This window comes from Pelodiscus sinensis, chromosome 5 (assembly GCF_052426305.1).
Source record: "Pelodiscus sinensis isolate ZL-2025 chromosome 5, ASM5242630v1, whole genome shotgun sequence".
Taxonomy (NCBI): Eukaryota; Metazoa; Chordata; order Testudines; family Trionychidae; genus Pelodiscus; species Pelodiscus sinensis.
The window spans coordinates 8,786,589-9,067,527 of NC_143056.1; the positions used below are offsets into that span (position 1 = coordinate 8,786,589).

At 47.7% G+C, this 280,939-nt stretch overlaps 1 protein-coding gene across 7 annotated transcripts; it reads left to right on the forward strand.

Moving 5' to 3' along the window:
• The first annotated feature begins 20,983 nt into the window (after positions 1-20,983).
• Positions 20,984-240,606, forward strand: SAMD4A (sterile alpha motif domain containing 4A). 7 transcript variants are annotated; one of them, XM_075926234.2, is made up of 15 exons: positions 20,994-21,132; positions 21,655-21,839; positions 22,177-22,847; positions 146,642-147,160; positions 181,725-181,988; positions 196,345-196,454; positions 198,715-198,801; positions 202,521-202,818; positions 205,319-205,404; positions 217,900-218,018; positions 222,533-222,734; positions 223,502-223,628; positions 231,663-231,746; positions 235,101-235,193; positions 236,740-240,606. In XM_075926234.2, the coding sequence occupies exons 3-15, from the start codon at positions 22,652-22,654 to the stop codon at positions 236,766-236,768; spliced, it is 2,214 nt and encodes a 737-aa protein (XP_075782349.1). In that variant the 5' UTR covers positions 20,994-21,132; positions 21,655-21,839; positions 22,177-22,651; the 3' UTR covers positions 236,769-240,606. The 7 variants fall into 7 exon arrangements, with proteins under 7 accessions (XP_075782348.1, XP_075782350.1, XP_075782351.1 ...); XM_075926233.2 differs by lacking the exon at positions 21,655-21,839 and having other exon boundaries at positions 20,984-21,132; XM_075926235.2 differs by lacking the exons at positions 21,655-21,839; positions 235,101-235,193 and having other exon boundaries at positions 20,984-21,132.
• The last annotated feature ends 40,333 nt before the right edge of the window (positions 240,607-280,939 follow it).

Here is a 280,939-nt window from a genome sequence, read left to right on the forward strand (position 1 = left end):
CAAATGTGATGATGTTACCTTACATTGCTACATTATTAATCCTAAAATACAAATATAAAAAGAATAAAACTTTCAATCCCAACACAGAGCCTTCCACAGGTGAGCCTCCGGCCGGGTTGGTGGGGAAATCACATGTGGTGTTGCCCAGTCTATACTGAGCGTCGGTGCCTGTTATCAAATGGATGTGCCAGCCATCACTTATGCAGCCCCGTTGAGGAGTAACTGAAAAACAGCTTCTATATCAGTGCAAAGAGACATCCCTGACGATATGGAACTGGAGTGAGTCGTCATGATGATGTAGCCAACTTTGCTACAGTCTCTGTGAGAGGTCTCGACAGACAAGGATTTAATAATCCTGACTCTCATTTTAAGAACATAAGAACATCAGACCAATGGTCCATCCAGTCCTGTATCCTGTCTGCCAACAGTGGCCAAGGCCAGATGCCTCAGAGGGAGGGAACATAACAGGTAATCCTTACATGATCCCTCCCCTGTCACCCACCTCCAGAGAAACAGGCTGGGGACACCTTTCCTACCCATCCTGTCTAATAGCCACTGATGGACCTAACCTCCATGAATCTATCTAGCTCTTTTTTGAACCCTGGTAAAGTCCAAGACTTCACCACATCCTCTGGCAAGGAGTTCCACAGGTTGACTGTGCGCTGAGTGAAGAAAAACTTCACTCTGCCTTCTAAGCGTAAAGTGTCCTCCTAATCCCAGGGGCTAGACTAGTTTAACAAAGCTACCAGCCTGTTCCCAGCCCAGACCCTCCTTAACCCTCTTCTAACAGGCATTCACAAAATGGAAAAAAGTCACTCAAAGATATTCACTCCTTACTGTGTCCCGTCTTCTTATTTCCGCTGTGATATTCAGACCTCTTCCCCCTGCTTCTCTGTGCAGACCTATGCATACCTTACAACACAGAACTGGATGAAAGATTAAAATGAGTTTGACAACAAACATTTCAAATTTCAACATCGGTTTAATGTGAAAGGATTCAAAATGGACTTGAATTTTTCATGGATTTTTTTTGATCAAACGTTTTCCAAATTTTGTATCAAAATGGTGCGCTGCATTTTTTTGAGGCAACCTTAACTCCAGCTTCTTCTCACTTGATCATTCTTTTATTACAGCCTTGGTATACATTTTTGTATGGCTTATGTATTTTAATTTCAGAATGCCAAGTGGTTTAAATGGCATTTGATTGACCATTCCCTGGATGAGAGGTTCTGTAGTTTATTATTTTATTATGCAGATACTGATATTTTGATTAATGTTAGGTTTTAGTGAGATCTGACTGTCGTTCCTGATGTGATGGACACCAGGGTACATGTCTCCTTACATAGATAAGCTATGATGTTCTGTCATTAGAGGTGAGTAATGGTTTCCCTTTAACTCATATTAGAAAGTTTTTCCTACTAACTATGAATCAATAGGTGTTAGGCATATAAATATCTTTTTAAAATGTGGGCCTTAGTCATTCACCACTTGAATTGATTGTTTCCAGATAGTTATGGCCCACGGTATTTCTTTTGCATATAACAATAATACTTTTGATTTATAAATTGCCATAGACACCTACAGCCATGGTTAAAAACTGTGAGAGATATAACAGTAGCACAGCAGTGCTTTGGATTCCTACTCTGGGCCAGACCTGTATTTGTTTTCACAGGGGTACGTATCTCACCCGAGCATTGTGAGAGTCAATTAATTAGTGTTATTAAAGAGTCCTGAGCTCCTCAGATGATAGGTGCAATGCTTTATTAATAATAGTAATAATTGTTCCTTAATTTATTTGTGCTATCAAAGGGCAGTGTGGCAAACTGTGAAACTTGGCAGGAGTAGCTCCAAAACCAAAATCAGCCGTTGGTGCTATGTAAATAGGAGAAAACTCTTGATGTTAGGCATTTTGCCTTGAGCTCATTGTACTATTGATGAATGTCGTTTATTATCCCTTGCGATATGTTCCTATGCAAGATGTGCACACAAACCCAGCAGATGGTGTATCCTCTCAACTCCAGTTACCATTCGTCAACACGGAATAACTATATGAGTTCTGTCAGCACCAAGGTAAGGAAATGGCAGATTTTTTGATTGACCATTTATTGAGACTGAGTTTGTCGGAGTAACAGATGGCTCCAGTTTGTTGGCAGGGAACATTTCATGTTTGTTTAATTTGTTGCAAGTGGTACTGAAAACGAAGGCATGTTACATGCGGATACATAAGCGTGTCTTTTGTGCGGGATGTAAAGGGGGCCTGTTGGCAATTGCATTTCATGTAAACGAGTTTCTGACTAAATTTCACATCCCCAAATATGCACCTCCTGAAAAATAAAGATGTAGTGTAGAAGAGAGAGATGTATTTTGCTGATAATTATAAGACATAAGACCATTATTTTCTCCCTTGAAGGGATGGTTACATATATTTCCATTACTTTAAATCAAGGCCTAGACTGTGGTGTCCATCACGCTAGCCACCAATGTTCCCTCTAAGGTGTGAGCCTGAGCAGGCGTGCGCCAACAATCTGAGGCCTGCCCACCGCCTCAGCAGAACCACGCAGTGGCTGCTCAGCTGTTCCAGGGTGGGGCCACGTGGCAGGTGCCTGCCCCACCCCCGGAGCAGCAGGGCAGCCGCCATGCGGCCCTGGCCCTAGCTTCAGCCCTTTCCCAGAGCTGGAGTTGTGGGCCATGTCATGGGCGGTTGCTCCTCCAGCAGCCCCAGCCAGAGCCAGGGCCGGAGCCGCATGGGTGGGTGGGGGCAGGGCTGCTCCAGGTGGCCGGGGCAAGGATGAAAAAATAAACGAGGTGGAGTGGGGCTGGAGAATGGGGAACAGACAGTAAGAGGGGAAAAGGGGAGGAGAGGTTGAAAGGGGAAGGGAAGAAACTTAAATTAAAAAATGAAAACAGAGAAGGGAAGAGGAGGGCCAGGGACAGAATATAAAACAAGGAGACTTCCCTTTGCTAGATGCTCATGGTTCAAACGTGGAGACAGTGATTTATAAAACAATTGAAATCGAATTTTAGTTCCATAAAATACTGCGGGCGAAGCAAATGCATGCTGGGTCAAGGATGTCATGTTGTTGTTAATTCATTGATTTATCAATTCAACATCAATCTAGGTCTGATCACTGCATTGTTTTATTTTTCAGTTTGTTTAGGGAACTTGTAAGTAAATTAGTAGTATATTTGTTTCATGTCGTGTGGCCGGGGATTGGGGGGCGCTACCTGGGAGAGTCTCTTGGGGAGCAGCATCACTGGTGGGTACCACAGTGGCACACATCCGAACAAGTGCACATGCTCTCATTGTTAGCTTTCTTTGATAGGATATCAAGCTTTGTGGATAAGAGAGAAGTGGTGGGCGTGGTATACCTAGACTTTAGTAAGGCATTTGACATGGTCTTGCATAACCTTCTCATCAATAAATTAGGGAAATACAACCTAGATGGGGCTACATAAGGTGGGTGCATAAATGGCTGGATAGGCATTCTCAGATAGTAGTTATTAATGATTCACAATATAACAAGTGGCGTTCTGCAACGGTCTGCTTTGGGACCAGTTCTTGTTCAATATCTTTATCAATGATTTAGATAATGGCATAGAGAATACAGTTATTAAGTTTGTGGATGATACCAAGCTGGGAGGGTTTGCAAGTGGTTTGGAGGATAGGGTCGTAATTCAAAATGATCTGGACAAACTAGAGATATGGTCTAAGGTAAATAGGATGAAGTTCAATGAGGATAAATGCAAAGTACTCCACTTAGGAAGGAACAAACAGTTTCACACATGCAGAATGGGAAGTGATAGAAATGAAGCCGTGTTAGTCTGGGGTAGCTGAAGCAAAATAGGAAGTGACTGTCTAGGAAGGGTATTGCAGAAAAGGATCTAGGGGTTATAGTGAACCACAAGCTAAATATGAGTCAGCAGTGTGATGCTGTTGCCAAAAAAGTCAATGTGAATCTGGGATGCATTAACAAGAGTGTTGTGAGCAAGACACAAGAAGTCATTCTTCCGCACTACTCTGTGTCAATTAGGCCTCAATTGGAGTATTGTGTCCAGTTCTGGGCACCGCATTTCAAGAAAGATGTGGAGAAACTGGAGAAGGTACATGTCGCGAGAATCACAGGTCCAATGATGAATACCCAAGGGGGGAAGGACAGAACCAGGTGGACAGTTTTATCAAATAAAAATTATTTATTTATGACAGTGGTGAATTTATAGTATTTATTCTAAGATTTTTAATAGACCGTGTTAATAATGAATTTACAGTATTTATTATATTTATTCTATGGCTTCTCGTAAAACATGTCAGAGATATAGGGATGGGAATGGCAAGGGGAATAGTCTCTAATCTTAAAATATCCAGCTACAGTAATTAAATAACAGTGATAACTACAAACTCTTATGTACTACCCAAAAACAATTACAACACTAAGCTTATACAACAGGAAAAAATCAAATCATACATACCAACTTACACAGCACACGGAACATTTCACAGATATCGGTTCGGTTGCGAAGGCCTTGGTTACGCCCGAGAGTCGGGGGAGGTGGCTGGTCGGTTGATCAGGCCGGCAGCGCTTTGAAGTATACGAGAAGGCACACGCACGGTGGTAAGTGTGTTGCGAAGACCTCCTCGAGCAAACTGTGCCATGGGTATTTATCCCCAAATCTGCACATCGCTTTCCTGCACTTGCATATTACCATATATGGCCCAATGGTCACTAAGTGGGGGTCTGTGTCCCAGGGGTTGGGCCAAAACTGTGCAGGTTTCATGCGACCAGGTAAGCCCCGCAGTTCTCACGCCAAGGTGGCGGGTGGGAGAGTCTGAGGCTATTTTCCCCTTTTCACACCTTTCCTTTTTCTAAAGGCAATGGTATGCAGGAAGGGTGCGGCCGGTTTCTCCCAAGGAATACTGCAGCCCACTATAGCAAGAGCGGCCTGGCCAAACTTTTTTTCTGGGGGAGCAGTTTCTTTTCTCTGACAGTCCAGAGAAGAGCAACAAAAATGATGAAAGGTCTAGAGAACATGACCCATGTAAGAAGACTGCAACCCAACAGTCTGCTCCGCTTTGCCCCGCCACTCCTCTCCTGGCCTGCTGCCATTGGCTCCATCACCCCAAGGCACCCTGCTCCCCACCACCTCAGCGAAGCTGAGCACAGCAGCTTGGAGAGGGCAGCAGGGCCGGGTGAGCAGACTGTCAAGTCACTCCGGCTCCCGTTGCCATGGTGAGCGAGGGGGATAACCCCTGCTACCCTCCCCACCCCCAGTAATTCCCCAGCTTGCATCACTCAGGGGAGGGGGCTTCAGAAAGGGGGCAGGGAAGGGGTGGGGCAGGGCAGAGCAGGAGCGGGGCTTGCAACGGGGGGAGGTTGCCCTGGGCTTTGCACCTGGGGCATTGCAGAGTGTTACCCCGGCCCCCTCACTCTCCTAGGGACGGCCTGGGTTGGGAGTGATATCTTATGACATTTTGATATTGGCAGAAGGTTTACGGTAGGCCTAGCCATACTGGCAAACAATTAGACTTTTGCCAATATGGCTTAATTTGTTCGGGGGACCTGTCTGATCTGTGTCTTCTGTGTCTACATTAGGAGGGTTTGCTGGTAGAGTTACATTGTCTAGCTGCACTGCCAAAGCTTTTCTAATGTAGACTAGGCCTCAAACCCCAGCGAGATAGTAACCTTCTACTACACCTTCTGGGCTGACAGAGATAGCTCTGTGCTCCCAGGCTTTGCTGTGGGCTCCGTCACATATTACACAGGTCTACACTACAACGTTAGGCCAATGTAAGTCACCTTGGGTACGTCTAGACTATATGGCTCCGTCAACGGAGCCATGTAGATTTGTTGTTTTGGCAAAGGCAAATGAAGCCGCGATTTAAATGATCGCGGCTTCATTTACATTTACATGGCTGCCACGCTGAGCCGACAAACAGCTGATCAGCTGTTTGTCGGCTCAGCGCGGCAGCCATGTAAATGTAAATGAAGCCGCGATCATTTAAATCGCGGCTTCATTTGCCTTTGCCTATGTGTCTAAACTACATGCCTCTGCCGACAGAGGCATGTAGTCTAGACACAGCCCTTGTGTCAACCTATATCTGTAGGTGTCTTCACTCTAGTTGACTCCGACTGAAGCGCTCCATTGCACTGGGGCAGTAAAACCATCTCCTGAATTGTGTTAAGCCATGGTCAACGTACTGCGATCGATGCAGTATGAGCGTAGACACTGCATGACCAAGGTCAACTCTTCCATTGCTCCAGCATCTGTCCCACAGTGCCCAACTCTCTCCACTCTGGTCACACAGTTGTGAACTCCACTGCCCAGGGGTCATGGGGACCAGAAGCCATCCCCGCTGTAAAACTACTACATGTTTTTGCAATGCCTTTTCCTGATTGCTCACCCTGGAGACCTTGCTTCCCAGCTCTCCCTTGCTGGGTGCAACTGCCTAACCGACCGTACCACTTACAGAGCCCAGAGCAGCTGCGGTCTGGATTAGACAGGAAATACGGGAGCTCTTGGGCCATGTGGAGAAGAGGTTGCGCAGACACAGCTACAAAGGAATTGTCAGAAACGTGCACGCACTGTAGGGTTGCTGGTCGAAAAGGGGCCGTGGTGGCTCCGGTCAGCACCACTGACTGGGCCATTAAAAGTCCAGTTGGTGCAAGCCTGGCAGATTCCCTGCCCAGTTCTGCGCAGCTCCCAGGAAGTGGCTGGCATGTCTCTCTGGCTCCTAGGTGTAGGGGCAGCTGTGGGGGCTTCCCAGCTTCCATTGGCCCAGCTTCTGTGAGGTCCTACCTCTTGCTGTTGTTTCCCTGAACTTCTTCTGACTTCTTTGGCTTCCCCCTCTTTCCGGGTTTCCCAACCCCACAAGGAGGGAGTATAGACTACTTCCTTATAGGCCTTGCTGCTCGTGAGCTTTACACAGGTCCCTCTGGTTCTGCCAAACTACGCCCATTTTCAGCTAGTGGCCTGCTCCCTCTCTTTCTCATCAGGTGCAGTCTGGGTAGCTAATTGGGCTGCCTAGCCACCAGTGCTGGTCCTAACGAATTGGTGGCCCCGGGCAACTGCCCAGCTCGCCCGTAGGGTTGCCGGATGGTTTCAAATGCCGGACAAAAATTTGTCAAGCAAAAAAAAAGTGTGTGTGTGGGGGGAGGGGAGGATATGGGAATAACAAGGAAAATGCAGGGGGAGGATTCCGGAGGTCCGGCCGAAATGCGGTCACGGCCTGCCCCTAAGACCAGCTCTGTCAGCGGCCCCTTGAAAATGGCAACCCTGGGTGACCACCTGGCTTGCCCACCTCTAAGACCGGCTCTGCTAGCCACTTGACCCCCTCCAGGCCTTGTCTGGGGTGGTGTGACGCCCCCACGCCGCCCCACGGCGTTTGTCCCGAGGGCTTTCTACTGTCCTATGGTTCCGAGTTCCTCAGTTTCCCCTATTCGCGAGTTTATCTTCGCTTTCCCTCTCCCTAGCAAGGCGGGAGGCGAAGGGGGGCCCGGGCCCGCCCACTCTCATGGGCCCCAGCCCAGGGCCCTAAGGGTCCTGGCCCAGTAGTCCCGAACCCGCCTGACGGGGTGCGACCCCGTAACTCGTCAGCCCACCAGTCAATCCTGACTCTGCCCTGGGCTGCTTCCTTCCCCTCCGGCTCCAGCGCTCCCTGGCCCCCCCGCAGCCCGCTCCGGCCGCTCACCAGGCTGGGAGCTGCTGCCGCTGGGGTTGCTCCTCAGGTCGGCGGGGCCTCCTCTCGGCCCCTCCGCTTCCCGCTCCGGCCGCTCACCGGGCTGGGTGCTGCTGTCGCTGGGGTTGCTCCTCCGTTCGGCGGGGAGCTCCTCTCGGCCCCTCTCCGCTCCCCCTTTCCTCGGGGCTACGGGGCCCTTTTAAAGTTGGTGCCGGGGTCGCGGCCCCGGCGTCCTGCGGCGGTCCCGCCCCTCGCCCCGGGGCGTCCTCCCGTTGCCGGGGCAACGGCGTCCTGGTCTCCCGGGCACCCGGGTGACGTCATCCAGGGCGCCTAAGGCCAGCGCTCTCTGTGCTGCTGCCGAACAGCGCGGGCAGCGGCGGGCAGCGCACGGCCTCCCGCTATATAGCGCGGCAGGGACGGGGGCCTCCACCGCAAGCGGGGCTGCCCCGTCACAGGTGGGCACTCCACCACACGGCCTTATTTCTTTCCCTGCAGTAGGACTCTTTCCCATGCCAGTCTGCAGTGACATTGGCAGGCACCGTGGGAGTAAACTGGCTAGTGGCATCCAAGCATGGGCAGCTTCAAAATGCCAGCAACCACTCAGCTCTCTGAGCTTTTGTGACACCCAGGAATGAGTGATCAGCTGAAATCACTCCTGCCTGTGGAAACCTGTGCCAGGATTCAGTGCCATTGCCCTGTACTCATACCCAGGGAAATACAGGGCAAAATTATATTGTGTCCTGCAACCACACAATTCCCTCCTCATTTTCCTGACACCCTCCCCCTTACACTCACCATCACTAGGACCGCAGAGTGGTGCTGTGCAGAGGCCCACGGAAGTGGCCATAAGCACGTATTGTTTGAAACGTCAGAGGATCAAGGGAAAGGAGTTTTGAAACCTAACGTTAGCTCTCCGTTGTGACTGCACTTACAATGATACCGCTGCGTGTTTTATCTGTAGCTGCCGCTGTGCTGGCCTTTAGGGGCAGCTATAACATTGGGATGTTTTTTCACTGAGATCCAATCTTCGGAGTAAACAGCGCCAGCATCCTTGCATTCTACCAGAAGCACATTCAGCTGCCGCTCTGCGCTTGCTGGGCTGGTAGTTGTTTATTTTTTCCGGGATGTGGAGGTGGCTGGTGATTCAGTTTCAAGAGACCAGGGAGCAAGGAGCAGGCTGGGTCCCCCGAGATCGCCATGGGTATTTCCGCATCAACAATGGTCATTCAGCGGTCAGGAAGGTTACGTCCCTGCTTGTAACTTTCTGAAGAATCTAGTGTTCTTGAAGATAGCAATATCAGTGTAGTGGTAGCCACATCAGTCCCGGGATATTAGGCAAGGTGGGTGAGGTAATATCTTTTATTGGACCAACCGCTGCTGGTGTGAGAGACAAGCTTTTGAACCACACAGAGCTCTGTGTCAAGACTGGGAAAGAGACTCTGAGCATCACAGCTAAATGCAAGGGGGGAACAGATTGTTTAGCATAAGTAGTTAGCACTCCGAATATGCTACGCAATCTGTTCCCATCTTGCGTTTAGCTGTGACTTGTGGAGTTCCTTTCCCACTCCCGAAGAAGAGCTGTCTACGCTCAAAAGCTTCTCTCTCTCACCTGGAGAGGTCAGCCCAATAACCTCACCCGCCTTGTCTCTCTAAAGGTGTGTCATGCAGCCGCCATTGACGTGGGTGAAGGGTCCCCAGGAATCCAGCACTTGCACAACAACAGAAAAGTAGCCCTTTCTATGTATTCTCTGGCAAGGAGGCCTAGTGCCAAATAGGTGCAATAGAGCTGTAGTCACCAACCGGTCGATCAGGATCGACTGGGAGATCTTGGAGCTTCTGACAGGTGATCCTGACTGGCTTGGCCAGGAGGCTATCAAGTGCCAGCACTTCGGCTGCCCCTCCCCCCACTGCTGCGCATCTTCTGCCTTTTGCCTTGGAGCTGGCCCCTCAGGAGCCTCCTGTTTTCTGTGCAGGGCAGGGAGAAGAGTGGCGCTGATGCCAAGGTGCCCCCTTCTCCTGCCTTGTATCCTATCTCCACAGCGGGCACAACAAGACTTGGGCAGGGGAGAGTTTGCTGGCTGCTTTTGGGAGGGGTGCAGGGCCAGGAAAGGGGTGATCCTGCCCTAGCCCCACTGCACCACCACCCAGGAGCTACCTGAGGTCAGCAGAGCCCAGCTGGAGCCTACAACCCTACCTCAGTCATGAACTCCTCCTGCACCCCAAACCCCTGCCCTAGCCCCGAGCATCCCTGCGTCCAAACGCCCTTCCAGAGCTTGCTCCTAGAACCCTCTCCTGCATCCCAACTGCCTGCCCCAAGCTCAGCTCAGAGCCCCTCTCACACTCCACATCCCTTAGCCCAAGACCAGAGCCTGCACCCCAACCCTCTGCCCCTGCCTGTGAAAGGGAGGGAGGATGGAGTGCACAGGGGCGGGGCCTCGGAGAAGGGGCACAAAGGAGGCGGGGCCAGGGTGTTTGGGTTTGAGGTGGATCTTGGATTGCACTTCAATTCAATAGCTTGGATGGGGGCAGCGGCAGGGGAGCCTGGGTTCATCCACTTCACTAGGTTCTGACCTATGCATAGGACCCTACCAAATTCACAGCCAAGCAAAATACATCACGGATTGTGAAATCCGGTGTCCGCCTGTGACATCTGGCCTTCTGCGTGCTTCGACTCTGTTCTAGACAGAGGGAGACCAGCATTTCTCAAATGGGGGGTCCTGATCCAAGATGGAGTTGCAAGGGGGGGTCATAAGGTTATTTTAGGAGGGTCACAGTATCACCACCCGTATTTCTGCTCTGCCGTCCGTGCTGGGCAATTAAAGAGTGGTGGTTGTAATGTTGGTCCGGTGCTCAGCTCTGAAGGCAGCATCCCGCCAGCAGCACTTACATATCGTCCCTATGTCTCCCTTCCTTCTGTCCTGCTGCTTCCAGAGCGAGGGGGCCAGACAGTAGTGGCTGTTTTCTAAGGGTTCAGCTCTACAGGAAGCAGCGCAGAAGTAAGGGTGGCAATACCACACCAGGCCGTCTTTACTTTTGTGCTGCTGGTGGTGGTAGCTCTGTCTTCAGAGCTGGGTTTCTGGCCAGCAGCTGCTGCTCTCCAGCTGCCCAGCTCTGACGGCAATGTTGCTGCCAGCTGCTGTGCAGAAGTGAATGGGGCAATGCTGCACCCACCCACCCACAGTAACCTTGCAACCCACACACACAACTCCTTTGTGGGCCAGGACCCCTACAATTACAACACCGTGACATTTCAGATTTAAATATCTGAAATAATGAAGTTGACCACGTACAAATTGCTCTGACCATGAAATTGGTTCCTCCCTCCTGCTGCTTTCCTCTCCCAGCTTCTAGTCCAAGAGAGTCACATCCGCTCAGGGAGGATGGTCCGATGCCCTTGTCAGGGAACTCCAGGGCAGGTCTGTCCTCCCACTTCTGAGCTGACTTGCTCCCTTATTAACCCTTCCTCCAGTTGGAGCAAGCTCTGCAGGGCTGGAGGGACGTGGCTACCTACCAGCACTGTCCTTTAAGCCCTCCAGCCCGGTGTGAGGTTTGGACACCCCATCCCATGGGGCAGGGGTGAGGAACCGTTTTTGGGTTGGGGGCCACTGACCCACAGAAACATCAGTTGAGGGCCACACAAATGAAAAGAAAAACAAAAAAACGCTCCCTGACTGCGAAGGAGAAAGACCCTCCCCACGTTCCCCTCACACATCAGAACCTAAGGGCCCAGCCTAGTAGATTTTGTGTACTCCCGCCCGGTGGAGGGGTGGCAGAGGGGCTAGAGTGACAATGTGCCTGAGCCTCAGGGGGCTGGATCCAGGCAAGCCAGGGGCCACAACCAGCCCCCAGGCCTTAGCTTCCCCACCCCTGCCATAGGGATATCCATGCCAACAATCACCCCCAGAACAGTCTCGGAGCCCCAGGGCTGCAAATCCATCCACCATGCCCTGCACGGTCCTCCAGAGCAGGCATCAACCAGAGGGGAGGGATAGCTCAGTGGTTTGAGCATTGGCCTGCTAAACCCAGGCTTGTGAGTTCAGCTCTCAAGGGGGCCATTTAGAAGTCTGGGGCAAATCTGTCAGGGATGGTACTCAGTCCTGCTGTGAAGGCAGAGGATGGGATGGACTTGATGACCTTTCAAGGTCCCTTCCTGCTCCGCGTGATAGGTATATCTCCATATATTGACTGATGGCCCTGCACACGTGCATGAAGATGGCCCCCTGCACAGTGGATTTCCTGCTGCCGTTCCACAGTGCAACTGCCACTCACTTCTCTGCCGTCATTGCAACTCCTTTTGGTGTCACTGCACTGGAGCAGTGCATGAGGGGAGCTCAGTGCAAGGAGCGTGGCCTTCTGCATCCAAAAGTTCTGCCGGCAGTCAGTACTTGCGTCCCAGGCCCACAAGCAGCACTCCGCCCTCCACAGCTGCTCCAGGAACACCACCAGCAACTTTGAACTGGTTCTCGCAGTGGCCTGTGGCAACCTGTCCTCCATGAAATCAACACATCTCCTGCTGCTGCCTTTCTTCTTGTGGTTCCGCAGATAGCGTCGGATCACGTGGCCTGTGTCTGCACTAGGGATGTTAAGTAGCGGTTAATTAGCTAATTGAATAGTCGATGGAATTTCCATCCACTAGTCAATTCGTCGATAAAGGAGCAGCACTCGCTATGGCCCCTAGTCACTTCCGCACGACTCACTTCTTCCCTGCCATGCATTGCCAAAAATCCTCAAGGGGCATTGGGCTGGACGATGGTGAGTTGCACCCATGGTGCACTGCAGCATGCGCCGACACGAGGACTCCTGGGGAGTACCGTCAACACCGACGCAAGGAGTCAGGTACGCGCACGCACGGGCAATATGTCAGCGGCAGCCGCTTCACACTGACATAACTTGCAACCACCAAGCCTTGCAGTGCAGACCTGGGCATAGGCCCAGATCCCACAAAGGTATTTAAGCTGGGGAGTCAACAGCCTCCACAGGCCCCTGGGTAATGGAGGGAGGGGCACCCAGAAGCGGTGGGGAGCTCAGGCAGAAGGGGCAGGGTCGGTGGCAGGCAGCTCTCAGCAACATCCACCTTCGAGGACTTCTCACTGTCCAGATGCCTGTGTCCCCACCACCTACCCTTGACTTCCAGCTCCCTATGGCCTTGCCGCCAACTTCTTCTATGTCCAGTGGCCTTCCAAGCATTCTTCCTCCTGTCTCCCCTCCACTTGCAGTTGCCGCTCTGTGTCCGCTTCATTTTCCACCTTATCTAACCTCGCTCCTGCCACCTCCTCCCCGGCCAATGGCAGCTTTGTACAATTACACCCGCTCCTTTGGCTCTGGGGCTGTTTCTCCACCACCTACCACTCTGTCTGCCTCCCCGCTGTCATTCCAGAGCCCTTCCTTGTGGGGGATGGGAAATGACCCCCCTGTGTACAATGCTAGGATGTCTGAGAGCAAGCCATTGGTTGTCCTGCATCAACCCCCTCATTCAACCTGCATCAACCCCCTCATTCAACCCACATTCGCACACTTTTTCGCCTCCTGAACCTGCCTGGCAGTGAGCTCTATGGAAAGTTCCAGCAAGCCCAACATCATCAGGGGGGCAAAGCATGTGGGGATCTGGGCTGCCGTGCTTCTGAAACAAGAATGCATGACTAGCCGGGCGGTTCCCGATGTATCTGGCTTGTAAGTCAGTATCTGATGGGAGAGAGCAGAGACCAGAAGCTACCCCAAAGGCATGATCTTCCCTGGGTAAGGGTGTCTGCTTATTTCCAGCATAGATCCGGTGGGCCTGCAATATTCCCTCTCAGTGGTATGGAAGCTGGGAGTGATCTATTGTCCTTAGGCTTTGTCTACGCTTCAAAGTGCCGTGGAGGTGCTTTAACCTGAAAGTCTGGCACAAGCGTGGGGATAAAGCTCTCCCAGTGCTGGATGGAAACCCCCTCCATGAGGGGAGTCGCTAATGTGGCTCCCAGCGCTGTAGCCTGGTTCTCACTGGTCCTTTCCAACGCTGTAACTTGCTGCTCTTGGGAGTTGGGGGATGTTTTTACTCGGTGCTTTGAAGTGCCCGGTGTAGACTTAGCCTTACTGTCGGCGTGATTTCTGCTGATGTCCACTAGATGGTGTTTTCCTCTCACAGCACCCAGAGAGTTGATTTGGAGAGTATATTTTGGCTTTTTAAAAAGAATGCTTAAAAAACCGTAAAAAACGAGTGGTCCTGTAGCACCTTAGAGACTAACAAAAAAAATATGGCTATTACCATGCGCTTCTGTGGGCACAACCAACTTCTTCAGATGATGAATGCAGCAAGAGGCACAGAGTGGCACCCCGGAAATTTAAAACAGAAAAAGAGGGGAGAGGGAGAAGAGAAAAAAATCCTGCCAGTCATAGTGTCTGTGCTAAATGAAGCTACTGGAGTGGGCTGTAAGTGTCCCACACTTAGCTTTTGATGTCATTTGTGTGTTAAATATAACGACCCACCCAGGTAATGTCTTTGTTCAGTCCCTAAGTACACATGTCAAATTTGCATATGAAGGCAAGTTCTGCAGCCTCTCTCTCTCTCTAGTTGGTTCCTGAAATTACCCTGCAAGAGAATCGCTACTTTTAAATCCATTAGTGAGTGCCCGGGCAAGTTAAAATGTTCCTCAACAGGGGTTCTGTGTGTTACCATTTCAAATATCTGATTTGTGTCCATTAATCCTTTGTCGTAGAGACTGTCCAGTTTGGCCAATATCCATGGCAGTGGGGCATTGCTGGCACTTGATGGCATAGATCACATTGGTAGATGTGCAGTTGTATGAGCCTCTGGTGCACTGGCTTATGTGGTTAGGTCCTGTGATGATGTCACTTGTATAGGGGTGTGGGCAGAGTTGGCAATGGGGTTTATTGCAGGGGTAGGTTCCTGCGTGAGTATGTTTGAGGTGTGATGTGTGGCTGCTGGAAAGAATTTGTTTCAGGTTAGGGAGCTGTCTGTAGGCGAGGACTGGCCTGTCTCCCAAGGCTTGTGAGAATGAGGGATGCTTTTCCAGGATAGGTTGTAGATTGTTAATGATGTGCTGGAGGGGTTTAAGATGGGGCTGTAGGTGATGGCTGGTGGTGTTCTGTTATTTTTTTTGTTGGGCCTGTCTTGAAGAAGTAGATGTCTGGGTACTTGTCTGGCTCACTCAATCTGTTTTTTCACTTCCTTGGGTAGGCATTTCAGTTTTAAGAATACCTGATAGAAATCCTGTAGGTGTTTGTCTCTGTCTGTGGGATTGGAGCAAACCCGGTTATATCTTAGAGCCTGGCTATAAACAATTGATCGGGTGATGTGTCCTGGATGGAAGCTGTATGCATGTAGGTAAGTATAATGGTTGGTAGGGTTCCGGCATAAGGCGGTAGAAGTGTGGCTATCTTTAATTGTACTGTAGTGTCCAGGAAGTGGATCTCTTGTGTGGACTGGTCCAAGTTAAGGTTGATGGCGGGATTGTTTTTTAAGTTTATTTTTTTTTAAGTTACAGACTAACACAGCTACCCCTCTGAGACGTCTAAAAGAATGCCGTTCATTTTGTGCATATATTTGCTGCTCATCAAAGACGCTGGACTGACATGGGTGGAGGAGGACGTTCTCCATTTGTCCACAGAACAGCTACAGGCCTGTCAATGCAAATCCCCCCATCAGCCTGAGCCTGATGTAGGGTAGGGAGCAGACTAAGCACAAGTCCACACTAGCAACCCTGGGCAGAAAGCAGGGTCAGTTCGGGTGGGCTCCTTGTGACATTTCTTTGCTGACAGACGCCCTAGTGTGTACACAGCTGGCATAAAGGTGGCGTGGGCGATACCATTTTTGGCCAGTGTTGTTAGAAGCTGGATTCAAACTAACCTCTACAGCTGGGGTCTCAAACTCAATTTACCCCCAAATCCTAGCAGGCCAGTGGACACCCACTCTGTTGGGGCTGGGAGGGGCAGAAGTCTCCATCCCCTCTCCCAACATGGCTCCCGGCCCTGCCTGCTGGTCCACACGGTTCCTCCTCTCACACTACGTAAAAGAATCAATGGACACAAATCTGATATTAGGAATGGCAACATACAAAAACCTGTAGGGGAACACTTCAATCTTCCTGGACACACAATTGCAGATCTAAAAGTAGCCATCCTGCAGCAAAAAAACTTCAGGACCAGACTTCAAAGAGAAACTGCTGAGCTACAGTTCATCTTTAAGTTTGACACAATCAACTCTGGATTAAACAAAGACTGTGAATGGCTTGCTAACTACAAAAGCAGCTTCTGTTCCCTTGGAATTCACACCTCCAGATCAGCTGCTAGAAGTGGGCCTCATCCTCCTTGATTGGATCACCTCATCATCTCCAGCCTGATCCTGGCCTGCATATTTATTCCTACCTCTGGAAATTTCCACTATATGCATCTGACGAAGTGGGTCTTTGCCCACGAAAGCTTATGCTCCTACACTTCAGTTAGTCTATAAGGTGCCACAGGACTCCCCGTCGCTTTTGCAGATTCAGACTAACACGGCTACCCCTCTGATACCTCTCACACTTGTCCCCCAGCCCTACCTGCCACCTCTACATGATTTGCACCCCCCGCCACCGGCAGCACAGCAGAGATAGGGGCTGCCGGCTGGTCCCTGTGGCAGCAGTGAAGCAGAGCAACCAGCAGGGCCGGCCCACAACATTTTGGCACCTGAGGTGGGGAGCTCAAATGATGCCCCCTCGCTTGGGCCAACACTTTGCAAGGTCTCAATTCCGCCTTCTTCCTGTTCTACTCCTCTCATGGGACTGCTCTGCTCCCTACCTATGCACCAGCAGCAGACACAATTTTCTACACTCTGGGTCCTAGTGGTGCCTGCCTCAATTTGCCTCATGATAGGGCCAGCCCTGTGAGATGGTGGTGGAGCAGAGTAGAGGCAGCTGCGTCACTCTACTTCCCTGCAGCTCCTGCCCCTGCTGCTGCCCTTGGACTGTGTCCCTCATGGGAGGGGGCGTAAGGGAAGGGGTGCAATTGGGGAAGAAGAGGACGGAGGAGGGTTGGGAAGAGGCATGGCGGGGGCTGTGTTTGGGAGAAGGATCCCCCCCCAGGGCCATTGCAACTCACATGCTGGCAGCCGCACACAGGCCAGATTGTGGCACGTCTTGGCTCACCTGGGCCATGAGCTTGAAACCCCGGCCCTATACATAAAGGCTACAAAACCAATTACTGCTACTATAAACTACCCCATCAGCTTGGCTTTGCCCACTGCCTTATTTTATGCCATGATCCTAACACCAGCTGGGGAAAACGTGCACAATCCTTCTGCCACGTTTAATTTCATTGAAAACGTACTGCAGTCAGTTTTACAATGAATGAGTATCTATGAAACATGCCCTAGTCACAAATACTTAGCTGATATTTTGACACTGAAATCACAGCCAAGTGAGGGTGAAATGGCTTGCGGAGCTGCGATTTCTTTTGCCCGCTCAGCTGAATTCAGGCGGCATGTTACAATGTGTGTAATTTCTGTGAAAATATGTCCATTTCAGCATCACACCTTGTCTTCCCTCTCTTCCAACCCCACCCATCTGTTTGGTTTATTCCTGGCATGTCTTGTCATTACGCAGGATCGTGATCTGTCTGGGTCAGAGACTGTCTCTTTGCTTCGTGTTTATACAGAGCCCAGCACATTGGGGCCTGCATTATGCTTGGAGCCTCTCGGTTCTATAATGGTATAAATAATTAGTGATGATATAAGTCCTTGGCGCATGCAAAATACTAAGTTCCTGTTTCATTTTTTAAAAAAAAATATTTGCATATGATTGAAATATAGTGGGTCATTAGTGTTTATTCGTATTATAGTGTCCAGCTCTTGGTTAGATTGGTGTAAACCTGGAACAGAACCACTGCAGTCCGTGGAATTACTCTGAATTTACACTAGTGTAGCCGGCCCCGTTTGTTGAAACAAACACATTTGTGAAATGTCAGTTATTTGAATACCCATCTACAAATAACCAAGCAGCAGGGGTCTGGTTAATTTCCACAAATGCTGTGATCTCGGGTCTACACACCATTGTATTTGATTTCATTTATGTCCACATGGTGCCACGCAGATAACTGGATTTGTATCACCATCAACTGCTCCTTACACCCCTTTGGGATGCATCACTTCACTGCATGGAGGAGTCATCCCAGGCCACAGAGAATGTGCCCTTTGCAGAATGGTTTCCATCCAGCTCACAGATTGAATCCATCCTGTTAAACATCAGATAGTCAGTCCGAAGCCCTCTCTGCTTCATTCAAGTGGCTTAAATCACAGAGATACACCAAGCCAATGTGCTTGCACTGAAAGGCTTTCGGACATCCTTATATGAGCATTTTCCATGCTCCCTCCCCTCTTCCCTCTCTGCCCTTGTATTTGCTGATAATGGTAGGTGTTGGTGATATTCTGTTTTCCCCTTTTCCCTAGTGGATTGATGAGGCAGTCTTGCTGAAATACACTCTATGTGACTCCCATGCAAAATTCCCGCTTACACTTGGCACATTGTTTCTCAAGCTGCAAGCTCTCTAGCATTGCTTGGTTGATTTTTTTTTGAATGTGGATACGATGTCTCATTGTATCATGTGACTAGCCATCCAAATAGGATGCAACAGTATGGAACACCAGTTGTCCCATCCACAACCACGCAAGCCTACTTTCTGAACCCAGTGGAGATGCATTGGGGTAAAGAAGCTCAGAGGGGCAACCATGTCAGTCTGTAACGTTTTAAAAACAATTAATGGTCCTGAGGCACCTGAGACACTAAACAAAATATATAGAATCATGACTTTTTGTGGGCAAAACCCACTTCATCAGATGAATTGGAGTGGAAATAACAGAAACCAAGTGAGATATATATCTATATTTATATATATCTATATAAGACAGCAGAAGAAGCACCTGTCAATTGTTGGACTTGTGTTAAGGAGGCTAGTTATGTGGGCTGGATGTGTCCCCCCCCCCCCCACGTAACTTTTGATGTGGAAATGCAGATGTTGAAAGCAGGAGAAATTTGCTTTGTAATGCGACAACCAGTTAATGTCTTGTTCAACCCAGGGTAATGGTGTCAGATCCGTAGATTAATTCCAGTTCTTCAGCCTCTCTCTCTAATTGGTTAGTGAAATTCCTTTATAGAAGGTTTAACCCTCTTCCTTTAGTGAGAGAGGTGGGGCTTGTTCTCCACTTCCTGCCACCCAAAAAGCTTCCCTGATTAGACCAGCTTTGTTACTTAGGAGGAGGAAAGAACTTTTCTCCTCCCATCCCTGGCCAGTGGCTACATCTACGTTGGCAAGATTTTGCACAAATACTATTAATGCAAGAGTTTTTGCGTTAAAGTATTTGCGCAAGAGAGCGTCTACACTGGCATATGCTTTTGCACAAGAGATGTGCTTTTGAACAAAAGCATCCGTGCAGTAATGGTTGAAAAGTGGACTTCCTATCATCCTTCTGCAGAATTCTGTGGAATTGCTGATGAGTGCCAGCCACTAACTTCTCTACTACACGTGTATATGTGTAACCCACACACCTAGTGTGGTTCACTGGCCCATGTAGTGGCATTGAGACAACTACAGCCTAAGCTAAAAGAAAACTGGCTTTATAGTTAAAGCTGTAAAAACTCCTATACTAAGCTCTAGAGGTCCCAGGTTCAAAACTGCCTGATGGTGGTCACGCATGTACCCACACACTATTCAACAGGCTGGAAGACTGTGGTGCAAAAGGAAACATCCTTAGTGTGCAGCAACATTTGTGCCAACACTCATCCAGTGGTGCAAAGGGGAATCACTGCCCAGTGGTAGTATTTGCCATGTTTTAGAGACACATGTGGAACTGTGGCAGGAAAGCTTTGTCAACTGCAGTATTTGGAAAACAGATATCTATATGTATAGATATCTATAGATCATATAGATATATATTGTGCAAGGAAAAGACAGGTGACTGGGAGTATTTACAATACACAGAGTGGATGTGAAGCTGGACTGCAGGTTTATTTGTAGTACATACACACAGTGGGCTGGGGTCTCCTGAGGGGGGTTATCTGCAGCACACACACACACAATGGGAAGGGAAGCCTCAATGGGCTATATTTCCAGCACATGCATACAGACCCTTACACCGTGAGTGTGAAGCTGCAGGGCTGTTACCAGCACACACACACACACACACACACACACACACACACACACACACACACAAAACGAGTGTGAAGCTGCAGGGGTGTGTTACTAGCACACACACAGAGTGAGTGTGAAGCCATGGGGGAGGTGTTACCAGCACACACACACACACACACACACACACACACACACACACACACACACACTGAGTGTGAAACCGCAGGGGGAGGGTGTCACACACACAGTGAGTGTGAAGCTGCAGGGGTGTGTTGCCAACACACACACACACACACACACACACACACACAGTGTGAAGATGCAGGGGTGTGCTACTAACACACACACACACACACACACACAGTGAGTGTGAAGCTGCAGGGGTGTGTTGCCAACACACACACACACACACACACTGAGTGTGAAGATGCAGGGGTGTGTTACCAACACACACACACACACACACACACACACACACAGAGTGAGTGTGAAGCGGCAGGGGTGTGTTACCAACACACACACACACACACACAGTGAGTGTGAAGCAGCAGCGGTGTGTTACCAACACACACACACACACACACACACACACTGAGTGTGAAGATGCAGGGGTGTGTTGCCAACACACACACACACACACACACACTGAGTGTGAAGATGCAGGGGTGTGTTACTAACACACACACACACACAGTGTGTGAAGCTGCAGGGGTGTGTTGCCAACACACACACACTGAGAGTGAAGATGCAGGGGTGTGTTACTAACACACACACACAGTGAGTGTGAAGATGCAGGGGTGTGTTACCAACACACACACACACACACACACACACACACAGTGCGTGTGAAGCTGCAGGGGTGTGTTGCCAACACACACACACACACACACACACTGAGTGTGAAGATGCAGGGGTGTGTTACTAACACACACACACACACACACACACACACACACACACACACTGAGTGTGAAGATGCAGGGGTGTGTTACTAACACACACACACACACACAGTGAGTGTGAAGCTGCAGGGGTGTGTTACCAACACACACACACCAGGGGTGCGGGCGGGGCGGGGCGGGGGCGGGGCCGGATCCCGCACTGACGCGCTCGCCCCGCCGCGAGCTCCCAGGGAATTTCTTGGCCCGGGGGCGGGGCCTGGCGCCGCCAGCCCATGACGTCATGGCCTATGCTAATGAGGAGCATGTGGGGAGCCGGCGCGCGGGGCTCGGCGCGGCTCAGTCTCGCCCAGCCCGGCGCCCGGCGGGATCGGCCCCTGCCCGCTGCCCCGCCATGGCCCGGCCGGGGCTCGCCTGACAGCAGCGGGGCCCGGGGGGGGCAGCATGGGGCGGAGCCAGGTGGGTGCCCCGCGCGCGGCGCCTGGGTCCGCAGGAGCCACGGCGGGGGGGGCCCCACGTGTGGCCCCCAGGCTCCCTGCCTAGCACCCCGCTGGGCAGCCCTGCCCCACGGGCGGTGCAAGGAGCAGCTGGGGGGTGCGCTGCTGGGAGCCCCCCCGGGCAGCAGGCAAGCCGCAGGAGCCCCACTTTGCGGGGGGGGGTGCGGGGGGGCCCCGCTTTTTTGCGTTCAGGCTGCTCGAGCCGGTCGCTGTTTCGCTGCAACGCGTCTGCAAAAGCCCGGCTGCTCCCAGGCGAGCTCCAGCAGGGCAGCGAGACCCCCCCATTGCCCCCCGCCCCTTTCCCCGTGCTGGGAGCGGTGGGTTGGCGAAGGGATTGAGCAAAGTGTGTGTGTGTGTGGGGGGGGGTGTCATTATTTAGCAGCCTAAAAAGGGGGGGGGGGACCCGAAGCCTCCCCGCGCCGGGCTGTGCGCTGAAGCCGGGGGTGGGTAGAGTTTATTTTTGTCTCACGTTGCTGCTGCTCAGGGCCTCCATCCAAAGGGGCTGGCTTGAGATGCTGGATGGCTGTAGATGGAGCTGCAGCAGCTTCCCGGGGAGGAGGCGGTGGAGAGGCAGGCACCAGGGCTGCTCCTGCTTTGCATTAGAGCCGCAGTGGAAGTTTGCTTGTGCACCAGTGGTTCGTTGCAGCCCTTTTGCAGCTTAAAGCACAGGTAGGTCCCTATCGAGGCAGCGCTAGGAGCCCTTTTGTGGCAGCAACAGGGAGCTCCCTCCTCCACTTTCTGTGGAGGAGGGAGCTTCCTTCAGACCACTAGCTGCAAAGCCTGCGTCTCAGTCACTGTGCACGGGAGCTGAATTTTTAGAGGTGCGGTGTCTTCCTCCCTCCCTGCTTCTTCCTCGCCTTTCCCTCCACTCCTCCTTATCCTTCCCTAATGTAGACCTGAAATCTCAGTCGTGTGTTCGGAAGCGGGCTCTGCTGCTGTCACGCTGAATCATAGCATTTCCTTGCGAAGTGTGTCACCCTCACAGCAATTCTCTTTCTCTTTCCAGTTGTGAACATTTGCTTTGGGAGGAATGCGGGTGTGGAAGGTCCAGATTGCCCCCCAGAGGAGGAGAGAGTTGGAGACACTAGGCTAAAATAACCCAAGGGGAAAGAAGAAAAAGAAGCTATACACCCACTGCTGTGCCTTGTTGAGATTTATATATATATCTGTCTGTGTGTCTGTGTGTGTGTATGTACGTATGTATATAATATACAACTTCCCCTCCCTCCCTGTGCCACTTTGTATCATCTTTGGGGAATTTAACAAGAAACCACCAGAACACTGAACTGAAGGCAGAAAGAAGAGAAGAGAAACCAGACCCACATTGGAGCTGACGGCTGTGTCCAAAAATCCGTTTGATTAACACACACAATTGTGAGACGGACCCAGGAAAAAAAAAACTACGGAGTGAATTTCCCCCCCCCCTCCCATAGAGGGTTTTTTCCCCCCCTCCCTCCTCTACTCCCCGCCCCAAGCTAACCATGATGTTTCGAGATCAGGTTGGAGTGCTGGCCGGTTGGTTTAAAGGCTGGAATGAATGCGAGCAGACTGTTGCTTTGCTCTCCTTTTTGAAGCGGGTGAGTCGAACCCAAGCCCGTTTCCTCCAGCTTTGCCTGGAGCATTCGCTGGCAGATTGCACTGAGCTGCACATGCTTGAAGGGGAAGCCAACAATCCTGGTAAGTTTTGGTGCAACCAATCCATTTTGAATACTACATTGTTCTCTGATTGATACCCTAGTGTTGGCAAAAAAAGGGGAGGTCAGGGAGCCAGGACTCCAAATGAACCAGCCTCATTGTTAGCAGCTTCCCCTTCCTACATTTTATGTTTCAGACTAGTGATGACTTATTTCAGTTTGATTTTTCGCAGCAACCTACTACAGTTTATTCAGTGGTGTAACTACAGTAGCATGAATGATTGATTTTTCTCTCATGCAGTTTCCTGTGAAATAAGTAAGTCAGGTCACGTAGAGTCTGGATTTTCTAGGCTTCTTTTGGACAGCGTGGCTTGCTTTGCTTTCAGCAACATGCAGAAGAATCTCCTCATTATCTTACACAAAACGAGTATTTAGCTGAGCTGTGGCTAGCTGAGGTATCTTAATCTTTTGCTAAATGGTAATTTGTTTCATCGTTCAAGTCCTGTTTGAACACACTTCTTTTTTTCCCCCTGCAGCTTTAAGTACTCTATATATTCCCCAGAAGCTCTGGGAAAATATTAGTTAGACCATTTAGGCTGCTATACATAGTTCAGTTAGTGAATACTGTGGATGTACTTTCTCAGGGATGTACCTTTAATATATAAGGGCCTGATTTTGACCTTATTTATACATCAGTGAAAGTTAGGAGAACTAAAATGGTGTAAGTGAAATGTGCATACACACAAAGCAGGAGTCCCAAGTGTACACTCACACACACACCTTTAAAGAAATCTTCAAAAATAAAACTCAACTCGGCTCTTTGCAGAGATGAGGTTAAACACATGCCTAAATTATCTTGGTCTATTCCACTTGCAAAAAATCCCCCCCTCCCCCCCAAAAAGTATAATGCCTCCTATTCCTTGTCTTCAATATTTTAATATAACTTTTAGTATTTCATAAGTACAACCTGGACTTCTACACATGGTTAAAAGAACACAAAAAGCATACACTGTGTGTGTGTGTGTGGGGGGGGGGGGGGAGTCTGCCAGTTGATAGGTGAAATTCTTTAGGCTTTATTGCATTAGGATACTGAACAGAGCCCCCAGTGTTTACTGAGAGAAAAGAATGCAGGGTCTTCTTCCAGCTGTTCCATATTAGAGCACTGAGCCTGCAAGATTTGGCAGCTGTCTATGCTGCCATTTGATGACAACGTCCAGCACAATGTTTGTTAGGCCTAGGATATATTTAAGTACGCTTTTAAGAAACCAACTCAGGGGCTGTCCCAGTGTACAGAGCTCTATCATCACAATGGTGAACACGCTGGAATTGGATATTTCCTTATATAGCTCGTATGAGTGCCGGGGAGGAATGTTGCAGTGTACATTTCAGTACAACACTAGGTTTTATAAACAGCTGAACAGTCTAACCTCATATGCTGGCAGGGGAGAGAGGGGGAAGGGAGGCCTAACTAAGAATAAATTGGAGAGGAGCACATACTCCTTTAAACCGATCCTCCACTGAATAAAATTGCCACTCCTCTTGCATGCATTTGTCTTTGGTTCCAGTGTATGTGGCTGCATACGAGTCTCAACTTCTGGTTTTTAGTTTTGCCTGGATTTCCTGTAATAATTACATCACATTTATTTGTCAAAAGATTATGCGCGAGTGATTTATTTGCAGACTGCAGTAGCAGTGGTGTACCTGTTTAAATTACGATAGCAACGTTTCCTTTAAAGCTCATGCAGACATTCGGTCATGTATGAATGAAAGGGCTTTCTGCATAATGATCAGTCTCTTGCCAAAGCAGTAGTAGAAACTAAGGTCCTGATCCTTCCAGTACTTACTCATGTGACTAATCCCATTGACCCCAGCGGGCATGAGGTTTAGTGGAATTGTGCCCTTGGTTTCATTCCCAATGATTACGTGTGTGATGCTGATAGCGTTTACTCAGATGTCTGTTCTAATAATCAGCTGTTCTTTTAGTGCTTTTAGAAACTCAATAGCAAGACTGGAGAATCTCTGTAAATGTCTTTTACCAGGAACTGTTTCCTTCCTGTATCTTTGATCTATCCTAAACAGAAGACAAACACCCATTTGCATCAGAAAAGCAAGGTGATTACTTTTTGATCAGGGTAACCCTGTTGTTTCATAGGAATACCTGGTCTCTGTTTGGCAGTGAAGAAATTATGGGACGTGACTTTTAGTTTGGTATTAACATTATGCACTTTGTAAAACCACCTGCCTCAAAGTATTTTGAGATCTGTTGAAATAGTACTAAATAGCCCTTATTCACAACACGTTTCATACCGTGGCATTTGTCACTTGACTAGACATGAAATCCCACTAGGTTCTCTTAAAACAACAACAACCACAGCTTACTGCTGATAGATGCCAAAAAAGGTGAACTCAACAGGGACCCTGATTTCATGGCTGATCACAGCATTCTGCAACACACACCTGCCTGCTAACCCTTAGTGGCCCTCTTCAAACTCCTTTTGCATTGCAATCTAGCCCATACTGCCCACCCCGTCTCAAACTACCTCCTATGACATGTGCTACTCCTCTTTGTCCCAACTTATATTTAGCTTGGGCACTCTGATTTCGTTCCCCAGACCTGGAGAAGAACTCTGCAAAGTTCCAAAGCTTGTACCTTCCTCCAACACCATTTGGTCTGGTAAAAGATGATATCTCACCTGCCTTGTGTCTAACAATATCAATTTACTTTTTATTGCCCTTTCTATTAGTGTGCCTAAAGATTTTAGTTGGTCCCTTATCTTTTGGCTTGATTTTTTTCCTCCCCTTGGGGGCCTTACCTGACCCTGCAACATCTTTTTGCATGCAAACTGGTGATTGTCCCTGTTTTGAATTAATGGGTCTGCACTTGGGTGCAGAGGTTTCAGGATCAGAACTTTAACTTGGGAACAGGATGGAACCATAAATCCATACACCTGGTGTATTGATCTTACTGTCAGTTAAACTCCATGCTATCTCTAGTTTCCTCAGTATAGTAAAAAGACAAAAATAGTGACCATGGTACAAACATGGTCTGGTAGGAAGCTAGTGTGAAAGCAACATGTGAGTCTAACATGCCAGTGTGACTGTTTGAATTGACTTTAAAGAATTATTCTGTGGATACAGACCCTATGTTGCTTATTAAAATCTGACTGAAATGGATAGTGACTCTTGCTACTGTTGAAATCAGTGTGTAGGCTCATCACATTTCTTATTGGATAGATGTTCACCTCACAAATATTACTATGGCTAACTGAGTTTAGCAGAGTTGTTGGGGCCTGAATAGACATGGAAGACAAAGCACCTTGTCACCATCAGGTTCCCCAAAAAAGGATTTGAGGCATATTGACTGGGCAATAGGAGGGAACTTAGTCTTTTTCAGATGTACTTTTTTTGTTGTTCTTTGTGCAGATCCTAGTCTTCAGTGCTGCCTGCTTGCTGCTTTTCACAAGCATGGAAAATAAAATGAAAACCATTGAAAAAGGAAATGAATTATTTTAATCTGACTGGTTTTAATAGTGAAGCAAGGGTCTTTATTTGGTAGAGTTCCATCTTTCTGTTTTCTCTATGTGGTTTTCTTTAAAATGGTTTTTCATTTGCCTATTAATGATGATTCAGCTCCTGTTTATAGTACCTGACACACACAATGTAAATATGACTGGAATGCACAGCTACAGTGTCCCCCTCCTCCTGCCCCCGGAAACATACTGTACTTGCAGCCACTTGGTTGCCATTGGCATGTAACTGGCAAGGTAGCTGTGTACTGCATCCTTAGAACAGGGGTATCTGCAGGCTTTGCAGATACTGTGTTGTCACTGGTGCAAGAGAGTCACAGTTTGGCTAGAAGTGATGCAGCTGCCAGAGTGAATGAACACGTTGTTTTAAAACCACACAGAAACTTCATCTTGTTTAAAAGTACTGATGATTGATAGGAGACAAAACAAAGCAAAAAAAAACCCAAAACTCTCTCCGGGTCACTATTGGGTAAGATGCACAATCCATATCAGATCTTTAATAATCGGAGCATACGGTAGCATGCAACTTAGAAATCCACAAAGTTCAAATAAAACCGAGAACCACAAATCTTTTAGCTCTTCAACACTGAAACTGATGAGGGGCTAGTAAGGGGGGGGGAACCCATACTAAACAACACACAAATAAATCTATGCTGATGTGGGCAATGGGAAGAGTAGTAAAAGGCCCGTTCCTGTTCCCGTTGAGATCTGTGCCTATTGGTATGAGCATGTGGTTCATAACTAGGGCTCCAAGATGCTATGGTAATATAAATAGTAGGGAAACTCCCATTGACTTCAGTAGGAATAGGATCCGGTGTGCAGAAAGCACCAGTGAGGAATTCAAAATGATATTTCTTCCATGACCTAATGCATGCAAATGGTTTAGCCGATCACAGGTAGGTGTGTGTCTGTGTGGTTTGAAACCAGGCTCCACAGCAGATTTTCTCCCTTTGAGAGTTACAGTTTTTCAGTATTATTTATTTGTTTGCAAAGGTGGTCTTGCTGCAAGGGATGCCTGGGCAGCTTCAGACCTAACTGGAAAGAGCTCCCGGGATATAACACATGCCTTGGAGTCGCAAATGAAAGGGTTCAGCAAGTGTGCGATTCATGCCATGCAGCAAGCTGGCACTAGGGCTCAGTTTCATGTATGACCTCAGAAGAGGGTGTAAGTGGGATTAAGTGGTGTGTGGATTTTATGCTGACCCTCTGCACAGGGGAATGTCACCCTAAAATTGACGGTCCCTCTCAGTTGTTAGCTGAAAATGCTCTACTGTAAGAACTGGGAAAGTGAAGCTCTGGGAGGAGCTAGCAGGTGGAGACTGAAGTATGTTGTCGTGGTTTGAACACAGGAAGGTCTCTGTACCATCATGGTTTGAACACAGGTAATGTCTATGCTGCAATCACGGGGTGTGTTCACAGCTTACCTAGACTTGCCTGAGCTAGCTTTATATTGTTGCTTTGGCACCCAAGAAATCTCAATACCAAAGAATCGTAGAACTGGAAGGGACACCTAGCCCAGTCCCCTGCACTCGTGGCAGGACCAAGCATTTGCCCAGGTTGTACAAGCCCAGCAGGAGCTTAGGGTAATTAATCAGGCTGTTAGCCCATGCTGAAGCCTGTGCTGCTGATGCTTCTGCTTGGGTACCTGAGTGAATTAGATTAAAGCTAGCTCAGATGCAGTCCGTCCTCATGAATGGAGGTTCCCAAAGGCTACTTCTGCCTGGCTTCCTCCTGTTGATTCCCTGAGATCAGAGCCATGTTAGGCTAACCAGACTAAATAGGGCAGTAGGATTTAAAAGATGTAGTAAAAATTCTGTGTCCCTTTGGACATCTGGTCTGGCCTGTGGCAGAATCTGTAGGACATAACTAGGCTTCCTCCTTCTGCAAGCTGGTGTGGAACTTAAAAAAAAAAGTCCTGTAACTTTTTTCCCATTAGCAGCACAAAACCAGATGATTATTTGATCAGTGTCTTGCAATCAATGCATATTTAATATCTGATGTGAAACATTTAATCTATATTAAAAGTTGCATTAGAAAAAAAAATTGTTCATCTCTGGGGAAAACGGAGCTGGTGTGCAGTTAGAATAGCGTAAACCCGTGAATCTAGAAAATGGCGTTCTAGTCCCTGCTTTGTTATCAGGTCACAAGAGGATGCTGGTCAAGTCACCTGCACCATTTCCTACCTCAGTTTCCCCTTCTAGAGAATGGATAAAATAGTGAGCTAGTCCATAGGTGTGTGTAGAAACGAAGAGGGAGCAGAGTTAGGTGAATGTTGAACACTTTTGAAAACCCACCTGAAATGTTTGTAAAGTGCTTTGAGATCTTTAGAGAAAACATGCAAAGTATTATTCTATAAACGACCCAGTTTCTTTTAAAGTTTGGCCTCTTTCCAAGTGAAATACTTTTATTCAGATATATTTCTGTTACGGTTTTTCTTTTGGAAAATGGAAAGAACTAAATCTACTTGCTTCTCTGCATAAATGGGCGAAGAATGGCTAAGGAAGTTAATCGTAAAGAAGAGGAAGCGACCACAGGAGCTCAGTGGCTTATGGCAGTCTTAAATTTGATAAGCAACAGATTGATAGGCTAGGCCAGGGATTGTTTTAGTTTGGTAGTTAAGAAAAGGCAAACCTCGGTGCCATAAATTAAAATCGGTGCTCATGGTATATTTGTAAATTGAATTATCGTAAAGTAAGATTAAATGGGAGACTGGAACAGTCTGAGTGCGGTCAAAATTCTTGCCAGTGGATGAGAGTTGGTACTTATGTGGCACAACATAGCTAACTATTGGGTATGCTAGATGCTTTCTGTATTCCTAACAACCCTATGCATGTTAAAAAGTCTGAGGGGTAGCTGTGTTAGTCTATAAATTTAAAAACAATGTCTCGTACTAGATGGGCACTATATATATATATATATATATATATATATATATATATATATATATATATATATATAGTGCCCATCTAGTACGAGACATTATATAACTATATATATATAGTTAGTCTGTAAGGTGGCCACAGGACTACCCTTTGTTTCTAACCATCCTAGCAGAAGTGCATTTGGAAGAACATTCAGGCCCAAATCATTGATAGAATCCACCCATTTTGAAGGCTTCCATTCTTGGGTGTGCAACCTGCAACACCATGCAGGGCTGTTGTCTTTGGCCTCGCACAAAGAAGGACCAAAAAAAAAGCTTGCCAACTTGGGAAGTGATGTAAACCTACTTATACTACTCTCTAACTACTTGGGATGGGGGGAGGTCAGGAAAAATATTTCCCTTGGGTATGTTTATCCCAAACTTCCTACCTCAGCATTTGCTTCTGGTTCATCTAATCCAGTACTTTGGTACTGGCTTCTGCTGGAACCTGGGTCCTGGATTAGATGAACTGTTGGTCTGATCCACTGTGGTAATTCCTGAGTTCCTACTAGTATTCAATCCCGACTTCCTTTTTTTTTTTTTTTCTGTAATCTTAGATGTTTTTGTGGTTCATAAATATGAATTGTTCCAAGCCAGGAGTTCTGTTTTGCAATCAAGCGAGTAACTGAAATAGTAATTAGCGTGAATACTTGCTTTATTTTAAGATGCATTAGTCAGTACTTCAGCGTTCATGCTTCACACTTGTTGTATCTAATCTGACTGCAGATAATCATTGGGAGAGTAGGGATACCTCTTACTGGCAGGTTAAAGCCTTAAGGGCCAGATCTCTCCCTATATGGTTTATTCTTCTGCAGGGAGTGAAAACTGTCTGAGTTTGGATGCACATGTGATCTACATCCTCAGATGAGTAAATCCGTATAGTGCCGTCCACATTTCAAAGAATGGCAGAGTTGAGGATCTGGGTCGGATGTACCCAGAGGAGGCTGGGTTGGTGCCTCCCAGAACGAGAAGGGGATTCATCTCTCTGAAATGTGCAGATCCTGGCACGACCTGCCAGAAGGTCCCCACACACCTGTGAGCTCACAGCTGTTTCCCAGCTTCCGTGGAAGAAGCAGAACTGCCTGATGCTCTGCTCCCTTGAGGGAGGGGTCACTTGATGGTGAGGGAACTATATAAGCCGGCGGGGGTGGGAACAGCATTAACTTATGCCTGGGTTTCCACACAGACAGCGATTAACCCTCCAGAACTGCCCCTCTCTGGCCTTCCTCTTCCTCTCCCGTCTGAAGCCCATTTTCCCATTGAGGTTGGAGTTAGGGGTGTCAATGGTTAACTTCAAGGGTGAGGCTTACCAGTTATGGTTCACCAGTGGGGGCTGGAGCAGTGGGCCTGGTTTGGGGACGCTGCGGGCAGGGTACTCCAGCCCAACCAGAGCAGCCCTCATCTGTGGTGGGGAGGGCCGCTCCAGCCCCTGCCCCCCACTTACCCCCGTATAATCAGTTAACTGGTCAAACCTAATGTTTAACTGGTTAACTAATTAAACTGTGTTTTACATCCCTCGGCTGATATTGCAGTCCCATGCGGTATGTTTGTAATTTAAGTTTTGAATGGTTTATGTGTGGTTGAGTGTAGGGATGTTAAATTTAGTTTAATCAGCTAATCGGTGGATTTTTCCATCAACTAGTCAATAAGCGGGGGAGCCGCAGAGGGGTTAGTGCACACTTGGGAGCTAACCCTGCTGCGGCTCTGCCTTTTAAATGTATTAAGAGCCTCCATTTAAAAGGCTGGTACGCAGCGGGGGGACCCAGCCTGAGCCAGGGATCAGCTGTCCCTCCACTGCGCTTCTGCTTTCTAAATGTATTCAGAGCCAGCAGGCTCTGAATACATTTAAAAAGCAGAGGTGCAGCTTCTGAGACTGGGTCTGAGCTGGGAATCAGCTGATTCCGGGCTCATGCACACTCCCCACTATCCCTCTGCCTCCCCCGCACCCAGCGGAGACGGTGCTCAGGGGAACCGGCTTTTAAGACGGCTCCCCCGCAGCACCAGCTTCTGCTTCCTCCCCCTTAGTGCCTCTAATAGAGGCAGAAGGGGGTGAGGGAGGGGAAGAGACTAGTCAACTATCCGATAAGCTTTTGCTTATCGGATAGTCGCCTAGTTGCTTATATCTCTGGTTGAGTGGTTGAGGTCTGCTTCAGGGGGAAGGCTCAACAGAGAACTGGATCAATTCATGGAGGCTATTGGCCAGATTAGTCAGGAATGCCCAAATCATGTTCTGTTTGCCAGTGGACAATAGGGGCTGGATCATGGGATGATGACCTGTTGCGTTCATTCCCTTTGGGGTACCTGGCCACGGTTGGAAGAGAGGTTCTGGACTAGAAGGACCACTGGTCTAACCCAGCCTGGCTGTTCCTGTGTTGTCACTGTTTCTACAAGTATTAAAAGAAGTGAGGGGTGTTTACTTCAGTTTCTGAAAACAGCTTCAGACACGTTCCGCCCCTTTGTACTGGTTTGATAGGTTGGGTTTTCCAGAAATTAGGAAACACAGACAGGGTTTTTGACATAAAGCTGGAACTGACTCTGTCTTCTATCTGATCCAGCAAATGGCCAAGACTTTCTGTCTGATGGGGTCCTCATCCTTGCAGAAGGGTGCGAAGAGGTGTTGACATACTAGGGTGCCATTAGGCAGGTGGGTGACACCTGGTATGGTCAGGGTGCATTTACATCTGTGTATTGTCTTTTCCTGCTTTCTCGTAATGCTTTTGCCTTAAGAGTAAAAGTGCTTGCTCAGAAGGAGCTGTGAGATCCTTTGTAACTGCTGGCCACATGCTCTACGTAGACCTCGGAGAGGAAGCCAGGTACAGGCGCTGGCTGTGAGGCAGGCTGACTCACTGGGATTATCAGACTGGGAGGTGGGGAGCTGGCCAGCCTTAAAAACTCTCTCATCAGAAGGGAGTGGGAGTAGCATCCCTGCCAAGAGATGTGATAGCTGGAAATTTAAACTCAGGCTGGAAACAATGAGGGTGGTTAACCATTCAAACAATTTACCAAGGGTTGCAGTGGAGTCTCCATCACTGACTCTTTTCACATTAAGAGTCAATGCTTTTTTTCACAAAGATCTGCTCTGGGAATTATTTGGGGGGAATTAGTCCCTGGCCTGTGGGGTACAGGAGGTCAGACTGGATGCTCACAGTGGTCCCGTCTGGCCTTGGAATCTAGGAGACCCAGCTGGGAGCTTCTGGAGTGGACCAAGGAGTGGGAGGGGGAAACAGGTGCAGTTATCATTAAACTGACAATAGGGCTGGGAAAAGGGAGGAACAGGCCATGGAGCTTGTGTTTTCCCCTCTGCCGGATTCACCATGTTTTTACCCCCTCTGTTTTCAAGAAGGGGATGGGAGAGCATTGCCTAGAGGACGACGTTCAAGGCTAAGACTCTAGGACTGGCCGTGGTGGCCAGTCCCCTGCTGGTCCCAGGCTCCATGCGGCACTTCTGCTTTGAAATGTACAAGAGCCCACAGCGGGGACTCTTTTATATTTCAAAGGTAGAAGGCTGCCTTTGCGCCCCTGCTACCTCCCAGCACCCCTTCCTCTTCTCCCCCCTTGCTGATAGAGGTACAAGGTGGGCGGGAGAGCGACAGGTCAATTAGTCGCTTACATCCCTAGTAGTGGTTGGAGAGTTTGGCTTCATGACATGGAGCCACAAATCCCATGCAGACTTCTGACCTGGCAGTGCATTTGCCCTGGCTCTGAGTAACCGGACAGATCTGTCCCCTCCTAGTCTTTGTGTTGGCTCCCTTTTAATGTAGGCGTTAAGCAGAGTCGCCAAAATACGATTTAAATTATTTTTCTTTTGGAGACAGAGTATGAAGTTGGATTTTTTTTAAAGGAGTTTTGTAGACCAAAGAGCATGTTATGGTTATTGTTCAGTACCTAACACACCCTGCCCTTTGCACAGGGGGGCTGGTAAGTAGGGATGTAAAATCCTGGTTAATCAGTTAACGGGTTAAATGTTAGGTTAACCTAATGTTTAACCGACTAAACGGGATCTCACTGCCCCAGCTCCCTAGCCCACTGAGCTCCCGCTCCCAGCCCAGTGCTGGGCCTGCTGCCGGCTCCCAGCCTCCATGGAGGGGCTGGGATTGCTGGCTCCCAGGCCCTGTGCGTGGGCTGGGGATACTGCCAGCTCCCAGCTCCAAATTCTATTGCCAGCTTCCAGCACCCATGCCGGGGTTGGGGCTGGCTGCCGGCTCCCATCTCCAGCCACCTGCTGCGTGGGGCTGGCTGCTGGGGCCGACTTCTGGCCCCAACCTGCAGACCCATGGAGTTGGCTTCTGGAGCATCCCTCTACATATAGCAGGCTGCGAGTTGGGGGACTGCTTTCGGGGTACCAGTTACCTATTCACTTGCCTAGAGGTGAAGTGGGTGGGGTGGGGGGAAGGGGAAGGAGAAGAAATGTCTCTGGCAGTTCCTCTATTTTACCTGGTTAGCATTAAAATTTGAGTGGAGTGCAGAGTCATTCATTGGCTTTTGCATAGAGAAGGCAAATGCGTTTGTCTTGAGCAGAGATAGATGCAGGGTTTCTCTATGCAGGCTGTGTCTGGTTAACCGATTGTAATGAATTTATTTATTCTGCACCTAGTGGCTTCTTTTCAGGATACAGTTGTATCAAAGATTTTGGCAGGGGCTTTTTAAATACCAGATTTTTTTTCTGTTCTAGGCCCTCATTCTGAAGAGTTTTTTACACGCATTAGGGGAAGGATTCATATGCTTGAAGTTAAGCAACTTGCTAATTCGATGCCAATTCAGAGCCCTAACCTCAAATCCGCATCAGTGGACTTCAGTGAGCTTTGAATCAAGCCCTAGATGTTGATGTACTCCTATGCAATTGCTAATTTTGTCTCTGATCCGTCAAGGTGCTGAGTGACGTCACCTCCTGTTGAGGTCAGCAGGAATACTGGGTGCTCAACATTTCTTTAATTTGGGTCCCCAGGCTTTGGAGACCTCTGAATGCTCTCATGCCAACTGACCAAGGCTAATGGCACATTGGGCTGCATTAGTAGGAGCATTGCCAGGAGATGGGTGAAAGTGATTATTCCCCTTTTTCCAGCACTGGAGAGGCCACAACTGGAGTATTGCATCCAGTTCTCGGGTCCCCATTACAGAAAGGATGAGGACACATTGGAGAAAGTCCAGTGGAGGGCAACAAAAATGATCAGGGAGCTGGAACCAGGGCCAGCCCGAGCCATTTTGGCGCTCTAGGCGGGTGGCGCCGCCCCGGGTGCACAACACATGGGCAAACCTGCCCCCAGGGCGCATGGGCAGGCACATGTGCTGCCCGGCCATCGCCGCTGGTGCGCAGCCCGGGGCCACCCGGGCGGGCTGTGCCTGGCCGTGCAGGGCCCCACAGCCACGGGGGGGAGGGAGGGCACTGCGGGGGTTAAAGCCGCCCCTGCCCCAGGCGGCCACTGCAGCCCGCCAGGAGCTGGGCGCACAGCACCTGATGGCAGCTATAAGGGGCGCCACGCGTCCCCTACAGCTGCCATCGGTTGGCACCCCAGGCAGCTGCCCGGCTCACCCACACCTTAGTCCGGCCCTGGCTGGAACACGACTTATGAGGAGAGGCTGAGAGATTTGGGCTTATTTATTCTACAGAAGTGCAGAGTGAGGGGGAATTTGATAGCAGCCTTCAACTTCCTGAAGGGCGGTTCCAGAGAGGATGGAGAGGGGCTGTTCTCAGTGGTGACAGAGGACAGAATGAGGAGCAATGGTTTCAAGTTGCAGTGGGGGAGGTCTAGGTTGAATATTAGGATCAACCATTTCCCTAGGAGGGTGGTGAAGCACTGGAATGGGTTCCCTAGAGAGGTGGTGGAATCTCCATCCCCTAGAGGTTTTAAAGTCCTGGCTTGACAAAGCCCTGGCTGAGATCCTTTTGTTGGGGTTGGTCCTGCTTTGGGTAGGGGGTTGGATTTGATGACCTCCTGAGGTCTCTTCCAACCCTAGGATTCTATGATCGGGCCATCCAGGTATGGTGACTTTATGGTGTATAGGCTCTCAGCAGCAGTTTCTTTTAGCGGAAGAATTAGGGGGTGGTGTGGTTTGTTTGTTTTGTTTTTTAACTGTGGTCTGTATACAGTGCCTTAACGGGATGGAAGAGCTTGAGTGTTTGTGGCTGTTCTCCCTTTCCACCAGTGTCTGAGGTTTATGTGATACGGGAATTGGAAGCGCAAGACATTACTGTGTACGATAGTTCTCCCTGGGAGGGACGAGGCCTTTCCTCCGTTGCAGTTTGATGGCTACTGACAGGCATCAGCAGGCACGTGGTCAGCTTGTGATATGGATATAGGACTTTCTAGGATGTGGTGTGGTTCCCCTCCCCCCCTGACAATGCTGTTGCACTGCAGAACTGAGCCAGCTTTCACTAAGTGGAAAAGGGTCCCCTTCAATGGCAGCTGGATCTTCTCTAATATGCTGAACTGCCATGCTTGAAAAAGTGTGTTTATTTTGCTTTTTTTTTTTTTTTAAACTTCAGGTATCATCTGCAGGATCCATCCTTGTTTCACTCGACTTTGTGCACTAAAGCAATAGATCACCCTAGGATAGGGTGGAAGTAAATACAGGCCACTTTACAGAACTCTGGCTCTGGCTTGTTATTACTCTTTGCGCATAATTGGTTCCAGATTTTCCTCTAAACTTTAGTTCAGTCAGATAACTAATCTGGCCTTGCTCTGTGGTATGTTAGTTTTCCTGATGTTTGCCATGTTGTTACTTTCTCTACACTTCAGTATCCTTCTGCATTTGTATTGGTAATTGCACACACTGTTACTTTTTATAACAATAAAACGAAGTACAGCTTGCCAAAATGTCTCCTTTGAAACTTTTTTCAATGGAAAAACAATCTTTTTGTGAAAATTTTCACAGAAACTTTCTTTCTATTTCTGATTTTAATGAAACTGAAAAACGAGTGTGTTTGGTTTTTTCCAATTTTTATTTACATTTTTTTCTTTCTCTTGCTTTTTCCCCTTTGTCTTTATTTTTCCATTGACAAAATGGAAAAAGGACGGGGAATCAGAAAAAGCAAAAGAAGGCTTTCATTTCTTTGAAAAAATATTTTTGTTGTATTTTTGACGCATACTTACCATTTCTCAAACAGTATGAATGTACACTTTAACTTTTTCCGTATAGATTTTGTATTTATCGTTGGGATTTCCCCATACATTTCTTACATTTTTCAGCATTTTTTTGTTTATTTTTGGCCAGCTAGTTAGTTGTGCATTGGAATCATGAGAACACAGCTCTGCAAAGAGAAGTTCTTTGGCACCTTAAAGATCTTACAGCTATATGTGGGCAGCCACCCACTTTGTCAGATGCATGCATGAAGGCTTATGCCCAAATAAATCTGTTAGCCTTTAAAGTGCCACAGGATTCCTCATCGTTTTTGAAGATAGACTAACACAGCTACCCATGAGACTCTTGAAAAGAAGGTTTGTTTACTTAAAAACCACCACACCTTACACTGCTGGCAAAGTGGATTTTAAAAATAGAATCCTTAGGCAGTTTCCCTCCAGATAATGTGAATGTTGATGAGATGTTGAGTTTTAACAACCTGCATGACCCTTTCAGATAAGAATTGTTATCGACTTGCAGTATTATGTTAAATGGATAAGAATTGGGCCAGGGGCCACTGCCAACTTAAAAATAAATCACACTTTCATGCACAAACGGTACCTACTGTTTTTATAGACTGCTACTGGAGCTAAAAGAGTTTGAGTGAGCAAGGGTGCTGGAATTGGGGTGTGTGCATGTCAGTATGGCATCCCCTGGCTTGCAGTGGTTTCCATCAGATAAAGGGTTTACAGTCTTACTCAATGGCTTTTAGCACCCCTTCCCCCCAAAATTGTTCCCCTGTCACTGTGAGTGAGTGATTTTTTTTTTTTTTAAACCTCGGTTTCCTAGTTTGCTTACTTTAGATTTCTGATTGCACATACTGATGGTGCACGCTCTTGCCAAGAGTCAGCAAGAGACAGCATATAGCGTTAAAACCAGCATCAGAAGTGGAAAGTGAGTAAGCACCAAGCAGCAAGGAAAGACTTGAACAGAAAGAATAAGGATGGGAAGAGAAGGGGAAGTCCTAATTATGTTTGTTGTTCTTAGGCCTTCTCAAAGGAGTCCTCTAAACATAGCTGCGGGCAGTCAGAAATATCCTTTTAATAATTGTTAATGAGTTTTTAAAGTTCATATTGTGCTTATTAAATGGTATCTTCTCAGGAAATCAATTATCTGCCATTTGTAGCTAAAATAAATTCAGGTTTACAGTGTCCCTTCAGCAGTGCACAAAGAACGCATTTTGTATGACACATTTAGTAACCTTTCATCATAAAAGGATTCTGAAATAATCAGCTTGGCGCTGAATGCCTTCTATAATACATGTCAAACTTTGGTGTTAAGAATGACTTTACAAAGGTATATGCTTCATTCAAATATTTAAGAGTAATAACTACTAAAATGCCAGCTGTCCAGCTAAACCCGTCCAGCCTTGTAAATGACCTATAAGAGATTCCCCCAAGAATGAATATTTAGCATGGTGGAGCTGCTAAAAGCGGTCTCTACAATAGTAAGTAACAGGTGGCCCGTATTGACACATTTTGGTAGAGTTCCTGGTTTTATATTTCATGCAAAGTAAATATCGCATTAATATGACTTTTGTGTTGTTAAAGTACAAGGCTCTACATTAATTTTCTGCAAATTGTACTTGCAGCTTCAGTTCGTCCTCTTCTTTTTATGGGAGTGGGTAAGCACTAAGAAATCTTTCTGGACAATTCCTAGCAGCTGGAGGGTACGGGTTTCTCTGTGGAGTGAAGGAATTTCTTCAGAGAAGCTATTGTTTGACTGTTCGCAGCCTTTTGACAACTGTTCTTGAGATTAACCCTTTGCTCTGCACAAATAGTTGCACAAATATAATCCGATGTTTTTGCATTGTTAGAAGTAAATAGATGTTGGCCATATCTAAGTGTGGAATAGAAGTTAGTGTAAAGTCACTGCTTTACATTCTTTTTAAAGCCAAATTCAGTGTCACCATGGATGTTTTGTTATTTTCTGATTTTTTTTTGAAACACAACCATTTCTCTGATTTTTGTTTTGTTTTGTTTGTTTTTTTGTTTTTTTTCCCCCCTGAGTGCAAACAATATCAAAGAGAACTTCCAATGTAGGGGCCTAGAAGTGGCCTTTGGAGAATCTCTCTTCAAATCAGAGTAACAAAAAAATTGAGACTGAACATGCAACTTCATTTACACCCATAAAGTCAAACACATCTGAGGCAGTAATGGTGTGACTTGCTGGAATGTGGGTTTCTGGTCAATCCAGGAAGGGTGTTGATAATTTGGAGGGTGTTCAGAGTATGGATGTTAAATTGCGTTTAATCAGCTAATTGAGTAGTCAATGGAATTTCCATCAACTACTCAATTTTTGATGGAAAATTGCATCATAAGGGGGGAAACTGCAGTGCCGCAGTAGGGTTAGCGCCCCACCCTGGTATATGGCTAGCAGGTAGTCAACTAGTTGTGTTCATCCCTAGTTCAGAGAAGACCTGTAAGAATGATTAAAGGATTAGAGCACAGGCTTAATAGTGATAGACTCAGGGAGCTCACCATATTTAACTTAGCAAAGGATATGTTTACGCTACATGGCTTTTAGCAACAAGGCTGTGTTCGACACAGCTCTGTGGCTAAAAGTCAGCATGTGTGAGCGCTGTTTGTTGTCACTCTTCTCGACAAAATACTTCCATCCCCAACAAGGAGCTTTTGCTTGGTCCGCAAGAGAGCACTCATGATGACAAAGCAGCGTTCACACTTGTGCTTGCCGTAGCAGAACTTTGTTGTTCGTGGTTTCTTTTTAAAGCACCTGTGAATGACAAAAGTTTTGTTGATCAAGTGCAAATGTAGACTTAGCCAGAGAGGAGGTTCAGGGTAACCGGATCACAAGTTTATAAGTACATAGATGGAGACCATCAAAATTGATAATGGCTGTTCAATCTAGCAGAAAAAAGATATAACAAGAGCCTATGGTTGGAAGTTGAAGCTGGTCACATTGAGATTGGAAATAAGGTACACCTTTTTAATGATCAGGGTAATGAACTGTTGGAAAAATTACCAAGGGTCACACTGGATTCTCGATCACTTTAAATTTTTAAATCAAGATTGAACTACACCAGACCTTTGAGAGCATCCACCAAACAGTTAATTCAGCAAAGTCCCATGGCCGGTGTTAGGATTCCAGGGGGAACAGAATGATCCTATAAGATGATTACAGTGGCTCCATCTAGCCTTGGAATCTTTATGAATTTATTCAGAGCCGCTGCAGAGTCCGCCTCCCCAGCGTCAGGACTGTAGAAGACCTCGGATGGTTTGCTCCGTCTGTGCCTTTACACCCAGGGGACTGCAGAGCGTTAAAGGAGGAGAGGACATTATCAATGGGCAGATTCCCCCTGAGTGAAATAATGCAGAAATCCACATACACAAGACCAATTAGTAAGTAATCCATTTTACTTGGCACTGTGTCTACTGCATTAGGAATAAAGGCTTCAGTGTGAGAGTAGTCATCAAAAAGGCTGCCTGGACAGTGCAGGAAGGAGAGACACTCTGATGGCTGTCAGTCAGGTTGGAAATATTTATCCTTTATCTGCTTTGGTGTAGGTGTAGGGCCTCGTCCTCCTTCCCCAAAATCCTGTAGTTTGAATCTGACAGAACTGTTTATGTTGCGGTATCCATTAGAGAGATGCGCATCATCTTTCGGTGTTTGCATCTCCTCCAATAAACACTTCAGCAAATCTTTTTCTAGGAATGTCTCCTCCTGCATATTTAAAAAGCAGTGAGAGTGCTTCACTAGAGGAAATTGGCGTGTCTGTCTGACTTCTCAGGCCGAAGTCATCACCAGCACAGGCTGTCATTAAACCATCGAGGTAATGCAAAGGCGAGAGAGCCATGCTGTGTTTTTTGTGTGTTTGTTTTTAAAAGACGACTAGCATAACAATGCTGGCTCTTCCTCTGTTCTTAGAAGCCTCCAGTGATGTCTCTGAAACTCCTTGGACTGTGTGCACAAAGTAGGGGAGGGGGGGGGAGTTTTCTTTCCCTCACACACTCCTTGCCTTTCCTCTGGGAAGAGACCAGCTCCCTGCCTAACTTTGCTGCTAGGCAACCAGTGAGCCCAGCCTCACCTACTTGGTAAAGTGTGGCCCTCACAGCAGATCAGAGGCTGCTCAATCGTGTACCACGCCCACAGCTGCACTTGCCCTGTTCTGCCTCTGGTTCCTGCCCCTGCCTGGTTCCTGTCCCGCTTTGGCCTTGTTTCCAAACCTGCCTCTGCTCCCCCTCCGGCCTGCTCTGGCTCCAGCCCCTGTTCCCCTGACTCCTGGCTTCGATCTTTGGCTCCCCTCTAGCTTACGACTCTGGTTAATTCTCCAGCTCTGGAGTTCAGTGTGCTGAGCTTTGGCTCGTTCCTAGATTATTCCCCGCTGGAACCTGCCTTTCCCTACTGGGCCAAACTTTAGCTTCAGCCCCTAGGCCTGAGCACCTGGGCTGTGCAGTAACATCCTAGCCACTCCTCCGGCTTTCTGGAGGTGGCTTTCAGGGCTGCCTGGAGCCGGGAGGGCAGTTTGCTTAAGGCCCTCCATTTGAGAGTGCTCTCAAAGCTGTTTGTGTTGCAGCACCACAAGCAGGAACTGGGCTCAGCCCTATGAGACAGGAGCTACCGCTGCAGGAGCTGATAGCTGGGGGGTCCCTCCAGCTATCTACCCCCTCTCTGGCCTTTGTTTCTGAGAGGGAGGGAGGCGGGTGCGGGAGACTCAATTTCAGATTTTGCCCTTGGCTCCTAAAAACCTCTGTGCAGCCCTGGTAGTGAGCATTCTGCCTCCTCTAGGTGGGGTGTTAGCATCACTGCATCTACCAAGTCTCAGATCCCGGGAGGCGCAGGGACTCTCCTGTTACTTGCCATCAAACATCTCTCCTATGGCCTGTTTGGGGCCAACTTAGAGCTGTCTCCCATGGCAGGCAGGCAGGATATGCTGGGCTATGGAGGAGTTCCCCCTTCCCCCCAATAGCTCTTCTGGGAGAGAAAGGTAGCTTGGAGAGCCTTTTCTTGGCTAGGGGCATCATGGGCGGATTAAACCCCACTACAATACCAAGTTGCTTGTAAGGCATTTCCCTCTTGAGATCACCTCTGACCCAGACCTTTCTTAGCTATCGTTTTTCATTCTGTGCAGAACACAAGGGCTGTTGTCTTGCTCTCACATCTAGCCTAGTCCGGAAACTCGTTTTTAAGCTATTGCTGTGTGCTTCCGTCTTTTCTGCACTTCATTTCCATTTCCTCCTCCCTGCTCACACTACCAAAAATGTCCTTCGTTTTGTCTCCTGTGGGTCACAGGTGCTACCAGGTGTCAGGTAGTCTTACATCACCAGAAAGTGGGCAATCTCGTAATTTACTATGGTGGCAGAGCCAGCCTCGTTTGGAGCCAGACTTACTGCTTTTGCATGCTGGGGAGTGGTTCACTGTATGAGTTGCAGTTGATTTCAGTGGGATTGCTACCCAACTTGAGCAAGGGCATCAAAATCAGGCCCTAAGTGAGGAGCATGAAAATGGGAGGGAAGATAGTCTGGTACCCTAGACAAATTGGATGATTGAGGCAAAAGAAATCTGTGAGGTGGTTCAGCAAGGACAAGTGCAGAGTCCTGCACTTGGGATGGAAAAATCCTATGCATTGCTACAGGCTGGAAGTGGCAATTGTGCAGAAAAGGGCCTGGTGATTACAGTGGACAAGAAGCTGGATATGAGTCAGCAGTGTGCCCATGTAGCAGAGGGCAAATAGCATATTGGGCTGCATTAGTAAGCATATTGCTAGCAGATCTAGGAAAGTGATTATTCCCCTTTACTTGGCACTGGTGAAGCCACATCTGGAGTATTGTGTCCAATTCTGGGCTCCCCATTACTGAAAGGATGTGGACAAATTGAAGAGAGTTCAGTGGAAGGCAATTGCTTATGAGGAGAGGCTGTGGGATTTGGTCTTATGTAGTCAGCAGAAGAGAAGAGTGAGAGGGGATTTGATAGCAGCCTTCAACTACTTGAAGGGGGGGGGGTCCAAAGAAGATGGAACTAGACTATGAAATCCCTCCTCATTCTTCAGTTCTGTAGACTAAGCCCAGTTCCCTTTTATTAATAAAACAATTTAAGTTTAGGATTTTTTTGGCATTCAGGGTTCCTTAGAGTAAGAAAATCTGATTGTGGGTGGTGTTGCATTTTTCACTGGGAGAGCATATTATTAAAGTTCACATGTTGATGGCACAAATAAAATAGAAGTGAATGCATTTCAAATATGAAACTAAATCCAACAGCATTGAAAAGCTAGTGGTGATTTGTCAGTCTAATTTTTTGCATGTGGAATCAGTGTCGTAAGGTTGTATTGTCTTTTATAGGATTTAAGAAGGCACTCTTTAATTTTCTTAATGTTGCAGCACTTTAAAATTATATAGGGTCACACTAAGCACAGTTAATTGCTGTTTAAATTCATAGAATTTTCCATTTTTCAAAAGATTTACAATTAGTGAAATAATACTTCTGTTTTCAAGAAGAACTTAACAGGAAATGAGACCACTGGAATCTTTGCAGATAAAATACACACTTGCTTTGTTTGTAAGTGGAGAGAGAGCCCTTTAACATGCTAGCTTTCATTTAATTGTGCATCGCTTCCCACATAGCTCTCGCGCAAAAGCACTTAAAGGGACACTCCCAATTTGAAATCTTGTCAGTTTCAGCAAATGAGACGACAAGCTTCATGTGCTGCACCTGTCCTTTCCACTGCCTGCCCATTTTTTACGGTTTCACTGTCATCACATTTTCCTGTCTTTAAACATTATTTTTTCTCCCCTTTCACTGTTTGAAAGACCAACACAGGCTGGGGAACTGACTGATTGGCTGTATAGGAGAAATCAGGGGAAATGACTAGACGCAAAGGCCCTTCCTCCTCCGCTGTGATTTGAGTTCAAAGCACTGCTTGTTCTGTGTGCACGTGTTTGTGACACACAAAGGTAGCCTTTGCACGCCCCGATCCTGGACAACCAGATGCCAGCCTGGTTCCCTGGATTACGTTGAAGCTGCCTGAGGAGCCAGTAGAGAAGTCAGGGAAGAGTGGGAGAAGGTAAGGGCATCCTGACCACACACGGCCATCCTCCGCTATGAATGGGGAGGGTTGATTGTGACTAGGGATGTCTAAATGCAAACAACTAGCCATTTAACTGCTAAAAGTGGATGCGTTTTGGCTAATAGTTACACTCAGGAAGCCTCTTCCCCAGGAGATGGATGGGCAAGGGCTGCTCCAGGGAGGAGGCTTCCTTGTCGCAGTAAATCCTTGTCTCTGGGAGCCGGGCTGGCAGCCTCGTTCCTAGGTAGGCTTCGCTGCGGGCTCTGCTGTCTGAAACGAAGCTAAGCTTTTGACGGCAGGGCCCTCGGCATGGGTAACCGTGCAACCGCTGGGGGTTACACAATTACCCTAATGCATGATCTTTAGCCTCCTTAGTTGTGAGAGAGGAGCAGGCTGGGTTGGAGCAGGTCAGGGCTCAGATGCGATGGGTGACTGCGTAAGAGAGGAAACCCACTCGGTGGCATTGCATTTCCAGAAGCTCCTGAGACGTGTTTAAATCAGAGAGGTGCAGTGGAAAGAGCCGCCAGGGACACAGGAGATCAGTAGCAGAGAGAAAGGGAGCGCCGACATGGAGAGGGAGGCGGGGAAGGAGAAGACCCAAGGAGGGAGCTCGTCTGCATGGCCCTTGTCACACTGTGATTGGGACCAAATGTCAAGGCTGATTCTCTGCTCACGCTGCGATCTTTGTCTCGATTTGCACCCATGTACGCGACAGCACGATGTTTATTTGCACGGGAATTGGAGAAGGACCGAATCGTGCATTTAATCACCTTGTGTGGTTTAGGGACGTGAAAGGGGCCTGCTGCGGATGAGGGGTCCCTGTCTGCGGCAGGCCCGGGCGTGCTGCAGACAGGGGCTGCTCTGGCCAGGTTGGAGCAGCCTCTACCTGTGGTGGGGAGTGGAGGGACTGCTCCAGCTGGCTGCAGTAGGTGGGTGGAGATGACCCCCTGCCCATGCCCTTTTTAATTGGCTAACCAGTTAATCATCATGGTTAACCCGTCAATCAATTAAACAGGATTTTACATCCCTAGTGCAGTTCCAAGCTGTTCTAACAGCTGTTAGCCCAGGTCTTCTTGCACTGTCCGCTATGCTCAGCCATGGAGGGGTAGGTTTGTTTCATTTTGCTATATTTATTGGGTCTCATCCTTCACACTCTGTGACACTGTGCGCCCCTTACCCTGAGCCCACGTGTCTGTGACCATAGCATCAAGCCCTTGTGTTATAAGCCCTGCCTTAGGCTACTGTTGTTGTCTGTATTAGGGTTTGTAGTGCGTAGAAGCCTCAGTCGTACATTAAGGCTGGTAGTACTGGATTTCTTTATTATTGTTCAAGCTGTTTTCATTGCTTCATTATAAAGTTTACTCTGATCAGGTTAATGCCTCGGTTTTTAAAGCCAGGCAAACCATTCTGATCATCAGGGATGACCTGCTACATAGCACAAGCCAGAGATTTGCACCCATTTCTCCCTGCCTTGAGCCCAGAGACTTGTTTGAACGATTCATCCCTGCTGGGTTTGCCCGCACTGCCAAGATTCTGCTTTGGCCAATGTTAACAGTAGAAACAGAGCATTTGTATCTGTTGGAGAAGATCTTAACATTTCAGAAATTCCTAGAATACATAACTGTGGTAATTGAGGGACAGTTTCCAACATGTTCTCTTTCTCATGTGTGACTTCTGTCCAAAAAGTTAGCATTAGTGGACATTGTACCGCTTTTCCTTTCCCAGTGGTGCCGTAGTTGAAACACTAGGGACAATCACGCACAGTCAGTCACCTGAAGCAAAGGCCGAATCTTCTTAGCTGAGAGCCAAGTGACCTGTCTGACAGCAACCAGAAAAAGTACAACTCCTACAAAATGCACTTTATTTCATTTGCGCTCTCTTTAATTCACTTCATTTGCCTGCAGATATTGGGTTTTTGGGTTAGTTGCACCTTTTGTAAAATCTAAACTCTGCATTTGGAGTTTTAATCAGAGCTTAAGCTGTTAATAACCATAGTGAATGCGTATGGAAGTGTAAACAATGCCCTGATTTCAAGGAAACGCTGAGTGTCTTTGGGAGAAGGAGGGGAATGCCCTGGGGGAGTTATATATCAATCTCCGTCACCCACCCCTTTTGTGTGTCAGTTAATAGGCTGCAGGACAGAACTAGAGTCCAGTCATTCCTTCCCCTCATCCACCTGCATGGGAAGAGGAGAGTAGCTGCAATATGGAGGATGCTGCCCTTTGCTCTGCTACTTGGAATGCAGTTAGCTAGCGTAAGGGTGTGCGATGGTGTCTTACCCACTCCCTGAGGGTTTGCAGGACAAGTCACAATCTGTCTCACTAGATAGCTAACACCCTACCTACCACTGGTGTGTGCGTGCGGGGCTAGTACGATAAAGGATGCTGTGGCCATTCTAGGGGAATACGGATCTCCCTTTGGTTTGCGAGAGACAAGATGGGTGAGGTAACTAGAGTTGTAGCACAGACCTGACAGCTAGCATTTCATACGCTAAAAAGACCAAGCCAACTACTGCACGCAATAGAATCTCTCAACTAGTAACATCTAAATGACTACACTAATTGTAATTAAGAATGTTAAAAGGTGGCTAATTGACTAATTGTGTGGTCAGTACAATTTGTATTGACCGCACGATTAGTTAAGGGAAGGTGTTCTGTCCTTGCTTGTGATGGCCCAGGAGCTACCCCCGCTGCGGCTCTGCAGTTTAAATGTAGTTGGAGCCGGGTGCACAGGCAGACTGGCTTTTACTACATTTAAACTGCAGAGCCACCGCGGGGGCAGGTCCCTGACCAGCGTGAGCCAGGACAGAGGCGGGACTGCTCCATCTCAGCATTTTAAATATAGTAGGAGCAGCCTCTTCCTGTGGCCAGCCTGGGCTGTCGCAAACAGGGGCTGCTTCGTGGCAGCTCCCTGTTCCTGCCTCTGATAGAGGCAGGCCGGGGGGTGAGGAGGGAGGCAGCACTGGGGAGACATGCTGGGGGGGAACCAGCTTTAAAACTGACTCCACCCCACACTGCTCCTGTTCTCTGCCCCCCCCCCTTTGCTGCCTGTCATATACAGGCAGCAAGGGGGGGAAGCAAGTAGTTGAGTACTTGACTCGAGTACCCGACTAGTTGCTTACATCTCTAGATACAATTTAAACCAAAATACTTAGAATTGGTTAAAAATGTTCCGAATTATGACACTTATGACGTTCTTCAATAAAAAATTAATTTTCAACCCAAAAAAGTGGAAGGAAGGGGAAACTTTTTTTTTTACACTGACACTTGCAATTTTGTGTGTGTGGATGGTGGGGTGTTCAACAACTGGGGGAGCTGGCTGGCATTTTTTATTTTTATTTATTTATTTTTAATTTCAAATGCTTAATAAAAGCTTAGGGAGTGTTGTGGCTTTTTAAAAATGGTGTTGAAAATGCGCAGGGGCTGCAAGCTCCATTCTTCAGACGATTACTTTGGGAACAGTCTGCTTGCAGCGACGGGGGCTGCAGGATCCGTTTGTTGGAGCTATACCGGTGACTGACTCAAGACTGTTAATTCAGCATGCGGTGGTTCTAGGGGCGTCTACGCAGCACCGTAACTCGAAATAAAATACTCAATTTGAGCTATGCAAATTGCGTATCTGATTTTGATGCTATTTCAAAATAGCTTATTTCATCACTTAATTTCGAAATAAAGCTTCGAAATAAATGAGGTTTACAGGGATGTTGGAATAGCGAGCCCAAAATAATGGGCTTGCTGTGAAGGCATGGGATAGCTAGTACGGGATACTTTGGTATCACGAAATAGCTTTGCAGTGTAGACATACCCTCTGTGTCCCAGCTTTCAGCTGTGGGCATGTCTGTTGCAATCAGTGCCAACTAGGGATGTAAAAGGTTAACCAGGAAGCCTCACACAGCCTGTCTGTCTGCTCCAGCCCCAAGGGGCTTGCCAGAGTAGCCCCTGTCTATGTCAGGCTCGACTGCCCCCCTCCCACTGGAGGTTACACATTGGCTCCCTTGGAACAGGGCCATCAGGGGCTGCAGGGGCTGTTCCTGGCTGCAGCGAGGTTTCTAGAGACCCAGCGCTGCAGGCTCTGCAGTATAAAGCTAAAATTTGTACTGCAGAGCCTGCAATGCATGTAGCTGCTGTGATTTTTAGCAGTTAACACCGTTACACTTTTAAATGCATTTTTACATCCCCGGTGCCAACCCAGCTGCCCGCAAACCCTCGAGTCTGTGCAGCAGATCTGGTCTGTCTGCAACAACCAGGGTGTGCCCTCGGCTGTTTGCATGAACAGATGCAAGGGGCATCAGGAGGCATCCGTGAACGTGTTCTTTCAGTCACAGCGTTCTAGCAAACCACAGGTGTAAAAATCCAACCAATGGTGGGGATGCTGGTCCTTGTTTACGGGTGAGATAACTGGTTAGCCATGCAGGAGAAGAATTCACTCCAAAGATTGCTCACTTCATGAAAGCTCAAGGTGGGGTGGAGATGTGGGTAAGTTGACCAAAGCCATGGCAGTCTGAGGGAGAGCTCTTTCGTGAATGTTGCTTTAGTCTGAGCGAGGGCTAGGAAGGGGTCAGATGGTTTCTGGAGCTGTCAGAAGTGTGGGAACCTGAGAGAAGATTTGGGGGAGGAGGCATCTTGTCCTAAAAAAAAAAAAGCAGTGTTCCGAGCCAATCGGATTGTGCCTCTTAAACAGAATTGCAATGTAACTAGTTCACAAATACCCATTTGAGTATCCTAACTGATCCTTTGGCGTTCTATTGTAGTGCTTAAACATACCTGCTCAGAACAAGGACTCATGGCCAAGTTTTCCTTCCCTTTTATTACTATTATGTGTTAACGTCATAGACCGTAGAAGTCCAAGTCCTGGACCAGGGTGCCATTGTGCTAGATGCTGTGCAGACACAGAACAAAAACACAATCCTTGCCCCCCAAAAGTTCACAGTCTTAGCCACTAAATGCCTGTAAAGTAACTTCCCTAGAGTTGGTGAAGTGTCATGAAATCTTAGCTTCAATGAAGCCAACGTCAAAACTCTCTCTGACGTCAGCAGATCTGGGATTTCACTTGAGGTGTTTATCTGCTTTGACAAAATGGGTACATCCTCATGAAGGTAATTTGCCTGTTATGGATGGGGTGGGGTGTGTGTGTGTGGGCGGGGGGGGGAGTGTTTGGATAGGAGGTGGGCCCTCTGTGGGCAGTCGGGATGGGGAACAGGTGTTCACATAGGAGGTGGTCCCCAGGGGTGATCAAGGGGCAGGGAAGGGATATTTGGTTAGGAGGTGGGGCCCAAGCTATACCTGGTTGTTTTGAGGCGGCACAGCCTCCTCTAGCCTTCCTTACATTGCCCTCTATATAATTTCTGAACCCTGATGTGGCCCTTTTGCCAAAACATTTGCCCACCCCTGGTGTAATACAGGTCTCTGTAAATTCAAGGGTCTGCTATTACATTTTTGTTCTCCATGTAGATATTTTTAGACTGTAATCAAGTCACCCCTTAGCATTCTCTTTGCTAAGATAAATAGCTCGAGCTTTTCGAGCCTGTCACTGTAAGGCAGGTTTTCTAATCCCTTATGCATTTTTGTGGGTTTTCTCTGAACCCTCTCCAGTTTTTGAACATCCTTCTTGAATTGTGGGCACCAGAACTGGACATACTATTCCAGCAACTGTTGCACCGCTGCCAAAATAACCTCTCTGCTCCTACTTGAATTTCCTCTGTTCGTGCACACCAGGGTCGCATTTGCTCCTTTGGCCACAGCCTCATACTGGGAGCTCATGTTCAGCTGATGATTCACCAGGACCCCTACATGTTTGTCACTGCTTCCCAGGATAGAGTCCCTCATCCTGTAAGTATGATTTGTGGTGTCAGTTCCTAAATGTATTTCTTCGCATTTAGCTGTATTAAAGGCATACTGTTTGCTTGTGCCCAGTTAACTGAGTGATTCAGATCACTCTGAATCTGTGACCTTTTCTCTTCATTATTTGTGTCTCCTTCAGATTGTGTCATCTGCAAACTTTATCAGTGATATTTTGATGTCTTCTTCCAGGTCATTGATAAAAATATTAATACTGGTTGAACCTCTCTAATCTGGCACACTCTGGTCTGGCAACATCTGTGGTCTGGCATGATTTTAATTAGGCGAATGTCCACTGGTTATGGGTGTAGGCACGTTTCCCACGGTCCCATAAAGTTTGTTTACAGCCGCTAGTCCTGGCTCTCGTTGGCTGCGTCTAGACTGCTTTTGCGGAAAAACTTGCCAGCTGTCTACACTGGCCGCTTGAATTTCCGCAAGAGCACTGACTTCCTACTGTCTGAAATCAGTGCTTCTTGCGGAAATACTATGCTACTCCCGTTCGGGCAAAAGTCCTTTGCACAAAAGGGCCAGTGTAGACAGCTCAGATTTGTTTTGCACAAAAAAAGCCCCGATCGCAAAAATGGCGATTGGGGCTTTTTTGCGCAAAAGCGCATCTAGATTGGCACGGAAGCTTTTCCGCAAAAAGTGCTTTTGTGGAAAAGCGTCCATGCCAATCTGTATGCGCTTTTCCACAAATGCTTTTAACGGAAAACTTTTCCGTTAAAAGCATTTGTGGAAAATCTAGCTAGTCTAGATGTAGCCATTGTTCTTTGCTGTTATTTAGCTCTAATTTATCCCTCGATGTCTTCTCAGAGTCCAATAAGCAGTGGAAGTATTGGTAACACTGCTAGAGAATATTGACCGCCTGTGATCTGGCAAATTCTTTAGTTCGGCATTGGTCAGATCCCAAGGGTGCCATAGTAGAGGGGTTCAACGCGTAGTGTAGTACCAAAAATAGATCCTGCGGGTATGTCTACACTGCAATGCTATTTCGGGATACCAGAGTATCCCAAAATAGCTATCCCATGTCTTCACAGCAATCCTGTTATTTTGGGCTCGCTATTCTGACGTCCCTGTAAACCTCATTTTACGAGTAGTAAGGGACTTTTCAGAATAGTGTCTACACAGCACCAAATTTTGAAATAGACAGTGCCAAATGATGAAATAAACTATTTTGAAAAAGCATCGAAATAAGATGCGTAATTTGCGTAGCTCAAATTGCATATCTTATTTTGAGTTACAGAGCTGTGTAGATGCATCCTATGTGATCTCTCAGGAAACACACCTTCCTACTGGTGAGTCCCCATTAACAATTACATTTTGAAGCCTATCAATTAGCTAGTTTTTAATCCATTGTATGTGTCCTATGGTAATTTTATAGGCTTCTAGTTTTTTAAATCAAAATGGAGTGCAGTATGAATTAAAACACCTTTCAGCAGTCTAAGTATATTACTTTGACACTATTCCCTTTATCAGCCAAGCTTATAATCACATCCAAAAAAGATACCACGTTAGTCTGATAAGATCTGTTTTCCATTAGCCCATGTTGATTTTCATTAAGCCTCCTTTAATTCTTTATTTAATCAAGTCTCGTATCATCTTGCTTCATTATCTTGGGATCAGGGATCAGTATCGTGTTGACAGGTCTATAATTACCTGGCTCATCCTGTTTACCCTTTCTAATAACCGGCACAGTGTTTTCTTTCTTCCAGTCTTCTGGAACTTCCCCAGTGCTCCAAAGCTTATTGCAAAGCATCATTAACAGTTCAACAAGCTCATCAGCCAGTTCCTTTAAAACTCTTGGGTGCAAGTGGTATAGACATGCTATTTTAACAATGTCTGATTTCATTAGCCTCTGTTTCACACCCTGCAGAGATCTACTGGAATGAAAAGAGTGTTTTCATCACTATACAATGAGTCTATATCATCTGTTTTGTTTCCTCCAATATAGAGCACAAATAGTTTTGAACACTTCTGTCTTTTCAGCATTATTATTGATACTTCTGCTGTTTCCGTATAGTAAGCGACCAGTGCCATTGTTATGAATCTTTTTGTGCTGAGGGGCTCCTGTAGTACAGTTAATCAAAACTCCGTAATGGGGTCACACCTTGCTTCACTGTAGCACTTCAAGGTGTCAGCTTAGCAGCACTTAAAATCATGACATTATTGTGTGTAGACAAGATATTTTGAGAGTTTCCAAAGTCAGTTTTCATTCTGTTTCCAGGGAGGTCTGGTACTAAGGAAACCTCTATGGGAAGGGGGGGGGAGGATTTTCAGAGTAATATGGTCCTAAAATAGGGGTGTGTGTGTGTTTTGTGTAAATGGTGGTACACACAGACTACGTGACATTATGATGTGTCAGTGGTACCTCATACCTGCAGGTGGGTCACAAGGGGTCATCTGGCTCCCAGTTGCTGTCGGTGGGAGGGGTTGGCCAGCAGCTGGCAGGAGATTAGTGGTGTCTGGCTGATTGCTGCATGGATCGGGCCCTGCAACCCTCATCGGCAGCAGCGGGGGAAGCAGATCATGGCAACCCCAGCTGACTCTGCTTTCCCAGTGTGCTGCTCCAGTGGAGGGGACGGGACTTCCCCTGCGCTCCCCGGGAGGAAGCGGAGCAATGCAGCCAGGGGAGGAAATCATTGGCTATGCAATTTATTATAGGGCCCCAGTTTATATCACATCAGGGAAGTATGTATTGAGGCCAGAAAGCCGCATAGGCAAATATCTCTGAGTCTGTATTAATTTTTGCCAATATTCTGGCTTTCCGAAAATAGATCTTTAAGTAGCATCCCCATTTTTCTTCCTTAAACTCTTGTACTCCGAGTGGCGCCTAGGTCATCTACAAGTCTCCTCCACTTCACTCTGTCTTGAGACAAAACTTCTAGATGACTCCAGGAGTACCCCAGTTGTTGTCCTTCAGTCTCCTTAGATCTTCTCCATGTTGTCCGAGGTCTTCCTCTTTTGTGTTTTCCTTGTGGGCAGGGGCGGCCTGAGCCCTTTTGGCGCCCTGGGCCCGGGCGCATGCCGCCACCCCTGGGTGCGCACTGCATGTGCGGGCCTGCCCCCGGGGCGTGAGCCTGCCCCCCCCCCATGGCCACTTGCGCGGAGCCCAGGGCCTGCCCCTGGGGCGCATGGTGCATGTGCGGCCCGGCCTGGCCATTGCTGCTGGCGTGCATGCTGGGCCGTGGGGGGAAGGACGCTGCGGGCCAGCGCCGCAGGGCTGGCACTGCGGGAGCCAGGCATGCGGCTGTAAGGGACGCCGTGCACCCCTCACAGCTGCCATCAGGCACCCCCCATCGGTTGGCGCCCTGGGCAGCTGCCCGGCTTGCCAATGCCTATGTCCGGCCCTGCTTGTGGGTTCCATGTGAGAGCTTGACGGACTGTGCAGGATGATGGTTTTCTGAGTGTGTGGCCTAGCCATCCCCACTTTCTTCTCTTGATTTGAACATCAAGTGGTTCTTGTCCTGCTCTGTTCCAAAGCTCCTCCTCATTTATGACAGAGTCTTGTCATTTGATGTGAAAGATGTGACATCAGGCAGCTATTTAGGAATGTCTGTAGCATGTGATTTGAAGACTTTAGTACGCCACGTCTCACATCCATACAAGAGCACCCTCTTCACATTTGTGTTGAAAATTTGTAGTTTTGTCTTCGCAGATGTTATTTGTGAACTCCATATGGCACAAAGAGTCCTGAATGCAGCTGTTGCTTTCCCTATCCTAGCACTGATATCCTTGTCTTTTCTTCCATCTCTGCCCATAATACTCCCCAACTAGATGAACTGTTCCACCTCTTCCAGGTCTTTCCCTCCCAGTGTGGTGGTGGTGGTGGTGTTGGACTGTTTGATCCTCGTTGTCTTGGTCTTTCCCTTGTTAATGCTCAGTCCAATCATTGAGCTTCCCTATGATCTGATCACAATTAATTGTTCTAGCTGTAGTCAATACATAACTTGCTCTTCAGCATGTCCTAAGTAACTGTTACTGTTAACCGATGGAAACGAAAGGTTCTGTGTTGCAGTTTGGAAGGGGGATCCTTATAGTTGTCCTCCAAGTCACCCTTCTTTCTACTATACAGCCATAGGTTCAGATGGCATTCATGTTTTCAGCTGTTAAGAAATGTTGCTCAGTGTTTCATCTTCAGCTATTTCTTTCCTACTGTTCATTCACTACCCGTGTGTGATTGACTGCTCTTTATAAGCTACTTTATTTTGAGTAGATGCAGAGCAACTCAGATATGGTCGTTAAGTTTTCAGCTTCGTTATGTTTCAAGCACTTCCTGCCCTAAACACATCTTAAATTCATTTGGTTTGCCTTCATTTATATTTTAATTTTATATTGGGCAGGGGAGGTCAAGGATATTATTAGTTTCTTCCAATTACACTTGAACCTCTTTAATCTGGAAACCTGGAAAACCGGGTATGCCGGATTAAAGATTTTGCCAGGCCGGGAAAGGTGCTGCACGGTCTGGCTGTGAGGGGGGTGGGAATGGGGAACATACCTGGAGTCCCATTCCTGGGGGCACACGTGGCTCTGTGCCCCTTGCTGCTGCCAGGCACCACCCCTTCTGCTATAGGAGTGGTGGGAAAAAGCTTAAGGAAGTGCATCATTGTGCTGCAGTTCCCCTCGCAGTGGGGAAAGGGGAGCAATAGCATGTGGAGCCGTTTCCTCCTCCATATCATGCGTGTTCCTGGAGTAGAATCATAGGCAGGGCAGGCAGAACCCTGAGGAGGTCGAGTCCAACCCCCTGCCCAGTCCTAACTAAATCGACCCAGCCAGGGCTTTGTCAAGCTGGGACTTAAAAACCTCTAGGGATGGAGATTCCACTATCTCTCTGGCAATCCATCCCAGTACTTCACCACCCTCCTAGTGAAATAGTTTTTCCTACTATTCAACCTAAACTTCTCCCACTGCAGCCTGAGACCATTGCTCCTAGTTCTGTTGTCTGTCACCACTGAGAACAGCCTTTCTCCATCCTCTTTGGAACCTCCCTTCAGGAAGTTGAAGGCTGCTATCAAATCCCCCCTCACTCTTCTCTTCTGCGGACTAAATAAGCCCAAACCCCTCAGCCTTTCATCCATAGGTCATGTGCTCCAGCTCCCTAATCATTTTGGTTGCCCTCCACTGGACCCTCTCCAATGTGTTCACATCCTTTCTATAGTGGGGGGCCCAGAACTGGACACACTACTCCAGATGTGGCCTTACCAATGCCGAATAAAGGGGAATAATCACTTCTCTAGATCTGCTGGAATGCTCCTCCTAATGCACCCTAATATGTTGTTAGCCTTCTTGGCTACAAGGGCACATTGTTGACTCAGATCCAACTTCTCATCCACTGTAATCCTCAATTTTTTTCTGCTAAATTGTTACTTGGCCAGTTGTTCCCCATCCTGTAGCAATGTTTGGGATTCTTCTGTCCAAGGTGTAGGACTTTGCACTTGTCCTTGTTGAACCTCATCAGATTTTTTTTGGTAAAATTGGAATTTTCAATTTGTCTAGGTCACTCTGGATCCTATCCCTGCCCTCGAACGTATCTACCTCTCCCCCTCACTTAGTGTCATCTGCAAACTTGCTGAGGGTGCAATCCATCCCCTCATCCAGGCCATTAATAAAGATGTTGAATAAAACCAGCCTCAGAACCAACCCCGGCACACTCCGCTTGACGCTGACTGTTGACCAGACATGGAGTATGGAGGTTCAAGTGTATTATAGTATAAAGCTTTCTAACCAGCAGATAAAATGTAGATGCTTAACACGGAGGTTTGCTTGTATGAGATATTCTGTGTGCGTGTGCAGGCACATTCATGTTTTCTATTTGTTCCTTTCCATTAAGTATCTTATAAATATATAGAAATAGGATTGTTTACTCTGGAAAAAAGAAGACCGAGGCTGTCTATACTACAGAGTTTTTCCAGGATACCTCCTGTATCCCAGAAAAACTCTACTGTGTCCAAGGAATGTGTCTGCTGTTCCAAAAATATTTTCGGAAGAGCAGATGCGCTCTTTCTGAAGCCCTGTGTTCCTCATTTTATGTAGATGGGCCAAATGTCAGAAAAGCCTCTTCCGAAAAAAGAATAGGAAAAAGGTATGCAAATGCAGTTCGCAATGTATATATCTTTTTCCAAAAAAACCCCCAGCAGTGTAGACATAGACATAGCCAAGAGGGGACAGGATAACAAGCTTTTCAAGTACCTAAAAGGGTTTTACAAAGAGAAAGGAGGAAAAAATCCTCTCCTTAGCCTCTCATGATAGAGCAAGAAGCAATGGCCATTGCAGCAAGGGAGGTTTAGGTTGGACATTAGGAAAAATTTCCTAACTTTCAGGGTGGTTAAACACTGGGATAAATTGTCTAGGGAGATACTGGAATCTCCATCATTGAAGATGTTTATCTAACCTGCTCTTAAATATCTTCAAGATGATCTAGATGGTGCTTGGTCCTGCCATGAGGGCAGAGGACTGGACTTGATGAATTCTTGAGGTTCCTTTCAGTTCTAGTATTCTATGATTTGATTACCTATTTTTACAATTCTCATTCATTAGAACTAATTTTTGGTACACACTGTAAAGAAATAAGCAGCATAACATCTCTCCTCCTTAACGTGTTGTCATTTGAATAAGTACAACAATTAAAATGATTACTTTTTTGATCATTTGAGATGCCCTACGTGTTAAGCAGGATTTGTGCGATTGTTTTACTAAGTCTTTGTGGCTTTCCTTCATGGATGTGTGTGTACGTGTGCGCTTGTCTTAGATATTGAACATTTTTATCCTTGTTGTATCACCTGCCAGTTCCTCCCTGGAAGTTTGAATGTTGCTCCTCGTTTCTTGCCGCCTTTTATAATTATTTTGGCTCTATCAAAGTTCCTTTTACTAAGCTTTGGAGTCTCATTGTGACTGAACATGTAAAACGTTTTGTTTTTTTACTTTTTACTTCTGTTGGTGAGAGAGGCAAGCTTCCACAGAGCTCATCTTCAGGTCTGGGAAGAACACGCAGGGTGTCACGGAGCAGGTCTACACTTAAAATGCAGCGTCAGCACAGCTGTACTGATGCCTCTGCATTACTGCAGCACTTAAGTGAGACTGATGGGAAAATTTCTCCACTCAGCACAGATAATCCACTTTCCTGGGAGGAGGTAGCAATGTTGACAGGAAAAGCTCTCCTGTTGACGTAGCATTCTCTACACAGGGGACAGGAATGGGGACAGGGAAGGTTTGGCTGGTATAATGATGTTGCTCTGGGTATGGCTTTTTTACATCTCTGAGTGATGGCGTTATGTCAGTATAGGGCTAGGTCTACACTAGCACTTTACTGCACCACTACTTTCTCGCTCCGGTGTGAAAAAAAACCAGCCCTTCCTGAGCCCAGCAAGTTACAGTGCTGTAAAGTGCCAGTGTAAATAGGCTCCCAGCACTGTTAGCTACTCTCCTCATGGAAGTGGTTTACCTAGAGCGCTGGCCGACCTCTCTCCCGGCGCTCCTGCCCTGGCCTCGCTGCCGCATTGAATTGCTGGGTGGCCACAGCTGTGCTTTAATTTTCAGCGTGTAGACAAAGCCTGAGTCTGTAGCGTAGACCTGGCCACAGTGAAACACAAAGTGGAATAGATTGCTTTTCCTAAATTGTGCATACCTATTTCAAGGACCCATTCAAGGTAAAGTGGCCCATTGTTACCTCTCCAGTCATGGGGTGAGGGAGAAAGGAGACAGGAGGAGAGGGGGAAGTTACGTCGGTTACAGGTTGCTGTAATAAGCCATAAATGCAGTATCTCTGCTCAGGCCAGACTTTTTAGTATCTGGCAAAGTTACGAATTTAAGCTCCGAAGCTTGTCTTTGGAAGATGTTGTGCAGGTTCCCTGTAGGATGAGGGGCTGAGAGATCAGATGCAGAGCGATCACTTTGTTCCCCTGTGACAATATGGTGTTCTTGTCTTTTACCATCTACTTTTAATATTAAAAATAATTATTCATGCAGTACAGCTAACTAGGACTTTTGCGTAAGACTCACTATATTATAGCCCCATCTTTGTCATGGTAATCCTGGCAGATTTGTTTCCTTTAACAGAAAATTTGACATTTAGCTTGTACTGATATGCAGACACAGAATGATGCTTTTACCATTTTGTGCTCACTCAATCTAAAATGAGTTTTTTAAAAATTTCCATAATTTTCAGGATGCACGTAAGTGGGTTCTTCATAGTTAGAATTAAAAATGAAACGTTCATTGACGCTTTTACAGGAGAAGGTTCCAAAAGTGAGTTATCTCTTACTGAGGCGAATACATGTGACTGCACAAAATAATGGTTGACACATTTTGCTATATTTGCGCAGATATTTTTTGTCAGAAAAGTTAACCAACCTCTGCAATGCATGTAATGCTGTTCCCTCCCCCAACCTCCGCCCTTCAGATGCACAGTGCTAATTGTAGAAGGCCTACGTTTGCTGACTTTTTTGTATTGCTGTGAAGTTGGCTTTACTGGTGCCGTACTTTTAGTCCTCCAGAAAAATTTACCTTAGTTTGCAGCCATACTGTTATGAGTAGCCTTATTACTGAATTTAGACCTCCTACCCAGCAGCGGGAGACAAGATAAGAACTGTGATGGAGGAAGGCTGAGAAGCTGAGCTGTGATAACGCCAACGCTCCATTTGTTTTTGTCTTCTGCTTGTGAGAACTGGTCTGCTGGCTGCCTTGGGCTATTATTGTTTTTAGCCCTAAGTTGCTGGGGTATTTTTAGCTTATGCTGATGAATGTCCACCAGTTTTTAGATTCAAATTTGATAGCTTTGGGGTTTTCTTGTCCCCTGTTTAACAGAGAACTCTGGCTAGGGGGTGAGAGTTGGATGTGAGATACTAGTGCTTGCTTTTGATCTACTTGGGCAGATCATGTTCTTTGGGGATCTGGGCAAATCATGGTCCTTAACTGTGAGCAGTGTTCTGTCCCATGTGTGGATCTTTCCCTTCCATGCACAGAATACAATTTTTATGCACACCAAGTTAGAGCGGGGGGTTGAGCAGTGAGCTGCCTGGGCACATCGGAAGTTGGTACCTGCAGCTCCAGCCCCAGGGTTGGCACCTGTTCAGGGAGTCCTGTATTAACTTCTGAAGAGCCACATGCAGCTTCATAGCCACAGGCTGGTCATGCCCGAGCTAGCAGACAGTCTCAAACTAGTGAGCCAGCCCTCCCATCCCATGTTTCATTAAAAACTTCCTTCCCCAGTCCAGAGCCTGGGAGATGGATTTGACTCTTTCGAGTCCAAATTAGATATAATTGCCAATAAGGCAGCTCATGAGACCTTTAAAAGAACTTCAGAAAAAGGAAAGTGTCAGCTTTAGAAATGGAAGAGCAGAACACAGAAATGTCAATGGGAATCCCAATGAAAGATCATTTGCAAATGCAGGGAAAGTGTAAGACTTTTGAGTGTTCAGATCTGGAGTGGTGGAGTCAGCTGCTGCTTTATTGTTGCGTTCATCAGAGGATGTCAGCTCTCCCCTTGTATATCGAATGCCAGGTAAGGGAGAAGTATTGTAAGTACATTTTCTGACCAATGAATTTCCTTCTGTATTAGTATTGTGACTTTTATATGCACCTTGGACCAGAAGGTGTAATGTAGGCTGTGTGGGAGGAAAGATGGAAAGGAAAATTCTGCTTAATAATAAAAGAACTCTAATTATCCTAGATGTTTCTAGGACCACACGGTCAGCCATAAAGAGTACTTGTTCAGGGCTCAATTGATAGCTTTGTTTCTCAGCTTCATTCCTTTTTGCCTCACAGCTAAAGGCCACACAAAGATCAGAAACAATATATTTTTTTATCATCATCATCATCATAAGGGAAGCTTTCCTTTTGTCTGAAATAAGAAACAATATGATTCCTCGAGTAATATGAAGCTGGTTCTGGTATTGGATCATCTGCCCTGAGTTGAATCGGTAACGATTCCTGTGTGTGTTTGTTATAGATTCTTATGTCACTAAGAATAATGTTTAGTGCTTTATCGGAGATTTGGATCACACTCAAGATGTTGAAACTCTGCTTGCTTTTTCCTTCCCTTTAGGTAGCTTGGGGGACTTTTTCTCCCTATCCAGAGTATTGACATGATTGTATTATAGTCTTTGCTTCCTCCCTTTCCCTTATTTGTATGTGCCTGTGCAAGCGTTTTAATGCTGATTAATCTGAGGTCACAGCATGTAAAGCTAATAAAATAAAGGGGAGTGTGTACAGGGAGACGACCTGGATTACACCTGGGAAGAGTCAGGAGCAGGAAGTTGTTGTGAAGGGGGGGAAGTTTAGAAAACCATAGCTATGCGGACGCTGTAGGGCAGTAGTCACCAACCAGTAGATCGGCATCTACTGGTAGATCTTAGTGCCTCTGACAGGTGATCTTGACTAGTTTGGCCAAGAGGCTATCAAGTACCAGCCCTTCAGCTGCCCTTTCCCCCACTGCTGTGTAGCTCCTGCCCTTTTGCCTTGGAGCTGTCTCCTCAGGAGCCTCCTGCTTGCTGTGCAGGGCAGGGGAGAGAGAAGAGGGGCGCTGATGTCAAGGTGCCCCCTCTCCCACCCTGAATCCTATCTCCACTGAGCAGAGAGGGGGCACAACTGGACTTGGGAGGGAGTTTGCTGGCTGCTTTTGGGAGCGGTGCAAGACCAGGAGCCTGCCTTAGCCCCACTGCACCACCACCCAGGAGCTACATGAGGTAACCAATACCCAGCTGGAGCCCAAACCCCTACCCCAGTCATGAACCCCCTGCTGCACCCCAACTCCCTGCCCTAGCGCGGAGTATCGCTGCATCCAAACTCCCTTCCAGAGCCTGCACCTAGAACCCGCTCCAGTACCCCAACTGCCTGCCCCAAGCTCAACTCAGAGCCCCTCTCACACTCCAAATCCCTTAATCCAAGACCCAGAGCCTGCACCCCAACCCTCTGCCCCAGCCTGGTGACAGTGAGGGAGGATGGAGTGAGCAGGGGCGGGACCTCAGAGAAGGGGCACAAAGGAGGGGGGACAAGGGTATTTGGGTTTAAAGTAGATCTTGGATTGCACTTAAATTCAAAATGTGATCTCAAGCATAAAAAGGTTGGAGACACTGCTGTAGGGAGTGCTAAGAGTGTCCGAAGGCTGAGGGTCAGCTGTGTGAAAGCACCAGCTGGGGAAGCCTGTGGAGAAGGACAAACTCCAGGCAGCAGGTATGGAGATGTTGGCAGATGGATGTGATGCAGTGCCCAACTGAAAATGGGTTGAAGACTAAGAGTTATGTGTTATTTCGGGCTGCTGCAAGGGAGGGGCTGGTGGATGAGTGTGTAGCCAGAGGACTAAGTTAACGGTATCCCTCATGGGGATTGTTTGAATTACATGGGGATGTAGGAGTTCTGAAAGGGCACTGAAAAAGGAGAATACATGAAGGCCCTAACAAAGGGACCTCAGGGCATGAGAGGGACACTCAAGAGACTACCCATGTGACCGAGAGAAAAAGACAAAACCTATTCTACGTGGAGTGCCACTTCCAATTTCCTTGCAAATGAATGTGAACACCCCCATTGTGGGACCAGCCCCGGGGATCTCAGCTTGAACCTGATTGATTTGTTTGAGCCCCAAACAGGTTACAATTGGTATGAGAGGCCCCAACCAAGACTGAGGTGCCAATGTGCTAGACTCAGCATGTGAAGTATCGTCCCTGTCTCGACGCACTTACTGTCTAATGGTTCCAAAGGCCACTTTCTTGGTGGCTCATTGTGCAGAGAACAGGAGTTGAAGTTTCTCTACTCCAAGGATCAGTACATGGTTTTCTACCAAGACAAGGCATGCTTGTGGCTATCACCCATCGTGATCTCTTCCTTCCACCATGGGGCTAGAAGAGAGACTCCCTATTCTCCCAAGAACCTGGTCTTTTTTTAATTCGGGGAACATGGCATTGTCCTGGTTGGTGACATCATGAAGACTCATGTCTGTCCAGGTGACCTGTAGGAGGAAAAACGTATCCTATTAAGACAGTGTCAGCTTTGGAGATGAAGATAGGGGGTGTTGTATAGAGAAACCAGCTGGTTTCATTAGCTATTACAGACTGGAGACATATAGCCACAGCTCTTGATGGAGAGTTTTGAGAGATGGAGAGTTTTGAAAGGGGGTCATTGTAACCTGCCATTCCAAGGTAGTCCCATCCATGTGTCTTTGATTAGGGAAATGTTCTTCCACATTCTGGGCTGGCCCAGGATATAGGCTGGGCCAGGATAGTGATGAAGAGTGATTCCCCCCCCCCCCACACACTTTAGTTATTGTAGTGTAGTCTTTTATTGTATTTAACGTGAATTTTTGTAATGTGGCATTACAGCACTGTGGCTTTGGCTCTGATCATGATAGTTTGAAGCTTAGTGAAAGTCATCTCTGCTGCTTGCTTCAGATTTAAGAGTCTCTAGGAGCACATAAAAACCCAAGGTGGAGGTGACACATACATTCACAAGTACAAGGTCTAGTCTGCTTTGTAAGTTTTATTAAAATTACAATTAAAGTTAGGATTTTCCAAGCATATAGACATTTTATACATACCTTTACACAAGTTACAAATATAGTTATACCCCCATCCTTATCAACAGTGTTAGGGTTTGATGGGTCTCAGGACTGATCAGTAAAGGGATGATTCCTGCTTCCTGTAGGGAGCTCAGTTTTCCCTCTCTGGGCACTCTTTCGATAATGTGATTCTGTCTATACCTACACTTTGCACATGTCCATAAAAGTGTCAGCTCTCTTTCTTTATTGGTCTGATGTCCTCTAGAAACTTAAAGGACCCCAATTTTTATGAGTTTTGTAGACGTTCTTTATTCTCATTAACATTCATGCACGGCCTGTATCCTGTGGGGGAAGGTGCATATCGGAGACGAATGTGCCTTTGCAGCATTTTTATGATTTAAGATTAATCTTCCAGCTAATTTTTTGCAGTATTACCCTTTGGTAACTCTTTTCCTATAACCTTAAGACATCAGCTTATTCTTCAATCACTTATGTCAGCATTTCTTAGCTCCGTGACTTAAAATTGCTAAAATTAAATCTCGCAGGCCTTAGCCTACGGGCATTGTATTTCGGTCCTATTTTCTTAGATACCTAATATAGTACATGAGGATTATTCCCTCTACAGGTGGATCAATCTTATACTTCTATAATCCTACAACTTAACTTCATTTAGCGTATACTGATGAAATATAGTATATTATGTTAATTGATTATAACATCACACAATTGGTGAAAAATAATCTAAAATCATTGGCTACAATAGATGCAACTAGATTTAAAAACAAACAAACAAGGTTTGGCCTAATCTGCTGTTTGAGACTTTGTATTCTCCATTGGTTAGGCTTTTTGCCAGGTCCTGATTTCTGCGCTAGAAAGAATTTGCTCTGCTGGAAGGAGGGTCTTCTGAAGCTAGGCGGTGATTCAAGAAAAGGTCCAATTCGCAGCTCCTGGAGGAGAGGGCATCCTGCGTACACCCCCTTCATTCCACCCCACTCTGGCCTGGGCCGTTAGACGTTTCAGGAAGACAGCCTTGTTGATAGTGTCAGTGAGCTCATTGCTCTGGAGGCTTTACAAGGAAAACATTGCCAGGGAAACCTCCAGCAGATTCACAGCTGATGTAGTCCATATCAGAAGCTAGCCTCCAGGCCGGAGGAGCAAGCAGATGGGAATTTGCACTTGTCAGGAGGAGAAGATATTCACCTTCTGAAAGTTGGCTCAGTGAATTGCTTAGGCTTAAGAGTGGCAAGTAAGTACCTTTGGGAGTGTGTATATACATCACTAAGAGCTATCGTTCCAGCAAGAGGCGTTCTCTTGTGCAGAAAGATGACCATGAGAGGGTGACTTATCTTCAGGAAAAGCTAAACTTGTGAGCCAGCTTTTGAGAGCTTTTTCCATCAGGCAGATGGGAAGTGCTTAGGTCAGGGGATAGAGACATGATTATGTACCTCAAACAGATCTATTCACTTCCAGGAGCAGTACATTCAGAAATAATGTTCCAGGCGTTGGAGGAGAGAACCTGAGACTCCAACAATATATGCTTCCCTTCATTTTCTACTGGCAGAAAGAGGAGCAATGAAAGATCATACAGTAAAACCTCAAAGATACAAACACCAGAGTTAGGAACTGCTGCTGACCAGTTAATCATACCCCTCATTTGGAACCAGAAGTACATAATCAGGCAGCAGCAGAAACCAAACCAAAACAAACAACCCCCTCCCCAAAAGCAAATGCGGTACAGTGTTTAGTAACTTAATGTTTACCACAGTAAAGGGACAGTGTTTTTTTAAAAAAAGACAGGACTATGCAGCACTTTAAAGACTAACAAGATGGTTTGCATAGTCCTGTCTTTTGTTTCAGCAAGACCAGACTAACATGACTACATCTCTATTACTATTATTTTAAAAAAAGATTTGACATAAGGAAACTGTTTCTATGCTTGATTGATTTAAATTAAGATGGTTAAAAGTAGCATTTTCTTTCCACATAATAAAGTTTCAAAGCTGTATTAAGTCAATATTCAGTTGCAAACTTAAAAAAAACCAAACAACCCACCATAATGTTTTGTTTAGAGTTAGGAACATTTCAGAGTTACAAAGATGTATTTGCAAAAAGAGCAGGAAAGCAAGTTTCAAACAAAAGTTTGACTTGTAAGTTGAAGCTTTATTTAAAAATGTGCAGGAAGGACAGACAGCCTCATGTTGCACGCAGTTAAAAATATGAATGATTTTCATGTGTCAAGCATTTTAGACTGGTTTTCTGTCCAAGAACGTTACTGGGAGACGCATGGAAGGAATGGTAACAACTAGAAAAAGAGGAAAAGGTCTTTTATCCCATTATCCAACTCTTCTCCCAAGATTTTAAGAGAAACTGAAGGAAAGGGTAGGGTTCTATTCATTCCCTTTCCCAATGCACAAATAACTGAGGTTTGGCTGTTGTTTCAAAGCATCTGCCTGTTAGCTGTTTTAAATTTAGTAGACAACTCTCACAGCAGTCTCTTGTAAATGCCTGCCCAGGGAGTTAGATCAGAGCATGGTTTTGTTAATAACAGGTGCTATGATTGCTATTAAATTTGAATCCATTAAAATGTTACATCCAAATTATGGCTCAAATATTTGTTTCCATGCTGCTTATTACACGCCCAGGTCTACATTGAGAGGTCATCAAGAATTTTCTTTGCCTTTGTTTAGAGCTTGTGATCACACTAACAGGAACATTTTAAAAGTGGCTCAAGGGGGGGGCTTTAGGAATTTGATGCCTTTTAATGTCAGCAGGCGCTGTGCACCTACATTCCTGAGCTGTTGCTGCACAATCCCCTTCTATTATAAAATTGATTCCTTCCAGATCTACAATGTTGGCAGGTGAGAACTGACAAACTTGTGTTATGTACATCGATGTTCTTTGTTAGATCTTCTACAGAGTTTGAGCCAGAATATCAACACGTACCATTGTGTTTTGGGGATCTAGATAAATGTGGTACCATGCCCTTTATGTGCAGTTTTCACATTGGGAGTTGAACTAACAATGGTTTCCACAGTTCTTTACATAAAAGCTTATTAAGCAATCTTTTAATCTCATGTGATGCCAACAGTAGAATTAAGTTAAAGAAGCCTTGTAGAGATGCTCGTTATGGTCCTCTCTTATATTAACCGAGGCGCTGGCATGGGATCTGATACTATCAATTTTTGTACCTGTGGGGTGCATTACTGAGCTCATCGCAAATAATATTTTGGTCACTGTGTCCCGGTGGAGGGACTGATGGTTTTATGCCTTACATGTGTGAGGGTACATGAGCTGTGGTGTTGGCTGTGCTCAGCATGTTACATGAGTCAGAACACTCTCTCGGCCTCAGTTTCCTTCTCTAGTAAATGGGATTAATTTGCTCGACAGAGTTGTTGTGAGGATTAAATAATTAAATACTTGTCTATTAAAGCATGCTAGGTTTTCAGACAGAATGTGTGGTTAAAAGTGCAATGTTTAGGTGTATCCACATAATACTATATACTACTCATATGGTGTGTATAGGTGTACATAAAATGTGCTAGCATCTCAATTTGTTTTAACAACGTTTATAAAAACTAGCCATAAAGTTGGAAGTGTGGATATAGATGGGCTAATTCATTAAGTCCTGCTCTGTTGACCTCTGCCTTCTGTAGTGAAGCTTAGTCCCATCTTTGCATTCTGACTTTGTAATTTTATGCTATTTCTTTGATCACAGTGTAGATTTGAAAGATTATTTGTTTATTTTTTCCTATCTGATGGGTACAAAAATTTACAAATCTTCAGTGGGCATAGTCTGCTCCTGTCTTTGGTTGATGAGGATTTAAAATTTCTCTGGGTAGAGAAAAAACACATTTCCTGTTTTTATGTCAGAATGGGTTGGAATGTTCTTGGCTGTAAACAAATGAGCGTGGAGGTATCTGGATTCAGTTTAAGAGTTATTTTGGGCACACAGTGGAAGTATGGAGGATACAAGAGACTTGTCTAGACTTTGGCAGTTCTTAATGTGATTGTTCTGTAGACCAGTGTTTCCCAATTTTATTTGGCCACGGAACCCTTTTAAACTCAAAAGAATATTGCGGAACCCCTAATAACAGTCTTCTATCTGGAGCTGAAAAATTAGACCACAAATAAGTAAGGATAATAATAAACAAATGCTAAACAAGGTCATGAGATCAATGTTTAGTTCAATTGCCAATATTTAAAAACAAAAATCATATTTAATGGGTACAGTTTTTTTTTAAATCATAAAACGGTATTGTAATGGAATTTTCTCACAGAACCCTTATTTTCACATCGTGGAATCCTGGGGTTTCACGGAACACCCTTTGGGAAACACTGCTATAGACTAAGGGGAGAACAGATGTGCTTTCATCACAGAATTTTGACGACCTAATACAAAGTGGGCCAAATTCCCCCTGCGCAGTGGGCCTGCGTGAAGTCAACATGTAACTGACGTCCCTCTGAAATCTTATTTTGAGGCTTTCCTGGTGCACGGACCTTTTCCAGCATGTTGAACAGGGATGAATTTCACTCTGGGTGAGCCAGGCCCAACTTAATATCTTTTAAAATGTCTTTTAACTTTTGTGCACAGAAACACTTAGAGTAATAACTCTGAATGCCAGAAAGGACCACTATGCTCAACTCGTCTGACCTGCATAGCACGTGTCAGAGAGTTTGGCCCAGCAAATAATTCCTTTATCAAGCCCATATCCTCTAGAGTTAAATCTTATTTTAGAGGTTTCCATAGAATCTGCAAATGGGTTAATTTTTTCTTGGTTTTTTTTCTCTCCCAGGGCATGTTTAATGTGCCATCCAAAAATGGCAGGGGGAAGGGCGAGGGGAAGGAGTGTGGTTAAAGTATTGCTGATGATAGAAGTCAATAGAGGTAGTTGCATTTAGCATAAGAATGGCTGTACTGGGTCAGACCAAAGGTCCATCTAGCCCAGTAGCCTGTCTGCCCACCAGGTGCCCCAGAGAGGGTGGACCGAAGACAATGATCAAGCGATTTGTCTCCTGCCATCCCTCTCCAGCCTCTGACAAACCAGAGGCCAAGGACACCATTTTATCCCCGGGCTAATAGCCTTTTATGGACCTAACCTCCATGAAATTATCTAGCTTCTCTTTAAACTCTATTATAGTCCTAGCCTTCACAGCCTCCTCTGGCAAGGAGTTCCACAGGTTGACTACACGCTATGTGAAGAAGAACTTTCTTTTATTAGTTTTAAACCTGCTCCCCATTAATTTCATTTGGTGTCCTCTAGTTCTTCTATTTAGGGAACTAATAAATAACTTTATCAGCCCTCTCCACACCACTCATGATTTTATAGACCTCTATCATATCCCCCTCAGTCTCCTCTTTTCTAACATGAGATGATAGTACAAGTTAAACCTCTCTAGTCTGGCATTCTCGGGACCTGACTGGTGCTGAACCAGAGAATTTGCTGAACCATGGGAGGTCAGTGTTATCTAGCAGCATTACCATCACTTCCACTGCTTATGGAGCTCTTAGAAGATGTTTAGGGGTAAATTGGAGCTAAATAGCAGCACAGAACACTGAGAGCCCGGACTGGTGCCTGGAAACAAACTTTATGGGACCGTGTCAGACTAGAGAGGTTCTACTTGTAGCTTCTAACATCCTTAACGGGCTGGGAATGCTGTTTTCCCCTGCCCCCTGAGAAGAGCTCTCTTTCTCTGCCTGACCCAAGAAAAAGGGAACAGAATGTTACCCAGCCCAGAGCTTTTCTCTTTTTGCCACATAAGTCTGATGGATCAGTTCCTAGGCCCAGCCAGTGCTGGTCACCACCACAAGGAATACTTGTCATATGAAGTTTTAGTGCCACATCTCTAGCCAGTTTAGAGCAGAATATGAAGTAAAATGCTTTCTTATTAAACATTACACCTCCACTGGCTTTTGCCAAGGGGAGCCTGGTTGGATGAGAATGGCCACCTTGTTTCAGCGTATGGCTTAAGCTACATTTCCACAGCTTTTGGTTTATTTACACAGACTATTTAAACACATAATTCCTCAGGCTGTGGCTAGTGCCTGAGAAGACCTGGATTATTTTCCAATGCTCAGGCCAAGAAATGCTGGGTCCAGAGCGTTCAAAACCAGCTCTGAGTCTATTTAATGGGCTTCTCACCTGCCTTTTCCTTGTCATGCTCTCATTTCCTTTTTGCTTTTGCTTTTTTTTTAACCACTGTCATTTTTTTTAACCTGGGACTCTCCCACAGCCCATTAACTGGCAGAGGGTATGCATGACAATTAGGGATGTGAAAGGCTAACCGGTTACCGGTAAGGGCCGGAGCAGCTCCCTGTCCTACCCACGAGTAGGGGCTGCTCCAGCCCCGCAGGAGGCTGCTTTTGTCTGGACCAGTTTCTGTGTATCACTTAGACCTAAATCAAGAATTGCCTCTCCCCTTTTAGGTTCCAGAACTAGCTGCTCCAAGAGGAAATTTTATCTCCGTATTCCATCCTGAAGCGGTGTGTCCAGTCAAAATGGGGATAGTTGAAATCCCCCCCCCCCCCTTTATTTTGAGGGTGGGAAGCCTGGTTGGTAGTTTATTTCTGTTGCTCTACTCTCATTATTCAAGCATGGAGATTCTGTGATATAGTTTGATTCATTTAAAATATTTACTGTATTTGACTTTTTCTTTACATATCGTGCTACTCCCTCACCAGAGCAACCCACTCTGTCGGCTACTATATATTTGAGAGACTTTCTCTGTCTGCCCCTCTGTTTATTCAAGAACTCCTCCTAAACAGAGCTAGGACCACCAAGTTCGGTTCACAGCTTCCCCTTACTGTAAATTAAAGCAAGGTCAGGATTTGGCTGTGCCAGCACAGTGGGATGTGCCTGCAATGGGATTGCTTCTCAGAAAACCATACAGAAAAGAGACCGAATCACCAGGCAGGTGAAAGGGGCTGGCTGGGGGCATGTCGTCCCCCATCCAGGACTTTCCTAGCCTGAGTCTCCCATCCCCCAGTTACCCTTTAGGGAGAATGGGAGGGGGTAAAGCTCTCCCCCAGTTTGAATGGGGACATTGCTGGCTGTTCCCTTTTGTCAGGGAGCAAGGGGACACACAGCACAGTTTGCTGCCTTCCTCAATCTGTCTGGGAAGCGCTGGAGGCAGACGAGCCTGGACCTGCCCCAGACAGGGGATATGCACCCCTCCCTGTGTGCCTGCTGGAACTGCAGCAACCATGCAGAGGTACTTCTCACCTGTCCCCAAGATGCTGCGGTGAGGGAGAGCTGGGGTTGTCCCCTCTCCTTAGGGCAGCCTGCATACTGAACCCTTCCTCCCCAGCCCCACCCCAGAGCAATGATTTAAATGAAGCCTGGACATTTTTATTATAGTGTCCAAAAAATAAAGATCTGAGCAATGCTGGGTAAATGTGCTAGTTCCTGTATATTTTGTATTGTGGTGGTATAATGTCTCTTTGATCATTGTTCAACCGTGTTTCTTAGGTATCTTTTATATCGGTGTCCTCATTTAATACTAGACATGCAAGTTCACTCACTCACTTCTAGCATTTGTAGATCAGCACTTACAAAAGTTATCTTTCTTTAGTTGAGAGCCTTCATGTGATGTGATTTACTAGGACTCTTTTTCATTTGACTGTTTCTCTTCATTTCCTGCCTTCATTCTCCTCTTTACTAGGATATAGAGGATTCCCTTTAATAAATCCTTTAATAGATGTTTCTGTTTGAACTAGGGATGGGAAAGTGTAACTGTGTACAGTCTGGGCTCATCAGTTAACCTTTGCGGTTACATGCAGGCTTCCGGTACGCACGGGGAGCTGGTTTAAAAGCCGGCTTCCCATGTGTACCGGCTCCCAGGGAGCTGCCTTCCTCCCTCTCCCCTCCCCCCGCTGCCTCTGTATCAGAGGCAGCAGTGAAGGGGGGAGAGCAGGCAGGAGCCAGCTTTCCTGATGAGCCGCCTGCCCCCTGCGTGTTCCCTAGTCTCAACTATGTTCATCTCTACACATGTTGGCTTTTCTTCAGCCTTTAGTTTAAAAACACTTTTAAGACCCCCCCCCCTTTTTTTTGTAATTTTTACATGCCAACAAACTTTCTGTTTGGGTTTTGGTGGAGCCCATCCTTCCTGTATCTCCTCCTCTGTTCCCAAAGTTCAGCCAGGCAAAGCAAGAACAATGCTGCTTGAGAACTTGTTCATTTGATTGAAGGATAACTACTCCGTATGTTTTGACATGTGATGTTTTTGAACAGTTACAAGCCTTGAGCTTTTGACATCTCAACCTCTACTCCTCATTGTTTGACTCCCCCTTATTTCCCACTGCTGCGAAGATTTGAATGAATAGAAATAGGGAAAAAAGCTTAAAAATAAACCTCATTATTACCCATCAAAATTATAAACAAATAAAAATTGAATTCTGCTGTGCCTGCCAAGTGAAAAGAAAGAAAGCCCAGGCAAGGGACTGAACTGAATTTCAGCAGGCCAGGGTTCAATTCCGGACTGCTGCTCCTCTACTCACTGCTTGTCAGTGCTGCCTCATGGCGTATCTGGGAATTAGCTCAGCGCTGTCTGTGCCCCGTCCTGCAGTCTCTCAACGAGTTGCCTCCATCGCTTACCCTGCAGCCCCTCTCTCGCTGGTCAGAAACTGCAGCACTTGGCTTTCATGCCTTAGTCCTCCAGCCCAGTCACCGTCATCCGCCCCTTCTGGGGTATTATCAGGGCCTCATCTCTACTTCTGTGGTGCGCCTGCATCACTCCTGCAGTGGCTGGTAGCTCAGGTCTATCCCTCTCACACTTGACCGCTTCTTTCTTGGACTGCTTTCTGCCCTGCCTCCATCGGGCTGCTGTTCTCCCCCTTATATCAGGAAGTGTGACTGTAGGGTTCCTCCCTGTGCCCCCCCATCTACTGTCAACTTCCTTTGTTTTTAAACCCCAGCAGGATTTCATCGACCACTAGGTCTTAGCACCCCCTGGCGTTCCTCTATATGTAGCCTATAGGTTAATTGGCCCGATTTACCCACCCCCACAGAAGGTCTAATGGGGCATCTCGTCACGCTGGCTCTGCCATAGATGTCCTGTGTGGCCGCGGGGAAGTCATTTAGCTTTTCTGAACCCCAGTTCCCCATCTGTAAAATGGTAGCAAAGGAATGTTGTTGTTTCATTAATGTAGCTGAAGCACTCGTATGAAGCTGATGGAGGCCGTAGAGATTAAGACCAGAAGGTTCTATTTAAACAGCTAGTCTGATCTCCTGTATATTACAGGCCATTTGTATTTCACTTAGTTACCCCCGTGTAGAACCCGGTAACTTCTATTTAGCTACGGCATGCCCCCAGAAAGTCAGACAACCGCGATTTGAAGACTCCCAAGAAATGGAGAATCCACCACTTTCCTTGGTGGTTTGTTCCAGTGGTTAAACATCCTTGCTGTTAAACCCAGGTGTGTTAATTTCTAATTTGAATTTATCTCGCTTCAGCTTCCAGCCATTGGTTCTTCAGCCTTTCTCTGAGAGCTACTGAAGAGTTTTTATCTAGACTAGTCTCCCAGGACGCTTCTTACAAACTGTGATCAAGTCACGTTTCAGTTGTCTTGTTGATAAGCTAAACAGATCAAGGTCTTTAAGTGTCCCTGTAATAGAGATGTTAGCTGGTGTGTAATTGAATAGTCGTGTAACCATGTGAAATTCTTAGCGGTTACACGACTATTCGATACTCCCCGGGAAGCTCCCTGACACCCCATACTGTTGCCTCTGTATCACAGGTAGCAGCATGGGGTGGCAGGCAGGCGCCAGTTAAAAGACCACCTCCCCTTACAGGCCTGCTACCCGCTGCCTCTGATACAGATGGAGCACCATGGGGTGGTAGCAGCCCCCTGTCTGAGCTCAGACACACATCCCCCCCCCCCCTCCCCGTGGACAGGGGCTGCTTCAGTACTGCAGAGCTAGTGCTGGGGGGAACTGGCTTTTAAGCTGGCTCCCCCCAGCACTGGTTCCTGCCTCCCTACCCCCACCTCTGTAGGAGGTTGCAGGGGGAGGGGCAGGCAGGTCTGTAGAGCCAATAGGCACAGGGAGCTGGATTGAAAGCCAGCTCCCCATGTGTATCATCTCCAGCCTGCCCCCCTCATCCTGCACATTCAGAGGCAGCAGCATGGGGTTGGAAGGGGCAGATGGAGCCTGTGTTCATGGGGAGTCTGCTTAAAGCCAGCTCCCCACAGGCAATGTCTCCCCCCCCCCCCACTTGCTGCCTCTGATCCAGGGGCAGCGAGGGGTGGGGGTGCAGAATGTGTGTAGACGACAGGATTAACCAATAAGCGAAGGTTTACTGGATAATCGTATAGTCGACTACATGTTGACATCCCTAATTTCTAAGGCATTTTCTGCAATGCTGAAATAATTTCTGGGCTCTTTTCTGTGCCCCTCTGTTTTTTCAACATCATTTTAAAAATGCAGACTGACTGGGTGGGGCTGATTCATCACCTGTGGATCTCTGCGGCCATGCGCAGCTTAGAGGGAGCACTGCTCCCCACCACTATTCCTTCCCGTTCATACAGTGAAAGATTGCATTAGCCCTTTTTGCATTTTACTGGGAGTTCATGCTGAGTCACTCAGTCACCATCACCCCTGAATGTTTTTCAGATTAGCTGCTTTCTGAGGTTGCCCCCTATTTTGTAGGTATGTCCTGAATTCCTTTTTCCTACTATCTAACATTGCCCCTGGCTGTATTATTATAGAATGCATTTTGTTTGATAGGCCCAGCTTACCAAACTGTCCAGACTGCTTAGTATGACTTCACTGTCGTCATTGTTTGCCACCCCGCCAAACTGTGTCCTCGCAAACTTGATCCACAGCAACTTTATATTTACTTCCCGATCAGTGATGAAAATGTTGATGTGTGTGAGAGGTCCTATGGATTCCTGTGGAACCACTGTAGGAACAGCCCCATTCAATCTTTTGTCATTCATCGCTTTGAGACCTATCAGTAGCTTGTTATCCATTTAATGTGTGCTTTCTTAATATTGGACAATGCTTATTTTCTAGTCAGTGTTGTGCAGTGCTAAATCCAACACTGTGCCAAGTCTAAGGCTATTACATCTGTACAGATACCTTTAACAACTGATCTTGTAATCTAATCCAAGAATGATTTCAGGTTTGTTTAACAGCTTCCATTGGCCATAAAATTAGAACACAAGAATAGCCACACTGGTCAGACCAAAGATCCATCTAGCCCAGTATCCTGTCTTCTGACAGTGGCCTATGCCAGATGCCCCAGAGGGAGCGAACAGAACAGGGAATCATCAAGTGATCCCTCTCCTGTCACCCATTTCCAGTCTCTGACAAACAGACGCTAGGGACACCATTCCTACTCATCCTGGCTAATAAATTCATAGTGGATGGGTCCATCAATACTTATCTAGTACTTTTTTGAACCCTGTTAAAGTCCTGGCCTTCACAACCTCCTCTGGCAAGGAGTTCCACAGTTTGACAGTGCTCTGCATGAAGAAATACTTCCTTTTGTTTGTTTTAAACCTGCCACCTCTTAATTTTATTTACTGACCCCTAGTTCTTATGTTGTGGGAACAAGAAAATAACTTTTTTCCTTATTCACTTTCTCCACAACAGTCATGATTTTATAGACCTCTATCATATCCCCTCTTAGAAAAGAAGAGACTAAGATGAAAAGTCCCTGTCCTTTTAATCTCTCTTCAGAGGCACCCGTACCAAACCCCTAACCATTTTTGTTGCCCTTTTATGTTGTCTGGCATTAGTTGGATTCCTATCCTTTAATTCTTTATCAGTTGAATTCAGTATTAGCTTTTCCATTATTTTTCTTGGGATTGATGTCAGGGCTAGTCACCTAATAGTTACACAGGTCATCTTGCGTGCCCTGGTCATCTTCTGGAATTTCACCCAGTATTCCAAGAGCTATTAAAAACAGACAGCAGCAGGCCAGAGATCTCCTCCGCTTGCTCTTTTAGGACTCTTTTCAGTGTAAGTTCTCTGTGCCTGCTCATTTAAAAGTGATTATATCCTTAGTTTAATATTCTTCTTAGTTGTTAATGGACTGGAAAGTAATTCATTATCCTTTCATGATACAAGTGCATTATTCTGCTTCTTTCCAAACAGAAAACAGATACATAGCTATAACTGTTCAAGGAAGAGCTTGCTACAGTGGAGGTGGTTCTGTTGTGGATAATGCAGTATAATTGCAGAGGTATTGCTTTCACCCAAACAGTTCTTGAAATTTGCTTGGGGGGTAGCAGGCGTATAAATGATTATGCTATATTCACATTGTTCACTGATGCACATTGGCACGTACTGTCTTCTCTGCCGTTTGAGCACGACACCCACACTAAAACATGAAAAGTGTGGTCCAGTACAACTACCGACATTTCTTTTTGTTGTGCCCTGCTGCGAGCTACTCATGCTTTTCTCAGTGCTTCCTTGCGTACTAAGATTACAGGGCCTAGATGTGGTAACTGTTTGTTTGGGAGACGAACACAAAACAAAAAGTCAGTAAGAAGTTGTCTGAGATGCTCATCCTTTTTTAAAGCAAAATATATTTTAAGAGTATCCTCTTTCATCCTGGAGAAAACAAAACTGAGATTTTTGTGTGTGTGCGTGTTGATCTTTAATTTTTAGTCCAGCACATTGATCTACCTCAGCATTTATTTTTAATTTATTTTCTGGTAAAAGTATGTGTTCTTTTGTATCAAGCAGCAGTTACCACTGCTGAGGTGTTGAAGATGTGGCCTGTACTTGACAGATTCTGTGTTTGCCAGTCTGGGGCTTAGCATAACACTGACTCCGTTTAGAGTTTAGCACGTCGCATCTTCAAAACGCTGCACAACTTTAATTAATCCAACAAATCTTTGAGCTCTCCAGTTATTCTTCTGCTTGGTCAGCTTTGTTTTGAATTTTATAGGCCAGATTGTCAACTCTTTAATCAGATCGGTGAGCAGTTGACCACATGAGGAACCCTGCTGACTTCAAGGGATTACTTGTATGAGTCATGGCTCACCCGTGTAAGGACTGACTACGCTTGAGAGTTGATGTGGGTGAATATAAAGTGGGTTAAGCTAAGCAGGAGCAAGGCGTTGTTCTTCCGGAGTAAGTGTGCCCCTACATGGCATTGTTCAGGAGCAGCTCCCTGGGTGTGACTGCCACATGTTGATCTAGCTGGATCAAGCTAGCTTGAGTAACAATAGCAATGATATTTGTGACCTCTCAGGGAGTGGATGCTCAATATGTACCCAGCTTCCTGGAGTGAGGGGGTAGTGCTAGCCGATACAGCTGTCTGTGCTTTATTGCTTTTATTACTTCAGATAGCGGGGCTCTCTCTATAGGTGCTGCAGTTACAACTTTCCATTGCAGTGTAGACGTAAGTGTAGACAAGTTTAGGAGGGATTCATCTGGCCTGCACTAGCTCTGCGTGCCTTTTATTTAACAAGGCAAAAGTAACTGAGCAGGATGGTACTATTCTTTGACTGCTGATGCTGCTCGTAGGTTGAACCTCTCTAGTCTGGCACTTTCAGGACTAGGGATGTAAAAGAGTAGTCAAATAGTCAACTACCCGATAAGCCTAGGCGAAAGCTTCAGACCCTGCTCATGCCAGTGGCTCTTGCTGCATTTCAAAGGCAGAGGCAGAGCGGGGATAGTGAGCACTCCTCTCCCCTTAACAAATCGAGTAGTCGATGGAAATTCCATCAACTACTCAATTACCTGATTAATCTAAATTTAACATCCCTACTCAGGACCTGACTGGTGCCAAACCAGAGCATTTGCTGTACTATGGGAGGTCAATATTGTCTAGCAGCATTACCAACACTTCCACTGCTTACTGGGCTGTTAGAAGACATTTAGGGATAAGTTAGAGCTAACTAACAGCACAGAGCACTGAGAGCCAGGACTGGTGGCTGAAAACAAACTTTTATGTCCACCCATGGTAAGTGGACACCTAGCTAACTAAAATCATTCCAGACTACAGCTGTTGCCGGACTAGAGAGATTCAACCTGTAGAAGCTTCTGAGTTAAACACATCAAGGTTTGCATACATGTTTGCCGAAGGACTCGGCACTCCTCCTCCGTCAGATCTGAGGTTAGCTTTTTTCTTCGCCCTGCCTGATGTGCAGCTGCGGCTGCCTATGTCAGATGACAAAAGGAAGGAACTGTTCAAGTCTATAAAATGTTTGACATTTCGGAGTTGTTTTGAAGACATGACCTCCAGGCAAAGGTTTGGTGCTTTTCAACTCCCAGATTTCCTGTTTTAGTTTTTAAATAGTAACACTTGAGCTGCATAATCACAGGATAGTCCTTACGCTGACTACAACAGAGAGGCTGTGAATGCAGCTAATAAAGCCTATCAGACTTTTTTGTTAAAAAAAAAAAAAAATGCTCCAAATGGTGTTTCAAGTGGCATTTTTGTTTCAAATTTGACTTTGAAATGAAAGGACAGAGCTCGGATCTAGAAATACCCAAGGCGTTAGCTGTGTCTTTCCTCTTCTGCACTTTTCCATCCAAAGATAATAAAGACTATAGGCCTAGCCCTCCTCCCCAAAGCTGCAGGGTTTGTGTTGCTTTTTACTGCATATTTTGGCAGCAAAAAAAAAAAAATCATCTTGAAGTTTGGAGGAAGATAGAAACAGACTCCAAGAGCTTTTAATGTTCCAGAGCATCAAGAATGAAACCGAACTCTTTGGGGACAGAGTGAGATGATAGAGATTATTTTCTTTGTTTGCTGCTGCTGAAGTCGTCATGAGCAAAGTTTTCATTTTAGGGGAGGAATATCACACATCTTTTCCTTTGTGGGAGAAATGGTTCAGTCTGTTCATTCTTTTTTCACTCTGAATGCAGGAAAGGGCTGGATTTTCAGCAACAAAATTTTTACTGTGTTTGCACAATTATCTATAGTCTCCGAGTAAGCTTTTTTTTTTTTAAAACAATATTTGTTTTGTTGCTTTTTATGATTTAGCGGCATCGTTTACCAGGCTGTGACTTAATGATGCAAAACAAATGTAGTTCCTTAGTATTTCCTTAGATTCGGGAGCTGTCAATTTCCACAGGAGTGGACAGAGAGGTGTGTGCTTGTTTGTGTTTGTACTTTTTTTTTTTATTAATGTAGCTCAAAATGGAAAAGAAGCAGCTGGAAAGTTGTCCTCATCTCCAAACTGCTGTCAAAAATCCACTTCAGCACTAGGGGCCAAGTCTCGTCATCTTCTCACCAGTTGACACCAGAGCAAAACTCCATTGGTTTAATTGGAATCTCTCCTGTTATACACTGCGCCTGAGATGAGAATCTGGCTGTAGATTATTTGAGAGAGATGTGGAGCTCTTGTTTCCATTTGAGTGCCCTGCAGATCTAAAGGGCACTGCATTTACCTTGCCTCAGGGGAGGGGGGAGTTACGGCTAGAGCCCCCCCTTTCTCACAAATGTGAAATAAAACGAAAAATTAACCCCAGGGGTGCCATTTATGGAGCTCCTGTTCCATGTGTGGCTCCCTGCTTCAGGCATTGCTGCCTGGGGTTGCAGCAGCACTTGCAGGTTTGGCCCAACTTCCCCACCCCTGTTTAATCGGTGTCAAGTATCAGAGGGGTAGCCGTGTTAGTCTGAATCTGCAAAAGCGGCGAGGAGTCCTGTGGCACCTTATAGACTAACTCAAGTGTAGGAGCATAAGCTTTCGTGGGCAAAGACCCACTTCGTTAGATGCATGTAGTGGAAATTTCCAGAGGCAGGTATAAATATGCAGGCCAGGATCAGGCTGGAGATGACGAGGTGGATCCAATCAAGGAGGATGAGGCCCACTTCTAGTAGCTGATCTGGAGGTGTGAATTCCAAGAGAGGAGAAGCTGCTTTTGTAGTTAGCGAACCATTCACAGTCTAACATTTAATCGGTTAAACTCTAACATCCCTGGTACAGGAAGGGGCTCAGGGCTGGGGCCATGGGGATTGGAGTGCAGGAGTGGGTTGGAGGAGACCGTGGCAGGGATGTGGGAGGAGTTCTGGGGCAGAGGGTTGGGGTGCAGGTGGGCACAGCTCTCAGAAGCGGCCGGCACGGCCAACAGGAGCTGCGGGGCTGACACTTGGGTGCACCTGTGTCTAGTGGCCACAGGGACGTGCTGGCTTCTTCTGGGTGCCTTTTCAAATGGGCATTCTGGTCGAGAACCCGATGCCAGCAACGCTACGCCTGGAGCAGGAAATGCAGCAGCTGCTGCTGTGGGAGGAGCTAAGTGGGCACTCCCCAATCCTGCCCTGTCCCCATCCTCTGGACCACCGACCTCAGGGACAGCACCGCCTCTCCCAGGGATAAAATGAAATGAAAAAATAAAATATACCCACAATTATTTTTAAAAAGCATTTCCTGGGGCTCTAGTCATGGCCCCTTGAAAGTTCATTCAATGCTAGGACATTACTGCACCGAATTTCCCTGTTACGGTGAGAATAGGATAATACATCTCCTGGGTAAGGGTGTGAAAGGTGAGTCAGTCTGTTAAAATTGCAGAACAGGAGAGCTGGGGGGCACAGGGAGGCCCTTTGGTCACTGTGTCTATTCTAGCTGCTCGCAGACTCATTTGGCATATGAATAGAGCTAGCAGGCATGAAAACCAGAGGGTGACTTCTGAAGATATCCTGAGATAAGGGATCAGACTTCACTTGTTTTTTTTTTTCTCCAACACTGGCATCCTTTTCCAGCACTAATTTAAGTGATTACACCTGACATGCCCATCTTTCATTAAAGACAGGAACTAATTTTCTGTTTTCAGCTGTACCCCAAGCTGCCACTGTCTCGAATTCTGCTCTGACATACCAATATAAATCTGGCTTAACTCCATCGAAGTCAATGGAGTTTTGCCAAAATGACACCCACTGTAACTGAGATCAGACTTTGGCCTAGGAGAAAAGTCATTTTGCTGTATTGCTCAACATGTTTCCTCAGTTAATTCTGTCTGGTTGGCTAATCTTGTACTGTGCCCATCACTACTCCAGTGTCTAAATTCAGACAGTGAGTTGAATGATAAACATTAGAATCTTTGGGGAGGAAGAGAGGAGAGATCTTTTGAAAAGTGACCAAGAAATGACCATTCATGATAAGCCAACACAGCCCTGATCTAAACAAGACGGCTCTGTAGCTTAAAAAAAAAGAGAGCAGAGAAAAGTACACAGTGTATCAGTGATGCCTTCAGCAAAAAAAAAAAAAAAAAAAAAAAATTATTCCAGATCGCAAAATGCAAGGAATCTGTCTGCTACAGAACTTTTTGTGAAACATCTTGTGCACACAGCAAATTTCTCTTGCTATTGTCACGTCTTTTGTTTTAATTTACTGAATAGAACCCTGCAAGCTGTATTTCATCCATGTGTTTTATTCTGCTTTTACACAACAGTGAATTGCTTCTTTCTCAAAACCCCTTTTTTTCCCCCTGTAAAAAGATATGTTTGTAGCATACACAATTTAATCAGTCTTTCAAGAGGTTATGCAGTACAAGAAAACCAAGAGCTGGTCCTGACCGCTTTTTTGTAATTGTGACTCCAAAGGCATATTAATCCCTTTCAGGTTATCCGTGTGATTGCAGCCTTTGGAGGAATGACTTTTCCTTCTGTTATATTTATGGTGTTTGCCTGGCATTACTGGGGGAGAACAATGCCTCCAGATATTTTCCTCGGTATCACCTAACCTTGGTTCTCAGTAGCAGGTGTAAAGAGAGTTTTGTACCCTGCGCTGAATTCTGCTTTCAATTACTCTTGTGCAATAGCACTGAATTCATTGAGGTTGGTTGGGGATAAGCACAGAACTTATCACGTCATCCGTGTACTTGCTGCATGCTTCCAGCACACCCACTTCTGTGGTATGTTGGGGCCGCATGCAACTATCAAAAGAATATTTGGTTCCATCCCGAATTCTCTATGCTGCTTGTCAAGGCAGCGTTTTCTCATTGTGTCTGCAGAAGAGACTGTGTCAGTCCTCCTGCATCTGTTGCTATGAAGGAGAGTGCAACAGGGCTACTGCTTAGTAAGCAAGCCTTACTAAGGGTCTGTCCTCCCTTAAAGACCTGACCCCCCGCTTTTTTCACATCCTGCCATCTTCCACTTGGGGGGCTGGTTAAATGGTGGCACACCGTTCTAAACAGTCTTCCCCAATAAGGTCAGTCACTGGAATTCAAAGGCTGCTCTGCCCTCCACAAAGTGATAGAAATGTAGCCGTGTTAGTCTGGTGTAGCTGAAACAAAAAACAGGACTATGCAGCACTTTAAAGACTAACAAGATGGTTTATTAGGTGATGAGCTTTCGTGGGCCAGACCCACTTCCTCAGATCAAATAGTGAAGAAAATGTCACAACCATATATACCAAAGGATACAATTAAAAAAAAGAACACATGAAATTCATGCTTAAATTCGACACTTTACACCTAAGTTTGAATAAAGACTCTAATTATCTTACCCATTACAAAGATAGCTTCCCCAATTATCACCTCTAATATCATTAACTCACAGACATTTACCTTCCCACCCTCCTCCCCCCCCCCAATTCCCCTTCTGTTCTGAAATGTGATTTGTCCTTTTCATATGTGTTCATTTTTTTTTAATTGTATCCTTTGGTATATATGGTTGTGACAATTTTCTTCCACTATTTGATCTGAGGCAGTGGGTCTGGCCCACGGAAGCTCATCACCGAATAAACCATCTTGTTAGTCTTTAAAGTGCTACATAGTCCTGTTTTTTTGTTTCTCCACAAAGTGCTCTGGCTCTTCACAGGGGTCAGTTCTCACAGCTGTCTCTGGCTTCCTTCCTTGGTCTGAAAGAGAGCAGCCTATATCCTGGCCCCCTCTAGAGAACTTCTTCGGATTGGCTGGAAGAGAGAAGATCCCTGCCCCATTGTACACTACAGAGCTCTTGATCTGAGGCCCTTCAAGGAGCAGTGTCCTGGATTCCCCTTCTTTCCCCATCTACTTCCTAATTTCCCAGGAAAAACTTAAACAACAACAAATAGGCTAGTAGCATCTTAAAGACTAACAAAAGCTCATGATGCCATCTACATGTTCTGTTAGTCTTTAAGGTGCTACTAGTCAATTTGTTGGGTTTTTTTAAAGGTTTTTCCTGTTACAGACTAACGTGGCTACCCCTCTGAAGCTAATTCCCCAGGACTGCTTCCTCTCTTCTGTTCCCAGGCAATTTCCTGGGCCTTTATTCATTCCAGCTGCCTGGAATGGGGTCTTCTGCCCCCACCTCCCCCCACTATTAAAGGGCCAGTGTACCCTGTTATCAGAGAGGTTACCCAAAGATGGGTCTGTCTTTTCTCTCTGCTGATGACAAAATCAGCTGGATCTGTGCTGATAGGAATCTTATGTGGGCCTCACTACTTACCACCAATAACAAATCTATTAGTAGCACTTGTCTTCCAATCTATGTCTGGGAAAATGAAAGTATCCCGTAATCACAAAATTCCCACTAGTATTTATTTCACTAACAACATTGAAGAGCTCTTTGTACATATCCAAATGGATATGGGGGTTCTCAACACACCCCAAGCACTATATTGGGGGAACCTCTAGTAGCTTACTTCCCTCAGTGATTTTGCCCAGACGTGCTCTGTCTAATTCATTCCATCACTTCTAATTTATTTTTCTCGTCTTTACTATACAGTGCTACGCCACTACCGTTAGGCCTTTTATTTGTCTTTCCTGAGCATCACATACCCTTCAGTACCTGTACTTCAGTCATGACTGCTGCTCTACCATGTTTCTGTTGCCCTCTAATATCTGGCTGATTTGTATGAGCGCTTGCTAACTTGTCCGCATTTTAATGATGGCCATGATTTAGCCTTTAGGGAAGGGGATGCTCTTCTCAGCCTCATTCCTCAGAGTAGTTAGGCATCTAAAGAAGATGATAGGCAAAGCTCCTAAGCAAGTTCATTAAGTATCTAACACCGTTGAAACCAATGGGAGATAGCACCTAGGTAGCTTAGGGTGTCTCCTGTGAACCCAGCACATTACCTGGTTGTATCTTTAAATGTTTAAATACCTTTGTGCGTCTGGCCCAAAATCTCCCTAGCGCCACAGGACATAAGATTGGGCTGGGAAGGACCACTGAATTGGTGCAGTTACGATGCTCAGGACATGCTTCAGCCCAGCACTGAAGTGGTTTGAACTGAAGCATGTGAACAAAGGTGTCTTCAAGGCTTGTCACACAGGGTTAGGGATGTTAGGGCAAAAGGCTTGTGTGTTGGGAGCAAATAGTTTCTGAAACAGTCCTGGAGGCGCCCAAGTCCCTCGAGGAAGTATCTCTGTCTGCTGCTCTTCCCGTTTGCCAGAGAAGTAGCAGGTAAAATTTTCAAAGCTTCTATGTGGCTTAGGAGCCTGAGTCCCTTTGAAAGTCTATAGGGCTTTTTGTCTGCTACGCAGCACGGGCACTTGTAAGCCTTCCTGGGTGCTGCTCACCGGTGCTGGAAGATTCGGCATTTGGCCTGGAGCCCTCCCATCCACATCATCTAGTTTTTCATAGACACCAGATCCCTTCACTTTGCACAAGGATTTCGCCACAGCCAGTGTTGTGTGTAATCATGGCTAGGAAAAAAAAAAAAGGAATAGCTCAGACCTGTGTTAAGAAAAAAGTTAAGTATTTTCCCAAGGCAGCTAAGATATTCCCCAAAGATGATTCCCATTTTGCTCTGGGAGAGCAGGGAATAGGTAGGACAAGGTATCTAGCCGTGCTGGTGATTTAAGGCTGTACAATGATGCAGAAAGTGTCTGCCTTTTGTGGACGTGAGTTGCACCCAGTTAGAGCAGTCCGAGCCTCTTGGTAGTCTCATGGAGAAGGTGTCTTGTCATGGGCTGCATTTCTGTGGTGTAGTCTCTGCGCCATAGCCAATCCTTGAGTCATTTTCCTACCCCGCCCTTCCCATGAGGTTTCCATAAGATTGTCAGAATTGCTCAGTCAGTATAGGCGGAGCTGAGGAAATGAGCCAGTTTTCTACCTTTCTGACTCAGAGCCCCTGTCCAGTGCAAGGGCCTGGTTTCCATTTCCTCCTGCCTTTTTGTTGGTTTCTAATGTATTTGACTTTTCTGTTCTGCTTCTCTTTGCCTCAAAAGAACTGGCCAAGGATTCTGCACTTGAAGGGTGAGACTGAGAAATGCTCTCAGCCTAGAAGCATGGGTCTGTCAGAGAGAGAATGGGATCTTAGGGACAGTACTGTCTCCTCATGCTCATAACATCATACTAATATTTTCCCTCTAATATTTTCCATTCATGTGCAGAATAATTTTTTATGCGCGCCAAGGCATGTGTGACTGTGCACCACCAGTAGCAACAAAACCTAGCTGTGGGGTGCTCTGCTAGTGAGCTGCGTGCCATTTGAATCTCTCCTGAGTAGCTACACAAGCACACAGCGTACGGGGAACACGGCCATACTGGCTATGTCAATATTTGTTGTTGACAGATTGTTGCCTAATGTCTTTTGCCCAGAGGACACACAAGAAGTTGAATCATATGCTGCAGTCCCATCTGCCACCATCACTTTCAAAGCTCATCCAAGAAAGGACAGAAATAAGGGGATTTAACAAGGGATTTCAGTGCAAATACTTAGTTTACTAGGGCCACCTTTTGTACCCTTTTGTGGCAATGTGAATGGGGACCAGGAGATGCAATTTGGTGAGATTTATACGGTTTCCTTTGGTTACTTTCTCCTAGGAAAGGGGGCAAAGGAGGGATGTGATGCAGCCTCCCACCCCTACTGCTGTCTGCTTCACGCATCACCCCTTACCTCTTCTGGCCACAGCACCCCTAGAGTGGTACCTTCCAGTCTGCCAAGAAACCTCTTGGAGGGGAGTGCTGGTGCAGAGGCTGAGTTAGCATGGCCGGCAGTTGGAGAGCTCCACTAGGATTTGGAAATAGCTTCTCCTCTCCTTCCTGCCCCTAATGTTCCATTCCTGTAGAGTGGGAGTTCTGCAGTTTTTGTGTGGGTGACTCCTTTCATCCCGCAAACCTCTGAGGGTGCTTCCCTAAACTAAATGCATGTTTTTTATATTGTTTCAGAGGGGTAGCCGTGTTAGTCTGTAATTGAAAAAACGTTGAAAACATCAAATACTCTTGCAGCCCCTTAGGGTACATCTATACTGCAAGGCTATTTCGGGATACCCAAGGAATGCACCCGTTATTTTGAATTCAACTTCGAAATAACGGATGCACTATTTCGCCGTCCCGGTACACTTGTTATACGAGGGATAAGGGATGGCTCGAAATAGCACTTTATTTCGAAATGTGGCACCGTTTAGACACGCCAAATTTTGAAAGTCTATTTTGAAACAGTCAAAATAAGATGCACAATTTGCGCTACGCAAATTGTGCACTTTATTTCGAGTTTAGAGTGCAGCGTAGATGCGCTTAGAGACTAACAAAAAATGTAGATGGTCTCATGAGGTTTCGTGGGCATAACCCAATTCTTCGGATGAATAGAGTTTAAGGGGTCCAGGTTCCAAATAAAAAGCAGGGAAAGAGAAGGATAGGCAGGGAAAAGAAATGAGGAAAAAAAAATGGGAAAAGAATTGTTAGAGTGTCCCTGAAGCTGATAGAGTGGGTTCTAAGTGCTCTTAAGTACCTGGTATTTGGCTTTATATTGGCTGCTGTTACAAAAGCTGGAGGGGAAGCAGGGTTTGGGGGTGGAGGCTGACCGCTGGTGACTTCTATGTAATTACCTTTCACTCCCCTGGGAAGTGACAGCCCCCAGCTTGAGAACCCCCGCTGTAGAGCCTGATCCATACAGCCCCCGCACAGGGAGGGGACAGGAGCTGGGGGTGTTTCTGTGGGAAATTTCACTGGAGATGTCCAGAGCTCCAGGAAGTACTCTTGAGAATTTGTAAGCCCTGGGAACGAGGGAGCTATTCCATGGAAACCACTGTCCCATCTCCTCCTACCCTCCCTGGTCGGCCAGTTCTGCGTTCCCTGTGTCCATGGAAGCAGGTAGTGAAATCGGCCTCCTTGTTCAGAATATGAGGCTTTTGATCAGTTCCCGTCAGGCCCCTTACACACTGCTCTGGAAGCAGAGAGGGACCTTATTGGAAACGAGACTCACTCCCTTGATGACTTGACCACCAAAGAATTTCATTTCTACAGCAGGGATAAAGAAAACAGTCTCTCTCTTTCCTCACCTTTGCCACACATCTGCAGTGCACATTTCATTCACTGACGTGCGTACTCGCATAGCTGGTGGCATGCAAGTCATTTTACACAGTCACCTTTTCTAAGTAGGCCTTTGCTTCCGCTTGTCTTGTACAGCAAGAAGGTTTCAGTGTTCGGCGGCGGCTGCCCAGATCTTGGTGTGGGCATTGTATCCTCCTGTCTCTGCAAGAAAGGATGCATTTTGTTCAGGACGTCTGAACAGCTGTATTATTGTAGAGGAGAGTATTTGTGTTTGAAAGGGAATCGCTTTGGCATTTGTGTCCAGTGCCCCTATGGACCATTGGTGCCTTGTTACTGCATCTCCACCAGCTTGAGAAAGCTGTGGAGGCTTTTCTGGTCCATGAGTTTTGTGTATTCTAGCAGAGAGGGGGTCACGTATACAGTGGAACTCCAATGATCAGTTCTAATTGTGACCCAGGCCAGATCAGATAACCAAAAACCAGCTAAACCAGAGAGTAAGCATCTGAGGCTCCCATTGTCCGCTTCACCCACTCGGGAGCCATAGCGCTGGGGCTAACAGCCCCAAGCTCCGCTGCTGTCAGCCCTGTGCAGCTGGTGAATATGGAGACCTAGGGAATGGTGGCTCGGTCGCACAGGGTTCTACTGGCTCTGCTTTTGCACAGCTGGCTGTTGCTTGGTTTTATGGCTTTGCATTCTAGTCTTTGTGCGTCCTACTGTCCTGGCTTTGGAACTCAGGCAATTTAGGTGGGCTGCAGCTGAGCTTCAGCAAAGGCCACCCTTGCCTCCTACAGCTGCAGAGGTAGACTGTACTCCATGGAGAGAGAGGCATGGTGGAGAAGCCATCTAAGTTCCCTCAAAGCTGTGCGACGGGGTGGCTGGGCAGCTCCTAACAAGCCACGCCCAGGGGCTCAGGTCGGCCATGCAGAGCGCCCTCTCTGCCTGGCAGTTCCGTGGCCACAGCTGCTGTACCCCAACCATGGCACCCAACCTGGAGCTGCCACTTCCCTTCCGTGGCCCCCACACTCCGTAACCTGGACCTGCCGTGGCTGGGAGATGGCCACTCTTCCCCCAGCTGTGCCTGCTGGAGCTGGAGAGCCCATGGAGAGGTGCCTCTTACCTGCCTCCAAGCTGCTGTGGTGAGAGAGGTCTGGGGATAGTCCTCTCTCTCCAGGACAGCCTGTACACCGAACCCTTAGTCAGAGCCCTCATACCCCTACACCCCAGCCGTGAGCTCCTCAACCCTGGCCCCAGCGCCTGCACCTCCAGCCCGAGCTCTCTCGCTCCTGCATTCCAACCCTCTGCCCCAGGCCTGAGCCCCCTCCCACGTGCCAAACCCCTCTGCCCACCCCCGCCACATGCATTTTATTACATGTACCAATGTGGAGGCGATGGGTCGCGCATCCCCTCCGTGTTGCCCTTCACCTCCACACTGGTGCACGTTACAAAATTCATTCCACTCAGGAATGGGGGAAAATTAGAGAGCGCCCTGGTCCGTCCTGCAGCATGGGCGCAAATCTGTCTTGAGTCATGGGAAAACCCAGGGGCTGTTCCAGGGAAGTGCATGCTGTACAAATAGCTTCACCAGCCTTGCAATGGGGGGTATGTCCCCCCTTCTTGCCCCACCAGCTCCAGCAGCCAGTGCGGAAAGGGGCCAGTCTTACCTCACCCTGGTCTACTTCCTTTTGGGGTGCTGGCATCGGTGGCAATTCTTTGTGCCCAGACAGGCGTCCAAGGTACAGAAGCCTCCTAAGCGCTTTTCCCCACCCCTTACTGCATGCTCCCTGGCCTGTGTGCTTTGTGTCCTGCGTTCTCACTCTGCTCCAATTCAGGCAGAGCTGCCAGCAGGCTGCAGGGTTTGCTCGTGTGTCTGGAGGAGCAGTTAAGAAATAACACGCTGCCTCGTTTATCGGTGCGGGAAGGAGGAAGAGCGTGTCCAATCCCATTCTGCTTTGGGGGAATGCCGGCCGGGATAATACCGCCCTTCGATAACGCATCATGGGGCTCGCTTAGGGCCCTGTTTTCTCAGCACAACTCCCTGGCCCACGCCTCCGTGGCAGTGAGTGGGGCTGGTTCTAGGTGCGGGTGAACAGTGTGTTGCTTGACTGCTTTTTTTTTCCTCTGCTCCTCTAGAGGGCACCAAAAACGTTTTCCGCTCTGGCTGACAAGCAGCCCTGGCAGGACAGAGCCTTCAGAAACTGGGCTCCTGTTGGTTCCCTACTAGGGACAAGCCCTTGGTCTCCAAAGTCTGAATGTTGAGAACCAGCTCCCATGGTAGACAGGGGTCTTCCTTGTCTTCTTGCAGGACGTTTGGGGGCAGGGGCAATGACAGGGAGAACTGTTCCCCCTTGCATTCCTCCTGCCCGTCCTAGCCACCCTCCCTTAAGGAAGAAGTGCTCATACCACCGGTCGGCTTCACGGTGCCAAGGAAGGGGCGGGGAGATGAGAAATTGCAGCGGGCAGCCTCACAGTGATGTATTGAAAAGCAGTGAGTTATGTTTGAAAGACTCAGAAAAATACAGTTTGAACCTCCCTGATCCGGCACTCTCGGGACCTGACCAGGCTCGGTTGAGAGATTTTAACAGACCAGGGGAGGTCATTTCTGGCCCTGCTGTCTGCCCGCTGTCCTGGCCCTACTGGACTTCCTGGCTCTGCCAGGCAGCCCTGTGATGAGATCCTAGCCCTTTTCTGGACCATGGATGTTGCTGAACCAGAGAGGTTCAACCTATACCTTGGTAAGAGTTCACTCCACGGAATGTAGTTCAAGAATTCTTTTTAGCAGACTCTTCCCATACACGGCAGTTAATCTTGTTCCAGTAGCTGTGTGAGGGATTCGGGGTGCGATCACCCCCTCCCAGATCGAGAGGGGGGTTCGGCGGACCCTCGCCTCCTTTGGTTCGTCTCGCGGCCGGGCTCCTAGCCGGAAGCCTGGGAGATCGGGTATGATCACCCCCCTCCCTGGAAGGAGGGGGGGGGTCAGCGGACCCAGTAGTCATTCCCCGTCCCTGCGGGGGGGGGGGCTTGCGCCCCTTAGCCCAACCCCACTTCCTGGGGGTGTGGGGCTTGGTTCTGTCGCACGCCTACGCCGGCGTTGCTCGGAGCTGGATGCTCCTCTGGTGGAGGGAGGGGGACCCGGTCCCGCCCTCTCTCCGGGTCCCAGCCCGGGGCCCTAAGCGTCGGGGCTTGCTCGTGCCCCGACGCGTTAGATGGGGGGGTCACTCCGCCCGTAACCCGTCTACCCACGGGCGCCAGAAGGCTTCTGCCCCGGGCGGCTTCCTCCCTTCACCCCACACTCTCGGACGATCCGCCCATTCGCCCGGCTTACCGTGCCTCAGTTGGAGGGGTCGGGTGTTGGTCCGTACCGAACCCGGGGGCCAGCCGTCCGCCCCGTCTTCTCGCCCGGTCGGGCCGCTCCCTCCGTGGGCGTCGCGCACTATCCGGGTCACTGCTGGAGAGCCCAGGCTGGCAGCCCGTCTGCGATGGGGGCTGGCTTGGGATCCCCGAGCGTGGGGCTGTGCCACCAGCCGCGGTCGGGTGCGTCCCCGGTCTGTCCTGGGACGCGGTCTACCTCCCGCTCTCCCGGAGGAGAGCCCCTTTCCCTGTGCCAGCGGGGCGTTTTAAACTGTCCCGCCGGCCCTGACGTCGGCCGCCGGCCCCGCCCCCTTACTGACGCGGCTGGCGTGTCGGCGGTGTCTCGAGCGGTGCTCACAGCCCCTCCCCCTGACGCCCCAGGGTGGGGGCTGTCTGCCTCGCATCGGCACAGCCGCGGAGGCAGATTGCAGCTGCCACGGCCGCGGCGCTGGTGTGATCCGCCTGCCACCGCGCGAGCCCCCCGGGCGGCTGGACCCCCGGGCGGCTGGACCCCCGGGAGGGCGGGCCAACGGTGGCCCGTCACACACCGGACCCCCAGGAGTGCGGGCCAGCGGCGGCCCGTCACAAGCTGATAGAAACCCCTCTTAAAAAAAAACCAAACACACCAACGGACTTAAAAATAGACACTAGTATGTGCATGTTTGGCTGCATCTTACTCTTTTCACTGGTTTCTACTTTTGAAATGAAATCATCCCTCGGAATTTAACTAATGGAAACTTGTTTAAGTGCCAAGCTAGGTTCTCCTGCCATTGCAAACTGTTTTTTTCCAAAGGACTGGAAACACTATGCAGCTACTCTACATGAATCACAATGGAAATCTTCAAATTTATGTTACCTCTGATACAGATTTTCCAGAGATAACTATTTAAGACCCCTGTACCCTGTTGCAACTGAATACATGTTGTGTGTTTTTCTTTTTTGGTTTGGTTTGGTTTTTTTAAAGATAAAGGCACATGGCTTGATTCTCATTTACACTCGTGGCTTGTCTACGTGATGGGTGGATTTCTAGAGCGCACCGATGTCTTGCATGTTTATTGATCTGTGTAGAGACCCTGCTGGTGCATTTAACATTCAAGCATACTAGGGAATTTTCTTTGTGCTCACCGATAGAGACTACACGGCCCCGTTAATGGCAACACATTAATATGGTTTTGAAATAATCTTCCCTCAGAGCACACTATCCCACAGTGCAAGCGAGCCCTCACACCACATCATACTATTCTGCCAATGTAAACTGTCCTTAAAGTGTGAGTGAATTCCATTTGCACCTACTCTCAGACTCTTTTGCTCTGTGGGTGTGGTGCAAAGATGTCTTAGTATAAATGGAAATCCACTCCCCCCCCCCCTTTTTTTTAAATGAAGCAAGAAAGTAAGATTTTTTTTTTCAGTTATCCAAGTCAAAGTCCATATGAAATAAAATTGCCTTTCTTATCGGTTTCATCTAAAATCTGTAGTATGGTCTAGTAATGCAACGTTCACTGTTGACTTTAGCTGCTGTTTTCTCAAATGTGAGAATCAAGAAAAACAGGAGACTTCGAAAAAATGTGTGTGGTTTGTTTGTACAGGAATTGGAAAGCATCTGAAGTTCCTTTTCACTACATGTATATGTAATCGTCAAGCATAGTTGTGTGACTGTCCTGACTGCTTATTTAAAGGTCAGAGACTTGGAGGTGTCCCAATGTATATCACATACCGGGGTTTTTCCATATAAAAATAGGTACGTTTGCCAATCATGTTTAAATTATTTTTTTTCCAATTCGTTTAAATTCTAGTGATGAAGTATTTACACTTGAACAGACCTTCATGGAGCTACAAACCGTCTCATGTTGGACTGGTGCAGTAGCAGCAGCCACCATCTGTAGGAAAAAACAGTTTTTTAAATGTATTTTGAGTCTGAAGGAAAAAGTCTTGGGGGAAAAATATTGCATCAAAATATTTGCTTGTGGGTTTTCATGTGTGTGTGAGAGAGAAGTAACACAGAATTGCTGGTGGAACTGCAGTTCCACCTCTGAAAATCATGCTCCTTGATGGTACCTATAGACTAATTAAATTGCCTAGGTTAAGCCTCCTGAGTTTGCAAATTGTGTCCTTCAAGTTACCAGATTCTCAGTACCAAAAAGCAGTGTTTGTCGCCATTGTCAAGTCCAAGTCGAGTCTCGAGTCCCTAAAGTCACTTTCAAGTCAAGTCCCAAGTTGAGTCTCAAGTCTTAATTTAAAAAAATCAGGTCACTGTTGTACAGGCCATCAATATCAGCATTTTTCACCAAGTTGATTTAACAAAATTAGCAAGTCTCAAGTTGAGTCTCAAGTCACAAACAATGAACCCGAGTCGAGTCTCAAGTCGAATCAACTAGGCGACTTAAGTCGGACTCGAGTTCAAGTCGTGGGACTTGTCAACGACTCTGCCAAAAAGTCCTCTACGCACAGAGCATACACAGCACAGGGATGCACGCTACCACCCACTACTGCAGTGGTTCCCAAACTTTTCGGCATTGTACCCCCTTTTTGATTTTTGAGAAACCCTCACCACCCCATAGCAGCGAAACTTGTTGAGTTCCCCCCCCCCCCCAAAAAAAAAGAACTGACCAGGTCCGAAAAACAAAAATAGCAGCAAAACTGGGAGGCTGGGTCATCGCGTACCCACTCCCCCCCGGAATTTTAGCACACACACACGCCACCCCCACCCCAGTTTGGGAACCGATGCACTACTGCATTCTTGTTCCTTAACTCTGCTCCAGACACGCTACCTCACGGTGTGGGGAAGAGAACGCAATCTCTACTGCCGTTCCATCTCGGCTTTACTGCTGAGATCCCCAGCAAAGGCAGCAAATAACCACGATGCTGGATGTGTCTTTTCATGCCTCTCCTTTAGAAGTTGTTGTTTATCTAAAACCTTGTGTACCTGCAGAAATTGCACCAGTTTAATTTAAATCTGTTTTTAAAGAGATTGAGTTACACCAGTGCAAGCCCCTGTGTGGATGCTTTTATTCCAGTGGGAAGGTATAGCTACACAGTGAGCTGGAAGATGTGAATTCCAGCGCAGGGAGACACATCTCCCCGACTTCTGTGGGCACATCTACACAGCAGGGCGAAAGCCGAAATAAGTTACACAATTTGAGCTACGTCAATTGCCTAGCTTAAGTTGAAATAGCTTATTTCAGCTTTCGGAGCTGTCTACACAGCAGGAAGTCTGAGGAGGAGCCTTCTTCCTTTGACTTCCTTACTCCTCGTAAAATGAGTTGGAGTAAGAAGTCCTCCAACACAACATTATTTTGACATTATATCGAAATAACCGCTTGTAATGTAGACACGAACTGCATTATTTTGGAATCACGTCAGTTATTCTGAAATAGGCTATGTCTACACAGCAATGTTGAGTGAGCTAGCACACTACAAATGGAGCGGAGCGGCGGTGAACAAGTAGTGGGAAAGGTGAAGCGTCTCAGGTTGGATACCGCCGTCTCAAGGTGTAGACATATCCATATTTCATTTGAGTTCACATCTGTTCCTAATCAAAGCGAGAGTGAAAAAGCAGACATGGATTATGGTTTAAGCCATAATTCGTGTCCACACAGCCTTTTGCACCGGCTTAATGAAATCAGATGAAAAAAATCTCACTTTAAATTAGCTCGTGAAACTTTGTAGTGTAGAAAAGCCCTTTTCTTCAAGATGAATGGGGGCATCTGTAATTCAGCCATGGCAAGATAAAAGGAAGGAAGTCCTGTCTAATTACAGATACTGTGGTTATACTGTAGGCTTTTTCTAGAGCATTCATAGCGTATCCTGACTGTTCTTTAAGCTGCCTGGCACAATGCATGCTGATGCTAAAAGTTTTAAAATAGCCCTTTCCTCATTTCACAGACCCAGCCCAGTGCAAGTGAAAATACCTTTAAAACCCTGTTGGCCTTGATTCTTCTTTCACTCGCATTGGAACAATGCCATTGACTTCGATGGAACTTATTCCAGATTTACATCAGCACTGGGAGAAAGGGGTTGGGCTAATATCAAATAAGAAGCAGCTGGTTACTGTATTTTTCTCTGTCTTCCTCCAGGAAATTTGTTCATGAGCACATGGAATTTAGTCGGAATACATTTCCTTCTTCATGCTGTACCTTTATTTATACACTAACCAGCATTCCCATGCCGATTTTGTGACTGTCAGAGAGAGCTCCTGGTCAGAGCACAGATGTGCAGATGGGTTAGTCTTCTTTAATTGATAACCATTCCAGAGGGCGAACGGTCTTAAGTCATTGCATGAGGGATAAAGGATGTCTTGAAATAGTGTTTTATTTCAAAATTTGGTGCTGTGTAAACACACAGTTGCGTAGCTTATTCGAGTTTAGAGTGCAGTGTTGACACACCCCCAGTGAGCAATAGAAGTGTGGGTAATGCTGCTAGACACTATCGACCTTCCATGGATCTGCAACTTCTCTAGTTCGGCACCAGTCAGGTCCCAAGGGTGCCAGACTAAAGAGATTCAACTTGTAGTATTGGTGGCTCATATAAAATATCCTTGACAAAGGGAGATTCAGGGTCTGTTTGTGAGGCCACATCTGGAGTATTGTGTCCAGTTCAGGGCCCCCCATTACAAAAAGGATGTGGACGTATTGGAGAGGGTCCAGCGGAGGGCAGCCAAAATGATTAGGCGGCTGGAGCATATGAACTACAAGGAGACGCTGAGGGATTTGGGTCTGTTTAGTCTGCAGAAGAGAAGAGTGAGGGGGGATTTGAGAGCAGCCTTCAACTTCCTGAGGGGAGGTTCCAAAGAGGCTGGAGAAAGGCTGTTCTAAGTAGTGGTGGATGGCAGAACAAGGAGCAATGGTCTCAAGTTGTGGGGGGAGACGTCCAGGTTGGATATTAGGAAAAACAATTTCACTAGGAGGGTGGGGAAGCACTGGGATGGGTTCCCTAGGGAAGTAGTGGAGTCTCCATCCCTAGAGGTGTTTAAGTCTTGGCTTGACAAAGCCCTGGCTGGGTTGAGTTAGTTGGGATTGGTCCTGCCTAGGGCAGGGGGCTGGACTTGATGGTCTCTTCCAGATCTATGGTTCTGTGATTCTGGTGACCCAACCAAATGCAATGATAAATATCTCTCAAATAGATGACCTGCAATACATGAGGCATATGCTTCATTTGTGAAGTGGAGGTGAGCTGCATAACTCACTCATGGCTACATCCCCATCCTCAATTACAAATAACTATGCTGTGTTTCTTTTTAACTTACCTGTGATGTAGTCAAGGCAGTGACTGCCCTGCTGGAGAGGGACTGGTTTTAGGGAGTTGCTTTGATGTAGCTGACATGTACCAGTAATAAAGCAAAGCCTGTTCAGGGCTCAGCCCTGGCCGGGAGCCACTGCTGGTGTGCAGGGGAGAACCGCCCTGAGCAACCTGGGGACTTGCACAAGCTCTGGAGAGGTGCTGTGAGCATCTGCGCCCTGGAACTTGGCTGGTCTCCTGGCTGGTAGGGGCCAAGGACACAGGGACGGGCAGGGTTACACCAAGAGACTGAAGCACTGGTGCTGAGCTAGGCATCATCTAGGTCAAAATGCTCAGGGCTGTGCAGTAGCATCTGCCCTATCAACTCTGTTTAACTGGAAATCTACTAACCTAGCACTGTCCGTGTGAAGAATAGTCAAAAGACTGAACTCTCTGTGCTTCAGTTGCACACTAAGGCCGCTTGACACCTGTCCCTGCTGGAGTTAATAGTCTGTAAAGTATGTGGAAATGGCCCCCTGTAAATGCGTGCTGAGCAAAGGGCCTCCTAGGGTTTCCTTGCCAGCCCTGGGTTTGAACTAACCTAACCTCCTTTTGTCTACACACAAGCTGCATTAATCCAGGGCCTTGGGACCCCGGCGAGGGTCGTTCAGGTTCAAGCCCTGTTGCTTTGGCATCACAGGCCCATGGGCTGACTTTCATGGTCCTTTGGACTGTCAGTTCCCCCCCACGGTGCACCATGAACCAAACTACATTTTGGAGGGTGGGAAGAAGGCGGCTGGGGTGTGGGTGATTGGACTCAGGTCTGCACAATACAGTGTAGACCCTTGACCCAGGTTGCACAGGTGCTGACTCCATGAGTGCTCTGGGGCTGGAGCACCCATAGGGGGAAAATTTAGTGGGAGCGTAGCATCCACTAGCACCAAGCTCCTTCTCCTGCTCCCTTCCCCCATGCCTCTTACACACCGCCGGCCTCCCTTCCCCTCCCCGGCCTTACTTCTCCCCCTCGCTCGCAGCGTTTCCAGAGTGACACAAACAGTTGCTTTGTGGCACCAGGCAGCTCTGGGAGGGAGGGAGAAGTGCAGGTCGGCAGAGCGCGCTCGGGGAAGGAGGCAGAAGGGGGTGGGAAGAGGTGAGGCCGGGATGGGGTTTTGGGGGGAAGAGGAGGAATGGGTGTGGAGCAGGGGTCAGGCAAGGCTGGAGTGGGAAGACGTGGAGCGGGGTGGAGCTTGGGAAGAGGTGGGGTGAGGCGGGCAGGGTCAAGCGCCCCTCGCTGGAACGGAAGTTAGTGCCTATGCCCCGTTGCGATCTAGGAATCCACAATTCCTAACCTTGGTTTCCAAATGAGCCTAGAGCCCCAGGGTCTGCTAAGTTGAGTTCTACGAGCCCTGAGCTTACAGGACGGTGCAGACAATGCATTTGTCTATTATAGACCCACCATAAGGGCTTAGCCACACCCTTATTCCCAGTCCTGGGCCTGTGGGATGGGGGGGGGAGGCGTTGTCCTCGTGAATTGTGCTTCAGCTAGAGCAGGAGCAACTAAATCCAGCCAGTGGACCAGATCCAGCCCACCAAACATTTGGATCCGGCCTGCTGCTCCCTGCCTACGGTGGCCCTACATGCCCACCAGAGTGGCCAGCTGCTAGGGCCACTGCTGGAGGGCCACTCCAGCACCACCCTGGGAGCTGCCCATTTGCCAGAAACTGACCAATGGGAACAGCAAGGGTGGTGCTTGTGGGCACATGCAGCATGCTAAGACCCGCTGCCTGCCGCCTCCTACAGGGAGTGCCGTGCAGAGACACAGATGTTGGTCCTGTTAACCTGCTGCTCTGAGCAGCATGTGGAGGCAGGGAGCCTGCTCGAGGGTCCTGCTGGGCTGCTGACCGGGTGCCGCCTACTGTAAATTCTGCCTACTCAGAGCCTGCACCTGGCACCCACCCCCTGCCACACTCCAACCCCTTGCTTCACAACTTCTTCCTGCTCCCCTCCCCATGTCAGAACCGCCCCTTCCTGAACTCAAACACCTTCCAAGAAGCCAAACCCTTTCCTACACCCCAGTCCTCTACCCAGAGCTTCCTCCTGTACCCCAAATCCATTCCAGACCTGAACCATCTCTATTAATATCATAGAAAAATGCAGCTCCTGACCACTTTCCAAATTATTGGAGTGACTCCCCCAGTGCAAATTATTGCTCATCCTCGAGCTAGAGGATACATTATAACAGCCCCGGAGTTTCTCTGGTTCACACTAGTAACTGCGTGGATCCTTTTCCAACTCCAGAATATGGGGTTGGTAAAGCACCTTTTACTCCCTCACTCTGTCGTCGCATCATAGATGTCTCATACATTGAACTGAGGAATTATAGTTTTAAGGCCAGAAGGAACAAGTCTGACCTCTTGCCTAACGCAGGTCATGGAGTTCCCCTCTGTAATTGCAGAGTCATGTCCCTGATGTGCATAATCGTACTGGTCACCTAGTTACGTCAGAACTTTATCCCAAGAAGCTTATTGTTGAAAGGAGAATTTATTCCGTACACCTCTCTGGGAAGTTTTCGGAGAGCCCTGGATAAGTGAGGTCTCCCTCCGTTGTATGATTTTAGCCGATTGATTGATTACACCTGCTTTTGTACCACTTTTTAATTCTTTTAGCATTCAGCAACCCCAGATCCCTAACCTATTTCCGTTGCCTTGCAATATAAATGGAGAACAATGATCTAAAGGTGAAAGAATGTGGCTAACCACTGTCATTTGGGATCTTCTCAAGTACTATGGAAACTCCGCATTCTTCAGGCCAACTTGTGGTATGCCAGCACATTCCAATACCATGAGGTGGAAGGAATACTCCTAGTGTGTGCTGTGATTTGTATGGCTGGGTGGGGAAACGCTGCTTTAAAAATACTCTTAATTATATTCTTTCTCGGCAACGCACTGATGCCATTTTTAGCCCATTACGGACGCTATGATTTTCGCTTAAATGGAGCCCATTATCTTATTGACCTAGTTTTTATTTTTTGCCATTGAAATGTTCTATTTTCGGACACTTTCGAGCCGCTCGGCATTCAGCGCCTTGCTCTCCTGCTCCGTGCAGAGTTGGGCGCTGAGTCTGGAAGCACAGATGTGGTGCTAGTCGCTGTGCAGTGCCACCCTGTTCGGAGCTGGTTTTGTAGACGTGAACCGGTCCTGTAATTTCCTCCGGCCGCAAAGCTCTAAGCAGCATTTGCCACTAGCCATTACATTGCTCTGTTACATCGATCTTTCGCCGGCACCTAGCCAAGTGGTTACGCTGCAAACTGGCCTCTTTGTGCACCCACGCCTGTGAGACCTTGAGCCAGGGACTAAGGAGTACAGAGGCACCCTACTTCCATGGTGGGTGAGGAAGCTCTGCACTAGCCTGCCTGATGCCCAGGGTTATGCAGCTGAGACAGGGACAGGCAGGAATGCTGCTGTGCAGTGGGGTTCTGGAGCAGCCCTGGGGGGAAAGAGGGCAGTTTGTTGCTGAGAGTTCTGCCTCTGAAGTTGGGCCAGCTCTGATCTTACCCTGCATCTCGCTGCTGCGTAAACACCGTACAGACTATTGTCAGCGTGGGGCGGTTGGAGCTCCTCTCCTTGGAGCGGGGGAGAGAGGGGCTAGTGAGCAGGGGACTCTGACTTCCCCAGGAAGGTTAGCTGTGGGGTGAGGTGCACTTCCTCCCCTGCCTTCCTGGTGTCTCCTGCCCACAATGGTCAGCAGCATGCAAGAGACGCAGGGCGAGAGGAGGAAGAGGCGGAGGTGAGGGGTGGAGTGGGGACAGGAGCATGGACAGAACAGGGGTCAGGCACCCACCAGGAATGTGCAGATCAAACTTGGTGATGGTCATGCCTCACTGTCATAGGACACTAGAACTGGAAGGGACCTGGAGAGGTGATCAAGTCCAGTTCCCTGCCCTCACGGCAGGACCAAGCTCCATCTAGACCATCCCTGATAGATGTCTGTCTAACCTGCTCTTAAATATCCCCAGAGATGGAGATTCCACGACCTCCCTAGGCAATTTATTCCAGTGTTTAACCACCCAGACCGTTAGGAAATTTTTCTTACTGTCGAACCTAAACCTCCCTTGCTGCAGTTAAGAACAGAAGAACGGCCATACTGGGACATTTAGCCCAATATCCTGCCTTCTGATAGTGGCCAATGCCAGGTACCCCAGAAGGAGTGAACAGAACAGAAAATCAAGTGATCCATTCCCTGTGACCTATTTCCAGGCTCTGACCGAAGCCCATTGCTTCTTGTCCGAGGGATCTTGGAATCTAAGAATGTTCTCTCTGTCCTCAGTAAAAGAGACGCCTTGCTTCACAGCCCACATGTGTGTTGCCACCACATTGGAGCCTAGACAATAAACATGTCTGTAAATACTGGTAGCTTCACAGCAAAGGCAGAGGAACCTGTAATTGTGGGGGGTTTCTAGGCACGTGCTCCCTTGAAAGCAAGGCGGAGGTGCTGAACCACAATGGAGGGACCATAAACTGACCTGGCACTCAGGTAACTTTTATCTCTTAACCTTTACCTATGAAGTTTACTTTACTGCATCTTTCAGTGTATTCTGTGCCCAAGCGTGTGTGCTCATCTTTTCTTTCTACTCTGTGTAAAGCAACTCGTCTTTGCTTGAAAGTGGATTTTGATTGCTTCATCCGCGGAAGGCAGCGGCTGATGCTGTGGTAGGACACTGCGTTCTGTCCTCAAGGGAGGCAGATAATTGTGAACGGGACAACTTGCGTACCAGCCAGGGCATTGAGGCAGCTGTGATCTTCCTCGGCAGTAGTGCCCCAGAAAGGTACCAGTGTGAGCCAAAGAGGGGCTAATGACTTATGTGCCCAGGCAGCTCTTCTGAGAGGTGCAGAGAGACCTGGCCACTTCCAGGCTTTGAGGTCCCTGGTCATAATAAATAAAAAATGGTAACACATGGAAACAAAACCAAAAAAAAAGTGACACATAATTTGAAAAAAAAATTAACATGCTCTTCTAAGCCTTTTTCTGTGTGAATGAGCATAAAGCACTTGCAAACCGTATCAAATGCCCAAAAAATGAACGTTTCAACATTCGAGGCCCCGTTTGAGCTTGAAGCCAAGGCCAAATCTTCCCCTCACTGCCCACCCCCACCCACTTTGATTGTCTCTGTGCACAAGGCATCTGTGCCAGGTCACCAGCTGTCTCCCAATTACAAGTGAAGTGTCGCTGGCATGTAAAGCAGAAGGTGCATTTGATGCTGTTGACGCTGTCTAATCATGCTTTGCTTAGTTTTGTCCCCTAGCGGGTACCGTACCTTTCCTTCCACTGGCATGTGGAGTTGGAGCTCAGTTTTCTAGATTTGTCTTCCAAGTGTGGTTTTCAGAAATTTCAGGCCTTGCTAGGTGCATAAGGATAAAACAAAGAAGCACAGTTGCAAAGGTCCCATCCCATCCTGAATCTATTCTTAGCCTTCTGATGTTACCAAGAGCATATTTTTAGAACTGCAGTCATGTGTGTACCATGTCTAATGTGCTGTAGTGCCTTTTTCCTCTTCCAGTCAAATGGAAGTGGTCTTTCCTTTCAGATTGCCATTCTAGGGAGTTTTTCCTCCTGCGTAAGCTTTATTTAAAAACAAAGGGAAAGCTGGCAAAACCCAAGCCTAAAAAGGATACTGTCAACTTGGATGTTTATAACTGACTTCTTTAAAACCATCCAGTTTGATAGTACACACTTTAGATAATGCATCATAAAAGTGTGTGTGTGGGGGGGGGGAGAATATTTTATTGATATTTACAAAATTATTTTCTTCTGTGGGGAAATTGTCTTATTGACTGACTCTACAATGGGAAACTGAAATTAATGAGATGCACAGACTAAACATACTTTTTCACCAATATCTTTCAGTGATGGCAATCTTAAGTGTTAAGTGAAGCTATCGTCACTACAAAATTCTCAGACAGAAATATAATTTTCATGTTGGTGTTCCTTTACTCCTTGTGACCAGGAAACGTAAATTTCATGAAATGAAGCTTAACCATGCAAGAGCTATTTTTTTCCTGTTGAGCAAATGAAAGTTCACTGAATGCAGCCCTCGTGCACATTTTAATCTGCGTTCAACGTCTTTATTAATAGCCTGGATGAGGGGATGGAGTGCACCCTCAGCAAGTTTGTGGATGACAGTAAGTGAGGGGGAGATGTAGATACGTTGGAGGGCAAGGATAGGGTCCAGAGTGACCTAGAGAAATTGGAGGATTGGGCCAAAAGAAATCTGATGAGGTTCAACAAGGGCAGAGTCCTGCACTTGGGACAGAAGAATCTCAAGCATTGTTACAGACTGGGGACTGACTGGCTAAGCAACAGTTGGGCAGAAAAGGACTTGGGGATTACAGTGGATGAGAAGCTAGATATGAGTCAACAGTGCGCCCTTGTAGCCAAGAAGGCTAATGGTATATTAGGGTGCATTACGAGGAGCATTGCCAGCAGATCTAGAGAAGTTCTTATTCCCCTTTATTTGACACTGGTGGAGTATTGTGTCCAGTTCTGGAGCCCCCATTACAGAAAGGATGTGGACACATCAGAGAGGATCCAGCGGAGGGTGACCAAAATGATTAGGGGGCTGCAGCACATGACTTACGAGGAGGGGCTGAGGGATTTGGGCTTATTTAGTCTGCAGAAGAGAAGAGCAGAGGGGTGGGGGAAAATTTGGTAGCAGCCTTCAACTTCCTGATGGGAGGTTCCAAAGAGGATGGAGACAGGCTGTTCACAGTAGCGATGGATGGGATGGCAGAACAAGGAACGGTGGTCTCAAGTTACATTGCGGGAGGTCTAGGTTGGATATTAGGAAAAGCTATTTGACTAGGAGTGTGGTGAAGTACTGGAGTGGGTTACCTAGGGAAGTGGTGGAATCTCCATCCTTAGAGGTTTTTAAGTCCTGGCTTGACAAAGCCCTGGCTGGGATGATTTAGTTGGAATTGGTTCTGCTTTGGGCAGGGGGTTGGACTCGATGACCTCCTGAGGTCTCTTACAGCCCTAGGATTCAATGATCTCAAAGAAACCATTAACATAATACAAAGAAAAAACAACAAATGGTCGTAGCACTTTATAGACTAACAAAACACGTAGATGGTATCGTGAGCTTTCGTGGGCACAGCCCACTTCAGATGACTGGAGTTTTGAGTTTAGAATGTGCAGACCCAAAATAAATAGAAGAGAATGGGGGGGGGGGGGGAAGAGGGGGATGGGAGACAGAGAGCTAGAGGGAGTCAATAAGTATCTGAAGATTGGGTAGTTAAAACGAAGCAGAGTTCATCCCCAAATTCAATTCACATGCTAATGGACTCAATCCGTGATGAAGCGTGGTTGGGGCACTATCAACTTAACACTGGTTGAAGGTACAAACAGCTCTTTGTGTAGATTCCTATGTTAGGAAGGATACTATCAATTGACTTTGATTCTTATCTGCTTCATTTTAACTACCCAATCTTCAGGTGCTTACTGATTTCCTCTAGCTCCCTGTCTCCCACCCGCCTTCTTTTTTTTCCTTCTCCTCTGCTCCGCCCCCTCTCCCGCTGCTTCTCTCCTATTTCTTTTGGGTCTGCACATCCTAAACTCAAAACTCCGGTCATCTGAAGAAGTGGGCTCTGCCCAGGAAAGCTCATGATCCCATCTACATGTTTTGTTAGTCTATAAAGTGCTACCAGGCCATTTGTTGTTTTTCTGTACAAACTAACTTGGCTACCCCCTGAAGCTTCTGATAATACAAAGAATATGTCAGTGTGATAGCTGTATGACAGAATATAGGTGCACACTGAAAGATGGAAATGAAACTTGAATCAGTAGGGGATAACTGATATTCCAAAGAGCTCCTCAAGACAGTCTGAACATGCCAGACAGACGGATAGGAGTATGAGATTCACTCAAAAATAGGAACTAAGAGAAACCTACTCTCAACTTTCTTAACAGTAAGTCCTTTAAATGACTTTTTTATTAACTCATTTAAAATACGATGCAGGCAAAATCTGTTTCAACAGAGTGACTTATGTTGGAATTAAACAGAAAGCAAATCTAGTCTGTCAGCCAAGTAAAACTTGGATTGCCTATCGAATCCACAATGTCTTTGGCTGGTCATTGTATCTAGTCACATTAAAGTGTGAGAGCCAGTGCTTTCTAATCCTATTTTTCCAGCCTTTGTGATGTAGCCGGCTCAAGTCCCGCACTTGATCAATAGACTTCCCTCTCACGTTGCACGATGCATTTTGATTAAACCTACATGCCTCAGGAAGTTTAGACAAAATGGTTTTTTTTTTTTTAAATGATTATAGTTGAAATTCTAAACAAATTCTAAATATTCTGTGTGGGGTTATAATTGTGAATGGTGAACAACAAAGTAGATGTGGAGCCTTGCTGATTCTAAGGGTTTGATCATGTTTGGGATTTAAACCATTTTAGGCTACATCCTCAGATGACATGTATCATTGCTCCTGTGGCATCTATAAAGCTATACCAGTTTACAGTGGTGGACAGTCTAGCCCTAAATATATTTGAGAGAATCTACCTGCATACTAATTCCGTTTTTAGAACAGAGATCAACGTCACACGTGACAGTGCACATGTTCCTGTAACAGCTGGAGCAGATTAACTGCTGCAGGATCCTCAAGAAAAGCAAGTTTGGTACATGTATCTTCGTAAGGTGATCCTCAGTTACTGTGTGCTGGACTGAGACTTTTATCGTAAGAAAATGACAAAGGGTAACACATAAGCATAACACACACAAAAAAGCTAAAAGGGCCTCTAATTGGTATCAGAGCATCTCGGAAAATAATTTGCATCATCAGGAGACTGTGGGCAGGGCACCGAGCAGGAATGAAAATCAGAGTGGGGATCAAGATGTATTCACACTGAAAGTTGTATCTGGGGAGGTTTTATCATCTGCCCATATTTTTGGATGTAACATTGTAAGGAAAGTTATGCTCTTTGTGTTTGACCTCTGGGATTAAGCTTTTATAGTGTCCTTTGTAAGAGTGACCAAATTCACTTTCAGATTTCAAGACGTGATGAGGTTGTTGTGGGGGTAAGACCATCACCACCACCACCACCACCACCACAAAAATGTTTTGAAGCTTAGACTCATGTAGATGAATGATCCTGATTCTGCAAAGGCGTCTACCAGCCTGCATGGCATACTGTTGATGACAATGGGACTTTGGTGGACGGGCGGATTAGGGATGTAAATGGTTAACTGGTAAGCCTCACCTGGATGCACCTCCTTACTTTCACCTCTGCATTCCTGTAAATTAAGATCTTTCCAAAGCATGAACTTATAAGAGCTCATAGAACACTAGAACTGGAAGGGACCTTGAGAGGTCATCAAGTCCCGTCCTTTGCACTTATGGCAGGACCAAGCACCATCTAGATTAGGGGTGGGGAACCTTTTTTGAATCAGAGGCCACTGACCCACAGAAAAATCAGTTGAGGGTCACACACGAGTGAGAGGCACAAAAAACCCAAACCCACAAACCCTGACTGATGTGGCTGTGACAGAGAAGGAGAAAACACTCCTCATATTCCCCTCACACACCAGAGCCTTGAGGGGCCCAGGCTAGTAGATTTTGGGTGCTCCAGCTCCACGGTGAGCAGGGGGGCTAGAGTGCCAACACAGGTTCCCCAGTGCTGGAGGGGAGCCCTAAACCTCAGGGGCCGGATATGGGCAAGCCAGGGGCCACAACCCGCCCCAGGGCCTGAGGCTCCCCACCCCAATCTAGACCATCCCTTACAGATGTTGGTTTAATCTGCTCATGAATATCTCCCATGATGGAGATTCCACCACCTTCCCGTGTTTAGCCACCCTGACAGGAAGTTTTTCCTAATGTCCAACCTGAACCTCCCTTGTTGCAATTTAAGCCCATTGCTTCTTGTCCTATCATTGGAAATCAAGAAGAACACTTTTTCTTTCTCCTTGTACTACCCTTTTCAATACTTGAAAACTGCTATCGTGTCCTCTCTGTCTTCTCTTTTCCAAACTAAACAAGCCCAATTCCTTCAGTCTTCTCTCGTAGCTCATGTTTTCTAGATCTTTAATAATTGTTATTGCTCTTTTCTCTGGACCATTTTTAATTTCTCCACATCCTTCCCGAAATGCGGTGCCCAGAACTGGTCACAATACTCCAGCTGAGGCCTAACCAGCACAGAGTAGAGTGGAAGAATGACTTCCCTTGTCTTGCTCACAACACTCCTGTTAATGCATCCCGGAATGAGTTGGTTTGCCCTTTTTTTTTTTTTTTTTTTTTTTTTTTTGGCGCAACAGTGTCACACTGTTGACTCATATTTAGCTTCTCTTCCACTTTGACCCCTAGATCCCTTTCTGCCGTACTCCTTCCTAGACAGTCGCTTCCCATTCTGTATATGTGAGACTGATTGCAAAGTACTCCACTTAAGGAGGAACATGGGTGCTTATTGAACTTCATCCTATTTACCTTCGACCATTTCTCCAGTTTGTCCAGATCATTTTGAATTATGACCCTCTCCTCTAAAGCACTTGTAACTCCTCCCAAGCTGGTGTCATCTGCAAACTGTCTAGCTGTACTCTCTCTCCGCCATTATCTAAGACAGTGGTCCCCAACCTTTTGGGGCAGCTGGGCGCCCGGGGGTGGGGCTGCACACACCCCCGGGGGCAGGGCCACCCATACACCGCGTGCCTAGTGCCAGTGCCATCCATGCGTCGCACTCCCGGGGCCGGCGCTTCTCCTGTGCCGCACGCCCAGGGGCGGGGACGTCCATACACTGTGTGCCCAGGGCCGGAACGGCCCATGTGCTGCATGCCCGGGGCCGGCGCTGCTCCTGTGCCGCGTGCCCAGAGGCGGGGATGCGCATCCGCCACGTGCCCAGGGCCAGCACAGCCCATGCACCGCATGCCTGGGGGCAGGGCCGCCCATGTGCTGCATGTCCAGGGGCGGGGCCAGCCCCGATCACTCGGCACCATGGCGCCCACGGTCACCACGTTGGGGACCACTGATCTAAGAGATGTGATATCCCTGTCATCTCTAGAGAACTGGGATCAGACCTTCCACCAAGTGGAGGGTGGAAAGGGGCCGCTGCCCCATGGACTGACAATTCAAAAGAGCATGGGGCTTCTAGCTACCACCACTTGCTGTGTTCCAGGCAGCTGTGAGGGCTACGGGGCAGGCTCCAGGCGGCACCGAGGGCTAGCTGCCCCCAGTCCCACCCCTTCTGCTCAAAACCCTGCCCCTCCCTGGAGTGTGAAGACGGTCCCCCTCTGCATTGTGCAGGGGTCTGGCGATGCTGTCGGCCCCACTGATTGGGGTTCAAATCTGGCAAAGATCAATTGACTGATCTCACTGAGAGGAAATCTTTAATAGATTCTGTCTGCATAATTCTTACCTCATTTGTCTGTACCTCTTGTTCTTTCTCCTCTCCCCAGGAAGACAATTAGCAATGTTTTCTCAAGACCAGTTCCAGGACTGTAGCAGCAGGAGGGTTGCAGTGTAAAACTGAAAAGCATTTCCCACACTGTTCAGTCAGACTGGTTGGTTCAAGCCAAAGCACTGTTAATCCTTCACCCTCATAAACACTGACGTCAGGGCTCAGAGTCAGCCAGTTCAACGCATGGGCACCTTTTTCATGCTGCCATCTTGTCCTTCGGAATCTCAGCTCTCGTGTAGAAAGAAGCAAGTCTCTAGCCGTTAACGATTGCTGAGACCCTGGAAGATGCGACCCACGTATAATGGATGCAGTGACATTGGTCTGTTTTCAGGATCTGACACAATCCTCAGAGATATGAGCTTCCCCATTTTGGGGCCAACATAGGAACCCAATAGGTACAAGGCTGACATTTCAGGGGGAGCAAAAACTTAGTAGTAACTAAGCACCTCCCCACTTAGAGGAAGGCTGTGAGATACAATCCCCATATTTTTTGTAAATAAGATTTTCTGTAGTGTCTTTGATATTTCCCATCCCATCTCCTGTTGTTTCTGGAGTTCATTCTTATCGCCTCCCTTACTTCTCTCCTTAAACCCTCACCCTGCTCTGGCTCCTTTCCTTCACCGTGTATGTATCTGTAGACGCTTCCATTTTAGAGTCTTTCCACTTGTCTCTTCAACCACCACCTCCTCTCCCATTTCATCTCTAAACTCATTGAACACCTGTCTACAGTCTGTGTCTGTGCTCTCCTCCTTTTCCATCCTAAACCTTTATTCCAACTTTAGCTCCTTCTACTGCAACCACTCTCGCCAAATAAGAATAGCTACATTGGGTCAGATCAAAGGACTGTCTAGCCGAGGGTCCTGTCGTCCAACAGTGGCCAATGCCAGGTGCCCCAGAGGGTATAACAGAACAGTGAATCATCAAGTGAACCATCCCCCCTCATCCAGTCCCAGCTTCTGACAAACAGAGACTAGGGACACCATTTCTACCCATCCTGGCCACTGATGGACCTATCCTCCATGAATTTATCTAGTTCTTTTTTGAACCTGGCAAATGGCCTGGTCTTCATAATATCCCCTAGCAAGGAGTTCCGCAGGTTGACTGTGCACTGCATGAGGAAGAACTTCCTTTTGCTTGTTTTAAACTTGATACTTATTAGTTTCATTTGGTGACCTCTAGTTCTTGTGTTATGGGAATGTGATGGATGGTGACTCACCACCATAGCATCTCCAGCTACCCCTGAGAAATTAGCTCTTCAGCACCTTCTGCAGTCCAGTGTCTCATCCTCTGTTACCTGTCTCCTGCACTCTGGGGTCTTCTCTTCCCAGGGATCTCCAACCCCCTATACCCACCTTGCCTCAGTGTCTCACTGCCCGTCATCATCTAGCCCCTACCCCGGGGGCAAAAAGCAGTCTGAAATGGCTATTCATCATTGGAAGAGGTGGACTGGTTGCCTTCTGCTGCCCTGGCTGCTTCTCTGCAGCCCTGCTATCCTCAGGCCTTGAGAAGAAGACCTCAGCCTGGGAGTTTGCCTGGCCAGAGCTCCCCAGCTCTGCCTGCCAAATCCCAGCCTTGTTCTGTCTCTGCCACCCTCTCTAGCCTACCAGCAGCTAGGTCCTTCCTGGTCCACAGCTGGAGCAAGAGTGTGCTCTCCTCCTTTCCAGGAGCCCTTATTTCTACAGCCCCAGCTGGGCCCTGATTCTCTGCAGCTTCACCTGTGGCCCCTTACCACTCAGCCTCCCTAGACTTGTTTTAACCCTTGTAGGGCCAGAGTGGGGCAGGGTGTACATCACAGGGAACAAGTAAATAACCTTTCCTTATTTACTTACTCTACACCAGTCATTGTTTATAGACCTCTATCATATCGCCCCTTCGTCATCTCTTTTCCAGGCTGAAACTTCCCCGTCTTATTAATCTCTCCTCATATGGCAGCCATTCCAAACTCATCATCATTTTTGTTGCCTTTTCTGAGCTTTTTCCAATGCCCGGATATCTTTTTGGAGATGAGGTGACCATATCTGTACACAGTATTCAAGATGTTGGCGTACCATGGATGCTGGAATTGTGCAGAACAAATATTCTAAGGGGGATTTTAAAAACCACTGAATTGGGATCGGACCACAGATCCTGTTGGTTTTCTGTACTGGTTCCCCCTAATAATTTGTTATACTGCTTCTGAGTAATGTGCCCATCCCAAATTCATGCTGAAAACGCAATACACCACACCATCATGTATTCTAGCGAGAGAGATGGTCACTTTAAAAAGTTATCTTCTTTGGTCCCATTTTGGTTGCAGTCTGGAAAATGCCAGCATTCTACAGTTTGGACAGTGGTACAGCTAAGGTGTAGTTTAGGGTACCAGTAATGTAAAGATACCGTGTATTTAAATGAATTCAGCAGCAAAGTAAGATTTTTTTTTTTTATTCTCCTCTTTTCCCTTGGGCTAGATTTTGTTGGTGACAGATTTCACTTGGGTCAAAACACGCGTTCTTGCAGTGTATATTAGGTGTGATTTGAGTAGACCTAGAAGTGTTATTCCCTCGCTCCTAATGCCTCTTCATCTGACATGGCAGTTTTTGTTCAGCTCTGAGGAACATGATTGTCTAAGACAAGCTGTGGGCCTCTAGCAGATTTTACTGAGTGAAGAGTGAGAACAAATTTGCTCTGCCCATCCCTGCTAGACAGAACAGCACATCAACTTCACTAAGTTGAGTTTCTAGTGCCCTGGAGAACAGAACCAGTTCCTTCCCTGAAGACTGCTCTCTGCATACAGCTGTCATGGAATCATAGAAGTATACAACAAAAGGGACCTCAGTAGGTCATTTAGTCCAGTCCCCTGCATGCAAGGCAGCACTCAGTAAGGACCAAGTCACGTACTGCTTTGGAAGGCTTTTCTTGACTTCACTGGATCTGCTGCAATGTACGTTGTCTGAAGATCCCTTCGAATAATTTTCTGCTAGACAAGACCCGTTTACACCATCCCTGCCGTCCCACATCACAGTCCATATGGAAAATAATCCACAATATTTATAGGAAGGCTGCAATGCCAGATGTCATCTATTTCAAGGCTACAGAGGGGTAGCTGTAATATGTGGGTGTCAGGTGTGGCTTTTGACTGTCTTTTCTCCTACTTAGGTGACAAAGCATTGGTGACGGAATCTCTCTATCCACAGAGTTGCACTGTGTCGATTTTTTTTCTTTTAAAGTGCAATTATCTATGTGCCCATGGCGCACTTACAGTCTAAGGCTACGTCTACCCTGCACCCTTCTTCTGCAAAAGCTTATGCAAATGAAGTGCAGAGTAGCATATCGCCGCATTTCATTTGCATAATTATTTAGGGGCCGTTTTTGCACAAAAAGGGAACTGTGTAGATGGCACCTTTTTGCGCAAAAACTCCCTCTTGAAAAAAATGAGGAAGAACGACTCTTGCACACGAGGGACTTTTTGCGCAAAAATGGCCCTGAATTTATTATGCAAATGAAGCGTGGCAATATTCTACTCCGCGCTTCATTTTCATCAGCTTTTGCGGAAGAAAGGTGCAGTGTAGACGTAGCCTATGTGTAAGAGGAGAGACAAGAAATGGGTACTGCAACCAGACAGAGGTAGCACAAGGTAACAATGAGACCCTTATGGGACCTCGGTCTTGCCTTCCATGCTCAGAAAAGGCCTCAGGGCTGGATCATCCCTTCCTACTGGAAGGTGGCACTGGGACTACAGAACTCAGCAGGCTTCCTGATCATTTTCCCACAAGGTGAAAGAGGCTTGGGGGAGGGAGGGAGAGAGGAGTGTGGTATCAAAAGATACAGGAGTTCCCAACTCCGTAGATCCTGGAAATCCTAAAGGAAGGAAGCCATCAAATTCCCAGAGGCAGAAGGGACTGCTTCTCTGCCCCAGGCAGCGCTGGCCTGCAGCTCTTGGAAGAGGTTGTTAATGCAAAGTCATGGAGCGCACTGAAGTCCTGTGGCTGAGTAATGCGCAAAGTCTGAACGAGCAATATTTGTATAAGAAATGTTTGAGGGCGTCTTATCTTTACAAGCCCTGATGCTTCATTAATCTCTTTTGACAATGCGTATGCTCTCTATATGTCATAGGCATATTTACATAACGGGAGGTGGCTTCACATGGGCGTTAGAAGGACGGGGATCGGAAGCCACTTTATCCTCAGGCAACCTGATCACCCTCCATCAATGTGTACCAAGCGTTCTGATAATAGAACAGTCCTTGGCGGAGCTGGTAATGCGCCGTCTGTCCATATTTCACTGCACAATGGAAAATACGTGTTCAGTAAACAAAGAGCTAAAGAAAATTTCCAGGAGTTGTTAACAGTATGTGCACGCCTTGCTGCTGGCTTCAGAACATCAGATACAGCCTGTATGACAGTAGAATTTAGAAGCCTACTATTTGGCTTCACAAGGTTGTGTATTTGGAACCCAGAAATCTGAGAGAGCTCCAAGCTGGGTGGTGTGTGTGTGCAACATATTCAAAGAGCTGCCTTGCCAGGTAGTAGGAGCTGATTCTTCCATGCAAAGAAAGCTACTTAATTGAAAAGTCCGAAGGGTAGCCATGTTAGTCTGTAACTTTCAAAACACCAAGTAGTCCTGTTGCATCCTAGAGCAGTGATTCTCAAAGTGGTCTGTGGACCCATTCTGAGAGAGCTGCCAATCAGCCACTCCAGTTTGTTTGTTTACCAGCTCTGCAGCCGCTGAGCCTCATTGGCAGCTTTCTCAGAGTGGGTCCCCAGACCTCTTTGAGAAACGCTACCTTGGAGACTAAAAATATATATAGGATCATGAGCTTTTGTGGGCAAAATCACTTCATCAGATGAGCTGGAGAGGAGTAACAGAAATCCAGAATGTATAAAAGAAAAAGATGGGGAAAGAAAGGTACCTGTCAGTGGTAGGACTTTTTGCTAATGAGGCTAATTAAGTGGGCTGGAAGTGTCCCATCCTTAGCTTTTGATGTAAAAATGAGAGCCAACCTTGACCCAGGTTCCTACAGGTTGGACAGAGGTATGAGATATTCCTAGTTCTGCTGCCTGGATTCAGACATGCCTCAAACAGAAGTGGCAGATTTGCTCTTATGGATAGAACTTTCCCTGTGTTTTGAGCATTTTTTCCCCTATTTCAAACCCCAAACCTCCCGTATCCTCTTGCCACGCTTACCATGCATATCTTCTGGCTTGCTGCCTTCTACAGTTAAGGGTGTGCTCTTTGGAGTGAGCAGGTGCTGTGGATTCTGCTGGCCTGGAACCGAAGAGAGCAGATATTACCTCTGATGGGGAGGATGTTTGTCACTGATATTGGCCTGAATGGCTGATGTGGTGACAAGTCCGGGTGCTCGATGATAGGAGACCTGAGAAATGCACCAGTACAACTGCCTGACTTCACATCTGGCTAAGAGCCCAGCCTGTGCTTGGAAACTGGGCTGCGCTAGAGACACGGCAACATTAAATTGTACAGTTTCTGCTACTTTGTGTGTGCACTTTGAGATTCCACGTAACACCAGGGTGGGGGAGCGATCAAAGAGCGACATCTCGGTTTCCTTGTGGGAATTCTTTAAATAGGATGAATTTTTCAGGACATGATTGAACAGTGTCCATCAGAGGCTATGGTGTCTCTAGCCTCTGTTTGCCAGAAGCTGAGAATGGATGACAGGCGACAGATCACTTGGTGATTGCCTGTTCTGTTCATTCCCTCTAGATTACCTGGCATTGGCCACTGTTAGAAGACAGGATACTAGGCTCCTTGGGCCATACTGGGTCAGGTCATTCTTATGTTCTTAGGACAGCGGGCAGGCATGTGTATTTGAAGACTTTTTTTATAGTTACATAAGAAAGCCCTTTGTGTTAAATCTGTGTTTTTGTTGATGGTTCTTAGGGCACTCAATGCAGAACAGCTATTTGTATATCCTTCATGCGTGTGTGCAGTTAGACAGCCCCGGTTTGGATGCACGTGTCTGTAGCTCAGACTTCCGTGGGAAGAGTGTGTGTATCCGTGCGAGTGCACATGTTCAGGGCAGACTGTGCCTCTTAAGGTATGTCTAGACTGCATCCCTCTGTCAGCAGAGGGATGCAGATTAGGCAGGTCAACATTGCAAATGAGGCAGGGATTTAAATATCCCTTGCCTAATTTGCATGAAAATGGCCACTGCATTTTGCCGACAAAGTGCTGTTGGCAAAATGCAGCAGCCATTTTTATGTAAATTAGGTGCGAGATATTTAAATCCCTGCCTCATTTGCAATGTTGACCTGCCTAATGTGCATCCCTCTGCCGACAGAGGGATGCAGTCTAGACATACCCTTAAAGTCCACAAGTGTCATGTTTGTAACATGCCATGAACTGTTACCACTCCCAGGAGGAACAGAAGAGGCCTTTTTTGTTAGAGGTGCTTCTACAATTAGAAAATAATACAACCAATAGAAATCCCTCTGGGATGTATGGAGAAAATGGAGGCCACCTTGTATGCAGTAGCCTATCCTTATTTGTGGAAGTGTCTGCAAAGCAATTCAGATGCAGTCCTTTATGCCTGGAGTGAGGTTAGTTTTTAGTGCATTTAGCAGCAGCCTTGCTTATGCATGGGGCTCAGTCCTGCAGACCTCAACTGATTAAAGGCCTGATGCAAAGCCCAACAAAATCGATCTGAGTCTTGTTGTTGACTTTCCTGTGTGCCAGCCTACACCCAAACGTCTACACTGCTATTAAAGCCCAAGCCCTGTGAAGCCAGTTGATAAGAGTTACCTGTGGGTGTAACTGCAGTGTGGACGTACCCTAAAAGTATGAAAATGAGGAGTCCTGTGGCACCTTAGAGACTAACAGATTTATTAGGGAATGAGCTTTCATGGGTAAAACCCACTTCATCAGATGAAACGAAGTGGAAGTTACAGATGCAGGGGTGTGTATATATAAGGAAGAAGTTGCTTGTGTTAATGAAACTAATCAAATTAGGGTGGAAGAGGGCCATTTATAGCATATGGTTTGATGAAAAAATCCAGAGAGGTGAAATTGCCTTTGTAATGAGTTAACCAGTTGAGATACTTATTCAATCCTGGGTTGATAGTGTTGAATTTGCAAATGAATTCCAGTTCAGCTGTCTCTCTTTGTCACCGTGTTTTGAAATTCTTTTGTAGAAGGATGGAAATTGTAGAGAATCAAAGCTTTAAACAGAAGTAAAATTCAGGAGACCATCCGGTTAATACCATATGGTGCAATGAAAGGTGCATTGGTTCATCAAAGTGTTCAGATGGGCACTGTGTGCTGCTGTAAAGTGGAGGAAAAGGAGGCTGTAGAGGACGACAGCTGCTGTGCTGATATAGGTAGCATTGCCTCTGTGATTTGCATAGGTCTTTGGCAGCTGCATCCAAGACAGAACAACATCACACTTCTTCCAGATCTTCCCGCTGGTGAGGCTGGAAGCAGATCCAGTTTCCCCTTTAAATAACTTTCTTCTGTGCATGTAAACAGTAGTGGCAGTTAAGGTTTGAAACCTAAGTTTGGGTCTAGATTGGTTACTTTATCAAATCAGGTATTGGTTATATTTATTTATTTACTTATTTCTCCAAAATTCTGTTTTCCAGCTTTAAAACAAAACAAGCAAAACCCTATCACTAAATGCAAAAGAACCCCCCCCCCCCCCAACTCATAATATTTGGTCAGAGGTTAGAATTAATTCAGCATCCTGCTGTCTTCAACGTCTCAGCTCTCTGCTACTCTAAATCAGTGTGGCTCTATGGATGTTAATGTAATTTCACCTGTTGATGTCAGCTGAGGAACTGACCCTTAGTATATTATCGAGGGGGTTTCACACTTTGAACAAACATCTCCAGCATGTCAGGTTTACAAAAAAGCCTTCTCCTTGTTTGCTGGTTTTCATAGTTTTTCCTGACACGCTTTCTAATTTTCTGGGGGGTGTGTGTGTGTGTGTGTGTGTGTGTGTGTGTGTGTGTGTGTGTGTGTGTAATATAGCTTTATTCTTTGCTCATTTCTGGCATATTTTCCCATTCTACTTGATCCGTCCAATTAAACCTGTTATAGTCTATTTGTGGCATCTTGTACGCCACCGTGCCAAGACTAGATGGTTGTAAACACGGGATTATGGTGTCCCTAAAGGAAGAAAGAGAAGGAAAAGTTGGCTGTGATGGCGCTTGCTCTTAGGAGCTTTTCTGTCAGAGTATGCTCCAATACGAAGTGCTGGCAATAAATGTAAAACAAACTGGAGCCCAATCCTTGGAAGCCCTACTCATGGAGTAACTCTCTTAATGGAAATATTGATGAGTAAGAATGGCAGGATTGGGCGCCAGTTTATTGAAGGCATATCTATGCCTGTGTGCCCAGAGTGGCTAGAAATGAAAGGAGAAATACTCTTAATTGCATTTAGTATAAAGACGCGGGACACGGGCAGCAAGTTCAGACCTTTCTTTGGAGGAGCACGTCGTACAACAAAAAAGATCATCACATCCTTTTCTGAGGATGGTGGGAGCGGCTTGGCACGTAAGGACGGCCAGACTGGGTCAGATCAATGGTCTGTTTAGCCCAGTGTCCTGTCTTCCGGCAGTGGCCAATGCCAGATGAACAGGGAATCATCAAGTGATCCATCCCCGGCTGCCACCCATTCCCAGCCTATGGCAAAAGGTGGCTAGGGATGCTTCAGAGTATGGTTTTGCATGATAACTTGGATCCTTCTGAGAGCTTCCCTTCAGACTGAGCAAAAGACCTCCAAGCCTTACGGGACTATATAATTCTAGTAATCCCTTTTTCACATCTAGGTGTGTGTGTGTATTAGAACACATTCAGCATGAAAGCCCCAAGTCTGAGAACTATCCCAGGATAGCAAATGGAGAAGCAAATGGGCTATTGCACCCACGGTAGATGTACCGGTGGTATTGGTGCATAGGAAAACGTTATGACTGATCAGAGAATCAGACAGCCTTCCGCACTCTACTATGTCACGGAAGTACACTGTGCAATTCAGGGCAGCCCAGGGGAAGTGTTTGTAGCTGAAACTAGGTTCTGCAAAGCTGTATCTTAATTGCTAGCAGCATCTCCATCCAAGCGCAGAATCAGAGAGTGCATCTGCAGTGTGGACAGATTTGCATCCACATTCCAGGAATGGTACAAGTAATCACACAATCCTAATTCTTGGATTTGTGGCACATGGAACTTTTTCTCTGACAACTTGTCTTATTCTGATCTATTGCTCCATTCCTACCAGTTCTGTGAGTATTTTTCTCATTGCTCATTATCTTGATGTGATCATTCTAATTGCAATTGACCTGCATAGGCAGGAAGCCTCTTGCACCATTTCCACAGAGCCATGAAACGGCCTGTACGAGAAAAGTGCACACATGGTTTCCAGCAGTGACAGTGATGTCCCCAGTGGCATCAGATCTTCCCCTCCCTCCCCAAAAAAGTGAAATGATAATGCTCATTGATAAGACAAATATGAAACAAAGGGAAAGCGCAAAGCTTTTCCATCATATGGTCAGATATTGGAAACCCTAAAATGCCACAATTCTTTGCACCAGTGTCCACTAAGAACACAGTGAACCTTGGGTGCTGGCCAATGCTGGAAGGTTTCCTGTGCATAGTTTTAGGAGAGTTGTCAGGCCTCAATGAAATGATTACACCATTGCTACCTAAGAAAACACATGGCTGATCAAGCAGGACATGTCGAATATTAATTCCAGAACACCTCATGTAGCCTTCCGACACACTTCATCATTGAGGCTACGTCTATGCTACAAGTTTTCTTGGCAAAAAATATGCTAATGAGGGACTCATTTGCATGCTGTGATCTCATTTGCATATTTTCTTCCGATCCGTTTTTGTGCTAGGGGTTTTTGCTCAAAAACAAGCAGTGTGGACATTTTCTTTTTCTTTTTTTTTTTAAAAAAGCCCCACCTTTTTCTACAAGATCAGTAGGAAATATCCACACTGCTTATTTTTGTGCAAAAACCCCTAGCGCAAAAACAGATTGACAGAAAATATGCAAATGAGATTGACTCATGCAAATGAGTCTCTCATTAGCATACTTTTTGCCGAGAAAACTTGTAGTGTAGATGTAGCCTGAGTGAGTTTCTACCAATAACCTGCAAGAAGGGTCAACACACTTCCAAAATCTTGTCACTAGTTGCATGTGTCAGTTCTACAGTACGTGAAGGTAGTGTTCCTCTCCCTAAGTTACATTAGCATCTCCTTACCAAAGAGAAATGGATGTGTACAGGTGTTCAGGGAAATATATTTTCTCCACCAAAAAATTCAATGAATTTTATATTTGGCGTGTTGTGGTGATTGTAGGTGAGCACACGAGGAAAGGAACACACACTTCCAGTGCAAAACCAAACAGCAGAGCATAAGGAGCATTATTTCCATTGAGGTAACATCTTGCCTTTGTTTTTTATTCTGTTGGATTTCCTTACTGACCTTGGATAATGTAATGTTCCAGATTATAAGATCATTAGAGAATATTCCTAACAAAACAATTATTATTGCTGTGAAAGGTACACTGATATGTCCATTTAGGCCCAAAATCTGAGCCAGAGACTAGCATCAATAAACAGTTTCACAGAACATAATATTTGTAAAAAGTCAATTACAAACATTTTCGTTCGGAAGGAATCACCTTCCGCATTGATTTGCAACCCAAGCGCTGAAACGCCCTGCTGGTGTCGGAGAGTCAGAAAGTGAAACTGATTCTGGCTGTAGGATGAGCGGTGAAGGGTGAGTTTTGACCTCACATATTTGCCTTTGGAATTATATCACTACAATGAAACCTAGCAACAACAGTCAAGGGTTAAGTTCCCATTTGGCCAAGTACTCCACAAATAAGGTATGTCTGTACTCCAGCTAGGAGAGAGCCGGCAGCCTGGATATACAGATTCACTGTAGTTCCAGTCCGACTAGCACACTAAAAATTGCAGGGTAGATGTTATAGTAGCATCAGCGGTTACCCGCTGGAGTGACCCACCAGAGTCCAAGCCCACCTGACCCTCTCGTCCAAGCTCAGGTGACTAACACAAGCCACAGTGACCCTACTGCTATTTTCAGTGGGGTCACTCGAACGGGGACTAGCGTGAGTCTGTCTACTCAGATTGGGACACATGGTCCCAGCGGCTGTGCAGACATGCTGAAGACAGTCACTGCCTCAAAGAGCTTACAGTCTGCAGCCAGTCCTGCAGCTGTCTCTGCGTGGACTCGGGCGTCTACTGAGCAAAGTCACTTTAGGATCAGAGGCCCAAAAGTAGCAAGCTGCAACAGGTGGAAGAGATAAAACAAGCTAACATGGCTGTACCAGGTTGCTCTGCTACAAACTGTTAACTAGTGTTAACCTGCTTTTGAATGCTTTAGAGCAAACCATGTTTTTGCTGTCCTAAGGGGAAAAAATATTCTTTTACAAGTACCTCTAAGTCGTCCTCCCCCAGCACGCATAGATGTCATATTTTAATAAACCGTGTTTCTTGTGATAGCTGACACAGCTTTTTCCCCCCTTGGAAGCTGTCGTTTTTGTGTGTGATAAAAATAGGGAAAATTAGTGCTCTCTTCACGTTGCACATTACGATGACTCATTACTGGCTTTGTAGAGAGTTTTGTAATGGGAAATGTATTCAGGCATGCTATGGGCAGAGTGGCTATGTGAATAAACAATGATGTCAAAAGTTGTATAGTCTGTTGCACTCCCATATTTTCTGTATCTGGGGTACAAAATGTAGAGGCTTGTGTGGTGGATTATCCATTTCGGTGAATTTTATGTGGGCCAGACCACCACATCATTGTTTTCATCACACTTTAGAGCTACAACGAAATATTTAGCTTTTTATCCAGAGAGGAAATCCTGTTGAATCTTAGATCAGATCAGTTAAAGAACACTTTGTCTTTAGAAGTGTTCCGTTGCTATTACAGAGATTTTTAAGCGATGATGAACAAGGCTAGTAGCTGTCTGTAGTTTCATGTTGCAAAGACAGCTTTAGTTCCTGGGTGCCAGTTGGCAGGCGCTAGGAATTTGGAAGCAGTCCTCTGTCATGATGTTATTTTAACCATAGCTCTCCGTGTGGAGAACACCTTTGCTTGACTGGTCCCTTCTGAGTCTCAAAAGAGCAGCAATGACATGAAATGTGCACTGGATTCTAGGGCCTCGTCCACATTAGTTGCACCAGTGATTAAAACCTGCTATAATTACATTGTGTGCGCATGTTCACACGATACTTTTGCCTGTGGAGCAATGCACTCTGGGTAGTTATCCCACTCTGCATCTTGCTTCCTTCTGCAGCGAGGCGTTGTGGGAAGGTGGAGTGGATCACACCATGCCATGGTGCAGGCTCACCATCCATGATGTAGTTTTTTTTTTTTCATTCCATTGGCTTCTGAAGTTTCCTACCATTTTTCAAGGGGTCCTGTTTACTGTGCCCTTGCCATCTCTGCCTGAAAGGATAGATCCTGCCCTTCTTCTCTCTACTCTTGTGATCATTGTTATGAACACATCATGGTCACTCAGGATGTCATGAGCTCCAATCTGAACAGGAATCAGAGTTGCCTGACCTGCCGTGTACCCAAGCACGAAATAACTCTCGTTCACTTTTGGCTGTCACGGAGCAGCTGTCCACCACAAACAGACTGTGGCTTGTGGGCTCAGAAAATAAGCACGGACTGGTGAGATTGCCCTGTCACGCAGGTCTAGAACGAATAACAGCTGCTGAACTTCTGGCTGTGGAAAGACACCTGTCTGGAACTGCGAGTAGAGCTGTAGCACCGCAGTCCAGGGGCACCAAAACGAGAGCTGCTTTCTCGATGGAGAAGTATGGGGTGATAGTTGCATGGAAGCTGGCAACTCCAGACTGCTGTCAGCCAGTCATGAATCCGTTTGGGGTTGGGAAGTCCAACCACTGGGGCTGCACTGAGGCAAATGTGCCCAGCCAATTGAATCACATCCTACTACAAAGGACTGTGACTCTTGGAAATGAACAAGGCCGGCTTTAGGAAGCGCGGGGCCCAATTCAAACCGTTTCGATGGGGCCCTGACAGCCACGATTTTTTTTTTGTTGACCCCAAAAAAAACCCACACATTTTGGTTGAGCAAAAAAAAAAAAAACCAAACCAGCACACAAAGAAAAAAGTCACAGCCTCTTTAAATCCCCAGCTACAGGACAGAGTCCCGCCTTCTGGCCAAACCCAGGGGCTGACTCCCCCTCCTGCGGCGCACAGAAGCTCCTCCTCTGGGGCCGACGCCCCCGTCCGCAGCACGCTGCCGGGTTTAGGGCGCGGGGCCTGATTTGGGGGAATTGGGCGAATCGGCCTAAAGCCTGCCCTGGAAATGAGTGTGAAATAACGGATGAATTTGTGGCAATGGAATTCCCTAACCGAAGCAGAGTGATAGATGGCACGTATATCCCAATTTTGGCCCCCAACCGTCTTGCGAAAAGGCGCATCAATAGGAAGGGATACTTCTCCATGGTGTTGCAGATGCTTGTGGATTCCTGTGGTCTTTCCACTGATATCCGTGTGCCGTGGTCAGGAAAGAGGCATGACACACACATGTTCGCTGACTATAGAAAGCTGGAAGGAGGGGCTGCCTTTCTGGACCAGAAAATTCCAATGGGAGATGTTGGAATGCTTGTAGTGATGCCGGGAAACCCAGCATACTTCTTACTGCCATGGCTCATGAAGGCTTCCACGGGAAACTTGAACAGCAGCAAGGAGTGCTTCAGGAGCCGGCTGAGCTGCTGCAGAAGGACTGGTGACTGCATGCTTGGCAGATTAACAGCTTTCTGGTGCTGCCTTTTATTGCAGAATTCCCATTAGGGATGTAAAATCCCATTTAATTGGTCAACCTAACATTTAACCAGTTAACTAAGTGAGATCCTAGGGTCCCACCTGGCACTTCTGGTTTCCGGCGCTGTGCGGGGGCCCTGCAGGCTATGGGGGGTGGGAAGAGACTGCTCCCAGGCACTGGTTAATCGTTACCAGGTAATCCTCACCCTTGCTGGTATGGGTGATGCTTCGTGGGTAAACAGTTAACCAGTTACCCGTTCACATCCCTAATTCACACGGCCGTAGCAACAGGCTACGCTACCTGCTGTTCAGGAGGCTAAGGGTGAGATTTGTGCTCTGCAGAGGAGTTTGGAGGCCGATGGAGCAGCCTGATATCAGGGCTGATAAGTGTGGCACAATGAGGAGGGCTGTTTGACTCAAGGAGGATTAGAGGCACCGTTTGGACAGTGAGCGCCAGTAATGTGTCTTTCTAAAAAGCACCCTGACACGCTTTGGTAACTTGCCTCGGTGCATGAACATGTTGAGGATTGCTTCCTGACTGTGATTTGCAGTCTGCAAATGTTCCAGTTGCCACCGTATATTAATTCCAGCAGCAACCACTGTGTGCGGGAGACACACAAAGATTGATTATCTTTCAGAAAGTATGTTTTTATTAAGTAGCACACAGGAAAAAGTTTGGTGTGAAGGGAGATTACCGTGAAGGGTAAGGCTCCCGATGCGGGCTCTCATAGCTGCGTGTAACTCCAGCTATCACTCTGGGAGCTGTCTGAAGGGGCAGCGTGAACAGGATACTGTGACAGGCCAGGAGATGCAAGGAATACGTGGAAGGGATTTGGGGAGGGCATGGGAAGCAGGTCTGCATGGTCTGCAGAGGGGGTGAGCAGATATGAATTCTGCCTGCAGCGCGATTAGGGACTTCAGCATCTCCGTTTGCTCTTCCATTACTTTTCTGCTGCAGGCCCTCTAAAACTCGCTCTTGGTTCTCGTTCCGCTCCTTCCTGTCTCCTATAATTTTCATTAACAGTCTCTCTCCACGCTCTGTATTCTTGTGTGGTGTCGGAGGATTGGACCACCTCTTGAAATGTGTCCTCCTTGCTTCTCCTCAGTCTCTTACTTATCTGGCAGAGATGCTCCACAAGGGTGTAGGGGGTTCCCCTGAAGGCCACATCTGGAGAGGCTCAAGGAACAATCAACAGAAGCGAGCAGGCTAGTGCACTCGTAGCATCGAATCACTACAGCAAAAGACACCTCTTTCTCTATGTAGCGAATGCCCGAAATGTGGCAAGTTTGGCTCAGGAGGTGGGGAAAGATCTTAGCCGTTTTCTAAGGGGATCATTGGAAGCAACTGCGGACAGAATTGTAAATTGTCACCATTTTCCATGTGCGACGCTTGTTAAAGCCAAAGTCTCACTCCCGAGTGTAAGCAAAGATGTGGAGTAAAGATGTGAATGGTTAACCAGTGGGGGTTGGAGCAGCTCCCCACCTGCCACAGGCAGGGGGCTGTTCTAGCCCTACAGGGCCTGCCTCAGACTGGGGCGCTCCAGCTAGCCGAAGCAGTTCCTGTCCAGGAGCAGGCCTGGGTGTGCCACAGGCAAGTGCTGCTTTGACTGGGCAGAGTAGCCCCTGTCTGTGGTAGGGAGGCTGCCCCCCACCCTGTTCCCACCCCTTTAATCAGCTAACCAGTTAAATAGCACATTAAATGGGATTTTACACTCCTAATGCAAAGATTTGCCTCCTGCATGTGTGCGACTTCAGAAAGGGTCCCAGTGCTGCTCCCCTGTGTGCTGCTTTGGTCCCTGCACAAGCGATTGTTGATTGGCGATGGAAAGTTTCCTACAACGGGGCAAGGAACAAAGTAGCTCTTCCAAGGAAACTTCATCAGAGGGTTGGCGAGTACCTCCGTAAAAGTTTCCTAGAGATTTCTCTGGAAGGTTCCCATGGGATCTTGATGTGTATTAACATAGTGTTTCACCCATAGCTGCACAGAGTAATAGGAAGCAGATGCAAACACAGTGAGTCTTTTATTTTTCTATTCCTTTACCCGCATCCAGCATGTAACAAAGCAAAGGGCAGCTTTATCTCATGTAACCGAACAATATCCTCTCAAAAAGATCACTCATCAGAGTGTCCCTCTCCAGCATCCTGCGCACTGGAGACGGAGAGCTGTCTCAGACCTTCCCAGGTCAAGAAGAGATCCTGGTTCACCATGGTATTGGACAGCCATGTCACCTGTCCCACCCATCTCATTTGTCCTCAGCTGTCTCCAGGTCGCCCAAAGTATCCGGGGGGCTCTTGGTGGAGGTAGGGTCACCTAGGAAGGGATCCAGCACCTTATAGAAGCGGCAGGGCTTTGGTGCAGCTCCACAGCAAGTTTGCCCCCCTTGCCTTTGGGTTCATCTACCTCAGCTCCTTGATCTTTGCACGGCATTTAGGTGTGTCACATTCATAGCTCTTACCCAACATGCGATAAGAAATCTGACCGTAGTGATCTAAGTTCCTGTGGTTGGCGCAGGGAATGCGTAGCCGCCTCTCCCAACAGAACCAACCCTCCAACAACTCAGATGTCCTCCAAACAGGAGAGCATTTGTGGTGTGGAGCTGCCATGGTCAGTTGGGGAGATGCAACGTGGGCTGTTCATAACGGGCAAACAGGAAGTGGAATTTCAGACATTCCTGGGCCTTTATAAAGAGAAGGGTGGATGCCTATGTACCTGGAAGTAGGACTGCAGACCCGATTGGCCAGGCTGGGCATTGTGAGACACTTCCTGGAGCCCATTTACAGCAGCATAACCAAAGCATAGTGTCCACGCTGATGCTTTGTTGATCTAAGTTTGCTGCAAAAAGCTCCATGCCTCTCATCAAGGTGGTTTTATTTTGTTGGCAAAGCCGGAGATTTTGTGGACGAAAGCTGATTTTCATTGACACAACTCTGTAGTGGCGACAGGGCCCTAGGTGAGGCATTGCAGTGGCCTTGCAGCGATTTTAATAGCCGCAGGAGCAGAAAGGGCATTAAAAGAAAAAGGCAGAATGACTCGCCTCCTCTCTTATATGGAAGCTGTGGTTTCTTACCAGGAGCCTCATGCTGCAAATGCTTGCATCTCTGCTTCACTTTACTCACTGGAGCAGTGCCATTGATTTCAGCGTGATACCCAGGATGTATTCAGTTGCGTAGGTATGTATTCACGATAATAGACTTTTGGTGCGCTTTTAAGGGTTCTAAAAGGGCAATTGAATTAAGTTAGAAGCCTCATTCTTTTCTAAAGGAAATCACTTAAAATAGCCAGTTTAGGGCCTAGTGCCAGGAGGAGTTAATCTTCTGTGAGGTATTTCTCTCCATCTTCCATTGATTTCCCTAAGAACTGTTGGGTGTTCAACACTTTTAAAAATCAGGCCAGGTCTACACTAGGGGGCAAAGTCGAACTATGGTGCTACATGAACAGCGTAGCTGGAGTCAGTGTACCTTAGTTTGACTCACTTTAGAAGGTCCACTCTCCCGTTGGCTCCTCTTACTCCTCGTGACCCGGCAGAGTACCAGAATTGACAGAAGCACAATCAGCAATTGATTTAGTGAATCTCTACTAGACCCACTAAATTGACCCCCTGGGAAGCCAATCTCCAGAGCATCGATCTCACGGTAAATGAAGACAAGGCCTCAGCCCACTTACTTGATTTAAGAATCAGTCTACTTATTTAGGAATTTAACTTCATTTCCCAGTGTTTGAAAAACTTGGCCTACAATGCTAATGTCGGTGGCAATGAAAAACTTTTGAACATTGTCTCCTCTAGTAGAGTTATTTTGTAGTACAGTAACGAGAAATGTCTTTTTCCTGTCTTCTAACATGATGCTGAACCATCTCTGCTGTTTTAAAAGGAAGCAGAGACGGAAAAAGATGCAATTGTAATATGTAATTTTAAGTTTTGGATCCCTTTTTAGTTTTGATGGAAGAAATACTAATCATTGAAAGGGTCACTGTTTTGAAGGACTGAGGTTTGATGATAATAGAGATAATTTACTTTTTTAATACATTATTTTAATATGACTGTGTCCCTGTTAAATTTTTGTTGTCTGTTATTATTACAGACATAATTGTTGACAGGTATTTTGAGATAAATTACCAAATAATTGAAACAAGCATGGCTATTTAGTGTTTAACAAATAAAATAAGAGGCCCTATGTATGAAAAAAGAAACAAAGACTGAACTTGACTGTCCTGAGTGCAAGTCTTGTTTTCCTTCCATAATGCTAACAGGTGGAATTGAACCTGGGATCTCTGGACCTTAGAACATGCATCTCTACTGCATGAGCTAAAAGTCAGCTGACTCTCAGCCAGGGCTGCGGAGCAGGCTCATTATTCTCTCTGGAAGTGGTCTCGGTGCCACTAGATGGGACAGTGCACCACACCCAGCAGGTGTATGGGTTAAACTTATACATCTAAATAGTTCCATTAAAGTCAGCAGTGCACTTGAAAAAATGGCTAAAACAAAAGACGGCTGCATCTCTATCGCTTGTATAAATAGGACGCAAATGATTTATCCCAAAATCCCAAACCTGGGAGTCCTTTGTGCCCATCTGATCTTGTATTGGTGCTGTGAGATGCCCAGTAATAGTGTCATTTTTCCTTGGATTGTCCCCCATTCTTAAATCTCTCGTACCTCGTGCACTGCAGAAAAGACTGTAGCACACTGACACACCTCTGCGATAGCCTGAGGCTGTTGTGTGACTGTCTTCAATTTCTTTAGCCACATGAGAATATTGGGCTAATGGCACTGAGATGGGACTGTTGTACACCCTGATAGTAATAGCAGACTGATGGGCTACACGAGAATGTATGTGACATTATAGGCTCACCTTATCACTGTGAATCCTTCCTTACCTGAAGGCTGTCGTCAACCCAAACATTCAGTAATCAGGAGTCAGCTCCCCCCCAACCTTAAAAATCATGAGACTTCCAAAGAATACATTTTCATTCATTGTATTTGCCTTCTGGGTTTTGAGCTTTTAGATGCACATTTGCAAGTTTTTTTTTTTTTTTCAATCATGGAAAAAAATTAAAGCTTCGCGTTTCCTGAAACTGATAGTGGGAGCTGGAGCGTTAGTAAAAACCATTAAGTATTGCAAGATTTGCAATAAAATCGTGAGCATTGGCAACCCGGCCAGAAAGCGGAATTGTCAGGGCAAGCTGATGATCTGACATTTGAGTTTACAGCACGGTCACTATTCTACAGAAATGCTTGCTAATTGGCAGGGACGTTTTCACTGAGGTATGCGGGTGCCACAGAGCCTGGCGGAGGAAGTGCTGTCTTTCCCTGTTTAGTGTGTGCAGAATCAGGCCCACCGCAGAGGTCTGTTTCTGCATGTCAGTGTTCTCCTTTGTTCAGTATGTGTCAGACTGCATGCGTGCTTGAGAGAGATCCACACAAAGTAAATAGATGACAGTACTGTGGCAATGTCATGTAGCAATAGACTCCATGACCCTGTGGTTTGCAGGGATAGACAAATGGGTTCAGATGAACTTAAAAACCAGGCCAAACCTCAAATGGAACCACAACCTTTTTCAGTGTTCTAAAAAGTTTGGAGCACTCTTTAATTTTTTCCTCCCTGGTTTGGGCAAGAAGTAGAACAGGCATAAGAAGGGCTATTTTTTGCAGCATTTTTTTTCCCCACCCAGGTCAGATATTACTTGAAATTTCAGCAAAAGGGGGTGAATACTTAAGTGAACCTTTTATACTATACCCATCCCAGAGTATGTCTACACTACAGAGGTTTTTTTCTGAAAGTCCGTTTTTCCGAAAAAAACTTCACTTACGTCCGCAGTGCAATCGCGTTTAAAAAAAAAAAAAAATCAAAAGAACAACAGGGGTTCTTTTGCAAGAAGAGGAAAAAGGAAATAGCACAGGTGCCCTTGTGGCCATTCCGCCCATAGTAATCAGAGCTTACATGCGGGATAGCATCCATTCAGTGTGGATGCTATCTGTTGAAAAATCAGATCGCTTTTTCAATGAGCTTTGGCAGCATGAATGCTCTTTTGGAAGATCACTTCCGGAAAAGCTTCTTCCGAAAGAAGCCTACAGTCTAGACATAGCCCCAGAGGGATGTGCAGAGCAGTCTGATGGGCAGAGCATGATGTTAGTGCCAGGAAGTCCTGAGTCCCAGTTTTGTCTGTGACTTGATGTGGAACTTTGTACAAGTTATTAGACCTTTAACAATACCTGCTTTACCGAAGTGCTCCTGGCTCAGTGTTTCTTAAACTGTGTTCCATGGCATACTGGTGTGCCGTGAGGCAGTTGGAGGTGTGCTGTGGAGAACAGAATTCAAAATGGCCTCCCTTGAAGGGACAGGCAACCATTTTTTTTTTTCCTCAACAAAAAAATCCTTGGTGTTCCTCGTAAAAAAAATAAAATTGTTTCGTGTTCCTCGGTCTTAAAAAGTTTAAGAAACGCTGTCCTAGATGTTTGCAAAGTGCTGGGAAGAGGAAGAGAGCTGGGTTAGCAGTAAGTGTTCTTATTGTGGAACATGCTCTAGAGCCGTGGTCCCCAACACTGTGCCCGCGGGCGCCATGGCGGCCGCCGGGGCATTTGTATGCGCCCGCCAAGTGCTCGGGGCTGGCCTGGCCCCGGGCACATGGCGCACGGTGAGCGCCGGCCCCGGGAGCGCTGTGGACTGGCCGACCGCGCTCTGGGCGCGGGGCGCTTGCAGGGGACGCTGGCCCGGGCCGCGCGGCGCTTGGGGGGGGGGGGGGGGGAGAGCGCTGGCTCCGGACGCGCGGCGCTTGGGGCGGGGGGGTGAGACCCGGGCGCGCGGTGCTTGGGGGTAGGGCGAGCGCCAGCCCCGGGCATGCAGCTATGGGGGGGGGGGCCGCCCCCGGGCGCTCAAGTGTCCCCACCCCCTGCTGTCCGGCGGGCGAACGGCCACGCCCCCTGGTGCCCGGCAACCTCAAATGGTTGGGGACCACTGCTCTAGAGAGCCAGTAAATGATCCAAGATTGGGGGATAGGGCAAGAACTGTGGCTGGGGTCCCTTTAATAAGGGGGAGGTGACTGGGGAGCGGGATGGTGGAAGGAAATGGGAAATACAGATACACAGACTTAAGATTACAGGAGATGAGAACCAAGTAGGTTGAAAGGAGTTAGCGCCTGGTTGGAGACTCAGCGCCTGGTTGTGAGGATGCCCAGTCGGTCTGGTGTTCCTGGACGCTGTAGTCAGTGGATTGAACAAAGGCTCACACCAGGGCTTGCCTCTCCTCCCACATGTCAGCTTCTGGGGCTTACGTGGCTTTATCCGCACACATCCCAGAAGACCCCTTTGGGCACCTTGGGCCAGAGTCAGCTCTGATGACCAACGAACGTGCATATTGTACTTGCCTAGAGTAGTGAGGAGTGTCCAGGCCTGGGGGATCTGCCCCAGGGGATTGCAGCACAGCCCTGAATTGACCAGCCCATGCTCATCTCTTTCTGGGCTACATCATCTTCCAGTGGAGTTCCTTGGTGGAGGGGAGGAGACAGCCCACCTCCAGGTTATCTACTGCCAGGTATCCTACCCCAGAGCCTATGTTGGCTTTCCCTCAGGAGCGGTGCAGGCCAGTGGGTGCGGAACTGGGCTGGGACTTAGGCAACCAGAGTCCTTTCCCAGCTCTGCCACTGACCTGATGTATAACCATGGACAAGTCACTTCATCTCTTTGTTTCCCTTCCAACCTCTTGTCCGTATATAGATGCAGCCTTTTTAGAGCAAGGGCTATCTCTTACTGTGAATTTGTACAGCACCAAGCACAATGGGGCTGTTATCTTGGTTGGAGCTTGTTGATACTATGGCACTACAAATCAGTCACAACAGTGGAGTAGATTGTAGCATGAATCCACCCACTGGAAGTGTAAATGGGAAGTGTTACTTTTCACAAATGATCTAGTAACTGCCCAGAGGTGGGCAAGTAAAACCCAAATAAAGCTACTCCTGGGTCTTAACCTTCCAAAGAGAATCAGTTACCCTGATTGTCCTCTGTTAATTTACCTGCCTCCGCCTCATTTTCTGCCTCAGCTTTGGTAGCCTGAGGGAATCCTTGTTACCATACAAAGTACTCTGTCTCGTGATCCAGGCTGAGATACTAGAAAACTGACAAGGGATCTGCCAGGGAGCGGGACGAAGGCAGGTTAGAAAATGTAAACTGAATCCTTAAGGAAAGGGACCGTGATTGTAATGATGATTTTCACATCTGTGAACATTTGGAAATCAGAGATCCTCATAAATAGTCATTAATTGAAGTTTAAACCGGTGTGTTTGGGTGCTGATTCACACCCAGAATCTAGAGACTGATTATGCAGCCATATTTGCATCTCTAGTGTACTAATACGGGGGCCATTAAACGTAATCGCCTACATAATAAGAGAGGACTTCCCACGGCTTAAAACTCCATGCATCCTTCACATGGCAGAAGATAGCCTCCCCAAAGTGCCCACTGTATTAGATAGAACTGAAAATCCACTGGCCCAGAGGGGGAAAAAGTTCAAAGTTTAAAGTTCTATTTGATTTCTGATTCCTATTGTCTGATACACCTTGTTGGATAATAGTAAATCAGGGGGCACGGGATAAGGTAATTGCGAATGTGATATTATTCAAACTTGGTTCAGATTAGCGGGCTATCGGGAGAGGGTTCATCTGATGTGTTTGGTTTAGCCTCAGTGGTTGAAGAAACCAAGAGTTTTGAAAAACCCTGAGGGCAGGTCTGCCCTAGGAAACTTTCAAAATAACTAAAATTGACTTAACTTCTGAAATAACAAAATCGAACTAGCATGTCCACACTACAGGGAAGCCTCAAAATTAGTCCAACGCAGGTTCCATTAATGTGGATACGCAACCTTGACTTGGAGCCCAAGGAAGCACTGGGGAGTAATTAGTTCAAATTACTCTGGGAAGTAGCTATTTTGAAATAGTGGGACCGGTGCGTCCACACTGCCATTATTTCGAAATAACTATTTTGAAATTAGCATTATTCCTCGAGGAAAGCAGGAGTACAGATTTCAAAATAATGGGTTTGGTAGTGTGGACGCTTTACTTATTAATTCAGCCTAAGGGGGGTTAATTCAAAATAAAGCCCTAGTGTAGGCCAGGGCTGAGGGATTCAGACACCCAGCTCCCTCTGAACTTCAGCTGCAGTTAGGTACCTGACTTCTAGGAGCAGCTTTGAAAATTCCAGCCTACGTTGCTTCTGTGTAAGAGTCTTCTCTGTGTGTTGCTGAGTGCAGACAGCCATGGGACCATGGGAGAGCCCTGGTTCCCACATGCCCTGCCGAGCACTCTTCTGAAACTCAGCGAAACCGGGACGAGGTTGCCTTTTTCAACAGTTTCCATCGCCTAGATCATAACCCCTAAAGCAGCTCACTCAAAGTTTCCCAGAGGGGGCCGGTTGTTCTCGTCTTCTGTCTCGGGATTCCCCGCTGAACTGGGTTTGCCGTGTGGCTGCAATCGGGCTTCCTTAGAAACCAGGGATGCCCCTAAATATCAGCATCCTCATTTGCGCCATTTCCAAGGGCTGCTGAAAAGAGTTGGGGATACACCTTAGCAGAACTGGTTTCCAGGTTGGAATCCTACTGTGAAAAATGGCGAGGGGTTTCCCTGGTCTGTCCCATGTGGGGCTGTCTCTAGATCGGACCAAACGTTTGGCAGTCCACGGACCAAAGTTCGCCAGGGCTAGCCTCTGGCGGGCTGCCAGGACTTTAGTTACCAGCATGCCCGCAGGTACAGCCATCGGCTACGGATTGCCATTCCCAGCTAATGGGAGCTGGCGGAAGTGGCACAGATTGGGACAGTGCTTCCCACAGTTCCCATTGGCCAGGGACAGTGAACCGTGGCCCAAGAAAGCTGTGAGCGGCTGTACCTGCAGGTAAATAAAGCGCTTCCCCTTATTGCCTGCCCCAATCTCGACCGTCTTTCAAGACAGTCTGGCCTGGGAGTGGATATCAGAGCCCGCCGGTTCTTCTTCCAGCTCTGGGTATGGCTGCACTGCAAGTGAAGGTGTGGTTTGAGCATGGGAAGCAGTGTAAAGGGGAGGACACAGGTTTCACTGGCCTAGCGAACCAGAATTCATGTCCAGCCTCCCCGGCCTGGCCGACTTGCACTCTGGCGGTGAGCCCTGTGCTGAAGGCCGTGGCATAGCTGCTGTTACCCAGGACAGCCATGTTAAAGCTAACATGGGTAAAGCTACCTATGCTACAAACACACCTTCACTTGTGTGATGAACATACCCTTGTTGGACTGTCTGGCTTTGTGGCTGGGGCGAAGTCCTACTGCTTTGTGCACCAAATTCCACTTGTTACCCTCACACGTGGCCACGCGGAAGCCAGTGGGTCTAGCAGGGGGCAAGACGAGGGGGACTTGGCCCGTGGCCTGTCTCTAGGAGAAGAACGGTGCTATTGAAAACACCCCTGTGGGAGAGCTAAGGTATCCAAATCCCAGCTTGCTGTGCGATGGGCATGGTCCCACTGAAGTCCCCGGGGAGTAGGATTTGGGCCCATGTTTGAGACTGAGCTGTCTGAGGCGATCGCTCGGCTCCGTTACAAAAGAATCCGCAATGGCTCCACGGACGTCAGAAGCCGTCTTGTTGTCTCAAACGCAGCCAGCATTTTGCACTGTGGGTTTGAGGGTAAGCTGGACTTGACTCCTCCTACCCCCTCCCTGTTTACATATACGCAGGTATGTTTATGTATTTGTGAACTATTCTGCTAGGAAACCCGATGGAGATCTGGTGGCCCAATGTTCCCTCTGGGACCCTGTGCTTTAGAACAGCCTCAGAGACTGGTGTGTGACACAGCGAGTTGGGCGGATCATTAAGACTGATGAGTAGTAGCCTGAGGAATGAGTAGGCTGGGGATGCTCTCACCTCAATTAATTCCCCCTCTTTTGTGTTTCCTGTTAACGGGGGGAGTCTGGTGGATGTCGCTGCTTTTCCAGCCGTCCAAGCTGAGTTTAATTGTGGATGATTTCATTCTGCCCTTTTGTATGTTGTAGCCAGTGGTTTGCGTCATACAGCAGTGAATTTAGGCAGGTTTTATTTGTCTGTGAGTCATTGAGCTTTTCCAGCTGAATGTCACTTACTTGGAATTTTTGTCCGATTTCGTTTTTGTTTTCATCTCTTGGTGTTTTTCCATTGTGCTCTTTCACTATCCAGAAAAAAAAAACTGTATAGGAAAAGCTAAATCTGCCTCCAGCAGGGCTTTGAATTGGGGACTGACAAGGAGAGTATTATGAATGTGCAAAAAAGGAAAAAAAAAAACCACACAAAAAGCCAACAACAAAAACGGATGCTGTATTTTGCTTTGAGGGAAGGACTGAGGCCAAGTCAAATTGAGGACTCTAATTTGGGAGTGGTGTTATTACAGGTCAAAGGGAGTCAGTTACTAACTAAACTGAGAGAACAGTCACATGCAGGAGCTGTAAATGCTGATCACATGCTTGTAGTACAGAGTCTCTTTTACAACTCACTTTTATTTTGTTTACAACACTAAAAAGTCTACTTATTTTACACCAAAATACAGACTATAGACCTATTGGTTATCCCCTCCCCAGTTCCCAACATTTGCCTGCCCTTTACACTGGAGGGTTTATAAATAGACCAACTCCTGTATTATGTGCAACTTCAGTCTCTTTATTTTTGTACTGGAATCTGTTCAATGATTAACAGTTTAAACCATGTGCTGAATATCAATACCTCACATACCCTTCATATCTTATTTTTAGTATGATTTTCCCCCTTCTAAATCCTTTATCCATGTTAGGCAGTGTACTTCTGTCATTCAGATAATTTTTTTTAGCCTTTGATTAAATGGGTCTAGATTTCACCTGAGTTTTTACTCAAAAGTTTTACTAAAAATGCCGGAGGAATATATTCTGCATGCCATGTGTTTGTGTCCACTGAAGATAATGACGGTTTTTATCATTCTTGTGGATTTTCTATAAATGGTGGATCTAGAAACCCCAGATTTTTTGTTAAAAGCAGTTCTTGTCTCCTACCAAGTTCCTCTAAATCTCTGAAATTAAATCCATGCAGGGACATATGGGACTGTAGAGAGCTGATGTGTGGGAAAGTGGAGAGGGAGTTCATATCCATCAGGTTCTTCTAGCGCCCTTTAAAGCGGCAAAACAAACCCCTGTGATGGTACATACGTGCGCTATCTCCAAGAGGTCATGGAACCTTTAAGGAACCTTTCCCTAAAAATGTCTGTTCCATTATGCTTTTAATCCTCTCTGACCTGGCCTATTGCTGTGCATTCTGGCAAGGCTGACCCTACTAATATGTAAAATACATGGCCATGTAGAGCACTAAGAATTCTAGAGGCATCCCTGCATTCGGGACTTAGCAGAAGAGTATGTAGCTTTAACCTGCATGCTGTTCCACCTAAGATAACTTTGCAGCACAGTGCACGCTGGCCAAAGGAAGCTGTTTGGCACAGGAGCTAGTATGGATGTCTGTCTTCTGTTGGGGCAGAGGGAGCCCGTTACCATGCTTAACATCACATCTGATAATCCCTCCCTATAGTCATTGGAAACTGATAAATGCCTCGTCCTCCTCGAATGGTTGGAGGGCAGCAGCATGTGTTTCTGCTGGTGGTGCACACCGCACATGCCTTGGTGCACACAACAAAATTTATTCTGCACACGGATGGCTCAAATTAAGTAAGTCAGGGAGCCTGCTTTTGCTGTGCTGCTGCACCAGACTGTTAGCACCCAAAAATCTCCCGGTTTGGCTGAGGTAGCTTCTGGGAGACTGGGCGTGATTCCGAGAGACTCCCGAGAAAGGGTCAGCAACCCTTCTCTTCTTGTGCTGTGACGTCCACTCCAGGGAAGGATGCTTGTAGCTCTGGCTGGCTGTGTCCCAGTATCTCTTTCTTGTGCAGGTGACCTGACGTAGAACGATGAATCCAACGTGTGTGATTCCACAGCTGCTGCCCAGAGCACAACTGGACCACACGTATTATTGTTGAGCTTCCTTTTTCCCGGAGTGGGGAGGATCCCGTTAAACCCCTTGTACATTGAAAGGTGCCCTCCTCCCCTAACTGAGGACAGAAATAGGATGGCCTTGCTGCTTAGGAGATTGCCTGCCCACACAAGTGCTGGGGAAATAGCAACAGACCTTGAGAGTAAAATGGGGCTTATTCCTTCGGCTGCCAGTCCAGCAAAGCAAAGACACCCACACTGGCTCCTGTGTCCACCAGACTGCTGCTGTAGGTCCCTTCCTGCTGCTGGACACCAAGGGCATGTCTACACTACAGACTGATTTCGAAATAACAAGGTGAGCGTCCACACAGCAAGCCTGTTATTTTGAAATTATTTCGAAATAAGGGGCTTGTTGTTTTGAAATAATAACCCCTCGTTCTTCAAGGAATAACGTCTATTTCCAAGTTGCTGTTTCAAAATGGGGTTAGTGTGGAGGCTCAGCTGCTGTTCTTACGAAATAACGACTCCCCAGAGTCATTCAAAGTAATTACTCCCCAGTAATTACACACTGGGGCTCTAAGTACGTCTACATTAAGGAAGCCTGCCTTGGACTAATTTCGAGGCTTCCCTGTAGTGTGGACACGCTATTTCCAAGTAGTTATTTCAAAAGAATTTATTTTGAAATAACCTGGTAGTGTAGACATAACCCATTTCTTCTGAGGATAACAAGGGGCTCTGATCAAAAAGATGTCGGTTGGGAGACTGGTAAGGTTGGACTAGTTCTGCTTTTGTCTACAGAGCGGGTATCCTTGCTGTTTGTCGCAGCCTGCCGTCGAGCAGTCTTGAATCCCGCGGGGAGTCATATGTTGTCCTTCGGAATGGTCCTGGAGTACACGTTGTTTCTATAGAGTCTAAAGGAATGCTGCTTTCTCAGGCTGTCTCTACACAGCAGCGTTATTTCTGAATAACAAAGAGCGCGTCTACACAGCAAGCCATTATTTCAAAATAATGTCTAGCTGGAGGACTTCTGACTCCGGATCGTGCAGCCCTCATTTCACGAAGACTAAGAGAAGTCGAAGGAAGGGTGTTCTTCCTTCAACTTCCTGCTGTGTAGACTGTTCCAAAAGCTGAATTAAGCAATTGATGTAGCTGAAGTCGCATTGCTTTTTTGACTTTTGCGCTGCTGTGTCGACGTGCCCTCAGTGACTACCGTCATGTTTCTGTCTAGCATACCTTCTCTGCTGTTTTGTATCGGTGCGTTGGGAGTACCTGGGAACCTCAAGGGGCCCTCAGCCCATCCAGCTCTCAGGCACACGGTTGCTGCTGTCCCAGCTCTGCCGGGTTTCTTTCTGCCTAATCCAGATTCTAGCACAGACGTTTGAGGGACGCAAGTTGTGACCTTTGGCTCATCCCTGAGATGCCTGGCTTGTCAAATTTAGAACATTTATTCCTGACACTGAGCTGTTTCCAGCCGGTCACTCGAGCCCCAGTGTTCTTCAGAGCCCTGGCTCAGCCCTGCACCTTACACGGCATCTTTTGCTCAGGTTTGTGTGCTCTCCCTCCTCATCAGTGTCACATCCCCTGCTCATTGGGACCCTGTCTGTCTGCTGGACCACAGTTTGTGAAATTAGCACACAGGATTATCTCTTCTGGGATGTGCTCAGCGTCCGTGGAGAGAGAACCAGCAAAACATGGAAAAGCAATTGTGGATTTGCTTAGACACTTAGGCCTAGTCTGCATTACCATGGGGCCGTTGATGAGTATCACAGCTTCCGCTATGTGAATGACGTAACTGAAGTTGACGTACTCGGATCTGCTTAGCACTGTGTCTTCACTACAGTAAGTCGACAGCTGACGGTCTCCTATCGACTCCACCCACGCTTCTTGTTCTGGTGGTGTTCTGGAATTGCTGGGAGAGTGCTTGACGGTAGGTTTATTGCTTCTATACTAGACCCGATAAATCGACCCCCGTTGGACCGATCACAGCGCATCAATCCGGCGGTTGTTACTTGGATGCTTTACAAAATTTTGTCAACATGTCTTTTCCCTCTTCTAAGTAAGCCAGATGCTCTGAGGTGCTATCCACTGACAAAGCTCACATCCAAGAGTTCTTCTAGTGCCAAACTTAGTCATATTTCTAGGTAAAGCTCTCATTTTCATGGTATCTGGTGTTGTGCTCTGAAGCAAAAGCATGCAACAGCTCTGGCCTAGAAAACGTCCCACCAGATGCATGGCAAGAAAAGTCTAAGTCCCTGTGTATTTTGGTTTGATATTAAATATATCTTGGAAAAAAGACTTTCTGTCCTTCCCAAGTTTCCTGAGAATTTCTGCTTTTGGAGTGAAAATCACAGTGTCTGTACCTGATTTAGAAAAGCAAAAATTCTGCTATTTGTATTCTGTCTCCATAATCACACACACTGGGAATCTATTCCTTCTGGTTTTACACAAACCACCTTACAATAACATGAGCACTGCTAAGTTTGCTAAATGGCAGGGGGTGGGGGAGGATGGATATAGCAAAAAGTAGGAAAACCCTTGTTCTTCTGCTCAATATAACCAGATCACTTTGTGGTTGTGGATTTCTATATGAAGCAAGGGACACACTGAAGGTTCTTCCCCTTAATTACAAGATGTAAACAAAATAGACCTTTTTTTCTTAGTGAAGAACAATGAACACCCCCCTCCTTCAGCATTAGCAGGGGCCTACAGTTGCTGAGTTGGTTAAGTGTTTGCTATTTATCTGGCTTTTTGGGACATGATTTCATGAAGTGTCCTCATGACTTTTTTCCTCAGTCTCATCTCAGTGACTTGCCCTGCGAATTATCATCCCCAGACTTGCGGCTTTCTGGCTGAAACATCCCAGAAACTTTTGTTCAAGCTGAACATCTTAAATTAAAGGGCTGCTCCACCGGGCTTTCCTTACACAATCAGTAAGTCTCTTCACAGGAGTAAGAAATACACCCATACCCATGTGCCATAGATGCAGGGCTGGGCACTCAGTATGATTGCCTTGGAGAACTTGGTGGAAAGATGAATTCCCAGCAGCACAGAACCAAGCCTTTGACCTCCTTAAACCTGGCTTCAAAAGTGAAAATGCATTTGTTGCTGGTATCTAGTCCACAGTGGATATTTGTACATACCATGAAAACGCCACCCAACCTGATAGGTGGTCTCCCAACTTCAGGAGTGGAATAGCAGCTGTCACATAAAAGTGGGGTGCATTAAGAGAGGTACAGCAGCAAGTTTGGTTATAGAATGCTCACCTCAGACACTGCGTCTAGCTCCTACTTTTCATAATGCAGAACTCCATTTTCACACACAAACTATAGAAGCTATGAAGAGAGATGAAAAAGACTGGGATTTTTCATCTTAGAAAAGAGGAGACTAAATTGGGGGGATATGATAGAAGTCTATACAAGTATGACAGGTATGGAGAAAGTGAATAAGGAAAAGTTATTTATTTGTTCCCATAATATAAGAACTAGGGGTAACCAGATGAAATTAATAGGTGGCAGGTTTAAAACAAACAAAAGGAAGTATTTCTTCAGGCGACACAGTCAACCCGTGGAACTCCTTGCCAGAGGAGGTTGTGAAGGCCCGGACTTTAACAGGGTTCAAAAAAGAACTAGATACATTTGTGGAGGTTAGGGCCATCAATACTTATTAGCCAGGATGGTTAGGTATGGTGTTCCTTGCCTGCTTGTCAGAGGCTGGAAATGGGTGACAGGGGAGGGATCACTGGATGATTACCTGTTCTGTTCACTCCCTCTGAAGCACCTGGCATTGGCCATTGTTGGAAGACAGGATACTGGCTGGATGGACCTTTGGTCTGACCCAGTATTGCTGTTCTTATGTTCTAAGCAGACACCCTATGTATGCACCATATAATACATACTATAGAGAGAGCTTGATGTGACCGTGGGAACATACCTGTTTATGACCACATATCCGTTTGTTGTTGAATCCCATTCTCCATGTATTTCTGTCTTTAAAAGGACATTCAGGCCCCGCCCCCTTCCGCTTGAGGCCCTGTCCTTTCTGGTGTGGCCCGGGGCCACTTTAAACATTTCTGAAGTGGCCCCCAGCAAAAAATTATTGCCCACCCCTGGTCTAACTTCATTCCTAGCATAAGTCCATTGATTTCAGTGGATGAATTGGGGCCAATCTGTTTATCAATCAAAAGGATATCTGGGCTCACTCTTGCAGTTACCATATATGAAACCGCTTAATCATAGAAACATCATGGCAGTTCAGAGACAGAGAAGACCTGTTTTGATAAATTAGCCGGGCTCCTGTCAGGAGTGGAGCGTTCCAAGCTATTGATTTTCCAGATCTCTGTCCTTGTTTGCTTTTGACTCTTGTCTTGGCAGCTCTCAGACTTCTTAGCATGGACCATATCTAATGGTCCATCTTCCGAGCACTAGACCTCTTGTCCGGCTACTCCCCAAAGTGATTTCACCTCTCCTCCCATTTGCCGTCATGCAACTTCTCTGCACCAACTGCTTATGTGGAAAAGGAACACTAGGAAAGTATTTCATGTATTTTTAGCTTCCTTTAATGTGAGGTAGCAGCTGGAAACGAGGAGGAGGGCCAGAATCATGTGACCAGATAGTTTTTAATGGATCACTGGCAAGTTTTCCATGGATCACTAGTGGCCTTGAATACAGTTGTACGAGTCACTAGCCTTCTGTGTGAGGTTGCCAGCGTTGCTGTTGCAGAATGCAGCTTCCAATTCCATGTGGGTGTGTTTTCATGTTTGTTTGCCCAGTTCCTATGGCTCTCTATTGCCTCCTATTGTGCTGGTGTTGGTAATTCAATCCGCACCTAATTTTCAAAGACGGCACCTACTCTTGAAATGCTTAACATACCCAAAAACAGACCGATCAGAAAAAGAATGAAGTCACTCCTGTTAGGCGAGACAGCCATTTGTGTGACTGTCTTTCTTTCTATCTGGGGCTAATAATGTGTATTCATGGGTTAGCATCTCTAGATATGGACGCTTTGGAGGTAAACAGTGGAGCCCTACTTACCTTCTATAACATCCCATGAACAGTTCTCCTCTTACATACACTTCACTAAGTCCTGCTGGCCTCTCCTAATTTTTAGTAAAGCTTGAAGCTTGTTTTGATAACGGGTATTGGTCTGCTCTTCCCATACAGACCCCAGTATTTCTGTGTGTCTGCGGGCAGGTGGGAAGCCTGCAGAAGAGGGGCTGTAGGGAAACCGGTCTCAAACAGATGCCCCTGGCCGCTGGAAGATCCTTGGACACAGGCTGGAACTGTCCATGTCATTGATCTGGGATAGGAGTGACTGCCAACTGGTCGGGAACAGATTCGAACAGCCCCTGAGCCGATGCACTAAACCCGAGGTGGTCCCTGAATTGGCCCCCAGGTCGAGGAGTGCAAAAAGTGACCCAAAGCCACCCTCTCTCCAATGCTTCAGTTTGTACCTGTTGAAATTAATGGCAAAACGTCAGTGGCAAAGGATCCAGGGCCCCAAACCCTGTGCTCAGCTCAGCTCCGGGGCAAGGATGAGCAGCCCTAAAGAGTGTAATGTAGCAGGGTCGGATTCACACCGCTTTATGCATTGCTACTGCACTGCCTGGCCCCGTACATACGCTTCTTTAGAACTGCTCAGAGTGCACTGGGTTGGGATGTTGCTCCCTTTGCCCTCAGTGGCAATTTCTCATTGACTGAGATGGAACCGAAGCAATGTCCCTGGCACACGCAGTTAGAAGTCAATAAGTGCATCTAATTCCGCTGTCTCTCAATATTGTGTGACTGGAGAGTGCAACGATCTTTGCTGTGAAGATTGTTTGAAATGGTGTTGGTTACAGTGCAGAAAAGGCTCTAATTGATGTTTTTATCCATTGGAGCCGGCGGATAGCAGTTTTCAACAACAGAGAGAAGGGCGGCTGTGGATGGATATACTGAAGGAGTTTAAAAGATTTAGCTGAACTATTTTATTCCCATTTCTTTAACATTGCTCTCTCTGTCAAGTTCACTCCAGAAGAAAAGCTGACACACAATTTCACCAATTATAAATTATAAAATTTTAAAAGATCAAGGTACAGGTGGTAACAACTCATAATTAATAAATCAAATATTTTTATCTGAACGGATACCACGTTTTTTCCCCAACGAAGGCTATATCAGGATCCCTTCACACACCATCAAAATTCAGACACTTACGGGGTGGAATATAACAGCTGTTTAACAGTGCTCAGCAATATTACACAAGAACTGAAGACAAGCAGTGAAGAATGCTGTATCTAACTGATGAAAGCCCTTAGTGTAGACACAGTTTACACTAGTGCAACACCAGATTGAAATTGGGGTAAATTTTACCAGCACAAATGTATCTATACTAGTAATTGTCACGATTGCCACAACACCATTGGCTAAAATCTCAGCATAGACCAGGCCATGTAGAGCCAACTATTCCATCACCAATTCCACACTCTTAGGCACACCTACTATACCCTCTTCATAAGCGTCCCATCTAGCTAATAGCCTGGCTTGGCACTGCTTAGCTTACAAGACAGGAAGGTGATCACAGCCTGAAGTAGTTCTGCAGATAGAGGGAAAGACAAGCTGTAGCTGTTCTTGACTCACTCCTGACGGGTTTTGGACTACTTACCAAAATGCATATTTTTGTTAGTTTAATTTTTTTTCATTGAATTTCTAATACAATTTCTATCTTTTCTCCTAGACTGCATCCCATGTGGAATGTTGTCACCATTTAGCAATATTGTTCGTTTATTTCGTTTAGCTAATAACTCAGGGATGTGCTCAAGGAATCCTAGGGCTAGAAGAGACCTCAGGGAGTCATCGAGTCCAGTCCAGTCCCCTGCCCAAAGCAGTACTAGACCCCAACTAAAGGATCCCAGCCAGGACTTTGTCAAGCCAGGACTTAAAAATCTCTAAGATTGAGATTCTTCCACCTCCCTAGATAACCCATCCCAGTGTTTCACCACCCTTCTAGTGAACTCGTTTTTCCTAATATTCAATCTAGACCTCCCCCACTGCAACTTGAAACCATTGCTTCTCAATCTGCCATCTGTCACCACTAAGAACAGCCTGTCTCCATCCTCTTCGGAACCCCCCTTCAGGAAGTTGAAGGCTGCTATGAAATCCCCCCTCACTCTTTTTTTCTGCAGACTAAATAAGCCTAAATCTCTCAGCGTCTCCTTGTAGGTCATGTGCTCCAGCCCCCTAATCATGTTGGTTGCCTTCTGCTGGACCCTTTCCAATGTGTCCATATCTAATTCTTTGCCCTTTCTCACCTGAACAAATAGCTGAAGGCACTTGAGAGACTATAATTAAAATAGCAATTTAAGTGTAATTTACTAACAACTATCAGAGGGGCAGCCATGTTATCCTGGATCTGCAAAAGCGACAAGGAGTCCTGTGGCACTTTATAGACTAACAGATATATAGACTAACAGATGTATTGGAGCATAAGCTTTCGTGGGCAAAGACCCACTTTGTCAGATGCATGACAAACATATTCATCTGACAAAGTGGATCTTTGCCCACGAAAGCTTATGCTCCAATACATCTGTTAGTCTATAAGGTGCCACAGGACTCCGTCGCTTTTTCCAGCAACTGGAGCCCTTAAATGCACTGACTTGCCATGGTGTAGTAATAACACCAGACTCTCTGTCACAGGTACATCTACACAGCCACATTATTTCTGAATAAATAGTGCGCATCTACACTACAAACCTTTATTTCGAAATAATGTTGAGCCGGAGGACTTCTCACTATGACTCCTGTAGCCCTCATTTCATGAAGAGCAAGGGAAGTCGAAGGAAGAGTGTTCTTCCTTTGACTTCTTGCAGTGTAGACAGCGCCAAAAGCCTAGGTAAGCTATTTTGACTTACGCTACTCAATTGATGTAGCTGAAGTTGCATAGCTTGCTTTGACTTTTGCCCTGCTGTGTAGATGTACCCTGAATGTCCTTGGGCAATTTATAAAATCATCATAGCCTTTCATTATTCTCCTTGTTACTAATTATAAGCCATCATCTGGTTTATAAATTGCACATCATTTGTTTTTGCCTCTCCGTCAATGCCCCAGATGACGTATTTAAGTGCTTTCCTTATGAAATCTGATAAACCATACATGACAGATTGAGGATAGCCTCCTTTCTGCTTCAAAGTTTTCAATTCTGTTTTGAAAATGACAGGATTTGTCTTGAGCAGTTATTTAAAAAACACTTCACAGTGGTCTCAGGTTTTGAAATTATCCCTTTTTTCAGGTGACTCATCTAATGAAATGAATCTCTTTGTGTGCATGCTATCAGCTACTCTTTCCTTTCTTCCATGCTGGGCTGATACTTTAAAAATGGCTTCCAGGCAAAAGGAAAACACAAAAAAAAAGCTTGTGCCCCTATTAGGGGCGTTAACTTGCGTGTAATCAGTTAATCGAATTGTCGATGGAATTTCCATCGACTACTCAGTCGATAAGGGGGGAAACTACAAAGCTGCTAACCCCGCTGCAGCTCTGCCTTTTAAATGTATTAAGAGCTGCCAGTTGCCGCATGATCAGATCGCTACATAGCACCAAACTTGCATGTACATTGGCCTGATTTTCATGCACTTTTTCGGGAACTGTTCAACAGGTGCAAGTCCATGGGATACCAACATTTATTTTTTTCATGCATCCAGGTGGGCCTTTACCTTTTAAAAGGGATAGCCCTGGTGCAACCTGTCTTCTTCAAGGGGGGGGGGGAGCTTAGAAAATTCCCATGTCTGGCCTGGAGCTTGAGGGACCACATAGCAGTCCACTTTGGGATGACCTTTTGGAATTGGTTTCTTACGGTCTGTAAAGGTTTACATTCTCATAGTTTCCAGACATGGACAGTATTCCTATTCATAAAGTCTTGGAAGAGGGACACTGTTGTATTTGATGACTAGGCACTGGGGAAAGTACTAGAATTGAACAGTGAAAATGTAAGGCAGAAAGGGTTTTGTAGTTCACTGGGCAGAGCAGGAAGCCTCTGCATGTCTTAGAGGCCTGTTGCTCTCCTGCCTGAGCTTCCCCGCATCAGCCCTTCCTCCACACCTCGGAGAGGATCTCAAGGCACAGGTGCCACTGTATGTCCTTTGGCCTACCCTGCTCCCCAGTGGATTGCATATAGGGCTGCCAGGTGTCCGGTATTCACCCAGATAGTCCGGTTATAGTGTCCCCGTACGGTACAAAAAAAACCCATAAAATACCGGAAATGCAAAATGTCTGGTATTTCCTGTTTCCCTTGGATGGAAGCCCGGCGGGGACAATTTTTCCCTGCTGCATCTGGCGAGGGCAGGGGAGGGAGGAGCGTGGGGCCATTTAAAGGTGCAGCGCTTCCCCCCCCCTCCCCCCGCTCAACGACTTTGGTCTCCTCCCCTTTTTTTTTCTCAACAGAATTTTTTCCCCAGTGTTTATTTGGGGGGGGAGGGGGTGTTCGGTATTTTTGGTTAAACCATCTAGCAACCCTTATTGCATATATACCATGGAGCTTTTCTGGCCATGTTCTAGGTGCCTCTCCCAGTCTCTGAATGTGTCTAGCCAAAGCCCTATTGGTTTTCTTTATTCTCAGCAGTGTTTATATTTTCTTTTCAATGGCGCCGGGCATTTTGTGTGGGTTTTTTTTAATGCTAGTTTATTTAAGTATGCATGGTGCAGTGTCCTGAATTAGAAAACCTGATGGTCTCAAGAGGAAGAGCGAGGTGCAGGGGGCTGAGTATTTTAGGGAGCGAGGGCGGCGCATGTGTGCTCTGTAAGTTGGCGCATGTGTTGAGGGAGGCACATGTCGAAGGGGGGAGAGCCGGAAGAAAGACACATGGCATTGAGGGGGGGTGTTCAGGATTCTCCTCCTCCACACAAGCTTTCCAGCTTCCTTCCTCCTGGGGTTGCTGCCTCCGGTGTCTCTGCCCATCTGAGCCCTAGCCCTAGAGACAGTTGCTTCCCTGCTGCATTCTGGGAGTGCGGAACATAATTCAGGACATCCCATGTGAGCACACGCAGAAGTCATTGCAGAGGAGGGCCGCTGACCAGCAGCACAGCTGGGCCGGCAGTCGGAATTGGGAGGGGAAGAAGCTAGTAGGTGGCAAGCAACTGGGGTGGCATCTCTCAGACAGCATGCTGATGATGGACTGAGATTGGGAGCATCTAGGTGGGCCACTGGGAATGCGCCCCTCCTCTCCCCCTCCACCCCCCCCAATAAACAGCCAGTCTTTCTGCGGAATTTTCCACTCAACCCGAAACTATTGTGGGCAAGGAAGAATAGAAAATATTCTGTAAAATGAAGTAGAGTAACACTGCCATTTTAACTCCTACTTTTCTACGAGCGGCCCCAATGGCTTCTCCTGACAGTACTTTGCTCCTGAAATAATCCGAACTGGCTCCATGTCTGAGAGAGTCTGAACTGCCTCCATTTTTTGATGTCCTTTCTTCCACCCTAAGACTACTTTTGAGAATATCGAAAGTTAGGTCTCAGCATTCATGCAGGGATGACCCTGGCCTTCCCTTGTGCAGCCTGCAATTATGTGCTCTCCAGAAGAATGGTGGGTACAAATCAAAGCACACGTTGCCCATAATCAAGTAGTTACAGCTGTCTGGGCACCTGCCATTCAGATGCATGTGGGAAAAGTGCTGGTGTGCTTTTTATGGGCGCACACTTGCAGGCACGCTCTAGACTAGCAAAACGAGAGGCATGCTTTGCAAATAGGGAGGTTCACGCATTTTAAATGATGCATTTTTAAACACCATTTAACACCTGCTGCAGACCCAAGGTAGGTTTTCACTGCGGCAGGAGGCGTGGTAGCGGATCTGATAGGCGTACCCGCTCTAGTTTTATATGACTAGCACAGTCTAAAAACAGCAATAAAGATGCAGCAGCATGAGCGTCAGCCCTGGCTAGACCTCAGCATAATACCCGCTTTGCTAGCCCATGCCAGGGCGTTGTCAATGCATCTTCTCTGATGCTTTTAGGCACTTTAGCTAGAATTAAGCTAGTGCAGACAGGCCTTCCCTGAGCTGCCGTCACATCTCTGATTGCAGTGCACGCCTGCCCAGAGCTAATCATGTTTATAAACACGACAGTTGGCCATTGTCAAGCCACAGCCGTGGTGTGCACTAGGTGCGAAATGGTGTTTAAAAGGATGTTCATTAACACGTTCGCTGGCATTTTTGCAATGCCACCTTATTTTCCTCATCTAGACAGGACCTGAAGGCTATGCATCAAACATTCTCTGAAATGTTTTTAAATTGAGTTAGTTTTCATTCTCACCACTTGTGACCACAAAGCTATAGTCCCCTCTTTCCATAACCTGGGTGCTGTGATGTGAGGCTGCAAAATCGCAGTACTACTCCACTCTCAGCCCTATTACAATGCCATGCCAAGCAACTTTGTGTCTTACTCTGGCATTTCCAAATAGGGGGCAACCCTGTCTGTGCGGCTGTGTATGAGAACTGGGTGACTTCCCATTTCTGGTCTCTTGGTCACTGGGCTGAGGCTCGCATAACTTGTGAGTGCTGCACAGGAGGCATACTCAAGAGGAAGTACCTCATGTCATTCACTGGGGACTCGCTGGCAGCAGAATAGAGAGGTGCTCCAAAGAGGATACAGGCAGTCCCCGGGTTACGTACAAGATAGGGACTGTAGGTTTGTTCTTAAGTTGAATCTGTATGTAAGTCGGAACTGGCTCCAGATTCAGCCGCTGCTGAAACTGATCAGTTTCAACAGCGGCTGAATCTGGACGCCAGTTCTGACTTACATACAGATTCAACTTAAGAACCCCAGGCTCCGCGGCTTTGCTCTGCTTTGCTCCCTGTCCCCCTGTCAGTGCAGACCAGGGGATGGGGAGCAAAGCGGAGCACGCGGGCAGTGGACAGCCCAGACGCGTCTGGGCTGTCCGCTGCCCGCGTGTTCCGCCGGTTTGCTTCCTCTCCCTGGTCTGCTGGAGACCAGGGAGAGGGAGGGCCCCGTTCGTAACTGCGGATCCGACATAAGTCGGATCCGCGTAACTCGGGGACTGCCTGTATATCACAGTAGTGGGGGTGACATTCACTCTCTCAGCTTGTGGCTAAAAAGTGTTTCATGACAATAAGGACACAAAAATTGTCCTGCTGCATCAGAGAATGGCCTGCCTAGTCCAGTATCCTGTCCCTAAATACGGTCAGCACCACCTGGATCAGAGGAAGGTGCAATAAACTGGGTTTAGACCGTTCTGGAATAAATATCTCACAGGGATAGTTTATTCCTAAACCGTGTCAGTTACAGATTAGGGAAATGGAATGGATCATCACAGATGCAGAGAACATCCTTCCTTTCCCCCATAGGGAGAAGCAAAGGAAATTGTTCTTCTTCCTTTCCATCAATAACCCCACTCCTAATCACAGTTCCCTATATTTTTTCCATCTGTGTGTGGAATACATTTTATTAGGTGCACCAAGGCATGTGTGGATGTGCATCACTAGTAGAAACACATGCTGCCAGCTGTGGGTGGCAGGGGACACTCTGCTAATCAGCTGCATGGCATTTGAATCTCTCCTAGGTGGCATCCCAGGAGCTCAGCTTATAGGGAACACTGTCCCTCACCCCCAGATTTTTGTGCTGATACTATCTTGTATGCTTCTGAGGGAGGCGAGCCCCACTGGGACAATTGGGACAATGTGCAAAAGTGAAAATGGTGGCCTTTCAGATCTATACACACGTGGCAATGTACTCAAATCATAGTTCTGTTACCCAATTCAGCATTTTTCTTTTTGTTCCAAGGAATATAGCTTTGTCACTAAATCCAAACCACACCTCTGTCCGTTTGCTCTGCAAAGAGAAATCAGACATTTTGGAAATGATACCACAGATATAAAAAGTGTAGAGTTACACTTGGGGTGCTAAGAGGAAATCTCTTCACAAAGTTTGAATTAGAATGATCAGTGTTTCCAGAAAGCCATCTAGTGGTTTATGCTAAAACAGTTGCTTGCTTTTAAACAGGAATCTGAAGCTGGTAAGAGTGTGTATTATGTTCTGAGAAACTGCCAGCGTTCATACAAGGAACTATAAGGTTAGAGCACTGATTTTGGTCCAGTTTTGCATAGATTCTGTAGTAGAATCCGAGCGTTTAATAGTATGTTTTAGTGTGACTTTCTGGGTGCATCTACACAGCACCCTAAACTCAAAATAAAATATCTTATTTCAAATCTATTTTGAAATTTGGCTCATCTACTCAGCACTAAATTTCTAAATAACATACTATTTTGAGACATCCCTTAACCCTTGTGGAATGAGGGTTTCTGGGATGCCAAAATAGTATGCCGTTTATTTAGAAAAATATTTCAAAATAACGGGCGGCTTATGAAGACACGGGGTAGCTATTTTGGGATACCTCCCGGGTGAGTGACGTAATATCCTTATTTGTGGGAAAGGAGACAAGTTTTCAAGCTATATTGCTCTTCTTCAGGTCAATAATTGTATCATGGCAATCAGAAATATTTAAATTACTGGAAGTAATGATGTATGTCTTTTCTGAAGAAGTAGTTTGAGGATGTGTGGACATTCTTACAAACATAGGGCCACATCTTCAGCTGACATAGATCATGGACCTGGCATATGTAGCGTAGTAATGTTTATATGTTGTATCTGTTATGTTTCACTCTGTCAAAACTGTCCACTTCTTTCACAAAAGTAATTCTCTAGTTTTAAAAAACTGTGCTTCTGTAGTGAAATAATTCCATGGTTTTCAGTTGCAATTATAAATATCTTTCAAATGAGACAAATTTTACTATTAGTGTGTGGGTGCTGTGTCGTTTTGGTTGCCAGTGATATACAGAAGGTCAGACCATATGACCTGGTAATCCCTTCTGGCCTTAAACTCTATAACTCTGTGACTTCATGCATTAATAATATTCATTTCCCCCTTCACTGAATGGTGTATTTAAAGGTGTATCTCAGTGCGTTAGCACATGAAACTATTTTCTGTTTAACATGTAATGTTAAAATATGTTGGGCCATATTCTGCCATTGGTTACATCAATGCAGCCTCGTTAAAGTCATTGCAATAACTGAGGGCAGTTTTGGGCTGCTAACCAAATTCTCCATATGAGCAGAGATGAAAAAGACTGGGATTGTTCATCTTAGGAAAGAGACTAGGGAGAATACAATAAAGGTTGATACAGTCATGAATGGTGTGGAGAAAGTGAAGTGTTATTTACCCCTTGATGTAACACAAGAACCAGGCAGCAAGTTTAAAACAAACATAAGGAAGGACAAGTTGAACCTCTCTGGTACGGCAACCTCCGTGGGCTGGCAGGAGCCCCGGCCACAGAGGTTGAGAGCGGCTGGGAGCAGAGCTAGTCGGGTCGGCAGCAACCTGCAGAGTCAGTGACCTGGCACCAGGGAACTCCGGGAGTAGGTGCCATGCTGTGCGTGGTGCCGAGGAACCCCGGGAGAGGCTGACACCCCACGTGTGGGGCTGGGGAACCACTCAGGTCCCAAGGGTGCCAGACCAGGGAGGTTCATCCTGAACTTCTTCACACAACACAGTCAACCAAGGGCAGTTGTTGCCAGGGGATTTTGTGGTGGCCAAATTTGGGTTTTGAACTGGGTTAAAAAATTAGATAAGTCATGAAGGATAGGTTCATCCGTGGCTATTAGCTGAGATGGTCATGGATACAACCACATATTCCAGGTGTCTCTAAATCTTTGACTGCAGAAAGTTGGACCTGGATAACAGGAAACGGATCACTCGATAATTGCCCTGTTTTGTTCATTCCCTCTAAAGCAATGAAAAGACAGGATACCGGACTAGTTGGACCACTGGTCTTGACCTCCTATGGTCCTTCTTACATTATATTCTCATATTAAGATTTTCAGAAATGGCTGATTGTGTCCAGCTTGAGATACCTAATTTTCAAAAAGTTCAGTGCTCCCCCAGAATCATGCCTCTTTGAGGGGTTTAAAATTGGGCACCCAAAACCACAGTGACTTTATACGTAACTCTGTGCTATAAAAAGTATATTCCATAGAACAGAGGGCATCGCATGCAGGAATCTTTTTGTAATATTCTGTTTAGCTCATAGGAATGACTTTATTTATTTATTATATTTGTTTGCTGATTTCACAACTTTTTTTTTTTTTTTTTTAAACCCCCTCACAGGAATCATTAACCAATGGCAACAGGAATCCAAGGATAAAGTGATCTCCCTATTGTTAACCCACCTGCCTTTACTGAAACCGGGAAACATTGACGCAAAAGTGGAATACATGAAACTATTGCCTAAAATCCTGGCTCATTCGATTGAACACAACCAACATATCGAAGAGAGCAGGCAGCTTTTGTCCTATGCTTTGATTCATCCTGCCACTTCCCTGGAAGACAGGAGCGCTCTGGCTATGTGGCTCAATCACTTAGAGGATCGCACGTCAGGTAGTTTTGGCAGCCAAAGCAGAGGTCGGTCCGATTCTGTGGATTATGGACAGACACATTACTATCACCAAAGACAGAACTCTGACGACAAGCTGAATGGGTGGCAGAACTCTCGAGATTCTGGGATATGCGTCAGTGCGTCCAGTTGGCAGGACAAAAACCTGGGGTGCGAGAACGGCCATTTGCCCCTCTACTCTTCTTCTTCTGTCCCTACTACTATCCATACTATTGGAACTAATACAAGCACAAGTAAGTACCATCAATGTAGACCGCTGCTGAGAGTCATTTGTAGCATGGGACTGTGACATGTTTACCCTGCAGGAAAACACTTTCTTGCGGTGCTTATCGTATTAAAAGAGGAGCCTGTTTTAGCTTGGCCCTGAAAAAAAAATGTCTCTTTACCTGGATTACCCAGAATAGGCATTTTTCTGTTTTGCATCTTGTAGGATTTTAAACACACAGGTGCTTGGAACAAAGATTGAACGGCTAAGGTGTTATAAGAGCAAAAATGTCCATTGTTGAAAGCTGCCACTTTCCTTTTACCCTCTTAGCCCCAGATTTGGGATAAAATTTTCAGAAGTGCCTAGGTGATTTAGAAGCCTACGTTCCCTTTTCAAAAGTGACTGAGGTGCTTAGAAGCCTATGTCTCGTTGGAAGTAAATGGAATGAGGAAGTCATTCTAAAAAAATGGGAAATGGATCCTAAATCGGATGAGCATTTTGCAAAACATTAGACTTTCATCAGTATTAGGCAGAGATCAGTCTCTTATTGTGGATCTGAGCTGTGCGGTCTTCAGTGCTCTTTGTTTCTAGTGATTCAATAATTGGCAGTCTTTCCCCGTGCAAAGCTCTCTCAGACTTCCGTGGGAACTACATGGGCTGCAGTACTGCAGGCCAGGGCAACAGAATTGGGTAGTGCAGACACTTCAGAGCAGCACGGCTGTCATTTTTAAACAGAGATTTATGTAGCTTTTGTATGGAGACTTACGTTGGCTTCCGCCCCTCCTCCAAGAACCATTTTTGTGTCTGCTTACGTTTGGGGTGGAGAATAAGTGTAGCATGTTCACAGTACAATTGGAGCCTGTGTTATTGACTGGCACTTGCTCTTTGTGCTGAAGGATGTTTCGAGGACTGGCACGCCTTTTACCCTGATGAAGGGCAATCTGTGCACAGAGACCTTCCTTAAAGAGACATTACAAGGAATTGTTGGGTCTTCATATACTGGAAACCCAGAGACAGCCCAGCGAGTATTGTTGTTGTTTTTTTTTTCAAAACCAGGTTTTTCTCTGAGTTTTAATGGGATTAGCAAACTTGCTCCTCCCATCCAGGCCTCCCTTATACCTTTTCCTTGCTCCCCTACCTGCCTTCAACCTTCCCAACTTCCTGCTCATAGTTCTCTTGCTTCCTAGCATTGATAGGCATCCCCATCACCACTTCCCATGCCTCACAACGATCCCAGGGCCCGCGTGGGCAGGTCTGCCAACAGGGGGGGCAAGGGGACAGTTCAAAGGCCTGGCGTTGGCTGGGAACCCCCAGCCCTTTAAATCACCGCCGGAGTGCTCTAAGCGGCCCTGACAACTGGGCCACTCAGTGGGCCCTGGATGGCCCTGGCTCTGCCCCTTCCACCTGAGGCTCTGCCCCTTCCATTTGCCCAGGGGTCCGTGGGGGCTGTTGGCTCTCCTGCAAGTGGATGCCGGTCTTCATCTTCAGGGCCACCTTCTCTATTGCTACATGAGCCCTGGTGACTCTGCTGTTAGTGGAGAAGCTGACATCTCCCCCTCCCCGCACCCCCCACCTCTGTTCCTATAACAGGAAGCTTCCACTCTTCCTTCCTCATCTTTGCCCCTCGTGGCAGGCACCTTTAACTCATCCATCTCCACATGCCTTTGGACAAGTCCATCCTCTCTCACCCTCTGGTTGCACACATCTCTCATGCGCAAGTCTCCAGGCCTTCCCTGGGGAGCAGATCTAGAAAGTACTCCAGGTCATTGATTTTGATGACTCCGGGCGTGCTAATTGTACAGAAGGTAGAGGGAGCTTTCTGGAGGGAAAGCTGCTTGCAGTAAAGAAACGTTCTTGTCTGTCAACCTTATGGGAACGCACCAGGCAAAGTTCCGAGAGCATTAGAATGGCTATTAAAGACTTTGTGGTCTCTGTGGCTAGAAAGCCCATGCTTGAACAAGAGTACAGCAGGAGATGTATGCCACCAAAACCTGATTGGGATGGTGATGGTGACTGCGAAATGCTTAGTGAGATTAAGGAGGCTACAAAGGCAGGCAAGTAAATAATAGTGAGATTTCAGCTGTCCTCATTTTTTCTGGGTGCATGTCAGCTCAGGAAGGGATGCAGCGAGAAAATTTCCAGACACATTCAACAAATTGTCCTGGAACCCACAAGGAGAGAGGCAATACTTGATTTGATACTTGAATACTTAGTGGAACACAGGATCCGGTCCAGAAGCTGAATATAGCTAAATTGCTTGGTAACAACAACCACGATGTAATTGCATTTAACATCCTTGGAGGGGAAAAAATGCCAAAGAAATCCACCAGAGTAGCATTTAACTTCAGAAAGAGGAACTCCATAAAAATGAGGAAGCTAGGTAAGAGCAGTTAAAAGGAAATAGGTGAAATGCCTGCAGAGTGCTTAGTAACTATTTAAAAACACCATAATAGACACTCAACTAAATGTATACACTAGATTTAAAAAAAAAAAACAGCAAAGAGATAAAAAATGCTACTGTGACTAAACAGCAAAGTAGAAGCAGCAGTTAGAGGCAAAAAGGCATCCTTTTAAAATTGGAAGTCAAATCCTAGTGAGGAGAGATGAGAATAAATTCTGGCTAGTCAAGTGTAAAAATATAACAAGGCAGGCCAAGACAGAATTTGCTGAGCATTTAGCAAAGGACGCAAAAATCAATGGCAATTTTAAAAAAAATTCATCCAAAGCAGAAAACCTGCCCAACGGTGAAGAGGAAATTGTAGGATCAAGGTGCTCAAGGAAGTCAAGGCTGGTGCAGAGACGCTAATGAATTATTTTCATTGGTCTTCTTTGCAGAGAGCATGGGAGACCCCTGCACTCAAACCGTTCTTTGTATAAGACAAATCTGAGAAACTGTCACAAATTGGGGTGTCAGTAGAGGAGGTTCTGGAACAAATTGATAAATAAAACTAAGACGTCACCAGGATCGGATGGTATTCCGCAAAAATTCTGAAGAAACTCAGCTATGACATTGCAGAACTACTAACTGTATTGCTTAAATCAGCCTTTGAACCAGATGAGCAGAATGATCAGACACATAGATTCAGAAAATATGTTGGGGAAGAGTCAACCCAGCTTTTGCAAAAGGAAGCTTTGCCTCCCTAATCTATTAAAATTATTTGGGGGGAAGGGGGAGGGAACCAGCGTGTGGACAAGGGAGATCCAGTAGAAACTAGAATTTTTAGAAAGCCTTTGACTAGGTCTCTCGCCAGTTATGCTTAAGCAAACTAAGCAGTGATGGGATAAGAAAGAAGATCCTCTCATGGGTCCATAACTGGATGAAAGGTAAGGCCTTCTGTTCTTTCTCTCCTTAGCTCTTGTAACCAGGGCCCCCTTTAAGGTGGAATTTCAGATCCCCAGTTGTGGTTATGAATTACCGTTATTACGTGCATGGCTAACGTGTCCACCCCCAGGGCGCATAGGAGCTCCTGTGTATCTTTGGCAGGGGCATATAATACCACGTGGCAGGAACATGGCTCTCTCTTGCTGCACATATTCTTCGCTGACTCCCAAGTGCTCCAGGCATGATGTATGTGTCCCACTTTCCCCCTTTGCGGCATCTGCAGCTCGTACAGAAATGAAATGGCTCTTGCGGCACGTACCTTCTATGTAGAAAATTCAGTGAGGTTGTTTCGCCGACTAGCCACCGAAGAGGAGATCGTTTTCATTAGGCCCTGGGAGGAGCGTGAGTGAAAATAGCCGTGCAAAGGATCCAGTTGCATTGCCAGGGCCTCATAAGTTAATAATGAGCACAACCCCTTTCACTTTTGTATGCCAGCTTCCTTGTGGTGCCAAGTGCAACTGCAGCCTTTCTCTCAAGCACTGTCCTTTGCATTGAGTAGGGTTGCCAGGTGTCCGATATTGAACCAGACAGCCCGATATTTGCGCCTTCCGCCTGGTAAAAAAAAAAAATATCAGAAAACAGGTATTTTCTGTTTTTCCCGGCTTGGGTGTCCGAAGGAAGGGCGGTTGGGACACGCATCACAGCTCGGGCTGGCTGGGGCCGGGGGGAGGGGATGTCGGTATTTTTCGTTAAACCATCTGGCAACCCTAGTTTTGCGGCTACCTGGAATGAAAGATTTCTACCAGCCACTTCAAAATGTGTTTTCATTGCACCTCTGCCCTGAGCTGGCAAACACTGGTCTCTCTCTCTCTCATGCGTGCGCACATACACATGATATCCATGGAGTCACACCAATGCGCCTAACCAGTCTTTGTGACGAACATGACCTTGTGGGTTAGTGGATGTATGGGAGAGGGAAGTGACTACGGGGCGGATAGGAAGTGTCCATGTTGACAGGCAGATGAGCATTTTATTCTCTGTGTGGCAACAGAACGGGGATAATTTGCTAGTCCCCTGCAGAGATGCACAAAATGTGTGTAAGGGGGAGCTTTTCTCCACTGCACACATCCCAGGGGCCAGGCACAATAAAGGCTTGGGACAGCACGGCAAATAAAGACCCCCCCCCCCCCCCAATTTACTGCTGATTTCACATATCTTGTGATTTTAAGTCAATATCATGATTGCGGGGCGAGGGGGGAGACCTGACTTGTGATTTTTGAATGTTTTGTGTTGGCAATGCCAAAGTTGTAAGAGAGATTCACACCGTGCTTTGGTCCTTATGGGCTGAAAATAGGGCAGGCATCACACAGGGTATGTCTACCCTGCATGCTTATTTCAGAATAAGCTATTTTGAAATGTATATAAATACAATATAATATTTATATTTATATAATATAATCTTCAAAATAGCTTATTTCGAAATAGCGCGTCTGCACAGCCAATACCCATCGAAATAGCTCTGAGCTATGTCGAAATAGAGCGTCCACACTTATTGGACCCTGAGTCACATTTAAGGCCACCTGGAAGCACTTCTGGCAGGGCATCAGGACAGCGCTCTCTTCCCATAGCTGCAGCCTGAGGCTCATGCTTAAAGAGACTCTTCCCCCCCCCACCATACAGTTGTGTCTAAGGCTCTTCTCCTTTGCCCACCTCCTTGAGGGACAGCAAAGCTTTTTCCCTGTGTGCTCTGGTTGCCCCTGCGGACACCACGGCACTCCTACCATGGAGCCGGACCTGCCTCCCAGCAGTCGACTGTCTTATGTCTCATGCTGCACTTCTTAGTGCCATTTCTGCAGGCTGCCCTCGTGGCTCCGCAGGAACGGGACCCCCAGCTTGTTGCGGGGCACCTCCTCTCCTCTCTCCCCACGCTACTCACACAGCACGACCCCTCCCGCCCTCCCCTGCGCACTGTGCACCGCCGCTTCTGGCGGCGGGACACCAGTTCCAACTGGTGGGACTGGATCGTCATGGAGCGGTGAGACGACCAGCAGCGGCTCCAGAATTTCCGCATGCGGAAGGACACCTTCCTGGAGCTGTATCAGTGGCTCGCTTCTGCCCTCAGGCAATAGGACACCCACGTGAGACCCCTCCAGAAGCGGGTCACCATCGCCATCTGGAAGCTCTCCAGGTCAGACAGCTACTGATCCTCCGGGAACCAGTTTGGCCTTGAGAGATTGGCCATCCGGGCCACACTCATGCAGGTATGATGCTGTCATGTTGTTGTCCTGGGGGGGGGCGGTGAACTGCTGGAACGGGGTACCCTAGGAAAGGGGGGGGGATGATGGAAGCCCCCTCCCTGGGAGGGTTTTCAGTCCCACCTTCACAAAGCCCTTCTGGGAGATGGGGCAAGTTGGAGTTGCTTCTGGTGTGTGGGGGGAAGGCAGGGGTTGGGCTTGGGCACCTCCCAAGGGCTTTGGTAACCCTGTGATTCTCCGTGTGTCTCCTTGTACAGGTGGTGAGGGCCTTCAACACCATCCTGCTGTGCAGGGCCATCCACCTGGGTGACGTGGACCCCGTCATCGCCAGCTTTGCTGACATGGGCTTCCCCGATGGCGGGGGAGCTATCGAGAGCGCCCACATCCCCATCCGGGCCCCCGACCACCGGGCATCCACATACACCACCCACAAGGGGTACTTTTTGATGGTCCTGCAGGCTCTCGTGGGCCACTGCAGCCAGTTCACGGACGTCAGCGTTGGGTGGTCAGGGAAGGCGCACAATGTGTGTTCCAGAAGCTGCACGCCGGCACTTTTTTCCCTCATCGCACTATCAGAGCTGGGGACGTTGACATGCCAGTGTGCACAGTAGGGGACCTTAAGAAGGTGTCCTGCCCTCTGCTCGCTTGGCTTATGAAGCCCCTACACCTGACACCTCAACCAAAGCAAGGAACCCTTCAGTGGCAGGCTCCGCAGGGCCCGCATTGTGGTGGAGGGCACCTTTGGTCGTCTGAAAGGGAGGTTCTGCTGCCGCCTCACCCGGCTGGACCTCGGCGACTGGAACAAGGTTGGCCTCCTGTGTCCTCCACAATCTTCGTGAACGTAAGACGTTCCTGCCAGGGTGGGGGGCAGAGGCAGAGAGGCTCGCCAAGGCCTTTGAGCAGCTGTGCACGGCTGCCTAGCAGCAGGCTCGTTCAGAGGGCTGTGCACATCCAGGAGGCCCTGAGGGAGAGTTTCACCTAGGCGAGCTGTGAGACTCTCCCCTGGGCCTTCCCACAAGGGACCGCTGCAGTGGCCTAGCGCTGTCCCCCGGGAGCGGATGCTGTCCCGAGAGGGCGAGCATGCCCGTGTGCTGCGCTGCTGTGTGTGTGTCTCCGTGTCTCCAGCCTCCTTATAGTGGTGGCTTGTGGTGGAAGGGGGAGTAAGGCAGGCCTCTCCAGACACCCTGTGAGCAAGAGCACAAGGGTCCTCTGTTGCAGCCTCCTGGGAGCCCCACGTGCATAGGCTGCTACACGATCCCCAGGCCGAGCGAGGAGCGTGCAGCAGCTGCCCGCCGCTTCCACCTGTGTGTGTCTAGGGAAAGGAATAGCACTGACCTGACGGGCCATCCCCAACTTTGAATGAAACCTGGGAGACCTGAGAGGGGAGGTACCGGCTCCAGGGCGAGCTTGACTCCTGGCTGGCGGGCATCGCATTGGTGCTGGCCTTGTCCGGCTCCTCTTCCTCTGCCTCTGCACTGGCTCTGCCCCCCGAAAGGGCAACAATGGGTGTGTCCAGCCCAGAGTCCACAACGGGGAGGAGAGGGGAGTAGGGGCTTACTCCCCGCCCAGATACATTGGAGCGGGTCGTAATAAGGAGAAGGTCTGCAGCTGCTCTCCCTGGTGTTGGCATAGGCCTGCCTGAACTCCTTGATCTTCATGCACATCTACTCCGGGGTGCGCATGTGGCCCAGGCGGTCAGCCATCTGCATTCCTGTGTCTGCTGCGGAGATCCTGGAGCTTTGCCTCCTCTCCCCAGGCCTCAGTGAGGTCCAGGATCTCCACACCAGACCAGGAGGTCGTTCGCCCCTTTGTCCCCGGGCAGGGTGCTGGGAGCTGCCTGCAGCTGCAGAGGGCTCGAATGGAGCATGGGATCGCTCATGGCAGCAGGGACAGCTGTGATGGCTGCTGCTATGTGCCACAGGGCTATCAGGGCCTGCGTTGTGCCACAAGCCCTTTCCCTTGTGGGTGCGGCTTTAAGGGCTGCAGGGGAAGGGGGACTATAGAGTTCTGATGAGTGTGGACAGAGTGTCCAGCAGGGCACCTGTGGAATGCCCTGGAGTTTTGAAATAACTCCAGCTGCCCTGTCTACACACGCCCTATTTTGAAATAGGTGTTATTCCTCATAAAATGAGGAGGGAAGCGACCAGTCGACTAATCCTTAACATCCCTAGTGGACGTGCTCCCACAGGGGAGCAAGTTTAGTCTCTGGGGCCGTGTCCACACTCAGGGGTTCTTTCGAAAAAAGTACCCTTTTTTCGAAAGAACTTCCCCTGCATCCAGACTCAAGCCGCGTTCTTTCGAAATTATTTCGAAAGAACGCGGCTTTTCTTTCGATGGCGGTAAACCTCGTTTCACGAGGAAGAACGCCTTCCTTCGAAAGTTCCTCTTTCGAAGGAAGGCGTTCTTCAATGTAAAGAGGCCGTCTTCGAAAGAGAGCATCCAGACTCACTGGGTGCTCTCTTTCGAAAAAGCGGATTTCCTCTATCGAAAGATCCGCCTGCAGTCTAGACGCGATCTTTCGAAAGAGGCTCTTTCGAAAGAAGCCTGCAGTCTAGACACAGCCTGGGAGAGAAGAGAAGAGTTTGTAGATGCCCTTTCTGAGTAGCTAAAGAGAAATAGAAGAACAGGGGGCACTGACCATCCTGTGTGAAAGGCGTTTGCATCACACTCTCTTAGGAAGCAGAGTAAGGAGTAAAGGTCAGGACATTTACCTAAGGGTGAGGGGAAATAGCTTTTGAGAAGATGTCTACAGCATTCTGTCTGCTGCAGGTGAACCGGGGCTGGTGGAGATACTCTGCAAGAAGTTTTATGTTCTAAAGTTCGCTGCTGTCTTTCCAAAAGCAGCCTTTAATCACGTTGGTGCGAAGACTTGTCCCTTGTGTTACGTTTGCACAGAGCTTAGCTCCATTTCTGACTGGGACCTTGAAGTGTTGCTACAACGCGTAGAGATAAACAAGGAGACAGTAGTAAATAACGCCTCCGTTTTCTGAAGTACTGAGACTTTTTTGAATTCACACAAATGCAAAAAAGCTTCAAGCTCAGCGGGCCATCCCACGGGATTCAGCGGAAGCATCCAAGAGCAGCAGCTGGGTTTTTTTGGGATATATCTTACAGGATTGGAGCTCTGCATCCTGGGTTTTTGTTGGGAAGCCCCCGTACTTGTCTCTCTCTCAGCTACCCTCTCCTATTCCATTTGTCTTTGCTCCGTCCTCCTCTCCACTGCTGTGTATGGTGCCTTTCCTCTACATCAACGCTGCCTCACATAACTCTCCTGTACAAACACTCCTCTCCCAGTCCAGTACTTCCTGGCACGTTACAATGACTTCTTTTTGCATCACCAGCGCCCTCACTGCTGCCATCAAACTGCTCTGATTCCTCTGAAAGATGTACAGAGTCCGCATTCATGGAACCTTCCCACCGAGTTTAATGCCGGGGGCCAGCGTACACAGTTATGAAGCTGAGTGGGTTTTTCAGTGTATCAGAATGTTCCCTCAGTCCAGCCCCAACCTTTGATGTGACACTGTAACTCTGATAAACATTTGCAGTCATGGGAGCAATGGTATAACACTGTGGTAACACACACAAACCTGTAGGGGAACATTTTAACCTGCCTGGGCACTCAAGCATGCATTTAAAAGTAGCCATTCTTCTAGAGAGGAATGTCACCAGCCAATTGCAACAAGAGTCTGCAGAACTGGAACTTATCTACAATTGTGATACTCTTTCTCTGGGCTTGAACAAAGATACTAACTGGTTAATGCATTACCCGCCTATTTCTCCTGCCTTTAACATCTGCATTTCCACATCAAAAGCTATGTGTGGGACACATCCAGCCCACTTAATTAGCCTTATTAGCCCAGTTCCTACAATTGACGGGTACTTCTGCAGTTATATATTTCACTTGGCTTTTGTTATTTCCACTCCAGTTCATCTGAGGAAGTGGGTTTTGCTCATGATTCTATGTACTTTGGTTAGTCTCTTAAGGTACCACAGGACCACTTGCTGTTTTTACTGAGGTTTAGTGATGGCCTTGTTTTGTTCCAGTGTGTTTATATAACCACATGTTCCATTGAGGGAAGCACATCGTATTCTGTGCAGAGAACCGCTAATAGGGTAGCAGCAGCCAGTCGCTTTCCCCTAGCTTATTACACTGGATCACACGTGAGAAACGTAGTGTTATAAGGTGTTGAGATTCAAGCCGACTTGAGGTAGCAAAGCCTGCTGACGTTTGTTGATAGCAACATGTTCCAACAACCTACAGGCACAGCTAGAGACAACCCAACTGCACTTCATACACTAGTCCATAACCTTTCTTAACACAATATTGACTTGGCCATGAAGCACAGTAAGTCCACAAACAGATGCTAAAAAACAAACATGGCTAGTCAGCCTTTGTCCCAGCCCCTCGATTCAATCAATATGCCCATTAATCTTCTATTCCAAAACAAATCCCTCAAATACTTCGAGTTTGTTTAGCTTTAAAAAAGTTCCCCTTTCGCCCATAATAGAGTCTGTCCAGCCAGGGGTCTAAACCATTAGTGTGTTCCATGGCACCGACTTCAGCATGCTGTCTCTACAATGGTTCGGCTTGTTTCTGACGTCAAGTCTGGTCACAGTCTTTTTCCGCAGTCTCACTCTTTGCTGCCTTGGCTTATTATTATTATTATTAATCATAAACACTGTTATGCTTCAGATTTTAAATATGATCAACTGATGTCCATTGGTGACCCCACATTGTGAGATGTTCCAATATTGTTTATTTCCCCTTGATTCCGTGTGAACCCAGAGGGGGACACAGAGATCAGATTCTGCCCCAACGTGTGTCTAAGCCGGCGTAGCAGTGGCTTTGGAACTTCACACCACTCTCTTCCTCTATTGCAGGGGCGGGTAATAATTTTTTGGGGGGGGGCACTCCAAGATTTTTGTAAGTGGTCCAGGGCCTTTTCTATGGCGGGGCTCTGAGGTCTTGGATGGAAGTTGGGTGCAGTAGGCGACTGGGGTATGGAGAGGATATGGGCTCTGAGAGGAAGTTTGGGTGAAGGAGGGGGTTGTGATCTGGGGCTTGGGTGCAGGGTCTGGAAGGGAGTTATGAACTTCGGGAGGAGGGTGCAGAGGGTTTGGGTGATGACCTAGGACAGAAGAGGGTGATAGCCTGATGCAGGGAGTTGGCGGGAGGGTGGGGAGAGATACCAGATGCAGACGTTTGCTGGGAGGCGCTTACCTAGGTAGTTCCCAGCCAGCAGCCCTGCAGGACCTTCAGGCAGGCTCACTGCCTGCCACAGTCCCAGACTGCTCACAATGGCTGGCTGCTCTCTCCAGGTCTGGGGTGTGGGAGGCGTTGTGCACTGCCCATACCCCCTGGCAAAATCTCTTAGCTCCTATTGCCTGGAAACTGGCCAATGAGAGCTGAGAGATTTTGCTGGAGGCAAGACAGAATGTGAAGCCTTCCCCTCTCTCTAGCGCTTGGAGCAGAGAGCCATGGGGAGCAGCTAGCCTCTTAAAGTGGCATGGGGCTGCATCTGTGCCTGAGGATCTTAGTGAGGTGGCCCACGGGCCATATTGCTAGTTCTATTGCTAGTTTGCACTAGTATTGCTGACTTATGTGATCACCAGTTTGAGAAAGTGACCAGTAAAGGGCAATACAGTGGGCAGGTCTACACTGGGGGGCAAAGTTGACCTAATTTACTCAACTCCACTATGTGAATACTGTAGCTAGAGTCGATGTACCTTCCCTAGGGTTACTGTGGGGTCTCCACTGTGAGGGGTAGATGTGGGAAATTCTCCCATCAACTTCCCTTATGCTTCTTATTCCGGTGGAGTATAGGAATTGATGAGAGAGTGATCAGTGGTCGATTTAATAGATCTTTGATAGATCGGGCGATCCCCTGGGGGATTCATTGCTGTAGCACTGATCAGCTGGTAAGTGTAAATAAGCCCGTATATTGTTTGTAGGTATAGCACTGCAGGCCAGATTCTGTTCTCCAGTCCAACAAATGTAAATCTAGATTAACTGTAATTAGTGGAGTTACACTAGGCTTGCACCAATGTAAATGAGAAGAGAGTCTGACCCAGTGCTAACAGCCGGTCACAACAGTGGTGAATCCATACCGCTTGTGGTAAGGATAGCAAGTGACAGAGCTTTTCCTCTGTGCTTAATTCACAAAACCCCTTAACAGATGTGTCTGTGTCTATGGCTAGAGAACAGAAGTGGACATTAGACAAAGGTTCCAGTAGGCCCTGGAGAAGGACGAAACAAAGGGCCTTTGACTGAGGACACAGTTTGGAGCATTCTCTATAAATTTGCCCTTGTGTCTGGTTGTTTTAGGTTATCAGATTGTCCCCACCCAGCTCCCATTCAGTGCAGATCCCATAATATCCTCCGAATGTGACAGCAAAACCACCCCCTTTTTAAAAGTGACTAAAAATTATGACATCTAGGAAAAACTCCCATTGACTTTGGCGAATAACATTTAGTTAAGAACATTAAGATCTAGAATGAGGATTGAATAGTAATTTTAGGGAAGAATGATCCCCAAGAGAGAGATTGAGGAGTCAGGCAAAGAGAGAACAATGGATAAGGAAGAGGTAATCCATCTGAGGCTCTTAAAGGTACAGTCGGTCAAGGCACGGCTGTGTTCTTAGTATCACTGACATCATCGATTGTGTCCTAACCCAATAGGACAGTTACGAAGTCTGATTATTCTGCTCAACTGTCTGAGAATGGAGATCATGAGCTGGACTTTTCTCAGCTACACCAGTGCAGGCCCACTGGGTCTGATTGTGGTCTTGCAAAGGTGTAAAATGGGAGCAGAAGTTGGTTCATTACCTTCAGTGAGTTACTCCAGATTGACCTCAGTGTGCCTGGGAGCAGAATCTGTCTCTGCTTTTTCTTACACTGTAAAGAGTCTGACGTTTTTAAAATTTCAGTTATTGAAATGCCAGACCACAAAAGACATTGCAGCCTGGTCTTATATTTCAGTTCTTACCTGAGCTTGCAAGTTAATCAGTTCATCATATGTTTGACTCCAGGCATGTTTTCTGTCTGCACGCAACATGTTAATTCTTGGTTAGTAACCATGGCACCTTGCCACGTGTCATTCCTACAAGGCTGGTACATGGCTGACTTCTTGTATCCAGATCACAATGCTGATATTTCCAGTGTAAACAGGAGTGTGTCCTTTCCCCCCTCACAATTTCTCTGTAATTGGTTTGCTTGATGCGCTCTCTCCCAGCTCTCTGCATTATATAAAACACCCCAGAATATGTTACCCCATGTGTGGCTATTGCTTGTCTGCATTCATGTCCTCCCTATCCCCTGCTGAGGCGTTATGGGTAGATGCCCAGTTTCCCCCGGAATGCACAGGTTCAAGTGCTGGAAGGATGATTGATGTGGGTGGCAAACTCATTCAACACATGGATGCATTATGGGAAAAAATGACAGTACAGACTCAGTCGGGGTTCTTGCTGCTGAGTCAGATGATAATTACAAAATGACCTGGTTCTAAAACCACGTCTGCATTTGCAGTGTAAATGGAGCTGTAAAAAAAAAAATGTGCAAGATCAAACAATGAAAACTAAAGATCCTTTATGCATAAAGCAAAGGGTCAGATCTAAAATGCTGCCTTTTCTCAGAGTGATTCTTACTGTGCCAGCCTTCATAAAGACAAACTGTCTGCAATTTGCCCTCTCTGTTCTTTTTCCTACACAAACACAATTCCTCTTAAAATTATTAATGCATCATTAAATATTTTGCTGTGCAGCTAGCAATGGAAAGATAGGAATCTTTTAAAAACTCAATAAAATTCATACTAGCCTTTGGCTCCTCTCAAGATGTGGGACAGAGAGGTAAGAAATGAGAGTCCCAGACCAATACTTTATTACATTCAGGCCCTGGATTTTTTTTTTGTGCCTACGTAATCGGTTCCACCTGAAAATGATCATGCTGCATATGAGGTTTTCATTTGTCAACCAGAAAAACAGTGCAATTTAACTCCGGGTTCACTGTTAAAAAGCAAATTTACTCTGCAACATTTGCCTTCGGGAGAATGGGTGGTTAACACTTTCTGGCCTGGTCTAGCCTAGACCAGGAAAAATCATAGTCATAAAATCCTAGGGTGGAAGAGACCCCAGAAGGTCATTGAGTCCAACCCCCTGCCCAAAGCAGGACCAACCCAACTAAATCATCCCAGCCAGGGCTTTGTCAAGCCAGGACTTTAAAACCTCTCAGGATGGAGATTCTGCCACCTCCCTAGGGAACCCATCCCAGTGCTTCCCCACCCTCCTAGGGAAATAGTTTTTCCTGATAGCCAACCTAGACCTCCCCCATGTAACTTAAGACCAATGCTCCTTGTTCTGCCATCCATCACTAGTGAGAACAGCCTCTCTCCATCCTCTTCGGAACCTCCCTTCAGAAAGTTGAAGGCTGCTATCAAATTCTCCCCCACCCCCGTGCTCTTCTCCTCTGCAGACTAAATAATCCCAAATCTCTCAGCTGCTCCTCGTAGGTCATGTGCTTCTGCCCCTTAATCATTTTGGTCACCCTCCGCTGGACCCTCTCCAATGTGTTCACATCCTTTCTTTAGTAGGGGGCCCAGAACTGGACGCAATACTCCAGATGTGGCCTCACCAGTTACCAAATAAAGGGGAATAATCACTTCTCTGGGTCTGCTGGCAATGCTCCTCCTAATGCAACCTAATTGCCATTAGCTTTCCTGGCTACAAGGACACACTGTTGACTCCTATCTAGCTTCTCATCCACGGTAACCCCCAGGTCCTTTTCTGCCCAGCTGCTGCTTAGCCAGTCGGTTCCCAGCCTGTAACAACACTTGGGATTCTTCCATCCCAAGTGCAGGACTCTGCCCTTGTCCTTGTTGAACCTCAACAGATTTATTTTGGCCCAATCCTCTAATCTGTCTAGGTCACTCTGGATCCTATCCCTGCCCTCCAACGTATCTACCTCTCCCCCTAGCTTAGTGTCATCCACAAACTTGCTGAGGGTGCAATCCATCTCCTCATCCAGGTCATTAATAAAGATGTTGAACAAAACCAGCCCTAGAACCAATCCTTAGGGCACTTCTCTTGAAACCGACCGCCAACCAGACATCGAGCCGTTGATCACAACCCGTTGGGCCCGACAGTCTAGCCAGCTTTCTATCCACCTTCCAGTCCATTTATCCAATCCATACTTCCTTAACTTCCTGGAAGAATATTGTGGGAGGCAGTATTAAAAGCTTTGCTAAAAGCAAGGTATATCACATCTACTGATTTCCCCATGGAAGGTCAGCTTAAGGCACACAACTCCAGCTACGCAAAATGCATAGCTGGAGTCCACTTACCTTAAGCTGAGCCTTGGCGGCATCCACCCTACAGGAAGCTGACGGGCTTCCCTTGCTCCTCGCAAAAGGAGGAGAACCAGACACCAGCAGGAGCTGCCCGCAGTGTTCAATTTAGGGGAGTCTGTACTAGACCCGCTAAATTGAACGCTAGAAGATGGACCTCCGGAGCATTGATCTTCTGGTAAGTATAGATCTGCCCTCTGACACTGAGGGTTCTTCCAGTCACTCGGTGCCTTGTTCCCACTAATAACATAGGAACAATATTACCTCCTTTGTCTTTTTAGGACAGGATTTTCACAAGTGCTTATTGCTGGCCTCGCTTTGCTCCTGCTGAAGTCAGTGTTAAGATCCCAGTGGGCTGTAAGCTCAGAGGGGCAGGGGCCTGTCTTACTTTGTTTATGTTCAGCCCAGAGCGCCGTGGGGCCTCGAGATGTTACTGTAATGCGAATACTAATTTACTCCCAAGTGCTCTAATTAAACCACGGATCTGCTGGACTCACCTACAGTGAGTAGTGCCTGGCTGTGCAAGAAGTCTCCTTGGCTTATTAAGGAGGACACAAATGCAAGGATAAATACAAAAAAGACTTCCATGCAAAAAAGCTGTGAAATCAAACACTGAACTCAGTAAATTCACAATGTTGTGGCCTCCCCTACAGTGGTAACTTGGCCACACCATACATCCTATAATATTAAATGAGCCACATTCATAACATAAACAATAATACATCTAAGTTTATTTTGGCTCAAGGGACTCCAATGTAGCTCCCTTCTCCTTCCCCTGAGATCAGTTCTGCTTAAGGTGGTTTGACTTAAAACAAAGTGAACTAACTCACTCATTCAAACCAGCAAGCCAGAATCTTCTGTTTAAATCATCACTTCTAGTCATGTTTTGCATGTGTACATTTTTAGTTATTTTCCTAAAGAAAATTGGCCTGATTGGTTGGTAAACATTAAAATGTGTTGAATTACAACTAAACATAACTTTTAACACTAAATACAGTGCTTCTTTTTGCTGTCCAGGAGAATACACCGTGTCCTGTATAAGTTTATTTAATCAATCATGTAGCTTAACTTTTTACTAGTTTGATTGATTTTTTGCTTGTTATCTGTGTCCAGTTGTTTGAATGGAAATTTAAATTGAATTTCATGCATAAAAGCAGCATTTTAAAAAATTATTTGACAAAACTACTTTGCTGGATCCATAAGAAAAAAGTTGATCAAAACATGTTTTGTTTTAAAACGTGAGTGATTTATTAAACAAAGGAAACATTCTTTGTAATTAGTGAATTGAGCTGCTTGTTTCTAGTCAGGTTTTTAGGACTAGTAGTTCTCATTCCCTCACGCCTAGTTTTCATTCATGGGTTGAAAGAGAAAAAAACAAGCTTTCCAGCATTTTAAACTCCCAGGTGGCTTCATAACTTTGAATGAACTAGTCACTGAACTGATCAAGTTGAATAAACTGTAATAAAGAAAATATTCTCTTTGCACCTCCAGAGGAGGCTGCTGCTGTCAAAAGCTGGTTTAGTACTTCAACACACTCAAGTTCCAATTGCTCGGCCAGTGACTTCCACCAGTTCAGTGGTCTGACTTTCTTAAAGTTGGTACTAAGTGTGTTCTGCTTAACATTACTCTCTGTATGTTATTTTAATTATTACAATAAGTTTCAGTCTCAAGAAATTTGACTTATTTTAAGAAATAAACCTGCATGTCGTTTGAATTTAAAAAATTGGATCTAGGTCAAAAATCCAATTTAAATGTTTTTTAAAAAATCAGTTTTTTAACTGATTTTTTTTTTAAAAAAAATCATTGATTTTTATCCAGGCTGATTCAGTGGTTGCAGTCTTACCACAATTCTTGCTGATTCCATTAGAACAGGGGTCGGCAACCCTTCCAAAGTGGTGTGCCAAGAATTAACCTTCCTGCCCTGGCCCGTGCCCCTCTCCTAGGAGGGGCTTTCTCTGTCGTAGTGTAGCCAAGCCCTTGGTGACCATAGCCCTTCCCCTTTGATGACCAGTAGCAGGTGGCAGAAGAAGTGGCATGGTTTTTTCCAGAGATTTGGACAGATGACTTCAGGAGAGATTGATTGTTGTTATTCCAGTCACGTTCATGGGAAGGCTAGACCAGAGAAGCGCGGGATGGGCAAGTGCTAGGACGCTGTTTATTACCAATTATATTAAGCCAGACGTTCTAAGATATTTCTGCTCCTAAAGCTTCAGAGAGAGGCCGAGTGGTATTTTCAGAAATGCCTAATAATAGTGGGTGCCCAGCTCCCGTAGAGTTGCATCGCTGCCTAATGCCTTAGGCCTCAGCCTTTCAGGGGAAGGACTGTCTCTGTGACTTATGTTTGTCCAGCATAGCCCAAGGGAGAGGGACCTCTGGGCACTGCCACCATGAAGAAATAACTGTAAGAATTAATAACAGTTGGGTCAGCCTGACCCTGTCAAAGGGGGCCAAAGTGCCATCTGCCCTCAGTTGAGAGGTTTTTAAAGCTCATTCTTAAGAAACTGCCTCTCCCTGTTGCAACCGATAGAATCCTAGAACCATAGAGCTGGAAGAGACCTCAGGAGGTCATCAAGTCCAACCCCCTGCTCTAGGCAGGACCAATCCCAACTAAATCAACCCAGCCAGGGCTTTGTCAAACCGAGACTTAAACACCTCTAGGGATGGAGACTCCACTACTTCCCTAGGGAACCCATCCCAGTGCTTCACCACTCTCCTAGTGAAATAGTTTTTCCTAATATCCAACCTGGACCTCTCCCACCACAACTTGAGACCATTGCTCCTTGTTCTGCCATCTGTCACTACTGAGAACAGCCTCTCTCCATCCTCTTTGGAACCTCCCTTCAGGAAGTTGAAGGCTGCTATCAAATCCCCCCCTCTCTCTTCGCTTCTGCAGACTAAACAGACCCAAATCCCTCAGCCTCTCCTCATAAGTCATATGCTCCAGCCCTGTAATCATTTTGCTTGCCCTCCGCTGGACCCTCTCCAATGCGTCCACATCCTTTTTGTAGTGGGGGGCCCAGAACTGGACACAATACTCCAGATGTGGCCTCACCATAGCCGAATAAAGGGGAATAATGACATCTCTAGGTCTGCTGGCAATGCTCCTCTTAATACAACCTAATATGCCATTAGCCTTCTTGGCTACAAGGGCACACTAGCCAGTCTTTAACTTCTGTTTTCCAGGGAAGATTACTTGGAAGGGAGTAGCGGGGTAAATATGTTGCTTCCGAGTCTTCTGGCTGCTTGTGTCCTGTCAAGCTGGCTTTTGACCTGGGCATCGCACACATCTGGTTAGTTTTGTTGTTGGGTGACCTTCTAACAGAGGAAAGATGTCAGACAGCCGTGATCTTTCTTTATAGGTAGCTCAGCAGTCTTCAGTGCCTTGGACCAGGAGTGCTGCAGGACTGTTTGCTGGTTTTTAAGTTTGACCAGGAGGTTTTGTTGATGTTTCTGTTGTCCCCCAAAAGCACAGATATCAGCCTACTCACCTGCCCGGGCAGCCTGCAGGTTTCTCTTTTGTCACTCCCCAGTGCAAACCTGAGGCTGCTGGAGAAGAGAATGTCTGAGATGCACCCGGATGATGGCTCTTTCTCAGAACCGTGGGGCATTTTCCCAGCTGTTCCAGTGGCTAGCAGAAATTGTGGGGCGGATGACAGTGAGCTTCAGTGGGACTCACTCCAGATAAAACAGTTGCCCCTGCAAAGGAAGGAACATGCCGTCTTGGCTTTAGTCTGCATTCTGGGTGACTTTCTAAGTCTTCCGTCTCTACATCTGCACTGGGTTAGGAAATTGCTGCTGTTGCTAATGTGTTCCCCACCAATTGGATTATTGTAATGCATTCTGCATGAATTACCCTTGACTTCCACTCAGAAGCTAAATTTAGTGCAGAATTCTGGGCCTACTTAATTAGTGCAGCTAGCCATAAGGAGCACATTAAAGCAATCCCTCATTGGCTTCCAGTTTGCTTTGCTGTGCAGCATAAACTGATGCTTTTTGATCTTTCACGCCTGCTGTTGTTTGAGGCCTGGCTATCTCAGCACCACCGCATTCCGTCTTCGGTACATGACAATTGAGATCAGATGGGTTGGTTTTGCTGGCCTGGGGTGGTTTGGCTCAGTCTTAGGCTGTGTCTGAACGTCCAGCGCTACGGTGGTGCAGCTCTGCCGGTACAGCTCTGCCTCTGCAGTGTGCGCACGGAAGCTGCTCTATGCAGGGGGCAGAAAGCTCACCACCACAAGCAGCCTACGCTGTGTCAGCGGGAGATGCTCTCTCGCTTACGTCAGTGTCACTTGGAGAGGTGGAATAATCACACCCCTGAGAGATGCAAGTTTTGCCAACGTAGCTTGTAGTATAGATGTGGCCTTAGAGTTGAGCATCTGGAGAATGGTGGCTGGGCCTTCTCAATGGAAGACCATTGTCTATGTGTAACCTGCACACCTGTTGGGTGTGGTGCACTGTCCCATCCAGTGGTACTGAGACCACTTACAGAGTATGGGAATGAGTTTGCGCTGCAGCCTTAGCTGAGCGCCAGCTGGCTTTTCGCTCAGGGGTAGAGGCTCCTGCACTAAGCTCCAGAGGGTCCCGGTTCAGTTCTGCGTGTTGACGCTGTCTATGGACATTCTCTTCCCATGTTAGTTCAGTGGAGGCAGAAGGTGTGATATGAAGCTCTTCCGCTCTTTTCCAGGCTTTGGCGTGGGTGAGGAATACGCTCCGTTTACCTTGGGCGGTTGCGTAGAACAGACGCTGGTCAGCATGTTATGTTTTATTTTAAGCTCTTTAAATGTACCCAGAGAGTGCTGGATGGATGAGACCAGTAAACCTACAAATAAATAAAGCCACCTGTGTCTGCCTCTACTGCTATGGCAGGAGGTAGGTCTGATTCTGGATTCGCCTTTCATGGTCTGATTCAGATGAACCAGGTTTGCTTACGGGATACGCGGGGAATGTCTGGCATGCTCAAGGCACTGAGGGAGCAGTCTCTTACCTCTCTCTCTGTTGATATCAGAGTAGGCGACTGTGATTATCCCTGGCTAGTGCATGAGGGGCACTAGGGCTTATGAACACACACCTACCCTTTGCGCATCCGTGCAGCAGCTGCACAGAATCTGGTCCCCAGTGAACTTCATTTCCCATCCCGTTAGCATTCCCTGCAGCAGCAAGCAGTGTCATGAGATCTGGCTTGTCTGTGACATTCGCAGCGCTTCCTAGATAGTCTGGTCGGAAATCTCCAGCAAATATTTCCTTTTCCCTCCCCATTTCCCCCTCTCCGCCATGGTGCATTTTGCTGAAGTGCGAGGCAAGCAAAAGTCATGGGAGATGTACAAATATTAGAGCTGGTTGAAACTCTTCACATTTTTTTTGACCAAAAAAGTCAAAATTTTCCATTAAAAAAAATCACAAAAAGGTTCCTGTTTTTGACCATTTTCCTCTGAAAACTATATATAAATGACTATTGATAAACATCACTACAAGCTGCTTTTTTGGACCTGGAGGGGAAATTGAAATGGGATGACACTCATTTTATCTGAACTGGGTCAAGCCTGGATTTTGGCCGAATTGGATCTTTGCCATCCGATGTGGCTTGTCACTAACTTTTGGAAAGACGGTGTTACACTGATTCAGGAACATGCACGGAATTAGCCTCTGACATTTGGCACAAAGAAGCAGCGTACAAAATAGTTATTAAGCGTCATTTGCTAAGACTTTTAGCAGTTCCCATAATTATAGCTTCCTTCCCACTTTCAGATGTTTTTGGGGGAAATGTTTGCTGTTGTGCTAACTGATACCACATCCTTCAAATTGCTAACGGAGGGGTGGATAATAGGTCTAGTGATTTGATGTTTCCATACTCTGTATAAGCAACATCTGCTCTAAGGATGCTTCTGATCAACATGCAGTTGGGAGACTGTAGCAAGGATGTTTTCTTTCTAGCTCTATTTCTGTGTCTGTCTCCCATCCAAAGCAGAGCTATGCAGATGCAAATGGATAAGATGCATGGCAATTAATTGGCTCGTTGTTGGCACTCCTGAAGTTCAACTGTTTGCATGAAGTGTGTTGCTCTCGTTTGTTATGTAATTCTATTACACACTGGTTGATAGTCGAAATAGTCTTGCGACTTCTGACTTTCCAATTGACCAAGCAAAATAATGGGAGGATTTGTTTTATTACACAGCAGAGAAATGTTTGAGTCAGTTTCTAGCAGGAGGAAACGTGCAATGGTGAAAGAGATTGGGAGAGATTTTTAACACCTATTAATGCTCATCTTTTGGATTAGGATGGCCAACGAATTTGGCCGGGGTTCTACTAAGTAAGTATTGCAGTAGGTCTGACAGCACAGCTTGAGTTACCAGTAGACTTATTAAATACTGAGTTGGGCTTATCAAGAAGCATTACCAGCCAGTGCTGTTTATGACAATACCTGGGGCAACAAATTGAGTCATACCAGCTTTCTAGGTAAGGTGTCGTGCCGTATCGGTTAAGGATCTTTCACATCCTCTAGTGGGGGACTGTATCCTGCGTTTGACAAAGGAAGGGACTCGGGGCTTTCCCATCGTTAACTTACATAATGTGATGGTCTATTGAAGAAACAAGAGGTGTATGTTTATGGGGTTCTATCAAGCCTCAGCAGGTTAGTAAGGACAGATCCCAACCCTGTGGGGAACAGAGCAAAGACAGGACACATTTGGGGCAATGCATCTAATGCATACAAGAGAAAAGGAGAAAGTCAGAGCCTGAGAGAGGGTGGAAAAAAAAGAAAAAAAAGAAAAGCTAACAAGCGGGCCAGAAGCGAAGAGGACAGAATAGTTTAATGAGATGAATGACAAAGGTGGTAATTCTTTTAAATTCATGTAACTTCCGATGTGGTATTTCCTAGACAGTTGCATATGATGTGACTTATGCATACATCACTTTTTCAGTGGCTCATTACTGTCAGAGCCTGCACTCTCCAAATACACTTTTGCAATTTCTAAGTGAATTGTAACAACTGTCTGTAGTTCTTCAGCACTAAGGGAATGGACCAAAGATTGGCTAATGCCAGGTACTGGCACATTCCTGAAATCCGCCTACTGTGTAGCTTGCCAGGGGGCATGAGAGGTGCAATGCAGGGCTAAAATGTATTCTGGTGTAGAAGCTAGTGTTATTTAAATCAAACTCTTCTTCTAAAGGGAACATTTTCTCAAAGACAGATATTTGATGTCCAGTCGCCAGCACGTGGTTAATGCATGACGCAGCTAATATATCTGCAAATAAATATCTGTACCATTGCCTTCACTTGCCACTCTGGCAGGGTCTGGTATCTCATTATTAGTAGCCTGCGAAGTTTCTTTGGTAAGCTAGAGGCTGGATTTTCAGCTGATATAAACTGACACCACTCCATTGACTTCAGTGAAACCACTCTAATGTAAAAAAGCCACAGATCGGGCCAGAATCGCTTTTTCTCCAGTAAGAGCTTTCAGAATGCTGATGCAGTCTTGTGGCAAAAAGGCAATTTGGTTTAGAAGTTTCCCTCTTGGAGGAGGAAGAACAAATGAGACCTCCTTAGGTTTATTTGTGATGATAGTCCCTCCAACCTGATATACAGGCAGTCCCCGGGTTACGTACAAGATAGGGACTGTAGGTTTGTTCTTAAGTTGAATCTGTATGTAAGTCGGAACTAGCATCAGCCGCTGCTGAAACTGATTAGTTTCAACCGCGGCTGAATCTGGATGCCAGTTCTGACTTACATACAGATTCAACTTAAGAAACCCAGGCGTCCCCAAGTCAGCTGCTGCTGAAACTGATCAGCGGCTGATTCCAGGAAGCCTGGGGCAGAGCAACTCTGCCTCGGGCTTACTGTAGTCAGCTGCTGGTCAGTTTCAGCAACGGCTGACTTGGGGACGCCTGGGGCAGAGCAGCTGGGGTTCTGCCGGGTTGGTCCGGAGCGGCGCTGAGGGACCAACCCGGCAGCCCCCAGCTGCTCTACCCCAGGGGTAGGCAAGAAAAGCCTGGTCTGCTGGAGGGGGGGCACTAGCTGTCCCCCCCCCCCCCCCCAGCAGACCAGGGGGATAGGAGCAAAGCCGCGGAGCACGCCCGCAGCGGGACAGCCCAAGCACGCCTGGGCTGTCCCGCTGTGGGCGTGTTCCAACGCTTTGCTCCCCATCTCCCTGCAGACCAGATCTAGGGGTCATAGTGGGAGTAATGGGCTTAAAGTGCAGCAGGGGAGGTTTAGATTGGACATTAGGAAAAAATCCCTAACTGTCAGGGTGGTCAAATATTGGAATAAATTGCCAAGGGAGGTGGTGGAATCTCCCTCTCTGGAGATATTTAAGAACAGGTTAGATAGACATCTGTCAGGGATGGTGTAGACGGAGCTTGGTCCTGCCTTGAGGGCGGGGGGCTGGACTCAATAACCTCTCGAGGTCTCTTCCAGTCCTATTATTCTATGATTCTATGAGAATCTGGAGTCTGGAACATGTCCACACAGAACACATGGGGCCAGATTTCCAAAGATGCCTAAAGATGCAGATAAGTTCCTAGTGGATTTTTCAAAAGCATCTACAAAGCTAAGTAACATTGCTATTAGTATTATCTAATATTATCATAATAATAAACCTGTATACTTAAACCATTGTAAAAGACTGTGTGGACGCTCTTATTTTGGGATAAGGGTGGTTTATTCCTATTTAACTCCTAACCAGCTTTAGTTAAGCCAAACTAAGCAAATCTTGTACTGAAATAAGAGCATCCAAAAAGACTTTTTGCACCTGTTTAGGTATCAGTTTAAATTCACATTTTAAGCTAGAACTGGCACTACTGTCTCATAGAGAAACTCCAAGTTGCTTATCAGTATTTCTAAGTGACAGCTGTGAGGGAAGATCATTTATGAAGGGAAGATAATATAAAGACATTCAAGTGAGAATAGGTAGTTTGGTAGCACTTCCATATGGAACTTATTCAGGAGTTTGCAAACTCTTCGTGTTTCTGGTTCCATTCCAGGGAGCGGAACAGAATTTGCCATCTCTAGAGATCTCTACCTGTTAAGGAGAAAGACAAGATGAGAGGAGACTTGCTGAGTCACCAGGTTATTTAGGAGAGCTTGCTCAGCAAGCTGGTAGGACTCTTCCCTAGGAACCAACAGTAAAATCAGCAAATTGTGGAGCAGTGATGGAAACTTGGGTTAACAATGAAACGTCACTATTAATAAACTGGGATTCCCCTCGTATGCACAGTGTTTGATGATGGTGTGTATTTTAAAGGGATTTTTAAAGGGATTTAAGGACTCCAGGTGCACAACCCTGGGACTGGACTTTTCATCCACAGAGCAAATACAACATGTTCAGGAGTGGAGTCTTGCAAAACTCCCATAATACTGTAACACCAAAAGCCCCAGGCTGTTGACAGGTGGGATTGAACCTGGGGCTTTTGGAGCTAAAGGTATGCACCTCTACTGCATGAACTAAAAGCCATCTTCCCCCTTATCTGGAGGTGTAGAACAGACTCGCTAATCTCTTCCTCAGTGGTCTCAGGGCTTCTGCGTTACAGTGCCCATAACCTAGTCGCCGAATACTGAGCCAGAAGGTAGAGGGTGAAATCCTGGCCTTGCTGAAGTCAATGAGAATTTTGTTATTGATTTCAGCAGGGCTAGGGGTTCATCTTGAGATGCTTCAGTTCTTTTATCCCACATGTTAAACAGTCATCTGAATTTAAATCTGATATTAGTCACATGAATGCGTGACTGAAAGACTGTCAGAAATACAGTGATAAGTGTGGTATAAGAATCCAGGTAGAATAGAAGATTAAGAGGCCTCTACTGTTGAGTAGAATTTACAGGGCCCTTCTCCAGAGACGGCTGTGTTTTGTTTACTATGGGTATGGACTAGATCCAATCATGTCTTTAGAAGCAGCTAGGGCAGGAAGCCCTAACTGGGGAGGGATAGCTCAGTAGTTTGAGCATTGGCCTATTAATCCCAGGTTTGTGAGTTCAATCCTTGATGGGGGTTGTTTAAGGATCTGGGGCAGATCTGTCAGGGATGATACTTGGTCTTGCTGTGAAGGCAGGGGACTGGACTTGATGACCTTTCAAGGTCCCTTCCAGCTCTGAGGTAGGTATGCCTCCATTCAACTGCTATGGTTGTCAATTTGTACCATATGCCAGGGCAATGACAGTGTAGTAGCCATGTATGTATTTGTCCTGTGTCTAGCTCAATAGGGTCATTACTGGGGCCTGTGCATGCTGCTGCCATATAAATGAACCAGTAATACTCAAACTAGTTGTGCAGGGAGTTGCTACTGAAACCAAACTGCCAGGTAAGAAATCACTGCTCATTGTATTTTTGAAAGATTCCCACTGACTTTGTAGATGCTGGATTAGACTCTGCAGGTTCTATTTGAAAAAGATCAGCAGTCAGGTTGAACCTCTCTAGTCTGACACCCTCAGGACCTGACTGGCTCCATACCAGAGAATTTAATGGACTACGGGAGTTCAGTGTTTTCTAGCAGCATTACCACCACTTGCACTGCTTACTGAGCTGTTAGAGGACATGTACGGGTAAATTAGAGCTAAATAACAGCAAGAACACTGAGAGCTAGGACTGGTGGCTGTAAATTAACTTTATGGGACCGCCAGAAACTTGGCGACATCCATGAAAAGTGGACATACAGCTAACTAAGATCATTCCGGATCACAGATGATTCCGGACCAGAGTTCTGGACTAGAGAGGTGCAACCTATATTAACAATGAATGGGATATTGCTACTGTAGCTAATCTTTATCTTGAATGGGCAACTGTGCATTAACCTTGCTGTCATTTAAAAGAATCATGTTTTAGGTGGTTTGAAAAAGCTTTTTAGCGGTCAGTGTTTCCTCCTAATTTCTAGTCCAAGACAATGTTTTGCACTTTCTCTCACGCACAGTGTATAGACTCCAGAAAGATAACTGGGGTTTGGGGTTGTAATTGTCTTCTCCTCGGCTGCTGGCATATAATTCAGAGCCTAGCGCTTGCTGCTTTGATGTTGCAAAACCGCCATTCCAATCACAACCGCAAAAGCCGACGCACGGAATGTCAGGAATAGGCCTCAGGGCTGAAGAGATACATTTTTCAACCCAGTAGTTTCATTACGATTTGCTTCATATAAGCTTGAGCTTTTCTGTTCCTCTGTATGTCATTAGCATGAGAGTGAACTGCTGCAGGAAAGGGGACCAATAGCAGGGCTGATGCACTCTGACTTTGTTTGCTGGGTACTTCACTGGAGGAAGCGGGAGAAACTGTAAAAGAGGCAAGCCGTTTGTTTGCCTTAACAGGTTGCTTTTCCTGGAACAGACTCACCCCAATGATCTGAACAGCAGCAGGGGAAAAGGGACCTGTTCTGTTCTGAACTCGCTGCTTCCTTGCCAATGAACACAAGGAACAGTTCAGGTCTGTCAATCTGGCCCACCAGCTGAGCTCTGCGTAGAGGTTCAGTGGAGCCAGGTTGGGCTGAGAACACAATGATTTCAAACAGGAACCCGTTTGGGATCACACTGCTGCGTTGTGTGTCAATTTTGTTGGTATTTAACTTATAGCCGCACAGGAAAGGAGTAGAACAAGACAACAGGCAACACCGTTTAGTGACGTATCCAAGTAGAGCTTGGTTTACACCCATGCCCTCTGAAGGTACGTTGTGTGTTAAATTTAAAACAACAAACCCAACCCAAGTGCCTGTAGAATTACACATGTGCTTTCAATTGTGTCTTCTTACCTCATCACCTGGAGAATTGTGTTCTGCTTTGTATCCGCATAGTTTGGCCTCACACAGTTTATGCAGGGGTGGGGAACCTAAGGCCCAGCGTCCGGCTTGTCTGGATCTGTCCCCCAAGGCTCAGGGCTTCCCTCTGCCCCCAGCATTGGGGAGCCCGCAGGGCTGGAGTACACAAAATCTACTAGCTTGGCCCCCCTAGGCTTTGGTGTGTGAGGGTAATGCAGTGAGTGTCTTTCTCCTCCGTCAGGGGCCACGTCCGTGAGGGTTTGGGTTTGTTGGGGTTTTCTTCTCACTTTGTGTGCAGCCCCCGACTGATTTTTCTGTGGGTTGGTGGCCCCCGACCCAAGAAAGGTTCCCCACCCCCAAAGCAACTTCAGAACCACTCTAAATTATGCTTGGCTGTGATGGCCTTCACCGGCCATCCAGTAATTGAAAAGAGTCGCACCTCAGGGTACTCTGGCCAGGTTTCCCTACCTCAGTAATCTCCCTGGCATGTCCCTTACCCGGCCTGGAGGCTCTGAGAGTGGGGGAAGCAAAGCGTTATTCCCCGCAGCTCTGCGCCATCCAGCGATCCTCCTTGCACCATGGGATTTTCCCCACGGGCCAAATCTGGGGTGACACATGGGGGCTCAAGAGGACCGTCAATCAGGCCGTCTGTATCACAGTCAGCAACTGCAGTGTGGCACAGCGGCATTTTTAATTCGGTTCAGAGGGAAATCGTAGTGTCGGCATCACGAACCTCTCCACCGCAGTGACTGCGCTGAGATTCTCCCTGCACTTTAAAATGCTCCTCGCTCCATTTTGAGAGGGGCGACCCAAGGCAGAGAAAAGTGAAGCCACTCGTCCCAGGCAGCAGGTTGAGATGACGGGAGGGGCTGCTTTTTGCCTTCTGAGACACAGGCTGAACGTTTCCTCCCTCCCACGAAGCCACAGCGTAAACTGCTTCTGCTGTTCCTCGTGGCCATTCGTGAAAAAAATCTGTCTGAGATGAGCCCTGGTGTGTAAAAATAGGCAACCTCGCTTCAAAAAGGAGGGAGAATAAACAAACCCCAGTCTGCATGGCCCACATCCTACAGGGATCAACAATATGGGATAAAGAGCCAGTCAGCTTGGGAACAACCCGAGAGTGTTTCACAGAGGAAGCAATTGAAGAGATGAACCATCCCACCTCAGCGTTTTCCTAAGTGTCCTGATCTTTCTGTGCCTTATTCATTTAATGGAGTTAGCGTTCCCTCACGTGTCAAAGGAGCTACACAGATTGACACCAGCTGAGTGCTACGACAGACCACCCCCGAGTTTTCCTGAATAATGGGTTGCACATTTCAAGTCTTTCTCCGGTAGCTGTTTCTGCGGAGCAGATGAAAATGTCTTACCCTCATCAGAGGCCTCTGAAGAAGAAGTTATTAGCCTCTCTTTGCTACGGTCCAGCCAGCATCCTGGCCCTGCTAGGAAGAGCTCTGCATCCCAGCAGGGTCTGGAGCAGGTCAGGGCATTGTCATGGGAGAATGTCTATGAATTTGAAGTCAAATTGGTTTGAGGCTGGAGAGGGAGAGATTGCAGGATCTGGTGAATCCAAATATCACTAGCGGGAAATTGCTCCCGGTCATTTAGTGCAACTTTCCCTGGGACACAACCCATTTCATGTTCCTCTCAATTAATAAGTAACTCCCAGACGGAAACTGCCCTTTGCTCAGGTGCCGCACGATGTGCTGGGGTGGGTAGGTGTGAACTGACCCCTCTCGCTTCTTCCAAGGGTGAGGGAAAGGCTCATTCGCAGTGAATTTGCTTTTCTCCTGGCTCCCTGCCAGAAGCCCTTGGGGAACAAAGCACAGCAGACGGAAGACGGCCTTATGGCTCCCCAGTCCCTTCACGATGCTCTGGAAGGAAGCTACAGGACACTCTCATAAGGGCCAGGGGTCAGCAACACACAGCTAAGCTCCCCCTGAAGGGAATGAGATCTTGGCATGAGTGTGGGCAGCAGGATCCGAGCAGCAACGGAGGAATGAATGAATCCTGTATAACTGGACTGAGAAGCGAATGGCTTACATCCCCACAGACAACAATCGATGTGTTCTGGGCCTGGCTCCACTGTGAACATCAATGCTTCGCATAAAGAGAGTCTGGCCCACTATTTTGGCTAGCGTTCAGAGGGATAGCATGTACTGCTGCAGGATACTAGAGTATCTCCTTTGTCTGGACAAAAGCCTTCCTTGGACCACAAGTAGCTGGTGACACAGAGGGTATGTCTAGACTGCATCCCTCTGTCGGCAGAGGAATGCAGATTAGGCAGGTCGACATTGCCAATGAAGCAGGGATTTAAATATCCTGTGCTTAATTTGCATAAAAATGGCCACCGTTTTTGCCAACTCAGCACTTTGTCGGCAAAAAGCGACAGTTTAGAGGGGGCTCTGTCGAGAAAGAAAGCCTTTTTCGACAGATCCCTTATGCCTCCTGAAGAGACTGTCACTTTTTGCCGACAAAATGCTGAGTCAGCAAAAATGGCTGCCATTTTTATGCAAATTAAGCACGGGATATTTAAATCCCCACTTCATTGGCAATGTCGACCTGCCTAATCTGCATTCCTCGATGCAGTCTAGACATACCCAGAGATCTTGGTAAGAGGTAGCTGGTCCCGTGGATGATCAGGCAGCAAATTTGCAGCTTTATTCACCCGATTAGTAGCATGGGTTGGCATAGGTCTGCATTGCAATGGTGTGAGGAGTGGCAATTGTGTATCTAATGCAGTGGTTCTCAAAGTGCAGTCCACGGACCACTAGTGGTTCACGGCCACCTCTCAGGTGGCTTGCAGTTCAAGCGCAGCACTCCCGCTCTCACACTGCCAGTCTTCTAAGCGCCTGGCCCCACTACCACCAGCCCTGCCTTTCATGGGGCTCTCAGCTGCTTTCCCTCCTGCCCCGAGGCTGTCTTGTTCAGCAACATCCACAGGCCTGCCAGATCATGGATGTTGCCGGACGAGAGTCCCGGTTTAGGGAGGTGCAACCTGTATTTTACTTTATTTAAAATGAAGTTTGATAATCTAACATGAGAACGTTAAAACACTTAATCTGTTTAATCATTTAAATTAAACCATTTCCCTAATTGCAGCACTAGCAAAATGGCTTGGGCGTAATTATGCAATTAGCGGTGAGTTTCCATTAGCAACTAGTAGTCTGCGGAAAGGTTTGCATTGAGCCAGGTTGTCCACAGGTCAAAAAGTTTGAGAACCACTGATCTAATGCATATTGTTGTGCGGGATCGTATGTCTCTTTCTGAGCTGGAGTAAGAATGGTTTTCATTTCACAGGAGCTTTTTTATGCTGGATGTTGCGTGATCGTTGAGACGATACTTGCAGGACAATCCTTTGAGCTTATTCTGAAGCTCTTTATTTTACATGGTCTGATGTCTGTTACAATAGTCAGTTTGCCCCGTGAAAGGCGTTACTGCTTTGTGATTCAGACGGAATGGCCCAGTAGAGGTTAGTGGCAATTTGAGCTGTTTAAAGATCATATCACAGGTTGCACCTCTCTAAACCGACTTTCTGGTCCAGCAACATCCGGAAGGACCATGAATGTTCTTGGATGAGAGAGTCCCAGGGCCGGAGGGCCAGCAGCTGGGAGCCTAGAAGGCTGGTGATGGGAGTGTTAGGGTCACAACAGCCTGAAAATAATAGCGGGACCAATGCAACCCAGCAGAGGCCGCCCAGGGACCGTGGATAATTTGGGTTGGGTCCGCGGCACCCTGGCCAAGGCTGCGGCAGCCCGGCATTGGAGCTGGGGGGGCCGCGGCAGCTGCAGGACAGCCCAGCTGGCGCTGACGCTGGAGCAGGGCCAGGGCTGGGGACTGCCAGCAGGTAGCCTGATTGGGACAGAATAAGCCGATGGCAGGGAAGGAAGGAAGGCTGAGTGGCCATGGCAGGGGACCTCTCTAGGTATGGCAAATTCCCTCCTTCAGGACTGGCGAGGTCCCGAGACTGCTGGGCCAGGGAGATCCAAACTGTACAAGCCATTTGGCTTCTTTTTTACTCAATATTTTTATCTGGTACAAAATATATCACGCATGGAATTATTACAAAAGCAGTGCAATGTTTACAATGTAAAAACAATGCAATTTATACAATACATGCGAACAACCCCTAGGTCAGGATGCTGTTAAGATGTCATGGTTAAGAAAAAAAAAAATACCAAAAAAAATTATAAAATGGTCGTTGCCACCTTTGCTTTTCCGTGGAAACATGACTTCGTGTCACATGCTTTTAATGTATTCGTTTTGCAGTGCGTGTTCTATCACCTTAGAAAACATTGACTAAACAGAAATTGTCCAGCTTCATAGTTTTAGCACTTTAATAGACTCGGTTAGCATTCCAAGTTCAGATGCCAATGAGGGAACGTAAGATTCTCCTCTCACCACTGTTAGGTTTCTGTAAAACTGTTAACAGAGTAGTAGTAGTCCATCTGTTTACATTAGGATGGCTTATTCTTGCAATGGAAAAAGAATACACATTTTTAAATCAAAGCTCAGTATGTTGCATAATGTAGAATGCAGCAAAAAAAGGTGGCAAGATCTTAACTCTGTTGGATACACACTTCCTTCTTTCATTCCTGTAATTTCCTCCCACTTCTTAATGCTGTCAGATTGAGAGGATGGTTTTATGTATGTGTTTCCAGGAGAACCTTATTCTCCCTTGTATGAACTGCAGTGAAATGCAAGACATGTCTGGTCCCTGCCCGACCCCTGGGCCTGGATTTGGCTAACCCAAGAAAATATGAAACGATCTTATAAATAGACAGGACTTCATTAAAAAACACTTTAAAAATCATGAGTCATATCTGCTTCCGCTAGCTCTGGATCTGCCTCTATGAATTGTTAACAAGCGGTGTTTTTTAATTAATAAGAACATAAGAACGGCCATACTGGGTCAGACCAAAGGTCCATCCAGCCCAGTATCCTGTCTGCCGACAGTGGCCAATGTGACATGCCCCAGAGGGAGCGAACAGAAACAGGTAACCATCAAGGGATTCCTCTTCTGTCATCCATTTCCAGCCCCTGACAGACAGAGGCTAGGGACACCATTCCTACCCATCCTGGCTAATAAGTATTGATGGCCTAACCTCCGTGAATGTACCTAGTTCTTTTTTTGAACCTTGTTAAAGTCCTGGTCTTCATACCCTCTGAGATTGAATCTTTAGGCATTTTTACTGAAAGGGTGTGTCTAGACTACAGGGTTTTGTCGACAAAAGTGGACTTTTGTCGACAAAACTAAACCTGCGTCTACACTGCCGCTGAGTTCTGTCGACATAACGTCGACAGAACTCAGCAGTTTTGTCGACGCTGGTAAACCTCATTTTACGAGGAATAACGCCTTCTGTCGACAGAGTTCTGTCGACAGAAAGCGTTATTGCATCTAAACTGTCCTTTGCGTCTACACTGCCATGTCGACAAAGCAGCTTGCTTTGTCGACAGAACTGAATGTAGTCTAGACGCTCTTTGTCGACAGAAGCTTTGTCGACAGTATCTGTCGACAAAACTTCTGTCGACAAAAGCCTGTAGTCTAGACATACCCAAAGTGTCCTCTTCTCATCCTGATGAACAAACTTAGCTAAGGCAGTAAGAAATTAAAATTGTGAAGGAATCTGCCTGTGTTTTGAAACTAGCCTCTTCCTGCAGAATTTGCTCTTTTCCACAAAAATTAAGTTTTTTGCTGGAAATATATTACATAAAAATGTTTCTGGTAGTCATTACAACATAACCCATGCTGGCTTGTGTTTGCATCCAGACCGCTTTAGGAACTTGTTTCTGAGGTGCTGAACACAGAAGACTGATTACCAGGGGCGGCCCTAGACTAGCTGCCAGCAATTGGTGCCTTAGGCACACCATGCAATCGGCACACCCACCTCCAAACCCCTCAATGATATTGTGCCACTATTTGGCACCCCATTTAACTTGGCGCCCTAGGCGACCACCTAGTTCTCCTATATGGACGGGCCACCCCTGCTGATTACCAACACTTACATATTAAGAAAATGACCTACATGTCCACTGGCCAATTTGTCTGTAGGTCCACCAAACAGACTCCTCAGCACAGCTGGAACTCTGTGTTGTTCCCGTTCTTTGAATAGATGTGCCACTGAGAGACAGCTATTCCATCTCAATGGCACCAGCTAGAGCAGTGTACTAGAACCCACAAACCAGTAGATCCAGAAATATTTTTGACTTAATACAAGTAATTATGCAAATAATTGAATTTGAATTTTCTGAAGCAAACAGAAAAGTATTTTCAGGTACATTTCACCCATAGAAAACAGACATAAGTCATCAGTTTCCTTCCTCTCTCCCACACACTTCAAATTGCCCCTACTTACAACCAAAAGAACTGATGAGAGAGGCTTGTTGACAGGTGCCTAAAATTAATTAGATGGTACCTTGAAAAGGCACTGAAAAAATGTTGAAATGTGTTTGAGTACTAGCCTGAAACTCAGATCCTGCAATAAAAATAATTGCATTTAATTTACATTCAGAATTAAATACTTTTCCAGAAAAGTCTTGGAAATCCTGTGACTTTTTTTTTATTAACTTCTCAAGCAAGAGCATTGGCATTGCTACTTAAGTTCAAAGCCAGGTCAATGCATACCAAGTTTTGAAATCTCTCTGATGTTATTAAAACTCTCCAAAAAATAATTCCAAATCACAGAAATTTGCATTGTCCTTCTTTTTCCTGGTAGTGTAAATGTGATTTTCCAAAAACAAATTGAACTGGGTCATGTTAATATAACAGTCAAGGAAAATGCTAATACACAGATAAGCACAGAGAAAAAACCTCAAAGAGTCTTGGGAAAGTCTTGGGAAACTGATTAATCTTCTTGTTACCTGGACATATTTATTGCATAACTTTTGATGTCTGTTTTTTCTGGGGAAGGATGAAAGACAGCCCTCCTGCTGAGCTCCTTTCTTGGGATGTTCTCATAATTAATGGTAGATTGGGTGTGACTACTCTGCGAAGAAAGACTCACCGAACAGTGTGTCAGAGCTCCGGTTATTTGCCTCGAACACGCTAAGAATTGACTCCAAAACCCAACAAGGGGGACAATCTCAGACCCTGGGCTCCAACCCAAGCCAGAAACATCCACTCTGTTAATTTTAGCCCCAGGGCCTGAATCCCCTGAGACCAACTGAATTGATGTGGGCTGTAAGACTCAGTGCCGTTCTTTGCAGTGTAGACGTATCATTTGAATGCAAGAGCTTAAAAGAGTTCAGAAAGAATTAGACATTTATATGGATAATGAGCTGTCCATTTACATTAGAAAGGGTAATGACTATAAGAGATATAAATGCTCGTGGTTTGGGGCATAAGCTGATCACTTGCCTAAGGGAAGGAAGAAACTTCCGTTCTGGGCAAGGTGTTACATAACTGTCATGGGGATTTTATTTCACCTTCCTTGTGGGCCACCAGAGAGGATGCAGGACGACAGGGAGCATGAGTCTGATCCAGCATGGCAAGTCCTGTGGCTCTGAGTGTAGCTGTCTGAACATTCCTGCTCCATTTAACACATCACCGCTGCATCTTTTATGCGAGGCAGATAGTAATTTGTGCAGAAATGAAAAGAAATGGTAGCAACACAGTAAGAGTAGCCTCATACGGCCTGTGTTTTCTGTCCTGCCTGTAACTAGGCCCATGATGCCAGGAAAAGTAATTGTAGAGTGAAAAGCTTAACTATTTTTTTTTAAATTAGAAATCAGATCTGTGCAACATCCCAGACTGCTTGAGATGTATGCATCTTTCTGTGTCCAAGAAGGCAAAAGAAAGATCAGGCTATGATTCAGTTACCAGGAGCCAGTCATGAAATTGTAGCTCTGGAAGCAAAGCAGCACGCACCGTGATTAACTAATTAGCTGCACTGGGGATTCTGCTGCATCCCAGAATATGAGGGGGGGAATAACCTGTTTAATTTTATTTTTTTTCAGTTCTCTCAGGCCAGACACACCACAGCCCTTTGAAACGATCTGTGTCCCTTACCCCACCCATGAATGTGCCAAACCAGCCTCTAGGACATGGATGGATGTCTCATGAGGACTTACGAGCTAGAGGACCCCAGTGCATCCCCTCCGATCACGCCCCCCTGTCTCCACAGAGCAGTGTAGCCTCTTCGGGAAGTGGTGGGAGTGAACATTTAGAAGATCAGCCTTCTGCGCGTAACACATTCCAGGAAGAAGGGAGTGGTATGAAAGGTGAGTGAAAATGAGACATCCTGCTGCCCCTCCAAAACAGGCTCTGCTCCAATTACACATGGTTGCATAGTTTGGAAAAAAAAAAAGTTGGCAAGAAAGCAAGAGAAGGAGAAAATATTCCCTTAACTTTGCGTAAAATGACAGCATTTCTTCATATTCATTGAGAATCCAGCCAATGGATATTTAAGATACTTTTATCTGCTCTTTATACTAGTGTTGTTATTGTTTTAATACCAGCATCTTTGTACAAAATTTAATTTGAGTGGGGAAATAAACTTCCTCTTGCAAAAGATCATTTTCATTCTAGTGGTAGTTTTGAGCTAAGCAATGAGTAGAGTGCTGCAAATCTGTGAATATCCACTTTATATCTGCGAGTTCCCACATCCACAGATGTGGATGCAGATATCCATGGCTCATTTTGTATCTAGAACCCTGCAGATTTGCAGATACCTGCTTTCTGTCCGTGGGTATCCTCATCCACAGATATCCACAGCTCATTTTTGTGGATGCGGATACAAATTTTGGGTTGTACAAATGAGTGCCACCCAATACCATAGGGTTAGAGTAGCAGGTGAGCATGTCTTTCCACACAATATGTGTTCTTTGGTCTATGTTATCTTCACGGTGTATCCAGTGAGCTAATATGCCACCTTCCCCTAATTTACTGTACACCATCAGCTATTTAAAAAGCTAAGTTGTGTCTCTATAGTTTGCAGCCTTAAGTTCAGAATGGATCCTCTTGGGCAGGGTGCAAGGTTGTATTGTCTTGGGTTTCATTACTGTCTAAAGTAGCACAGCATAAGCTTAGTATGCCGTGTGTGATTTATCATGGTGGCGTCGGGTGGAACGAGAATACCACCAGGTATTTGGAAAAGCTGTATCTGAGAAAGCAACGAGGAGTCCTGTGGCACCATACCAACTAACAGATTTATTTGGGCATCAGCTTTCGTGGGTTGACCAAGTAGGGTTTTTACCCACAAAAGCTGATGCCCAAATAAATCTGATAGGGTACATCTACACTGGGCGGAGGTATCCCGAAATAGCTACCCTGCTTCTTAACAAGTCACCGTTATTTTGAAATATTTTTCAAAATAACGGACTTGCTTTTTCGGCCTCCCTGTAACCTTTGTTCCACAAGGGTTAAGGGATGTCTGGATATAGCACATTATTTTGAAATTTGGTGCTGTGTATACACGCCAGTTTTCAAAATAAGCTATTTTGAAATAGAATCAAAATAAGATATGCAATTTGCACAGTGCAAATTGTGTATCTTATTTCGAGTTTAGGGTGCAGTTTAGATACACCCTTAGTCTGTAAGGTGCCACAGGACTCCTTGTTGTTTTTGCAGATACAGACTAACACCCTCTGAGAATAGCGGAGGATGTTTATTTGACTTAAATTTCTTCTGTGCAGTTTGGTTGGATTTTCCGCTAGGCCTGCATTTTGAACCGCTTTTTAGCAATGAAGATAACTATTCTTTGAGGGAGGACGGGGAATTCTAAGTAATCCATTAAGGCTTGTATCCAGCAATCAGATCTGCAGGGTGATCCTGATTGCAAGACCAGGGCCTTAGATGGGAAGGGATTTTCATTATAAAGAATGTATTTTTAAATGACTCTGTGTTTGGGAATGGCAGTATTATACTGAGTTTGACCAAATGCTGCAAACCGCATGTTCGGAAACATCTCATGGACTCTGCTACAATATCACCTACTGGCCCCATTTCAATTTCATGTTAGTTCTGACGCACCTTTTTCTGTCACTCACTGACCTCTGCATGCTAGTGTTGCTTTGTGTTAGTGAGCTCTATTCCCTGCTGTGTGACCTGTGGCAAGACACCTCCTGCCTCTGTTTCTCCCTGTCTGATCTATTTTATGTTACAAGCTTTTTCAGGCGGGGACTGTGCCTTAGGGCTTATTTACACACACAGATTTACCGCTATAGTTACACCAGTGCAACTCCCCATGTGGACACTTTTATTCTGGAATAAGAGTTTACCCATAAGGTTACGTCAGTAAATTACCCTGTGCAGACAAGCCTAGTGCAATTCACACAATGCCCAGCCACACAGAATTTTAATCTTTGCTAGGACTTCCAGTTGCTATTGTAATATAAACACCAACTAACCCAATACAGCATGTACTAAGGAGCCTGGAGAGATTAGCGCAGAGCAGCTAATCAGAATCAACAGAGGAGTGTCCCTTCATTAATTCCGCTAGGGCCATGTTGCCGTTAGCCAAGCCACGGGCACTTGAGCAAACCACGGTGGTGTAGTATATTTCATTTGTCCTTGTTGAATTTCATCCTCTTTTTCAGACCATTTCTTCAGTTTTGCTAAGATCATTTTGATTTCTAAACCTGCCCTCCAAAGCACTTACAACCCCTTCCACCCTGGTATCATTTGCAAACTTTATACGTGTTCTCTCTATGCCATTAGCTAAATGTAAGGGGACTCTTAGCCCCTTACTAAAACTCTGTGGGAGTTTTTGGTTCGCCAGCTCCCAGTGTCAAAAGGGGAAGGGGCCATGAGACTGACAGACCCCCAGAGACAATGGAAAGCAGCCAACACTCCAGCTCGGTCTGATTGACAGGTTGGACAGACCAGTGAGGAAAGCAAGAGGCCAGGCCCCGTCCTCCCTATGAGCCGGGATTGTTCTAGGTCTCTCTGAGCAAGGAGAGAGCTGAGAGACTGCTAAGAGGAGCAAGCTGTGTAGAGAAGAAGTCCTGCAGCAACAGAGCCAGGCACAGACAGCCCAAGGAGTGCAAGCTGTGCTGAGGGGCAGTTTTGCAGCAACAGAGTCAGGCACAGACAGCCCAAGGAGTGCAAGCTGTGCTGAGGGGCAGTTTTGCAGCAACAGAGCCAGGCACACACAGCTCAAGGAGCGCAGACCCTGTGTTGAGCAGCAGACTGGCAGTGCTCAGAGAGCCAAAAGGGACAGAGAAGCAACGCAAGGAGCTGGAGACTGGCAAAGCAGCACAGCCTGCAGCTGGGTGTGGTGAGCAGCTGGGACCAGCAAAGTGCGGGGAGAGGCTCTGGGCAGGGAGATATCACCAGCCAAGAGGCCCAGCAGGCCAGACTGGGAGAGGAGTCTGGCCACTTAGAGCTTGAGGCTGTGTGGTCACTGCCAGAGCAAGCGTGTCCAGCCTGCAGCCCCCCTGCAGCACATCCAGGGCCTCTAAGGAAGAGACTGTGGACTGTCCTTACACTCTGCAGACTGCTGTTTTGATGTCCCTGTGCTACAGAGCAGGGCTGTGTGTTCTCATCTAACCATTCTCATTTTTTCTTATTCTTTTCTCTTTAATCAGTTGATGTTTAATAAATTGTATTTGCTTTGAACCTTAGCATGCAGTGTGAAGAGAGCACCTCGGAGCGGAGACACCCTAACTCCTGCCCCTAGTGACTACAAGGTCGGGGATTAAGCCCCAGGAAACCTGGGCCCAGCCTTGTTGGGGTTTCGAGGACTCTGCTACTCAGGGGAGTGGAGGGGGAGCCCTCAGGATCAGGGAAGCTGTGGGGTAAAGGAGGTGGGAGCGGGGACTCAGATCCTTTTGCTGGTCCATTTCACCGGGGTGGTATAGAAGCCAGGAAAGTTCCCCAAAATAGCGGGACCATTCCCCCGCTTACATAAATCATTGATGAAGATATTGAGCAGAACCAGAGCTTCCAGCTTGACTGTGAACCACTGATAGTGACTCTCTGAGTAGAGCCCATGTAGGGTATATTTCCTAGTTTGTTTATGAGAAGGTCATGAGAGACAATATCAAAAGCCTCACTAAAGTCAAGATATATCTCATCTACTGCTTCCCTCCTATCCACAAGGTTTGTTACCCTGCCAGAAAAAGGGTATTAGGTTGATTTGACGTGATTTGTTCTTGACAAATGCAAGTTGACTTTTCCTTTTCACCTTATTATCTTCTAGGTACTTACAAATCAATGATTTGATTATTTGCTGCATTATATTTCCAGGTACCAAAGTTAAGCTGATGGTCCTATAATTCTCTGGGTTGTTCTTATTCATGCTTTTATAAATGGGTACCCTGTTTGCCCTTTTCCAGGCCCCTGGGATCTTTCTCATCCTCCTCTCGAAGACAATCAGAGATCTCTTCAGCCAGTTCCTAAAGTATTCTAGGATGTATTTTGTCAGGCGTTGCCAACTTGAAGACATCTACCTTGTCTAAATAATTCTTAAATTGTTCTTTCCCTATTTCTGTTATTCACATACATATGTGTGTAAAGTAGAAAGGCAAAAGGACAGAAATTGCTTCAACGTTTTCCACCCATCCTTATCATCGTTTTGCACCAACAATGTGCGCAGTGCTATGCGGTACACAAAAATAAAGGAATTCCCTACTCCAAGTTAAAACAAGCTTAGGAAGAGGAAACTGGTTTCCATACTGACCAAGATTAAGCATGTACACTTTCAACTCCTTGCTTCTTGCCTTGTTCTTCCAGGGTCCTCACCTAGAGTGGTCTATGAGCAGTTGATCTTGCATTCAGCCAGGATGTTTCATGTTGCTTACTCTACAGAGTAAAGGTCCCCATTAGCTCTTTCCTTTCTTCAGCCTGTTGCCTCTCAGCTTCCTCATCTACAGCAGCAGCGAGATGGTGTTTTAAACATAGGATTCTGGTTCTGCTGCGCTTTTGAGATGTTATATGACACTAGAGCACGCTGCCAGGCTGGAGTGAACATATGTGTATGTAAACATAGAATAATATGGAGGACAGGCAAGCAGGAACGGCAGCCCCATGTATGGACATTCTATCCAGAATCTCACCAAGCAAAGCGTGAGAGTTGCCAGAAATACCACTGTGGGTTGAGAGCGGTTGTTCAGAACTTCTGCAGTTTTCTGCATTTTCCAATCCACCTGAATTTGGATTCCATCTTTTTTTGTGGTGCCAAGCAGCGGCTCCCATGGCTGTTGCTAGGATCTGAATATTTTGCATCATCTCCCAAGTCCCGCAGTCTGAGTGTTGGATGCAGGTAGTCCCAGTGCAGGAGCATACGATTGCTGGTTCTGTTGTGCACTCTAGACCTGGTCTGAGGTGGACGCCAAGAGAAGTCAGGAATCTGAGTTCCCGTGCCAGCATTTTGATCGTATTTTGAGTGGTACTAACTAGTGGGCTGGATCCTTAGCTGTTACAAACCCATAGTCTGCATAATCCATTATCCTCTCATTAAAACTATCCAATTATGCACTGGCTAGGGTGTGTAACTAGGCTGGCAGCACGACCTCTGCCCACGAAGAATTCGAAAAATTAAGCAGATTAGCATCAGCAGCACATCAAGATGCATTCTTCAGAAATGCAACTTGTGAATTCTCTATTTCTAGCCTTCCATTGCCAGCCCACCCCTGCAATGCAAATGCACACGCGCGAGCTTTGTTCACAGAAGTAGCATTGAAGCGGGTGGAACCGTCCTGTGAGCAAGACTTGCTTGTGCGCCTCAGGGTTTCAGGACTGGATCCCAGCGCACTGCCGAGACACCCGTTTTGTATTCGAGTGTCATAAAAATGGCGCAGAGTGAATGGCTTTGAAATTGTGAAAAGACAAGAGCTCTAAGAGGCAGACAGTGATTCCATGTGCAGCAATGAGAGTCGCTGATTTAACCCCATCCTATAGTATCTTACGGCCAGGTCCCTTGCCTTTGCCGTAGACATTGCCTTCCACTTCAAGGCAGGTGTGACCTGTTCTGAAGTGACATGCTGTGAGCCACACTTTGCTCATGCAGTGCAAAGACGTTTGAGAACCATGAGCTAAAAGGATTCGGGGGGACTCTGGGTATATTAGTGCCAATCCAGAGCCCCCCTGAATGATTTTAGCTCAGGGTCCTCATACTGCTGCGCCCCATAACTCCCTTCTGACAACAGAAATGACTGCGTGACCCCGGGGGTGGGGGGGAAACGAAGCATGAGCCTGCCCAAGCCTTGTCATCCAAGGCAGGAGGGCCAAAACCAGGGACTTCAGCCCCAGATGGAGGGCCTGTAACCTGAGCTCTGCCACCCTGGGCTCATGCCCTTGGGCTTCAACTTTGGCCCTGGGCAGTGGGGCTCTGGCTTTGGACCCGGGTTCCAGCAAGTCCAAAACCTACCCTGGCAACCCCATTAAAACAGGATCACGACCCACTTTGGGGTCCTGACCCATAGTTTGAGAACTGCTGCTTTAGATTATACCGGAGCATTGTCTTACCTGTGCTGTAGCGATCAGTGGGGGTACTTTGAATTTAAACTGAGGCTGCGTCTATGCTTAAAATCTCTGCCAGCATCTCTGTGGGTTTGTCTACACGGCAATTGAACACCTGCCGTCAACTCGGGCTCATGGGGCTCAGGCTGCTGGGATGCTGAAGAGCGGTACAGACATTCAGGCCTGGGCCGGAGCTCAGGCTCTGGGACCCCCTGGATGGCTACACCGCAGTTATACAGTCCACTCCCCCACCCTGTGATCTGGAGTCAGCTGGCACAGGTCAGCTATGGGTGTTTCATGGCAACGTAGACATACCCCATCTGTCTGTCTTGGGGTTTTACACTGACGCCCATGTGAGGACTTTCTTTGTAAAACCAATAGTAAGAGTGAAATCTAAAGTAGACTTTATGGAGTCTCTGGCACGTCTCCCTTTTTGGGGTCAAAACTTTGCTTGGGGTTGGATTTATTTGGGGGCGCTGAGGAGCGAGGTCAGTGAGGATCTGAGAACAGATGTGAGCATCCATAGTAGTGATGTAAAATCCCGATTAATCGGTTAACTGGTTACCCGTTCACATCCCTAGTTCATAGAGCGGATAGGTCGGTCTGTTAGGGTTGTGATAGAACTACAGTGGCCAAGCCCCTCATGTAGATGTGGTTATACTGGCGTAAGAAAACACAGGACTCTCGAGCTGGTTTTGCTCACCAAGCCAGAATAGGTGATGTCCTCCTACACCCCTCGTTCGACTAAGTGCTGCTACGTGAGAAGGGTTTTCTGGTGTGAGTATACTGGTGGAGCTAACCCAGCAAACCCACTGTATGTAGACAAGACCCAAGAGTGGAATTTGCCTTGGCAGCTCCCGACCTCTGTTTGAAATGTGGACGATGAGTTTTCTAAGTAACTGATAGAAACATACGGCATGGAAACCCCCGTTGGCCCTCAACTCGGTGTCTCTGAACTGTCACCCTGGGACTGAGTAATGCACAGGTAGGAACGGGAGTAAAGAGGAATCCTTTTTGTGTGCAGACACTCAGCTCTTGGCAGCATGGCCGATCGTCAGGGAGCGTATCCTGCGTGGTGACTTTCCAAGCACTGCATTAAATTGTCTTCCACAGCTCAGCACCTTGTCATATCTCCCCTTTGCATCCTGTTTTCCTTGCCCGGGGCTAGAGTCTGTCTGGCCCTTTGGCAGGTGCACAGTGAGAAGGAGGAGTAAAGAGCTTTCCTCCACCTCCCACCACCAGCTCATAAAATTGTGGATCTTGCATTGAGGGGAGTGCACGGATGCCCCCTATCTAGCTCCAGGATAGGAGGATGGTGCCCCATGGTATAATCATAACCCCACCATTACGTGGCCCCCTCTGGAGCTGGCAGTCCATCACTGGCAGAGATCTGGGCCCCGGCTGTGAGCCGAAGGACTGCAGAGCTTGAAGATTTTTCGGACCATAGATTTGGTGCCATCTTTTGTGGAGAATAAGCCCTGGTCCACACTAGGGCTTTATTTTGAAATAACCTCCCTTAAGTCGAATTAATAAGCGGAGCGTCCATACTATCATGCCTGTTATTTCGCAATAATGGGCTGCTTAATTCGAAATCGGTACTCCTGCTATCCTCAAGGAATAATGCGAATTCTGAAATTGTGATTTTGAAATAGCGGTAGTGTGGACGCTCCGGTGCCGCTATTTCAAAACGACTACTCCCCAGAGTAATTCAAACTACTCCCCCGTGTTTCCTGGGGCTCTCAGTCGAGGTAGCACGTCCACATTAAGGGAGCCTGCATCGAACTAATTTCGAGGCTTCCCCATAGTGAGGACACACTCTTTCGATGTTGTATTTCGAGAGTTATTAAATCAATTTTAGTTATTTTGAAATAGTTTCCTGGTGTACACATGTCCTAAGTGTTTACACCGCACTGGTACCGTTGTCCTGACTCATCCCAACATGCTTTGCTGGCAGCATAAGTGTAGGCTGAAGATGGGTGCCCACTGGGGATGTGGGAGCAATTGTGGCTCCCCTATCTAAAGCAATGCTGCCCCACCTGCATATCTCTGCACAAAATGAGATTAAATCAGAAATGGTCATGCTGGGGGGGCTTATCTCCATCCCCATTAAGAACCAGAGGCTCTCTATTGCTGTAGTTGGTGTGAGGGGCCTAGTAGGACTGTAAGAATGATGCACGTCTGAACTATTACACTAGCGCCTACTTCTGGCCTGGGGTGTGCCTGTCCCCTGCGATTGCTTTGCACTTTTTCTTTGCTTCTCAAAATCTAGCGTACAAGTCATTCATTTCAGTGACGTGGGGTGGTGGCTGACACCAAGGAACGGGAGCTAAATGCTGCTACCTGGGCTGCTTGTTTTTGAACTGAGTCTGGGGTGAGACCTTCAGCAAACAGCCCCCCTGTGTGCAGGAGCCAAGGTGAGACAGGAGAATGCAGAGAGGCTCTCACCAAGACATGCAGAGGGGGTTGATGTGCAGAAGACATGGTCAGACTTCTCCATATAGACCCAGATACGGAGTCAGAGCTGCACTGGGGTGATGTGCCTGCGGGGAAGGCATTGTGAGATGTTTGTTCCAATGGGGAAAGGGGCGAGTTAGACATACTGGGCCAAATTGACAAGTGAAGGAGTTTAGGTTGCTCTTCCATACATTAGTCTCAGAGGGGTAGCCGAGTTAGTCTGTAACTTTAAAAAACTTAAAAAACAACAAAGGGCCCTGTATCACCTTAGGGTGTGTCTAGACTACAGGATTTTGTCGACAAAAGTAGACTTTTGTTGACAAAACTATACCTGCGTCTACACTGCCGCTGAGTTCTGTCGATATAATGTCGACAGAACTCAGCAGTTTTGTCGATGGCTGTAAACCTCATTCTACGAGGAATAATGCCTTTTGTCGACAGAGGGCGTTATTGCATCTACACTGTCCTTTGCGTCTACACTCTCATGTCGACAGAGCGGCTTGCTTTGTCGACAGAACTGGCTGTAGTCTAGACACTCTTTGTCGACAGAAGCTTTGTCGACAGTATCTGTCAACAAAACTTCTGTCGACAAAAGCCTGTAGTCTAGACGTACCCCAGAGACTAGCAAAACCTATCGACAGTGTCATGCACTTTCGTGGGCATAGCCCACTTCCTCAAACGAAACCCACTTCTTCGATCCATGGTGCACCTAAATACCGTGTTGGTGGGGGCCTTGCCATGGGTTGGTGAACCCAGTTATCAGATGTGTGGGCTGCAGGAGAAGCTTCACCCCTGAATCCCTCTACCAGGTAACTGACCTTCTCATGACCTTTTTTTGGTTAGAAACACACTTCATGACTTTCCAGCCCAGTGACAGACAGGCTGTGCTCGGTAATGGTCGGCCCAGGGCGTTATAGCTCAGAGCCTCACGACATGCCCTTCTGACACTGATGGAGCTGGGTTAAAGCTGGAATCATTGCAGTTTACAACCCCCTGAGAAGTATTTCATGAAGTACGCCCTAGCGAATAGCCCAGCCACCAGGGTAAGGAGAGTCCATCCCCACATGCTGTGGTCGTTCTACCATCGCCCCAAGCCTTTGCAAAAGGGCAATAGGCTGATGTCCCCAGTCAATTGCAGATCCACCAGTCCCTCCTAATCCTCTCCCAGACCATCACCATAGTCTCCCTGTGGGGCAACAAAGAAGGTACATCCATAGGATGGGGTTCTGCAGCACCGAGAAGTCTCCCATCCATCCTGCCGCAGCAGCAGAACCCCAGTTGTTCTAGGGAGGAGAGAGCTTGTCCTGAGCAGGCTACAGGACTTGATAGTCTCGTGACACTTAGCCATTGGAATGCCCGCTCTGCTCCGGGTCAGACCAATGGGAGTTTTGCCATTGATTTCAGTAAGCGAAGGATCAAAGCAAAAGTTTGGCTTCCAGGCTACTGCGAGCCGAGTGTGTGCCATGTGTTTTGCAGGAGGGAGAACGTAGTGTCTCAATCCAGCAACATGCCAAACACCTTTGCCGAGTGAGATTTGTCCAGTCCTCCTTTCTGAAGGGAAAGTCCTAGTGACTTCATCTGAAATATTGTGCTACATTTCAGGAAAGATGGGGACAAATTGGAGAAAGTCCAGAGAAGAGCAACAAAAATGATTAATAGTCTGGAAAACATGACCTGGGAGGGAAGATTGAAAAAATGGGTTTGTTTAATTAGAAAAAAAAGAAGACTGAGAGGGGACACAAGAGTTTTCAAGTACCTGAAAGGTTATTACCAGGAGGAGGAAGAAAAATGATTCTCTTTAACCTCTGAGGATAGGACAAGAAGCAATGGGCATAAATTAGAGCAAGGAAGGTTTAGACTTCCTACCTGTCAGGGTGGTGAAGCACTGGAAGCACTAGGGAGGTTGTGTAATCTCCATCATTGGAGATATCTAAGAGGAAGTTAGATAGACATCTGTCCTTCTATTTCATGTATTCTGTGGTTCGGTGATTCTGCACATAACAAAGTTGTATGACGGCATTCAAAGCTCTCCTGCTTTCTCCTTTCTGATTGCACCAGATGAGGTGGACTCTACTGCAGAGCAGTTAAGGTGACTCAGAGGCACAAGGTTTTTAAGAGCAGGTTAGACCAACACCTGCCAGGGATGGTCTAGATATTATTTAGTCCTGCCATGAGCGCAGGGGACTAGACAAGAAGATCTTTTTCAGTCCTGTGATTGTATGATTCTATGACTTGGAACATTTGGGTATGTGTTGGGGTGGGGAATCTTGGAAGACAAGTTCGCTCTCACCCTTGACAGGAATATACTGCAAACAAGCCCCAAAGCTCGCTTATCCTCTTTCAACAGTGGTGTTTTATTTACCATTTGCATAGTCATTTAGGGTTTGATATGGGAGTTAGGCAGGCACCCCTTATAACCAGGCCTAAGTAATTTGCAAAAATAGAGTAAAATACGAAATCGCTATAATCTTTTATTTTGTCAAAAACTATGTAAAAAAGGGTATTTATTGGAAATGTCAGTAGCCCAAAGGCACACGTGATGCTAAAACAAAAATCAGTAGATTCAGGTTCTGATATTAGGGATGTTAAATTTAGTTTAATCGACGAGTCAATGGATTTTCCATCGATTCGTCGATTAGTTGATAATCAGGGAAACCGCAGGGGGATTAGCTTAATACATTTAAAAAGCAGAGGTGCAGCATCTTTAACCATATGAAGAGAGGTTAAAACGACTGGGACTTTTCAGTTTAGAAAAGGAGGAGACTGAGGGGGGATATGATAGAGGTCTATAAAATCATGAGTGGTGTGGAGAGGGCCGATAAAGAAAAGTTATTTATTAGTTCCCATAATAGAAGAACTAGAGGACACCAAATGAAGTTAATGGGTAGCAGATTTAAAACTAATAAAAGAAAGTTCTTCTTCACACAGCGTGTAGTCAACCTGTGGAACTCCTTGCCAGAGGAGGCTGTGAAGGCTAGGACTATAACAGAGTTTAAAGAGAAGCTAGATAATTTCATGGAGGTTAGGTCCATAAAAGGCTATTAGCCAGGGGATAGAAATGGTGTCCCTAGCCTCTGTTTGTCAGAGGCTGGAGAAGGATGGCAAGAGACAAATCGCTTGATCGTTGTCTTTGATCCACCCTCTCTGGGGCACCTGGTGCTGGCCACCTTTGGCAGACAGGCTACTGGGCTAGATGCACCTTTGGTCTGACCCAGTACGGCCGTTCTTATGTTCTTCTGTCTGGGACAGGGCACGAGCTGGGAATTAGCTGATTCCTGGCTTGCGCCCAGTCCACACTCCCCCCTGCCTCCCCTACTCCCTGTGGAGATGGTGCTGGGGGGAACTGGCTTTTAAGCTGGCTCCCCCCTATGCTGCCGGGAAGCAAGTAGTCAAGGGACTAGTCGACTATCCAATAAGCTTTTGCTCATCGGATTATCAACTAGTCACTTACCTCCCTATCTGATATTAGACTCCAGTGTAGCAAAGCATTTAAGTATATTCACAGCCATAAGCACATGCTTAAATCCATCCGAGTTTAGCAAAATGCTTACGTATATACCTGACCACAGTAGAATTGAAGCATGTACTTAAGTGCTTTGCTGAACCAGGGTTGTGTTATGCGGTACAGAAGAACAGAATGGGGAGGAAAGTATGTTTCAGGTAATACGCTGGAGGTTGTATTTCAGACTAAACTACACTTCTGAATTTTGTTTCACCCCTTGCTGTGACCACGTGTGGCTCTTCCACGTATAAAAACATTTTACCATTTGAAATGGCTATTTCAGTTTTTTCCCCTTTTCATACATCACTGTGTGTGTGTGTGAGTGAGAGAGAGAGAAAGAGAGAGAGAGAGACTCTGACTGACTGACTGACTGACTTTTGCTCATTTTCATTAAAACCCGCTTGCTAATCTCTCTGGCTTCCGGATTCCAGAAATTATGGAAAATAAGGGCTTCCCATTCCTAGGGATGGTTGTAACTAGCCTGACGTAACTGCGCCAGCAAACCGCCTGCGTAGATGCACCCTGAGCTCACATAAAATAGAGGTTCCCTCAGGACATTGATCTCTCGTTGCGCAAGAGTGGGGTTTTACAAGGCCTTGACCCTCTTTGAGGGCTTGGACAGCTGTTTAAGTATGTAGGTGATGCCCATCCCCAGCAACCAAAGGGGTCTGCTCCTAACCCTGCTGAAGTCAGTGGTCGTCTTTCCACTTCAGGAAGCATTCAGTCGAGCTGCAATTGACCCCAGGCTGGCCTGAACGGGGGAGCAACCACTTGGGGAGGGGGGTGCAGTGGGGACAGGGCATGGTGAGCCTGGGGGACAGGGCTGTGGAAAGGGAAGAGGGACCCCACCAGGAGCGTGGGGTTCAGACCTCTTGGACAGGCAGGTCAAGGCGGAAGATTCTGCTTGGGAGCCGGCAATTCCTGGAGCAGGAGAAAGAAGCAAAGAAACCGGAGTCTGGGGAGGCGGGACAGGAGGAAAAAGAGCAGAGAGGGGCCACCCTGTGCTAGGAGAGCAGGGGAAGGAGCTGAGTGTGAGGGAGAGAAGGGGAGCACGGGGGAGGAGGATGGCAGATACGCTGCGTCTTTACGCATGGAGCCCAGAAGAGGCCCCGAGGTGGCAAAAGCAGCAAAGCAAAGGGCTTGTGAGAACTGCCGGCTGCAGCAGTGCAGGGCAGCTCCCAGCGGATGGGCACCTGCGGCCACAGCGCTCAGTTCTCTCCCGGCATGCCCTCTGCTTTCTTGCAGGGCTGGCTCTCTGCTGCTGCCAGCGCTATCAGGATCTGGGCTCCCCTAGCCTCCATGGCGACTGCCCCAGTGGGGAGAGAACCGTGGTCCCATAAAGCTGTGCAGGGGGAGGTGCCATGCTGCAGAGCCCCTCCCCCTTCAGTGTTTCTGTGAGGTGGTTGGGGCATAGTGCTGTCAGCGTCCCCATCTCCACTCGGTTCCTCAGCCCTGGTCATGATGTGCTGGGGGTGCGGAGGGGATCTGCTTGGCTACCCAGGCCTGGTGGGCACATTCAGAGCAGGAGCCCAAATACCGATTGGCCCTGCTTCCCCTAAAGCCAGGCCCTGAGTCTAATTATTTAGTTGCCAGGTTTGCAACACTGTAAGACCTGACTGTGGACCAAAGAGCCGTCTCTTCTGTCTTGTCTCAGTGCTGTGAATATCTGTCTGGCTGAGGTGCAACTCTAGTACTTAAAAACAATGCGAACAGGGAATTAAGAAGACTCTTCAAAAGAGAAGTCACAGAGGGGTAGCCCTGTTAGTCTGTGTCTGCAAAATCAACAAGAAGTCCCGTGGCACCATAAAGACGAACAGATTTATTTGGGCAGCAGCTTTTGACGAAGTTGGGTCTTTGCCCACATAAGCTTTAGTCGTTAATGACTCCTCATTGTTGCTTCAGAAGAGAGCAGACTAATTCGTTGTGGCTCATAAGCTGCCATCAAATCTAATAGGAAATGCCCCACCTCCAGGGACTGATCCTCCCGCAATATACAGCTGGAAATCAGTAGGAATTTGTGATATAAATCCTAGGGCACATTCAACCCTTCGTTGCTGACATTAAAGAGCATCAAAATGTTTGGAAGTGTCCAGTGCAATGGGAAACACAAGGAAGCCATTGCCTGGTCAGCTTCTTCTGTGGGTGGAGGTTTTATGTTGCGTTGTTAAACAGCGTCATCAAATAACAGGGCGTTTTATCTACTTGCCTTTGTGCTGCAGATGTTCCTGCCTGGCTGAAGAGTCTCCGCCTGCACAAATATGCAGCTCTTTTCTCCCAGATGACATATGAAGAAATGATGGCACTTACCGAATGCCAGTTGGAGGCACAAGTAGGTCTCAAGTTAGCAATGAAACACTTCGCCACGTTGCATTGTCGCTGGTGAGGTCCCGATCAGAAACGGTCTGTTTGTTCAGTAGATTGATAGGTTTCCCTGGAAACCTTTCATCGTTTGTTAACATAGCAAAAACACATCAAAAACACGCTAGCGAGCAGGCTCGGGACAAACGGCACATTGTACCCAAAAACGACCTGGCCAAAAGTTGGTCGGTGGAGTCATAGGATATGTCTACACTTGCAGCCTGTTTCGGAATAGGGCTGCAAATGTAGGCATTCGGAATTGCAAATCAAGCCTGGGATTTAAATATCTCCCCGGACAGGCGCCATGGGCTTTTTTGTTTGTTTGGTTGGTTTTTTGGGGGGGGGTTGGGTTTTTTTTTTAATTGACAAGCCCGGAATAACTTCCTGCGTCTACACGCGGCAGTGAAACGGGCATTCGAAATAAAGCCCTATTTCGAACTACCTGTTAAACCTCATTGCAGGAGGAATAACAGGTAGTTCGAAATAGGGCTTTATTTCGAACGCTCGTTTCACTGCCTCATGTAGACACGGGCAGTTATTCTGGGCTTGTCAATTTAAAAAAAAAAAAAGGCTCCCAGCCGGGAAAATGCAAATCAAGCACGGGATATTTAAATCCTGGGCTTGATTTGCAATTCTGAATGCCTGCATTTGCAGTCCTATTCCGAAATAGGCTGCAAGTGTAGACATATCCATAGGGTGATATTCTAGTCCCATCAAAGCCCCGACTTTCACCACTGTACTTTAAGGAGGACACCTTCAGAGGCACAAATGGCCTTCAGACATCCCATACCTGCTGAAAATCAGTGGGAGTTTGGTAACTGACTTATTGCTCCTTTAAAAATCTCCTTAATAGATTGCTTTCCATGCTGGAATAAATAGATCTGATTAGTATCTTTCCATATAAAATGCTGCTTCTGTGTTGCAACTAGATTCCAGTTTCCTCAGAGGTATGAATCCAAAAGTTTGATGGAATTAAATAGACTTTTTTTTTCTTTTCTTTTTTTTTTTAATAAGAAGGATACTGTGGTGTTTTTGGATGCCTGGCCTATATAGCTGCTCAGCTCATTTTTCATTAGGTCTTTTTTTAAACTTTCAATTTCTTCAGAACCTTCTAAATTTTCTAGAGTGTTCACGGAGGTCATGTCTACACTTACAAGCGTACAGCAGCACAGCTGTGCCACTGTAAAAGCGTTCATGTCGCCCCATCATGCCGATGGGAGAGAGCTCTCCTAGACGTGTCTACGCTGGGGTTAGGTCTGCCTCACCATAGTACACAGGGAATGAAACTTTTCACAGCCCTGAGCAACATAGCTAGGTCAATCTGATTTTTTCAGTCTAGACCAGGGCCTAAGCATCTCACATCTCTCTTAGAGCCAGTGGGCTTACTCCGGTTTTGTGTCACCAATGTGGAGCTGAGCTAACACAATAGAGTAACCTCAACTGGAGTACCACAGTGACTTGAGGCGGGCTGGGTGCTGCTATTTTGGTTCCTCATTCTGAGAGGGTTTCGTGGTTTTTTTTTTTTTTGAGAATGGCTTTTCTCAGCATTGCCATACCTTGGGCAAACCAGTTTGAAATGGTGGTGGGCAACCTACGGCCCAGGGGCTACATGCAGCCCATTGCGGTTCCAGCTACTTCCTGCACACACCCCTGTCTGTCTGTCTCTCCCTCCCCCACATGCCCCTCATGCACCAGGGCACTTCCTACTCGTCCCCCCCCCCTCCCTCCCAGCACTTTCAGGGAAACCACGAATCCGCTGATTTCTGCTCCGTCCCCGCTCCTCCCCCCACCCTCCTAGAGCTTAAAGGCTGCGAATCAGCTGTTCCCGGCAGGTTGCAGAACAGGTGGCAAAGGGTAATTTTCTCACTTTCAACCAAGTGTTTCTTTGAAGTTAAACCACAGTGAATAGTGTGCTGGCACCAAGCGCTGTAGTTCTGCTCCCAGACCTGACATTGGATTTGAAAACATTTTTCTCAAGTCACTGAGAAGGCCTTTTGCCCCTTGTGAGCGCTTACAAATACTGCCTCTCCAAAGGAGGCACACAAGCATGTGAGAAATCTCGCTCTTCAATGGATTTTAAAGCTGTTTCCTCAGACCCTGTGCCTCTCTGATAATCCCTGATTTCAAAGGTTTCTCGACTTTACTGCAGCCCTTTTCACTTACGAAAGAAAAGGGCTTTTGTGCGCCCCACTGGCTGGTGGAAATGTAAGTGTCCTATTGTGTCTTCACAGAATGTTACCAAAGGTGCAAGACACAAAATAGTCATCAGTATCCAAAAGCTGAAAGAGAGGCAGAATCTTCTGAAGTCTTTAGAAAGGGTAAGTCATTTCTGCATCGTTTTCCATTATCGTAATAGCCAGGAATTAATTCTCAGTTGAAGTAGTTTTTGGTTATGGCTGAGTATCTCGTGCATCTTTTTCACTGAGCGTTTGCTTTGGTGGTTTTGCCCTATCTGGCTAATTGTAGTACAAACCCAGTGCTGGACCAGCCACTGGATTTTATCAGCAGGCTGCCCACTGGTGTTTGTACTGGTCCTCCCCCAGTTCCAGGAGGCAGTAACCAGCCCCATACCCAGCACAGGGTATGTGCCCCAACACTGCCTGGCCCATTGGAGCTGAAGGCAGTGCCCTGCCCACACAACTGACCCATGGACAATTGTGCTCAACCCCATAGTTAGGTCCATGGGCAGCAACCTGAGTCACTACCCAGCCTGCCAGAGCCACGCTGTTATTTTTAGCGTGTTACCTCCAGCAGAGCTCCCATGTGCATGTCTGCCCTGGCTGGGACTCACCCTTCCCACTGCTGTGTAGACGCACCTTGGGCGGGACGGGGAGTGCCACCCCGTGCACACCAATGTGATGAAACCACACGGTACCCGGCACGTCCCTCTGCTGCTCTGTTCCCTTGTATCCAGTGCAGAGGAAAGAGCCCAGGGAGCAGAGTTTTCATCATGCATGGGATACAGGACCCCTAGCGGGGGTCCCGCAGTCCTGCCCTCCCACTCCTTCTCAGGTGTGGTTCCTGAGTGTCTGCAGGTCTCCCCTGCAGAAGAGGAACACAACTTGTCAATCACAGTGAGCTTCCTAGGCTGGCTGGCTCAGGAAAGCAGCACCCCATCAGTTCGTATTCAGCAGGGACTCTTGGCAGCCAGAAGAGGTGAAACTTTTTTTTTTTTTTTTGGTCCTTTATAATGAACATTTAAATTCTGCCAAAACAGAAGGCGCCATCAGAAAAAGACCAGTGCAAAGCCCCCACCAGCATCTGCTCAGTCCAACACCTCGCTGCTTGTTGTTTCGCGGTTATGTTATAATTGCCTCGATCATTCTATGCACAGCCCCTGACAAAGGGCTGTTCAATAACCACGCTACACCTGGCTATTTATCGGTGTTTGGGTTTGCTCACTGCTTCATTCTGCTTGTTTCAGTTGCGGGGTTTTATTTATAGAACTATAGGAGTTAGTCAAGCCGTGTTTCCCTCTGCACACTAATAACAGCCATTAAATCCAAAAGGGATGGAGTTTGCATGGCAGATGTGTTTTCGGGGCAATTTCATAGCCTCTCTTCCCCTTCCTCTCCATGGAGTTTGAAATGGGGTGTTGATTGGCTGCCGTTCCTAAAGGACTGTCACTCAAGTTGGGCTGACACAGTGAGCATCACAGCCTAGCCAATACGATGGGGAGAACAGTCGTGTTTGCTCTTCACCATCACCCCACAGCTCAGGCTGGCTTGGGTGCTTCCTCTTAATGGATCTTTCATATGGACATCCCTAGCGCTTTCCCCGGGAGCTTGTCTGCTCTGGTTTTGTGTTGGAAGCAATGCTTCCAGCACCGGGAGAGTGTGGCCCACATTAAGAACGAGATACCGTCCTTCCTGCCCACTTCAGTGGGGGGCGGGATGGAACAGATCTGCGGCTGGAGAACAGCTGTGAGGCACACATCCGCGGTCTGCCTGGTTGCACAAGCCAACGTTTTTCATGCTGAACCACTGGAAGGAATACAAAAGTTCTTCTTCACAAAGCAAATAGTCAACCTGTGGAACTCCTTGCCGCAGGAGGCTGTGAAGGCTAGAACTATAACAGAGTTTAAAGAGAAGTGAGATAAAGTCATGGAGGTTGGGTCCATGGAGTGCTATTAGCCAGGGGGTAGAAATGGTGTCCCTGGCCTCTGTGGAAGGCTGGAGATGGATGGCACGAGACAAATGGCTTGGTCATTGTCTTCGGTCCATCCCCTCCAGTGTACCTAGTGTTAGCCGCTGTTGACAGACAGGCTACTGGGCTAGATGGACCTTTGGTCTGACCCAGGGCGGCCATTCTAAGCTCAGGGTCGGGGGTCTCAGTGGACCACCTTGATTTTCATGCACACCTGCTCCTGGGTGGCCAGGCTGGCAGCTCTCCTGCCCTAGACAGCCACTTTCCTGTGCCTAGTGCGGAGGTCGTGGACGAGGTCCACGATGTCCGCACTAGACCAGGCGGGTGCCCGCCTCTTGCGGTCCCGGGCAAGCTCCCGGGAGCCGCCAGCCTGGTCCCGGGAAGAGGGGGAGGGCTGGGGGGCATCGGGTGGCTGGCTCGAGCCGTGCCAGGTGCAGGGTCTGCTAGCTGGGTGCTGGCAGGCTTGCACCTGGTGCTGGCAGGCTTGCACCTGGCACGGGCAGCGTAGCCAGCCCGGGCCCCTTTAAGGGCTCCGGGGCCGGGAGGGGGGCAGAAGAGTTTCCCTGGTGGTTCCCAGAGTGGCCACCAGGGAAATCTGGGGAGGGCTAGCCTCCCACTAGTTCGAATTAAGTGGCTACACAGCCCTTAATTCAAACTAGGCGTTAGTCCTTGTGGAATGAGGTTTAGCTAGTTCGAATTAAGCGCTCCGCTAGTTCGAATTAAGTTCGAACTAGCGGATCGCTAGTGTAGCGCCTATCAAAGTTAATTCGAACTAACGTCTGTTAGTTCGAATTAACTTTGTAGTGTAGACATACCCTCCCAGTCTAAGTGTAAGACGAGAGACAGTGATAGAAACAGATGGGGAGAGCGAGGAGACAGCACTGTCAGCATGACAGGCCATGGTCTCAGGGCACCACCAGCTTAACCACTGTCAAGTAAGCAGGGGTTTGCAGGAGAATGACGGAAGAGACTTTGTGGAGCTCGTGCCCAGGGGAGGGGCAGCGTGGGAGAAAGCAGGAAAGTGCTTGCTTGACAATGTAACGAGTGGGTAATGGAGGTGGCACCATGGGCAGGCAGGAATCAGCCTATCAGCAGTTGTTGAGAGACGAGAGATCAGCTGGGGTTAGGCCTTGCAGCTGAGGACAAGTAGCATATGGGTGATGAGAGAGAAGGGAGCGCTATAGTTGAAACAACTGGGTAGGAAAAAGATCTTAGCCACATTTGGGATGGAGGCGAGAAGGGCAAGTTTGCACCTGTCAAGTCCAGAGAAAAGCGTGTGGCCGCATTAGCTGACATTCTGGGCCTGGGTTTTAGGGACATGGAAGGGCTGGACGTGGGCCAAGAAGGCAGTCCGCAGAGCCCATGTGGGGTTAGGCTGGAGACTGCACTGAACTCTCGTGGGCTGTTCTTACGTGGTTGCTATGGAAATGGCCACGCCTCTGCTTTCTGGAAGGGTGGGACTCTTGTCAGATCAACGGTTCTTCTCGTGGGGTTTCACCCCTCTTGGCTTGCCTCTGCACTGCATTTGGAAGCTGGACTTGCCCCGGTTTTGGCTCCCACTGCATCCCTGGGCTGGATTCAGATTCAGGAGCTCGGATCTGAAAAGACACCCCTGAAGTGCGGGTAGGGGCTTTGTAGGTGGCTTCAGACTGAACATTCTAGTTCTTGCCCATTTCTGTCAGGTAAGTGAAAGACCCGGGAAATTCAGTGGACTGACTCACCGACCATGAACCACGCAGTCCCAGGAAGCTCTGAGTAGGAGCAATAGAAGAGGCTTCTTTTCCTGGTGTCACCGTCCGAGCTGAGGCAGCGCTGTCAGCTCAGGGCAGCTAGCGGCATAGGGGTTGCAGACACACCAGCTGCTAATCTATTTTGTGTCTGGAATCTGCAGGACATCCTGGAAGGTGGCAACCTGCGCCTCCCACTGCAGGAGCTACACCAAATGATCCTCACTCCCATCAAAGCCTACTGCTCCCAGAACGCAAGCACCGATGAGCATAGCCGGGACTGCCTGGATTCCCGCCACCCGCCCTCTCTGATCGGCTCGGACAGCCAAGGGTCTGACTGCAAGGACTCTGTCTCCGGGTGCCTACCGCAGCACCACTTGCCTGGCTGCGAGGGCGAGTCTGGCGGGGCGCCGTTGCCCGAAGGGGATCTCCCTGGGCAGTTCACAAGAGTCATGGGGAAAGGTCAGTCCCTCCCATTGTCATTATTCCTTCTGTTCGGAGCAAGCGGTTACAAACAGGAGTTAATTCATAGCAGCTGTGACCACCCTCCTTGCGTCCCCATGATCATATTGTCTGGGCCCCCTTGTGCTAGGCCCTGTGCCAGCACGTAAGAAGAGACGCTCCCCGTGAGGGGTCCCTTCCTTCTGTGGGCTAAGGAGCTCCCGACGGCATCACGCCTGTCTGTCACAAAACCTCCTTGGCCCACGGCACCACATCCAGCTTTAGGGGTTACGTCTACACTGCGCACGAAGGCTGGGTTCTGACTCCGGTTTGAGCCCAAGTCCTCTTTCCGTCCACACTGATCGCTGTGACTCAGACCCAGGCTTCGTTGGCAGTGTAGCCATAGCCAGGAAGGCCCTCACAGGTACAGCTGAGCCCTGGACAAACAGGCATGCTGGAAGTCCGAACCAGAGTGGGCCTTTAATGTTTGAGCATTATTTTGTTAAAGCTCGTGAAGGCTCTTCCCCTTTGTGGTGCGTGGTCCTTAGAATCAAGTGGCTTCTCTCGGGTTGCCCTCAGTCTAGCCCCTTGCCCTCTGCTGCTTCCTGGTCCCACGTACGCCTGAGGAGTTTTTTTTATAGCCCTGGCGTGCAACACGAGGGCGTGCACGTTCAGAGCAGCTGCTTCCTTTAGCTCTGTGATCATGTGACACGGAGCTCCTGGGACTGGCACGTCTTTAATGTGAACGTTGTGAGCGTGTTGGGTATTTTTAAAACACTTTCCTTGGTGTCATGGGCCCTGACAATACATGCTGACGGGCTTTGCTGAACTTGAAGCAGGTTGCCCATGCAGTCTGAGTTCCTGTGGTCATTCTGCCCATGGTTTCTGTGTGCCGCTGCCCCAGCCCTGCGAAATACAAGTGGCACGGTCATGCCAGGCAAAACCCTTTGCCACTGATGTACATTGCTTCATCGACTTTAGCAGCATTTTGCCCATTTATACCAGCAGAGAATTTCTCCTGCTGTGGTCATAACAAAGCAACATCATTTCTGTAACTGAGGATTTAAAAGAATCTTGACGTGGGATGCGGGAACCCATTTCGTCTCCTTTTTGAACTGTGAAAACATCTCTAAATTGTTCCCAAAGTAGCTTTTCTGTAAGATATGACATGGATGGGGCGCTAGGAAAGGTTCCCTTCACACTCGCTTGGGAGAACATGCACAACTTAGTCATAGCTTTGCCGCATCTGGGTAATTCAGATTGCTCCCTCCCAATACGGGGAGTGTGGGAGTGAGCTCTGTGTAGCAGCTTGCTGTGCAGAGAATGGAGTAGTTTGGTAACTGGAGGGTGGGAAAATGTGTCAGAAAAAAAAGTGTGAATGTCATGGAGTAAATTCAGTGCCAGCCCAATTTCTAGCATAAGTTTATGAATAGAAATAAAATACAAATGATATAGAAAATTCAAAGGGCAGAAAAACCAACCTGGTGTGAAATTTCACACTGTTTGGCCACCAACTTTGAGAAAAATGGCTCTTTGTGTCCCATTTTAAGCTCGTATCAGACCGCACCGCTAGCTCTGGTGCCATGACCAGCACCAATGTATGAAGTTGAGTGGCCTGGAGATTTATCCGTCGAAGTTGGGGAAACTGCACTGTTAGCAGACACACTCCGAGGCCTCCTCTGAAAACTGGGGAAATTTATGGGTCGCCATGAGGGTTACAATTGGTGGAAGCCATAATGTAGAGAAAGCTCCTATGCCCAATTGTTTTGGTGATGCTTGCTTTCCAGCAGATCTAACTAATGTGGCCGTTCTGGCTGTGGCAGCCTGCACCTCCCTCAGGCTTTAACACCAGTTCACTTGAGCCAGGGCTAGAATGGGTGGGAGCAGACACTGTTGTATTCTGTAAGTTCATAGAATCCTAGAGCTGGAAGAGACCTCAGGAGTCATCGAGTCCAACCCCCTGCCCAAAGCAGGACCAATCCAACTCAATCTTCCCAGCCAGGGCTTTGTCAAGCCGAGACTTAAAAACCTCTAGGGATGGAGATTCCACCCCCTCCCTAGGGAACCCATCCCAGTGCTTCACCCGTTAATGTGCACTCACTTTTGTGGTGGTATTCAACATCTTGTCAGTCAAATCAGAGGGAATTCTGTCATTGACTGCAGGATTTGGTCCTGGGAGCACTAGATTTTTTACACACTCTTTGTGAGACAGTGTCGTTCACATGTGAGAATGGGCAGGTAGGGAGGGCACCAGAGTCTACTCTGTTACTGCTGATTTGCACACATATACTCTGGATTGGCAGTAGTGTGACTAAGAGCGAAATCTGGCTCTAAATATAGACTGGCATAGTTGGAATTGTAAAAGAGTATCTTTCCACACAAGTGCTCCATTGATGATAACTCCTTTTTGGACAATTGCAACGGAGTTCTGAGACGGTTCTTAAAAACAACACGTTAATTTCATTCTTGTTTCCTGGTTATCGTGTGTTTTGCTAGCTATCCTTTGTTTGTTTGTTTGCAGTATGTACGCAACTTTTAGTTTCCAGACCTGATGAGGAGAATATAAGTTCCTATTTACAGCTCATAGACAAATGTCTCATTCATGAGGTGAGTTGTGTTACAACTTATAAAACTGTTGTTCTCATTGCTTAGAAACTGTTTCCAAAGTTTCTGTTTATGTAAACATTTTGGTTTCTAGCACAAATATTTTGGGGGGTATTAATAGTAATTCTGACCGCATCAGACTGTAAATGCAATGTGGTGTACAGAAGTGTAGGTCACTATGCCCCTGTACAACAGCAAAGAACTGGAACTGAGAAATTCATCATGCTTGTGGCAATATGCTCAACAGCTGGGTGACCGAAAAACCCAGAATGAACATGCATGGAGTTTCTAGCAGAGAGACCAAACTATCATTCAGTATTTCAAGCTTCTGTTTTGCAGCAGAAATTATGTGACTTTCTGCTGGCGTTCTGCGTGCCTCTTCGTGTAGAGCTGCTACTTTATGGATGTTTGTTTTGAGCTGTAACTTTCTCTAAAAGGTACATTACCACTTGTCCTTCACAGTGACTGAAACCTACTTTGAGCCCCATAGATACAGGGTACAAACCACCCAGCTGTGTATATTTATCCCCTTATGGGTGCGTCTACACTGCACCATTATTTCCCGATAACTAGTGTTATTTCGAAATAACAATGCGAGTGTCTACACAGTCATTCCGTTATTTTGAAATAGTTTCGACATAACGGACAGCTTATTCCAAAATCTGTAAATTTCATTCTACGAGGAATAACGCCTCTTTCGAAATACCCCCTCACCAGGGCCATTCTAAGCTATTCCTCCCCAGTGCCTCCTGGGGTTCTAAATTGAGATAGCATGTCTACATTAGGGAAGCCTGCCTCGGACTCATTTGGAGGCTTTCCTGCAGTGTAGATGTGTTTATTTCAAAATAAGCTATTTTGGAATAACAATTCCGGAATAGCTTATTGCGAAATAAGCATGCAGTGTTGGCGTACCCTGTGTGTGCTGAGTTCCTGCTGCACTTGTTACTCCTGGGGAATTCTGTGCCAAAATATTAAACATTCTGCACATACTATTTTAAAATAACACATATTTTCTATGTCAAATAACGTGATATAATCACACCAGTTTCAGTTATTCTAGTAATTTATTTCAAAATACTTGTCACCGAGTAGATCTGTAACAATGCAAACTGGAAAAGGACAAGATTGGGAATGTTTTTTGACAAAGTTCCTTATTAGGCATAATAATACAGAAATGTGAGTTATTGAACTATAATACTGAACTTTAATTCCTGCACTCCTCACCAGCACTGGGAAGGCTCAGGAGATTCACTGGTATCAGAAGATCAGAGGAAGAGGGAAGGAGCCCAGGGAGTGAACCTGGTGGATTATTGAATGTGGGTGGGAGAAGTATAGGACAGGTTTAGGGTGGGCATAGGGATTGTTTGGAAGTTGGGGAGCCTTTTCCTCTCCAATTTTGACTGACCCCTAATCTCTCCCATTCAGTCACACACAATCTGTGTGTATCTGCAGTCCTCTGCCCCCATTCATATATGTCTTACAGCCCCCCTTCTCCATGTCCCCATGTGGCCATGCACCCCCCTGTCCTCATGTGGCCCTGCAGCCCACCTCACAATTCAGCCCCAGTTCAATGCTGTCACCCCACTAGCTCCTGAGCCTGCACTTAAGTATGTCCCCCCACTAGCTCTTCTGAACCCCAGTCTGGGATCCCACCAGCAGTCCAAGATACCCCACCCTGTCCATCCAGTACCTCCTTACCTGCCCCCTCTGTGAGGATAGCAGACTCTCTTGCTGACTGCCCTCTCTTTGGTACCACAGCAACCTCTCATGGGTGAAAGATATAACTCCAGAGCCTCACACAGAATCTGTATTCTGTGGAGAAAAAAATCTGAAGGAGACATGAATTGTTCATGTGCGCAGTAGGGATGTTAGCTATCGGGTAATTGAATAGTCATGGAGCTGCATGAAATCTTTGCAGTTACATGACTAATCAGTGGTCCCCTGGTGTGGGGGCAGCAGCCTGTGCACTCTGACCCCACTCCCGGGGAGCCCCCTGCCACCTCATGCTGCAGCCTCTCTATCAGAGGCAGCTGCGCCGGGTGGTAGGTGGAGCTGATCCATGAGGGGAGCCAGTTTCAAAACCCGCTCCCCTTGCAGACCGGCTGCCTGTCACCCCATGCTGCTGCCTCTAATAGAGAGGCAGCAGCACGGGGTGGCAGCAGCCCCTGTCTGTTTGGGGGAGGGGTCCAAGCTCCCCATGGACAGAGGCTGCTCCACGGGATGCGAAGCAGCCTCTGCATGCGATGAGCTCGGACTCCCTGCGGACAGAGGCTGCCGGCGCTGATAGAGGCAACAATGCGGGGGCGGGAGGGGCAGGTGGCACCCTGAAGCTAGTGCTGGAGGGAAACAACTTTAATCCGGATCCCCCCAGCACTGTCTCCTGCCCCCCTTTGCTGCTATGATACATAGTCAGCGGACGGGGGTGGGGTGCGAGTAGTAGACAAGATTAACCAATAAGCCTAGGCTTATTGGTTAATTGTCTAGTCAACTGCTCGTTCACATCCCTAGTGGTCAGTGGTGCAGAATTCCCCTAGGAGTAACTTGTATATGTGCTGCACTTGATCTTACACCATGCGTGACATTGAGTGGCCATGCATCTGAGATCTGGGTGGATCTCTAAATGTTTTCTTGTGTCAGAAGATCTACTGTTTACACTGTCTTTACATGGTCACTTGTGTGTAAAAGTAGAGTCTAGAAGCACAAAGAAATCTGTACCGTCCTGTAGAAAAAGATGTGGCAGCATTTTGGCAAAAGTATGTGGACTGCTGTAAACATAGAGATATACAGTACGCTAGGTGAAAAAAAGGGTTGAATTGCAGAGTTCTGAATCCTTCAGTTTACTGTGGCCCTGTGAGAAGCTGTTGCTTAAATAATAGAGCTCTCAGGTTGTTCTTGGGTATTTCCCTTCGTCAAAAAGGCTCTGATTCAGGAAAGCATTAAATATGTGCTTAGAGTAATTAACTATTGGCACAGTTTACCACGGGCCACGGTGGAGGCACCATCACTGTAATTTTTAAATTAAGATTGGATTTTTGCAAAGATATTCTCTAGTTCAAGTGGAATTATTCCGAAGAAATTATGTGACCTGGTGGAGCTCAGACAAGCTGATCACAGTGGCCTGGAATCTCTGAAGGGTTTTCCTGAATCTGGGACAAAGACAGAGATTTCCAGCTCTGAAGGGAAGTCACTGATGCTCAGGGTTTGAAAAAACAAACACTGGGCGCCCAGAATGCTTCTGTCAACAATAGTAACAAAGTTGCCAAGAGTTTCCAGTGAATGGCATTGAATTGTCAGCATACGTTGTCACCGTACATTTTACCACTTGAAATATACAGCAGCTGCTCTTGGAAATGTCATTTTACTATGGAGCGAGCAGTTAGCTTGCTCTCCCACCTCAGCAATGTTTCTGCCTAAGCCAGGGACGTAGTTTAAATATCCCAAAGCTTCTAGTATTTTGATGTGAAGCGAACTCTTCCATATGAGTCCAAGTCCACGGAGATCACATGAAAAGCTCCTTTCACTCTGGTTCTTCATGTATTTCCAGACATAGGAACATTTTCCCTTTGATTGCTCCATGATGAGTTTTCAAGTCAATGCAGCCTTACAAACTGCAGCCATCCTTCCACCCCCCCCCCCCCATTTTCTTTATATTTCTGACATGAATAGAATCACCAAAGAAAAAAGAACAGGCTTTTATTAGAATGCGATTAGACCTTGAAATGGAATTCTGGCTGGGCATGTCCCCGCTGTATACAGGGAGTGCAACTCCAAACTCATTTTCTGGGTGATGTAAACAGCGTTACATGGCTCTGTAGTATTTAAGTGGTTTCAAGTGAAAACAGGCAAAGTAGATTACAGATTTAAAATACAGGCAGTCCCCGGGTTACGTACAAGATAGGGACTGTAGGTTTGTTCTTAAATTGAATTTGTATGTAAGTTGGAACTGGTACATATAGTAGGGGAAACTCTAGCCAAACATTTCTCCAGAGCTCAGTTTTATTCTCCCACACCTCACTTCCCTCAGTCCTTTATTCTCAAGCTGAGGTGTCTGCTGAGAAAAGCCGCTACGCGTCTCCCTGGTCTGCTGGGGGGGGCGCTAGCTTCACGTCTCCCTGGTCTGCTGGGGGGGGGCGCTAGCTTCACGTCTCCCTGGTCTGGGGGGAAGCAGCTAGTGGGGGGTTGCCTCACCCCGTTTGTAAGTAGGGATCCGATGTAAGTCGGATCCATGTAACCCGGGGACTGCCTGTAATAGAAAATGCATAGCTAGCCCTAGCACCTTAAAGCTTGCAGCACCTCAGAGGCCAACAAAAAATGTTGATGGCATTATGAGCTTTCATGGGCACAGCCCACTTCTTCAAGGTTGTGCCCACGAAAGCTCATGACACCATCTACATGTTTTGTTAGTCTCTAGGGTGCTCCAGGACTATTGGCTGTTTTTTAACTTTTTTTTTTTTTTTTCAGCTACAGACTAACATGGCTCCCCCTCTGAAACCTTAAAGCTTATTACAAACATACCCTAAAACTGTTCTTATTTCAGCTAAATCTTAAAGCCAGGGAAGATCTTTTTTTTCCTGTAGAATAGTGATAGAAATGTAGCCGTGTTAGTCTGGTGTAGCTGAAACAAAATACAGGACTATGTAGCACTTTAAAGACTAACAAGATGGTTTATTAGATGATGAGCTTTCGTGGGCCAGACCCACTTCCTCAGATCAAATAGTGGAAGAAAATAGTCACAACCATATATACCAAAGGATACAATTAAAGAAATGAACACATATGAAAAGGACAAATCAAATTTCAGAACAGAAGAGGGATGGAGGGGAGGAAGGTAAATGTCTGTGAGCTAATGATATTAGAGGTGATAATTGGGGAAGCTATCTTTGTAATGGATAAGATAACTAGAATCTTTAAGACTCCGGCGTAAAGTGTCGAATTTTAGCATGAATTACAATTCAGAGGATTCTCTTTCAAGTGCAGCCTTAAAAGCCTTTTGAAGCAGGATGCAGGTAATTAAGTCGTTGAGACAATGTCCTTTCTGGTTGAAATGGCAAGAAACTGTTTTTTCTTTGTGATCCTGTCTATCATCTGTTTTGTGGGCATTGATCCTTTGGCGAAGTGTCTGAGACGTTTGTCCAATGTATGTACGTTTGTCTGCTATTACAAACGTATCCTAAAACTGTTCTTATTTCAACTAAATCTTAAAGCCAGGGAAGATCTTTTTTTCCCTGGAGTCTCTGCTTCATTCTCTTGGGTGGGACATGCCAGACAAAGAAAAAGGGCCTGAAAATTTTGCAGTGGTGTAGCGAGGGGGGAGCAGGGGGCGCAGTTGCCCCCGGGCTCCATGCTAGGGGGGCGCTAGTTTAGCTGCCGGGCCACTTGCTCCCTGCAGACAAGTGCCCGGACTGGACAGGACCAGGGGTGGGAGCCGGCGGAGCAAAGGCCAGATCCCCCCAGGTCTCCAGGGGTGGAGGGCAGGGTGGGGGCTGGCCAGCTGCTGCCCCACATGGCACTGGCGGGCTTCCCGTGCCCCTCTGGGGCTAGTTCCTCTGGGACCCAGAGCCCCTGCCAGTCTGCATCTGAGCGGAGCTGGGGCAGAGTCCCTCCATGCACCCAACTGCTCCACTCCTTCCTGGCAGGTGGTTCCAGGTCGCCATGGGCATGGGGACCATGCAAGTGCTGCTGCCCTGGGGCCCCGGCGGCGAGGGCAGGAAGAACTGGAGGCGATGGGGGCAGCAGCCCGCGGCTGTGGTGGCAACCCGGGGGCAGAGCAAGGCGACCGGGCAGCCCGTGGAGAGCTTCCTGCTGGACTTAACCACCGTGGAAGGCAACATGATTGGGAGGCGCCAATTTTGCCTTTGCCCCCGGGTACATGACACCCTCCCTACACCACTGAAACTTTGGAACAGTGGTCCCCAACGCGGTGCCCGCGGGCGCCATGGTGCCCACTGGGACATTTATGTGCACCCGCCTAGTGACCAGGGCCGGCCTGAGCCATTCTTGCTCCCCGGGCGCCCAGCGCATGCGCACCCTGGGTGCGTGGCGCACGCTCAGCCCTGCCCCCAGGCACCCGGCAGCCCCAAAAGGTTGGAGACCACTGCTTTGGAACTTAAATAGCCTCCCATTTAGGCGGGAATTCTTTGTTTCATATTCTCCCCTTCTGTGGGTAATTACCTGGTCATACCCTAAGAGTTAGACCACTGCATAGACTTAAACGACAAAGGAGGCTCTTTACAGGTGATCACCCAGACGTTGAGAGAAACACCCTTGATGGTTTTTTTTGCACATTTAAAACCATAAACCATTCCATGCTCCATATTTCTAGCTTTCAATACACGAATGATGCATCCACCGAAATAAGATACACAGATCCAGCAGATTGTGACATTATGATTGATGGGTTACATGATGTACTTTGTCCAAAGCATCTTCGAATTACGCATAGTTGTTTCGATAAGTCAATTTATAAAGTGGGGGGGGAACCGTCACAGTGGGTATTCTCAGTAAGGGTTTGTCTAGTCTACGTGGCTCCATCGACGGAGCCATGTAGATGAGTTTACTAGACATAGGAAAATGAAGCAGCAATTTAAATAATCGCCGCTTCATTTACATCAAAATGGCCACTGTGCCGATGAGCTGTTTGGCGGCACAGCATGGTAGTCTGGACGCGCTGCAGTCGACAAGGGAAGCCCTTGTCAACCGCTCCGTTATGCCTCGTGAAATGAGGTTTACCGGAGCGGTCAACAAAGGCTTCCCTTGTCGACCACGGAGCTCCCAGACTACCGCGCTGTGCCGCCAAACAGCTCATTGGCACAGTGGCCATTTTGATGTAAATGAAGCGGCGATTATTTAAATCGCTGCTTCATTTTCCTATGTCTAGTAAACTCATCTACATGGCTCTGTCGACGGAGCCAAGTAGTCTAGAGATACCTAAATGTATTAAGTGGAACATTTCCTCCCAGCTAAGTAGGGGCAGAGGGAACAGGATTCTCCGTGGCTCATGAAGCCCCATATTTTTCCTTGTGTATTATACATAACATGTAGATGTAGAGCTTGGGACAGGTGCAGTATTGAGAGGCAGAGAGGCCACGGAGCTCTCTCTATCCTCTGACCACACCCGGCACGGACAGTAGCTGTGCACAGTTTATCACACCACCCTGTCTGCGTGGCTAGTCCCTCCCCTGGAAAGACCAGCTAGTTCACTCTTAATCTCCATTCAGGCTTTGTAGGTTGCTGCGACTGTCCCCTGGAGGGGCAGTGAGTGCCAGCTGTTTTGTAGTGGGCACTTGTCTCCTGGGAGCTAGAGAGACCGCCACCAAATTCATGTTGTATTTGCTGCTTCACAACCATGAGATCGGTGACCGTTTCAGCCCCAAACCCAGACCCAGAATATCTTACTGCCCCTGTATAAAACTATGGTACGCCCACATCTTGAATACTGTGTACAGATGTGGTCTCCTCACCTCAAGAAAGATATTTTGGCCTTGGAAAGGGTTCAGAAAAGGGCAGCTAAAATGATTAGGGGTTTGGAACGGGAGAGGTTAAAGCGACTGGGACTTTTCAGTTTAGAAAAGAGGAGACTGAGGGGGGATATGATAGAGGTCTATAAAATCATGAGTGGGGTGTAGAGGGCCGATAAAGAAAAGTTATTTATTAGTTCCCTAAATAGAAGAACTAGAGGACACCAAATGAAATTAATGGGGAGCAGGTTTAAAACTAATAAAAGAAAGTTCTTCTTCACGCAGTGCATAGTCAACCTGTGGAACTCCTTGCCAGAGGAGGCTGTGAAGGCTAGGACTATAATAGAGTTTGAAGAGAAGCTAGATAATTTCATGAAGGTTAGGTCCATAAAAGGCTATTAGCCAGGGGATAAAATGGTGTCCTTGGCCTCTGTTTGTCAGAGGCTGGAGAGGGATGGCAGGAGAGAAATCACTTGATCATTGTCTTCGGTTCACCCTCTGTGGGGCACTTGCTGCTGGCCACTGTCAGCAGACAGGCTACTGGACTAGATGGACCTTTGGTCTGACGCAGTACGGCCGTTCTTGTGTTCTTATGATTCCAACTGGAGACCTTGTCAGGAAAGATTCCCTCCCCCTTGCCCTGCTTTAAACACAGTCCTCCTCCTTTGAGTGCTTGCACATGTCCATTCCATTGGAGGTGTGCGAATGCCTCACGGCCAGCCACTGGAAATTTTTCCCTTGGTGGTATCCTTTGGGTCAGCTCCACTAGCCTCTGGGGTTGCATGTTCATAGCACCAGTATAAAGGGCCCTGCCCACCCTGCTCTCTTTCAGTTCCTTCCTGCTGCACGCAATGTTTGTTGGAACGGCTCGTCGCTTAGGACAGGCAGTCGTTCTCGGAGTGGTTTTCTAACAAACGTAGTCTGACTAGTTCATGTAGTTTTAGTAGTTAGTGCAGGCCTGTCCTAAACCCATATGCAGAATATGCAGCTGCATAGGGCACCTGGAAATTTGGGGCACCATTGGGTTTTAATATCCACCGACTCACCTCTTCCTATCCCTGTTCTGTGGCTGCCACAGCCTGGTGAGTTTCCCTCTGGGCAGGATCTAGTTAACTTACAAGTGAAAAAGCCTGCCAGGCCTATTAGCAGAACACTGACCCTCTGAAAGAGCCATTCAAATGGTAATTTAACGGGTATATATTGTCAGTTTCTGAATTTCATGTTAAGAACAGATTGACACTTCATTTAGCAAATGTTTGCGAACAAGCAACAGATACAAGTTAAACAACCGTAGAGTGGATAGGGAAATCCAGGGACAGGTTTTAGGGTGAGGGTGAGGGGTTACATCGTTAACGTTACAGCAATGCAGCTTTCGAGCCCAGTGCGCCACTTACATGCCCTCATGCCATGATACATTGCGTACCCCATGGGAATGACCCATTTATAAAGCGCTCACCTCGCCCAGAATACGAGTTGTGTCCTTTATATGGCCAATAAAGAACATATGCAAATTCCGGAGGGTGATGGGAAGGGAGGGGGGAGATACTATAGGTGGTTTTTGAAGAGCCCATACTACACTTGGGCTACGTCTAGATTGCATCCCTTTTTCATAAAAGGGATGCAAATTAGACATATCGCAATTGCTAATGAAGCGGGGATTTAAATCTCCCCCTCTTCATTAGCATAAAAATGGCTGCCGCTTTTTTTGGTCATGGAGCTTATTTTAAGAGGGATAAGGGATCTTTCAGAAAAGGCTTTATTTTCCGAAACATCCGCATCTAGACTGGCGCTTTTTTCCGGCAAAGCTCCGTGCCGAAAAAAAGTGGCAGCCATTTTTATGCTAATGAAGCAGGGGAGATTTAAATCCCCGCTTCATTGGCAATTGCGATGCGTCTAATTTGCATCCCTTTTACGAAAAAGGGATGCAATCTAGACGTAGCCATGGGGTATGTCTAGACTACATAGCTCATGTAGATGAGTTTACATCAAAATGGCCGCCGCACTGTGCCGATCAGCTGTTTGGCAGCACAACAGGGCAGTCTGGACGTGCCGCGGTCGACAAGGGAAGCCTTTGTCGACCGCTCCAGTATGCCTCATGAAATGGGGCACATTGACGGAGCCATGTAGTCTCGACGTACCCTTGATGTGTTAGTCTACTAGGGATCTAAAATCCCGTTGAATTCATTAATCGGTTAAACATTAAGTTTAACTGGTTAACGGATTGAATGGGGAGCAGACGGGGCACTGTTTCAGCCCACTAGGCTGGAGCAGCACCCCGTCCCCCATGTTAGGCTGAAGCAGCCCCCACACTACAGGCAGGGGCCACTCCAGCCTGTCTGCTTCTGACCCTATGATGGGCTCCTGGCTCCCAGCCTGCGAGACGCTAGCACTGCTCCTGTGGAGTAGCTTAGCCAGAAGCTGTTGGTTACCAGGGCTGCCAAGCCAGAAGCTTTCAGGAGCACTAAGCTTACTTTGGAAGTTGGGGGAGGGGTAAAGAACTCAGATGTCTGTGTTTATTTCTGGAGATTTCTTGAACTTTTTAGTGTCTGTACTGCGGGATGAAAACTCAAGTTGCTTACAAGAGCACAAGCTATTAAACGATTAGGAGCATTCGTTTATCATTAATAAACTGAGCACTCAGGAATCTGACATACATATTCTGGTCTGATTCATACACTGTAAGGTCAGAAGTAGGGATGCTAAATTGAGGCTGTTAGTAATCGAGTAGTCGATACATTTTTTATCGACTACTCAGTTACTCGACAGGGAAAGGCAGTCCTGGGCTTGTGTTGGGACCAAACCCCGCAACGGCTCTTCAATTTAAAATGTACTGGGGGGGGCAGGCTGCCCGGCACTTGCTGCCTTTTAAATTGCTGAGCTACTGCAGGGTTTGGTCCTGGCACAAACCGGGACTGAGCAGAGCCAATCCACTGTCTGTGAGGATTCACCAGCGGCGGATATAGAGCAGGGTGAGTGGGACAGCTGACCCAGGCCCCACACTTCAATCGGCCCCGTGCCAGCGCCAGGGGCAGACTGGCCCGGCAGGATTCCGGGAATTTCCTGATGGGCCGTCCGCCGAAGAGCCGGATGGCAGCTTCTGGAGGAGGAGGGGGATTGTGACGGGGCGCTGCAGCCCTGCACTTTAAATTCCCCGGCACCAGCCAGTACGGGCCATGTGGGGCTGAGGGAGCGCACGCGTGGCGTGCTGAAACGCTGCGCAACAGCTGAGAGGGGAGACGCCCAGGTGTGGCGTGACATCATGGCCCGGGACTTTAAAACCACCCGGCCCAGCGTTGCACTGCTCGGTTCAGCACGTGGTCTGGAGCCTGGGCCGGGGTCACGGCGACCCTGCAAGCTGGAAGGCAGAAGGCGGATGGCAGAGGAAGGGGCTTGTGCTGAGGGGAGGGGGGCAGGTCAGGAGAAGAAAGGGGAAGGCACCAAGGAACAGGGTGGAGGAGAGACAAATGCCAGGGGCCAGGTGGAGACAATGAGGAAAAGGGCAGGCGGGGAGGTGTCAGTGGGAGGGAGGACAGGATGATGCTGGGAGAGGAGAGGGTAAGGGCATTAGGGGCTAAAGGGGGGAGGGGAAGGTGCTGGGAGAAGGCTTGAAAGGAGGGGTGGGCATGAGGAAGGCAGGGATGGAGCAAGGCATGTGTGAGGGCACAGAGGGGCATGAGGGGAATGGGGGCAGAGGATGGTGAGGGTGTGGGCATCAGGGAAAAAGAGGGAAAAGGGGGCAGAGGCAGTGAGGGAAGGGGGAGGCACCAGAATGGTGCAGGGTAAGGGAAGGTGCAGGTGCCAGGGGATTCTGGGTGTGAAGCAGAAGGGCAGACACCTGGAGGGGAGGGACCAGCACCAGAGGAGAGAGGCAGGGCAGGTGTGGAGAGGGAAGTGTCAGGAGAGGGGATGAGGAGGGGTAGCTCACATGATTAGAGTGGGGCTACTGGAGGAGTGGGCACAGGGGGGGACGCCTTTTTTCTATTTTTTCTCCAAAGGGGGGCCCTGCAAAATTGTGCTGCTCTGGGCCCCGCAAAACTCTCATCTGCCCCTGGGGTTCACAGCAGCAGCCTCTGTCCGCGAAGGGTCCCAGCAGGAAGTTGGGGCTGCCCACATACAGGGGCTGCTGCCGGAGCAGCCTCTCCTACCTCCCCACCTCTGTTGCATCTCATAGAGGCAGCGGGGGAGGGCAACAGAGACATTGCTGGGGGGAACCGGCTTTTAAGCTGGCTCCTGCTTCTCCCCCCACTTGCTGCCTCTGATATAGAGGCAGCAAGCGGCAGGGAGAATGCGAGTAGTCAACTAATTGACTGCTCTCTTACATCCCCAGTCAGAAGGAATCCTCGCAAAATAATTATGACTATTATGTGTCCTCAGGCCTCAATATAACGGAATTTCTTTTCATTGGCAGCATTTAGTACTTCCCTAATTATTCTGTCAGGTGTTTTTTTTAAATAAACTTGAATTTTGGTTAAAAGTTACTAAAAGAAGTAAAAAGCATAGCTTTGGTTTTGTTGTCTCATGGTTTTGTAGCATTCCCAGAGTGTTGTACATTTTGGCATTTGGAATGCTGGAGCAATAATAATAATTGCATCGGATCTTTACGTATTTGTCATCCTGGTGGGCCCACAGCACTGTGTACATACTCGGTGTCACTGAATTGCAGGGGCTGTGGGCAGTCAGGCAATGGTATAGCATGCCTCAAACGGTCCGGGGGAGGGGTTAGAAATGAAGGTCCTGAACTCCAGGGAAACCCTTTCTCTTCCAGGAAGCATCATGGGATCTTTAACACCCAGCAGGATTTTTGCTCTTAAGGTTTTCTCAGAAAGGCCTACACATGGGAAACCCCTTAGTGCTCCACTGAGCCAACTCTGCTAGGAATTAAACCTGTGATTCAGGGCTTCTGTGTGTTTGCAACTTGAACCTCGGATCGCTCAGCTGTCTACTTTGAGTGCATGTTAACTGCCTGCTGCTTGCTTTATTTTTAACTGTATCGTCCATAAGATGTTTACCTATTTTTTTAATTCCTTTTTCTGGGGGACAGGCATTTACAGAAACACAGAAGAAAAGATTGTTGTCATGGAAACAGCAGGTGCAAAAACTCTTCAGGTCTTTCCCCCGGAAATCCCTTCTAGACATATCAGCATATCGGCAGCAAAGAAAGTACGTTGGAATTTCATCTCGCTGATACAATGATTGTGCTCTGTGGGTTGGTATCTCAGACAGAACTACACCACAGGGGCTAATGACATAAACATTCACACCGCACTAACCAGACCCGTGGTGTGGCTCTGATTCATGAGGCCTGTTACTGTGAGTGCAGGCCGGGTTGGAATATTTCACCTTACTCTGTTTTACCGCTATATGTCACCTCCAGCTCTGAAATGTCACTTTCAAGCAGTAGTTCCTGTTGCTAGTTAGTAGGTCTGATTTGCATTATACTAACCCCTTGAGGTTCCAGCTCAGATCAGGGCCCCATTGGTCTAGTTGTTTAACTGAGAGACAGTCCCTACCCCAAAGAGCTTACAGTATAAATAGACAAAACCAAAGGGTGGGTAAAAAATATCATTGTCCCCATTTTACAGATGGTGACCTCAGTCATAGAGAGATTCAGTGTCTTGTCCAAAGTGATGAAAGCTGCCCATGGTGGTAAACCTAGATTCCCTGACTGTTACTTTGGTGGCTTACCAACAAGCCCATCCTTTCTCTGGATGGAGACCAGGGATTCTGGTGGACACCATGCCTGCCCATCTCCCAAACCCACACTTTCCCCACACCAATGGGAGCACTTGGAAAGATTAAAAAGTAATAACGGTGCCGACCTTCTCTGCAGTGGGGGTTTTCTGTCCTGTGTGTTCTACTCCTCCAGTTTTGGCATCATCTGCAAATCAGATCATGTCTGGATAGACCCCAGAAAAAGCAATCCATAGGGCTGCAGCGCGGCTCTTGGGCTGGTTTCGGTTCGCATGATAACAGGTTTCGGAGGTATTCATGATAGTCTATTTCTGCAAAAACTACAGGGAGTCAGGTGGCACCATAAAGACTAACAGCTTTATTATGGCATAAACTTTCATGAGTGGCAACTCACTTTGTCAGATGCATGAAGTGGGAGAAAAAGAAACAGATGGTAGGATACCGAGATGGGAGCATGACATCTGAACTCATTCAGTCAGGGTGGATGTGGATAAGAAGGTGAGAATACCTAGAGTGGAAAATTACTTGTTGTAATGAGAGAGCCATTCCCAGGTCCTAGTCAGACGCCTTCAGATGGTGTCCAATTTGCAGATGAATTCCAGCTCAGCAGTTTCACACTGTAGCCTGGTTTTGACCTTTTTTTTGTGCTTGAGGATGGCAACTTTCTCGTCTGTAACTGTGTGTCCAGGGAGGTTAAAATGTCCTCCCACTGGAATTTGCATGTTACTGTTCTTGGTGTCTGATCGATGTCCATGTATTCGGTTGCGTAGGGACAGTCTGATTTGTCCAGTGTACATGGCAGAGGGGCATTGCTGGCACATGGTGGCATATATCACAGTAGTAGATGTGCAGGTGAATGAGCCTTTGATGGCATAACCAATGTGCCCACAATAATCCCTGTTTGAATACCAGAGTACATCTCTCAGAAAAATATTCCGGCTTAACGCTAGGTGGTTATATAAGGGTAAGACTCTGGAGGTAAACAGGTAACATTTGTTATCCATCGGCCACCTATCTCCATTAATGTCAGGCTGCTGATCCATCCAAGACTGCATCGTACTGGTTTACAGAGAACGTGCTCTTCACAACCAAATGAGCTAGAGATCCATGACCTTTTTGGCCCCATTTTGTCTGGGTTTTCAAACTGTGTTAGCACAGTCCTAAAGAGCTGTGTTTAAATCTGGCTCGTGGTAGGCAGGTGTTAGTGGAGTTTGACATCTTAGTGTGGATGGCACCTATGAGTCTCACAAACTCTTTTGTCACTCAGACAAACATCAACAATCCACAGAATGATTTAATACTAGGTCTCCAGCCCATGTCTCTTTGGCTACGTCTATACCAGTGGTCCCCAACCTTTAGAGGCGCCCGGGGGCGGGTCCACTCACGCGCCATGCGTCCTGGGGCACGCCAGGGGCGGGGATGCCCTTGCACCCGGCGCCGGCATGTGCCCCAGGGCCGGGGCCGCCCGAGCGCCTTGTGCCGTGGGCCCGGGGCTGGCGCTGCCGCCTGAGCCACGCGCCTGGGGCCGGCACCGGCGCCACGCGCCCGCATGTGCCCCGGGGCTGGGCCCGCCCGAGCGCCGCGCACCAGGCACCGGTGCGTGTCGCGCGCCTGGGGCCGGTGCCTCCAGTGCGCCGGGGGCGGGGCCAGCCCAGGTTCTCAGCGGGCACACACAAATGCCCCGGTAGGCGCCATGGCGCCCGCAGACACCGCGTTGGGGACCACTGGTTTATACTGTAAGGTTTTTGCGCAAAACAAGTGTTTTTGCGCAAAAATCCATGGAGCGTCCACACCTCAAATTCGCTTTTGTGCAAGTAAATCAACAGTTAAACGGCAGAAGAGAGGGCTTTTTCCGGCATAAGTAAACCTCCTTTCCAGCATAGGCATAACTCCTTTTTGCGCTACAGTTATTGCACAAAAAGGCAAGTGTCGACGCTCCAGAGCACCTATGGGAAAAAGCACGGTGCTCTGATAGCCATTCACAGAATGGCCATCAGAGCTTTCTTGTGCAAGGGCATCCATGCAGTGTGGACATGCTCTTGCGCAAGAAGTTTTTGCACAAAAACTCTTGTGCAAAAGGGCTCTTGCGCAAGAAGTTTTTGCACAAAAACTCTTGTGCAAAAGGGCTCTTGCGCAAGAAGCATGTAGTGTAGATGTAGTGTTTTTGTGTAGAAGTTATCTTTATTCATAATTTTTTTTCTCTGATTCTCTTCTGTACATTTGCATTTAAAATGAGCAAATTTCAAACCAGCCAAATGAACCAAGAATGTAAACCTCACACTCCTAACACACAACCAAATGTAGAAATTAGGGAAACTAAATCCTTAATAACTCCAAGAACAGAAAAACATGCTCAAACCAGAAACAAGCAAGGACGCAAGGGACTTCAAAAGCACTCAGATCTGGCCCCATAGATCAAAATCTTGAGATGCTGAGTGTTATATTCACACCACACACACAGAAAAGCTAGATTGAAAACATAAAATACCTGTGCTGGATGTTTACCACACAACTTGTCCTTACTACTTAGAATTTGGAGCGGTAACAGACAACCAAAATCAGAGAGAGGCAAAGCAGGCTGCTCCCTAACACAGAGTAGCACAGCCCACCTCACCTTGCTCTAGGCTGGCTTCTGCAGACTGATTCTGATAGATTTGTGTTCTTGGTGCTTCCCTACAGAGCTCCTTCACCTGCAAGCCAGACCAAGAAGCCCCTTACAAATTAAAGCAATAGCCCCCTCAACTTTCATTTCTTGGGAAGCAAAGGTTCTCAGCAACTCAGAGTCAGTGCCTCAGTAGGTAAAGTGCCATGAGGGAAGAGAAAACGAAGAAGCAAATACAGCTGAGCGAGGAACCAAGGCTCAGTTTAGGACCTTTCTTTGTCACTGTGGGAAATGTGGAGCGGCAAGGGCATCTTGAGAAGGCTGCATGGGGCTTGCAAGCCGTCGATTAAGCATCAGTGTATCAGCTTTTTAATTTGCAGTGCAAGATAGGGTTGACAGGTGTCCAGTTTTGAACCGGACAGTCCAGTATTTGAGATTTCTGTTCGGGGAAACAAATTGAGAAAATATAAATGTCCGGTATTTTCTAAATCAGATGGAATGTAGATTGTGATGTCATGTCAGGTGTGTCCAGTATTTTTGTTGAAACCATGTGGCAATCCTAGTGCAAGATGAGATTCAGGAGAATATACCAAAGCCCCCAGGGCACCACCAGAATCCCTGCATTTCTCCGGGCGAAGTGTCTGGATTTCTCCCTGCTTAGCACTTAAAAGGTCATTTCAATCTCACCCGCCATCATCAAAAGCCAGTCCTGCCTGCCTCTCTCCCGCTGACTGCTTGACTCACTCGCAGGACTACGGAAAGCAGGATAGGGGCTGAACCAGGGCTTCTCAAAGTGGTCTGCAGATCCACTCTGAGACAGCTGCCAATGGGCTGCTCCAGTTTGTTTATTTACCGGCTCCGCAGCCACGCCACTTCCCACAGCTCCCCTTGGCTGCAAACAGCGAACTGGAGCCAATGGGAACTGCAAGGCTCTGTGGCTGCAGAGCCAGTAAATAAACAGAGCGGAGCGGCCCGTTGGCAGCTGTCTCAGAGTGGATCTGAGGACCACTTTTTGAGACACTGGGCTAAACCAAAGTTGAATGCTAGCTACAGGGCTTACATGTGCAGCTGTCCTCTGAATCTAGTGAAAGCAAATATGTTCCCTCCTGTGGCAGTCCTTGGTAAGACACTTTGGCTAATGTGGCAATAAGGTGCCCTGTTCTAGTACGCTGAAGTCAGTGAGTTTTTCCATTGATTTTCGTGGGAGAAGGATCCAGGCTAGCGCTTGTTAGGCCGCACTGATTTCTAAATCCCGTTTTAATCTGTACTAATCACATCCCATTTGCATATTTTTCTGAAAGTATTTAGGAGTGCGCTCATGGCTGCATTTCGAAAGGCTGGCTTGTGAATGTTCAGACCTGGTTTTTTTTCCTCTTTCCAGTCGAGGCTTTGGCCAGTCGAACTCCTTACCAACAGCTGGATCTGTAGGTGCAGGAATGGGCAGACGGAACCCGCGCCAGTTCCAAATTCCTTCCCGGAATCTCCCCCCCACCCGGCTGGGTCTTTTGGGCCCCAGTGGACTCCTAGGTGCCGCACAACGCAGTACAGCTGCCAACCCAACCATCTTGAAACAAGGAAGACAGGTGTGTCTTAGTCTGTCTGTGTGGTTGCATTTCAGACCAGCAGAGCTGCAGGACCGATGTTAATTGCAGAGGAGGGTCCATATTTTTTGTGCATGGCGAGAAATACGTTGGTTCGCATCCAGGCAAGATGCTGAGCACCTACGGCATGGCACTGAGCCCCCCAATTGCCAGTTTAGTCAGGTGGGCGGGTTCACAGGATTTATCATTATCAGGCACGTATACATTGCAAGGGATTGGTCCCAGTGTAGCTATTAACTCCCCAATAGCTAAAAAGAAAACTGCCTCTAAAGAAAGCAGTTAATGAGCTGTCTGCTATGGTTAGAGTGGAACGATTTTTCTGAATTTCCTCATCTGACTAATATGTCTGGATACTTTTTTTTATTACACGCAAACCCAGTGAGAACAGTCTGCAGGCATTTCCTGTTTTCGCTCTTCTCGGTGTAGAGGGGTACTGAAAAGGGACAAATCGAGTAGGGAGAGAGGGACAAATCAGGCTTTTGAGAGGAAAGGAGAAAGAGAAACGAGCCAAGGTTTTTTTGTTGTTGATTTTTTTAATAAATACATCGCTCAAAGACAAAGTGTCGCTGGCAGAAAAAGCCCTTCATAGGGAGAGCGTGACCAGGTGACTAGAAGGTGTAAGGGTGGGGAGATCAGAAAAGCATTAGCATGCAGGGCGTTGAGGTTTTTAACACACACAGCTGTGTCCTACATTAGCATGGCTCTGGCATTTGTTTTACAGTGTCTGTCGGTGTGTTTGTTTCCCATAGAATCTCTGGTTTGCAAACCCTGGGGGGAGTAACAGCATGCCAAGCCGGACTCATAGCTCAGTGCAGAGGACACGTTCGCTGCCCGTCCACACGTCCCCACAGACCATGCTGATGTTTCAGCAGCCAGGTAGGAAGAAGCCGTTTGTCTTTTGCTTATTCATCCCCTTGTCATCCAAGAGTACAGTACATTAAAATAGCTGCACTAGTGAACCCTGCCTACAAACGCTTAACCTCAAATGTCACAATGCATTCTTGAGTGCTTATAGAAAGCTTTCTTTTTTTAACCTGTGCATTGCAAGCATGAACTGTGCTGGAATGGCAGCAAGCCAGACTATGCAAGCTGAGTCTTTTACAATCTGACCATGATATTTTTTGACGCTAGTCAGATTACTGGATTGATTAAACTAGAGATCTCTCTGGAGGGATTTGGACGCTATATATAACAGACTGACGGTGCTAGTGCTCAGCATAGCTTCCTTCTGCAAGGCTTTGTGTTACATGGGGAATGTGGTAACTCTTGGATCACCTTTTTTTGCTTTTACATGGACTGGAAAATCCAGGGCAGAAGAGAAATGACTTCATGCATTTTAGGGAAATTCTTTTAAGATCTACAGTCTGAGGCAAAATTTCAACACATTGGGGATTTTAATTGTTTCCTTGCGTGCTTTAAATACCCTTCCATGTGTAAGAACATCCTGTCATTCTTTTTGGTTTGCTGAATGTCCATCTGAATCCAGAGGGAAAAGCTCTGAGTCTTTAGTGCATTTTTCTAGCATAGCTTAATTATAGAATCATAGAGCTGGAAGAGACAGGACCAATCCCAACTAAATCAACCCAGCCAGGGCTTTGTCAAGCTGAGATTTAAAAACCTCTAGGGATGGAGATTCCACCACCTCCCTAGGTAACCCATCCCAGTGCTTCACCATCCTCCTAGAGAAATAATTTTTCCTAATATCCAACCTAAACCTCTCCCACTGTAACTTGAGACCATTGCTCCTTGTTCTGCCATCCGTCACTAATGTGAACAGCCTCTCTCCATCCTCTTTGGAACCTCCCTTCAGGTAGGTGAAGGCTGCTATCAAATCCCCCCTCACTCTTCTCTTCTGCAGACTAAACAGACCAAAATCCCTCAGTCTCTCCTCATAGGTCATGCGCTCCAGCCCCCTCATCATTTTGGTTGCCCTCCACTGGACCCTCTCCAGTGCATCCACATCCTTTCCAGTGGGGGGCTGAGAACTGGACACAATACTCCAGATGTGACCTCACCAGAGCCGAATAAAGGGGAATAATCACTTCTCTGGATCTGCTGACAATGCTTCTCCTAATGCAACCTAATATGCCATTAGCTGTCTTGGCTACAAGGGCGCCCTGTTGACTCATATCCAGCTTCTCATCCACTGGAATCCCCAGGTTCTTTTCTGCCAAACTGCTACTTAGCCATTCGGTCCCCAGCCTGTAACAATGCTTGGGATTCTTCTGTCCCAAGTGCAGGACTCTGCACTTGTCCTTGTTGAACCTCATCAGATTTCTTTTGGCCCAATCCTCTAATATGTCTAGGTCACTCTGGACCCTATCTCTGCCCTCCAGCGTATCTACCTCTCCCCCTAGCTTAGTGTCATCTGCAAACTTGCTGAGGGTGCAATCCATCCCCTCATCCAGGTCATTAATAAAAATGTTGAACGGTCCTAGAACAGATCCTTGGGGTATAATTATATGTATATTGCTCCACTATCTTTTAAATGCAGCCTTGCTGCTTATGTATGGGAGTATTAATAATCTACATTGTTCCAGCAATAATTCGCCACAGAAACAAATCTCATTCAAAAGGAGTTTACTGCATCAGAAACTTGCACCATTGTTTCAGCATGAGCCTCCTTCGAGCCTTCTTGTGTATCGTGTCCACGACTGTCTGTTCTAGATTGCAAGCCCTCTTGTTGCAGGAACTGCCTCTATGAATCATCCAAATCCCAGTGTAATGGCAGAGTTTGGTAAATATTACAGAATAATAACTAGGTTCTTCTTGCATGTTAGCCTGCAGGTGATGAGGACTTTAGAAGACTGAACAGTGGCATTGCCAGAAAATATGGATCGGGTAGCCAAGAAAAGTATATATTTATTTAGTACAGGTTGAACCTCTCTAGTCTGGGACCCTGAGGACCTGACCAATGCCGAACCAGAGAATTTGCTGAACCACGGGAGGTCAATATTATCTAGCAACATTACCATCACTTCCACTGCTCACTGAGCTCTTGCAAGACATTTAGGCTACGTCTACACTGGCATGATTTTCCGAAAATGCTTTTAACGGAAAAGTTTTCCGTTAAAAGCATTTTCGGAAAAGCTCGTCTAGATTGGCTGGATGCTTTTCTGCAAAAGCATTTTTTGCGGAAAAGCGTCCATGGCCAATCTAGATGCGGTTTTCCGCAAAAAAGCCCCGATTTGCCATTTTCGCGATCGGGGCTTTTTTGCGGAAAACACTACTGTGCTGTTTACACTGGCCCTTTTGCACAAAAGTTTTTCGGAAAAAGACTTTTGCCCAAACGGGAGCAGCATAGTATTTCCGGAAAAGCACTGACGATCTTACCTGAGATTGTCAGTGCTTTTCCGGAAATTCAAGCAGCCAGTGTAGACAGGTGGCAAGTTTTTCCGCAAAATCACATTATTTTGCGGAAAAACTTGCCAGTCTAGACACAGCCCTAGAGATAAATTAGGGCTAAACAGCACAGAATACTGAGAGCCAGGACTGGTGGCTGTAAACAAACTTTATGGGACTGCGGGAAACTTAGCCACACCCAGGATAAGTGGACATCTTGCTAACTAAAATCATACCATACCATGGATGTTACCGGACGAGACTGTGCCAGACTAGAGAGGTTCAACCTGTATTATTATTAATATTTTGCATTTATTCAACACTTTTCTCAAAACACTAGCGAGTTAATTTCCACAACAATCCCCTTACTTACAGGGGAGACTGAACACAGAAATTAACTGAGTTGCCTTAAAGTCATATCACAAGTTGGTGGCAAAGCTAAAATTGCAACGCAGGAGTCCTGATTCTCTCCTTGGTCTGAATATTAGAGCCACAATAACATCTAGGCAGCCTTATTTCTTACATCTCATTAATGTAAACTTGATGAGATACATTTAATGTTGACGTCTGTTCAGTCAAAACAAAGCTGGTCTGTTTGTTCAAGTAAAGTACTCCATGGGGTGAAAACACAGCTGATCTAACTCTGCTGGCTTTGTAGCATTCAGCCTCCGTTTCCTTTCTCATGGATCTGTGGGATTCCTATTTTCTGCTACTCAAACCCCTCCTGCAGAGAATCCAGCAGGAGGGGCCTACCCTGGGAGGGGGGCCGACAGAGGAGAGGAATCTAAAGGGATTGTTTAAATTAAGAATAAAGCCATAAAAAACGAGCCAAAACTATCCCACAAATGCTAAATTTAATACAGGCAGTCCCCGGGTTACATGGATCCAACTTACATCGGATCCCTACTTACAAACGGGGTGAGGCAACCCCGCACTAGCTGCTTCCCCCCAGCAGACCAGGGAGACGCGAAGCTAGCGCCCTCCCCAGCAGACCAGGGAGACGCGTAGCGGCTTTTCTCAGCAGACACCTCAGCTTGAGAATAAAGGACTGAGGGGAGTGAGGTGTGGGAGAATAAAACTGAGCTCTGGAGAAATGTTTGGCTAGAGTTTCCCCTACAATATGTACCAGTTCCGACTTACATACAAATTCAACTTAAGAACAAACCTACAGTCCCTATCTTGTACGTAACCCGGGGACTACCTGTAATAATAATAATAATTAATAATTTGGTGCCAATTTCTTGCCTAGTATATTCCCTCAGCTTCTGCAAGCCGAGCACAAACATCTGAGGGCAGAACATTGGGTCTATATTTATGAATTATTTAAAAATAACACCCAAACTAGTTTCTACTAGGGACTAAACTATCACCTGAACTAGGAATGCATATAGATGATTGTCCAGGAGGGATTTAAAGCAATACTACCAGCATCTTTGTCTTGTGAATCTTTAAACTGGGATTAATACAAACTGATGGAGAGCAGGTCATATAAATTAGTGGGCTGTTCTCCTAATTCATCTTCAAAGCTGTTGGGGTCACCGCCTGTCCTTAATTTCCAGTCACCTAATTTGCAAGCCTAAATAATCTGGATACTGCTCCTGTAAAATGCTAGATATCCTCAATCCATTGAAGTCAAGATCACATTCCTTTTAAGCCGTGTGGTGGGTGTCTCTCCTGCTGGTTATATTTATGAGCATATGAATCAGAGAAGTTAAAGTTGGAGAAGACCTCTTAGGTCATGCCTCGGTCATCTCTTGGGAACCAGCCCAGATCTCCACAGTAACACATGATGCGTCAGAGGAAGGGAGAAAGAGCCCTCATAAGGGACCTACACCTTCTGTTCTCCGAGGCTTTGTCCAGCCTGGTTTCAAATGACCCCAGCAATGGGGCTTATTTTTAGTTTCACTTCTGTCATATGTACAGACAAGCATTACAGCCCTCCTGTCCCTGGCAAAGAGGCGTTTCTCATTTTGCCCTACATGCAGCTTTCAAGTTCATCACAAAATCAAGCCCCAGTCTCTACAGACCCTATGGCAAATTCAGTCATCCTGACACAAAGTACGTCTCACCCAGGCATAAGCAGTATTATCAATGACTTTTGTTTTAGGCATAAAACGCTTTTGTTCTGGAGCATAAATATGAGTAATATTATCAATTCCAATGTACTCTCTATCCAAAACCCCATTATCTGAGCTGCTCCCCACCCCTTCCTTGTCCCCCTTGGATCTCATGCTGGGGCACAAAGAAGGGGTGTGGAGAATGCAGAGGATCGAGTAATAGAACAGAGTCCCCCCCAGCCCGGACAGCAAGGACGGGGACATGCCCCCGACTGCAGGGAGGCCAGCCTGCTGCTGTATGGCTCCTACTGACAGTGCAGGGAGCTCTCTGCAGCCACATGGTCACAGAAGTGAGGGAGCGGAGCCATGACAGCAGAGTTGGCTAGAGCCAGTGACACCCAGTCCCTGCAGGTGCAAGATGCAGGGAAGGCTGCAGTCACAGAACACTAGAACTGGAAGGGACCTCAAGAGGTCATCGAATCCAGTCCCCTGCCCTCACGGCAGGACCAAGCACCATCTAGATCATCCCTGATAGATGTCTACCCAGCTCTTAAATGTCTCTAGAGATGGAGATTCCACAACCTCCCTAGGCAACTTATTCCAGTGTTTAACCAACCTGATAGTTTGGAAGATTTTCCTAATGTCCAACCTAAACCTCCCTTGCTGCAGTTTAAGCCCATTGCTTCTTGTCCTATCCTCAGAGGCCAAGGAGAACAATTTTTCTCCTTCCTCTTTGTGACACCCTTTTAGGTACTTGAAAACGGCTATCGTGTCCCCTCTCAGTCTTCTCTTTTCCAAACTAAACAAGCCCAATTCTTTCAGTCTTCCCTCATAGCTCATGTTCTCTAAACCTTTCATCATTCTTGTTGCTCTTCTCTGGACTCTTTCCAGTCTCTTCACATCTTTCTTGAAATGCGGTGGCCAGAACTGGACACAATACTCCAGTTGACAGAGGCAGCGGAGGACAAGCGGCATCCCAGAGATGGTGCTGGGGAGAACTGGCTTTTAAGCCAGCTCCCCGCGGCACCAGCTCCTGTCCCCCCCTTGCTGCCTCCCATACAAGGGTGGGGGGTGCCAAAGAGAGCACAGGACAAGCGGGGACTGCTTGAGTCCCTGGTCACCCCACGCTCCCTGCGGCACTTCTGCTTTTGAAATGTACAAGAGACTCACAGGGCTCTTGTACATTTCAAAAGCAGAAGCGCCTGCAGTGGGAACTGGCGCAAGCAGGTTTGCCTCTGCCTCCCCTGTCCCCCGCGGAGATGGTGCTGGGTGGAACCAACTTAAAGCTGGTTCCCCCCAGTACTGGCTCCTGTTCCCCTTGCTGCCTCTCTCTGATACAGGCAGCAAGGGGGGCGGGAAGCGACTGGTCGAGTCACTACTCGACTACCCAATAAGCATTTGCTTATCAGATAGTCGACTAGTCGCTTACATCCCTAATTTGCATTGTAGTAACGCATGAAGGTCGCAGTTAAAATCAGGCCCCATTGTGCTAGGGTCTGTCAAAGTGCATGCTAAGGCAGAGTCTCTGCCGCAAGGCACTTCCAGTCTAACTAGGCAAGGTAGACAAAGAAGAGGCACAGGGAAGCCGGCCACTGATCCTCAGAGGTACGTAGGCTACCTCTTCCTATGGAGTGCAGCAGAAGTTAGGAAACTTTGAGGCGCTGGAGCTACATGACTCGCTCCATGTCATGCAGAGAATCTGTGGAAATGAACCCAGTGCGCGAGAGTCCTGTTCCAGGGCCTTAACCTCAAAACAATCCACGCTCAAGCCATGTATTTCCCCAGGGGAAACTAGCTCAGCAGTTGCCTGTAGTGTTCCCTTTAAGGCCTGCGCTGTCACTCCTGACCCAGTCCACAGAACTCTAGGGCCCTGGGGATAAGAGGATCAGCTAGAATACCTCCTCCGACGGCTGTGCCTCAGCGCTGCCTTTTGACGCCTGAGCGCGGGGTTCACAGATGATCGGATGCGGGAGTTCTGATTCATGCAGCTCTGAGGCCCTGCACTGCACACAAACTATTCTGTTCAGAAGTTAGCAGACCTGCCACTTAGAGGATGCTGATGCTCTGTCAGTATTGCCCTGCTCTGGCATTTCACAATTCCTTCAACAGGCTGCCTTTACAGTCAACTTTGGAGCCACACCTTCATTACAGAGACATTTTATTGTCTTTCTTCGTCGGCCTTGCAAAGCCCCTTTCTTTGTGGGGGAGGGGGGTTCAAACCACTTGAACATCTTTCTCATACAGCATTTAAAGCTTTCACTTACACCAGTTTATCTCTGGTGGAGCTCCATTGAAATCCTCCTGATTTCCACTAACGGAGGTTCAGACCTGTTGTTTCTAATGGTGAAAGTGCTGCTAAAGAAAAGTCTGCCCATTTAAAAAAAAAAAAAAAAAAAAAAAAATCCTTGCTAGAAGTTAGCAGGTTTGAAATCCTGGTCCTGGTTTATCAGTCCTATAAAATAGTTTATCGCCCCATTGTATATCGGCCAAGACCCAGATTCTTAAAGGTATTTGAGGAATTAACGGAAGGAAAATCTTTTAACCTGTCTGTGTAGCCCTAAATCTTCAAGTAAAGGGTGGAGTTAGCCCTGTTGTTTCAGTTCAAACGAGTAAAACCGAGTTACTGGATTACGAATAGATTTGAGTGTTTTGCTATAATTGTGCTGGGTATTTCCTTCGAAAGTCTTGCCTCCTATCATTCATTGCCTTGCCCTGCAGTGGCTCCTCTGAAATCAAGCCTCTAATCATTATTAATTATCATCATTAGGGTAGCACATAGAGGTCACTGTGCTTGGCGCCTGTATGAACACGTAACAGAGACCGTCCCAAGCTGCAAATGTGTAAATCTTCATCGGTGACATTAGCTAACAGCTGGGATTGTGTGCAACAATAAAAAAAAATGATGGTGAACAGTTTTACACAAGTGTGGGAATGTTAAGGATGTAAACATTTTTTTTTAATATAAACCGTGTAATTGATAGAAATTCTATCGGTTACACTGTTAACTGCGGCTCCTTCCCCCCACACACAGGGTCTGCCACAGCTCCCGGCCCTGCAGGACTCCCAGGGTGCCTGCAGCATCTACGGCTCCTGGACCCACAGGGCCACCGGGACTCCTAGTCCCTCAGGGCTGCCGGGGCCAGAACTCCTGGTCCCGTGCGGCTGCCGCAGCTCCCAACAGCCTATGAAGAATGTAACGAGTGCCAGTAAGCTATAAGCATCAGCTTATCCGTTACCCGGTTACTCTGTTGCATCCCTAGTGCCTGTGTAAGAAAGTCAATACGTTTGCACCTATAAAGGAGCATAAAAACACCCGCATCCAGCATCTATTTGGGAATGAAAGTTCGATTGCTTTTGTCAGAGGGACAAGCAAAGTAACGCTCCGGTTTTCAGACATTCACAGGGCATTTGTCAAAGCAGAACAGGTCCCCACCCGCCCAGCTATTGTATTTACCCTTTTGGTGGGTTGCGACTGCTTCTGCCAGACTAACACGTTTTGCTTCCTTTGCAGAGTTCCAGGTACCAGTGACAGAACCTGACATCAACAATAGGCTGGAGTCGTTGTGCCTGAGTATGACAGAACATGCGCTGGGGGGTGAGTGTGCTTCTGCGGTGCGCCGCTGGGTCTTTGACACCGTCCAGGAGGAGTCCCCTTTTTTAATTCTTTCCTCGTCTCCTGGAGGCTGTCTGTCACCGCTACCGTCCTCTTGACTGGGAGAGGAGGAGACCTTGTGGTAGGATGAATTTGTCAATGCTCCCCATTACCTTGCTGAGCAGCAGGGAGAGGCACTTCTGCCTTCAGGGCGTCTGGGCAGCATGCCCGACTGAAAAAGGAGCCAATAAAAGGAATGGAAGAGAGCCAGCAGTCAAGGCACGCTCTGGGAGGTGCCCACCGCCAACAGGCTGGTGAGGAGAAAGGAGGTGTTACGCTGCCCCGCCCTAAATGGTGACTTGTTTAGGCGCCGATATGAGAAAACCGTTCTGAGCACCTGCCACTCCCACTGACGTTACTGGGAATTGACTGTGCTGAGCACCCCGGAAAATCGGGGCATTTGTTAGGGGCACGCGGTGGGAGTTTTGGCATAGGGACTAAAATGGAGGCAGGGTTGGGCTCTAAAGGCCAGACCGTTCTCTGGCGTAAACTGGCATGGAAGTGAATCGATCAAGGCTGATTTACACAGCTGAGGAGCCGGCCCTGTGTATGGATTGAGCATCTAGGCAGGGGCAATGGATTCTGTCTAAAAGGGGGAGAGGGGATGAGACCCCACCCTGCCCCTTCTCTTCCTTTGGCCAAGTGAGAAATCAGAGCCTGGCCAGAGAGCCTGCAACCCTCCAATTTCCTGGGGGGGGGGGAGCCACGAGCAGCCCCCTGCCCATGTCCTTGCCCCCAGGGGCCCTCCACAGGGTTGTGAAGGGTCCGCAGCTCCCCACAGCTGCACGCACACCCCAGGCCACATTTACCCCAGGCAGTCTCCAGCTTCCAGCCTGGTCAGGAGCAGGGCCTTAGGGGAAAAATAGGGGAAGGGGCGGAGCCCATGGCAAAAAGTGAGGGAGCCATGGCCCCTTGCCTCCCCCGTTCCAGTGCCCTGTTTCTATATCACCACAAGAGCCTGCCAACATGGCGGCAGGGACGGGTTAGTGAAACTTGGGCTTCCCATGTGGCCTTTACAGCCGAGCACCACTCAGTCCAGTGTAAGTCCAAATACAGCCACGGTTCTTTTATCCTGTGCCTTTCTACAACGCCGGTCCCCACAGAGCCTGGGTGCCCTACAGACTAATTGCCGTCAGTTTCCCAGCAAACGGGAATTCTCCTCAGGGATCGGATGCCAGGGGTTGATTTCTGGGAGAGCTGCATTAGCTGCCTGACCTAGTCGACTGTGATAACTGAATCCTACATAGATGCATCTTCCACCGGCCCTTAACGGTTCTGGCTCAGGCTGGGTTCTGGCAACGGCAAGGTGTGTGATCTTTGCTGAGAAAACTCCGCCTGCTGTCGTCATGGCAATGCCTCCAGGATCAAGGCTCCTTTGTGCTAGACACCAGGCAGAACACAGACAAGAGTTCCCGTCCCCCCGGCTCACTGTGTAGATATCACAGAGGACACAGCTGACGGACAAAATAGACCAATGGGCTCACTCACAGAACCAACAGCTTAGTAGAAAAGTGGATGTCTCAGCTGGGCCAGGGCCTGGCGAAAGCTAGAGGAAGACCCGACTGTCTCGCAGCACACACGGGTTTTGTGACTCGCTTAATTTCGATTTAGAGGGGGAAAAACACGCAACCTCCCTGCACAATTGTGCCAGGTGCTGTTAGCAGTGAGCCACCTGCCTGCCAAAAAACTACCCACGGACAGAGAATGTGCCAAGCAATCGCTGCCGAAAACCCGCCCATCAAATGACGAGTTTGTGCAGCATGCCCAGAAACCGATGGCCTGTGTCAAACTGGCATGGAGGGGCGGGTAGCCAATTCTAGGGTCTGGAGGGCAGAGACACCCTGTTGGCAGCTGCTGCCTGGCAGTTTATCATGAGGAGAGGGGCAGATGCTCCGGCGGAGCTGGGCCAGTTAGGGATTTGACCCACATGGCCTTGGCCCAGGCCTCGCTACACGAAAACGGCTTTTCACACACAAAGCTATAAATAGCTTTCCACACACAAACGAAGCGGAGCTTTAACAAACCTGTTTGTTTTGAGCCTTCACATGGCAGCTAGGTGAACAGCTGCATCAGTCTGAAGCGATTTCCACGGTGAGCTGCGTAGGGGAACAGGGAGCGCTGTGTGTCGGGCCCCGGGTTAGGAATAGCTCGCTTGGCCATTGCCAAAGTCAGTAATGTGGTGGGCTGTGGTATGCAGGGCTGCTGCCCTTATGCATAGCTCTAGACTTGTAACAAAACGGCCCAGTGTCTTGACAGCAGCTGCCGTGTCTCTTAAAAGTCAGCTCATTCCGGCAGCCCTCCTAGGTATTTCCTCGGTCTAGCTCATGCGCTAAATGGGCTGCATTATGTGGGATGATGCCGGGGCGAGGTTGGAAGGGGAGCTGCTGCTTTTCTGGGATGATTGCCGCTAACGTTTGCAGCACCAGCCTGATTCCCTGCTCTGAGTGGGCCTGGGGTCTCCCTGCGGGCTCTCCAAGGCATCGTTCTCAGTCGCTTTGCATCACTCGCGTGTCAGCTCTGACACTCAAGGCAGCATGAGGCACAGTATTGCAGCAGGAGCCGCCCCGCGGCCAACCCTTCATGTTCTCCTCCCAGAACAGGAGCACATCCGAGCCTGATATCCCTCTGTGCCTGTGCTAGGGAGGAGCTAGAACAATGCTGTAACCTGGACCTGAACTTCCCAGCGCCTTAGGGACGTAGCGGCGTAGCCCGTTAAACGGTTAACCGAGAAGCGGCAGCCCGCAAACCCTCCCCCCGTGACTCTGCATTTAAAGTATTTTGGGAGCCGGTGTGCAGGCAGTCTGGCTCAGTCCTGCAGGTTCCAGCAGCTCTGCGTTTAAATCCTAACCTCCCTAATTTGCATCCAGGTTTGGGCTCGGCCCATTCAAAAGATGAGCCAGCCGCTGAATTTGGATCCACGCTGCACCCAGCTTAGAAGGGGGTGGGTCGCAAAAGCAGGTTGATCTGATGTTTCCGTTCATGCCCATCTTTGGCATCTAGGTCCCTAATTCCAGGTGGGGTTGGAAATGTTATATATTTATCTCCCATGGAAATGTTCCCTCGCCCAAAGCCTGTGGTTGTGTTCCTGAAAACCGTCCTAATGCGTTCACACGTCTGTGCGTGGCGGAGCACAGAGGAGCCGTGTCAACAAATAGCTGTTCAAGTACGGCATGTCCCCCCCTCCCCTCCCAATGCGTTTGTCATAACTCATGTCTGGTTAAAAACCCTTCCGCAGCATGAAGCCTCAGCACGGCTTTTCATTGTCGTTCTTTCTTTCCGTGCTTCATCCCCTTGCAGAGAGCTGTGCGTGGAGTGTCCCAGGCCCCGTGGATTTCATTGGAGGGAGCAGGCGCGCTAAGCCCACGCATACCTCTCAGCGCTTTCTGACTGGTCAGTTGGCTCATTAAGGCCTTGCTGAGACATCACACCTCCCTGAGGAGTTTTCGGATCAAACTCTCGCATTCCCCACCCCCAAATTCCCAACTCCCCCGACTTCTGAGCCGTGCAGGGACAGGGCCTTGCTTGAGAAGAGCTGGGAACCACACGTTACCCGGAGGCTGTCAGGAACCCTGAGGAAGAGAGGAGGCCAGAAATTAACTGAGGAGAATTTATCCCCAGACGCCTCGGTCCTGGCCCCTGTGAATTGTTCAAGGAGCCCCACTGAGATAAGATGGAGCTGATCGCGCTCAGCCCCTCACAGGGCCTTTCCTCAAGCGTGGCATTAATGCTGCCTCTGTGGTATTTCTTGCCTCCCCGTCTTATTGTTCCTTTCACTTGCTTGCCTTAGTACTGGAGCATTTGAAAAAACAGAGGGTAGGGGTGGAAAGTGGCAAACAGGAGGGAGTAGGGGTGCAGGATCTGGGTGGGAGGTAGGGTGCTAGAACAGGCCGAGGGGTGTCTGGGTGGGAGGTAGGGTGCTAGAACAGGCCGAGGGGGGTCTGGGTGGGAGGTAGGATGCTAGAGCAGGCTGAAGGTGCAGGGTCTCGGCAGGAGCATTTATTTGGCTCCATGCCTCTTTCCACTCCCAGGCACCACCACCCCTGCTGCTCCCATTGGCCATGATTCCAGCCAATGGGAGCAGTGGGGAAAGCCGCCAAGCAAGCAGTTTCCTCTGAGCAAACAGGAACAAGAAATGGGCAAATTGTGCTTCCTCCCTTCCTGGAGCACAGGACCAGGGCATGCATTGGGAGTGACACTGCATTCCTTGGGCTGCTCCCGGAACAGCAGCACTACGCAGCTCCCTCACTTGGGCTACATCTACACTGCAGGCTTCTTGTGCAAGAGCGTGTCCACACTGCAAAAGCGCATCGGAAAAGCGATGTGCTTTTGCACTAGAGAGCATCCAGACTGCGTGGATGCTCTCTTGCAAGAAAGCTGTGATTGCCATGAACAGAATGGCCACCAGGGCACCTGTGCATCTTCCGGTAGGCTGTTTTTGTGCAAAAAAACCCTGTTTCCTGTCCACACGCACCTTTTTGCATAAGAGCGCTTGCGCCAAAAGGAGTTATTCCTCGTAGAAAGGGGAATAACTACACCGCAAAACCCCCTCTGGTCTGTCGATTCACTGTACATTTTCTTGCGCAAAAATGTGTGTGTGGTGTGGATGCTTCGCAAGTTTTTGCGCAAAAACTCTGCAGTGTAGACATAGCCTCAGAGCAGATTGCAAAGGTACATTTGAGCTTTTCCTGCGTACCAATATGGACATTATATTCACAACTCAAGGGAGTGTATCAGAGCCCTGCTGACTAGCACACAGATAGGGAGGGCAGCTAGGTGGACATAAACCACTGGTTTTGAATTTCCCTGACATTTTGATTTATGATTTGATCCAGGCCAGTCTGCTGTGTTGATTCAAATTGCAACATGCCCATCGTGGCAGTACTGAGGCCAGGCAGTGTGAAGCAATGTCCCCCTAATTATGGCTTGCATCTTTCAGACGGCGTTGACAGAACCTCTACAATATAGAAGATGAATGTGTAACGGTGACAGCGCTGGCCGTGAGAATGGCTGCTGCAGGTCCAGTGGACCCGTCTCCAGACTTGCACAGGATTCTCAAAGAGATTTTGCGTTCTCTCTGTCTGTCTGTCTGTCTGTCTGTCTGTCTGTCTGTCTGTCTGTCTCTCGCGCTCCCGTTTTAATTTTGTGAATGTGTAGATTGTCCTTGTGAACATATCATTAGAATTGGACTTTGTTTGGTCCATGATGACATCCTCTCTAGAGGAAAAGCATGGGGGGAGGGGGAGCAGTGTGGTGGCAAATGAGGTGTTCATCTCCGGCTGAGGATGGAGAGCACCAAAGGCAACCCCTGTTTCTGAATGCAGAAATTAACCAATACCACACGTGTGACCAAAAACCAAGGGGATAACTTATTGTTCAGAGTTTACAACTCTTAAATTTCACTGGAGCTGAAATATCATCTGCTGGAGCTTCAGTGCTGTCAGACCACCAACAACCAAACGTCCTGTCAACGAAATGGAAAACAACTAAATTTCAATTTGTGTGCTGTTTACATAAAAGCAGATATAAAGGGTACATAAGTGTGTGAAAATGTCAGGTGGGCCTTTGTCTCGTATGCCTGTTGTAAAGGATTTTTTTGTTGTTGTTTTACTTCTGTTAATAGCAGCAGGTTTGCATTTTACATAGCAGACAAGCTATGCGTCTAGGGGCAGGCCTTGGGGTTTAATCTTACCAGCTGGGACAGAAAGGACATCAGAGAAGGGAGTGAGGGATGTTGGGGAGTGGGCGGGCATATGTGTGATTGGACGTGGAGAGCAGGCACGATCAGTTAATTGTTTCTTGTTTGTGTGTGTGCGCGCGTGTGTGTATGTGAATACCTAAAAGATGCTGCATCATAGCTTTTACAGACCTGCCACTACATCCCAAACTGACTTGATCATTTTCTGAACTAGCTACAAGTGTGGCAGCTACATTACAGGGGGTGAGGGGTTGGACTTTCTTGCCCAGGGAGATGATGAGAGGAGGTGAAGAGGTGGAGAAGGTTTTGAAGGGAAAGCATGAGCTTCCTATGCTAAGGGACCATGCAGGAGAGCAGCAAAATATAAGTAGTGCTGGGCTGCTGCTCTCTGTATAAATAGTGAGTACGCTCTGTTCAGTGTTTATATTGGCACACAAACACTGCCGCCTTTTTCTTGAGCCTAACAAATAACAAGCGTGCATGTGGCCATAGGGTAATAAGCTGGCTAAACTGGACATTACATGGAAGGGAAGGAAGATCAACATGTGGGAGGAATAAAGATTTAAGAGACAGTAGTTTGGATGCACATCTCTATGCTGCTGTCATCCCAGAACTGTAGCTATAACACGGTTTTTATAACTGAGAGCTAAGCATGGCCCTAGTTCATTTCATGTGTGAATTTGATATAACTTTCATCAAGCAAGTGTTTAAACTGAGAGTGGGGGGCCAGACTCAAGTCTCCTTCATACCAGCCTCTCGCCATAGTTTTTCCATTGAATTCAGTGGGTTAACTGCAGATTTACACCCAAAGGAGAACAGAATCTTCCTCTGATATTTTAGTAACATGTTACTGAATCCCCCTTGCTTGTTTTACATTCAGAGGGCCTGGTTTTTGTTTTGTTTAACTTACAAAACAGGTTACCCCAGTGCATCTCCATTGGCTTTTGTGGAGTTACTCCAGATTTTCATGGGTGTAAGTAAGAAATGATTTGGTGCATGCAGTTTTTCTTTATTATATAAAGAAAAGTAATCTTGGTGCATGCCATGGCTATGGGAATCTATACAATACTTCAAAAATCAGTTCTGCCAGTTACTGTTGGTTGGGTAGTTGACATTCTCTGAAAGTAGCTATGGAATTGCTAAAAGAAGCAAATCTTTTCAGTGCCAAACCTTCAACGTGACTATTTTAAAAGGGGGGAATAAGGGCTAAACTGCAGCTTCCAAGAGGTGTTCTTACATGTACAATAGGGTTTGTAAATCCAATTTAGATGCAGCATTTTTACTTAACTTTATAAAAACAAAAGTGCCAAAATGCAGTTTTTCATGCTGATGGACATAAAGTTGATATTTCTTGGTTTCCTGTTTACCAGAATGCATGATACAATGTAACTGAGCATGATTTGGTGGAGAAACAAAGGAAGATGAAAGGAGGGGACTTTGGAATGTGTTAGGAGCTTAAAACAACATAACTGAAGAGAATAATGAACTGCAGTGTTACACAAATTGTATAGGAAATCTGAGCTGCATCTTGAGCATTCATAGCTATATACAATGTGCAGCATCAGAAAATGACTTGTGAACACAATCACCTTAGCATCTTTTGAAAGGAAGACAAAGTATTTACAAATCTGAAATTCTATTTATTCCTTTGCTGAATACAGAAACAGAGGTTATCTGATTATTAGATATATTATTTTGGATATATTACTTATTAACGTCCTATGGCTGGTAACCATGATAATAATGTCTGTTATTAACCACCACATAATTCAATTTTTCTTTTCTTTTTTTAAGCTTATTTTCCATTGTATAGGTTAATGATAGACTTTGATGTGTTTTTTGCTGGTTTTATTTGTTTTAATTAAAAAGTGGCTTCAATTAAATTTTGGAAGTCCTTCCCCGCTTTGTTTTGAGGCCTGTATTGAGTGCAGGTGTAGAGGTCAATTTAAAAATCAAATCCTAAAGTCAAATAAATTTATTTATGAAAACCAGTTGCATGCATAAGGCTGTGAAGTCAAATATTTAGTAATAAAGCGGCAGTGCCTTTTTTGTATTTACCCATTTACCCCAAATGCAACTGTTTTATAATAAGCAAGTATCAAATGATTTCAAATCTCAGAGTAACAAATATTTCACTGCATAGAAATGTTTTTGTTTGTTTTTTAAGTAAAGCAGTGTGTACTTGGTATCTCTGCAAGCATCTCTGACAGAGAGAGTAGTTTGCTACACTATTATCATGTATGAGGTTTTACTGGTGCTTTTAATCCTTAGCAGTTTCTTACATTTATTAACAGTAGGGGGCAGACACATACAAGAGGCTGAAACGTACAAGGAATGAAATGCTGCTGATGGTTTTTCGCTGCTTTGGGTTTCACTTCTGAATGACAGCTGACGAGAAAAACAAAATAGCTTGTGTCTGCTGGGTGGTGCTGTGTGCACTGAAAAGCTCATGAATTCTGCATATCCAAGTGTCCTTGGCTGCGTCCACACTGCAAAAATTATTCTCCTTTGAGCACAGGTCAGGCTTGGCTGTCTCTCCCCACCCAATAAATTGCCCTGCTGAGCTCGACAGGACCCTGAGAGTCTGACATGCGCAAGGCGCCTGGCAGATTTATCACAGGGCACCCCTCCTTGGAAAGTGCTTAAGTTCTGCTGACTTCCAGGGGACTTCCGCATGGGTTCAAAGCTAAGCACACTCTTTGCAGAATAGGTGCTGGACTAAGATGTTTTGTGCTGCCTTCCACCTCTGCAGCCGGACTCAAGCGTTTGCCTGTGGGGAAAGGGGTCTGACAATGTCACCCTGCTGTCAAACCCAGCTCATTTTTGCAGTTGGACACAGTCTTTTAATCCTCCCATCATCCTGGTATGGGACATGTTTTCATGACACTGAGGAAACTCTTGTTATTTTCCTTTGAGGTGCCATGAGCTGACCCTTCCACGACAAGCCCTTCGTTTAAGTAGTAATGCAAATACCTTAAGCTGGAGATCAGCCTGTTTTTCTCAGAGGGTGGAAGTCCAGGGATTTTTCTCCAGTGACCAACAGGCTTTCTGCTACCTGAACGAACAGTAGTTCCGTGCACAATGCAGAACAAGTATCACGCAGACCCCTGTTCCATACACATTAGAAATTAGTACTGTGTCCCAGAGCTCCGATTTTAGTCAGCACTTAAGAATAGTTCTATTGTCACCTTTCTCTATCATGGGGTGCAAAAACATGACCCATTTTTTGGCTTTCTGAATGTGCCTGATGAAAAGTAGATCCTGCAGAAGTATAATTTGCACACGGTTATGATAACACTAAAGTTGATTTTATACAAGTCATCAGAGTTTGCAAAGTGAGTTTTATTTTTTGTATTCCTTTATCTTTACTTAAAGGTGAATGTGTATTCCTCTGGGAGGAATAGGAAGAAAACAGGAATGTTAATAATGTTAAACAGAATACTTCCTCCCTTATTAATATATAACCCTTATGTATTTATGCAAAATGTAAGCTTACTTTAAAAAGCTTTGAACTTTCTTTTGTTGCATGCCATCTTCTGGCAGCTCCTTATTGTACATGCATGCAGTTAGTCCTGTTTTTTCTGTATAAAGTTAGTGCACAAAGAAATATTTTTGCCTAGTTAATGTTGCCAAGCAATGCATATTTTTTAAATTTGTCATATATGGAAATAGCATGTTTGTTACATGTAAAAGCTTCCTGATATAAAGAAATACTAATGTTTGAAGATGCTGTTCTTTGCAAGTGTACAGTTTTCAAATGTTGTTACCAGTGAAACACCCTTGTGATTTAAACTTGCTACAATGTATTTATTACTCATTTCCTCCCATGTAACTAGGAATCATGGCTATATTTCATATCAACATTATATTGAAAGTGATGGGAGATGATTAATACAAGGTTTTGTAACACTGGGGTGTGTTGTCTTTTTTTGAGGGGGAAGGGTCGGGGAGGTGACATCTGGTTTCTTAATTTTTTCCCCACTAAGGCCAGTATCAGGGCTCCAAAAGAACAAAGAAAACGACTGTTTGGTTTTGTAACATTTGTATAGGAGTTCCTGCAGTTGCAATGTAGGCCCAGATTAAGGTATTAAGAGGCCTAGCCCCCATTGATTTCATTATTTAGGTCTCTAACTACCTTTGAGGAGCTGCGATTCAATGCTTATAAATGGCAGTGTGGAAAGTTAGCAGTAACCCCAGCTGCAAATGGGGAAAATGAGGCCCAGATCAATTTCCTCTGCTCCAAAGAGAGACAAGTGAATAGTTCTACCAGGCATGATGAGAACCCAGGAAGTTCTGGTTCTGTTAATCCGAGTCCAGCAGCCAGCCGGCTTTCCTATGAACCCTGTCTTCTGCAGCCATTGTCAGGAGCCAGGTTTTCCAAACCCATCAGCCTGCCTTACATGTCATGAGTTTTTGAAACAGATAAAGAGGAGGCTTTTTGGTGGTCCGACTCCTGAGCCATGCACAACCTTGGGAGCTCCTGGGTTAAACTCCCATTGCCTCCGTTGGAGGATGCTGATAGGTATCCACAAAGGTGCATGGGCTTAGGGGAGACACAGTCTAGCCAAGTGACTCAGCTGGAGTGCGAAAGTCGTGTATTGCTTCACCTTCCACACAGCAAGCACCAGGTAGTTCATTATAACAATCAGGAGGTCCCTGTTCTGCAGCCAAACGCATTGGAGAGGACTTGGGAGGAGAAACCGGCATGCAGTGCTGCTCGCATAGCTCCTCCCTGTCCATGCATGGGGGAGGGGGCTCTGTCTCCTGCCGGAAAAAAAGTCTACAGGGCACAACCCCAAACTCTGCAGCTCCCAGGGGGAAGCAAGAGCTGCATGGCCCTAGCACCACCAGCTGCTCCATTCCTCAGCCAAATACTGCCCTACTGGGGACAGCCGCTGGGAGCCCCTTCCCAGGAAAGGGACTGTAAACTCCATGGGGAGGGTGAACAGGCAGCCCCCTCTGTCCTGCCCTTCAGCACCTGGAACCCTGGGATCCAGAGGCAGGTAGCTCCATGAGGTAACTGTGCCCCCCATCCATGAAGGGTGTGTGATTTCCCCTCCCCTCCCCTACATAGTGACTCTTGCCACACCCCTAGGCAGGAGGCAGCAGTAGCCTCCTTTTTACAGGTGAAGGAGCCGAGGCTCAGAGACGAGACGTGACCCCCGCCACCCATGTAGAAAAATGTCCTGCTTTCCAGCTCTTCCCTCACTGGGCCCTACTGGATTTATAAACTTGCTGTTCTTCCCTATTGGCATCCTCCTTGTTGCCCAGTTCTGGGGCCTGTCCTGGCAAAGGTGGGACCCGTCAGGGCCACCTGACCCGCTAATCTCTCCGGCCAAACAGAAGCGTTCTAAGCAAGGAGCCGGCCATCCTCGAGGCAGCTCTGCCAGCGTCCAGGCAGCCAGCGCCCACCCTTAGTTCATTGACTAGTCGTACTGCTCCCACTCACCGTCCAGGCTGCATAGTATCTGCTTGCGCGTGTGAGGGTCGGTGCCAAGGAAGATCAGCCTACCCGATGGCCCAGGGATGGGGGCTGGGCTCCCCCCAAATAAAGCACAGCTCTGCCAAGTGCAGGGGTTGCAGAACGCCCGCCTCCTCCCATTCGGAATAGCGAGCATGCGGTTTTGCCGGGCTCACACCTTTCCACAGAGGCAGCACCTGGGAGGTCAGATGTGCCCCAGAGTTTCCAGGTGGGGGGAAACTCACACCCACAGAGACTCCATCTGCACAGCCGTCAGCCCTGCTCCTTCGCCATCGGCCAAAGCCAGGTTCTTTTTCACCCCCTCCAAAACCAGGAGCAAGGCCTTTTCCTTCCATAAACAATTCATTTTTCCATGGACGGGCAGCTGCCGTTTGGCTTTCAAAGCAAGGGTTTGCTGCACGAATTTAAAAGGAAAGGGGAGGACGGGGTCCATGTGGAAAGCTGGAATGGAGCAGACAAGCTTGGCGGGCAGGCTGGGCCGCTCAGTCACCCAGCGGGGCTCACGGCGATGAGGTGTGTTTCCATGTATTATTTCCATTAACAGGCCAGGCTGTAAATGTAACCGGCTCCCTTAGGAAGGCGGCTGGATGAATCACGCGCCCGGCATAAATCCGTTATTAATCTCCTTGCCCAGATTATGATGTACTTGACCCGTAGCCAGTTATTTAAATGGTGCAATGGCTCATTCCCCTTTTATGAGGGCTGCTTTTCTGTTTGGAAGCCCATAATCACAGGAAACCAGGGCGCTCAATTCTTCCCTGCTGCATTCTAAAGGGGGTGTCGGTCACCCCTCATTAGGCTGAGCTCAGAGCAGCAAAGGGGTGTATCCACGTTGCTTTCGGTCCAGTGGTGAAACACCCACTCCCTCTCAAACCCTGCAGTGGTTGCAAACGTGGCTCAGGTGTGCTGCCCTCAGTGGCTGGGGCACTGCATGTCCCGTAAGCTAGTGGTGCTCAAAGTGTGGGCCTTCTTGCAGGTGGGCTGCGGGCTTGTGGCTTGCCCCCCTCCCGCAGCAGGGAGGCTGCACTCGTGCGCCAGCCCCCACAACCCGCAAGGATGGCACACCGGCTTCCCATTGCGGGGGGGTGGAGGGAGTCTCACAGGCTGGAAGAGGAAATGGCTCGCTTGGAGGCTTTCCCCGCTGTTCCCATTGGCTGGAATCATGGCAAATGGGAGCAGGGGGAGGGTGCCTGGGAGTGGCAGGAGGCGTGGTGTCAGGTATGTGCTCCTCATCCCCCTACCACCAAGACCCTGCACCCTTAGCCCGCTCTAGCACCCTGCCTCCCAGCCACACCCTGCACCCCCTACTCCCGCCTGCATCTATTTTGTCAGCGTGGCTGGTCTGCGGAAAGGTCTGCATTGAGTGAGGAGTAGCCAGGTATCCACCACCAGCTTCACCAGGGTTGGAGCTGGCATCAGCTGAAGGAGAACCACGGCTCTAAGCAAACCTAGGGCTTGCAAAAGCGCCCGCTGCCTTAGCCCATGCCCTTCAGAGGGCAGAGCCGGTACCCCTCACCCGTGTGCCAGGCTTAGCTGATGGGGCTGGGTGGGATTACTTGCCTCTGTTTAGCAGTGCGCTGTTGCCTGGGGTTTTTGCTGATCTTGGCCACTCCGGGCGGCAAGCCTTGTGCCTCACAATCGCTGGGCTCTCTTGTGCAGTTTCACAGGCAGAGTCCCTCAGGGGCCTGGCTCACGGAGCCCCTTAGCCATTCCCAGGGCTGTGTCTAGAGAGCTACAAGTGGCCTGTTGTTAGGAGTAGCTTGTGTTTGCCAATCCAGCTACTCTTTTGCAAGCTGGCCCCTCTAGCAGCCAGGCCTCGCACACGGCTGCTGTCTGGTCACTGTGATGAAGCAGGCAGCTGAGCGGGGTTGGTGCAGACGGCAGGGACAAGACCTTTTTGTGGCTAGCAACCAGCCCCTCTGGATAGTGTCTGTTCGCTACGTCTGGCCTGGCTCCTTCAGCACCAAGCACGGAGCCACATTAGCCACCATCCTGGAGCAGGCGGCATCTTTATTAAAAAATCTCTCTCACCCACACAAAGTTCACAGCTTGCCCTTGCTTTGTCCCTGGCAGCTCTAACTACACTACACTATCGACACTGGAGATCACGCAGGTGTGGCTGGCACATTGAAAGCATTAGAGAAGAGGTCACCATTTTCCCCCGGGGAACTAATGTTCCCTCTAACTTTTTTTTCCCCATTTGTGTGCAGAATAAATTTTGTTATGTGCACCGAGGCATGTGTGGATGTGCACCACCAGTAGAAACACATGCTGCTGGCTATGGACACTCTGCTAGTCAGCTGGGCAGCATTTGAATCTCTCCTCCGCCCGAGCACGCAGCTTACAGGGAGCACTGCTCAGCATTGTCTTTGCTGGGCCCTTGATAAGTATTGCTCATTTAGCTGCAAGGAGCTTGAATATCTTAGCTACATGCTGCATCCTGGGCGCTGGTCCCATTCTCCCCTTTCCCACCAGGCCAGTCAGTCAACAATACTCGGAGGGCCAAATGCTTTTTTATGCCGTTCAGTTAGCGCAGCAGGACACTGCAGTGCTTTCAACCAACCCATGGAACATCCACTGGCAGTAATTACACTATGTTCCTTTCAACACCTTGCCAAGACAGCCAGCTTCCTACGTAGGCAGAGTGCAGAGCTCAGCCGTAGTAAACAGGCTCCTTTGTTCTCCCTCGTTAATTCATTAGAAGTCTCTTGTGAAGGGACACCCCCCCTCCCCGGCACATGGAAATTGCTCTCGGTGATGTTTTAGGAATGAAGTCTGATAGAAACCAGGCAGAAGTCGTCTCAGCCCCATTAACTGGCTGGGAACTAAAGCCGGTCAACGGGGGTGATTTGGGTTGGTTGAAGGACGTTATTAACAAGGCCTGCCCCTTTCCTCCGTGCCTTGCCCCACCATGGAGTCCGCCGTTATACACTGCAGTGTGATTTCCATACTTTGCACAGGGGCTCGTCTCCCGTCCCCAGGCAGGGAGGTCTCCTGTTCACACACACACCAGGGTCCTACCCAGGCTGGGGAGTGCAAGCTTCCTCCAGGCTATTCCACCTCCGGGCTTCAAGCCTTAGCCACAGCGCCCACTTCTGGGGGGGCAGCCGTCAGTCAATCAATGCAGCCAGTCGGTCCTTGGCCTCTCTGCTGGGCGGGCCAGTGGGTGAACCAGGCGTCCTCGTCATGAGCCTGCTGGGCATTTCAACCAGATGGGACCAGCTTGAAGTCACCCCCCCCCCCCCCCACGGGCCCTTGAGGTGACCCTGCCAGGGGAAGGCGCGCTAGCCCATTACCAACCCACCGAACCGTTGCCGGATCAGACCCCGCCCCCTGCATACACGCATGTATAGCTGTGGCGTGGAAGCTTCATCAGACACTAGCAGACTTGCCCAGCATTGCCTTGGGCCTTCAGGGCAGATGCGTGTGAGTGTGGGAGGGAAGGGGCAGGCGTGCAGGAGGCTGGAGGCTGGGGCAGGTTCTTTTCCCCCAGCACATCTCACCTACCCACAGCCTATTCTCCTCCCCCCCCCCCCAACCACTCACGGCCAGTTCTCCCCCCCCCCCACCAACAGACCACACTCCCAGGCTGCCCAGGGTCTGTTTTCCTCCCCCCTCCAGGCCACTCCACAGCCCTCTCAGGTCCTATTCTTCTCCCCTCCCCCCCAGGCAACCACCCCAGCCTGCCTAAGGCCTGTTCTTCCCCTCAGGCCACCCCTCCAGCCAATCCAGGGCCTAGTCTTCCCCCCTCCAGCCACACACACACACCCACACATCCGGGGCCTGTTCTTTCTCCCCTCATGCAGAAGGCCGGGGGGGGGGACTAGGGAAGCCAGCCCTCTGCACAGCCCAGCGTGCAGCCTTGCCCCCACCAGTCCTCCAAGCTGGCTGGAGCGCGCCATGCAGGGCTCCGGCGGTGATTTAATGGGCCCAGAGCGGCCTGGAGCCCCGGGCCCCTTTGAATTGCCAGGCCCTGGGGCACCTGCGCTTCCCCCACCCCTACACCCACTGTCAGGCCTGTTTGCGCCTCCAAGGAGCAGTAAGTTTGGCTCCCCTTGCTGATGCTGAAGAAAAACTCGGCCCCATGAGCCACTGCAGAGCCTGGGTCAGGAGCTCTGAGCAGCAGGCTCTGCCCCACCCAGTGCGGCGATGACAACCCGGCCAGGGGATGAGCAGCGCTTTGACCCCTGAGGTGAGGCAGGGAATGGCTCAGAGGCGCACGCTGCTATCAGTGATGGCTCATGTGGGGGTTGTCACAGGGTAGCCGTTTGGAGATGCTCCCACTTTGGGGTTTTTTCCCCTTGTCATATACTGGGGGGGGGCAGCATCTCCATGTGGTGAGTCACTGGGGTGGAGCATGTGTTGGGGAAGGGGAGCATGGAGGAATCTGACTCCTTTTTCCTCCCCCCTCAAATTTGACCCCAACTCAGTCCATCCCCAGAAGCTGCCAAGTGATGACCTGCTGGAGGGGGCTGGCCATAATGTTTCCATCCATCCAGGATGGGTGTTTTTGATGGACTGTTGGATTTTTTTACTTAAATGTGTTTCACAGAATCATAGATTCTCCTTCGAGTGGTTCCCCACTCTGGGTGCTCCACTCTGGGTGCTGGTGCGTCCTTGCGCCGGCGACTGGAGACTTTTCTAGCAGTTTCTGCCAAGCCACCAACCGCCTCCAGAATTGCTATACTTATGGATGAGGCTATTATGGACCGGCCGACAATATCTGGCAAACTCCAGCCTCCATCACTCCAACTAACAAGAGGGCAGACTGTAAATATTTTATTGCTCCAAAGAATATGGACTTCCTTTTTACCCACCCACCTCCTAATTCTCTAGTGCTAGACTTGGTGCAACACAAAAGTAAACAGCCTAACCTTAGAACGACCCCACAGGACAAGGATCACAAGAAAGTAGATATTATGGGCCAGAAAGTTTACTCTTCAGCCACATTACTCCTCAGGGCTGCGAACTATACTGCCATGCTCGCGGACTATGACTACGCTAATTACTACATGCTCCAAGACTTCCTCCAGCACCTTCCAGAGCGCAAAAGGTCAGCCTTGCTCAATATTATGCAGGAAGGCCACACCATCTCCCGCACAGCCTTACAGTCCGCCATGGACGTGGCAGACACCGCTGCTTGTATTACGGCCTCAGCGATTGCGCTTCGCAGGATTTCTTGGTTGCAGGCATCTGGGGTACATAAGGATCTACAGCAGAAGGTTGAGGACCTGCCTTTTGACCGGACCAACCTTTTCACAGCTAAAACTAATGAGGTGTTGCATTCTATGAAGGACTCCCGTACATCCCTCAGAACCCTCGGAATGTACACTCCTCCATTCAAGAGAACTAGGTACCAGCCTTCCCAACGCCCAAGAGAGTCATTTAGACAACAACCCACATACTATTTCTGCCAGAAACAAAGAACTCAGCGCCGTAGACCACAGCGGAAACAACAACAGTACGTCACACCCCATCCACCATCAAGCAAACAGCAGGTTTGAAGGTCAAGTCAAGAGTCAGGAAGCCAATCCTCTGCCACTGACAACCAATACCTTTCAGTTCCACCACCCCCTCCGGGCCTTTTTCCACCAATGGTCTCTCATCACTTCTGACGAATGGGTCTTGGATCTGATTCAATTTGGTTACACTATCCCTTTTACCTCCCTCCCTCCTACCCATCCTCCTACCCCGTCCCTCTTCAGGGACCCCTCTCACAAAACCGTCCTCCTACAAGAGGTTTTGCATCTTCTTCAACTAGGCGCAGTAGAACACGTACCACCACAATTCCAGAGCTGAGGCTTCTACTCAACCTACTTCCTAACTCAGAAGAAGACGGAAGGGTGGTGACCCATCTTAGACCTCAGGCACCTCAACAAATACATCACATACACCATTTCAAGATGGTGACCCTATCAACGATCATTCCCATGCTTGATCAAGGAGATTGGCTTTTGGCTCTCAACCTCCAGAATGCCTACTTCCACATTACAGTTCCTCCTGCTCACAGACGTTTCTTACAATTTACGGTAGGCACCCACTACTGTCAATACTGGGTGCTCCCGTTTGGCCTTTCCACGGCCCCCAGGGTGTTTTCCAAAATCCTGGCAGTTGTTATGGCCTCACTTCGACGCCAAGGCATCGTAATATTCCCATATCTGGACGATTGCCTCATAAAAGGCGCGTCCTTCGACAAGACCAAGGCCATGACAGATACCTCAATAACCCTTCTACTCAGCCTAGGGTTTCACATAAATTCTGCAAAATCCACCCTACTCCCAACACAGAGACTAGAATTCATAGGCGCCCTCATTGACACAGTTACAGCGAGGGCTACGCTTCCCGAGCACAGGTTCTCAACCATATGCGACCTTATCAGGGCAGTACAATTGGTGCCGACTGTCACGGTTCGTGACTGCCTCACATTCCTCAGGCACATGGCTTATGTCGTCAACTTGGCCAGACTTCACATGAGACCTCTCCAGTCCTGGCTCGCAACAGTTTACAAGCCTTCCAGAGACCAACTTTCCAAGCCCATTGCCATTCCACCATGCATCACCAATTCCCTACTCTGGTGGACAATTCCTCAAAACATGTTACAGGGTGTTCCTTTCCAACAGCCACCTTCCACTCTCACAGTTATAACAGATGCCTCATTCATGGGATGGGGGGCCCACTTAGGCCACATCACGGCCCAGGGCAAATGGTCATTTATGGAGCAGACTTTCCATAGCAACCTCCTCGAGTTACGGGCAGTCAGATATGCGTGCCAACATTTCACAAAGTACATAGTTCACAAGTCCATCACCATCATGACGGACAATACCACCTGCATGTATTACATCAACCATCAAGGGAGTGCTCGATCCTTGATGCTATCAAGCTCTGGTGCCTGTTACATGGGGTCACCCCTTCGGCCATTTACCTTCCCAGAATACTGAACGTCACAGCGGAATCATTAAGCCGTACGTTTTTGGACCAGCACGAATGGGAGCTCGACAGATGTGTTCTCACTCCACTCTTCCTTCACTGGGGCCAACCAGACGTGGACCTCTTCGCCACAAAAAACAACAGAAAGTGCCACCTTTACTGCTCCAGAGGAGCCCTAGGGAAACGTTCCCTCAAAGACGCCTTTTCCATCACATGGGATGCCCCTCTCCTGTACGCGTTTTCCCCCTTCCCGCTCCTACACAGAGTCCTCAACAAAATCAGGACGGACCAGTGGACTAGAGGCACCTGCGTGGCCCAGACAAACGTGGTTTCCCTACCTTCTCAGGATGGCAATGATGGACCCGTTCCCCTTTCCTCTTCACCACGACCTTCTGTCGCAGAACCCCGGTCGGAATCTCCATCCAGACGTTACCAAGCTCCATCTCCATGCCTGGCTCCTTCATGGCTGCAGGATGCCAAGGCTGCCTGCTCGGAATAGGTGAAGGACATTCTGATTAACAGTAGAAGATGTTCCACTAGAAGATCTTACCTGTATAAATGGACCCGATTCTCTCACTGGTTTGCTCAAACGCATGCGAGCCCACCACAGCTCGCTCCTTTACCTACTCTACTGGACTATTTACTATCCCTGAAACAGTCGGGCCTAGCACTTAGCAGTATCAAGGTCACGCCGCCGCCATAGCTGCCTTTCACTATCCCACGGATGGCGCTTCTTTTCTTGCTAACCCATTGACCAAACGCTTCTTTAAGGGGCTGCAAAATACCTTTCCTCCTGTCTGTCCACCTGTCCCCATCTGGGATTTAAACCATGTTCTAAAGAGCCTTACAAAACTGCCATTTGAACCTATAGCCACTTGCTCTTGGTCTCTTTTGTCTATGTTGCTATAACGTCCAGCAGGAGGGTGAGTGAGCTTGCGGCCTTGATGGCTGACCCTCCATACACTGTATTTACAAAGGATAGGGTGATACTCCGACCCCACCCTAAGTTCCTCCCTAAAGTACCCTCCCCCTTCCACGTGAATGAACCCATACACTTACCTGCCTTTTTTCCAAAGCCTCACGTTGACCCAGTCCAGGCTGCATGGCATACTCTCGACGTCTGACGAACCCTGGCCTTCTACGTTGATCGCACAAAACCGTGACGAGCCTCACCTAGACTCTTCATCTCTTATGCTGAGAGATCTAGGGGACAAGCAGTCTCATCTCAGAGAATTTCTAAATGGATTACTTCCTGCATTCAAACTTGTTATGCCCTATATGACACTTACCTGGAACTGTCACAGCTCATTCCACCAGGGCGGTAGCTGCCACAGCCACCTTCCTTCGTAACATTCCACTGCAAGACATTTGCAACACTGCCACCTGGTCATCTGACCACTCTTTTGTGCAACATTATGCTCTTTCCTCTTCCATAGCATCCTCCATGGCAGTGGGACAGGCTGTATTATCCACAGTTACTACTACACGGCTCCAAACCCACATCCGCGAGCCGACAACGGCTTTGTAGTCACCCAGAGTGGAGCACCCACGGGGCCCACTCGAAGGAGAAGAAAGAGTTACTCACCTTGTGCAGTAACAGTGGTTCTTCGAGATGTGTCCCCATGGGTGCTCCATGACCCTCCCTCCTTCCCCTGCTTGGAGCCTTATACTCTAGAGGGTAGAAAAGGAATGGAGGAGCTGCACCGCGCATGCGCTCAACAATTCCTATGCCACTAGAGGGCGCCATTGCGCCTGTGCGGCGCGGCAGAAACTGCTAGAAAAGTCTCCGGTCGCTGGTGTGAGGACGCACCAGCACCCAGAGTGGAGCACCCACGGGAACACATCTTGAAGAACCACTGTTACTGCACAAGGGGTATGTCTACACTACCCCGCTAGTTCGAACTAGCGGGGTAATGTAGGCATACCACACTTGCAAATGAAGCCCGGGATTTGAATTTCCCGGGCTTCATTTGCATGAGCCGGGCGCCGCCATTTTTAAATCCCGGCTAGTTCAAACCCCGTGCCGCACGGCTACACGCGGCACGGAGTAGCTAGTTCGGATTAGGCTTCCTAATCCGAACTAGCTGTACTCCTCATTCCACGAGTACAGCTAGTTCGGATTAGAAGCCTAATCCGAACTAGCTACTCTGTGCCGCGTGTAGCCGCGCGGCACGGGGTTCGAACTAGCTGGGATTTAAAAATGGCGGCACCCAGCTTATGCAAATGAAGCCCGGGAAATTCAAATCCCGGGCTTCATTTGCAAGTGCGGTATGCCTACATTACCCTCCTAGTTCGAATTAGGAGGGTCGTGTAGACATACCCAAGGTGAGTAACTCATACTAGGCCTGGAAGGGACCTTAAGAGGTCATCAAGTCCAGTCCCCTGCCCTCATTGCAGGACCCAATAGTGTCTAGACCATGGGTTCCCAAACTGGGGGGCATGCCCCCCTGGAGGGTGTGAAGAAATTCCAGGGGGGGAGTGGTGCAAGGCGACCCAGCCTCCCTCCCACCCATCAAGTTTTGCTGCCCTGTTCAGTTCCTTTTTTTTCTTTTTCTTTTTTTTTTTGCTCAACAAGTTTTGCTGCTATTTGGGGGGGGGCATGAGGGTTTTTCAAAAATCAAAAAGGGGGGCGTGATGCCAAAAAGTCTGGGAACCAGTAGTCTAGACCATACCTGATAGACATTTATCTAACCTACTCTTAAATATCTCCAGAGATGAAGATTCCACAACCTCCCTGGGCAATTTATTCCAGTGTTTGACCACCCTGACAGTTAGGAACTTTTTCCTAATGTCCAACCCTTGCTGCAGTTTAAGCCCATTGCTTCTTGGTCTATTCTCAGAGGCCAGGAAGAACAAGTTTTCTCTCTCCTCCTTGTGACACCCTTTTAGATACCTGAAAACCGCTATCGTGTCTCCTCTCAGTCTTCTCTTTTCTAAACTAAACAAACCCAATTCTTTCAGCCTTCCTTCATAGGTCATGTTCTCTAGACCTTTCATCATTCTTGTTGCTTTTCTCTGGACCTTCTCCAATTTCTCCACATCTTTCTTGAATGTGGTGCCCAAAACTGCACACAATACTCCAACTGAGGCCTAATCAGCACGGAGTAGAGCAGAAGAATGACTTCTCGTGTCTTGCTCCCAAAACTCCTGTTAATGCATCCCGGAATCAGGTTGGCTTTTTTTGCAGCAGCGTCACACTGTTGACTCATATTTAGCTTGTGGTCCACAGTGTCTGCTTTCCTCCCAGAAATGGGCTGGTTCCTTGGCAAACTGAAACCCCCGCCCCAAAAAAACAAAAAATTGTGTCTGTTCTAGCAGTTCCTGCTGCGTATACAGGAGGCCCCCGATGTGCGACACGATCTTGGGGAAGCATCGCAAGCCAGGGCATTGTAACATGAGCCCGCATTTATGATAGGCGCCGTGCACCTGTCGTAAACGCGGGCCGAGGACGTAAGTTGGCGGCTTCCGGCCCCTTCCTCACTTACAAAAATGGTTGTAAGTGCGGGGGGGTCGGAACTCCGGTGGTCGCATGTCGGGGGCCTCCTGTTGTTCAGTTTGGGGGCAGTTTGGGTGGTTTTTTTGGGGGGGTGTTTCAACCAAAAAAAACCGCTCAAAATGTGGGTGGAGAGGCCCATTTTCTGCCCAGCTCTGCCTCAGCGCTAAATCCATTCAGCATCATTGGCCCCAAAAGGTGCCAGCTGGTCCGAAAGCGCCTTTCCAGGCCCCGGAGTCCTGGCCCTGACCTGGCGGTGTGCACCGCATCGACAGAGCCCGCAGGGCTGTTCAGAGACGCGCTTCCACTGAGTGAATCAAAATTAAATGCAAGTCAAATAAACTCGTCTCTGGAGCTCTGTCCAGCCACAGAGTCCAGCTGGGCCCAGCAGGGGGCTCCCTAGACTAGTGTATTCCCAGCCCAGCGGCGGGGCGGGGAGCTCTCTGGAGCAGTGTCATTGTGCAAAGGAGCTGGCTGGGTGTGTCACCAGCAGCCTTTCCTGGAAGCTGCACCTCGCCCTGTGCTGCTCCCCTTCCCCGCAGGGGAGGAGTTGCCCGCTGGCTGCCTTGGAAGGAAAAAAACACTTGTCAGACTCTACCACAGCTCATTGAAAGGGGAGCTGGGGTTTGGCTCAGCCTGCTCTCTGCAAGACCTCTGGCAAGGCCTAAGGGACCCACGGGGACTGGTCCTTATATCCCCCTCCCTAGAAGTCCAGCGGAGGGGACCCGTTCAAACTGGGGCTCTTCCCTCCCCTCTCCTGTCCTCCCAAATCCTCAGGGTTGCCGAGAAACAGCTTGAAACGTGACCTGAGTCATGTGTCCCTGAGCCTCAGAAAGCAGACACAAAAAGCCCCCCCACACACACACAATGAATTATGTTTATTTATTTATTTCTCTTTCATCTCCTTATATTAAGCCAGTCTCCTGGGCTACGTCTACACTGGCATGAATTTCCAAAAATGCTTTTAACAGAAAAGTGTTCCGTTAAAAGCATTTTCGGAAAAGCGCGTCTAGATTGGCAGGACACTTTTCTGGAAAAGCACTTTTTCCGGAAAAGCGTCTGTGGCCAATCTAGACGCGGTTTTCCGCAAAAAAGCCCCGATCGTCATTTTCACGCTCGGGGCTTTTTTTGCGGAAAACACTACTGTGCTGCTTACACTGGCCCTTTTCTGGAACAGTTTTCCGGAAAAAGACTTTTGCCCGAAAGGGAGCAGCATAATTTTTCCAGAAAAGCACTGATGATTTTACATTAGATCGTCAATGCTTTTCCGGAAATTCAAGCGGCCAGTGTAGACAGCTGGCAAGTTTTTCCAGAAAAGCAGCTGATTTTCCAGAATAACTTGCCAGTGTAGACACAGCCTCGGGGTTTCTTGGCTCCTGACGTTGCTACGCCTAAGGTTGGTCGTGCCCCCCCAGTGAAGAATTTTGCACCGATGTAGCATCGATCGGAGGTTAAGATTCATTTTTGCTGTTCCAGGAAATGAAGGAGGAGGCAGCAGCCTGCAGGAGACTACAGAGCTGGCAAAAAGTTGGCTATATCCAGGCTGAAACAAGTGAAACGTAGACACAATATTTTTGTTCCTGGGTAAGTAACAGGTTGCTTTATACACAAGTACATGGCCACGTAATGCCAAGAACGCTGATGTTTGAAAGGTATGCATACCATGCATCTGGGTTTTCCTGGACGTGATCTCCTTTTGGATCCTCCAATCCCCATCCGGACGTATATTTGATTTGTAGAAAACTTCCCTGAGAATCTATTGCCACTTCCATGGAAGTTGAGGGAAAGGGTCTACCAAGAAGGGTCTACATCTGTCAGGGATGGTGTAGACGGAGCTTGGTCCTGCCTTGAGGGCGGGGGGCTGGACTCGATGACCTCTCGAGGTCCCTTCCAGTCCTATTATTCTATGATTCTATGATTCTAAGAACTACTGGCCATGCTGGCTCTCAGGGTTGTAGAGGAAACCCCTAGTGCAGCATTTCTCATATGGAGAGGAGTCCCAAAAGGAGGTGGTAAGGCACGTGCAGGAGGGTCACTTGTAGGGTCACCATGTTTGGTTTTCCTGCCCATGACCTACTCTAAAGTCCTCTGATCTCTATCTAGGAAGACTTTGGAAATGTAAAAACACATCCATGACTTTTCCTGGCCTTCAGAGCCTGGAGTGGCAGCTGCTCTCAGCTGCCCAGCCTGGCAAGCATTGTCACTGCCAGCAGCAGCTCCGAAGGAAGGGTGGTGCCACCATACCCTGCCACACTTCCTTCTGCTTGCTGCTGGTGGTGGGACTGACTTCAAAGCTGGTCTGCTGCTGTCTCTGGCCGCCCAGCGTGGAAGGTAAAGATACCACCAGCGGCATCACAGAAGAAAGAATGGCACCGCCAGGCCACATCACCCTTCCTTCTGTGCTATGGCTGGTGGCGACTTCTGAGCTGGGTGTCCTGCCAGCAGCCGCCGCCACTCTCTGGCTGCTTAGCTTGGAATGCAGTGCTGTCCCCAAGCAGTGGTACAAAAGGCGGGGTGGCAGCAGGAGACTATGCGATCCTTCCTTCGTGCTGCCGTTGGTGGCAGATTGCCTTCTGCACTTGGCGCCTGCATTCTCTTGCTGCCCAGATCAGAAAGCCCCCTCCACCAGCAGCAGTGCAGAAGGAAAGGTAGCAATACCCTACCATGCCACCCTTCCTTCTGTGCTGCTGCTGCTCCTGGCAGTGGCACTGCTATCCAGACTGGGTGCCCAGACAGTGGCCACTGCTTTCCAGCCACCCAGCTTGTCAGGTCAGTGTCGCGAGAATCACAGGTCCGATGATAAATACCCAAGGGGAGAAGGACAGAACCAGGTGGACAGTTTTATCAAACAAAAAATATTTAGTTATGACAATGGTGAATTTATAGTATTTATTCTAAGATTTTTAATAGACCGTGTTAATAATGAATTTACAGTATTTATTATATTTATTCTATGGCTTCTAGTAAAACGTGTCAGAGATATAAGGATGGGAATGGCAAGGGGAATAGTCTCTAATCTTAAAATATCCAGCTACAGTAATTAAATAACAGTGATAACTACAAACTCTTATGTACTACCCAAAAACAACTACAACACTAAGCTTATACAACAGGAAAAAATCAAATCATACATACCAACTTACACAGCACACGGAACATTTCACAGATATCGGTTCGGTTGCGAAGGCCTTGGTTACACCCGAGAGTCGGGGGAGGTGGCTGGTCGGTTGATCAGGCCGGCAGCGCTTTGAAGTATACGAGAAGGCACACGCACGGTGGTACGTGTGTTGCGAAGACCTGCTCGAGCAAACTGTGCCATGGGAATTTATCCCCAAATCTGCACATCGCTTTCCGCGCTTGTATATTACCATATATGGCCCCAATGGTCACCAAGTGGGGGGTCTGTGTCCCAGGGGTTGGGCCGAAACTGTGCAGGTTTCATGCGACCAGGTAAGCCCCGCAGTTCTCACGCCAAGGTGACGGGTGGGAGAGTCTGAGGCTATTTTCCCCTTTTCACACCTTTCCTTTTTCTAAAGGCAATGGTATGCAGGAAGGGTGCGGCCGGTTTCTCTCAAGGAGTACTGCAGAACTAGAGGGGCCTGGCCAAACTTTTTTACTGGGGGGGGGGGGAGGCAGTTTCTTTTCTCTGACATGCCCCCGTGGCCATGGCCGCGTCTGGGAAGACCTAGACCTCCACCTCCTCGTCCGTCTCCGCTTCCTCAAAGGCAAGCAGCCCCTCTTGTTCGGGCGTGGAGATAGGTAGGGCGGAGATGCGGTTCGTAAAGTTTTTTACAGTGCCGCAAACCAAGCACAGCACAAAGCTAACAGCCAGCAATATGACACAAAGGGACCAGAAAAATTGTCTTAATCCCCCAAGGCCAAATATGGAAGGGACCCAGCCGAATATGTTCTCCCACCAAGAAACAGACTCTCTGGCCTACTTAGCAACCTCCTCGATATCATCAATAATCTGTGTTACATTTTGCTCAATGGATTTAATTTCCATACAACATTACCTGCAAACTGAGGGTAGCTGTTGCCTAACCAATGACAAAAGCCTGATTCCTTTAACAACAAATAATCTAAAGCTAAACGGTTTTGCATTACATACACGCGCATTTCTTCTACCTTTTGATTAGTAAGAAGTAAGGCAGTAGCAGTCTTATTGCCAAGTCTTTCCATGCTAATGCCAAAGGCTCGAACTTCCTCTTGCAAAAGCAAATTGCCTACGGGGTTAAATGTGACCACAGCCTGTGCTGTTTTACTAAACCAGCCCTCAATTGAATTCCAAACGTCCCAAGCTCCGCGTTTTTGTCGATGGATGAAGTGGGGATGTTCGTCTCTCACGTAGGAATAGATGCCTCCTCCCTCAATTTGGACGTAGCCAAGGGTGCAGCGTCCTATGGCGTGTGCAGGAAGGGTGGCGTGGGCTTGGTTGTTGCAAATCCAGAAGTGTCCGGGGCGGAGTGCATTGAGCTTCGAAAAAGTCGGTGTGTTTGGCTTTTGGTGGTCCATTAGAAAGGTAGTGAGGTCGTACTCGTTGTCCTCATTGCCCCAATACCAGGGAATGGGAACCGGGTCGCCGTATTCGTGGCCGTTGGTTTCCGTACGAATGCAAGAAATAGAGAGGTTAACAAGTTCCCTAAATATGGCGTTAGCAGAGATAAAGGGATATGCCCATGAGGCGTTTTCCTCAGGGGAAATAAAGGCAATGGAAGTAAGGTTGGGTGGGAAACTGTGGTCCGGGACATTAACAAACCGAGAAGTGACGTTACTGCCGGAGCTGTTAAATAGTCCATACGGACTAAGGATCCAGGTGCAGCCTGACTGATTACCAACAAAAACAGGCTGGTGCTTAGGATCTTCGGGGCAACGAAATGAAGCTACCACTGGGGGAGGGAACTCCCAACAGAACGTGCCTGGTGGGGCTAAGGTGGGGTGAATCGAGAGGGTGGTAAGGGTGGGAGCCCGGGAAATCGGGCGCAGCTGTCGGCGTGCATCCAAGCCCCAGTCGGTCCCGTTAAGCGGGTCCGACATATTTAGGAAAATGGGCCGGACTAAAAACGGCACGTCAGCGGCTGAGAGTATGGGGCGGGTGCAGACAATGCAATCGATGAGGTTGCTGGTGACTGCATATGCAGTGGCCCAAAGCTCCACGGTGTTGGTGACACTTTTCTGGCCCTCTCCGGATGGTAGGGTCGCGAACAGCATCTACGATAAAACACATGTTGGCTCAGTTACCGCAGAACTGGCCCAAGTCAGTTAGTTGCGTCTGCTTAACCAGTTATGGTGGGCCAGCAGGTGGCGCCCAGAGTCACTAACCAGCACCCAATACATATTGGGGTACTTGGCGGGACCCTGGATGACAGCCTGCTGTGGATGCCGTTTCCCATCATGAGCAGGGATGCAGACCCATACTGGGTCATCTGCTTTGAATTGGGGTGTCCATGGCCCTTGAGGCTGGGCTGTAAGGTCTGGCCACCGGCTGCACTGCTCATTAAGGTTAATTAGCATAGGCTGTAGGTGGAGATGCCAGCTCTTAAAGTCGCTTCCTTTCAAGGAAGTGCGGAGGGTAGTTTTTAGGATTCCGATTTTACGCTCCACCACGCCATTACTTTGGGGATGATACTGCAAGTGGACATGGTGAGCAATGTTAAACTGTAGGAAAAACTGCTGTAGTGCATTTGACTGGAAGGGGGGGCCCTCATCAGTTTGAACTTGTCTGGGCACTCCCCAGGCAGCCAAGAGCTCCAACAAGGCATTAGTAAGCGTGCTGGCCGTGGCGCGGCGTAAAGGTTTGCACCACGTTTGGCGGGACCCAAGGTCTACGACCTCAACGCCCTTTGGGTACTCTCTGGCGCTGGGAAGGGGTCCTGAAATTATGGTGGCTAACGCTCCCGCCGATGGTTCGGGTTGGCGGGTTGGAATGTGGATCTTATCTATTATGATGTACAAGCTAGTTAATGGTTGGTCAACAACAGTGCGTAACCACATTATTTGGCCAGCATCTGGATGCCCTGTGGCCTCACAAACTGCATCTATTGCTATTCCCGCAATCGGGATTTGTGAGATGTCATTGACAAATCTATGTGGCTGCCCCCCGATCTGTTGGGCCGGTGTCAGGTTGAGGGGGTGCCTTGTAGGACTCCAAACAACTATAGAGAGTCCAGCTACGCCATACATTAGATCTTGCGGAGCTTTTACAGCTCCAAGAGGGATGTTAAATGAGGCTAGCGTGGTGCCCATGAGCTGGGTGATCACAGAGGGGAGAGGGATTGGCCAAACATTATTGCGTTGGACGATGATGGGGTTTCCTGCCCCGCCATGCCAACTGGCGTTGCGCACCAAATAGGTGCACTCCTCCAAGTCTACAATTTCGCTACCATTTTCTAAAGAGACGCGCCCCAACCAAATGACTACCGGTTCTCCGGGGCGTCTACGGGTGGCTTCAGCCAGTTCCCTCCTTTCCGCCGCCGTGCGGGTGCGGACGACGGATTGAGTCATGGTGTTACCTTGTTGGTCCACCAGGTGCTTGGTGACCACCACGAGGCAAACCTCCCGGGGCCGGTTATCTTCTTCAGCAAGGGCGGGAGATTTTTCGGGCAGGAGTGGGGCAGACGGGTACGGGGGGGGGGGGGAGTGGTTCGGGTAAAGGTGGTTTTGGTTCCTCAATGGGGTTTTGTGTGCCGCCAGCTCTAGCGCTGTTTGTGGGGCGCATTTGCTGTGTGACTGTTCGTGTAGTAACTTCATACTGGTCTATTAGGCGCAGTGCGGTTATGAACTGGCCGTATAGTGCTCCTAAAAGGTGGTGAGGTTCATAAGTGTCAGGTTTTAACTTATGGCGCGTTCGTGCATTTATGAGGGTGGCAGCTACATTGGCAGCTAAGGTGTGTGCTCGGCCCCCAGTCTCTAAGTCGGGGTAGAATGTCGAGGGAGAGACAGAGGCTCCTGCCTTTTTTATGCAGGCCTCCATAGGCTTAAGGGCATGACGGGGTGTCGCTGCTGGATCTAGTGGCTTTTTAAGCCCTGCTAGTTTTACCTGCTTTTCCTCCAGCAATGGGAATAAGCGACTAGTGGGGTGTATGCGGAGGACGCAACCCAGTGACGGGCCGTCAAAGCGTACCTCCCATTTTTGATCCCCAGTAGCAATACTCAGGTGTCCCAGTATGCTGTCACCTGTGTTGGTGATTTGGTGATATTGGGCATGGAAGAGTAAATCTTCCGGGATTAAATTAGTTCTATCTTCCCACGGGCATCCTGTTCGTGACGCCATGTCGCGAGAATCACAGGTCCGATGATAAATACCCAAGGGGAGAAGGACAGAACAAGGTGGACAGTTTTATCAAATAAAAAATATTTATTTATGACAATGGTGAATTTATAGTATTTATTCTAAGATTTTTAATAGACCGTGTTAATAATGGATTTACAGTATTTATTATATTTATTCTATGGCTTCTAGTAAAACGTGTCAGAGATATAAGGATGGGAATGGCAAGGGGAATAGTCTCTAATCTTAAAATATCCAGCTACAGTAATTAAATAACAGTGATAACTACAAACTCTTATGTACTACCCAAAAACAACTACAACACTAAGCTTATACAACAGGAAAAAATCAAATCATACATACCAACTTACACAGCACACGGAACATTACACAGATATCGGTTCGGTTGCGAAGGCCTTGGTTACGCCCGAGAGTCGGGGGAGGTGGCTGGTCGGTTGATCAGGCCGGCAGCGCTTTGAAGTATACGAGAAGGCACACGCACGGTGGTACGTGTGTTGCGAAGACCTCCTCAAGCAAACTGTGCCATGGGTATTTATCCCCAAATCTGCACATCGCTTTCCCGCGCTTGTATATTACCATATATGCCCAATGGTCACCAAGTGGGGGGTCTGAGTCCCAGGGGTTGGGCCGAAACTGTGCAGGTTTCATGCGACCAGGTAAGCCCAGCAGTTCTCAAGCCAAGGTGGCGGGTGGGAGAGTCTGAGGCTATTTTCCTCTTTTCACACCTTTCCTTTTTCTAAAGGCAATGGTATGCAGGAAGGGTGCGGCCGGTTTCTCTCAAGGAGTACTGCAGAACAAGAGCGGCCTGGCCAAACTTTTTTTTACTGGGGGGGCAGTTTCTTTTCTCTGACAGTCAGGAAAATCAAACATTTTTAATATTTCCAAAATCTGCCCGGGGAAAGACCTAACGAGCAAAAAAGAGATCCTGTTTGGGAAAACCTGGATGGCTAGTGACCCTATTCATGACTCCTACACTCACCTTGTGACTCCCTTTTGGATTGGGAGACCTAGTTTGAGAAAGTCTGCGCTTTGGGGTTCCCCAGTGACCATGAAGTCCAACATGGCCAAAAGTTTTCGGCAGACCATTTCCCACAACTTCCTCTGAAGTGCATAGATTCTCAGGCGTCTTTTCCCATGTGGTCTGCACTGGATGGTCTGGCCATGCTATGAACACCAAGGGGCGATCTTCGCTTCATTGTAGTTGCTGTTTCTTTTCGCATCAGTATCATGGACGAAGGGCCTAGGCAGCCCAAGCTCAGGTCTGGTGAAAAAGTCATGATTAGGAGGCCCTCTTCAGACTTCAGTCGGTCCATATGGTGCAGCTTCTGTTGTGTTTCTCTTCCCTGCACAGCAGATTTCATCATCAGCTGCCCTGGCCCTGTTTGTAACCTTGAATGATCCTTGCCACTTGGCCAGCAGTTTTGACTTCAAGGTTGGCAGCAACAACAAATCCTCTTGCTGGACTCATAGCTGTCAGCCCATTCTGGGTTCCGAGGTTTCAGCAGGTTTTCCTGCAACAAAGCCTGCAGGGGCTCCAAGTTTCCCCCCTGACAGAACACGCCTTGTTCCTGGGCCTGGCTCCTCCCATGCCGCGTGGAGAAGATCTAGGATCCTGCGGGGCTGCCTCCCATAGAGCAGCGCCAGTGCGGATAATCGGAGGCATGGGATCTGCCAGGCTCAGCGACGGGGATCTGAGGCCTTGGTCCTCCAGCTGCTTCGCCAATTGCAGTCCAGATTCACAGAGTGCAACACAATGTGCAGTCCAAGGTCCCCACAAAAGAAAGGGTTTGCAGCTCCCCTCCCCGCCCCCCACACTCCTGTGAATGGGCCAGCACTCAGGGCTTAGTTTCTGTCTCCCCTCTTCTCCTCCCCAATGGAGGGGAAAGAGGTCTGGGTCCCCTCCATGAAGTGGGTGGGTAGCGTGAGAGCTTGGGTCCTCCCTCTCCACTGGGTAGACGGCCACTGCCTCCCCATGATCCTCCAGATGTTAGAGCAAAGGGGTCTGTGGCCTTAAGCAAAGGCTGGCCCTGCTCTCAGGCCTGGGACAGCTTCTGGTGGCAGCTTCTCTTTGCAGCCCGGACTCCTGCTGCACCTTCTTCAGCATCTCCTCAGGCCAGTCTCTGGTTCTCTGTGGTCTCTCTCCTTTCGGAGCGGTCTGGCTCAGGCTACGTCTACACTGTGGCTTTTTTGTGGATGAGGATATGCAAATGGAGTGTTAATTTTCATATCTCACGTTCTCATTTGCATAACTTTTTCTGACCCCTTTTGTGGAAGAGGTTTTTGCGATAAAAAGCCCTGGCTGTGTCTACACTGGGCCATTTATTCCGGAAAATCAGCCGCTTTTCCGGAATAAGCTGCGAGCTGTCTACACTGGCCCTTGAATTTCTGGAAAAGCAACGATGCTCTACTGTACAAAATCAGCCGCTAGTCCAGAAAAACTATTCTGCTCCTGCTCGGGCATAAGTCCTTATTCCGGAACACTGTTCCGGAAAAGGGCCAGTGTAAACAGCCCAGTAGTCTTTTCCGGAAAAAAGCCCCGATCACGAAAATGGCGATCGGGGCTCTTTTCCGGAAAAGCGCGTCTACATTGGCCACAGACGCTTTTCTGGAAAAAGGGCTTTTCCGGAAAAGCAGCCTGCCAATGTAGACGCTCCTTTTCCGGAAAAACTGAAAACGGAATAGTATTCTGTTTTAAGCATTTCCGGAAATTCATGCCAGTGTAGACACAGCCCCTGTGTAGACGGGACCATTTGTCGGGGGGAAAAAACCCTTTTGCGCAAGATCCCTTATTCCTCAAAAAATGAGGTTTACAGGCTCTTGCGCAAAAGGGGATTTTTCCGACAAATGGTCCCATCTACACAGGGCTTTTTATTGCAAAAATCTCTTCTGCAAAAGGGATCAGAAGATATGCAAATGAGAGCATGATATATGCAAATGAGCAATCATTTGCATATCCTCTTCCGCAAAAAAGCCGCAGTGTAGACGTAGCCTCAGTGAGGTGGTGCGTCAGGGCGAAGGTGCATTCCCTAGCCAAGGGGAGAATGAGGCTCTCGGGCATTCAGCTCAGTGGGGCTGTCAGTCCACTCCTCATGCCCCAGAATCTGGGAATCTGCTCTGTTCTCGGGCCACTCAGGGGGTTTGGTCTGCTGGCCTCTTCGCCCCTTTCTGGGGGTTGTCCCTGGATGGCTCCTAGCAGCCTGCTGACCAGAGTTCCTTTCTCTTGAATGTTCACTCCTCTTTGGCTGCCCTGCCAGTCAGCTTCCCAGCCCCTTTGATCCTCCCAGTTGCTGTTAGTCACCCAATCAGCAGTGGCTGGCAATGTTTGGATTAACCCTTTGGTTTCTGAGCTAGCGTGTGCGAATAGTCACCCAGGTTCTGTAGGGCCAGTTGGGTGGGATCCCAGTGGCCCAGGTCTGCTTTCTAACCCCTCTTTGCCCAGTGTGGGGTTCTGTGCCCCATCAGGGCCCCCTCAAAGAGGCAGTCCCTGCGGTGTCTCGGGAACCTGGTGAAAGGATGGTGTATAGTTAGCGCATCACCTTGGCTGTGACATCCTCCTGTCTCAAGAGAACAAGGATCGTCGGAGACTTGGATGCCCCCAGAAATCGGAGGATTAATAGCAACTGGCACCCCGGGATGGATTCATCTTCTCTAATGACCTCCTGCTCAGCCAACCAGCATTGAGACTCAGATGTGGGCGGCTCAGCAGTCTCAGCAGATGTCCCAAAGGATGGCCCCCCAGGTCATCACCAAAGGGGATCAGTCTCAGAGCAGTTCCAGACCCACCTCTTTGGGACGGCCTCCCACAAAGATAGAAGCAGGGGAGTGGGGTGTCTCTGAAGTTGCCCCAGCCTTGCAACTGTTTCGCCTGGCTGATGTCACATTCCCTCTGTGAGGTCACCACCATCCCCCAATAGGCTGAGAGCCTGCAACAGGCCTTTGTGATGTCACTGCCACTCCCACCCCTGCAAGGCTGATGTCCTGCCCCCAGCCAGCCCTTGGGACACACGGATTGGTCAGAACACAGCGGCTCTCGAATGAGCTAGAGACCAACAATTGCTCATCGTCGTCACTCGGCAAGTATGCGAGAAGAAAAGGCACATTAGAGAGAACCAGGAACTGCTCAGAGGCACTAATTGGAGAGACGCAGTGAGAGCAGTCAATCACACGATTACATGTGACTTGTTTGGTCTTAAAGAAACCTCAAGGACCCAAGCCTTCCCTGTAAATTGCCACCTGCTTGGCCAATCAGCACCGAGACTCCAGGAGGTGGAGGGGGGTCTCCGCAGAAGTCCTATAGGATGGCCCAGGATACCTCCAGAGGGGATCAATCTCAGAGCAAATTCCAGCCCCACCTTTTTGTGAAGGCCTCCCACAGTGATAGCAGCACACCCCCCGACACACACACACACACACAACCTCTTTTTGTGGGAGGGAGAGAAGAAAAGGGGCAAGAGAAGAAGAGAAAGAGGGAGGGAAGGAGGAAAAAGGAACCTAAACGGCCAAATCCCCAATGCCACCAGTGATTTTACGGGACAGAGTCCTTGGAAGGAAGTCAAATTGTCTTAACCAAGTGATTTCTATGCCTAGAATTCAGCTGGTACCAGGCAGATTGGACTGAACCTCTCTGAGGCTCTTACCTTCTAAACAGGGATTACAAAATCCATAGTAGGGAAGGATACTCTAACACGGTTCCTCCTCATGCTCATGTAGATCAATCCTAACTCTCTCTCGGTCCCCAGGGAGAGACCTTGAGAAGGAGTCTTGCTGTTGCAAAGCTACAGGAGTCACTGAGGTTGCCCCTGCCTTGCCCGTCTGTCCTGCCTGGCTGATGTCAGAATCTCTCTATGAGGTCACAACCACCCCACCACTGCTCTCCAATAGGCTAAGGTCCTGCAACAGGCTTTTGTGATGTCACTGCCACACCCTCCTCTCCCTGGCAAGGTTGGTGCCCTGACCCTGGCCAGCCTCTCTGAACATTTTAGTTCCTTCCCCTGGATCATCCCACTGAATGACAGCTGAGTCTGGGGGGTCGAGCCGGCTGCACAGCAAAGGAGGCTGCTCCTTAGGCCACACTCAGTTTTTGATTAATGAGTAGACTTTAAAAGGCAGATGGGACCATTAGCCCATCAAATCACAAGAGCTAAGTTTTGATCCAAGCACACACCAGAAAGGCATCTAGTCCAGACCACTAGAAATGGAGACTCCGTCATTTGCTTTGGTTGTTTGTTCCCATGGTGAAGCAACCTCACTGTGAAATGTTTGTGCCTTGTTTCTAATATGAATGTGTCTGGTTTCGCCTTCCCGCCACTGCTCTTGTTCTGCCTTTCTCTGCACCATTAAACAGCCCTTGAATGCCCGACATGTTCTCTCCAGGAAGGCACACGCTTAAACACTGCAATGACGTCACCGCTCCGCCTTGTTTGTAGACGCTAAACACATCGAGCTCCTTCCAATAGCTCACAAGAAGGCCTTTTTTTCCAGCCCTCAAAACACTGGGCTTTTGCTGGCCCTGTTGCAATTTTTCAACATCTTTTTAAAATGTAGAACGGGCTGCAGTCTCCAATCTCAGTCTCAGATGTTGTGTTGCCTCCCTGCCTTGCTCACCCCTCTGCTCATGTGTCTAGTGAGGACCCACTTCCCAAGGGATCCAGGACACTCTCTGGTCTCAGCCTTATTCACCTCTATGCTTGTATTTTGGCACCCACACATGGTGCCAGCAGGGATTTTACATTGGCTTCCAGTTCACAGATAATTATTTAAACAATTAGTTCTTGAGCACCTCTTCAGAACCCTGTACCTGCTCCTTACAGCCCAGAGGAAAAGGCTGTTGAGCAAAGAAAAAAAAAAGGACCCCCCAAGAATTATTAAGCAAAAATAAATAAATAAAACAGCATTAAAATAGCATGGCCCCTTTAAGTGCGACAGGGGAGGAGTTGAGCACTAAGACCCAGGGAAGACATTGCTTCCCGTTGCTTCAGGCTTTTTTTCCAGCAGCCATCTTGTTTTCTTGATCGAGCTGCCCCATCCAGGTATGCAGGGGGGCCAGGTGGGGGAGACCAGGGGCTGAGCCCAGTTGCCAAGTGTGTCTTAGGGTTGCCAGGTGTCCGGTATTTTTTTACCGGACAGGAGGCGAAAATACTGGACTGTCTGGGTCAATATCAGACACCTGGCAACCCTGCCCAGAGGTGAAGGGACCTGCTCATGGTCACAAAGCCAGGAAAGTGGCAGGTCTTCTGACTGCCAGTTCTGGGTCCTAGCTCTTATGGCCTTGGCCGCTCGGCTCTAACATCAGTCTTATCCATAGGGTTGCCAGATGGTTTCAGAAAAAATACCGAACCAAAAAAAAAAAAAAAAAAAAAGGACCCCAAGAGTTGTTAAGCCAAAAAAAAAAAAAAAAAAGGAAAAGCATGGCCCCTTTAACAAATGCCTAGTGAGGCCGTAACAGGCTGCTGGCGCTTGCCTGCCATCTTACCTCCCTGCGCAGGGCCAGACAGCTCTCCTGCAGAACCCCGTAAGCACTAGAGTTGCCAGGCTGCCTCCATATTGAGCCTGACAGCCTGGGATTTTCACCTCCTGGCCAGGAAAAAAATCAGGTATCCTATATTTTCTGAACTTTTTTACCAGACAGGAGGCAAAAATACCAAACTGTCTGGTTCAATACCGGACACCTGGCAACCCTACTCAGCCCAACTAGAGGGTTCCTCCTTCTCTGTGTCCCTAGCTCCACATCCCTGCATAAAATAGATTTTCTGCAGCCATCTGGCTCAAATGCATGTGGATGGTTCCAAAAGCCCTGCTGTGGTTGACGGAGGAATCCCATAGCTGGGGTTGGGAAGGAATTTTCCCATGGGTTAGATCTGAGGAGACCTTGGGGACTGGGTGGAGATGGTTGCCTTCCTCTAGAGCGTGAGGCCTGGGTCACTTGCTGGTTTCAACTAGTGTAAATGGAGAACTTGAAGGCTTTGAATCACAATTTGAGGACTTAGCCAGCAAGCGTGGATTGTAATGTAGCCAGGAGTGGATGAATGAACGTCTGTGACATGCAGTGTGCAGTAGCTCAGACAAGATCATGATGGTCCCTTCTGCCCTTGAAGTCTGAGTCTATGAGTCCTGCGTTTTGGCTTGTTTTTGGTCTCTGACCATCATTGCCCTGACTACTAGGCATGACTGCCCAACCTAAAAGGGCTTTGTTAGGAGACGGCGCTAATATCTGATATGCTAACAGAAACACGTCTGTGCATGTAGGCTGCATCTAAGCTAGGGGGCTATGCTGTCATAGCTATGTCAACATAGACTCAGAAGTGTAGACACACCATCAGCTTTCATATAAAAAGTGTGTCAGGTCCTCAAGTTTGCAGAGAAAAGGCTGAACACATGAGCTCCGTGTGATCTCAAGGCTCAGAAAGCAGCCGCATAAAAAACCCCAAATCAATCAATCTTATCTATCTATCTAGCTATCTGTAACCCTTCTGCCGGGTAGGCCTGGCAGTAACCAGGGCTGGGTTCAGTATCTTGGGGTCCATCTCACACAGAACCGGCTCAAGCCCCGACTCAGTAATCTTGGAAATTCACACACCCCTGGGTGCCTCTGAGAGGCAATGCTTCCCCACTCGCACGCACGGAGTCTGAGTGTAGGAAAGAAACATTTAATGAGACAGAGAGAGAAGTCATACGGCGTTAACTTGGGGAAAACACCACAAACAGAGCTCATAACCCAAACATGAGCTAAGCCCCCACCCCGCAGCCAAGAATCACCTGAAGTCCAAAGAGTCCGACACCCCAAAAGTCTCTGTCCCTGGTCAGTGCCACCCAGAGTCCCAAAGTTCACCCGCAGGGTTTCACCTCCCAAACTGGGTAGAACTGGGGGGTGGGGGGTTAGATAGGGGGCACCTTTCGACACTCTGCCACGCTGTCTCGTCCCACGCCACTAGACGCTCTGCTGGTTGCCCGCCACCGCTCCTACTGGCCATGCCCCGCCACAGGCCAGTGACTCCCACTAGCCACTCTGCTGGCCACTGCCGCTTTGCTGGCTGCAATGGATCTGGCTCTCAGCCAAACCAGTGATTAAAACTCTTTAGCCATCAGCTAAACTGGCAAAGGAATCCAGCTTCTACCGGACTAGCGAAAGAAAAGACTCCTCAGAGGCTGTGTCTAGACTGGCCAGTTTTTCCGGAAAATCAGCCGCTTTTCCGGAAAAACTTGCCAGCTGTCTACACTGGCCGCTTGAATTTCCACAAAAGCACTGACTTCCTACTGTAAGAAATCAGTGCTTCTTGCGGAAATACTATGCTGCTCCCGTTCAGGAAAAAGTCCCTTTTGTGCAAAGCTTTTGCGCAAAAGGGCCAGTGTAGACAGCTCAGATTTGTTTTCCGCAAAACAGCCCCGATCGCGAAAATGGCGATCGGGGCTTTTTTGCGGAAAAGCGCATCTAGATTAGCACGGACGCTTTTCTGCAAAAAGTGCTTTTGCAGAAGAGCGTCCGTGCCAATCTAGACGCTCTGTTCTGAAAATGCTTTTAATGGAAAACTTTTCCGTTAAAGGCATTTCCGGAAAATCATGCCAATCTAGACGCAGCCAGAGAGTCTGCTTTAGGTCTGTCCTTAAAACAAAGGAGGAAAGGGGCAGGTTGGGCCAGTCTTACAGCTCACACCTGGCAGGTGTGAAGCAGGCTGACTCAAGCCCTTTAACCCTTCCCCCCAGCTCAGTTGACTCAATTCCAGATGTGGGGAGGCTTGTTCCTCGGAGACCTCTTACAATGATGGTGTCTCCCCTGCAAGCACTGGTGGCATGTTTTACAGTTCCCACATTTAGGGGTAGCATGATTAATGACCCCCACAACAGCCCCAAATTATTTACAATTCTCCACATTCCATTCCAACACTGACCTCCATCAGCCCTGGCTGAATGGGATTTACATAGCCAGACCTCGTATCCCTCCCCATCCTGGCATGAGCTGTATTTACATATCGACAGTTAACAGTTAATTATCTTGCAGATCTAAACAATTGTAGTGGGCACACCCACCACTCCTGTTAGCTGGCTGATAGCAAGCAGCAGTTCAGCCTCTGCTTGCATCCTCCCCCCAGTCAAAAATTTGCCGTCCCGGCAAAATATGTTCCTGATTATACCAGCAACGTGAGTTCTCTTCAAAGGGTCTAAGGAACCCCACTATGGCCTCTACAAGCCTGTGTGCCAGGTGTATCACATCCTCACTAACCACTCCTGGTGCATTGTAAGTTAGGCTGTTCACTGGTTTTATAGCCCTATCATGCCTACTGAGCACAGGCACAGCAGGAAGTGTGGAGACCTCTTCTGGGGGTAGGGCTGACAAGGGGTTATGTGTTGGCACCCTCTCTTCAGACACATGCCATTGCACCTCTTGTTGAGATGCTGGGATGTCCAGGGCACTGGGGACACCTTCCCCTGGAACATACTCTCTGTCTACTGACACAGGTGTGTCGTCACATGCCCGTTCCTCTCCCAGAAGATCTGAAGGTGTAGATGGGACAAGTTCATCCTCTGAGGTTTGTCTGGTTGAGTACACCGGATCTCCTTCCACAGGCCTAAATGCCTCAGCCATAGGATTCAGAGCCAAAGAAGTGGAGCTCTCTCCATGTCTCACTGATGGAGTCCGGAATCTGGTCTGCTTCTTGGTATACTCCATGGGATCATCTTCCTCTTCAGATTCACTCTCAAAGGTGCTGGGTAGAGGCAGATTAGCTTCACAGGGCCCACCACACGTGATGGGGTGGCTGACTTGGCCGGACACCCCTTTTTCGCTGAGGCCCCATGTCATAGTCCATTTCGTAAGGGGTGCCTACCAATTCTCCCACAGGCAGCAGAAGGTTCCGATGCCTGTCTTTACTTGCCCTGGCCCAGTTTCTGATTTAATCTTGTAGACCGGTAAATCTCTAAGTTTTTCCACCATCCGGTAAGGCATTGCCTTCCATCTGTCGGCAATCTTGTGTTTGCCAGCAACACCCATATTTTGTAGCAGAACTCTGTCTCCAGGTTGGAGCTCTTGCGGGCGCACTCGCGCATCATATCGGTATTTATTACAGTCTGCATTTTTCCGGGCAGCCGCAGTAGCCAAGTGATAGGCATTCTGCAGCTTTTCTCGTAATCGGGAGACAAACTGCAAGTGTGTCTCATAACTCTCACCATCCCCTGATACTCCAAAGCATATGTCTATAGGCAGTATCGGCTCTCGTCGAAACATCATGAAGAATGGGGTGACCCCTATAGCATCATTTCTTGTAGCATTGTAGGCATGCACCAAAAATGCAACATGCTGGCTCCAGGCTGCTTTCTGATCTGGGCATAAAGTCCCCAGCATATTTAGTAGAGTCCGATTGAACCGCTCAGGCTGAGGGTCACCTTGTGGGTGGTAAGGTGTTGCTCTGGACTTCTTAACTCCGGACAATTGTAGCACCTCCTTCAAGAGGTGACGCTCAAAGTCCCGCCCTGGTCAGAGTGTATCCGAGTTGGGAGACCATACACTGAAAAATATCTTTCCCATAAAACTTGTGCCACAGTCGTGGCCCGCTGGTCACGTATGGGATATGCCTGTGCATATTGGATATAATGGTCAGTCACTACTAAAATGTTCCCCATATTTTTCCTGTCTACTTCTAAAGACAAGAAATCGATACACACCAGCTCCAAAGGCCTGCTGGTGGTGATATTCTCCAGATAGGCAGCGCTGGTAGGCAGAGTTTTCCTATGAACACATCGGGCGCAGGTCTCACATTTTTTCCATACATCTTGGGGCCAGTAGAACCTACTACAGATAAATTCCAGGGTTTTCTCCATTCCCAAATGCCCAAAATCATCATGCAGGGCTCTCATGGCCAAGGCTCTGTACTCTTTTGGTAGCACTAGTTGCGTTCGTTGATTTTGCAAAGGATCTACAGTGATCCGGTGCAACACCCCCTGTATTAGTTCCAGTTTGCAGCACTCCTGTAACAATAGCTAACCCTCGGGGGTGGATGTGGCAACTGCACTAGGGCTTTTCCCCTCTCTTTTTGCAAGTAGTGTGTCACGGATGTCGACATCTTGCAGCTGTGCTCTCTGCCAGTCAGAAGCATTGAGCCTGGGCAATGGGGACTGGTCCAATATAATGTAGTTCATGGAGACAGAGGGTACACTCTCAGGGGGTAGGCCCAGTGTTTCTGCAACACACCTATGAGGACTCTCATGTGCCTTGGACTTCTGATAACTACCGTTGCAGGTAGCTCTCACTCCATCTACAGGAATCTCATCAATTTCTATTGGCTGCGGACGCCGAGACAACGCATCTGCATCTACATTGTTTCTCCCTGATCGGTACTGTATGCTAAACTCATAGCTGGCCAGGGTGGCCACCCATCGTTGTCCAGTAGCATCCAGCTTAGCACTTGTCAGTACGTAAGTCAGTGGGTTGTTGTCTGTCCATACCTGAAACTTACCACCGTAAAATAGTCCCGAAATTTCTCAGTGATGGCCCACTTCAAGGCCAGGAACTCCAACTTGTGGATGGGGTAACGAGTTTCACTATCAGACAGCCCTCGGCTGGCAAAGGCCACAGCTTTACGGTTGCCGTTCATATCTTGGTATAAGACCACTCCCAAACCATCCAAACTGGCATCTGTATGTAGAAGAAATGGCTTGTTTGGGTCAGCAAAAACTAAGACTGGAGCATGAGTTAGACAGCTAATGATCTCTCGGAAAGCCCTTTCACATCCCTCATCCCATCGTGGTCCAAAGGGCTCTAGGGAGCCATATGGCCTTGGATCAGTAGGTCGTGCGGGCCTCCTCTTATTCTTGGTCTTAGCCTTCCTCTTGGTGGCTGGGTATCCATCAGCCCTGGCTGAATGGGATTTACATAGCCACACCTCGTATTCTCTCCCCATCCTGGCATGAGCTGTATTTACATATCAACAGTTAACAGTTAATTATCTTGAAGATGTAAACAATTGTAGAGGGCACACCCACCCTTCCTTTTAGCTGGCTGATAGCAAGCAGCAGTTCAGTCCCTGCTTACAATCTATAATCAGTCTCATGATTTTTTTTATTTGGCTCATCAGGGTGGTGTGCCTGAGACTGGTCATACTCCCAGGACAAAGAATTTGACACTCATGTAGCATCTACCAGCAGCTAAATTTCAATTCTGCTTTTCCATTTGAGAGATTTTTTTCACCACCATGAAACTGGAAACCTACTTGGCTGTGTTTAGACTGGCATGATTTTCCACAAATGCTTTTAACGGAAAAGTTTTCTGTTAAAAGCATTTGTGGAAAAGAGCGTCTAGATTGGCAGGGATGCTTTTCCGCAAAAGCACTTTTTGCAGAAAAGCGTCCGTGCCAATCTAGACGCGCTTTTCCACAAAAAAGCCCCAATCGCCATTTTCGCAATCGGGGCTTTTTTTTCGCAAAAGAAATCTGAGCTGTCTACACAGGCCCTTTTGCGCAGCCCTTATGTATTTCAAACACAAGCAGAGCATCCAGACATGCCATGCAGGCCATATAGGTATATCATGCAGACCAGATTAGGTCAATGGACCAGGTGGCTCATTTAAATCCACAGGATGCCCATATCGTGACTATTGTGCACAGCTGTGGTTGCATCGTCTCAAAAAAAGTAACCTTGGCATTGGAAAAGGTTCAGAAAAGGGCAACAAAAATGATTAGGGGTGTTGAACAGCTGCCACATGAGGAAAGATTAATAACCCTGGAAGTTCTCAGCTTACGCAAAGCTCATGGCAACTAATGAGGAGACTAATGAGGGATATGATAGAGGTCTATAAAATCATGGCAGGTAAATAAGTAAAAGTTATTGACTTCTTCCGATAACACAAGAACTAAGGGTCACCAAATTAAATTGGGTAGCGGGTTTAAAACAAACAACAGGAAGTACTTTTTCACACAACACACAGCCAAACTGTGGAACTCCTTGCTGGAAGAGCTAAATACATTCATGGAGGACAGTTCCATCAATAGCTATTGGCTAGGATGGGCAAGAATGGTGTCCCTAGCTTCTATTTGTCAGAAACTGGACTGGGCAACAGGGGGCTGGCTCATTTGATGATTCTGTTCTGTTCATTCTCTTTTAGGCACCTGCCACTGGTCACTGTCAGAAGACAGGATACTGGGTTAGATGGATCTTTGGTCTGACCCGGTATGGCTGTTCTTATGTTCTTATGGCTGACCCTTCATATTTATCAGAGGGGACTACTCACATGAATGAGGCAAGCAGAATTTGTCTAAAAAAATTCTCACTTGGGATATTTACAGCCTAGGCTAGAAGTTTTGAAAAGGGCAACAAAAATTACTAGGGGTTATGGAACCACTGCCATATGAGGAGAGATGCTGTGCCCCCCTCTCTAACACATTCTCACTGAGAGGAAATTGAGCTAGATAAAAGCAACATTTTGACAGTCTTTGCCCATAAAGCTAAACGCCTCCTGGCCTTTACCCAGCTAATCAGCCCTGTAGCAACACTGCTAATACTGAAGGAAGATAAGATTGTTTAGATGGTAAGAATAAACCAAATGCGCTTTTTCATATATTGATAAACTAGACTGTTTTGGCTTGGCCCTCTAAGGCTATGTGTATACTGGCAGGTTCCTGCGCAAGACCTCTTGCACATGAACATGTCCACACGGCCATGTGCTTTTGCGCAAGAGCATCCATGGCAGTGTGGACGCTCTCTTGCGCGAGAAAACTCTGAGGGCCATTTTAGCCATAGGGCTTTCTTGCGCAAGAAACCCCTGCCGTGCATCCACGCTGCCCTCTTGCACAAGAGCTCCTGCACAAGAGGGCGTACACCTGTTAGAAAAGTGCGTAGCTCTTGCGCAAGCAGCCCTCTCTTCCCACACCTAGGCTATGTCTAGACTGGCAAGTTTTTCCGCAAAAGCAATTGCTTTTGCGGAAAAACTTGCCAGCTGTCTACACTGGCTGCTTGAATTTCCGCAAGAACACTGACTTCCTACTGTCTGAAATCAGTGCTTCTTGTGGAAATACTATGCTGCTCCTGTTTGGGCAAAAGTCCTTTTGCACAAAGCTTTTGCGCAAAAGGGCCAGTGTAAACAGCGCAGATTTGCTGCGAAAATGGCGATCGGGGCTTTTTTGCGCAAAAGCGCGTCTAGATTGGCAGAAAGTGCTTTTGCAGAAAAGTGTCCGTGCCAATCTAGACGCTCTTTTCCGCAAATGCTTTTAACGGAAAACTTTTCCGTTAAAAGCATTTGAGGAAAATCATGCCAGTCTAGACGTAGCCCTACTGTAAATCTTCTTGCGCAAGAGCAGGTGGTCAGTGTGGACGCTCTGCGGAAGAACGGCTGTTCTTGTGCAAGAACCCACCAGTGTAGACATAGCCTGAGTGTACATTTTCCATGCGTTAAGTGGCCATATTACCCATTGAGACGTGTGCTCAATAAAGGGAGAATAAACTTCACTGCAGAAAGTCTGGACTACAAGGCTAGATAGGAGGATTTTTAATGCATTTTTCCAAATGAGCATCAATGAAGTGCCACATGCACACATGTGCGCATACTAACAATTCTTCTGGCGGCTCTGAGGCCTGGCCGGATACAGGGGTGGGAATGGAGGGCTGAAGTGCAGTGCGATCCTGGCAGCTCTGGAGGGCGCAGCATGACGTGGTCCTGGTGGCTCTGAGGCCTGGCTGGGGAGCACCGCACAGCTGTGGGCCTAGCGACTATGAGGCCTAGCTGAGGGGCGCAGTGCGACGTGGTCTTGGCAGCTCTGAGGCCTGGTTAGGGAGGGCACAGTGCAGCATGGTCCTGATGGCTCTGAGACCTGGCTACAGGGGCACAGCACAGAGTGGTCCTGGTGGCTCTGAGAGCTGGCTACAGGGGCACAGCACAGAGTGGTCCTGGTGGCTCTGAGGCCTGGCAAAGGGGAGGTGGTAGCATGGTCCTGGTGGCTCTCAGGGCTGGTGAGGGGGCACAGCACGGCATGGTCCTGGTGGCTCTGAGGTGTGTTGGGTGGGGGGCTCAGCGTGGTCCTGGTGGCTCTGTAGCCTGGCTAGGGGGATACAGTACGGCATGCTCCTGCTGGCTCTGAGGCCTGGCTGTGGGGGCACAGCACGGTCCAGGCAGTACCTCACTGTGCTTTGCATCTACTATGTTGGACGTGCTAGACACATAGTTGCTTGGGGCACACAATGGGTACATTCGAGCGAGCACGTGCACAAACTGGCAGGCATGCACCGGGCTGTCAACAGAATTGCTGGGGCCCTGGGCACGGTGCGGGGGCCCAACTCTGGGCCCCCAGAAGGGGCAGGGTGGTGAGCGGAAGGGGTGGGGCTGCAGACTAACCTCCCCCAGCCAGCCCTGGAGTGTTGCCTGGCCCGCACTGCCTGGGGCTCCAGCAAGGATTTAAAGGGCCCAGGACTCGCTGTTGCTGTGGTAGTGGCAGTGGCTGGGCGCTCCAGGGCCTTTTAAATCACTGGGCAGCTGCCCCTTTCCCGGGAGGCAGCCCTGGGCATGCATCACGCAGAGATGAATTTTGGTCTCTTGGGGCCCTGGGCTGGAGTGTGGGGGGAGGAGCTAAAACGTTGCCCCTTCTACCTGCAGCCCTGCTCACAGTCCCCCTCATCCTGCCCCTTCCCCTGCAGTCCAGCCCCTGTCTTACCCACAGCCCGTCCCACCCCATTCTGCTCCTTCTCCCAGCACTCTGCCCGCTCCTTCCCTCCCGCCCCCTGCTGCAGCCACGGGACCAGAGAAACTCGGTGGCCCACTGGGGCTGTGCCGGGAAAGATTTTTTTCCAGGGCCTCCAAACTGCCCAGGGCCCTGTTGGCCTGTGTGGCAAGAGCTAGTCTGGGCCACGTGCCCAGACTGTGCAAATGAAGCATGCGGGGAGCTGTCTAAAGCCTTTTAAAATCTGCCCCAGCATGTCTGTTAGGTTAGAACTATGTGAATTCTGTGCAGGTCACAGATGCTCAACGTTGCCTAACAATCCGCACAACGTCTTTATTTTACTGGGCTGCAGTTTTTAGTAGCTTGGCTACAACCTTTTAGTGCTGTTGACCATGATCATTATGTTGAAGCCCCTTTAACGAGTCCAGCCTAAAAGCCGTCTTTTGAACGTACTTGATTACAAAACCAGGACTGTACCTTTAAAAAGGAATGGAAGCTGACCCTTTTGTAACAGTGACCTCCGGCTTAGTCAAAGGTCAAAGGGGGCAGCTGATTAGAGTCTTTCCTAATGCCAGTCACGTGATAAAAGGCATTGGCTTCAGGAGACTCTGCGATGGCTAATCATCAGTGCCAGCTAAGTACAAAACCATGACCAGCTAAAACTGCGATGCCTTCACAATACCTGTGGGATTTTTGGCAGCCTCAGGATCGTGGGCCGTTGTTTTGATCTGTAAATTCAGCAACTCAAAAAACAGACTTTGAGAAAAAGAATCCATACCCACCATTCACAGGGCATCCAAAACAAATTGGAAAGAAGGAAACAATTGTTCTCAACTCACAGAATGTCAGAGATTCCCTTCAGTACAGTTCTTGGGATGATGCATGGCAAGAAAGAATGGGCTCAGAACAAGTGTTCCCTGTAAGCTGGACTCTTGTGCAGCCACTCAGGAGAAATTCAAATGCTGCCCAGATGATTATCAGAACACACAGAGCTAGGTTTGTGTTTCTCCTGGTGGTGCACATTCACATGTCTCAGTGCACATGACAAAATTTATTCTGCACCTGGGTAGAAAAGATTAGAGGGAACATTGCTCAGAACCCAATGGGCCATTGTGAGAGTCATCTGCCACAATGAAGAAATGCCAGACTCCTAAGCAAGTTTGTGCAGGAAGTGACCAAGTTTAGAGGTACAGCAGCAAAATGTGCTCGTGCGAGAATGCCCTACTATAAACAGCATTCAGAAGATACGGGTCAGGTGTTTGTCACTCAAGTTTTAATAACTCCTGGAATATAAGAAGATGAAATCTTCTTAACTTTCAGGGTCTCCATCTAATTTAGGTATTTCTAAACTCCTGACATCTTGATGTGTTAGGCTACAAATGGGACGTCCCATTGAATTCTACCAGGGCAGGATGGGGTTAAGTGTGCAACTATTACGTATATTGGAATGCGTTCATTATTTATCTGCTGTGTGTGCAGACTCTTGTGTAATCCAGAGGCACCAAGACCACTGACAAGGGAGAGTGTAGTCTGCCCTACAGCGTTCACTGAGAGCCAGGGAGCTTTTAGCTCATGCTGCAGAGGCACATGCCTTTAACCCCTAAGGTCACAGGTTCAACCCTCCTGTTGCTGACCACAATCTGTCGGCTTTACACTTGCTTGTGTCGGCTGCATATGCTATTGAATACTGAGGAAGAACAATTGAAGCATTTGATATGGAGCAGGGAACACAAAGAACCAGGGTCGCTTTGCAGGCATACGCCAACGGTGTGTTTAATTGGGGATCTGGCATGGCTAACATCGGTTGTGTGGCATTTGGCTGTAGGTGTGCAGTTCAGTGCATTTCTCACTTCCAACAATCTCCCACGCCATAGGTGCTGGCATGCAAGCAATTACAGTGAAAAACGGGGGAGCTGTACGCTTACATTTGCACTGTCAGGTCTGTGCACTTAGGCCTTTTCACATCAACCGCACAAGGCATGGCAGTATTGAGACCACTTCCGTCATGTCTTTTATAACCTGTAAGCGCTTCCGGGCAAAGGACTGGTCTCATATTATGTGTTTGTGCAGTAGTGAGCACGGTGGGGCCCTGCCCTTGGTGAAGGCTACCACGCTGCTTGAAAGTACAATGTGCCAGAGTTGTTGACTTGAGTCCCAGACTAGAACTCGAGTCCGCCTTAAGTTGCCTAGGTGACTCAACTTGGGTTCATTGTTTGTGACTTGAGACTTGATTTGAGACTTGCTAATTTTGTTAAATCGACTTGGTGAAAAAATTGTTTGAAAATGCCGATACAGCCTCTTCCTGATTTACGAACCGGTTACAGACCAAGCAATTGGTCATAACTCGGTTCGTTCATAAGTCGGACCCCATTGACCCCATTACACGCGACTGCGCTGTTCATAAGCGTGGATTGCGTTCGTAACTCGGGGTCCGCCATTTACGACAGCTTTGGTCGTAACTGCGAATGGTCGTAAGTCGACCGTTTGCAACTCGGGGACTGGCTGTATTGATGGCTTGTACAAAAGTGACTTGACATTTTTTAAATTAAGACTCGACTTGGGACGTGACTCGACAGTGACGTTAGGGACTCGAGACTCGACTTGAGACTTGAACTGTAGTGACTTGAGACTTGACAATGACGACAACACTGCAATATGAGTATGCAAGTTAAAATCCTGTGCTGGTGAACAGAACCTTTGTAGCGGGATTAATCCTGGGTCAGTGGCTCTTTCAAGCACCCACAAAAGCAGCAGACAACTGCAGAAATTGTAACTAAGAACTCCAAAAAAGTGGGGAGACTATGAAGGGGCCCCAGTTGGCATGGGAGTCATTAGAAAACCCAATTGCTAGAAAGAATACGTCACTGAAATGTCAGCGTTGGGCTCTGGGAAGAGGGTGTACTGAACACCTTGTAAGTAAGTTCCTTGTTTTTGGAACAATCAGCCAAAAAAAAGCCCCACATGAAAAAAGTTTGATTAAGACATTGAAAAGGGAGTAACATAGACCTAGACACTGATATGGCAAGTGCAGCAGCAGATTAGTTTATTAAATGGGGCTGTTTCTTCCCTCATGATACAGAAGGAGGAACTATCACGGTACTGTCAGCCCTAACCATTCAAAACCTGTCAGTCCCCGTACCATCCCCACACAGATACACACGCTAGGACCTGTTGGTGTTCAGTGAAAGCACCGAAATGCCTGACATGGCTCCGGGAGAAGGGGCCCCTACGAACATCCACTCAAGTTGTTAAAAACCTTTCCCACAGAATGTTCTGTTTTGACATTTAAAAAAAATATTGAGACAGCGAAGCGCGTCTCAGGCCACAGATGTATTGGCTGCAGCTGCCTATTACGGAGAGCATCATTAGGAACAAGAGCACTGCTTGGAAAATGAAGGTTGAAGGGTGACACCACAATTGTTTCCAGCTGGGCCAGGCCATTTGGAAAGATCAGTGGGCTGGTACATTTTTCCCACCGCCCCCTCACCCCCAGGCACCAGAGCTGGGCTCACATCAGAAAACGACGCAGGCGAGGCAACTCCTGGGTGTTGCCTTCAGACTGACTTTTGCTCCTACCCCGCCCCCGCCAGGATTGGCTCTCTTCCCTTGCACCTAGTTGCTTTCTGACGGGGAAGCGCAATAAAAAGGTAGGCACAGAAGTGAAGGTTTGCTCACCACCAGGTGGGAATTTTCCCTTTTTCGGTTTTGTTTCTTTTTTCCCTTCCTGCTTTTAGTATTTGCCGCATTTTCTCACCCTCCCCACTGGTTCCACTCCCCATCTGTGTTTCCCTCCCCCACCGCCTCTCTCCCCGGATAGAATTTGGCTACTAAAAAGCCAGGGCCCGGCTGTCATTTATAGTTAGGCTCCTTGGCACTGCTCTGGCAGCCTCAAGGCCTGAATGTGAAACACTGCAAAGGGAACTCCGTGTAAACAAAGGCGAGCCAGGCCCTCAGAGCACTGGACTGTCTCTAGTAACCTCCCCCGTCTGGTTTCCTTCCTGTCATACCCGCTTTGGAGTCGGGCACCACACCAAGGAGGCAGGCTCCACTGGGTGTATGCTCCCAGGCAGCCCTGAGCTATTAGCTGAACCTCCCTCTCCAAGGCTATGGGCCGGGATGGGCACCGATGTTCACTGTGGAGCCCCGTCCCCTGGACTTAGCTCCAGACGTAGCTTTGTCCGGGGAAAGGGAGAGGAGGCAGCTAGCTATGCAGGAGGATGCAGTGGGGGAAGGGGCCTCTGTGCAGAATGACACAGGTAGGGACAGGCCGCTGGGGGCAGGGATGTCTCTGGGGATGTACTGGTATCTGCTTTCGATGCGAGGGAGGGTTTAATTTAATATGCCACAATAGCTGCCCTGAATACTCAGCTGTGGCCATCCCACCGCTGGCCTTCCAGTGGCACCGGCTCCCTGGTGGGAAAAGGAAAATGGATGGGTGGGCATGACCAGACTCTGGCCTCCTTTGCTGCAGTTCACCTGAGGCCATCCACTCCTGCTTTTGTGCTAGAATCGATGCCAGAGCAGATGCCAACCTAGGGGAGAGCGCCTGGGCTGTGGTCACGCCAGGGCCACCTGCACTTCACATTGCAACAGACTCTTCAGGGAGGGAA

Excerpts from the sequence above, each read along its gene's own strand:
- SAMD4A (XM_075926233.2), top strand. The coding sequence starts at position 22,652 with ATGATGTTTCGAGATCAGGTTGGAGTGCTGGCCGGTTGGTTTAAAGGC. Across the intron at positions 218,019-222,532 it reads GCATATCGGCAGCAAAGAAA|TCGAGGCTTTGGCCAGTCGA; the intron begins GTACGTTGGAAT and ends TCCTCTTTCCAG. Across the intron at positions 222,735-223,501 it reads TCTTGAAACAAGGAAGACAG|AATCTCTGGTTTGCAAACCC; the intron begins GTGTGTCTTAGT and ends TGTTTCCCATAG.